The following is a 254064-nucleotide window of genomic DNA, read 5'->3' as shown; positions in this document are numbered from 1 at the left end:
TCTACTTAGATAAGAATTTGATAGAACTTTTGACAAGGTTTGGCTGATAGAAATTTTCTCTGCTTGTTCCCTTTTCTCCCCCGTTTCCTTCATGGTCTAACCTGGACCCCTCGGCAGGTCCTCTTTCGTGTTCTGTCCTGATTCTCATCCCAGATCTGCACTGGGATGGTGGCACAGCCATGAATGAGTCATTTCATTCTTCCCAACCATCAGGTTCAAGATGATCATTCAAGGGGAGTTCTTCTGAGTGACTTGCTTATAGTTCCCCCTGCTCCTCATTAGTTACTTAATAATTAGCTAATAAGACATTGAGGGGCTGGAAGTTTAGCTCAGCGGCATAAGTGCCTGCCTTGCATGCAGGCAGTCGTGAATTCGATCCCCGGTACCGATAAAAAGGAAAAAGACAGAAAAAAAAAAAAAAAAAAAAAAAAAAGACATTGAAATGATGGGGATTGAATGACCATTAGTTCTCTGAAAAATGGTTCTCTCAGTCACCAATTTTTCTGGAAGCGGCTCCTCTAATTGAACTGCATCTTTTGGTGTTTTGGAACATGCTTTTTTTGTGCTAAGAAGAGGTGGCTCTGTGGCAGTAGGCAGGTTTTTTATGTGGCTTTGTTGTGAAAGAAGTGACTGCCCACCATCCTCAGGACACCCTTTCTCTCCAGTGTGAACCCAGTTCTGATGTTATCAATGCTATCCTGGTGTTGACCTCAAACATCATCTTCCTGCCTCCCTTGTCAGGGTCTTACTATTAATTTTCTTTTTTCAATTCTGTGTGCTATACACCTCCTCAGTATTTAAAAAAAAAAAAAAACCTATGAATCTAGGAGACAAACAACCATGTGTAACAGGAACAGGGACTCGACAGATGCCTCCCACTTAACCAGCCTAAACAGGAAGATGTGATAGTGAATTCTAACCCTTGAAGATCACAAAGAGAAGGGCAATAGCAAAAGCACTTGAAGAACAACTGAAGGAACAAAGCAAGGTGAAGATTACTGGAAAGCATCAGGAGGTATTGCTACGTTTTGGAAGAGGCCTGTGTCTCTCCATGTGTAATTGAAAGGCATACATTTTTCTTTGATATTGCACCAAGACACATATGCAGACAAATATGGAAATAATTCTTGGCAGCAAAGGCAAGACATGGCAAAAGACTCCCTCTATCAAACTAATTAAAAAATAAAATTTAAAACATTTTATTAAATATGCCACTACCTTGAAAGTCTTTCATAATTTTATGACAACAATCATAATATATTTTATATTATTATAACTAATGTTAAAAGTTGGTTAATAAATGATTAGTTAACATGAATTTTGGAGTAAAAAATCTATGTTGGAATTCAGTTTTCTTCATTTATTAGTGAAGAGCTATTATATGAGTCTGTTAGTCTATCTTTCAACATCTCGGGGTGTTTTTTAAATATAGAAAATAACATCTTTTAAGCAAAAATAAATTAGATTATATGTAGTGCTAATCAAAGGACTTAGCACAGAGTAAATGTTCAGTTTTTACTAGCAATTTTTCTCAATTGCATCACATATCTTATAGAAGATTATTTTTGTATTTAGATATTATCTCATGCCAAAAATCATGGTTTTCAAAAATATATAGTACATGAGAAAATAAAAGCAAAGTAATTGTGACTGAAAAGAAATGTAGACAAAACTGATGATATGGTTAAATATAAATATATATATATATCATAAAAATAGTGATACAATATGTTATGAATTCTTATTTATTTTATTAAATGCAAACCATGAATTTAATGTAGAGCTACCAAGAAGCCAGTTGAGAACACAAGCACCTATATATGACTTTTAAAATAAATGTAGAAAATCCTTATTTTAAAGAAATTATGCTCAGAGGAAAAGTTGTGTCGTGTTTCTAGGTACTAATGTAAAGGATACTGTGAGAGGCACAAACAGCTTCCTCGATTATTTTTTTATGCTATAAATGCAAATAGAAGAAGTTTAATTTCCTTACCATGTTCCTCAAATTTGGCTAATAAAGTAATAGCAAAATGCAGCTTAGTAACTACATTTTGGGTGGCTCTCTAATGCGAAACAATACACCAATAAATAAATCTTAAAAATAACCAACTTTATGTAACATTTTAAAACTCTGCATTTTAATTGCAAGAACTAAGTCAGGTAAGCACAGTCATCCTCACTCTACGGAGGTAGAAAATTCTAACTAGGCTCAGTGACTTGCCATAATTATGCAGAAGGGAAGTGGCAAAGCAGATTTGAACTCATCTTATTTCTTAATTCTATGCCCTTCCTTTAAATACCGTTGAATAGCTCGACCACCAAAAAACGCAGACAGGACTTCACCTCTATCATTTTCAGGTTTAAACCATTTCCAACAGCCTTGTTTTGATGAGGAAAAAAACAGATTTGAAAGTACTAAGCATTTTTTCCCATGATATCTAATAACTCTGAGGACTTCCCAATGGTAATTCTTAAAATGCAGGTCACCTAGAAGCTATAAAAATATAGCAATGTTTTTATTTCATAACACCTTGCATTTCTCAAAGGATTCAGACACAGTAGCCCTGGGGCTCCCGAGAGAAGTTCACTGCTGCAAAGCAAAGCAATTTGTTTGCACCTAATGAAATGCTAATCAAATACACCCTTTGCAGGGAAGTGAGAGAAACTAAAAGCTTACCATGAACACTTACAAGCAAGATCCTCTTGCATAAAATAACCTTGATTGGTAGTTTTTTACAAATATCTCCACCTGGCATGGAAATTACTGATGCTTTGAAGGAATATCGTATAAAGCAGCCCGCCAATTTGGAAGCCGGTATTTTATGCACATGAACAAAGAAACTAGCAAATGTGGGCAAAGAGCAAACAGTTTTTAAAAAGGAAAAAGGGCAAATAACAAGATCAGAGAGTTGAAAAGTAAGAAGATCCCAATTACAGTTTGAAAATTCTATACTGCTATTTTTAAATGCAACCCACAACTAAGTGCAAAATCTGACTTTGAGAAAATATTTATTCAGTTTTTAAATTATGAAATATTCTAGTTTCCAAAAGATGCAAATATTTAGTCTGTCAATAATTAAGTTTCCGCTTCCCAAAGGCAGTTAATATGGGAATAAAAAGTGTCGGTGTGAAATTCAACAGTTACTAAAACCGAGCAGCTCAGCATGAAAATGAGCTCTTTAAATTTTATTATCTAATATAGTTCTGAGTATGGTAATGACCTAAGGATTAATATGGAAAACATCTCATTTGCCTCTAACATTTTGATCCTACCACCTCATCTTCTACCAAGAAAATAATACAAATCAGCTTGGCAGAACACACGCAAAGCAAAAATTAGCCAATTTCAACTAATGTTTCTGGAAATGGTACACAACGTGCAAGGGGCTGTCATTATCTGTGTGATGTACCCGCCATGGCAGCTTCCAACTGATGCAAAGGGTCCTCCCTGTTCATCTTACCCAGGCTGAACTCTGAAGCTAGGGCCTATGTGGGTACCATCTTGAAAATAATCACTATGCCACAGCCATGACCTCTCAGATGAGACAAGGCAGAAGGGATGCCCCCAAGTTCTCATCTCTGGCAACAGCCTTGAGCCAGTTCAATGTTCTGCAGAGCTCATGACTGTGTCGAGGGTGACAGGTATGAGGTTAAACTTGTCCTCAAAACAGATGCCTAGGCAACAGAACATTGTAAGCATACACTACTGCTTTCTATGTAAATTTAGGCCTACCCAAACCTCCATCCTCTTTTTAATGATTGTTTGAAATACGGTATTTTCACAGGATCAAGTAACACGTCTGGGTAGTACCCAAGTCATAAGTGTCAGCTCATACTTACATGTTGAAGGCATAGAGGGTTATCAAGGTATTATAACAACACAACTCTTTAATTTTAGAGTTGAAATAATTAAAGCTTGAGAAGATCTGTCCAAAATCCTGGTCAACAAAACACTGACCCATCTTAATGGACTCCTGCTGTATTCATGTGATTACTCATGAGATCATAAATTAAACCAGCCCCAGGGACAACACGCAGTGTAAAAATCTTTGTAATAATGGAACGGATGTTTAACTCAGATTCATTCTCTCCCCTCTCTTTCCTCCTTTCTCTTTCTTTCTTCCTTTCTCTTTCTCTCTCGATCTCGTCTCTCTAATTCTCTAGCTCTTTCACAGTCTTTTTGGTCCTGAACTGTATTCACATGTGAAAACTTTAAGTATCACCTGCAAAAAATTCGGCAAGTCACTTTATTTCTGTAATCTCCTGTATAACACAATGCTAATTATTTATTCAATAGATCAATCTATCCACTACAAAATGTTTATGGAGTAACTGCTGGGTTCCAGATTTGCATATGTGTCAAAGAAAAACAACAATAAAAAGATTCTTTTCCTTGTGGACCTTATGTTGTAGACCATAAATAAACAAGAGTGAAAGTAACAAGTGTGAATAAGAGACACAGAGAAGCTGGAACATTGGGATGTGTTAAGCATTTTCTAAAATTCTGTGTGATGAAGTCTTATCCCGGGTGTGAAGCCAGTGGAAGGTGTACACGCTTTAGGAGAGGGGCCTTCGTGGAAGGCCTTTGTGTGACGGGGACACGTCCTCAGGAGGGTTGTAAGACTCCAGACTTCTACTCATCTCCTTTGTTTCATTCTTCTTTGTGGCCCCCAAGGTGAGAAATTTGATCCATCACATGCCCTCCCCTGACATCTGGCAACCCAACCAAAGCCCCATGGCAGCAAATCACCCAGGTCTTGGACTGGGGCCCACGACCCAGAGGAGCCCTCTGTCAGTTAATTCTCTCACGTATTCCATGATGGTGATTCAAAGCGGATGTGACACTGACAACATATGGCTGGATGGCATTTATTTTTTCTCAAAATTGACACTTATGACATTAAGTTTGATTCATTTTTTGGTTGTGCGTATGTGAGAAAGAGACAGAGAGTGATAAAAACAGAGACAGAAACAGGCTAAGACCAAGAATCTCCAGCAAAATACAACTACCCCATTAGAAAGTAAGAGAATGACCCGATAAGTGTAGTTTGAATTATGACAGGTGCACATAGTAGAGGAGAGAATCCAAGAAAACTGGATGTTGCAAGACATTTGGTTACAACGAGGCACTGTGGACACAGAGCTGTATAAGAGAGACATTTAAGAATTGATAGTGAAATGTCAGAGTGCTGAATGGAATGTTTCTATGGGTTACAGAATGTGGGTATAGCACTGAGTCATTTTAGGGGTGGTACAGATCTTAGCAATAGCAAGATCAAATGATAAAGATGAACGTATCCCTTGGCAGAGAAGAAATACAAGACAGTTTAAGATGAAGAAGACAAGGAATTAAGAGGAAAGTATAACAATAGAAAAAATGTGCCATGATCTCAAAAAATGATCTCAAACAGCAGGCATCATAAGTGATTGCTACAGTTACAGTTTGCCAGAATCTATCACAATACCTTACCAAGCCATATTCCCCATGTGCTTCTCCAGTCAGTGACCAAATCCAATGGGGGTACCATTCTTCCTAGGAGATTCAAGACTCCTCTGATAGAAACGTTTGTCTCAGGGCTGCACCAATAACCCTGACAAATTTCCTTAGACCTGAACTGCAATTAAAGTTGCTTCTATCCAACCTCTTCCCTTGAGTCAGCCTACATCATAATCTGGTCATGCTAAAATGGTCTCTTGGGTCCCTCTACATTTTTCTTTCAGAGGCATTTACACACACACACACACACACACACACACACACACACAGAGTAAATTTCACATATGCTTAATGTTGTCTTTGCTGCTTCTTAGAGGACATGGACTATCATATAAGGTGATAAGTGAATCATCCATCTGGATTTTAGACAACATGGAATATTGCATAGAGCAAAAGATGAAGAGGGAGAGAGACCCCCACAGTAAAGACTTGGATAATTAAAGAAGTGTCATCAAGTCCTCACCCCATATCCTTCTATATCCACATGATTACACATCTTTCCCTCTCCAAATTTAGAATGTAGGAAGTTAAAAGATGCCAGAACTGCCTACTGTGATTTAATTTTTCATATTGTTATAGAGCAGAGGTATACACCATTGACTGCGATTTATTTTTTCATCTTCTTAGAGAGTAGAAGTACAGATAGATTTTATTTGACTTAGACAATTAAACAAAAATCATAGTTTTTGTGTTATTGTGTAAATATGTGTAAATATGAAGCACTAAGCTACGAAGCATGTTTAAAAGTCTTTTCAAGTAATTCATTTTTTCTTTCTTTCAAGGTTGCTATCAAAGTAGGATTTATCAAGAGATTAGTTTGTTCGCAGAACAGTACATTCATTGTGTAACTTAATTTTTGAAGTGTCCCTAAATAAATAGCATCACCTCTGTTTTTTTCTTTATTTGAGAATGGGTTTCACTAGAGTTAAAGATTGGCTTTGAACTCACTATTTAGCTGAGGTTGGCCTCAAAGTCAAGGGGATCCTCCTGCTTCGGCTTCATGAGTGCTAGGATGTACCAGCATGTACACCTTGCTAGGCTCACCTCCATTTTTGAATGGAGGAAATGAACTAAGGCAAGAAAGGAAACATAAACATAACAAAGCCACACAGTTGGTAAGGTGCCAATTAGGACTTGGTCTAAGGTCATTATCTTAGTTACTTTTTACTTATCGCTGAGACAAAATACTTGAAGCCCAAATTTGGGAAAGGAAAGGTTTATTTCTTACGGTTTTTGGAGGTTTCAGTCCACACTCGGTTAGCTTCAAGGCAGGCGGGCATGGCTGGGCCGCAGTTCATGGCGGCTGAAAACAGCAAGCAGGACCCAGCAAAGAGCAAGACACACCTTCTTCCTGCCATTACATCACATCCTGGCTCCACCCCTATGTGGGTGGAGCACTGACACCACCAATCCAAGCACTAGACAATGAACCAATCACAAATGCGCAATGCAAACTCATGAGGCCTGGGGGACACAGACACAAACCATGACAGTCATCCTGCTCCAAAAGGTGTGTTCTTTCATCACACTTGTCTGCAATTAAGTTGCAGATAGAGAAATTTATATTTCAACACCTGAAAATGATATTAAAATGCAGAGATCCTTATACTAAAGGCTCAAAGGATCAAAGAACATACAGGCAGAGCTGTTCTTCTCCTCCAGGAGGAACAAAGGTACTTTAGCTTTAGAAATTCATAATTTGGGGAATGCAGCTTAAGGAAATTATATAAATTACATTTCTGTCTTAAAAGATGATCATGTAGTGGTCAAGTCAGGTTTCATAAGTTTAGTTATTCAGACAGACTGTCATTAGAGAAACTTCAGTTATCTTTTTAAAGTGATCAGGTCATGGCCAGTGATAGGACCAAGGTTATGAAAAATTGAATTTACCAGTCAAAGCTAGTTTTTCACCTAAGCTGAAGCAAAAATTTAATTGAAATAAAAATTGTCTTCTTTTTTTTAATTGTCATCTTCTTATGGGAAGAAAGTGGAGGAGATTTATGTTGTTCCATATGGGGTCATACAAGAGCTATCGTTGCTCTAGATTTGATGCTAAAAGTAAATGTTTCACTTTAGAAAAGCTCACGCTGTTGACAGGGATTCAGTAAAAGTAAACTTAAGCCTCACACAGAGATTCAACACCGTGTTCCATGCAAATCTTGGACCTGAAATTTGGTGTTAGTCAAAAGCAGATTTTTCAGATAAATAAATAAATGCCTTGTATTTTATCAATTGTTTATTAACCATTTATTCCACAGGTTATTGCAAACCTCCAATATTCTAAGTACTGCATTAATGCTGATTTTTCTAACATTAGCCTCATGGGGATCACAGTCAGCCATGGTGAATCCATCACACAGCATGTGGTCTGTAAAGAGGTTTGTAAGTAGGTATGTGCTGAAAGACTGAAAGAAATCTCTTTCCCTTCCCTAAACCAATTTTCAGCTCTTGGATAAGAAATCTTCAGCTGAAAACAATATCCATGCTAAATTACTGAAGTTTGCATATCTCAAAGAATATGTATACCCAAGCATTTGAACAAATTGTCCTATTAGAGGTAGAATTAAAACATGGCTCTTCCACAGTAACCAATGTTAAACATCTGCTGTATAGAAGATGTATGTTAATAAATCATAAATATGAGACACCAAGTAATAACGTTTATCTGAGTGGAGTCAGCAATAAAAGACACAAATTCAGAAAGGAGGTGGGAGAAAGGGAGGCAGAGTCAGGACAAGACTGAAGGAGAAGAAGAAAGTGCAGGGAATATAACACCATCACACTGTCTCAGAGCTGACACCTATATAGTCAAGACCACATATTTTAGAACCCTAACTTTTGTTCAGTTGTCCTAGAACCAGTTGGCATCACAGTATCTAGTCAGGAATGCAATGTAAAGCACAAAGATTGCCATCCCTTTGATGGTCAAGAAAGAAATATCTGTTTTACAGGATATTTACTTTAAAAGAGCTAAGATCTCCAGAAAAATATCCAAGTCTCAAGGAAATTGGTCCAGTCAATTCACTAATAGACAAAGTCAGGAGTTTAGTTCTGGTGAGGAGAGAGGACCATATCAGAACACTGCTGACCATGATTGAGGAGAGAACCTGGGTTAGTGCCCAGATCTGGATGGAGCTGAATGAAAACACTGGGAAGAGGACAACACAGTAGGCTGTGTTGTCTTTTGAGCTACTCTGATACCCAGAGTTCTTCATGTGTGCAGCAGATCCCAGGTCTGCACGCAGCAGAGGGATGGGTAAAGAGCATGGTGGGGCAGAGGAGTTAGCATAGCCCAGGAATAAAGAAGTTAGAATCAACAGCCCAGTCACCATTACTACAATAGCAGACTTGCTCTAATAGCCAGAAATCCATGCAGAAAACGGAGAGGGCAGAGAAATAGGAGTGAAGATGAAGGCTCATAATGTATGCACAGACCCTGTGAAAATTATTTCAAGTCTCACAGAGCAACTGAATCAGTAGCCAAAAGCTGTCAGGGATCTCAACTTGAAATAGCTGGAAAAGACAGATGCTGACAACAAATATGTTAATATCAATTGAAATGCACATAGTAAATCACTTTCTCTCACCTACAGAAACCATTCACGCTAGACACTGTATGCATGTAAACAAAACATCATCTCCTCCTATTCAGTGTAACAGTGATTAACCCAATGAAATGGCGAGGAGTTACAACTGCTGTGTTGCTAAACAAATGGGATCAGGGCTGCCTAACAGAGGAGCTCAAGATGATTCTTCAGGAAGTAAAGGTCAGTATCCACCTGCTCCCTGTTATAACTTGGGCCCCGGTATAAAATCCAAGGAGGCAAGAGGCCAAAAATTTAGGTAGCAAAGGCTTTATTTCCAGGCCTGGCGACTAGTCTCCGGGAGCCAATTTGGAGACTGTCCCCCCGAGACTGAAGGGAGGACTTTAAAAAGAGGCTGGAGGAAAAGGGGGGGGGGGAGAAACAAAGAAACCTGCAGAGCCATCAAACTTGCTGACCCGAGTCTGGAAACTGTATTGCTGTCCGCTTAGCTTTGACAATCTCGGGAGTTTCTGGTGTTTTTTAAATTACTCCCATCCTGCAGACTGACATTATCTCAGAGTGGCAGGTCTGCAGCAATATTTGGAGAAGAAAGTGGGGAAGTTAATTATCCCAGGACAGCTCGTTTTCACTAGTGAGTGCGAAGGGGTCACGAGTTATGAGACGCTAGAACTTAAGTTTTACAAAGATCTGATATCTAACTCATTTGATACATACAGAACAAAAGGAAAGCACCGACTGGGGTTTGGGCCATAGCATTACCCGGTAATTTTTTTTAAGCTAAACAGTTCTTAAACTTTAGGGCAGGCTCATTTTATGACAGATCATCACCGGGTCGGGAGGAGGTCACCAGAAACCCAAATTCTTTATGGCCTAGATAGATAGGTGAGGGGAGAGGGAGGCAATAAGGCGCCATACAGAACAGAAAACGGCGGTTATGTGTCAAGGTCAGGGTAAAGGGTTAAACTCATAAGCAAATCTCTCTGCACACAAGCAGGTTACTTTAAATAAATATAAATTAATTGTCATTCTAGTTTTTTTTAGCTCTTTAGTGGAGAATAGAGGCACCTAGCAGTGATTAACAACCCTTGTTAGCTTGTTTTAGCACAGCTTCTGTAGTTTGTAGAGGGCAACAATGGTTAACATATCAATTGGGTGAGATTCTTGCAATTCTTTACAGAGGAGAGTGTTGTTCAACATATCAATTAGGTCACTTAACATATCAGTTAGGGAAAAAGGATAAAACAAACACATTTAGTAAGCCACTTTACAGGTTTGTTATAATACACATATAACGAAGCTATTTTCTTAGAGTACAACATTCCCCACTGATTTTAGTCAGTGAGTCAAATCATTGACTCATTAGCATCTGTTTATAACCTTGCATGTGTCTTTAAAATTTATAAGCTTTTAAGAACTTTGACATAGTTTATCAACTTGTTTACAACATAAGGCCTAGTAGGAGGATTGACAAAGGTCTTGCAGCTGTCATTAAAGCTGTTAACCAAAAGGAGAAAGAAAACCAACATTTAAATTTACTCTGTTTTATCATACAAGTAACAATTTTTAAGTCAGACAGAGGCCTCTTTGGGGTCTCCACAAAGGAGGAGAACACAAAATTATCAGTTATATTAGACAATCATAAGCTTTAAAGTGTCCTTGGAAGAAATGACAGTTCACTTATCCGCAGGCTGATGGTCTTTTGAAGCTGGGACCTGTCTGCAGTGGGAACGTTGAATCTAGGCAGGCTTTCAGCTACTTTGACAGTCCATTGCGGCTCAAGAAATTTACGGTGAGGTCGCTTGTCCAGGTGCCTAGGCTCTTTAGCTCGCAGTGGGCAGCAGCGAAATAACCAGTGGATGGAAGTCAGAGCTGGCTGAAAAGTCTGGGGGAGACTTAATAAGATCTTGATTAGTTAAATCAGCTAATTTCTAGAAACCTTTTTACATAAAACCTCAAAAGAGGAAATATCTGTAACATAGGGGGTGCATCACGCATGCAAAGGGGCAGAAGGAAAAGAGGCTCACCCAGTTTTCGCCAGTTTTTAAGGCCATTAGTAATTATAGTCTTTAAAATCTAACATCTTTTTATCTCTCCTGAACTCTGAGGCTGGTAAGCCCAATCGAGTTTTTTAATTGATCTGCAAAGCTTAGGTTAATTTGAGTTACTAGGCTATAAAAGCCAGGCCATTGTCAGACCCCACAGATAAAAAGGGAGACCAAATCAGGGAAACTGCTATCAGAGCTGACTCAGACTAAGTAGAAAACGCTTTTACTCATCTAGTGAAAGTATCAACCATTATAACATTTATATCTTTGAATTTTTAGGCTTTTTATTTTTGTAAAATCTATTTTCCAGTGTTTTTAGGCATAGTCCCATGATAACCAGTGGTTTCTATTTGTTGCAGTATTTTTAGATTTACCAATTGGCACTGAGGGCATCTGAAGCTCACAGACTGGGCTAGCTTGATATTAGCCCCCTGGGAATCTCTCTGAAGTTGAGCTGCCAGATGCTGGTCTTTTTAAGTGCAAATGGGCTCTGACAAAGAAAATAGGTGGGATCAGCAGTAATGTCAAGCTTATCTCAATCCCCACTGATTTTGGGGGCTTTCTGGCTGTCTTTTGGAAGGTGGCATTTGTCAAGTTATTTTTTCCTATAACAAGATCATCTTTTGCCCAATGGCTTATACAGCAGATAGTAGCCACTCTCCTTGGCATCTAGATGGCAGCCAACAAGTCCAAATTTGGGGAGCAATTTTAATCTTTTGACTCCAGAAGACAATAAACACCATTTTTTATAAAGACAACTTGAGACCTCAGTGTGGGCAACAAGTTTAGCCCACTATGCTGATGTCTCTGGCTCTAAGATTTGTTCCCATAGAACCTAAGATTTTGTGTAATAGCAGCTCCCACAACCCGCTTACCTTGAGAGACATAATTGCTTTCATCAGAGAAGTAGGATGGAACTCTAGACAGTAGCTTATCCACTAGATAAGGTCGAAGTCCCGTGAGGTGATCAATGACCTCAGTACAATTGTGGTGAGGCAACGAGGGGTCGTCCTCAGGCAGCAAAGTAGCCAAGTTTGAAGCTGCTGTTTCCAGAAACAGTGCCTGATAATGTATGGCTCGGGAATTAGACATTCATCGGTCTGGTGGGGCCTTGATGAGAGTCTCCAGCGAATAGGAGGAAACAATTAAGAGTTTGTGTCCAAAAGTCAATTTTTAAGCCTCCTTTATGAAGGGGCCATTGAGGAAATCACTGCAGACAGGGTGGCCATCTGGCTGCCACAGAACCAAGTCTCTTGAAAAGGTAGGCAACAGGCCTCTGCCAGGGTCCCAAACTCTGGATCAGTCCTGTGGCTCTTAGAAATTTTGCACTTGTCTTTTAGTCACAGGGACTGGAATCTATTAGATGGCTCACAACAACCAGTGCAGTCTTTCTTTGTGTAGACTGGTTCTGACAAGGTCAGGGGGACTCGCATTAGAGCAGTTACTTTCTCAGCTGGCCTCTCTGATGTGATTGCTACTCTTTGAGCGGCCTGATCTGCCAAATTGTTTCCTCAGGTGAATAGCAGCAATCTGCCGACAGCCAGACTGTTGCCAGCAAATCTAGGATCTGTGGAGCCCTTTTTTTAATCTTAGCTCTGGCCGAGGTTGAGAGACCTCACTCCTAATAGATGGCTCCATGTACATGTATAGTAGCAAAAGCATATCTACCATCAGTACAGATGTTTACCCTCTTTCCCGTGGCTAGTTTTAGTACCTCAGTCAAAGCAATAAGCTCTGCCTTTTGGGCAGAGATGCCAGGCTCTAACCGTTTAACCCAGAGTACCTCTTTTTGGTGGTCACTGCTGCCCTGGCCACTCATCTGTCTCTGCCATTCTGGATGAAGCTGCTTCCATCTGTGAACTTTCTCAGGTCGTTGTCAGGCATAAGGGTGGCCGGGTTTAAAGCTGAAGAAGTCTTGAAAACTACTAACTCTGGGTCTAGGAGCAGGGCCTAATAGTGTGAGATTTTAGCATTCACATTTTCGGAAGGGGTTTTGATAAGAGTCTCTAAACTGTGGGAGGTCACTACAGAAATCTTCTGTCCAAAAGTGAGTTTCTTAGCCTCTTTTAAGTAGCATTGCCACAGCGGCCAGAATTTTTAGGCATGGAGGCCACCCTCTTGCTACTGGATCGAGCCTTTTGGAAAGATAGGCTATAGGCCTCTTCCAAGGGCCAATGTCCTGGGTTAGGACTCCTTTGGCAATGCTCCTGAGTTTATCTATGAACAAAGTGAATGGCTTGGTAACATCAGGGAGTCCCAGGGCTGGGGGCCTCTGTCAAGGCCCACTTGAGCTGCTGCAAGGTCCAGTTTATATTTATCAGTCCAGTTTAGTGAGTTTTTCCCTTAAGGGAGCCATATAGGGGGTGAGCTGTTTCAGTAAAATTTAGAATCCACAGCCTGGAGTATCTGACAGCTTCCAGAAATTCGCGCACCTGTTTCTTAGTTTCTGGGAATGGGATCTGCAATATAGCCTGGGCTCCTTTTTAGACAAAGTCCTCTTTTTTTTTCTTTTTTTTTTTTTTTTTTTTTGTAGCCCGGATAAGTCACAGCCTGACAGCACGATCGGGCCTTTTTAGCTGAGACTTTATAGCCTAATTGCCCCAAAGTCCTTAACAGTTTTTCAGTTGCCTCTCAATAAGCTTACAAGCTTTTTGGGGGGTCGAGGCTATTAACAAGTCATTCACGAACTGGAGGAGCACTATCTCAGGGTGTTTTTTTTTTCCTAAATTTTAAAAGATCTCTTGTTAATGCCTCATCAAAATGAGTGGGAGAGTTCTTGTAACCCTGAGGTAAACATGTCCGGGTCAGCTGTTTTTTTTACCCCTGTATCTGGGTCAGTCCATTCAAAGGCAAAAAGGAGTTGACTCACCAGAGTAAGAGGCAAAGTGAAGAAAGCATCTTTCAGGTTCAGAACAGAGTACCAGGTGTTCTCAGGATTTGGCACTGTTGGGTATAGACTCAGAACTCGTGTATTAACCTCTCTGAGATCCTGTACAGGGTGATAGTTATTTGTCCCTGGCTTCAGTGACTGGAAGCAAGGGCATGTTCCAGGGAGAGACACAAGGAATGAGAATATCATTGTCTCTTAGCCTCTGCATGTGGGCTTTAAATCCCTTTCCGGGCCTGCAGGCTTATCAGGTATTGCCACAAGCAGATGGGGCATGCTTGGGGTGAGAATTCCACCACAAGTGGAACCTGGTTAATTGCTAGCCTTGGAGGATTGTCTTCTGCCCAGACTTCTGGAATCTCCTGTTTCCATTTGTTCAACAGTTTTAACTCTAAGTCAGTTTGTGACGACTCAGGTACACCAGACAAATTTCCCAGTAGACACTAATTTTTCCGGTTTTAAAAGACCTTTTGTGCTATCTCTATCAACTGGCTGAGGGGCATTTTCTCAAAACTCTCAAACCTTTGTAATCTTTTTTTCTAACATGTGGGGCCGACTGAGTTGCAAAGAGAACAACTGGCGATACTAGGGAAACCTCCTTACCTCTGGATGTCCAATCGGGGTGGGACAAAAGGAGAACATGGTTTTGGCATTCCGGATCAGAGAGCCGGCTTCATTTGGATGGCACACCATCTTTTGTCCCAGGGTGCCACGTGGCAGGCCATCATTTTACTGAAATTATATACTTAACAAAAAGAAGCTTTTTCATAGGTAACAAAATTGTGCCATATAATCTCCCAGATGTCCACAGCACATGTAAGAGCTTATATCTTAACTCTATTATCATCTATTGTCGATGTCCGCTCCCGGCCGGCAGGAAGGACACACGACAAAGTCTGGTAGTGGACAACCTTTTCTTTTTATTTTCCTTCTCCGTACAGCCTGCCCTGGGTTCTCCCAGCTGAAGCCTCCTCTGGTCCGCTCCCCGCGGCTCCTTTTGTGCTTCAGTCTGCCCCAAAGCCTCTACCGGTCCGCTCTCCGCGGCTCCTTTTGGGCTTCTACTTCCGGGCTTCTATCTGGCTTCTTCTTCCGCCCAGGGGTGGCACCGGTATATATACGGGTACAGTGTCCAATCATGTTAAAGTAAGCAAGGCAAGCTGATTGGCTAACATCATCAGTTGCCAGGCAGACTATATTGTTGAGCGGGTTGTTTACGCGGTAAGCAGGAAACTAACATATTCGATGGGAGGGGTAATCTACCCCAGGCTTTGCTCTTTACCACAGGCCGCACGTCCGCCGCGCAAGGCGAGCTATCACAGACGCGGCTCCCAACATCTCCCCCTATTTTATTTTTTATGAATGTGCGCATCGTAGCCCTTCCTGGACTGGGTGCAGAGGCTTATGCCCTATGTGTAGGCCCACCGTAGGTCCTTGGCTTAGACCCTGGTTGGCCATGCCATGGTCTGCCAAGGCCCTGAGGCCCTCGTCCTTTTTCTAGGGCCAGGCACAAACTGGACGGAACCTGGATGCACACAAGCTTGCACTCATTTCCTCTCCGTAAAGAAATCCCCTCGGAGAGAAATTTAGACCTGGGCAGCATCTAACAGTCCAGCGGCTTACGTGCAGGATGGGGTAGGGCCTGGCTTAGGTCGAGTCGTGCTGGGGAGGCACGCTCTTACCCGTCATTGACTCACCTACCCTGCTGTGTATTGTCACCTTATGGAGGAGAATGAGGGATGCCCGCCATATCTAGACTCGGTCGTGGGCCAATTGAGCAAGCCATGCATATGCCTGAGGATCTTCTTGTCCATTTCGGGCTACCGCTATTTCTATTCATCTTATTGGTTGGTCTGTGATGGATCTCCAGTAGGGCAGGTCTGATCTTCAGTCGAGGGCTTTGTTGCCCGTGTCAGTCTCTCCGGTATCCACAGTGGTTCTCGTCCCGGTTCCTGTGGGAAAACACAAACCGCGCCTCGGTTCCAGCTGACCACTGGATCCGGGCCCATCCATTGTCCCGTCAGGACATCTTTCCACTTCACCCACCCTTTATGGTTGGGGGAAGGGTTGCAGTGCTCCACAGCTGGGGAGCGATTATCATTATTTAAATTTAAAAAATTGTGTGTGAATAGTGCCATGGATAATCGTGCCTTTGGGGCCAGGCCTTGGCCTACTCCCCCTTTTTGTTTTTGTAAAATTTCTTTGAGGCTTCTATGAGCCCTCTCAATGATTCCTTGACCTTGGGGATTGTATGGGATACCATGTTTTAATTGAACCTCCATCATTTTGCAGAACTCATTGAAGGCTTTGCCTATATAGGCTGTCTGGATAGACAGGAACAGTCCAGCCACTGTGGAAGTGGATCTAATTAAACTGGCAGTCTCAAGCACTTGCATAGCATTGACCACATACCTAGAATCGGAGACAATGTTAATGGCTTCTGAGAACCGTTCAAGAATCATTTTAACGATCTGCAGTTCTACCACCTGAGGCTGATCTGGTTTAAATTGTATGGTAACCGGGGGCTTGCCTAGGATCACATAGGCGCCTATCCCCGTCTTGGAGCCATCTGTATATATTGTAGTTGCTGGGACTAATGGCTCAGAGGCAGTAACCTTTGGAAAAATTATAGGGTGCTGAGTGACAAATGACAAGATAGGGTCTTTAGGGTATTGATTGTTTATATCCCCATGGAAAACACATCTCAGAATGGCCCAGGTATCTATGCAGGCAGCCAGGGTCTTGATCTGGCTGGCGGTATAGGGTACTCGGATGGCTTGTGGTCCTGAGCCAAAATGTTGGACAGCTCTATCATGCGCTTCAAGGGCCAATGAAGCGACTGCCTCCGGGTAATGCTCTATGACTTTTGCAGGTGAGACCTTAGGGTGTATCCACAGTAATGGTCCTTTCTGCCAAATCACCGCTGTAGGCTGTAGACTAGTCTGTAGCAAACAGACATCAAAGGGTCGCCCTGGTTCAATTCTGTGTAAGGTAGCCCCACCTAAGGCTTTTTCCACTCTCTGTAAGGCAGCTCTTGCCTCAGGAGTGAGCCTCCTGTGGGAGGCTATATCTGGGTCTCCCTTCAGAAGGTCGAACAGGGGTTTGAGATCTGAATTTGGTATATGTAAATATGGCCTAATCCAATTAATGTCTCCCAATAGTTTTTGCATGTCATTTAGGGTCCTAACGCCATCCGTCCTAATGGTGACCTTCTGTATAAGTCTGGAGGCGACACTGAGGTCCACACCTGCTGACCCAGGGGTGGCCCTTGTTGAAGGCTGCCACCCTGAGCTGTCCTGTCTCTGGGGCGGGGGCCCGCCTGTGAAGGGGGCCCCCTCTGGCCGTTTTTTGGCTCTCTAGCATCTTGTCCACAAATACGGTTGCCCTGAGCATCAAAGACCGACCTACACTCCTCAGCTTTGTGTGATCCCTTTTTGCATCGCCCACAAACATATGGTTCTTCATTCCTAGGGCGAGGCCTAGCATCTGCATTGTTTGGGCAATGACGTTTAATGTGTCCTGGCTCCCCGCAGGCAAAACACCCTTTAGCCTTACATTCCCCTTCTAACCCGCGAGGTCCCCTCTGCTGTACAGCCGCGGCCAGGAGAGCAGCCACTCCCGAGTTGGAGAGCGGCCCCCCTATCTCTCTGCATATCCTAATCCAGGCATTGAGGTCCTTGTTCTTATGAGGAGCTATCGCTGCCTTGCACTCCTTTGTACACTGTTCGAAAATCAGCTGCCTTACCAGCGGTCGAGCCACTCCCGGATCAGAAAATATCTTATCGGCAGCATCTTGCATTCGGGCCACAAAGTCAACAAATGGCTCTGTGGTACCCTGAATTATTTTTGAAAGACACAAGGAGGCAGTTCCGGCACCACTTACCTGTTTCCAGGCGCGGAGCCCTATGGCATTGATTTGTTCATAGACAGCGCCGGGGAACTGGGTCTGGTCATCAGCGTGCCGACCTTCTCCCATAAGCATTTCCTTGTTCCACCCCCGGTTTCCCCGATTGGCGTTTCTCTCAGCCTGCTCTGCAGAGAACTCTGCGTACCAGGCTCGCCAATCCAGGTAACTGCCCGAGGGCAGACAGGCCTTTGCCAGCTGAATCCAGTCCGCGGGGGTGAGGGGCCCAGAAGACAGATTCTCCAGCATGGCAATGGTGTAAGGCGCAGTCGGCCCAAAGGTTGTAACTGCATTTTTAAGTTCTCTAATCTGCTTTATCTCAAAAGGCTCCCATACATTGCGTCCCTGGCCCATAGCTACTTGTACAGGAAATATCCCGTAGGGGCCACTATCTATCCCAGGTGGATGTACCTCATGAGACAAGCGTCCCCCCTGCCAAAGCCGCCTGTAAAAATACCGACCCGCCGGCGGCGGAGCATAAGACAGCGGCCGTGATTGGGCGGAAAATGGGGGCCCGTGCATCACTTCCTGTTCTGGCGAAAGGGGAGAGAGCTCCCAGGCGGCCGCCTCGTGGCGAGGAATCGCCTCCGGAAACGGCCCCCAAGGTGGGGCGCAAGGCTTCGCCTCCCTCTCGCGCCGGGGAGCGCTCAGGAGCTCTCTACTCCTCCGCAGACCAGGTTGAGCAGAGCGCAATTCGCGGCGCAACGCTGGAAAAGAACCCTGCGACTCCTTATTGAGCGATTTAGGCTCCTGACAGCTGGTCTCTTTGGCCTCCTTGCCATTCAACTTTCCCTCGTCCTCGGAGTCAGACGACTCCGAGGCTAGAGCCCCGTCCTCCTCCTTAGCATCCTTGTTCCCCTTGACGGGCCCCTCTCGGGAGCTCCCTGACTGGGCCTGCTCAGATACCCTGCGTACTTTTGTAAGCTCTTGAGAGCTTTCTCCACAACCACCCTCGCTCTTAGTGTTGCTACCTAACATGTTTCCCATCTTTTAATATGTTACTCACCGCGTGAGGCCCAAGGAATCCGCCACTTACGCGTGAGCCTGAGGGGAGTCTAAAAGCCCTGTAGGTGCGCGCCACCCAGAGCCCAGGCTTATCCCCAACTCACCTGTCTCGCAGCTCTGTACTGGAGCGTTGTCCACTTCCACGTCTCGGGGGTGATCAGTCCCCGTACGGGCCACCAAATGTCGATGTCCGCTCCCGGCCGGCAGGAAGGACACACGACAAAGTCTGGTAGTGGACAACCTTTTCTTTTTATTTTCCTTCTCCGTACAGCCTGCCCTGGGTTCTCCCAGCTGAAGCCTCCTCTGGTCCGCTCCCCGCGGCTCCTTTTGTGCTTCAGTCTGCCCCAAAGCCTCTACCGGTCCGCTCTCCGCGGCTCCTTTTGGGCTTCTACTTCCGGGCTTCTATCTGGCTTCTTCTTCCGCCCAGGGGTGGCACCGGTATATATACGGGTACAGTGTCCAATCATGTTAAAGTAAGCAAGGCAAGCTGATTGGCTAACATCATCAGTTGCCAGGCAGACTATATTGTTGAGCGGGTTGTTTACGCGGTAAGCAGGAAACTAACATATTCGATGGGAGGGGTAATCTACCCCAGGCTTTGCTCTTTACCACAGGCCGCACGTCCGCCGCGCAAGGCGAGCTATCACAGACGCGGCTCCCAACAATCTATAATCTCATATTAATGGAAACACTTTGCAGCAAAGGTTTAGAATCTTATAAATAAATCTACCAAAACTGATCTAATACTGTCAAATTTTGAACACATTTACTTCTTGTCAAACCTGTTGTTTTCAGTACTATAAACCAAGACAAATAAAATTTTATATCATCTTGAGCTTTCTATAACTTGCAATATACCTCCAAGTTTTATCTTTTTTTATATTCTGGCACAACCAGACATTTTTACTTGAAGACAAACCACTTTCTTTGTCCCTCCTTTTTACTATTACCAGTCAATTACCTTTTCTCTCGCTTCTCAGACAACATTAAAGCTTTCAACAAAACCCTTGAAGTCACCTTCTAGTAGTCTAAAACATATTTAATTATTTTATATCTTTTTACCACATTAAAATGTTGGTTTTTACTTGGTAAAGTTGATATGATTCTTAAAAACCATAAATATACACATATATGTGCACATATGTTTACTTTTTAACCAGAAAGAAAAATACTCCTTTTAAAAGGCATGCCAAGGTTGCAAGCAATCAGTTGAAGACTTACATATTAAACAAGGCACCACAACATTAAAGACACAAACAAACAAAGGTTGTTTCTTGCACAGTTTGGTGAGCTAAAGGAAATAATTTTTCTTATTATGAACCTTGAATCTAATAAGCCATATGGATCCTGCAACAGAAATGGGCAACAAGGCCCTAAATTAGTAACAAATCCAAACAGGCAAACAATTTTAAAGAACAAAAACACTGCACATCAATATCTAAATCCCTTTGTCCATTTTGGGCTCATAGAAGGGGTTCCTAGGAGAGAATGTTCTGTTAGATTTGGGGTAACCAAAAGGAGAACAATTAGAACAAATGGACAAACAAACAGACATACAAGACGAGACAAGCTGCAGCAAAATGGCCTTTGCTCAAAAATAGTCAAATTTTGGGATCTGGAGGAATTAACAAATTAACCAACAGAGTGGTTCCCCACCCGGGGCAGAGTCACAAATGGCAAAAACCAATTGACTCTGTCCTCTGAAGGTTTCACTCCCAAAATTAAGGGCGTCCCCTTCCAAACGGAGCGGTTCCCCACGCGGGACAGAGTCACAAATGGACAGAATTTGTCCGACAAACCAACTGACTCTGTCCTCGGGTTGTTCCTGCTCCCAAATTGAGGGCGTCCCCTCAAAATTACAAATTGACCGTGGCCCAAACAAATCCTCCAGAGCACTTACTTTCAAATGTTCAGAAATGAGTCTGGGGTCTTTCTTCCATCCAGGGTGAGCCCCCAAATGTTATAACTTGGGCCCCGGTATAAAATCCAAGGAGGCAAGAGGCCAAAAATTTAGGTAGCAAAGGCTTTATTTCCAGGCCTGGCGACTAGTCTCCGGGAGCCAATTTGGAGACTGTCCCCCCGAGACTGAAGGGAGGACTTTAAAAAGAGGCTGGAGGAAAGGGGGGGGGGGGGGGACAAAGAAACCTGCAGAGCCATCAAACTTGCTGACCCGAGTCTGGAAACTGTATTGCTGTCCGCTTAGCTTTGACAATCTCGGGAGTTTCTGGTGTTTTTTAAATTACTCCCATCCTGCAGACTGACATTATCTCAGAGTGGCAGGTCTGCAGCAATATTTGGAGAAGAAAGTGGGGAAGTTAATTATCCCAGGACAGCTCGTTTTCACTAGTGAGTGCGAAGGGGTCACGAGTTATGAGACGCTAGAACTTAAGTTTTACAAAGATCTGATATCTAACTCATTTGATACATACAGAACAAAAGGAAAGCACCGACTGGGGTTTGGGCCATAGCATTACCCGGTAATTTTTTTTAAGCTAAACAGTTCTTAAACTTTAGGGCAGGCTCATTTTATGACAGATCATCACCGGGTCGGGAGGAGGTCACCAGAAACCCAAATTCTTTATGGCCTAGATAGATAGGTGAGGGGAGAGGGAGGCAATAAGGTGCCATACAGAACAGAAAACGGCGGTTATGTGTCAAGGTCAGGTAAAGGGTTAAACTCATAAGCAAATCTCTCTGCACACAAGCAGGTTACTTTAAATAAATATAAATTAATTGTCATTCTAGTTTTTTTTAGCTCTTTAGTGGAGAATAGAGGCACCTAGCAGTGATTAACAACCCTTGTTAGCTTGTTTTAGCACAGCTTCTGTAGTTTGTAGAGGGCAACAATGGTTAACATATCAATTGGGTGAGATTCTTGCAATTCTTTACAGAGGAGAGTGTTGTTCAACATATCAATTAGGTCACTTAACATATCAGTTAGGGAAAAAAGATAAAAAAACACATTTAGTAAGCCACTTTACAGGTTTGTTATAATACACATATAACGAAGCTATTTTCTTTTTTTTTTTTTTTTGGTCTTTTTTCGTTTTTATCGGTACCAGGGATCGAACTCACGACTGCCTGCTTGCAAGGCAGGCGCTTATGCCGCTGAGCTAAATCCCCAGCCCCGAAGCTATTTTCTTAGAGTACAACACTCCCCAGGCTCCTGACTTTAATGCAGTTGTCAAGCTCCGTCCATTTCTGATGCTGCTCCCTACACTCTCTGTTATGTGAAGTGGCTCACTGCCTTCGGGGTATTGTTCCACCTTTTAAGCTTTTTTTCATCACATTATATTTCTTCTACAAAGGAATATTCTTGCTGACATAAATGTTTGATTAGAAGCTTTCATATCACCAATATGAAATGTTCCCTCCCAAATGGGGCTCATGAAATATACATCAAATATGTGTCCTGTGTAGCATAAAATAAATTTCTATATTCCTTGCAACCCAACACTAGCGTATGCCAACACTAAATCTAACTGAACCCTAAACCTAACCTATTCCCTAGCCCTAACCTCAAACCTGATCTAAAACTAGCCCATGCCATAGCACAAAACCTTTGCATAAACCTAACCTTAACCCGTAACTGTAACTCCTTATAAGCCTAAACCATAAGCTAACACATACAGTAATCTCTACACTAACTAAAACCATTTCCAAACCATAACAAAACTCAGTCTTGACCCTAACGCTACCCATTCCCTAATCTTAAACTAAAACTTAAATTTAACCCATACCTCAAATCTAACCTATACACTAAATCATACAATTATTCTGAAGCATTGCCTAACACTAATCAAAACACTAACTCTAAGACATAACCTAACCAAACTCCCCCTAATAATGCTAAATAAATCCTAACACTAACACTAACACTAACCCAACCTAATGCTAAATTAACCCTAAATCTAACCCATTCCCTAATCCTCACCTTGACACTAAGCCTAACCAATATCCCAAACCTAATCTTTATCCTAAATCATATACCATTTGTAAACCTTGCCCAAATTTTAATCTAACCCTAACCCATAGACTAACCTGTACCATAACCCTAACAACTAACCTATATCTAAATTGTACCCTAACCTATATACTAACCTTAACCAGTACCCCGATCCTAATTAGTACTAACACTAGCTCATACCCTAATAGCAGCCCTAACACATATTCTAAATCTAATATTTTCCATCTCTCTAGTCTAAACCCAAAACTCAAACCAAACCTATAGCTGAACTCTAACAGTAACCTGAACACTAGTCTGAAAAGAAAAAAAAAAAAAAAAAAATTAATCATAACCTAAGCCTAATCCTAAACTGAAACTTACCCTAGTACCAATCCTAATCCAATACCTTAGCCCATATCCTAACCTCCTGTCTTACCCTAAATCTAACACTAACCCTAACTCTACATAAAACTAACCCCAACCTTTACCTAAAACTGTACCCTAACCCTAACATGCTCCCTATCCTTAATGGTGACTTTAACCCTACTCTTAATGCTAACCTGCACCTTGTCCTAACCTGTTACCTAACTCTAAACCTAAACCTAACCTGTATCCCAATCTTTTTCTTAACTCTAACCTACATCCTAGTCCTAATCAATTTCCTAAATCTGACAATAATCCTAAACCTAACACATAACCTAAAAGTTGTAGTTACTTTTCTCACTGCTGAGACAAAATATTCAGCATCTAAAATTAGAGAAAAGGTTTATTTTGGCTCAGAGATTTCAGTCCATAATCAGCTAGCTTCAAAGTGGGTGGTATGGCAGAGGGACATCATAAATTATAGGAAAAAACAGTAATTCATGGTGTAGAAAGCAGAGGACAACAGAAGGTAACAAAACCAACAAGCACCAAGCAACAGCACCAGCCCTCACTCTTCCTCTGGGAATTTATCCAAGGAACACAGCCTTAAGACAGGTAGCACTCACATCTAAGAAGAGTCTTCCCATTATCCACAGACAGCACTATGCCCAAACAGTCAGTGAACTAATTTAGTAGTAAAACAGACCACTAATACTAACAGCACACATGGAATCTTAGCATCACACACTCTGCATCCAGTTACCTCTGACTACACCTATCTATGCCTTACCAGCGGCTAAAAGGATTCGGAGGACAAATGAATAAAACGTAAAACACTAAATCTAACCTTAATCCTAACACTAAAACAACCCCTAACTCACTCCTTCATCCAAACCTGAACGAATGCTACTCCTACCACAGCTTCTACTCTAATCCTAACCCACACTCTAACCCTAACCCATTCCTTATCCTAACACTAACCCTGGCCCTAACTCTAACCCTAACCTTTCTCCTAACCCTTACCCTAACCTTGACCCTAACCCATATTCTAGCTCAGACCAAAACCCTTAATAACGTCTTTTGTACCCAGTCTATCACCAGATTTTGTCAGTCGATATTGGACACATTCCCTTAACCTGACCACTTGGTCCCTAACCCACACTAACCCAAACTCCAAATACCCTTTCCTGAATTGCAGTAGCCCCATAGCTATTTGTCTCACTTTTCTCATGCTTTCATTCAATCTGTGCCACACCCACCAGTCAAAATAGAGCTTTTAATGTAAGTCAATCATGCCATCCACCAGCTCGAATCACTTCAGTGGCTTTCCATCATTTTCAGAGTTAAAATTCCCCTCAGTCAATATTCTCTGCATAATCTTGTATCTCATTGCTGCTCTTAATTTAATTCTATCTACTTTCGGACTTGTTTACTGAGCTCCAGTACCTGGTCTTCTTGCACTTCTCTGACCAAATCAAATATGCCCCATCCAGCTTTTATATGAGCCATTCTCAGCCTTATTTAGTTTAATCTGCAAAATAACCCTAGGGACCATTATTATTACCTTATTTTACACCATTATTACCTTATTTTATACAGGTTGTTTAGAAAGCTAATTTTCAGGTCCCATTTGGAGGTAGGATGCAGGAATCTGTATTTTAACCAGGCTGTCAGGTGATTCTAATGCATGCTACAGTTTGACCAACACTGCAATGTCTGGAGACATTTTTGGTAGTGAAAGAAGGGCAGGAAAGAAGAGAGGGCTGTTACTGTCCTGTAAGCAGATGTCACACATGCTGCTAAACAGCAAATAATACACAGAATATCTGAAATGCCAATAATACTGAGGTTAGGAAACTGCTATTGTGTCTAGACAAGTATTTTTTAAACATTTTTCATTATTACCTACCTAAGAATCTTTCGTAGATGTTTTCTCTTAATCAAATACTTGCACCATAAAATTTTTATACTGAAGATGTATTATGTGTTTGTCGCCTGTCATGGTTTATGGCGGTGGCCCCCAGGCCTCATGCATTTGCATAGTGCATTCGTGATTGGTTCATTGTCTACTGCTTAGATTGGGGGTGTGAGTGCTACACCAGCCTGGGGGTGGAGCCAGGATGTGATGTAATGGCAGGAAGAAGGTGTGTCTCGCTCTCTTGCCAGTTTTCTGCCTTGCTGTTTTATAGGCGCCATGAACTGTAGCCCACCCTGCCTTGGAGCCAACTGAGTATGGACTGAAACGTCCAAAAACTATATGAAATAAACCTTTCCTTTTCCAACTTTGGATGTCAGGTATTTTGTCTCAGCGACAAGTAAAAAGTAACTAAGACATCTCCTTCTGGAGGGCTGCAAACCATGACACTAGAATCTTCTGTATTTCCAATGCCAAATGTTTCTCAGATTAGAATATACAGTCCCTAGATAGACTAATAAGTAGGGTTAAATTTTTATATGGTCTGAGTAGTAAAGACCTATATGAATAAACAGCTGATTCTTAAAGATCTCTAACTGACTAATATATGATAGCAAACTATTGGTAAATGGGTTTGAATGGTTAGCGTGTTGAACTGGGTGGGGAGAGGGTGAGAATTTTACTGATACAGTGGTTCTCTCTCTGGACAATATGGTGTCTTTAGAAACTAAACCTGATGATAGCCTTCAATTAAAGCAGAAAGGCAGAGTAATGAAAAGGACTGAGGATTCAAAAAGGTAAGGAAGTCAGAATGAAAACAGAAATTCACCAGATTCTATGGGTGAGTTGAAACAAGGCTCCTTTCATGAAAACAATGAAGAATTATTAGTGAGGGTAACACCCACATCACAAGGTGCTCCACGGATCTCTATAAGTCAGCTTGTTGGTAGAAGATATTTCATTGGATCAGGGTCTCTGTTGTCAGTGAGAATAACTGGTGGAGCAAAATGCAAGGCCAGAGTGGTAAACAGGAAGTCTCCACCACAGGGATTAACAGGAAGCCTCAACCACAGGGATTTGTGGCTATGGCTGGTAAGCCCTGCTGTCCCTTGAGACCAGAGAACCAAAGCAGCCGTGAGGGCACTTCCTGGCTTATAGGAAAACAGAAAAGGTCACAGATTCTTAAGGAAACAGCTGCTGCAGTGCTATAATGACTCCTTCCTAGCATAGAAATCTGAGTTACTTCTTGAACCCATCACTTAAATCTAAGTTTTATCTAAAGAAAAACCTTGGACTGTCACAGCAAGTACATGCCAAAATAGTCTCCCAATCTGTCTCCAAAAGAGAATTATAGGCATAGAAAATGGGATCTATGCTGACCTTTTACAAGTTCTTTGATATACTATCCCAGCTGATACTGCTACCAGGAGACCCGAAGTGCTGTGGCAAACTCCTGTTAGAGTGGGGGCATACAGAGGCAGAGGTCTACTTCCCAGTACAGCTGCTGCTTCCACGAACTGCTTGCTATTCCCTGAGCTACCAGTGCAGCTGGAAGAACACTATAGACTGAGATCCATTACAATAGAAAAAGCCAAATGGAACTCTTGAAACTATTCTCTAAAATAAAATATTTTAAGAATCTAATTTAGTGGGGTAGAATCATAGGAATCAGTGTCACTCTCAACTATAGAAAGCTTAATTTACCATTATAGAAAATTTTGGAAAAACCATGATTGTCCAATAGAAATGTAGCTGCCTGTGCCCCAATCTTAGGTCCTATGGCGCTGTCTTCATCACTTTCTTCATTGCTGGACAAAATACTGACACCTGCATCTTCAAGGAGAGATTTATTTTGGTTCACAGAAGTTTCAGTCTATGTGAAGCAGGTTTAAACACTGAAAGAGTGGGGCAGAAGGGTGTGAGCACAGGAAAGCTGACCAAGAAGATGAGAACTAAGGGAGGAGCTGGGAAGGAAGCCACTTCCTTCCAGAGCCCACTCCCAGTGACAGCTCCCCTTTCCAGCTCCAGCTCCTAACAAAAAAGTCCACTCTTGAGTCCCCATGTTCCAATCCTCTTGGGCGAATGAGTGTATGAGAATCTGGGGATCTTTCAGATGTAAACCATAACAACTATGTTTGAAATCCTGACTGAAATGTGTCTATAAAACTCTGACCATAGGGGCTGGGGATTTAGCTTAGTGGCATAAGCACCTGCCTTGCAAGCAGGCAGTCATGAGTTCGATCCGCAGTACCAACTAAAAAAAAAAAAAAAAAACAACTCTGACCATGGATACTTACTGATCTGAAAAGGTCATTCTTTCTAATCCCCATAGAAAGGAGAATTCTATGCCATTTGTATTCATCTTGGATAGTCATTGCTCTCTTGCCCTAAGGCTATGAGCTCTCTTCTCGTTAATGTCATAGTTCAAACAAGTCTGGGCTGTTTTAATATTCCACACAGTTTTGCTTGCCTGCAATCGACTACATGCTGTTTGGACTGGATAGGCTGTAAGTGGTAGGCATTCTGCATGTTATGGTAAGACACATGAACGACAGAGGGTTAGAAATAAAAGATCCAGAGGTGTACTGCTCTGGTGAAGGTTTCAGAGGCTCAGTGATCTGGACCATATTAAAATACACTCTCTAAAGGCCACGTTCTTCCTACAAGTAGATATAGAGCCAAAGTTATTGCTTTGGACTTTAAAAACAACATGCTTCATACTTGGGAAAGTATTCTGACCTATTTATTGGAAGACAACCAGTTTTTAATGGATCCTACAGCAAGAGAAGGTTTGCAGGAAAATTCCACATTTTTTCAGGTCTATTAACCCACCCAATGGTACAAGAGATATGAGACAGACATGGAGCCTGTGTGGAGACTCTGTCAAGCCTTTGATGAGTCTCAGTAGCACAGATTCTCAGATTTTCCAGAACAAAGACAAACATTCTGTAGCACTGACTACTTCTTATTTGAAAAGGACTACTTGGCCTGCTACTGAGCTCTATAGACTACCTAACCATTCACATTAAGTCATCCTATAACTATGTATTGGCAAAATCACCAGTCTGAGGTTAGGGAGACATAGCAGCAGTACATGGCACAGCAAAAATGAGACAATCAGGACTGGACCTGAGAAGATACATAGCAGAGAGGTAAAACACAGGCAGGAAGAAGGTCAGACCCTCATGCCATCTACTTCTGTTAAATTAGGTTAGCAGAAGTATTGGCTAAGAGAAAAAATATAGAATGAGTATAAGAGGGAGAAGATAATAATGTGTCAGTTATGCCTCTGCATCAGTGGCAGGGAAGAAAGTTGTTTCTTCGGCTGTGAAACCTGTAGTATGCCTTTCTTAGAGACGGTGACTCTCTAATACCTTGGGTCAATAACTGAGTGGACCCGCGTGACAGAACGTGAGTAGTGCAAAAGACAGCAGGGACAGGGTAGCCGTGTCTCATAACCTCTCAGCCCCACTGAGATTCCCTGCGGCTAGCTGTGAGGTCACCCAAAATGCCAAAGAACCCTGAAAGAGTGGAAATAATCCAGTTTCTTCTGCATTTGGTGATACAATATTGAAGCACATTCTCCATGGTTTCTAAAAAGATCCCTAGAGAAATCATCTACACTGACAACTAATTATGCTCTCTTTATTGTCCTCTCTCCCACTCTCTCTCTGTCTCTCTCTCTGTCTCTGTCTCTCTCTCTCTCTCTCTCTGTGTGTGTGTGTGTGTGTTTCCCCTCATATCTTGTGTTTTCTGAGATCATCTTATAAAATAAAATGCACATAGTTGTATCCTTGTCCCAGGTTTAATGTTGGGTAAGCCCAAACTAAGAATCCTTCCTCTCTTAAAACCTGTATGATGTAACTATCTAATTAAGAAACTTGCCTAATTTTTAAGAAAAGTTTCCTATGATAGTTTCAGAAATATAGAGACTCAATTCCAGTCCTAAAAGCAATGAAATTTCCATAGACTACGTAGACATTATACCAGATGTTTACATATTCAGTTCTATTTAAATATATGGGTCTCTGTCTCTGGCTTTTCACCTTGAAACTGTCTAGTTTAAACTAACAAGAGAGTCAAAAAGAGTTCCAGAAACTATTATGTTGAGTTTAAGAAGTCTATGTTTTGGAAGAACCAAAGGTCTTAACTTACTTTCTGTAATCTTTGCTACAATCCCAAGGAAGCATGTCACTGCCTGTGGAAAGTGTCATTCTTCTGATAGGCCTGCTCCAAGCCAACAGAAAATGGAGAACGCTTTAAATTTTCATAAGCTTCATCAGACCTCATCCAGCTTGTTGTCCTTCTTGCCTGCTATTAGGGAGCAATTACTTGAAGAGCTCTTTCAAAGGATGGAAAATGCTAAATGATGTTCACATATTGGCAACCTAAAAATCTGACCTCATCTCAGAGCTAAGGATCCAGCTATATAGGAGAAACCCAGAGAGAGGTTGGAAGCACCTTATCAAAATACAAACACATTAGTTCTGTCTGAAATAAACATTGTAAACTAATATGCAATATATCAACCATTGTTAATTTCTAATTATCCTATTTTGAAATTCTGTATCATTGTTTTTATTTTTTTTTTACTTTTCTTTTTAAAATAATAAATAAAAATCTCAAATGACAGCTTTCTCTCAAAACACTTGGCATTTGTCCTTTCTGTAGGTTGAGTAATTCTTTCATTGATTGCTAGATCATATGAACTATCTTCTAATGTTAAACTAGATTTTACTTTCACAAACAAAAATGATTAAAACATACCTTTATTCCATTCCCACCTAAAAGGAACTCAGTTGTGTTGGTAACACCTGGTTTGCAACCATCATTTTTACTTTTATATGACTTTCTATGGCCCCTCCAAAATACCGATCACAGATTTCATTATTGAAATCTACACCCAGGGTTAAAATCCCGTCCTCATTCAGAGCCAACTGATAGCAAAGAAATCAAATTGAAAACTGTAAAGGAGACTCTTTGAAATCTGCTCAGGTAGAGTGAGAACATTGCTCCTCCAAGTTAGACAGACATTGTGTGCCGTCACTGCATTTAAACTTTGAACAAACACGTTCATACATTTGCCACTTGCTATGTCTTGTCTGTAAGACTCAGCATTAAAGCACCTACACTCAGTGAGTAGCCACTCCAGCTGGAAAGCAGGCATTTGAGAGAAGAAAATGAAGATGCTGGATCCTCAGAATAAACAGTAAATACAAGGGTTATATCACCAGAGAGATGTCCTTAACAGAGACTGCCTCCTGATCCCACACCAAGAAAAGAACTTGTGTTCACCACGTGTCTACTCAGCCTATCTGCTCCATCCGGTGGTATTTCTTGCCAAACACATACAGGAAAGACCATTCCATTTGGAGTAGGATTTCTGAGCCATGCATTCATTTTGAATGCTATTATATTTTAAGGCAGTGATCCAAAAGCTTGGTGTAGACTAGTGATTTTACCAGCAGCTCGAGCCAAGCTATAGAAAAGGCAGTGATTGCACATCTGCTCTGACATTAATGCCAGCTTTCGTTCCTGACACTCAGTCCTCTGAGAGCAGAGAGTGGGAGGGCCATACAAATGAATCAAAGTCAGCTAGTGAGAAATAAATGCATCCAATCTGATATACCATCCTTTGATTAGAAAATTTAAAATTAAATTAGCAGAAGTAATCTGTTCTATAAAATATTGCATTCACTCTTACGAACCCCTAATGTCTTTAATGTTTTATCAGGTAAAATTCAAGTTTTAAGCTTATTTTAAAAATATAGTTTTCTGCATTTATTAGATTAGGTAAATCTGCTAGATGAATAAACTAAAATAGAAAAAAATTGTAAAGTCTTCTTCTATGAAAGAATGATCTGAAGAGGAGTCCCTTATTTTGAAATCCCCTTGCTGTGTAATCATTGATGAATCAGTTATCTCTGCAGGTTTCAGATCCTTTATTGTCAAAGCTTGTCCTAGATCATTCTTATGGACCCTCCCAGTGCTAACTTTCTATGATTATTCAATGATTGCAGATATTCTATATTAACATCAGCTTTCAAGTTATTTCAAAGCCAACATTTTCTTCATAAAACTGAGGACAAGTAAATGTTCACCTCAGTATTCTGCCTTGACTTTGATACAGAAAAGCTAATGGGATTTCCTAGTTAAAGTTATTACTGAGTCATAACTCACAGCTATAATTTTGCTACCGTATAACAGTGATGTGTTTTACACCTAGGGGCCCATTTTATCTGCATAATTACTCTGTAAGAAAATCAACCTCAAAAAAAAAAATACCTCACCCATGACACTGGTTTTGGAGTGGCTGATGAGAAATGGCTGCCTCCAAAATTCACACTCTTTTGCACTACATTATGATGACACAATTGAGGGAAAAACCTTCTTACACTGGGCACAACTGTTTAGCAAGAGAATCCAGAAGTTGACAAATTATGAATTGGCATTTTCTGAACTGCCAAAAAGTACTAAAGATCATCATTGCCCTAATGTCTTCCAAATGAACTATGTAGTGTTCTCTCAGGGTACAAAGAGTAAGACTTATAACAGATTCTAAACAATAGCATTCAAAATAATCTGTATGTTTAATGTTTAATTGTCATATATTTATACACATTTTAAGGGTTGAGTATAATGTGATTATGTAAAGAAGTATAATAAGCAAATCAGGTTAATGAGTATTTTGATCTTCTTAAACTTTTTAACATTTCTCTGAATTGGGAAACTTCAAATACTTGTAGGTACTTGAAAGGTATAATTTGGTGAAGGCTATGGGTAGTCTACTATGTTACAGAACATTAGAACTAATCCTCCTAATTAAAAAAAAGAACAAGCAATTCTGCATAATGCATTAAGATTGATCTGGATTTGGTAATAACTTTAGGAATATACATCCATATTTGATAATTTTTTATTTCCTTTGAATGGTAAAGCCATAAATCGAATTTAAAAGATTAGACACATACAACAAAAAACATATTTCTTATAAAACCTGTCACAAGGGGTAAGGATTTCTACTATCATTACAAGATTCATTTATTCCGGTAGGTACAATTTATTTTGAGAATCAGAGTAACATTAATTTCCTTTACAATTGTATTAGGCTAGCATTCATATATTTTTTCCTTTGTGAAGAAATTTAAATGTCAACTTGTTTTAAGTTCATTTCTTCAATTTTAAAAAGTCCATATATGCATTTGGCATTTCTTGATTGTTATAATGATGTCCTCACATTAGAATATTTCAATGCACTAATTCTCTATCAACTTTTTAGGACTGTCACATTTTCTTTATTTTTTGTATCTCATATACTAAGTATAAATTCATTAAATGATTTAAGGAGCATATTTTATCTAAGAAGTAAAACTAAGTATTTTCCCTAATATGCAAACCAATTTCTACTGTCAGTTAAACCTCCCATCTCAGATACACAGTGATAAGGAAAAGATGACTAATTGTCATATAATATGATGATAAACAGGAAGTCACAAGATTTTATATCCTTTGGTCTTGATCCACAAATCTAAATTAAAAAGTCAAACTTGGGGCTGGGGATTTAGCTCAGCTGCATAAGAGCCTTCCTTGCAAGCAGGCGGTCATGGGTTCGATCCCTGGTACCGATAAAAAAAAAAAGTCAAACTCAGGTAGAAATAATGACTTTACTGGTAGATGTAAAGTTCATATATATGGAGTAATACAGCAGAGGAATAAAGAAGACAGCTGGAAATATATGTGTTGAGTTCAGAAGAGAAAGTACCACAGTCAAAATATATTATTCAACCACAATAAATAAGGTACTCGGCTACTTAAAACCACATATAACACACATTCATAATGAGGCTGAAATTTACACTTTAGGTCATATATACACAATAGCCAGCTCTAGATATTGTCTGAATATAACTTTACCTTCAAACCTATTTCAACCAAAACATAAAACTTACCTTAAAGATAACTTAATGTCTCACATCTGAAGCAATTTCTTCTTGGATAAATATCTTTTAATATAAAGCTGCAATTCTGGGCCAGGGATATAGCTCACAGGCACCATGCCTACCTGGCAGGACTGAGATCCAGAGTTTGATTTCAGTACCAAAAAAAAAAACAAAAAAGCTGCAAGCCCTTGTCAGGACTGCTTTTCCCCTCCACTGACTCTCCCAGGATAAAGACAAGCATCTGAACATCACCATGACAACAATACGGAAGAGAAAAGAGGATGTGTGTGGGGTCCACAAACTGCCCCTTACATTCTTGCTGACCTTCGCAGAGAGATCCTCCCCCCGCCTGCTGCCTGGATGCCTTATGCTCTGTAAGTGAGCTCATGTAAGTGAGCCATATCTACCTAGAATAAATTTGCTGCTAGATACATCTAGAATGGAATACCAGGTAGCTTCAGGCCTTTGCACTGATCTTGCTTATTCCTCTGTAAATATAGAATTTTATTCCTATATTATAGTGTCAAAAGAAAGTAATGAGCCACTTAGCTCATAGAAGATCCCCCTTCAACTTCAGCCATCTTAGCTATAGCCTAGTCTGTGACAAATGCTCATGCACGGAACAGACAGTGGGGTCCTCTTCAGAGAACCACATGATAATGCAGAAGCATCAAAAGGTTGTTTCGTCTCAGCCAAGCGTCTGTGAAAAATACTGAGATTTAGGCACTGTAATATTTAAAATTGTATCAGTAGTGTGTATCGTTCCTTATGCAAAATGATGAACAGAAGAGAAAGCTATGAGAAAAATAAATCTCTTCATTCATAAACTTTTGTCCACAATCTCACAGGCCTAGGCCTGAAGAATGCACTTTTAGAAGACAAGTACTTTAAGGATGAGTAAAAACAGGAAGTAACCTAAAGATCCCAAAGTGCTTTGCCTCAACTGGCAAGTACTAAGCTCAATGTGCTCAATCTCTAAACACACAACATGAAGTCCAGCTGTTTACCAATAATATGCCCACTTTCTCCTTGCCTGACAAGCAAGCCAGTCATTTCCACACTAAATATAATCAGTAATCGGCAGTGCACAGACAGACTGTCATGCATGTGACATAAATAAGGGCCCAGTAACATCAGCAAGGCAATCCCCGGTGCTTCTCAGACTAAGAATGTGCGTAACTTTAAAACACACGAGACAGCCAGGAGATAGCACAAAACACACACAGGAGCTTTCTCAGGGCGCATGATTCCTGCATGTAAAACATAAAAACGTAGAATTTTAAAAACTAGCAAAATTATGCTAAGGTGGCCCGCAGTAGCTGCTGCGACCATTGCTGATTGGTTGGCTCGTGGTCTGCAGCAGCAGTGTGGCTGCCCAGGTATTTCTAAACGATCCAATGATCCTTTTTCAACACTAAGGAAACAAGCCGACTACGAGACACAGCTGTACGGTACAATTGTGCTGACACGAAGCTCTACGGTCACTGGTCACGGGCTTCACCCCGTTCCTATTACCTAAAGTTTCCCAAATGCAATTCAGGACCCCACAACCATGCTTGCTGAAAAGACCTCTTCCATCGTGGAGCCTCTTCCTAGGTCAGAGGACAGCTCTGGTTGCATTTTTAAAAATATAATTGACTTTTCTTCTCCCCTTATTCTCTTTATCTCACTGCACACTGTGAGCTCTCTTTCTGTCTCAAGCCATGTTTTCCCACTTTTCTCATGAGTGAGAAGCCCTGTACAGAGGCTGCAGCAAACAAGACCAAAACACGGGAGCCTGTGGTAGAGACAACTGCAGTTGGGACCTAATTAAATTCATCTGTGTGGTTGTGCATGACACCAACAAGAAAAATCCAATGCTGAAATGAAAAAGACATGGGCAAAATTTTTAAATAATGTGTTCACTAAACTGGCAAATTCATTCCCTCACAGTTAAGCATACAGTGATAATTTCACTTATCAAACTGGCAAAGGGAAAAAAAGAATACACTGAAATATGCACACTCAGTCTTGGAAGTAAAAATTTCTAAAACATATCTGGAAGTCAATTTAGTATCATTATCAGTATTAATTAATATCAGTAAAGACCTTAATTTTTTATTGTATTTTTAATGTATTTTTTCCATTTGTCTCAGTAATTCTATCTCCATGGATTTATCCTAATACTCAACTACACAAGAAAACTTTTATTTGTAATAAAAAATGTTCAAAACTAAGAGATTATGAAGCAAATTATGACGCAGGATGGTCATTCATAAAAATCAACTTTGAAAGAATAATTTAGAAAATGATTATAATAACGGCGAAAACTATAGGTCATAAAAATTTAAAAGAACATGCCTCTTTAGGAAGTAAATTGTTTCATTGGTGATAACTCTTAAAAAGTTACATATATATGCACATATAAAACAATATGAAGAATATATTTTTTTAATTCAATAATCAGTTTTTTATTTGAAGAATATAACAAATACAAAAATAATTATCAAATAATTATTAATTTAGAACTAAAATACTGAAAAAGAAATGAATATTTCAGCAAACCATAGTAGGAAACAGCTAACAATGAAGATAACGCAATAATATAGCTTAAATAAAAGTAGGCTAAAAGGATTCTTACCCAATATATCTGCAGCTAGAGAAAAAATATATATGCCAAATAAACACGATAAGACATAACTAAAAACAAAAGTGTTAATATTGGGGTGAAAGGACATTTGTACTTTTACTTTTTTCTTTAGTTTTTTGAAATTTTCCAAAAATTTGAAAATACCTAGACAGGGAAGTGACAGATTAATGGAAACACAAAGGCTCAGCTCAGGACAATGAGAACTATGACGAAATCCAGGAGCAAAAGCCAAGCACAGGGTTTCTCTGCTTACATGGAGCACAGCTAGACTGAGGCTTGGTGAGGCACACTGCGACACCCAGAGGACTCCAGCACCTCATCATCAGCTGGGAGTTCTGAACGTGTATAAAGTTTGACCTTGGGAGGTGCTGGTTTATCAGGGGACTGCACTGAGGGCCGGCCGGCCGGGAGGAGGACAAGGATGGCAATGTGTTTAATGTCTTTCTGTCAGAGTGACCATGATTTTAACATTCACCCAACACTGACTGGAGGCGCCCCCAGTTTCCACTCATTGTAGGAGAACTGCTATTCCCTGGGGAATGCATAAAGTAGGTTAGGAAGAAGTCTCCAGAGATATCTGGGAATGAGAGGGGCGAGGAGTGATGAGGAGCAACAGGGAAAGGAAAGGGGCAGGGGCAGGACAAGAGAGGGAAGGACAGGGCAGTGGAGGGGAGCGGTGAGAATTTAAAAACGGAAATTTTTATAGGAAAAAATGCTAACATTGTACCATGAAATGCACATTCCCAGGGAATCCTTGGAGCTCCTGTTATCATGCTTAGAAGCAACAAAAAGATAAAAACTAAAAATCATTCTTTGGTAGTATAGACTAGTAACTCAGTTCCACTCAAAAGTGAAAATCTGCAATAAAATAGAGCAGGAAGTCATGACGAGGACTCACAATAAGAACCCATCACCACAGTCAGAAATTTTAGCTCTATGTTAATTGACTTTCTCAGGTAGCAGACACCTGCCGTTGGTGGTAGGTATGGTCCCATCATAATAAAACAACATTAAATGTAAAGTTTTCACATCACAAAACAAAGCTAAGCAAATTGCAGAGCATTCAGGAGTTAGCACTGCCCTGGGGAGCACTTTCTGGCTTCCCTGCCTTGCCATAAAACACTGAACATGAATCAGTAACTTGAGGATTTTCCAGAGAGAACCTGGTTGATACCAGCCAAGATGACAATGAAGGCAACCAGAAGGCCTCCAGTTGCAACACCGAAGCTCTCCTTGTGTGTAGGCACAGACACTCACACAATGGCACCTTAACATTAGGGGCTTACAGGACAGAGGAACATACTGAGTTAGACCCATAAATGCATAAGGTAGAGAAAGAAGAGAGATGTGGCCACGGAGATGTGAAGCTGTTAGCAGATCCCTTCTGGTCTCTGTGAAGCACAGAATATTCTTGATTTCCATACCAGCTCTCCCCAACACCAACCTCAGAGGCTATGAGAAATGTTTAGGGTTGTCCAATCAGAGACCAGTGATGACAGCTACCATGCTGCTGGGATCAGGTGTTGCTGGCCTGGTTGAGTCCAGCAGACCTTTGCAGAAGTCAAGAATATTATAGAGGTCTCAGGCATTGGGGAATGGCCTGGTCATCCTGGGCCTCATCAACCTCTTGGACACAAAGGACTGGCAGAGAATGTACTGGTTCCCTCTCATCTCATTTCAGGGAAGTGATGGCTGCCAAGGCCCTGCGGTCCTCTCTCCTTAGGTGATGTGTCCACCACAATCCTAGGTATAATAAGAATTTCTCACTGGAGGTGAGCTGCTGGAGGACTGGAAGATGCTCACAGAAGGCCCTGGGGTCAGCGAACAGGTAAGATGTCAAAGCTGACTGAGTCTGGGAGCCATGAAGGATCTTCTCTAGCAGTGACACTTCATGTTGAAGCCAGAGCTGGATGACATCTTTGGAAAGCCAGATCCTTGAAGTTCTCTCTAGAAGCTGCCACAATGGGACTTCTAGTCTTTCAACAATACTGTTCACAAAGACACCCACATTAGAGTAGAACCTCAGGAACTGTCCAGGGAGTCTAGCAGCCAAGTGGCCAAAGCTGTGGAGGAAACAGATGCGCACAGCAGCCTCATCTTGGATGCTGAGTGCAGGTGGACCTGCTGCGAGCCCACCCTGACCCAGGAAGCCCAAGATGGAGAACACTGGAACAGGGCAATGATCTCAGGCAGCTATGGGAATGTGGGGCTCTGTGGGCCTCAACAACTCAGCAGCAGGTGATGGATATGGGGGGACAGGCCCAGGTCCAGCTGCTGGAGCCCTCCCACCAAGGGCAGCAGGTTCAGCAGTGCACACAGGTGGTCCAGACTCAGTGGACTCTGCTACCATGAGGTGAGGAGGCAGTGGTTGGTGTGGAGCCAGCCTGGAATGACCTTGAGGACGGGCAGCAGCCCCTCTGTGGACAGGACCTTCAGCTTCTCCTGAATGATCTGGGGATGGTTGGGTAACTGGCTGATGGAGGTGCCCTGCCTCATACAGGAACTGGTGTGGAACTTGATGTCTAGAAAGCTGCTCATGTCATCCTCAGTGCTGGGGAGGGACCATTGGAGTCAGTTCAGAAGGACGAAGCGACTGAAGACAGGAGCCAAATGCGAGCCCTGTGTCCCTTGACACTTTTATTTCACTGGCATAGACAGGCTGGCAGAAAGAGCTGTTCTTAAGAGATCCTGCAAGCTGTTGGAAGGTTTGTGTGCCTTCGTTTTCTCCTCGGCACGGTCAGCTTCATACTTGGGTGTGGCTCCCCTCTCTGGGATTGTGTCTGGATTCAGGAAGCCACCTTCTCCTTTATCACTTACATCTGAACAGGAAGTGGCCCTATTCACTTCTGAGCAGATCTGGGACTTTAAGGATTTGTCTTCCTCCTCCTCCTCCATCTCATGGGAGTCACAGCAGAAGTGGAAAGTGGCCCCAAGGAGGGTAGCCCTCACTTGAAACACAGGCCACCTGTGCCAGGCACTGAGGGCTGGAAAGTCTGGGTGCCTCTCTTCAGTTGCTTTCTGCTGGCCTCCTATCATTGCAGACAGCCATTTCCGGACTTGATTTCCCTCACTGGAGCTCGCCCTGGATCCTCGTATTCACAGGCTGAATTAGGTGAGAGAAAAGGGTCAAGGTAAAGAAGCCCACTGGTTTGTGCTGCTTTGAGCCTGTTTTCCACAGGTGGTGCACATGCCCCAGGCAGAGGTCCACCACGTGGAGGATGAGGAGCCTCGAGGACTTTCCCTCTGTGAAAGCCTGGCACGGATCACGTGGACACAGCCCATGGGAAAGACAGAGGCAAAAGTCTTCCAAAACCAACTGGCACAGGCTACCAGCTGGGCCGCCCTGAATCTCCTCTGAGGCTGCAGGAGACTCTGAAGGTAGAGAGCACTAACCAGAAGTCGTTGGCCGTCCTAAGGGTGCCTCTGGATGCCAGACAGTTTCTTTCCCTGGTACCTTTTTGGATAGCAGTAAGGCTTCCCCACAGGATCATAGGCCAGTTTGAGGTTCCAAGCTGCCTCCCAAAAAAGCACTTTCCAGTAGAGGCAACATAGTACTTACCAGCGCCCCCAGCTGGCTGAAGGGCACCCCCATGTTTTGGGCCACAGCATCTCTCAGCCAAGTCCATGGTGGCCAGGTCTAGGAAGTCACTCTGACAGTGAGACAAGTCCCCCAGGTAGAGCAGGCAGCGATGGCCTGGCAGCCTCTTGCTCTGATGTGGGTCCCCTTTTTCACAGCTAATCAGGTGAATCTCTCCACGTGGCCAGTCTGCATAGCTCTGTAACCCCAGCTCATAGTGCCCCCAAAGGAACAGAAAGAGATACTCATAGAACCTGAGGCTGCCCTTCAGATGCACCCACAAGGTGCCTTCCCAGAGAATGACAGTGTCCTTGTGTCTTCTGTTCGTCTTCATCAGCAACACGACAACGTCAGAGTACAAATCTTCTGCCTTTCTCCCATAAGACACTGGGTACGGGAACCTGACTCTAACACAGACTTGTGGAACCACATCCCTGAGGGCCAGGACATGTGGCTCGAACACCTCCTTACGAGCATTTCCTGTATGCAGAAATGGATCAAGACGTTGAGCTGCCAAGCAGACTTCCGCACAGAGGAGTTCGGCCTTCTGGAATTCTGCTGGGCTTCTTTTCATGGGGCTGCACTCTTGTCCAGTGCCGCCTACGTGTGCCTACACAGAAAAGACAAAACCGGTTAGGATTCACTCTCAAAAACTAAAAACTAATAGTGACAAAGTTCAGATGAGTTAGCTCTGTGGGATAAAGAGGTAAATCCTGCTGGTCCTTCCAATCTCAGTGTAAACATAACTTCTTCTAGGAGACCAATTCTAACTCCTAAATTAGATTAAACGAACCCTGCATTAGCATCCTTTGGGACTCAGGAACTCAGTCAGATGTGAACTGTTCTTGATCCTGTTTCTTTTGCCATGGGACATTCATTATAATGAACTATGCTTTTTCCTACCTAACTAGGCCATAAAGTCCTGAAGGAAATGACCAGAGCCAATTCTCTCCCATATCCCCAATACTGAACAATGTGTGCTTCAAGTGGATGCCCCGTATATAATAGGAAACAGATGAAGTTTACTCTGCATATCAATTTCTTGGGGATAGCTTTTTAATTCCATGCTTACAATGCATATATGCAGCCTATTTTGCTATTTAAAATGAATTATAAAAGTGAAATGAAATTTTATGCAATTTCCACTAATTGCAATACAAAAACAAATCTCCCATACCAAGATTTAAATTTAATCAGGAGTATGTGGATTCTTTAGAGAATTCAATCTGGAATAATGCAAATATATTAAAACTGAACTTTAACATAAAAATAAGATTCCTTACTCTGATTAGAATTTGCTTTATAAACTTTCAGGATAGAGGGAAAAGAGAAATACACACTTTATTACACAAAACATACAAAGAAGAAACACCAAATAGAAAGTATCCTATTTTTCTTCATCTAAAAAAGTAAATCTAATTAGGTTGGGGATGCCAGTCCATGGTAGAGCACATAACATACTTAGTACACATGAAACCCTGGGTTCAGTCCCCAGCAAGGGGAAAGGACAGGAAGGGTAGGGAAGGGAGAAGAAGAAAATTAAAATAAACAAAGTAACACTTTATCATAACAAAATAGTAAAATATGGTATTGGGCATGGTGGCACATGTCTATAACCTCAGCACACAGGACACTGAGGCAAGAGGATCACCATGAGTTCAAGGCCAGCCCGAACTCATAGTGAGTTCATAGTGAGTCAGCCTGAACTACATAGCAAGACCCTGTTTCAAAAAGAAACAACAAAAAAATAGTAAAATATGTAATAATATCTCATACAAAAGACCCTGGTGAAACTTTTATAAATTTACACAGCTAGAAGTTTAAAATAACTTTTGTTTCATTTATAGACTCTGGGATCCTGCTGTTATGATCAATCATTCTAACGTGACTTCTTCGGTACTATAACTTACGAATCTGCATCTTTCAATGACAGGCACTAGACAGAAATAGTAATTATTAAGTACATATTATAAATTTTTGATTCAGTAAATAAAACATAAGCCAAAAAATAAATGCTAATATATGCAGAATCCATACAGTGTCAATAGAGAGACCCGCACAGAGTTACCTGTAGCCTATGACTGAGATGTGACTGGGAAGAAACAAGGGTGGAGGCAAAGAAAGATGAACGCATTTGGGCAGGAGACCAAGGGAAACAGAAGCTGAGCCGGCCCTGCAGAGCCTGCAGAACGGCCAAAGCAAGAAGAAGATCTCCATGGATCCATAAAGGAGCAGCTAACCAGGCCTTTCTCAGCGCTGGAAAAGCTGAGGGAGGGGTGGAAACTACCAAACACCTGGAGAAGACAGACTCAGGCGAGATTAAAAGCACGGAGCACACGCAGCACACATGCACACGCACACACGCGTGCAAGCTTTTCTAAAAGGAAATGAGTTTCTTCGTCAAGCCTTAAAGTCAGAAGCTAAAAACTAAAAGACAGAGAAAGGAAAAAGTTTTAAAATCCCAAACCTATCAGAATAAAACATGGATTTCACTTGAAAGTCAGAGAGGAAAAAGAACCGACATTGATACTAGCCTCTTTTCCTTTCCCCTGTCCTTTAATGATAACTATTGAATTCGGGCGACCATGTTCCTCCAAAACACCACCTAGGCAGGTGGGGAAAGCCTGTCTGCAATGTTACAGACTTACGAGTCACCCAGGTTTGAATTGGGATCACAAAAAACTTGGAGATCGTCTCTGCTGTCCCATCTGATACAAGTATGAGATGTTAGCACAGTTTTATAATCTTCATATCCCTGAGCTGGGATAAAATGTAGAAATAAATACACTTAGAGCTACACCAAATATTATGGAATCTGAGTACACTAGAGAGAAAAGCACTTCCAAGATGTTGTCAAAATGTTCCTAAATTCTTTCCAGAAGAATCATAAGCAGGCTTAGATAAAATAATTCACTCATAAAGGTGGTAAAATGAATACAACTGTTCTAAATATAACCTTACCGCTTAGAGATCATTCAATTTGTGAAATTATCCTCCATTCAGTATGTCCAGACAAGTAGAAAACTGATTAGCTTGAATTTAATTCCTCAGTTTAAAAAGATCAAAAGGATATGTATAAATATTTAATATTATTCTAATCAGTTCCGCAAACAAAACAAAAAAGCCAAGAATTTGAGTCATTGCACTCAAAGATCTTCTAATCTACATAGCAAACAAAACGCTAGTGCTCTACATGTCTAGGCATAAATTTATAAAATTAAAATACAATTTCATGACATTATTAAACTGAACAATTCCTAAGAAAGGACATGAAATGCCCTGGCTGCCTGCCACTGCACTCTAATACTAATGATTAGGTCCACTTATTATCAACTTCAGGACCTCTTTCCTTCTTTGCAGACATTAGGATACATTTCCCAGCAGGCTTACTGATGCAAAACAGCTCAACTAAGCTGTCCCTAATGAAGCCATGGACCAATCACACACAATTCTCTGAGGCTTGTCTTCCCTGAATTCAAGCTCCTGAAAGCCCAAGAAATAAAATTAAATCCTGTCCTTATGATGAATCCAGAAGAGACTTTCTCCCCCATCTTTGAGCTTACCAGTAAGCTGGGGCCCCTGAAGTTTACTGCTTCTCAGTTTTCTGGCTCCCCAAGCCTGAATCACACATGCAAGGCCCTCAAAACTTCTAGAATCTATTGCTAAATTGACTCTGCATAATTGGTATTACTTGGATATGCTGTGGCTGGGAAGGCTGACTCTGTGTCTTCTTTGGGCATGTGGCATGGGACCACTTATGACTCAACAAGAGAGAGGAGGACGGGCAATGGGCAGAGGTGAGTTATAAAAGTGTCACAGAAAAAAATTAAAACCATTTATAATATATAAATGTTTCATTTACTTGAAAATTAGGGCCAGCTATTTCCTTGCAACTTAAATAGATGGGAGAATTCAGGGATTTATTATGATGAACTTGAAATGGATCAGAGAACAAATATAAGTGGTGAAACTATAAAAACCTGTTAGGAAGCCTAGAAGAAAATATTTGCAACGTTAGATAAGACAAAATTTCTTAGCTGTAACACTTAAAACTTAAAACACTGTGCCACAATCTTGCAAGGAAACTTTACATGAATTTAAATGGTAGTTCTACTTTTTATATTAAGGAAATCTGTCATAATCTTCATAGAACAATTCAAACTATAAGTTCTCTTGATATAGCGATAGCCAGTTTTCAGGTGTTCTAGCTGTCAGTGTGACATGGGAGAGTGAGTATCTGTATTACCTGACAGAGCAAGGTCTTGCCTTCCTGGAGTCTTCAGGAAAGTTATTCTATACAGTGTGGAAATACCATCTTGGGGCAGCTCCAGCAATTATTTTGGGCTGTGAAATGTAACAACAGGTAAGGGAATCAAATATTTGTTTAGCCTGTTTCTAAGTACAGGCTAAACAAATAACACAGAGAAAAGTTTTAAACTTCAGAAATAAGTTATAATTATAAAATTGATTTTCAAACACTAAAAAGAACAGTCTCTTCAAAAAATGCCAAATGTGCAATCCTAAAGACAAAGAAATTGGAATATTTTTGTTTTATTTTGTCCATATATAAAATAGATACCTTTCCTGGCATTCAAACTTACAGTAATTGAAGTAAAAGTAATAAACATTTTAGGACATAATAAAAAGAACATATTTATGTCTTCAGAGTACAGAATCAACTTTTAAATAGGGCTCAATATTCAAAATGTGCTGACCAAAATTTTAAAAAAGACTGATACTTTCAATTGTATTAAAATCAGTAATTTAAAGTTTTAAAATACTGAATGTAATAAAAAATCTATTAGTACAGGATCATTTCAATAATCTTAATAAGTATATCATTTTTAAGTTTATTAATCATAAATGAAAAAGATAATCTAGTCAGGCACATCAAAAAAAGAATATCAAATGACCAATAACATTCAAAAGAGTTCAGTCTTGGTAATCAGAGACTTGCACGTTAAAAAATCACAATGGTGCACAGTACATAACCTCCAGCTGGCAAAAAATGTTTAAAGACTGACAAAATCAAGTATTTGCTATGATACAGAGTGGGAAAACCTTTTGCATTTTGCTGACATAACCTACTAGTATTGAACGCTTACGTTACAGAGCGGCACCTCAAATTCTGGACTTACACAGCAGAAATCTTTTGCTTCTGCGTATCATTTGACATATAAAAATGTTCCTAGCAGCACTGTCCATAATAGAAACAAACAAAAAAATCCAAAAACTGGAACTAACCTACTTGTTTATCAATGATAAGCTGAATAAATAAATTATAACTATATAGCATTAAAAATAAATGAACCACACCGTACCCATCCATGTGGATGTATTCTACAAACCTAATGTTGGGCAAAACTAGCAAGCCATAGGAAATACCAACTTTGATGGTATTTGTTCTGAGGCCCAAAATAAAGTAAGCAATGTTTTGTTTATGGGTATACACAAAGCAAAACCAGGAAAACACATATAGAAGAAATTATCACAAAAGCTAGGACTGTATTTTCCTCTGAGAAGAGATGTCTTCTATATTTCGTATGTCAATTTAACTACTTAAAATCTAAAAATATAATTATTCAGATAAAAATACTAACTACAAAAGTACATTACGGGGGGCTGGGGATTTAGCTCAGCGGCATAAGCGCCTGCCTTGCAAGCAGGCAGTCATGAGTTTGATCCCTGGTACCGATAAAAAGGAAAAAGACACACACACAAAAAAAAAAAAAAAAAAGTACATTACAGATTTTTATTCTTACATACTTGGGAATTGGTACACTAACCCTTGTGGCATACCTGAGTTTAAAATGACAGTACATTTTAATGGAGTTTGTTTTATATTAAGTGGAGAAATTCACTAATACTAACCCAAAAGTTCAAAAGTGGCTGGGGTGTCGCTCAGTGGAGAATGTGTGCTTGGCATGCACGAGATCTTGGATTCGATCCCTTGCACTGAAAAAAAAAAAAGTTTAAAAATTTTAAAACAATTATCTTCATAGAGTAAGAACTAGAAAAGGGAAAGAAACAAAATGCAAGGTTATGTGAAGTAGAATCACCTCTCAAATAATTACTCAAACTAAAATGACTCCCAGATACGTGGCATGAATTAGGAGTGCTCAGTCACCTGTGTACTTAAGCAGCAATGATACATGAGGCTTTTCTTTCAGTTTAAGACTGATATTGAACTTTTTTTTCTACTTTGCTTTTCTCCCATTTTCAGCCATGCAAGTCAAGCTACAACTGAAGATTAACTCTCTGATATAAATAATAGTCTTTTTATCAATCATTACAAACTATATGCCTATCGAAATCCTACAGTTTTTTTTTACAAACCTTTCATAAAATGAACAACATAAAGTTAACGCATTAAGATGTCATCTTTCAGCAGCTACGATCTAGGTAGGATCAGACGGAAGTAAAAGGTACCTCCAGGTGTATGGCTGAGAACTGCTGCCTGGTGGCGCACCTTGAAGAGCTCTAGGACATCTGGAAGCCAGGTGTCTCAAGTTCAGATCATGCACTGGAGTATGCATAGGTTTCCCCACGTCTGCAAGCTGTTGTGTTCTGCTCCAGAAACCTTATTTCAAAAATACGGATAAAGTGAGGAAAGAAACCACTAAGTATTTGGAATGATTAGGAGTAGACATTATCAAAGAGAGAGAGGAGAGAAAACAAGAAAAAACAAACAAAAGCTTATATGGCCTAAACATGTTTATCTTAATAAGTGTGAGAGAAAAATAGAACACTAAAAGGAGACAAGATAGATGTCTCCAGACAGTCTTTTCTGTGTGCTTCTAAAGGGAAGCCAGTAAGGCAGGTATCAAATCAAGAAAGAAATCAAGAGAACTTTTCTCTACAGCTCTCCAGGAACAAATGAGCTCTCTGGAGAGGTGAGGAGGATCTTCTAGGCTTGGAAAGAGTCCAATCAAAACTGAAAGACACAACAGGAGATTTTTGCTGCTGGGTAGCAGATTGGCTTAAATGACTGCTAACTTTCTTTTAATGTTTTTATAATGCACAGGAAGTAATCCTTATGCGATGGTGGGATCTGGTAAAGAAATCTATGTAAGTTTCTTGCTTCTGTCGCTGATATTGGTCCCAAACGCAGTGCAGCTCACAGGGTAAGCAGCTAAGAAGGATAACCAGAGGGGAAGTAAGGAGAGAAAATGAGAGCTGAAACCACAAAATCCACAAAGACAAACTGGAATCAGCAAGGCAAACTGGACCCTCCGTCCATCTTCCCTTGCCCCACCTTGACCCGCGTGCCCGCAGGAGGAGGTGACACACCTACTTCAGCAGCTCCCATCCTTTTTTAAAGCCAAATATTCTCAACTTTCCTCCTGTGATGACTCATTAACCTATTTTCAGATGCTGCCTACCAAATTGCTATGGGTTTATACAAAAACTAAAATTATCTGAACGTTCATTTTGGCCAAATAAGCTACAAAAAGAAAGGTTTCTCCTTCATTCCCTTTCTTCTGTTGCAATGGATGGCATCATGTTCGGGACAAAAATCTGGACAAGATGGATCTGGAGCCTGATCTTTTAAACAAAATCCGTCATTGTTCAAATAGCCTGGATGAACAAAGGAAACTGCAGTTTCAACCCAAAGAAAAAACAACACTAGCAAGGCCTGAGATGGTGATAGAAGATCACATGTCATCACTGTCTGGAGGCGCATGCTTTGCTCGGGCAGAGCTGCAAGGACAGCCCGCTCTTCTCCTTACAGTGTGAAAGTGCAGTTTGAACTTTGCTGTCAGTGACAAGGTTAGAGCAGCACACCACCCACACTGAAAATGAATCAGACACAGAGAACCAGATTCTCCTAGAACTTAAAGCGCTTCTGAAGGCTGCCTTCACTCTTGCAGAATACTGGCAAAACAAAACAAAGCCAAAAGGGAAATTATCTACCAATACTGTACAGACATGAAAAGTTAATCCATTTAGTGCTATCGGTATTGTTGGGACAGTGGAAAGAATCACAAGTATCCAATGGAAGGGGATTATTAAATGTATTAGAATTTATCCAAGCAAGGTATTATCATATTCTGCAATTGGTTCATTATGCATTGTGATTATAAACCATAAAGTACAATAACACGTGTGAGGTGGACAATACAACAAATTGCAAAGGTCTCCTGCATTAAAAATAAAAGTAAAACTTTCAGGGTGGCTGGCATGCAAACGACCAGGAGATGTGTGGGGTTGCCCCTGTGCTTCACAAATGTTCTGCTCAGCTGAGAGGTTAGTGGGTTAGCTTTCCATACTTACACAGTAAAAAGCTCAGAGGAAATAGAAGTTGGGTAAGTCCATGTCAGGTGGGGGTAATGAGGGAAGGGGAAGTTCTACTTAGAGGAGAAGAGGGGCCACAGCCATGTGGGTGGGAATAAACTTGGAGGAACTTTTATCTCAGCTCGCCTGGTCCTGGGTCACCTGATCCACCCACCTACCAACTATAGGCAGTGTAAGTGGGAGAACCAGCTAAAGCCTGCAAGAGGCTCCAGGGGTGCTCAAGTCCAAGTGGGGATAGATCCTGGAAGCAGCACCAAGGAGCAAAATGCAACAGGAGCAGGGAAGTTGAGAACATCTAATAGTGTGGGTCCTGATCAGTGGGATTAGCGGCATCTGGCAGCTTGTTAGGAATGCTAATGTTCTGCTTCCCGGCTCACCGCACCATGAACTCAGGGTTGAGCTCAGCTCTCAAACAAGCATTCCTGGTAGTTCTGATGCATAATCATATTTCACAACCACAGGTCTAATCCAAGGAAGGCAGCTCTTTAAAAAGAACCAGCCCCTAGGTGAGATATGGAGTCGTTAACTGAGAGGTGTGGCTAATGACATCAAGGGCAGGGAGGAGAGAATGGCAAGAGGCAGTGACCTAGCCCAGGTGGTCACATCAAGCTCCCCAGATGCCGCCAGAATTCAACAGGAGGACTACACACCCAGCAGAAGGAAGACAGCAATCTCACCCTCAGGATCGAGGAAGCTGAGTGAATGCCCTGGATTGAATAAGAATTGGAAGTAACATTTTTTTTTTAAATATAAAAATCCTCAAAGAAATAAGAGACAGTATTGAAACATAAGAAATGAGTCATAAAGGAAATAATACCTGGAGATACTGACTATGAAAAATACAATATTCAAAATAACTCAAAAGGGTAGTTGAAGACCAGAAAAGATAGTGCTATATAGAATGTATTTTTAAGATATAGAGTGGAATGAATCAGATGTGTATGACACTGTTTATACAAGTTGAAAGAAAAGATTAACTAAATAACATTGTATCTTTCCAGAATAGGTATATCCATAGATTTCAGTGAACATAGATTAAAAGATCCATTGATGATGGGTATGTAAGACTGATGTATTGTTGAAAAAGAAAAATCAAAAAAGAAAATGAAAATACCTCACATAGAACAGTGAGGTACCCTGCTATGAATATGATAAATTCAGTCCTCCACCTCAGATAAGGCAGAGTAAGGTTCTTTTTACAAACTCTACTTTTATAAAACTGTAAAGAAGAACATACACAGTATAAAAATAGCTGTGTTCAATACTGAATAAATGTGGCTATGTTCTTTTGTAAGTTAGAATTTACCATAATTTTGTTTTTATAAAAATATTTAAGCAAAAACTGAATGCTTTCTCGCTGCAAGTAGTTTACATGCTGAGATAATTGACATTAATCAATTTATATATTTGCAATATTGGACTTTTTTAGCACTGAGTCATATGAATAGCAGAACATTCAACAATGCGGTTCCATTTTAAGCTATTAATACACAAGATAATAATACTGTTCTGCCAGTCAGTAAATGTTATCAAGGAAAAAAAAGTTTATCTTCATTTAAACTATTGAAGTTTCTAGAATTTAATGTGTTAGTTGCTGCATTTTATTCGTTAGAAATTCATATGATACTATTCATACAGTTTAATAATTAGCAAGCTTTATAAGATCAAACTGCCTGAAGTTTCTCTCTAAACTCTATGTATAGACCCAATCTCTACTCTTGATGGCATATGAAGTTTTAAATATTGCATTTAAAGTCTTACTTATTACACCAATATACATAAACTGAGATGAAATTCACATGAGACACAGTGAATCATGTTTAAGTTATGGTTGGATGACACTCAGAAGAGTCACAAGAATATGCAACTATCTCCTCCCTCTTCTCCCCAGATAGCTTCATCCTCCCGAAACGACCCCCTTTCATTAAGAAATCACTCCAGTCCCCTTCCCTCCAGGCCTTGGCAACCACAAACTTCTTTCTGTTTATGGATTTAACCTATTGTGGATATTTCATATGAATGGAACCAAAAATATATATTTCATATGGCTTTCTACACCTTTTTAAAAGAAAACCATTGGTTTAATTCCTGCTTGTTTTCAAATAAATAATCATTGTTTATACATGGGAAATCCAAACTTAACAAGATGTTGAGAAGAGGCTAACGAACAGAGCAAATGCCCAGTTACACCTCTGTCTGAGTCACTCCTCCTCTTCCATTGCCTTTTCAAGCCCTGCAGTTAAGTTGGTTTTCTTGCAAGGCCTTGAATCCCATCAACACACTATGCTGTTCATTCCTCCAGTCCTCTACATACTGACTTTTAGAACACATTTCCCCTTTTTGGTCACCTAAAAGCACCCTAAGTTAAAACATCATTGCTACTGCACAAAATTTCCAACCCCACACTTCCTCTGGTTCTTTGTCCATCACTACCTGGCCACTCTTGTCTGCTCCATGCCTACTTGTTCTAAGCACACTGTATATTTGCGCAAATACTCAGCTGGGTACTGAATACTTTTGTATCTATCTCCAGTGCCCACCAAGATGCCTATAACTGAAATCAGTAAATCTGGGGCCAATAAAAATAACAGAATGGTAATTACATATATTCTATGGACCACAGTCAAACTTTGATAACAGTGATTCTCAAATTGGAGACCTTAGAAAAGCAACATAAGTAGCAGCATAAACAACCTGAGAATGTGTGCGACTTCTGAATTCTAGGGCCAAACTCAAAACCTACTGAGTCAGCAGTCCGTGTTTCAGCAAGCCCTCCTGGAGACTGCCACACAAGCTTAAGTTTGAGAACAATTGATATGGAACTCAAAAACTGTGGCACAGCAATCTAACTTGGCTTCTGCACAGCTACACTTCTAATTTACTGTGATCATTTCTAGCACCCTCTCCTGACCCTCCCACTGGGCCATGCCTGAGTGTTAGAGGGCCTTTGGGCTCACACTTCAGGTCTCTTCTGAAGAACTATATATACCCCAAGCCCAGACACACCTCCTGCATTTGGATGACAGTCTAATCTATGTCTCCAACTCCTACACTTCTCCAACATAGACTCCTGTCAATTTTCCGGTCTCAATTTTCCTACCTGGATGTCTACAGATACCGCCTGAATTCGTACTCTTCCCCATAAATGAGACTCCCTGATTTCCCCAGAGATTTCCTTTTCTCTCAGAGAAAGGAAAAAATTTTTTGAGCTTTTATTTAAAGAAAGACTAAACAAAACAGAAAATGGGTAGAAATAATACATACATTCAGAGAAAAAAATAAACAGTACGAAATCACTAGTTGATGTTTACATATTATTGTTTTACAAATAGTTGTTCAAGATACAAAAATGAAACATGTAAAGTGGAATTCAAACAGCGAGACTGCAATCAGTTCTGTTCAACTGTCCAACGAAAACTTAGGAACATGGTTGTCAATCCTATACACTTAAACATACATGCCGTTATCCATATCTTCATTTATGTTTAGATTAAACAAACTAAAGCAGGTTAAAATCATACTGAACAAAGATTAATAGTATTACTAAATTTCACATCATGACACTCCATGATCAGCACTAGGTACTGTAGTGTCTTTTTTAAATTTAATTTAAAGAAAGACTAAACAAAACAGAAAATGGGTAGGAATAATACATAATTTCAAAGAAAAAATGAACAGTAAGAAATCATTAGTTCATGATTACAGATTCTCTTCTTACAAATAGTTATTCAAGATACTAAAGTGGAGCATATAAAGTGGGGATTCAAACAGGGAGATTGCAACCAGTTCTGTTCAACTGTGCAACAAAAACTTAGAAATACGGTTATCAATCCTATACACTTGAGCATACATGCAGTTATCCATATCTTCAATTATGTTGAGATTGAATAAACTAAGCAAGCTAATATCCACTCTGAACAAAGAATAATACTATTGCTGTCACATTATGACACTCCAGGATCAGCACTGGATATTTTAGTGTCTCTTTTTCTTCAAAGTATCTGTTCATTTCATCATGTGTCATAAGATCAGTTCTCATAAACTGTTTATAGATTCTACACATGCATGAGTCTTAACATGTATTTCTATCCTTTCTATATTAGAGGGAAAAACAAAACAAAGCAAGATAAAAAAACATATTCCTATAAACACATGAAAAGAAAAAAAACATATGACCATTGTACAAAGGGTTCTACCATGGTTCCTGTGTTGTCTCTTGTTATCTCCAATAGAATTGGCTATATCATCAGACATAATATAATTGAATATATCAGTACATAATAGTATTAATAAAAACACAACTTTGTATATAGTATAGAGCTTCAAAAACTGGCAGTTATCAAACCAGAATGTGTATCATAGAGTCCTGTCATCTTCAGTGCAGTTGCCTATACTCTCAGACTTAATACCATCAATCATATCAGTTTTGAATAAAATCTTCTCTGCCTCATTTCTGTTATGCTCTTTTTTGCCATCAGTTGTCTGCTTATCTTCTTCGTTCTGTTTCTGCTCCATTCATTGAGGCCTCTCTGCCACTCTTCCATGAATCCTAGTAATTTTCTCTCTCTCTAGAATGCCCTGCAGTATTCTCTGTAGAGTTGGATTGGTGGTTGCAAATTTCCCAAGTTCCTTTTTGTCTTGGAAGCATCTTGTTTCTCCATTAATTTCTAGAGACAGATTTTTCAGGGCATATTAATCTGGGATGGAGGTTATTTTCTTTCAGGGCTTGGAATATGTTGCTCCAGGCTCTTCTTGACTTGATGGTTTGTGTTGAGAAGTCTGCTGTTATTCTGATGGGTCTTCCTCTATAGGTTATCTGTTTCTTGTCTCTAACAGCTTTTAATACTCTGTTCTTATACTGAATTCTGGGATCTTGATTATTATATGCCTGGGTATAGCTCTGTTTTGGTTGTAGGTGGCTGGAGTTCTGTATGCCTCATATATCAGAATATCATTTCCTTTTCCTATGTTTGGGAAGTTTTTCTTAATTATTTCTGTGAATAACCTTTGTAGTTCTGTTGTTTGTACCCCAGCTTCTTCATTCACATTCTTTATTCTCAAGTTATGGATCCTCTTTTCATCTTCTAGCCTTTGTACTGTTACTGCTTGTTTCCTTGTTGTTTTTAAAAAGTTTTCCCTTTCATACTCCCACATTGCAAAATTGTCCTCCACTTTGGATAATCTATTCTTAGTTTCTTTCAAGCTTATTTGCCATCTTTCCATAGAGTTTTTAATTTCCTGGTGATCTCTTTGAATCTGCTTCATGTATTTTGTATTTTTTTTATATTCTTCACCAAATGGTTCTCTCTTTTGTTTGAGTTCCTCCCTTCTTACATCTATGTCTGCTTGAGGGGTGCTTAGTGTCTCTTTTATTAATCTTCTTATATCTTGCTTTATTTGGCTAAATATTTCCCTTTTGAACCGTCTATGAGGTCCCGAATATATCTCTTTATGTCCACTGGCACTGTGTCTGATATTGCATGTTTGCTGTTCTCATTCTCCTTTGTATTTACCTGTCCTGGGTCAGTGTTCTCAGGGTTGGGACTTGGGAACTTTTTGTTGTTGCTTTCTCTTCCCATCTTTTTTGCTTCTTCCAGGAGGCCCCAGTTCCTTTCTTTGTTGGTTACAATTCCTCTGAAGCATGCTGGCTAGATGGCCCTTCCCAGTGCCATGTGCTAGAGTATTGCAGACTGGGACAGCATATGCTGGCCTCTCCCCTCCCGATCAGACAAACTGCTATGGCCTGTACTGATTACTTCGAGCCACCTCCTCTCCAGATCAGTCAAACTTCTGAGACTTCACTGGGTTAGTGTGGTTAGTGTGTGCCACCACTGTAGGGACTTGACTTCAGAAAACCTATTGGGGTCTCAGCCAGGTCAGGTGACCTAGGCCTAGCTCACTCCACCAATGCCGTTTGGGAAGGGAACAACTGATGGAAGTCACTGCTGCCCCTTGTACTTGCCAGTCCTGCCTGGTCCCAGAATGTCATCTGCCGGATCCCCTCTATTCAGTGGAATGGCTCCACTTCTGTCACTCATCACTGGTCGATTTCGCCTCCCTGACAACTCAGTTCTCTGTTCAGCTCACTGACCCCCGAACTCAATGTAATTGCACCTCAGTGGGTCAAAGCGGCAGGACCTCAGACAGCTCGGCAAGTCACAGCAGGACCTCGGCAAGTCGAAGAGGGTCCTCAGTGAGTCAAGGCAGGACCTCAGCAAGTTGCAGCAGGACTTTGGTTGGTCGGCAAGTCACCTTAATTTCTTCTTGGGAGGAGAGAATCCATCTCCCTCTGTTGGGGCTCCCCACTCTGTATTATGTTATATTCTCAGTTGACTGTCTCAGGGAGCCTCTGTAGCCAGTTGTTAAGCCAGTTGTTATCTATCCGCCATCTTTGCTCCTCCTCTCTAGAATCAAGAAAGGAAAATTTTTACCAGGTCTCTCACACCAAAACCTTTAAAAATTATTCTCCACTCCTCTCTTTTTGTGGCAGTTTAATTAGATCTTTACACAATTGTTGTAGCTACATACAAAACCCAGCCTCAACAATTTCTCATGAAAGCTAGCATCTGAATCCAAGCCACGGTTATCTTTTGCTTGCATAATTCCTGCTAATAGTCTCCACCCTAACTAATACATTTGCAATTATTTCTCATAACAGAAGTCAAAATATGAACCAGATTATTCTATTTCCCTTCACATGTTAAAAAGAATTTCCAAATTGTTTTCATGACCTAAGATAAGACATGATGTCACCTCCAAACCCTAACCACCATCGTCCTAGCCTTTCTAATATCATTGCTTTTTATCAAACAGGTAGAGATTCACATCAGAGTCCACATTTATCCATCCTCTCTGTTCATAATGATTTTCTCAGGGCTCCCAGAAAGGTTCCTTGACAACATGTGCACCCCTGGCACTGCAAGATTTTCTAAACTATCTCCTGTTCTTAACTTCCAGCTCACCACGGGTTTTTTTTTTTTTTTTGTTTTGTTTTGTTTTGTTTTGTTTTTTGGCAATGGTTTTCTGCAGCTGCATAATAAATTATCCCATAGCTAGTGACTGTAAATGATACCCACTTATTATCTCACGGTTTCCGTGTGTTAGGAACATTGGATGGCTGAGATGGGTCCTCTGCTGCAGGGTCTCGCCCAAGGCTACAGTCAGAGTTCATCCAGAGATGCATCTACTTCTGGTGGTTGTCTGTGGGATTCCATTTCCTCTGGGGTGGTCAGAATGAGGACCTCATTGCCTCTTGCACCATGCCTAATGGTTTCACTAAAATCATCAAGGAAATGGATTGATAGTGTAATAAAAGTTACACTTTCTTAAATTAACCACAGGAGCGACATTTTATCACCTCTTCCATATTCTATTGGTTGGAAGTGGTCAGCAGGTCCAGCCCATGGTGGAGAAAAGGAGACAGTATCATTGGATTCATCTCGTCGTACCTTTTATGCTGTTCTAATCATGTTTCATGTTGTGTGATGACAGCACTGTAACAGTTTGGTTTTCCTGTGTAAGTCAAGAGTGCTAAGACAAGTGAGTAATAACTTTCACCAAATCCACATAGCTCGAAAATCCACATAGTTTGGATGGAATTGTAGCTCAGGCTGCCAGACTCAATTTTGCTCTGGGTGGCCACACTATCCTACTAAATCTGCAATGCAGTAGCCCAGTTCGAAGGAGTGTTCATCATCAGCATTGTAGGTGGGAAAATGAGACTTGAATGAATTAACAATCGTGCTTTTGCCTCAGATCTTAACCCCTCTGGGCCTCATTGCTGTCATCTGTTAAACAGGAGAACTGAGCTAGAATCCTTTTTGACCCTTACACCTTCCTGACACAGCATCGCATTGAAGGCTGAAATGGGTAATAAATTCAGCTCAGCCTGCTCCTTTGTCTGAGGGTGTGGTCAGGCACCGAATTTACCTGCTGACTTTGTGAAATTATAGACTGAATCAACGGAATTTCAAGCAGATGGTCTCCGTGTCCTCGTGCCCTGTGTGTTTTATTACCTGACATGTGAACTGAATAGGGAGAAGAAGATTAGCTCTTCTTTTTTATTGCTTCCAATTTTCTCTTTCATCTTATTTCCTGGGGAAAGTCTCATGTGCTTTTCAGTCTGCAAAGCTGCAGACTGCGGGAACATTACCATTCACGCTTGCCTTCATCCCCACTTTGAACTTTCCTTTCCAGAAAAGTACAGAAGTCAAATCAGAGGGGGGAAAGCATTATAAAATAAAAGGATACCACTGCTGCACGTGTCCTTTAATATTTCTCCTCTTGCATTTTTAGAACATTAAGCTCAGAGAACTTATATATGGTAAAAAGGCCAAGACAATCACTTGTAATTAAAGTAAAACCCAGTTTTCATAGATGAACTCAGCCTCTCTGAAAGTGATATTAATTTCTGATTTTTCCAACTGACTTAGGACTTCTTTGAATCTAATCAATTATAGTATATTTTGTTTCAAAAAGAAATAATCAAAAGAAAGATGTATTTAAGGGGCCAAAGTATTTCAATGCAAAGCAAACTCTCCAAATTTTATTCACACAAGAGTATGCAGTTCAAATCAGTATTAACTAACACGGTACAATCAAGCAGATGCTTGTTATGCTTGAATGACTACCCAGCCAGGCAACCCAGCAAAAAAAAAAATATGATTTGACTAGGGCTTTTGTGCATTCCAAGTGAAGTGCAAAGTCAATAATTAGAGTGTCTTGCATACAGTACATGCTCAATGAACAAGTGAATATCTGAAGAAGCATGAGAAAAAATAACCATCAAGGAATTTCAAATCTGAAGAGCTTCAGCTAACTGCAAGCTCTATTTCCAAAATGTTTCTAAGAGGGCAGGTCAAACATGAGGGGCTCCAGAGTGCTGGGAAACAAAGAATGTCAAAGAATGTCAATAAGACAAGGAACCCTTGAACTCAAACAAATAAGCTGTATATTGTTCTATGGAAGGTTAGCGTTTGGTGGAGAGATTGCTCACCTTGAACTCAGAGACCACTTGGGCCACATTTTAGAAGTTGCTTAGCATCGGTATAAACAGAAAAGTGGAAAGACAGAGTCCAAAAAAAATGGAAACTCAGTAGCAAGATAAGAAAAAACAAGATCTCACAAAAACAGAAATAAGGAATAAATATTAGAAATTCCAAAGTCCAGAGCTTTAGAAGTTGTATAACTCCCTATTACATATTTGAACTATTTTGCTTAAAGCAAGGTGGATGACATGCCTATGACCTTGAAGAAAAGAAAGTAAACAGGCTCAGTGTCATGGTTTATGTTTGTGTCCCCCAGGCCTCATGAGTTTGCATTATTCATATGTGATGGTTCATTGTATAGTGCTTGGATAGATGGTGTCAGTGCTCCACCTACATAGGGGTGGAGCCAGGATGTGATGTAATGGCAGGAAGAAGGTGTGTTTTTCTCTTTGCTGGTTCGAGTTTGCTGCTGGCGGCTGCCATGAACTGCAGCCCAGCCATGCCTGCCTGTCTTGGAGACAACTGAGTGTGGACTGAAACCTCCAAAAACTGTAAGAAATAAACCTTTCCTTTCCCAACTTTGGGCTTCAGGTATTTTGTCTCAGCGACGAGCATAAAGTAACTAAGACAGAAATTTGGTACCGAGAGTGGGGTCGTTTGCTGTGACTATACCTGGCCATGTTTTTCAAGAGGCTTTGGAAATGGCTTGTGGGCAGAGTTTGGAAGGGTTTGGACATGTCGCCTGGATGCATAGAGCTGGAGCAGGTTAGGCTGTTCTGTAGAATACATTCTGGTCAGAGCTCAGGAGACCCGAAAGCTGATAGAAAGCCTGATGGTAAAGACCAGGCTTGGGAGGTTTCTGCTGGAAAGGACTGCATTGGTTGTTGGACTCCACATGATGTGTGTTATGGCTTGGCAGAAAGTTTGTCTGCATTTTGCTCCTGCCCAGAGACTTTGCCTGAGACTGACACAAAGCGCAATGGACTGATTAATCTTGAAAAAGAAATTAAAAAGCAATCGAACATTAAGGCTGTGGCATGGCTATTGTTGGGGACTTTTAGCCAGCTTTATGTTTCAAATCAGGAGCAAAGAGCCCAGCAGGATAATTTCCAATACTGTGAGTTTGGCCCAAAGGAAGATTCCAGGAAGGGTGTGGATTGTAAAGACAGAATTGAGATTTTGAATCCTGAGGAGAGACAGAGAGATAAGAAAGATGGCCCCGGGGCATCCCAGGAAGCAAGTCCCCACCCTGTGCAGCCTCATAGCAAAGATGAAAAATTTTGCTCAGAGGAAAAATCTACGGAGTGCCATGCTCCAGAATGGCGACAGAGGCCAAGTGAGGTTCCAGAATGGCGACAGAGGCCATGTGAGGTTCCAGAATGGCGACAGAGGCCACATGACTTTCCAGAAAGGCGGCAACATAGAGAAGCTTTTCATCACAGTCAGGTAAACAGAGCCCTGGGATCCAGGCAACTGACCCCTACAGCCAAGAGAGAGAAAAGCCTGGCTACTGCTTCAGCTAGCAGCAAACCTTGGCGGCATCCACAAGGTGCTGATTTTAGGTGCAAGGAAAATGCACAAATTCTGAGGGTAAGAAGGCTTCCACCTCGATTGCAAAGGGCCTGGCTGGCCAAGCTATGTGCCCCTGAAAGGGCAATTTGTGAAGATGTAAGTGTGAAGCCAAAGGTACAGTGGAGACCCCAGAAGTCTGGAAAAGCCAGGAATGTGGATGATCCAAGGAAAGCTGCAAAAAGCGAGCAGAGCAGAGAGGATTTAAGAGAAAAGCTGCGGGAGTTGAAATCACTGGAAGTGCCCTGGGGGTGGAATCACCCAAGGCTTTTGGAACTTGCAACCAGATTGCTTCAGATGCTGAGTGTAGAACTCTAGGACTTAATGTTTGCCCTGCTGGATGTTGGAATTGCTTTGTTTCGAATGCTTTCTATTCTCCTGTTTTTAACTTTTGGAATGGTAATGTTTAATCTTGTGCCTTTGTATTTCAGAAATATTTAACCTTGTTCTTTTGTACAGGAGCTTACAGTTAAGAGTTTGCCATAGATCTTGGAGGAGACTTGGGACTTGGACTTTTCAGCAATGTTGAAGCTGTTAGGACTTTGGCAACTCTTGGAGATGGACTAAATGTCTTTTGTATAAAGGATGTACATGAGTCCTGGGGGCCAGGGGTGGAATGTCATGGTTTATGTTTGTGTCCCCCAGGCCTCATGAGTTTGCATTATTCATATGTGATGGTTCATTGTATAGTGCTTGGATAGATGGTGTCAGTGCTCCACCTACATAGGGGTGGAGCCAGGATGTGATGTAATGGCAGGAAGAAGGTGTGTTTTTCTCTTTGCTGGTTCGAGTTTGCTGCTGGCGGCTGCCATGAACTGCAGCCCAGCCATGCCTGCCTGTCTTGGAGACAACTGAGTGTGGACTGAAACCTCCAAAAACTGTAAGAAATAAACCTTTCCTTTCCCAACTTTGGGCTTCAGGTATTTTGTCTCAGCGACGAGCATAAAGTAACTAAGACACTCAGTAATAGGAAAATCTACCAAAATATATTAAGTTTAGTGTTTTAGACACAATACTTTGCTACAGCTACAGATAGGATGGCTCAAACAGCAGAAACCTATGTCTGGTCCTGCATCTCAGATGCTGAAAGTCTCAGATAAACAAGGTTAGTTTCTTTTTTCTTTCTTTTATTTCTCCTTTATTTTAAACAGAAAAAAGTGAGAAATAACAGTAAAATAGTTTCAAAACAAGCCAGTAGGAGAGTAACAATAATCAACACAACATGTTGTGTATTGTTATATTCATAGTAGTTGTTTAGAGTACAAGGTACAGGCAGGAAACATTGTGTAGAAAATTACTAGCACAAAAGGTTCCCCTCAGTGAACTGAGAGAAATCAGCTACAAAACTATCTTAACTATCTTGTGCTTATATAGTTTTTTTTCCTTTTCCCTTCCTTCCTCTGAGGTCTCTTTTCCTTTCTCTCCCCTTCCAACAGCCACCTTATCCCTGAGTCCCCCACACTCTTCCTTTGGCAACTCTGCACCATAATTTCCTCTTCTTCTGTGTAAGGAGCCAAGCTGTAATGGGTAAGGCTCCACTCTAATGATGTCATCTTAACTCTGTTTTTCAAAGCCCCCTGCTCCAAACAGAGTCACTTTCCAAGGAACTAAAGGATGGGACATGATACAAATTGCAGAGAGAAGAAAAACAATTCAGCGCATAATAGATATGCTTGTTATAAGAACAGAATATCAAAGAGATCATCTTAAATCATTGTAACTATAAGATAAAGATATGCATAAGAGATCATGTGCAGAGATTTAGAGCTAGATATGTGCATATACATAGAGATGTAATAACGGAAATCATGTGAATGGAAAAATCTCACCAAGGAAAACTCTGTAGAGAATAAAGCAACTATCTAAGAAAAGTGTTTTCTTGATTTCTCTATGCTGTTCATTTTGAGTTTCTAGGCACAGCCTTCCTGTGAACCATAAAATCTTGGAATTGAAGGAAACCTTTAAACCCTCTTATTGCATGAGGGAAAATAAACACCAAAATTATAAATCAGACAACTCTGTTAAATGGTGGTGGAGATTCTTCACATCACAATCTCCTTTTCACCACAACTCTCTGTCTGAAATAAATAACCACCATTCCAGTCACCATGTGTTGTAAAGAAGCTCAATATTTTTAAAGAGTTTTGAATGTTATATGGCTTAGGATAGGTAAGTTCCATAGTTATAGTTGAACTGTAGTATGTTATCTAGACTGTGCTATAAAATATAAGAACAAGTAGCCACATGGCCCTATTTAAACATACATGGCTAAAATTTAACAAAATTTAAAATTCTATGACTCTGCAGCACTAACATATCAGACAGCACAGATATACAACAGGTTTATCATTGCTCAGATTCTATTGGACAAGCCCAGTCAAGTGTATTCTACTAATTAGGTAAATAGTTTTTCTGGAAAGGTTGAAGAAGCTCAATGTTATCATTCTCTCCAGGGGAAGGTGGGGGCTCATTTCAACTATGAACTGATACATACATCGGGACTAAAAGAAATCCCTTCCAAAATTTCCCTTCATATATTAATCTCCAATTTAATTTTCTTTAAATAAGGCTAAAGTTGATTTTTGAAAGGCCAGAAGTAGAAAGGTATACTACTAATGTTAATCAATTTAAAAGTTTCTGAATAACCTCCAGTGGCCTAGCACTAATTCTAGATCATTCCAGAAACTCCCCCTACCTAAAAAAACTCTATTAATGCTTCCATTTCTAAAACACCAGACAAGTCTGAATGGTGGGTGATTATTTGCCGTCTCATCTAAATGTTTAATCATCCATGAGAAATTCCTCCATCCAAATGCAAATTTTAAACCAAGAAATTATAAGTAATTAAATCTGTTCCTAAATTCACATAGAGCTCCATCATATAAAAATCACAAAAATGAATCACTTTTTTTTAGTGAGGTTTGCATTTGTATAGAGGTAAGTGAATGTTATGAGGGTACATGGGAACAGTGAGTGTTTGAGTGACATTTGCCTAAAGAGCAGGTCCAAAAGCCCAGGTGAAATGCTTCTCCAGGGCAGTGTGAGGATCACCAGATACACCAGAGAGGATATTATTAAAAAGCAAGACTCCAGGAAGCTCTCTTCAAACCTATGAAATCAGAACCTCTGAACACAGAATACTGAAATATTCATGTTTTTCTTTTCTTCTCCCTCTTCTCCTTTGGAATCTCCATTTCTAATGAGCTCCCCTTGACAATTCTTTTCACTAAAACTCAAGGGGAATGTAAATGTCAAAGTCTAATTGAGAGTTCATGTTTGGTGTTAAATCTGTAGAAGTTATTAGTCATTCTAGCCATGAAAGTTCCATGCCAACCATGGAAGAACCTCTTTTCTCGGGCAAAATAATTAAATGTCCTTTTGTTGTTGTTCTGTTTCTAAACAGTAATAATGCCAACAGGTTCAATTATAATTTAAAAATCAGAAAGTCCTCCATACAACAGATGAGCTACGTAATCTGGGCCCTCAGTTATGTAATTATTTTGGATACACAGATTGAGGACGAACAAAATCTGATGGTCTTTTTTAAGTCTTATGATTTTATAGCCTTTATTTTACTAACCTTCATTTTTTTTTTTTACTTTACAAATCACACTGAAAGAAACTATGTCTAAGGGATTTAAGCTACAAGTGAAACACAATCAGAAAAGACACTGAAATTTGAAATGCTGGTCTGTTGTTCTAAAATGACAAAAACCAGTTAGATGTACCACTTGAATTAATGCAATAATGTTTAAATTAACATACTGGTTTTACATAGTAATTGGTCAAATATTAAAAAGGAAAAAGAGGTGAATTTCTCTGATTCATAGACTCGATCTTTCCGCGTGACTATTATGTACAGAATACACTTGAACTTGGAGAAACTTGATCTAGTATTCTTCTTTATTAAGATGGCAAGTATACATAGACATATATAATGTATAATATAACCACACATTCATATGTGTTACATGACTTTACACTGAGACTCATAGTTATGACCCCACACAACTAGTTTTGAGGTTTTCTGTTGTTTTTGTTTGTTTGTTTGTGTGTTAGACTCTACCATTCGGGGGGGGGGGGTTGGTACCATGGATTGAACTCACAACCTTGCACTTGCCAGGCAGGCACTTATGCCACTGAGCTAAACCCCTGGCCCACAATTTTGTTTTATTTTTAATGCAATCTTCTTTTGTCTAAATGTCTCCTTCCTTCTTTTATACCTGTGCAACAGTTGAGGAGGCAGCCAGAGAACTTAAAGGACACAGAAGGAAAAAGGGCTCACTGAGCACCTACTGTGAGCCTGGCGTGCAGCCAGGCCCTTTCACACACGGCAGCCCCCATTTCACTCACCAGGCCTTGCAAACCTGAGCTCCCCTCTGTGCCACGGAGCCAGCAGGCAGGAATAACCCAGAGCAGGTCATCTGTACTCCGGCGTACTGCTAAGTCATTTATTTGCTATCCACAGGAAAGGGGTGGAAATTGTACTTATAAACTGCTTTCCACCTGCTCCATCATTTTATCTGGCAAGTACTCTAGTGTTGCTGACGGAGCCCCAAGACTGGTTAGTAATAAAGCAGCATTTTCCCTCCCTTTTTAGAAGCTCAAGCCCTCTTCATCAGTCGATTGCTGTCCAAATAAAGTGAAATCATGGCAGTTGTAGGCTAAGGGGCTCGCTCTGCTCTTTTTTTATCCTGGCAAGAGGATCTATCACCCCTTTGAAAGACAGTCAGTCCTTGAAAGCAAGATCTTAAGGCTTCATCAAAGCTCAAGGAGGCCTGAGGATGTTGGGGAGTCAGCCAATTAGATGTCCGCAGGCTCCCGTCTTTCCCTCCCACATTCTTTTATCCACCACGTCTGGGATCTTTTATCCTCAGCTAACAACAGCAGATGAGCTCGCGGCAGTAAACAGGACCTGAGAAATCACTTTTGGAATCAATGGAAAGCCAATGCTTTTGCATAGATGACACATCACAGACTTTACCCTGATTCTGGCCAGTTTATAACTGAGCACAACCCCGGGGGAAAATATGGGGATTATCAGAAGAAATTTATGTCACTATTAGGAGCGAGGGGGAAGGCCCTTTCAGGATACATTACTGGCGTATTACTTTTTTTGTAGACCATGAGTTCCTTAAACAGAAAAACCATCTTGTTCATCTTTCAAGCCTGGGTAGCTACAAGTCGTGCATCTGGTCAACAGTGAACTGTTCAAGGAACCCATGAGGATGAATCAGGGCATGCGAACGTTTTCCTCATTGCTTCCAGACATCTCTTTATATTTTGTGACCTCAGAGACAAGAATGTTCACTTCCATTCCAGTTTATTCCTCTGTATCTCTCAAGTAAACTATTGCAATTATCCCCTAATTAAATGCTCTGTTTCTTTCTCCCTCAGCACTGTGTACTGGCGTTCAACCCATATGACTATTAGTGCTTTAACCGATTAACCCCTTGCAGAGGACCCTCGGGTAGCTTTTCACTCACTGGCAAATAAATTCACCCATGAAGGCGCTCACTGCTTCAGCTGCTTTTCTGGTTTCCCCCCCTTTCCCCATTTGACCACTGTTCTTGTGGACGTGGACACGGATTTGCATGCATCTGCAAACATGCCCTGAGCGAGCCATTCCTCACCATCATCTGCTTCCTTTTTGCAGGAGGTGCTCTTTCCTTCCTTTACAACATCCAATTGCTGATTCAGAGACCATTTCCCCCGTGACACCATCCAAAAGATAATCTCTTCCTTTGAGGAAAAAAAAAAAAAACTCGTTGATGACCTTCTCACATTGCTCATCTCTCACACCGTCGAATGTCTGGGAATTGCTTGTCTAACTTGCTGGACCACCAAAGGAAGTCCAGCGGGTCCACCACGGCACCTGAAGGAGCTACCCTCACCTCTCCCATTAGCTTACACCAGGGAACTAATCGGATTTTACAGGGATTCAGCAGATTGGATTTCCTACTTTTTCATGCATTCCCCCAAAGGGCGTTGGGTGTGTTTTGTTTTCAAATATGCTATTAAAAGTGAAAAGAATAGGTATTTATTAAATAGGGAAAGAAAACCAACAAAACTTGTCAATCAAGTAAAGCTTGAGCAAGACCAAAGAATCAGAAGTCGTTGAAAGAAGGAATGATTGTACTGTTAAATAGAAACTGTTAAATAGAAATGCTATTTTAAGAAGACTGCTAATTCGAAAGGAACTAGTGATTTTGTTGCATGTACTCAATGGGGTTTTTGCCAGGATAGAGAACACAGTACTACAGTGTCCTTTCAGACCAGGCGCAAGTCCCCTTGGCACACAGCTGGTAACAATTAAATGTACAATACAATCCTCTAGAGGAAAAGTCCCTCTTTTTCAATCTCACAACAAATTGTTAGCAATCTTTCCAAATATGTCGCTAAAAATTACTTTTAACTGACTATTTCTGTTTAAGAAGAAAAGGCTCAGGTAAGGTAGTGGGGATTTAATGATAAAAGCATAGTGCTTTCAAAAACCATTTTCAAAATCCTAATCCCATGATTCTGAACTGAAGAGGCAAAAGTTACCCCAACTGCACCGATGTGAGACCCTCCCTCCTGATGCACAAGAAGCAGACCTTAAATAAACGTGATCACAGGCAAAATTGACAGGGTCTTCTCTAAAGAGTACACCAACCCCGAGAGTTATACCTGGCTTTCCTCACATTATTTATTGAGCAACTAAGGCTTACCCATTAGTACCTATTAGCAAATAATTGTGCTACATTTTAAAAGTTTGTGAAATTTCTAAATACACTGTCTTCATTAATAAAATCACATCATTAATCATTTGATTTAAAAGAGACCTCTGAATGCCACCAAAATAAACAGTTCATTTTGTGTTTATTCCCTTATGTCCCTAGGCATACATCCCTTTTTTAAGCTTAATTTTTTTACCTAATTTTTGTCATAAAAAATCATTGAAAGTAGATTTTATGCACCTAAATGCTTAAAACTGAAATGGCTTCCAGCCTGGAAACCAACTGTGAATCAATAAAAATGGAAATCTGTACAACATAAAATGGACCTGAAAGACAGAGATAGAAGTGAAGTTATGCAAATATTTTGTGTCAGAACATATACAGATTTTTTTTTAATTTGGAAACTTTTGTTCCTTTTGACCCAGCGTAAAGTTACAATTGTCAAAAATGAAGACTTTTATAATCTATACAAAAAGCAAGAATTTTTCAATATTGAATCACTTAGAACACTAAAATATTTATTAGCAGCAAGTACCAGATATATTAAACATCAAAAATAAATTCAGTATCTTTATTTATAGCAATTACTGTTTACAAGTTTAATTATCAGTGAAACAAAATGAGTACACGTCTCAGGAATAAAAGCCTTTTCTACAGCTGTGACCACTGGCAATAGTTATTATTAAGAAGTATTAGTGATACCAATGATTTTGCTAGCAACCAACTTCATTCAAAAACCTGGGGTTTCATGGCTGTTTTAGACTATTAAAAATACTTGATATATAAATCTATTTTTCAGTTATAAGCACTGATTATCCAAAGACTTAAAAGAGATCTGGGGAATATATGTCTAATCCAATGATTAATCAAATATTTAATTAAAACTATAATGTCGGGGGCTGGGGATTGAGCTCAGCGGCATAAGCGCCTGCCTTGCAAGCCTGTGGTCGTGAGTTCAATCCCTGGTACCAGTAAAAATACAAAAAAAAAAAAAAAAAAAACCCTATAATGTCTAGTAATGAGGCTAAAATATGGTTTCCATTTTCTAAAAGCTTCTTACCTAATTTGATAATTTAAAAATGATGAGACAGTAACTGCGGTCATATTTGGTCAATAAGCTTTCGGTCCAGTGGAGTTATAGAATCCATGCATCTCAGCACTGTGGTTAAAAGCATTGAACCTGGGCCAGGGATATAGCTCAGCGGCACAAGTGCCTATCTGGCAAGCACAAGGTCCTGAGTTCGATTTCTGATACAAATAACAACAACAGCAAAAATCCAGGAAACACACACACACACACACACACAGCATTGGAATCTGAGCTCCATTAAAAGGTTGCAACCCTCATTGTTAATCTTACCTGTGGGAGCTAAGTGAGTCTCAACACTCTGGTTGAATAAGTTTCTTTGCTTATAAAATGCAGAAATAACTATACCTGCCTTATCAGGTTGTTTTTTATGATGTGTAATGTTTCCTGGTCTAACATAACTGCTCAGCAAATGATTATAGTAGTAGTTGTTGTTGTTGGTAGCAGTGGTAGAGTAGATTGTAATATTACCAAAGTAACACTGAATTCTGAACAAAGTATGAGATTTTACCAAATCAAGAAGAAAGGTATCCACAGAAGCTTTGTGAGATAATAAATAATTATTGCTATTTTTAAAAAGAGAAGAAAGACAGTAAATATAAGGCTAAAAAACAGCAAACAAAAAGATTGAAATGAAAAGTCATTTATTTAAAATGAAGACAGTAAATCTGTAGTCTCATATTTGGTGATAATCTGGTCAGTGGCCAGAGAAAAGATGTGAAGTTAAGGTGAGATTATAAAAATTAAAATTATCATAATCTTTATGATATGCTGACTGAGGTTTTCAGTCATTATATAGACAACAGTTCCTAAAAGCATCACCAAACTCAAATGCCAGGTGCAAAGACGGGGGAGGGGGGGAATCAAATGATCACCTGTCACACAGGCATGAGCCACCCTCAGCTGGCCTCTCACATATCTTTTAACAGAGCCACAAACACAAGCATGAATGTACACACACACACACGCACGCACACAAAGGAGAAATAGTCTCTGAGTCAAAGGGGAAGCTCTAGACTAAGGACTACTTTCATTAATCGTGAAGCATTTATCTCTTTTGAAATTATTCAGAAGTATCCCAGCCTCATCATTTTTCTTTTTTCAAAAATGTCATCACTGTTAGCAAGAGGTGAAAAATGCAAACAAAATCATACCTCTGGGATTGATGGAGCTCTGTCAAAAGATGCCTTAGTACATACTAATTTGAAAAACTAACATCTCAGAAAAGTATATTGGGTCAATAGAATTCATTTTCCACAACAAAACTCTAAACATTGTTCTAAAAACTATAGAGATCAAAAGGAATATGTTGAAGTCATTGGGTGGTTTTTTTCCATTTTCAAAATTGATACACCCTTGTTGTAACTGGCCAAAGTCCGCTCTGAAAGAGCTTATAAAAATAAACGCCAAAGAGCCACACAGATTTCAGAGATGAGTCCTACAAGCCAAGGTGAGGCAGAGCAGGTCACGGGTGTGAGACTGAGAGGAGAAGAGAGGAAAGGAGAGGAGAGGAGAGGAGAGGAGGGAGCAGGGCTTAGTCCACACGGTGATTTAGGGACAGGTAACCAGGTGTGTTTCGTGTCCAAATGGTCAGACGTAAGCTTGACTTCAGGCTGTTTTCATCTGCAACAGAATCACCCAACATGTTTATTTTAAAAACACATTTACCTGTCACCCTATATTTAGAGATTAAAATATTTTCAACCTAGCCACCCTTGCATGGAAAGTTTTGCCACACTGAGCATTTGATAATTCATATGCATCTCAAATCTGAGAAACCGACACTGTGGAGCTCAGCTGTTCTCTGGCACTTGAAGAGGAGACCCAGACCTGCCAGCTCACTGCTTTTGTCTCTTAGCACCAGGGACGCTACCCGGCAGTGACATGACCTCCCAGCATCAAGATCTCACCTACAGCAACAGCTTCTTAGAGGACACAGAAATATTCAAGACAGCTCTAATTTCACCTCTGCTGTTGCAACGTTCTCCTAAGTTATTTCTCTCCTCCCCCTTTGGTTCCCTAAGTCACCTTTTCCTCAGAACAGCAGCCACAACAACAACCCTGGGCAAACAGAAGTCAGGTCTTGCCATTTTTCTGCTGGAAGTTAAGCCACGGTCTTTGAAATGACGCACAAAATGCCGCACAATGTTTGCCCAAACCAGCACCTGATGGCATGACCTCAATTACTTCCATAGCTCATGTGCTACCTGGCCTCCAACACCTTGAGCAGGTTTCTGCCCCAGGGCCTTTGCATCTGCAATCCCCTGACATGGAACACTCTGTCCCTAGATGAGCACATCACACTCCCTCATCCTTTGCCAGCAATTTCTTCATACCAAGTAATCATCTGTCCATCTTGGTCCCATCACACGTCTGTAAATCTCAGTCCCTTCACACATCCATATCCCTCAAAAAAAGGAAAAAGCCAGCTTTGCAATATTCTCCTTCTCTTCTGGTATCCACCAGACTTGCATCTGAGTCCCAGGCACTTTCTACCTACTGTCCCGGTGCACTCTTGGGGCGACACTGCGGTGTAGACCAGCACTTTGCTTTAGCAGTGGGAGAACCAGCCCCGAGCCAAGCAATGGTATTCGCACTCTGATTTGGCCCCCCAGTTCAGATGCAGAGCGGCGGGATGAACCCACGCAGTCTTAGTAGAGGACGCGGCTCTCATCAGTAAATCTGTGCGCCCAGAATCCCTTCACTGCAGGCGACTCTCACAGTCTCATGGGCTTGCAGCTGACTTCATCTTAACCTGCGCTCTCTGTGTTTTCATCTGTCATTTGTGGATTTTCAGGAATAGTCCATGTGAGAGACACAGGGACGCGGACAGAGTGATCCAGAGCAGGAGGCCACAGCTGGCTCTGGCAATGTCCCTGACTTACCTGCAGGGCTCCCCCCACTGGCTGATGACTCCTAGATCTCTGAAGCCCACCTTTGAGCGCTAGAGAGATCCAGCCATTGTTTTCATATTTTATTGGTCAGTGGTGGCGGGAGGGGTTCTTTGGCTATGTTTGAAGAGTAGCTCCAGCTCAGCACCTTGATCCCTATCTAATCGCCCCTTTGATAAGATCACAAACACATAATGTGGCTTAGCATTTAGACAGTTCTGCTTTCATCTTATTTTCTGTCCTGCTCATCCCCACCCAATGCCTCACCTGTCAGAGTGAAAGCCAGGACTGAAAGCCTAAGTCTCCCTGAGCCTTGGGATCCCCTGAAGCTTCATCCTGAGCTCAAGTACAAAAAGAAGTTATGAAAGATCTCTTGAATTCGAGAAAATACTTTGTGCATTTTTTTGTATCTAGATGTCAAGGGTAGGCGGTTGATTTTCAGATCTAATTCTAAAGAAACAGGTTGAGTTGTTTGAAATTATTATCCGGAGAAACAAATACAGGGAAGTACAGAGAGAATAATAATGGAAAACTAAGGAGAACAGAGCTTTAAGTGGAGGTGGAAAAGGATGAGCAAACTAGTTTCCTCCTGATGAAGACCGTGTTTTCTGTTGTTCACTCCTGCCATCTAGTGGTTGTTCTGTAGTAATGCCCAAGTCAAATCCATGAAGTCAAGAAACCACGCCAAAAAAGTGGGGTCAACCCCCCATTTACCTCTGTGACAAATCCTACACCTTTATTTCTAGCATGGACCCAAATGTACATTTTATGTTTCTGTTACTGTCCCCAGCATTTAAATAGAATACTAGGGAGTCAAATGTAGAATAAATTCTGGAATGTTCCATGATTTTCACTCACATTGGGACCTTCACGGGGCAAATGAATATATTACATTGTGCAATTTAACTACTTCAACAAATTATTTTTACTAACTATCGGGTGACCCCACGTGGCTGAGGGGTCTCACAAAGTTAGACACCTGCAGAGAAGGGTCTGACCTTCTCAATCCTGGTGTCAGAGACTTTGGGTCTACATTATTAAAGAGGTAGGAAAGGAAACTCTCTCCGAGAAACATAATGAGCAGCAAGCTTGACCGGCTCTCTGGAAGAGAGTTTTACATTGGCATAAAACAGTCGCAGGTCTAGGCAAGCAGATGACAAGCAGAGATAGAGGGTGGTGGCCAAAACAGAGAAGGAATTCCACGGGGTGTATTTAAAGTGAGAGGAGGTAGTGTTTGATTCATAGTCAAAAATTTTTAAAAAATTAAGAAGTGTAACTCAGAATACAAACAGTACTTGTATTTTTCAGCACACAAGAAGTTGCTATTGGTCTATTGGCTTTCTGGAGTCTCCAGGGAGATGGGGGGGGGGGGGGGACCAGGTGCAGGCAAAGCAGCAAGCCTGGCGCATGCGCCTGCACATGCGCAGTGAGATCCGCTCGCCCCTTGGTCCCTTTCCCCGGCTCCAACACCTTGAACTCATTGCCTGTAGCATCCTGGTCTTCCCTGTGGTCCTGGTTCTTTCTCATTCCGGGCCCGGACTTTTGTGCTACTAATGACCTTCTGCCTACTCACTATTCTCCTTCAGCACTTTACCTGTCAGGCCCCAAATTAAATATCACTTCCTCTAAGAACGTTTCCTTGCTTCCTTCTATAATGTTATGTGCCATCCCGGACTCTTTCTCTCACTCAAGTCAACTATGTTATTACAAAGCTAGTTTCACCAATACTATTTTGCTTATCTTAGCTTAATTATAAATTGTCTGTTTTCCTCTTGCAGAGGCGAGGTGTTTCTCAGCTGGAGTACTGCCTGCAGTCATGGGGCCCACAGGAAACCCACCAGGAATGCAGAGGGTGATGGGAGCTGTTTGTGAAGTGCTGCCGAGCACCCCCGGCTTCACACGTGAGATTCAGGGGCTGCTACCTGAGGACTTCGGCCTGAAAGGCGTTGTGGAAACATTGCTGCACCTCAGACAAGACCATTTAACAAAAGCCGCGAACAGACACCTTGCCTAGGACTCCCTTTGAGGAAAGCCGGTAGAATCAGTCTCCTCACTTCCCCCTCCTCCATCCTCAGGGGCCCTGCTGAGGCTCCCTCAGTCTGACCCCCAAAAGAAAGGCATCAGGATCTCCAGATCAACCTGGAGGTCACGGAGAGTCAGCCACAGCATAAGTCCCCAGAGGCAGAGACCAGGTATCTGGCAGGCGGTGAACAGGGCCAACTTGGAACAGGTGCCTGGTACACAAGTGTGTGATCCGCAAACAGCATGAAGTCTAGGCATCCAAAATGGGATGATCCTTGGCTTTCAGAAATCAGCTTTGATTTTTCCTTGAAGCTAACCCTCAGCCCAGCAGCAGACTGAAGACACTTGCTTCCCACAAAGGCAAAAAGAAATCAAACTCACTGGTCTGCCAGGGACACGTGTCTGGTCGTGCAGTGTGTTAAGGAGATGACAGGGACTGTTCAAAGATCAGACTGTGGAACTGCAAACCAGAAGAGCCTACACTGCAGAATACTGTGGGCTGCTCATTAATAGAACATGAGCCTCTGCAAAAGGCTTCACCCTTGCCAAGGAGTCCCCTGTACCCTGCCACATTCGAGTCTCCAAGTCTCACAGCACAGGAACAAATAATGTTCTCATCTCAAAGACACGGTAAATTCGCCTTAGGAAAGTTAAGTGTCTTCCAAGGTCAAACAGCTCTCAGGGCCAGAACAAGTATTCAGACATAGAGAAAGAAAAAGAAGCTTTGGGGAAAAAACACTTTACAAGATGTGGGAGATGAGGTGAGGCAGCTTGATAAGCCAGGCTGATCAGGAGTTGGGATAAATTGTACCCGGTTTGCAGCAGTGGCCTGATTTCTTGGGAGTCTCTGAATCAAGTACATTAGCAAGTGAAATAAAAATAAAATCACACTCACAACAGGAAAGGAGAGAAAGTCAGGAATCTGGATAATCTGTCTGAGTAATGTAGAACCTAGGGAAATGACATGCAAATAATAAAAGTGCCTTAAAACTACTGCTCCCCTTTCGGCAACCTAAATCTTGGCCTGGGAGTCACAGTTAAGGTACAACAAAGTAAATTCCAAGTGACAGCAATCCCCATGAAATACTGAGAAAATGAAACATTCACATATTAAATCAGCCCAGACAGTGGAGTTCCCAACCAACAGAGGCTGAGCAATGAAACCAAAACCTGCATTTAACTACTCAGGTTTATTCACTGTGTGGTGATAGATTTACACCCTTTCTTCATCAGTTCACCCTACAATGATCATGCTATTAGGCACATGCTAGATGCAGAAGGTATACAAGCCATCTCTTTGTTTCTTCTCTCCTGCCTGTATCTTGGCAGACATGATGAAGCCCTGGCTTTTAGTTGACCTTCAGCCTCTGGGTAGGAGGTAACTTTCCCAGCAGTAAGGTATTCCTGGAGACTGGAGGTTAGGAAGGCAAGAGCAATGGGTCACGTACTCAACCACACCTGAAATACAACCTTCAGACTCCCTCAGCCAGGCCCAAACTCTCACCCCAGCCTCCCAGGGCTGCGTTTAGATCTCAGGGCATCAGTGCAATGAAAAGCATGTGTGTGGCTAGTACTGACTAATGCAAAATTGCATTCTGAAAATTCACTTTTTAAAAATGTGGAGGTGAATCTTTAGGGACACTGCTTGAAATTTACTTTTGAAAGGGTGCAATGAAAGCGTTTCCCCAAGAGGAGTATAACCGCTCATCTGCACTATTCAGGGAGCTGTCTGCAATTAATCTGAGATCCTTCCTCCCTTGCTCGCTGTGTAAGCTGACCAGTGGTGAAATAAAAAAATTAGAAAATAAACCTTCTCCCTTTATTATTCATGAGCTCTTTCCTGTCCTTGATATTCATAGACAAGTTATTCTGAGACCATACACAATTAAGTAGACGTGAACCTAATTCTGCAAAGTAGGTTACAGAATTAAATAATCTTCCCCACAAACAAGCAAAATCCCATCATTTTCTTTCTGATGCAATCCTTTTATGCTGTCACCATCTAGTCTCCTAAATGAGAACTCCCCAGAACTAGCTGTGAGCCAGTAGACAGACTCGTGATTTTTGTGTAGTGATACGAAAAAACTGCGGTCCCCTTGTGCTAGTGTGGCTTCTCTACCCAACATGATGGCTGTAGGACTTGGCTTTGGGTTTAAGCAGGATTTGAGACTACAAACCACCCGTCCTGGTTGACATTGATAAGATTTGGAAATATCGCTTGTTAATTATTCCCGGGCCTCAATTCCTTCATCTGAACAGAGGACAATGAGAATGCAGAGGGCCATGGGTGACTGAGAGGACACAAAGAAACAAGCTCATCAGAGCGCGCAAACTGAGCGTGTCTCACCACACACTTTACCCTGAGTTTGGCCAAACCCATTCTTGCTCTGCCAGGGCACCATGGGGTGACAGCAGACAATTTCGGGCTTCTGTGTGTACCGCCTGTCTCCGTCTTATCTTCCCAGATCATCACTTGTGTCCCATTCCCTTCGAGAGTCTCAAGGTGGAAGGGTGCTGGGAACACTCACCTTCCCCATCCCTCTGCACCCTTCAGGACTTTGCAGATAACAGCATAGGAAAAAAAATGATGAACAGGTGAGCCCTAGAGCTGGAGAGGGGAGGAAAGCAGTCAGCTCCTGTGAAAACTGAAACCACCAAATCTGATAAAATACTGTGCCTCTTTGTCCCCTGAATCAGCCCTTCACCACACAGAGCTTTGGTCACTAAAAGGTTCCAGTGACATTGTGCCACTGCACCTGTTCGTGTGTCAGTTTGACTTTAGTTGTGCTTTTCATTTGAGTTTGCCCTCTCACGCTCATTAAACTGTAAGTTTGTTAAAACCAGGACACCCTGGAGGAGGAGCAAAGATGGCAGATAGATAACAACTGGCTACAGAGGCTCCCTGTGATAGTCAACTTAAAACAGAGTGGGGAACCCCAAACAGAAGGAGATGAATTCTCTCATCCAAAGAAGAAATTCAGGTGACAAGAACCAACCAAACATACAGTCCCAGTGCTATTATTGGAACAGCTAAAGGTTCAGTGTTCCTGCCACAGCAGCAACTTGTGGTCCATCCAAGGTCCCGCTGTGACTTGCCGAGGTCATGCCGTGACTTGCCGAGTTCCTGGCACAACTTGCCAAGCCATCCAGGGTCCCACCGCTTTGACTCACTGGAGGTGCAGTTACATTGAGTTCTGGGGTCAGTGAACCAAACAGAGAGCTGAGTTGGCAGGGTGCCTACATCAACCTGTGGTAAGTGATGGGAGTGGAGCCATTCTATAGGAAGGAGGACTCCGGCGGACGACATTTTGGGACCAGGCAGGACTGGCAAATACAAGGGGCAGCAGTGACTTCAGTCAGTTGTTCCCTTCCCGAGTGGGATTGGTGGAGTGAGCTAGGCCTGGGTCACATGAGCTGGCTGAGACCCAGTGGGTTATCTGAAATCAAGTCCTTACAGTGGTGGCACATACTAAGCACACTAACCCAGTGAAGCCTCAGAAGTATGACTGACCTGAAGGGGAGGTGGTGCAAAGTAATACACTGCAGGCCACGGCAGCTCGACTGACCTGGAGGAGAGGGGCCAGCAGATGCTGTCCCTGTCTGCAATTCACTAGCACATGGCAGTGAGAAGGGTCATCTAGCCAGCACGCTTCAGAAGAATTGTAACCAACAAAGAAACTGGGGCCTCCTGGAAGAAGCAAAAAGATGGGAAGAGGAAGCAACAACAAAAAGTCTCCAGATCTCAACCCTGAGAACATTGACCCAGGACAGGTAAATACAAAGGAGAATGAGAACAGCAAACATGCAATATCAGACACAGTGCCAGTGGACATAAAGAGATATATTTGGGACCTCATAGATGAGTACAAAAGTGAAATATTTAGCCAAATAAAGCAAGTAATAAGAAGATTAATAAAAAAGATACTAAGCATCCCTCAAGCAGACATAGATGGAAGAAGGGAGGAACTCAAACAAAGGAGAGAACCATTTGATGAAGAATATTAAAAAATATAGAATACATGAAACAGATTCAAAGAAATCACCAGGTAATTAAAAGCTCTATGGAAAGATGGCAAATAAGCTTGAAAGAAACTAAGAATAGATTATCCAAACTGGAGGACAATTTTGCAATGTGGGAGTATGAAAGGGAAAACTTTTTTAAAATAACAAGGAAATAAGCAATAACAATACAAAGGCTAGAAGACAACAAAAGGATCTATAACTAGAGAATAAAGAATGTGAATGAAGAAGCAGGGGTACAAACAGCAGAACTACAAAGGTTATTCACAGAAATAATTAAGGAAAACTTCCCAAACATAGGAAAAGGAAATGATATTCTGATATATGAGGCATACAGAACTCCAGCCACCTACAACCAAAACAGAGCTATACCCAGGCATATAATAATCAAGATCCCAGAAATTCAATATAAGAACAGAATATTAAAAGCTCTTAGAGACAAGAAACAGATAACCTATAAAGGAAGACCCATCAGAATAACGGCAGACTTCTATGACATAAACCATCAAGTCAAGAAGAGCCTGGAGCAAAATATTCCACGCCCTGAAAGAAAATAACCTCCATCCCAGATTGATATGCCCTGAAAATCTGTCTCTAGAAATTAATGGAGAAACAAGATGCTTCCAAGACAAAGAGGAACTTGGGAAATTCACAACCACCAATCCAACTCTACAGAGAATACTTCAGGGCATTCTAGAGAGAGAGAAAAGTACTAGGATTCCAGGAATAGTGGCAGAGAGGCCTCAATGAATGGAGCAGAAAATAGAATGAAGAAGATAAGCAGACAACTGATGGCAAAAAAGAGCATAACAGAAATGAGGCAGAGAAGATTTTATTCAAAACTGATATGATAGTATCAAGTCTGAGAGTACAGGCAACTGCACTGAAGATGACAGGACTCTAGGATACACATTCTTGTTTGATAACTGCCAGTTTTGAAGTTCTATATTATATACAAAGTTGTGTTTTTATTGATACTGTTATGTAATGATATATTCAATTATACTATGTCTGATGATATAGCCAATTCTATTGGAGATAACAAGAGACAACACAGGAACCATGGTAGAACTCTTTGTCAATGGTCATAATTTTTATGTTTCATGTGTTTATAGGAATATGTTTTGTTTTGCCTTGCTTTGTTTTGTTTCTCCCTCTAATATAGAAAGGATAGAAATACATGTTAAGACTCATGCATGTGTAGAATCTATAAACAGTTTATGTGAACTGATCTTATGACACATGATGAAATGAACAGATACTTTGAAGAAAAAGAGACACTAAAATACCCAGTGCTGATCCTGGAGTGTCATAATGTGACACCCAGCAACAGTATTATTCTTTGTTCAGAGTGATATTAGCCTGCTTAGGTTTATTCAATCTCAACATAATGGAAAATATGGGTAACTGCACATATGTTTAAGTGTATAGGATTGATAACCATATTTCTAAGTTTTTGTTGGATAGTTGAACAGAACTGGTTGCAATCTCCCTGTTTGAATCCCCACTTTATATGCTCCACTTTAGTATCTTGAATAACTATTTGTAAGAAGAGAATCTGTAATCATCAACTAGTGATTTCTTACTGTTTATTTTTTTCTTTGAAATTATGTATTATTTCTACCCATTTTCTCTTTTGTTTAGTCTTTCTTTAAATTAAATTTTAAAAAAAAAAAACAGGACACACCATCCCCTCCCCCAAAAAAAGTCGTACAGCCTACAATAGTTGATAAGCTTCTACTGTGTCTGTCAGTTAAATCCCCCTCCACTAGAATAATTGCCACCATTCATTGTTATTGCTGAAGCTGCCCAAGAATCTTCCGCTCTGTCCCCATAACGCCCTTTCCAGAGTATGCGGGACCCGCATCCGCGCCTAAGTCAGCACTGTCACTGTTTTCTCCATTGCCAGTCACATTCAGCATGTTAGAGGGACGGATTCTGCAGACCCTTTCCTGGGCCCTGCCTTTCTCTCTCCTTCTCTCCTTCCTTCCCTCTGTCCCCTTGCTGTCCCCTTTCATTTCTTCTCATAAGCATCACTAATTCAAGGCCATTGAGTGGGCAATTCCAAAAGTTTAGGAGATAATCACAGAAAAATAACTGACTGTGGATTTAAGGTGGGCATTGGAATTACTAAAACTTCCCTGCCACTCCCATTCTACTGAACCAGCTGCCTGGTTCTGCTCCAGGACCTCTCAGAACCTCAGTCTCAGGGTTATTCACCCCTCACCACTACTCTGCTGTTTCTGTACACACATTCAGAAGAGGAGAGCTTGTGCTCCTCTTCGTATCCTAAGCAAAACTCCAGGTCTGACTTCTTAGACCCAAAAAGGTACTATTGGGTCCTGCTAAGCAAACTACCATCCCCTGATCTGTGAATTAACAATTTAAATGTTATGATGGTTAATCTTGGCTGTCAGCTTCACTGGCTTCAGAGATAGACACTTAGGGGACTAGAAAAGCACACTTCCGAGTGTGTCCAAATGGGTCAGGAGGCAGCCAGCCATGGACTTAAACCACCGTAACTGTGAGCCAAAATAAAATTCTCTCCTTCAAGCTTTAAATATCACTTTGTCCCAGTAGTGGAAAAGTTGATTCATGCAAATATCCAACCCTCAAGCATCCCATCCCCGGAATGCACTCAGTCATCACCAAGAATTCCACATTAGCCACTGTCACATCTGTGCTCAGGACACGTCTCCATCACCACTCTTCATCTTCCTTGTAGTCTCCTGCTCCTCAGTGCTCTGGCCGCTGTCATCGCCGTCAGCTCCTTAATGAGGCCATGTGCCTCTCTGCCTTCATTTTTGCACAGGCCAGTTTCTCCGCCTGAGACACCTCCCCATTCCCACTCCATCTGCCCTTCACCGGTTTAATCTGCACTCACCCCCCAACTCTTAACTCTGGGTTCCTTTCTCAGAAACCTGTGCTACCTTCCAGGCAAAGTGGGGGGCCACAAGCAGAGTCTCTCGTCCAACTGTCTTTGCTTGTAGCAATGATCACATTGCCTCTGTGATCATTAATAATCATTTCCTCCTTAAGAGTATAAGCACCACAAGAGAAGGGGCCACATCCGCCTCAGTCGTCAAGATAACCCCAGCCCTCGTGCTAAGAAGATGCTCGGTACTAGTAGTTGACTTTCAAATGAGAAAGGAGTAAAATTCTGTTGGGAATACAGAACATAGGTCTGGTCATTTCTCCTCTGCTACTATGAATTAACACAAAACAAATGAAGTATTACTCTACTGTAACAGTGACTTCATTTTGATGACACTTGGAATCATAGCAAAGTTTTGTGTAAGTCCAGAAAGACTGGGACAGCGTTCTCCAGCTTCCAGTAGAGGACAGAACAGTACCTGAAGGAAAGAAGGAGATGAACCACTGCATGGTCAGCGAGGGACGAAGGCTGCAGGGTCCTGGCTCCAGTTTAGGGTCAGCCCCTCATATCTGTGTGATCGCAGTACGTGGTTCAGCATCTCCAGTCCTCAGATTCCTCATCCGCACATAAAATTAAATGTAACACAGTTTCACAAGGTGTTTGTGAGAATGGAAAGAGTTAATGTGAGCAAATCTCTTAGGACAAGTAATGATTATCACTCAACATTATTTGGGCCTTTGCTACACACCGCCACCACCAGGCTGAGTATTTCAGACACATTGAGAAAGTGGCTTGGGCTGAACTAGAATTTTTAAACCTTTTTTAGTCCTGCCATTTCAAGTGAATTTTTTATCTTACCATGGTACTGAAGATTAACTGAGCACTGAACTATTCCTGTGTGTTTATTTTTTAAGGTATAGCATTTATTTTGAAATTATTTTCCTTGATTTTTTTTCTTTGCCTTTAATTTGTGAGGTTTTTTTTTTAATGTATGGAAACATTTTAAATCTGTGCATTAGAACAGAAACCATCTGCTGGAATATATACAGGTAAAATTCTTGATATAGTACAGGCAAAGGCTTTCTGAACAAAATCCCACTTGCACAAGAATAGTATATCAAGAATCAACAAAGGAAATTATATATATCAAATTAAAACACTTCTGCAAAGCAAAGGAAATCACAGAGTGAAGAGACAACCTACAGAATGGGAAAAATGACTTTGCCAATACTTTCCAGACAAAGGAATAATGTCTAGAATAATGAAGAACTCAAAAATGTTAGACCCCCAAATTTAAAAACCCAATTAAAAATTAGGCTTTTAAAATTAAAATTAACAGACCAGTAGTGATGGGCCTATGACATAAGTGTTGTTTTTCTTTTAAGATAAAAGATATTAATGCAAGAGCTGCTTTCCTGAACTAAAACCTCAGTATTCAGGTTTAAAGGCACGGCTGGCACTTTGCAATAAATGAGTTTCAGGTTGCTGTTTGGGCTCTGATCTCTGTAAGCTTTGCCTCACTGGAGCAGACACTTCTCAGATGCAGAAATGTAAACAGCTAATAAGTACATGAAAACATGTTCAAAGTCAGTGTCACTTGAGAAATGCAAATTAAAACAACACTGAGACTCCATGTCACTCCAGAAAGAATGGCCAGGATCAAGAAATCAACTCAACAAAGACAGGAGGGGCTGTGGGGAAAAAGGAACCCTTCTCCACAGTTGGTGGGAGTGTACACTGGTGCACCCACTGTAGAAATCAATGTGGAGATCCCTTAAACTACTCAAAGTAGAAATTCTATTCTTCCCCAGAGTTAAAGGCATCATTCCACAGCAATGCAATATGAACCCATGTTTATGGCGCACAGTTCATAATAACTAAGTCATGTCTCCATCATCAGATGAATGGATAAACTAAGCATGCTCTTTACATATAATGGAGCACTACTCTGCCATAAAGAAGGATGGACCTCAATCATTTGTAGAAAAATGGACGTACCTTGAGGCCATAATGTTAAGTGAAGTAACTCAGACACACAAGCTTTAGAATCTCATGGTTTCTCTTATATGAAAAAGTCTCTAAATGTTATAAATACATTGGAATATATAATATATAGTAACATATTGTATATTGTTACATATTACATACAGTATATGCTGTTGATATATAATATATTGTTATATATTATATAATTATATGTTGTTATATAGTGTATTACATATTATATTTAACAATAGAGAGTATGTAATACAATGCAAAATAAAAGACAGATAAGATAAAAGAGAAAGGAAAGGCAGTGCAATCCAGCAGCAGGGACACTAGATCTACGAGCGTACCTTGACTTGGTGCCACTATCTTACATGTTTTTTATGTTCCTTGGTCTACTAGCCTGGTGTTCAGTCCTATACATGATAATTAACTGTATTTGGCCTTATATGATAAATGAATGTGATGCTGGAAGGATAAATAGGAATGGAGGGAAGGGAAAAAAGAAGAACTGAAATGTGTTACGCACACACACCTGTCCCTTGCTGTGAATGTAATCACTGTGTCCTGCACACACGTACTAATTAAGGTGAAAAGCATTTCCCAAAGCAATCAGTAATATGAGCAAATGTATTAATCTCTCCTTCTGACATCGTGCACTTCAAGTCCAAGGGTCCTCTTGACCACAATAATGATGCAAAATACTAAATGTATTTTGTATGTAACATTTTTGTTATTTTCAAAATTACAATTATAGCAGAGTAGGCATTCATTGCAGAAGTGTTTGAATAGGCAGATAATTCTAGATAAATTGTTTCTGAGACAGTCTCACTAAATTGCTCAGAGCAGCTCCTGAACTGGAAATCCTCCTGCCTCAGCCTTCTAAGTGACGGAATTCAGGCCATGCCTGGCTCAGATGATTTTACCCAGACTAATATTTGCTGCACCTCACAACAGCTGTGGGAGGTGTATGGCCATCTCGAGTTTGCAGATGAGAAAACTGATACCTTGAGGAGTTCAGCAACTTGTCTAATGCCACCCAATGGACGAAGCCCAAACGCAGAGTGATGCTGGCAGGCCCCTTGATTGGGATCTCCTTGTGCTGGAACAATTCCACTGCCTTGCGTCTGGCTATTCCACAGAGCAGGGCCTGTGCATTCTCAGTGGATGTTTACAACAGCTCTTTGCAAAGAAACCAAATGCAGAAGCTCCGCAGTGCGCGGGCTGAGGAAAGGGGAGCAGGTCACCTCCGGCATCGTGGCATTTGCTAGATTTTTATTCAGGACAAAGCTCATCGTCCCGAAGGAACATTGTGAAGTGTTAAGCAAGATCGTTCTATCGTTTCCCCGAATCTAAAACATCTCGCTTCCGCCTGTCTTTAGCCACGTTCCTTCCTTTAAATCATCGTGAGGAGCATCCCTGTCACAACATTGCTTCTTAGGTAGTGTTACCCATTTCCTAGCCTGCTTCAGCAAAAATGTGCTCACCCCTATAAGGACCTTTGTTCCAAGCATACTTTTCTGTGGTACTGTGGCTCTGTTCCATCACTAGCCGTGTGTGTGTGTGTGTGTGTGTGTGTGTGTGTGTGTGTGTGTGTACAAACACGATCTCTGAAGTTGCTCAAATAGAGTTCAACTTTCAATCCTCCTACCTCAGTCTCCCAAGTTCTTGGAAATATGTCACTACGTCTAAACGCACGTTAACTTTTTAATGAACGTCATGGACTATAGACTCAAACCACTTCCATAAATCTGTTCAATACTAAGGTGCGTAGTCTATTTGAAAAAAAAAAGTGGCCAACGAAAACATAATAGCTACATAACATTTAAAAACTGAATAATGCTTACATATCATGCAATTTCATTTTACTCCATATTTTACAGTTAAAATTGGTCAATTTACAATAAAATAATAATAGTCTTTAGGAAAAAAAAAAAACCTTCCCTGAAATTTTAAAATATACCACAAGAGGGCAGTGTTGATTCAATTCTGGACTTCACTCTGTGCGTGCGTGTGTGTGTGTGTGTGTGTGTGTGTGTGTGTGTGTGTGTGTGTGTGTGTGTGTTAAGAGGGATACAGAAGTGCACAGGAGAATTCAAATTAGGAATTTTTTTAAATAGCATGATTTCTTTTATAAAAATTCTCATAGTACTTTGATTTTTATTCAACTTATTGAAATATTTATAAAATATTAGCACTAAAAAAAACATCTAACCAAATGTGGTGGTAGACGCTTGTAATTCCAGCACACGGGAAGTTGAGGCAGGAGGTTTGTCCGGAGTCAGATGCCGGCCGACATGGGTTATACAGTGAGCATAAGGTCAGTCTGAATTTACAGCAAGACCCTGTCTCCGAAAAAAGAAAGAAAAATGTTTCCACAATAGCCCCTGTTATGCTTTCTAAATTATCTTTTAAAACTTGAAATAATCTCAATTTGTAGATTTAAATAAACTAAACTTTGTGAGGTTTTTGTTTTTTGTTTTATTTTAAAGTATAAAACATTAAAACCAATCAAGATAAACTAGTATAAGTGATACGGGACTTCAAAATTTACGAAATAAGCAATAGTTATCTCATGCCTCTCTGTTGTCTTCAAAATAGCTGCGGATACCTTTGGATACAGTAAAGTTCGAACAGAACAGAACAGAGCAGCATAGAAACAATAAAAACAAAACACTGAATGCAATAAAGGACTTCAAAGTGAGCTAACAGTAAATCCAACTTGGATACCATAACATGTGTTGCTATCGTTTAAATAGCTGCTCCTGCCATAAGATTTAACATAATCAAATAAAACAAAAGAGAATAAACACCAACCCAAGAACACAGTGGAAATGCTGGGTTTCCAGGTGGGGATCACCGCCTGGGGAGGCCTGGTTCTCTCTCCCTGCAGTCGGAGAATGTCACTGACACACAGAGAGGCTTGGGTATGGCCAAATAAATTAAACTTTGTATGTTTAATTAAATAAATCAATGTCGTGACAAGGTAAATAACTGAATAGTAAGCATCCAAATGTGTTCAACAAAAAACAAAGAATATAGTATTTTAATTCATCCTGGATTGAAGGCATGTGAAAATCACAATTACCTATTTACCAGGACAGGAAAAAAATGCAAAAAAAATGGAAATATCACTTTTGATTTTGTTCTATTTTGTGGTTGTTTTTGAGACAGGATTTTGCTATGTTCTGGGACAACCTCAAATTCACTATCATACCCACACTGGCTTTGAACTCAAAATCCTCCTGCCTCAGCCTCCCAGAGTGCCAGAATTATTGGTATATGCAAACATACTCAGCTGGAATGCTATTTTTTAAAAGAGGTAGAAGTTTTGATAGTTTCTTATTTACAATATCATTGCTCAGTGTTGCATGTATCACATATTTTAAGCTCTTTACCTTTAACCCAATTTCTGATAAATATTCCACACATATTCTTTCCAAAATCCTCAGACTGTATCTAGACTTCTATTAGCTCATATATAAACTATATTAGCATCGGCTACAGAAAAAAGGTCAGAAGCTAACAAACCAAAGTAATCCCATGGTCATTCAACACACCCATTCCTTCAGTCAGCCTTTACCAAGAACCTACCCTATGGCCCTCATGGAACCCAGAACTGAGATTCAAACACAAATGAGATATGGGAGCTGCTTCCAAGGAGCTCCTACTCCATGCAGGTGCCACCCACAGAAACAGATGGCGCCATGGCTCTGGCTCCTGATGGAAGAGTTTCTAAAGGTGCTTGCTGGCTTCCCATCACTGTCAAGAAGAGTTGGGGTGAGAGAACTTGCCAAGGGGCTGGGGATTTAGCTCAGCGGCATAAGCGCCTTCCTTGCAAGTGTGCAGTCGTGAGTTTGATCCCTGGTACAGATAAAAACGAAAAAGACAAAAAAAAAAAAGAGAGAGAGAGAGAGAGAGACAACTTGCCAAAAGAAAGGGTTGACTCTGGCTCCCAGCTCTGGAAGCTTCAGTCTATGGCTGACTTGTCCCATTGTTTTGGGCCCAGCACATCAAGACAGGAGCAGTCAGCAGAGAGAACCCACCCACCTCATGACTGCCAAGAGGAAACAGGAGGAAGAAAGGGCTGGATCTCACTATGGCCGTCAAGTGCTTGCACACAGTGGCCCAAAGAGTGCCAGTAGGGGGCCGGGGATTTATCTCAGAGGCACAAGTCCTGCCTGTCAAACACAAGGGCATGAGTTCAATTCCCGGCACAAACCTTTCAAACCCAGCCTCCTGCTCCCTGCTGCTCTGGGGACTGAGGGCCTTGGGGACACCAGAGTGAGAAAAGACTTCCCAAGCAGACATGGCAATGCTGTCTTAAAGACCAAGTAGGAGGTCCTGCCTGAGTGATTTGTACACTCCATGCTGTTTCCATGATGGCTACACTAATCAGCTCTCCCCAGGGCATGCCCTGTGCCTGCCTCCGGCCCTCACCAGCACTTGGCATCTTTTGTCTTTGTGATAATCATCACCCTAATAGTTGAGGTGGTATTTCACTGTGCTGTGTTTGAATTTCACTGGTGATTAACAGTATGGAGGATTTCTTCGTATACCTACAGACCATTTGTATGACTTCTTTGGAGACATGCCCATCTGATCAGGTCTTTTTCCCACTTTTAATTGGGTTATTTATTTTTCCGCTATTGAGTTTTTAAGTTCCTCATATGTTCCATGCTTACCCCTTATCAGATGGATGGTTTGGAGATGAGAATATAGGAAAGAACATTAAAGCAGGGTGAATAACTGGAGCAGACCCTGAGCCAAAAATACACTGAAAGGACAACTCCCTCTGTACTCTACAGGTACATTTCAGCAGGGCTGTGGTGTAAGGGGAAGGGGCAGGGAACAGGGAGGAGACGCAGGAGACAAAAAAAAGGAATTAAGGATAAGGTCTGGGAGGGACTGATGGCCCCGTGACAGTGTCAGGTGTTTCTATTTTCGTGTTTTCTTTCTGAGGACAACACATTCACACACAAAAGCTCAAACCATTCAGGAGGCCACAGATAAAAAAGAAACGCCTTTTCCACTGCCTGATATTCACTCTGAAGAACCCAAAGGACCTTCTTCTTGCTATTTATGATTCATCTCATGATACCACATAAGGTGCACTTATATTATTTTTCCATGAATCAAACTTATATATGAGTTACTGCTGGCTCACTGCAAAAGATATAAAGTTCCACACTTTTGTATGTGCTGCATCCACTTCTACCTGTTTCGTTAGTTTACTGCTTATGTTTGTGTTTTTATAGCACACTTAAATCTCTCTTTCTTGATCTATTGGTTTAAATGATATTTTTAAACTTCCTCGTGTACAGGCTGAGTTCCATGACAGGAGAGATTGTTTTCATTATCTTTTCTTAAAAAATAAAAAAAGAAATCTAACAATGATTAGCTTGTGAAATTAGGTTAGTTATGCATGTATTTTTATGACATGTTCTCTCATGAATTTCTTACCTTCATCTTACCTTCATCTCCCAACTTTTTCCCACTATTTGATAATTTTATGTTACCTTAAATAGGTTACCTGGTTTTCTCTCCGAAAGATGTTTTAAAGATCTTCCACCTATCGGTGGTATTCTAGGTGTCACAAAGACGTTTTGAAATGATGCCCTCTGGTTTGTTCTGCATGCATTTAATTATCTTCCTGAATTTGAACATTTTATTCTTTATCTTTCATCAGCAAAGGGAAGCTGGTTATTAATTGGGTTTATTAATTGGGTTATTATTGAGTTTATTAATTGGGTTATTATTGGGGTTAACCAATTAATTTATTGGTTTTGCTTTGAATTGATTTGGCTTGGAGCTTCTTTATTTGCTTGTAGGTTCTTCTTTATTTTTGTCTTTTTTCTTTTAGCAATAATTATTATTCAGATATTGGCTCTTCTTTATGGATACTTAAAGAGATTTTTTTCTTTGTATTTTTCCATATCTCTATCTTTTTGTTCTGCACTGTGGAGAATTCCTTGACCTTTAATTTCTGAGTTCTTTGCTTATTCTCTCACATCTTCACAGCCTGTTATACTTTTTATAAGATGTCTCAAAATTAAAGCTATCTTAAAATTTTCTTTCCTACTGTTGTACCCCAAAAATGAGATCCCAAGATGTTGTTCAAAAAACAGAGCAAGACATCTTTAAAAAGAAGCGCTTTATTTAGCTGTTACCCAGTGACATTACCTGCAAATCTGCAGAGCTGTGTAACCAGGTTAGATTTCAGGGGGGTTTTTTAAAGGAAAAACCACAAGAAGAGAAAAGGTAGGGAGCTTATACAAAAAGGGAGTTAATCTCTGCAAAATGTTTTACAACCAGGGCCAGTTGGTCCTGGGACCAAGTGTTTCATAACTAGTGGTCAGCAAATGTTTTACAACCTAAGGGTCAGCCGGATTCTGGACCAAATTGCTCTTCTGGAAGGGGATAATTCACAAGAAACAAGAGTTGAAACACAGGTCAGGGTAAAGATGCTTACAGAGCAGGACAGCAGCGCCTTAGCCAGGTTACAACACCTACCATCAACTACCTCTATTTCTCTAGTGATCAGTTGTGTTCTGTTTTGCCCACATCAGTGCATCACTGTCACACTGTTGGATTCCTTCAGTGGGCTGGTGAATTTGGGCTGTGCTCTGCTGCGAATGAGAGCCGACTGTTAAGTGCACAGGGTATCACGGGGCTGAGACGGGAAGGAAGACGAGACACACAGTAAGGAGCCCTCCAGGCTGTGCAGATGGAAAGCAGGCAGACAGACTGTCCCCAGCACCTCTGCCTCCCAAACACAAGAGGGAAGAGTCCGCTTCAGGAATGCTAAGCCTGATTTCAAAGCGTTCCCTCTGTAATAGAAAGAGGGTGAAGGACACCCATGCTGGTTCAGTCAGGGCCCAGAGCCCTGATTTTGACCCTTCCTTATCTACCGCCAAGTGTAGCAGAGTCATCATGTTTTAATAAACATGGGTCCAGCTTCTACTCCAGTTCTGTCCTCTATAAACTCTGAATATTTATATACACTGTGGGTTCCTCTTTTCCACTTCATCCAGCAGTGTGAGCTTAGTAACTTTTACTGTACTAGAAATTGTTTAAAATATTTAGTGCATTTCTATTCCTTCTGCATTTCTTTGTGATTTTGAGTCTATATTACCTTTTGTACTTTTCTCTATCATTTCTGGATTTTTGAGAGGGAAAGGAGATAAGCCCCTGTGTTTAGCCTCTACCCACATCAGAAGACAAGCTTAGATTTATCCTGTGGGCAACTGTGAAATATTAATAAAGCTGACTGGAAACAGTGGTGTCTCTAGTTTAGAAGGAAAAAAAGTCAAGATGTGAGGCTAATTACTTTCAAACAACTGACATCTATGCATTCATCTGTTCAGTAAATATTAGCTGAAACCCACTAAAGGCCCGGAAAGCAGCTTGGCATTTATGTATAAGAAATGAAAGACAGTTCTCGCTCTGTGGGAAAACCACTGTAATCAAGTAATCTAACAGGGATTCCTGTGAGGGTACGCAGGAAGGTTTCCAGAACCAGGAAGCAGCAAAGCCTCATCGTCTAGCAAAGAACATGTGGGGAAAGTTGAGACTTAAGCATCTTATAAAAACACAAACAGAAGCAGTAAACTAACAAAACAACTGAAACTTGTGGAGGTAAAGGGGAGGGAGTGGGAGGAGCAGATACAGAAGTGCTGACTTTTATAGTTTTTAGAGTGAGCCAATAGTAACTCATACGTTGAGGAAATTTGATATTTAAGTATGTCTGAGGGCAAACAGGAGCAGGAGAAAAGGCCAACTTCACTAAAACGTGTGACACTAAAAAATTAAGTCTCAGTGAGGAACTGGTGATGAAATGTTTTAAGTAAGAATCTAATGTGATCACATTTTATATTTTGGAGCAGCTACCCAACTCATATTTTGAAGAATGAATTGAAGGGGAGATGAAATGGCATGGGGTGATGTTATGGTAATTCAAGATGTAGTAACACTCGGGGACCAATTCACTGCACCAACCAGAGCGAGGGAAAAGCACTCATTTGTGTGATGAGGCAAAGCAGCCATCCAGTAACCACAGCTATGTACAAACTCTTGCTCCATTTTGTTCTCTTAACAATTATTTAAAGTGTTATTAGTCCTATATTACACATGAGGAAACTCAGTCTCAGGAAATTAAGTATCTTTCCAAAGACTCACAGCTAGTAACTGAAATCCCATCCAAATCACCCCACTCAGAAGCAACACTCCATATTACTGTCTCTGAGCAAATTACCTGGGATCTAGAACAGCACTGGGCAGACATGTGGATGGAATTCAAACCAAAGTGTACCCACCATGGAAACCTTCAGTCCTGTGAGCCCACTGTGCTCCAGAATAGAGGCAAACCCAGGGAGCCAAAGGTAATCCAGGGGAAGTCTGAGAGCCGACAGGGAAAGAAGCAAGGTGACAATGCAGGTTCCTGAGGGTACTTGATTTCCGTCCCATTAACTAGCAGCCTCTACTGCATTATTTAGGATAATTAACTAGGAGTCTCAGAGGAATATGCCCATCCCTCCTCTCTTTCCTCTCTGCTGACAAAGGATGAGTCTAGAAGAAAAGATCAAAATATGAAAATGAATTCCTCAGACTGAGCTCCCACAATAGGCCTATATTTCTGTTTCCTCTCCCATCCTCCAGCACCTTGATAATGTCATCGTTTTAATCTGATTTCCGAGGATAAAGAGCTCTGAGCAACTTGTATTAAGCAATTACCCCAGGGATCAGCAAACACAAGCTCGTGATATTTACTTACAATTCTCAATTCAGTGAATATGTCAAGGTCTTTATAAACAAAACTGACTTTTTCAAGGTTGGCAAATTAGTACCGTGTCCAGAATAATCATTTCCACAAGGAGAATTGGCATGTCCTTATTTTCCATTCTGTTCATTGGTGACAAGTGCCATTTCAAGCAATTTGCAAAATAAATTCTGAAGACTGTATTGGAATCATGTCTAAGATGTATGTTTCATGAAGTGAAATATCCTTTCTGTGCATGAATGTTGAAACACAAAAGAGTGGGATCTATGTACTTCAAGATCAATAAAGAGCAGCTGTCTTGTTCTTAGACAGATTTTGTTTCCAAGTGTTCTTCAAGGCACTAGTAAGGAGGCACCCTATTTTATAATTTAAAAAGGTGATCATGAGGCCACCTCAGATTGATTTGTTTGACAAGTGACATACAACAGACTACAAATCAATCATTTGTATAGTTCTGTGGCAAGAAAGAGAAATCTTCTACAGATAATAAAAAGAAGAAATTAAAATTTTTAATCTAATAAAAAGAAGTATTACCCTCCTAAACTTACATACAAAATAACTGAGATCAAAGATTTGAGCAGATTTATATATACTTATACTACTGTTCATATCTCAACTAGCATATACAGATATTTATACCAGTGTTGATAATAGCAATATTTATAATAACTGAAAGATGAAAATAACTGAATATCCATCCACAGATGAATGAGGAAAGAAAACTTGAAATATATATATATATATATATAATAACATTCAGCATAAAAAGAATAAAATCCTGATGCATATAACAGCACAGAGGGACCTTGAAGGTATTATCCTAGTGAAATAAATCAGGCATAGGAAAACTATTGTATGATTCCACTTACATGTGGTACACCGACTAGGCAAACTCATTGGGTTAGAAAGTAGATAGAGGCTACTAGGAGGTGGAGAGAGAGAGGAGGAAAGAGGAAATGATTGTTTAATGGCATATCTACCAAACTGAGAGTTACTGAATTTGTTAGGGGTCACAAAAAGTGTTGAATAAAAATCATGGTTATGATTGTACAACATTGTAAATGTATTTGATGCCACTAAATTGTACACCCACAAGTGGACACAGTGATAAATATTGTGTCATGCATGTTTACCACAATATGTTTAAAAAGAGATTTTTCTGATCTCACCTTAAAACTATTTGAAGTCCGCAATTGCACTACTGCTATAAATTACAGTAAAATTAGGTATTACAAGGACAGTTTTCAACCCTTTTTTGATTAGTAAACCTTCGAGGAATCTTCTGGAATCTTTAGAATCTTTTTTCTGGAGAAAGAAGTGCAAAGAGGAAAAATATAAACATACTATTGTAGATGACTTGGGGAACGGAGGTTATAGCACCGTAACACCACCCCACCACACCCCTGACCTCTGATTTATAGAACAGTCCTGTGGCCAGCTGCAGAGGGGATCAGACATCTCCGACCAAAGCAAGAAGTCAGCACCAGCACGTGCTCTGTGTTGTCAGTGCGCGTCTAGAATCAGGACAGTCACAGATGTGATAACAGAACCGAGTGATCTCCAGTCTCTGACCAAGAGCTCATGGACTCTTAGGTGCAATTTTTGCTCTGTCTAAGCTGAGTGCCTTTCTCACAGCCTGAGAATGCAAATGGTGAATAAAATGATAATAAAGTCAGTTCAGAGGAAAAAAGTATTAGACATACTTATTCCATCTCATTACAATATACTCTCGTTAATAAGCAATTGCATTCATCTTTGGGACTATTTTTGAGACCTGCTTACATGCAGCTGCTTTTATTTTTTCAGGAAGGAAAACTTAATAACATCCTTTCTGAGTGAAAAGAGGTTTTGGTATCTGGTTGTAATTTGAAAAGGAACAACTAAAATTATACATTTTAGAGTAATGTAGGAAATAAACACCCCTTTATTATTGGTTACAAAATTCTATTTTTATACTATGAGTTGATGCTTAGTATTCTCTGTGGAATTATAAGATTGGCAGAATTTTTATGCATTGGTAGAAAATGGTACTTTATAATCGTGGGGTAAAAGGTACAAAAAACTACAGCATTTTAAATAATTTTATTTTATAGCTTCCAATTTATTAAATATCTACTTTCTATTATGTTGATTCATTCCAGGAAAATCAAATAGTAAAAACATTTGAAAGCAGAGTATTTCAACTGCACCTCTAATAAATGCACAAATCAACCTCTAGAGATAAAAAAAAAAAAATAATGGAAAGTAAAGTGAGTTTTATCTTTAAACTTTTAGGATAAATAGTGGGTTCTGAGATTTTTACAAAGTTAGAAAACCACAAAGTCAAGAATACATGCAATGACGTCCAACTCGGCAGCTGTACTCCGTCATCTCCAAATCTAAATATAATACTGTGTTTTATTCTAAGTTCGTGTTCATTCTACCATATAATCTAACAAATTCAGCCTGGCAGACGGGGTTTTCCATAACAACATCTGCCCCCTGAGGCACGACATCCCGTTTTCATTAGCCCGCCGATTGCGTTGTCCTTTATCTGTATTTAATACTTTCCCTTCTGAATGAAGACAAACGCCCGCTGGATGGATGAACCAAGACCCATCACATTCTGTTTATAATGAAGTCAGCACATTGCCAACCAAGCCTTGTTCCGTTGCCACAAGACTAATGCCTTTTACTGCCAAAGAACAACTACAAATTAATGTGATCATCTAAAGGTGTGATAATCACATTTACAAATTTAACTTTTGCAGGGATGGTTGTACAGTGACCTGTAAATATTCTCCACAAATCTCTCTTTAACCACAACATAATTTAATAAATAGTACGAGTGGGCAGAATTCCAAAAGCAGCATACATATCGTGAGTTCTGTGCACAATACTAGGAAGGGCACAGTTAGATTTCTATAGAGATGTTTTTATTTTTATGGGGTTTTTTCATATCTATTGCAAGTAAAGTACAGTGCTGTTTACAGTGGCTTTATATAGGTTAAGAATGGTTGCATGTTAATGAAAGCTATTCAACAAGATCACAGGTGAATCCACACTGCAAAAAGGGGATAATAGTGTAAAAGAATATACACTGCATGATTATGTGAAGGAAAGAATAATCAATTGTGTTTGAGCCTGAAAGATAAACAGAAATCCCTAGGAGGACAGGGAGAAGTTATTCCGGACAAAGAGGGACAGTGCATGTGAGCAGGACTGGGTCAGCAGGACTGGAGAACCACCTGGCAGGGATGTGTGGTCGGAGAGGCGGCCAGGTACCAGACCACAAAGACCTTCTCTGCCAAGCTGGAGTCTCTACGGATCTCAGGATTTTAGGAAACCATTACATTTATAAGCAGGAAGCAAGAGGGCTGATTTATGCTATAAAATGATACAATTTAAGGACAGGGGAAACTGCAGGAGCAAGACCATGGTAGGGGAGGAGACATAAAGGAAAAGATGAGAGCACGGCACTACGTTGGAAAAATTCTCAGCAGAAAGATGAGAGAAAAGAAAGGAAAAAGGGAAGACAGAGGTGAAAAAAAACCAAAGTATGTTGTATATATGCATAAACATCCCAAATTGAAATTGTTCTGTATGATTAATATGCACTAATAAAATTAGATTAAGTATAATACATAAAAATTAACAAGGAAAACAATTCTAAATTGCAAGTGTAACACAAAACTATCAAAAGGCAAGTAGCAGAGTGAAAGAAAAAAATGCACATAAATTTTACAGCTCTTAAAAGTGCTCTTCAATTCAATAGAATATTAAGCATTATTTTTATGAAAATTCATGAGGGTAGTGGGTAACTCATATATTAAAAGCAAATGGGTAACACATAAGAAAATGTTAGTACATGTTAGTAATTATGGAGATACATTATTGAAAAAAGAACTAAGGTTTTGGGGGTGTGCTCAGTGGCAGAGGACTGGCCCAGTGTGAAAGATAATCCTTAGTATCGAGAGAGAGAGAGAGAGAGAGAGAGAGAGAGACAGGCAGAGAGAGACAGAGAGAGAGAGAGAGAGACAGGCAGAGAGAGACAGAGAGAGAGAGAGAGAGAGAGAGAGCTTTTTACCATAAGGTTGTTAAAAATTGATGATTTTTAGAGTTGGCAAGAGGGTACATAAGAGGACTTTCATATAATATTAACAGATTAATAGAAGCATAAATTGATGCAAAGAACTTACCACTGTCAGGTAAACCATCATGCTAATTTGTTTGTAATAATTTATAATATTTTTAAATGATATTTGTAACATCTGTGTAAGAAGGAGAATAGAAATGCTGATATGCTCAGTCTTTAACTCCCCCAACAAAGAGAGTGTACATCTACCAAACCATTCATTTCCCAGCCACTCACTTCCTTCCTCCACAAAACAACACAGAAGCTCACTGCCTGAACTAATGTGGCAGAGGGGATCATGGACAAGAGAGGGCTCCTAAACTGCATTTATGAAACAAAATTTATAGAATTTAGCAGCCTGGATGGGGGAAGCAGCAACAGGGAAGACTCCATCATGACTTCATTTTTGGCACATGAGTGCCGTCATTCTTTCTGACAGAAAACACAATACAAGGCACATGAGAGAATACAGATAACGAGCTCATCTTGGGACTTGATAGACTTGAAGAACAAAGCTATATCCAAGTAAAACACCCAATACATGTTAGAACTGAATGTGCACCTTAGGGGAGAGACTGGTTAGTAACAATACCGGTTGCAAATTATTAGCTGTTGAAAACTATGACTGATGAAATTACCAAGGATTAGGTGGCAGGAGTAGAAAGGAGATGCAAGGAATTACTCTAGGAAAACCCGCCTTCAAAGGGAGGGCAGGGAAGGAAGCAGGACAGGAAGTGTTTGACGGATACTTCAGAGACCCAAACCCAGGCCTGGCCTTCCCTCCACCAGCTGGTCAGCTGGGGGCCAGGTAGAGCCTCAGTGTGTGCTTTCAAAGCCCTGTCACTTCTGGGAATGGAGCTGTGATTGAAGGTCACCTGGCACAACAAGTTCTTTGTGCTGGGGACCGCATCTTTGTTTCCAGAAAAAGAGGATGCACCATTCACAAAGAAAAGTCTTCATGGCCATATGGATCCTGCGCCCAGGGACACCTTCTCCCCCAGATCCACATGCAGAGAGGCTGGCAGGACAATAGTCACCTCTCTGTTCTCGTGTATTATTGAGGAATCCGTGCCCTTTTGCATACACACAAAAAATAATCATATTAATCCAATTGGATTAGTTCAATGCATATCATTTGTAAACCTCTCGGGAGAATACGAGGAAGATTTTCCTTTGTTTTCAGAAAATCTGATTGAAGCAGATCATACATATATTTACAAAGGATAAAGGGCCAGATTAATTTAAGTGAAGCTACAGGGAGCATTAGTCACAGGCATTATTTGCTAACAAAAGCCACCTGGAAAAAATCAGAATAAAAAATTTCAGTGGATACATGAAATCCATTTAAATATACCCTAATGTACAGACCTTACATAATAAATCCTAAAGTACATTTATTTACAGAATCAAAGCCTACTTTATTGTCCTTTGATACTAAACCCCCTAGTAAAATAGTTATAAAATCAAATGACAATGTGAGAAAAAATAAGCATATTGAAAAATAAGTATAAATTTAAAAAAATGAAATGGTGTAAGCAACAGAAATAAAATCAGTTAGTCTATCCTTTTATGTATTTGTTTTTCTGTTCGTGAAAATTTAAAAAATCACATTTTTTGAATTCCAAATTCACATTTGCCATTAAACTGACATCTACAAAATAAAAACATTAGCATTAGAACTGAGTTTATAGACCATTTAATCGTTTTTAATGAAGTCTATACAACCAGATTTATAGAATCTTCAGTTGCTGAGTCATTGGAGAGAACTCTAAAACCTTCCATCACACAGGAATGCTTGTTATGTTCTTTTATCATAATTTCACCAAGTTCTTATGTCACATTTTCATGAAAAATAAAAATATTCCTTATTTACGAGCTATATCAACATTTCATGCCCAGCCATATATTTTCCTTTAGGAAAACACATATAGAATATTTTTAACCTTGCTAAAGGTTAAAGCTCAGAAAGAGAAGACAATGAATTTTCATTTGTGCCGGATGACATTTAAAATCTCTATGCCCCCTCTACTTTCCAAATAAATGTGGTTCACAACATGAAAGAAAGGAATCAGAAAGAAATAAAGACTAAGGAGAAAAAATTGAGGCAGGATGACAGGCTCATTAAAATGTGCACAAACCATCTCCCAACTCCCTCGAGAAAGCTGTTATCAGGAAATAATCACTGATGAACGTGGACAGGGTGGACTCCAGCAGGGGTCTTATATTGCACCCAAGAAGTTGGTGATTATATCCTGGAAATATGACCTCAAGAAAGGCTGGCTTCTTTGTTGCTTAATAGAGTTCACAGAAAACGCTTGTCTCCAAAATGAGATTTCTCCCCTACTCACCATGCAGCATGGGCGTCTGGACAGGATGGGCAGGGGCCCATTTCTCCCAATCAGGGGGACCTGTGAACCTACAGGGGTGGGAGACGGTAGGCAATCAGGCTCAACTGCTACAGGGAAAAGCAGCTGCCCCCTGCCCCATTGTCAAGCAGTCATAAAGGAAGGGCTGGGGAAGCCTCTAGAATTTGGTAGAAAGAAAGCATAATAGGTCAGATGGATCCATTTGTCTTAGTAATTATCGCATTTCTATCTCTGGGGGCTGAGAAGTATTCCCTGACTGCCTGAGCAGCCTATCTATACAGTGTCAATTCTTAATTAAAATCTTCGTTAGTGTTTCCATTTTCTCACCCTGTTAATTCAAAAAAAAATTGTACATAGACTTTAATTGGAAGACACAAACCAGCTTTCTGAGTTGTGCAGAACAGAATGTCTTTCCTCTTGGTGCAGGGAAAAAGGGGGGCAGTGGGGGCGGGAGGGGGAGCATATCAGATTGTCAGATGCGAGAGAAGCCTTTGGAAACCCTGAATTTGGGTTTACAGACTGAGATGCAGTCCCACGATTCATGGTTTCTGGTTTAAATATAATTTATATTTTTAAATGAAAAAGTACAGAACCAGAAAAACACATATACTATGATTTTCTAAACTATATATTTGTATGCATTTACATATGTGAATCTGATGTCATACAGAGTTATACCACTGCTCATGAATGCTTCTGTTCCTGAACAATTCAGCTGGCAAATGGAAGCATCAGCAAAATCTTGCTTCAGGTCCAGAACTCCACATCGAGTGAGGTACACTGACCCTGGGCATCCTCCCCAGAGTGGGGGAAGAAATTAAATTCGTGAAAAGGTGGCACTCTAGATGAATGTACAGACTCATGTAAATGCATGAGAAAAATTAGAAAAGGACTCCACTGTTAATAATGGCTACTTTTGGAATGAGGTAAACTAGCATGGGTTTAGAGGAAGAGAGGTTTTAACATTTTCATCCTGAATACAGACTTTGGAACATTTCCAAAAGAATGTATTCATGTACTACCTGGATAAACTAATCAATGCACCTTAAAAGGTGAAAAATGTAGTCTAGTTTAAACTAGATAGTAGAGTCAGAGATTCCCAGATGAAACTTTTATCAAAAGGAATTTAGAAGAATTCTAAAATTAAGATTCCAATGAGGGTTGGGTCTTCTTTAAGCAAAGATTCTCTGAGATTAAGCTTACTGTGCTTAAAGTCACTTTTCCTCTGTGCTACAGTTTGGATCTTTAAATACACTCCAAATGAAGCACTGTATGTTACAACTTTGGTCTACACTGGGCACTACTGAGAGAGAGCAGAGCAAAATCTTCTTTTTCTTTTTCAGTATTGGGAATTGAATCCAGGGCTTTCACATCAAGATGCACACACACACACACACACACACACACACACACACACACACACACACACTTTTTTTTAAATAAGAGTTTCATTAAGTTGTCAAATTACCCAGGCTGAGTTCATCCTCCTGCCTCAGCCTTCCAGAATGTTGGGATTACAGACATGGGCCACCAACTGCTGGCTGAGGTGGTACAAGTCTTCAAGGGGTGAGGATTAGTGGGAGATCTCAGGTCATTGGGTATACTCTCACAGGAGGTTATGGAAGCCTCTCTCTCTCTCTCTCTCTCTCTCTCTCTCTCTCTCTCTCTCTCTCTCTGTCTGTCTGTCTCAGCTTCACAGCCACAATGACATAAGCAGTCTTTTGTGCCATGAGCTCCTACAATGATCTCCTCCTTACCATCAACTGAAACTTCCAATATTATGAGCCAAAATAACCCTTTTTATAAGTTGATTGTCTAAAGTATTTCATCACAATAATGAAATGCTAACGGGCCCTGGACTCCTACATTCCTGAGACAAAACTAAGAGGTCTTCAATTGGTCCTTAACTCAGCTTTGCATATAATATGACAACCATTGGGCATAATAGCACAAAAGTGCCTATAATCCCAGCACTTTTGCAGGCTGGCTCAGGAGGATTGTAAATGCCCAACCTGGGAAATGTAGTGATTTAGCAAGACCTTGTCTCAAAATAAAAAATAATAAGATTTTGGATGTAAATCAGTGCAGAAGCCCTTGGTTCAATCCCCGTTGCCACACACACACACACACACACACACACACACACACACACACGAGTCAGTTGTACTAAGGTATAAAACTGTGGACCAACATTGACATGCTGACTGAGTTAACACAAAAATTGGTGTCATCTCTGTCATGAATATACACCATTCTGTATTAGTGATTTCTTTTTCCTTTTTTGTTTTTTTCGGTACCGGGGATCGAACTCACGACTGCCTGCTTGCAAGGCAGGCGTTTATGCCACTGAGCTAAATCTCCAGCCCCCTGTATTAGTGATTTAAGGAAAAAATAACTCATAATGACATGTTTCTTACATTAAAACTTCCACAGCCATTTAGATACTAACCCAATGTGCTGAGCAGTTGGTTCAGGACACAGGAGAATTCAAAAAAGCCCTTTTCCTAATACAAGATCGAAGGATGCCTAACAGACCTCATACACTTGGAAACATGAGCTAAGAAACAAAAAAGTAAATATTCTTGATTGTAAATTTTCAATCTGACACTTATGCTCTGGATTTGATATACCTATACCCTAGTGTCAGTGACTTCCTGAAGTCCTACACACTCAGGTCAGTGATGTACTGCTGGTCAAATGTGTCAAGAAATATTAATAACTAAAGCCAGGAGTGCAGGCATTCATAGCATACTCTCCAGTCTGAAGCAATAGCTTCATCCCGTGCTGAGTGCTGCTTCTAGAACAGAGGGCCAAACTGGTCCAAATGTCTAAAATCCTTTTAGCTGAATCCATTATACTAATATCTAACAATTACAGACTAAGTCTCATTTAGAATGCTGGATACTCTCACTTAAAGGCAATAATTACTAAAAAGAGGGAGTTGTAGAACCTGCTTCCCAGGGTGCTGGTTGACAAGATGTCCCGCTGGTTATAATGCAAGCCATCAGGCGGAGCTTTTTATATTTAATGTTGAACAAATTACCTTCTATAAATGGCAGTTTGAGGACTCTCACTGTCAATCTTGTTTCGCTAACTACATTTCCATTTCACAGAACATCTTGAATTTAGTGGAGGAGGTATGGGTCCCTAAAAATACAGAGTGCTAATAAACCCAAAGGGAAAAGGAAAATGAATCAGGACTTCTCTGCTAAGACAATGATAGGAAAATGTCCCTTATGCCCACATGCCCTCGCAGGGCAACTCCCAAACCCTGAGACGGTATTTTGTTCTGTATCGAGGGCAAAAATATCATGAGCAGTAAAGCTAGGAGGATTTTACTTCCAGGGGAAGAACTGCATCTGCACTGTGTCTGTCCTTCCTTACACTGCAAAATATAGAGAGAAGTTAAAGTTATGAGCCACTCTGAGAGGTCATATAATGAACCAGGGGTGGAAATTTCCATCCAGGTGGAAATTCAAATTCCACACGTACACTTCAGAATGGCCACTTACAGTCTTTTCCAACAAGCCTGTAGGCTGTGGGGCAGCTCTCTCCCCTTTCCTTAATCATAAGCCACACCCTGCACCCCTTCCATATCACCCTCTTGCCTGCCACAGAAATACCCTTGAACTGACCTTGAACTATAAACCTGCTTCACTGAAATAGAAAATGTCATCATCTACCTTGAAAAAGTTTCAAGTCATGCTATCATTTTATGAGGAATAAAATTTTTTAAAACAATGACTTTTTCATTTTATATGTATTCATCCTTTCATTAGAAAGTCTATTATAATCCAGAATACAAAGTAAGCATTTATCAGCGTATATCAATGGTATCTAATCATTTAAAAATGCACTCAAGCTATATTGTATGTAGTTCAGGGAAAGAATTAATTTTGAATTAAATATTAATATACATTTCATTTCAATATCAAAAATACTACTTGCTAAGCATTGGGGTTACAATGGTGAGGAGTACTGACAACCAGACTCCCCAACCCAGAGAGTCCAGCCCCGTTTCAGGAAGGAAGCTTTAGCCCCATGTCTTAGAGAACATACTTAGGGTTCTACTGTATAACAACCAGCTTCAGCCCTCCAAAGGTGGGTCCACACGGAGGGACTTTACTCTGAGTGGACCAAAAAAATGTTCACACAGACAATACTGTATCTGACAAAGAACCTACAACCAGAACATAGAAAGGACTCCTACAAAATCAAAAATTTCCCCTTTCAATGCAAAATGTGGAACAGGCACTTCAGAAAGCAAATACCCAAAAATCAGGTTTTAAAAGGTCCTCATTTTATAAGCCATCAGAGGAATGCAAATTAGAACAGCGTGTGGCACCAAAATCCAGCACCAGTTAAAGTGAAGCCAAGTCTTGTCTGGAATGAAGAGCAGCTGAATTTTTGGATGCTGCCTGTGGGAATGGAATTAGGAATCAACACTGTGGAAGACCAGCAGCAGCAGCAGCGAGAGCAGCACCTGTGCCCTGCAGTCTCACTCCTCAGGGTACGGGCAGCACATGTGTTCACCAAAAGGTCTGTAGGAGAACATACCTCGTCCTATTCACAACAGCGCAGACTAGAGGCAACACAAGTGGACCTTCTCATGAGAAAGGAGAAGGGAAGGGGCGGTTTATACAAAGGGATCTTATACAGCAGTCATAATGACCACACAATAGCCAACCTACAAAATGAGTGTATCTCACACGCTTAATATTTAGCAGAAAGTGAGATGCTAGAAGAGAACATTCTGCATGACTACATTTCATGAAACTCAAAATGGGGAAACTGTGTTAAAAGTCAGGATAGTGCTTAACTTTGGGGAAAAACAGTGACTTGGAGGGGGTATTCTGGAATGTTGATAATAGTGCTTTTCTGAGAGCGGAGTATATGAGTTCATTTGTAGACCTTGTACTTCTCTAAATGCAGTCGTAACTCAAAAGTTTTTAATTATATTAACAATAAAAATAATAATAGTGTCATGGGTGGCATTTTATAATTTACAAGCTGCTTCCATACATGTTGGCCCCTTCAATTGTTTCCTTTATTCAATATTTCATTTATTCACCTAAATTTAGAATATCACAGCTATGTAAGGGGCTGTTCAAGTGGTGTAAAAGTTAAAAGATTTTGCTATTAACCTCCAGCAACTTAGAGCACTGACAGTTTGAAAACTGGTCTGTAATGTAGTTTCCTATAGACCAGCTACTATACATTACTGAGTACACTGCTTTCTTTCACATTAATGTTTAATAAAATAAGGATTTTAATTTTGTACTTATGTTTTTCTTAAAATGTACACTGTTGTGTGAAGGAAAACATAATGACATTTGCAGGGGAAGAAACTCGCTCTCCAAGTCCAAGTCTATTCAGGTAAATATGATAGATGTTTTCAGTGATAACCACTGTCTTTAGGGATTTCACCAAATAGGTCAAGGACCAGATAAATTAAACTGATTTACACAAAGAGAGAACTATGAATTCCATTCCAATCCTTTTTTTGATTTGACTATTTCACATGGCAATAACTACCAGGACTCTGTGTTAAATTTATTCCCCCAAACTTAATAAATTCCAACCTTTCAAATAAAATATCAATCTAAAAGAAACAAGAGGAAAGCGATAGAGTGTGTCTGTGAGGATAAGATAGCATATTTTTCCAGGGAAAGTTTAATGTTTGTATTTAATAAAATCTGAGTTTTATAAATCTCCTATGAATTAATGTCAAAAAACATATATGATCATCCACATCAGTTCTACAGCATTTTATATAAATGACATTTTCAAAAGCATATGGTTAGTTAGGGTACCCGTTGTTGGAACAAAATACCCAATGCTCACAACCTAAAGAAGAGGCTTAATTTGGCTTAGGTTTTTGAGGGTTCAGTCCGTGGCTGATTAACTCTAAGGCAAAGATAGCATAGTGGAAAGGTATTGCACAGGAATGCTGCTCAACCCCTGGCCAAGGAGCAAAGAGAGGAGGAGACAGGGACCACAAAATGCTGGTGTTGGTCACATCGCTAGTGACACACCTCTTTCAACCAGGTTCTACCTCCTAACAGCACATTCAGCTTGAAAATCACCAGTGAATTGAAGCCCAAAGACAAATCACTTTTTAAAAGCCCCATGTCTGAATACATGAGGATTTGGGGGCACATCGTAGATCTAAATCATAACATATATGCACATATTTTATAAGACTAATCCTGTGAAACCCATGAAATTTTACAGATTTTTCAATTCAGTCACTTTTACTTTAGATTTGGGTGGGTTTTTTTTTCCCATTAGTTCTGTGTAAATTTCCACTCATTTTCCCATGGTTATTCCATTCTTAAAATATGTACCATTTACAGTGCTTTCAATACCTTGAAAGAAAATGGCAATAAATAAACATCATCACACATAATTGTCCTCTATAATTAAATCATCCAGCCAAACTTTACTGAGTGATAATGTGGGTACTGTGATCCTAGACAGAGCCAACAGATAACTACAAAATGCTGCTAGAAGCAGAACAGTTCTGAGCTTCTATATCTTGAAATAGTACTGCCAAGACTTGTGCAGAGTGAATGTCATGTTCCAGCTCTGTGATTAATTCTGGAAGTGAAGAGAACCTTAGAGAAGTTCAGTCATTGGAAATAAGAGGCATATAAGTGCATGTTTATATCTGGCATGAGTATATCATAAAAGAAACATACACTGAATGCTCTAGGTAAAGAGAACGCCACACACTGCATGACAGGAATCAGAAAGGTTTCGAAGATGCAGCACTTGAGCTAATGGTGAAGGCCAAAAAGGCTATTCAGAGGCAGAAAACTACACAGGAACGTGTGGGAGGAGATATCCACTGGCCATTTCCAAGTTCTTGTTTGAGATCATGAACAAGGAACACTAACCCTTTTAGAAGTAACAGAGAGAATGCTTCGACCTCTCATTCCTTCTGCTTAATATACAACCATTCTTAAGAGACTGCTGGGATTGGGGAATTATCTCAAGAATCTCAGCCCATGTGCTCACTTCCCACCCACTGCAGAGCATCCTTCCAAGGTCTGAGTCCTCAGGCTCCCTAGAGGAGGGCTGCATGTGTTCAGCTGTCTCATCCTTGAAGGGAAGAAGAGCTCAGTTTGTAGGATGTTGGATCCAAATGGCTGCTCAAATCCAACTTTGCTTACAATAAAGTAGATCCTTGACTCGTGCCTTTCCTCAGGATAGCTTCAGAGTCTCTAAAGGAGAATTAATGTGCTCTTTAAAGTGACTCTGAAGTCCCCATATGAAGGCACATCATTGTTTCAGTTTGGAATTATAAAAAAAATGGTGAGAAGTTGAGCATGATTACAGAGGAAATGGGAAGAGAGAACTGGAAAGGGAGTTAGAAAATGGATTGCAAGGGGTATTTATAGCACGACAAGGAAAATTTACTTTATTCCATTGGCAAAAAGAAAACTGCAGGACTCCTCCAGCAGAGAAACCAAATGATCAGATTTCTTTGAACATATTAAGTCTATTAGCAAAACAATAGGTGACCAAGAGTATAATATACCACATATGGTGACATATGATTATTTGAACTGTGGGTATATATGGCATGATTTTAAGTACAAGAAAGACTTAGATTTAAATCCCTGCTCTTCAATTTGCTGTAAAAATTTTGGTCAGTAATTTAACCTCTTTGAACAGAAGTTTAATCATCCTCTTAATGGGCAGTAGTGTTGATCTGAAGGTTAATCAAATGAGGAACTAGATGTAGAGGACTTTGCATCATGCATGCAGTGCAATGAATAAAAGTTGGCTTTTCTTACTCCTCTAACACTTGAGATACACATTATGATAGCCAACACATAACAATACTTAAGGCAAGCAGTCATGCAATAGCAATCAGTTTCAATCCATTATGCCCATCAAAATGAATCAAGAAACTTTTCAAAATACCTCAAGATTCTGATTCAGTGGCTCTGTGCTAGGGCCTATACATCTGCATTTACTTTAGGCTCCAAGATAATTCTGATATACAGCCATAATTAAGAACACTTATTTAGTATATAATAGATTAGCTACTTCTTTTAGATTCACTAGAATATGTTTTGCTTACATACATAACACAGTGGTCGATTCAGAATTTATAAACCTCTGTGCCTCAGTTTCCATTATCATTATATAAGGAAATAGGAATTGCATCCTTGTTTAAAAGGAATTACATGACAAAGGCAGGCTTGTAGCTAAAGAAGATAATGTAAACAGTTAAGACCAAGAAAACAAAGACTATTCAGAGAAAGGGAATCTAAATGAGGCAAGGAAATGGCAACCATATTGCTTACTCTATAATTCAAACGCACAAGTGAGTCAAAGGCCGTGATGCTGCAATCAGTCAGAAATCAACACAAAAAGGGAAACCCAGTGATGGCACAGAAGACCAGGCGAACAGCAGGGAAGTGAGCCACAGGAAAGCAGAGGTGAGCAGGAGGTTCCCCAAGCTGGAAGGTGAGCCAGATGGACAGAGCTCAGGCGGATCAGCAGCAACCAGGTGATCTACAGTAAGATGAGCAGAACAGACACCGGGTATCAGCAAAAAGGAGCACTTGATTCCAAAGCAATCTTCAGTCCCTGGCAGGAAGCTTCTCATACACACTTCCTGCGGCAGCAGGAACCAGTCTGTAGGTGGAAGGAAGTAAATGCATGAGAATGGAGAAGGTGAAACTTATGGGAGCCCAACTAGCATAAGAAACTTAGACTTAAGAAATGATTGAATAGGCCTCAAAATTATGCAGAGTAATATGATTTGTTCAAAAATGAAATGCAGAGTAATCTCTTGTATGTATTCACTCAACCAAATAACAATTATTGAATGGCTTTGATCATCAAGTCCTGTGCTATGCAGTAGGTATAGTAGGATAAGAAGAGTCCACACCGATCATACTGTCTAGCAGAGGCAATAAAGGCAGAACTATTACACTAGGATACGGTAAGGCCTATGATACAGGGAATACCAGTGTTAGGAAGACTTCAGGGTGGAAATCGGTGAGGGAGAATGTCATTCACCATGGATGAGTAGGATGTACAGGGGCAAGATGTGTGAGAAGGCCAGACTGAGGATCTGGAGGTAATTCACTACAGCCGGAGCAGAAGTTGTGAGGTCAGGAAGCCGAGGCTAGGGAGATAAGACAAAAGGCCTCTAATTAAATGCCGTGTTAAAATATCTGAAACATAATATTCTCTGACTTTAATCTGAAACAATACACTCAAGGCTCTGCAACAGAAGATGTAATAGAATACCAAATAACAAAAGAATTCACATATGAATTCAGCTACACAATTATTTGTGAATGGTCACATGACGACTCTGACTAAAAATAAGCTAGCTTAGTATTATTTTTATACTAGAAAGACAATACGACATTTGCAAATATGAGTCTGATTTATTTCACTAATGAGGATAGTCTCAAGTTGCCTCCACTTACTTATAAAAGCCTCAAGATCATCCTTTTTATAGCTGAATAAAAATACCACATCTTTTTCATTGTATAAAAATACCACATCTTTTTCTTCTCCTCTGTGGTTGATGGGCATCTTGGTTGTTTCCAAGATTTAGCTATTACAAATTGCACTGCTACAAACATGGTGCACATATATTGCGACATATATTGTGCCATGACCTTTTCAAGTTTTCTAGGAATATACCCCAGAGGGAAATATCTGGGTTGAATGGAACTTCCAATCCTAGTCTTCTGAGAATTCTCCATACTAATTTTCACAGTGGCTACACCAGTCTACACTCCCACCAAGTGACGTGTCTATACTCCACCAAGTGACTCCACAGTGACGTGTCCTTTTTTCCCACAGCCTGCCCACATTTGTTCTCATTTGTATATATGTTTAAGTGTGCAAGATAGATAACCATGCCACTAAGTTTTTGCTAGTTTATCAAACACAGTAGTTTGTACTGTCATTGTTTGATTGTCCATTTTTTATGCTTTGATTTTGTAACTTGAACAACTACTTCTAAGATAACAATATGTAATTTATCAACTAGTGATTTCTTACTGTTATTTTTTAAATGCTATGTTATTTCTACCATTTTTTCTGTTTTGCTCTTTTTCTCTACATTAAAAAATAAGCTAATTTAAATATGATCCTAAAAATACCAAAAGATCACCCTTTTTCGGAAGTGGATACAGCTCCTAATGTTTGCATAAAGTATTTTTTTTTTCTGTTCTCATCATTGGTATAAATAATCCTCTCAAGAAAGTATATAAAGATCACACAAAGAGATCTAGCCAAAACTAACTTTACAGCGTATCAATTTAAAACAATAAACATAAGCTTAAATTATTTTTAAAGTAAAGGGCTAGTAGAATAAATAGTTACCACATCAAAGAACATATCGATCTAACTACAACATTGTCAGAGATGACAACTCTACCTGCCAGATACTCCATTTGCCAATGTATCAGTCCCACTGCAGACAGTAATAAATGAGCTAAGATTTTATCCCTCTTCTAGTCATTTATCCAACTGGTGCTTTTTTTCCTCTTCTTAGGATGTCACGAAAAAATCTATAACTGATTAGTTCCAAAACCCCACAAATCTAAGCCCTGCAGCCTTAGCTGGGCTCCCCGCCCTGCCCAGCATACTCTGTCAAGCCCTTTCTCACCTCCTACAGCAGCCAAATGTTCACCTCTTTACCTGAGTTTTCTTCTTAGCCATTTTCAAGAAACTGCCTCGCTATTTTTAATGGTTATGAGAACAGAAGCTGGAAAGGTTACGTCCACAGTCACCCAGACTGCAGATCAGCAGAAAACCAAGGGAAAGTCCTGCACTTACAGGACACCTGGAAGGTGCTTGTCCTTTAGAGAAGACTGAAAAAGTAGAGGAGAGAAAACGAGGCAGAAGGCAGACGTGCCAGGTACATGCAGCAGCTCCCTGCAGTGAACGGAATCTCCGTGTACTACAATCACGTACTAACAAAGAAATATTTTATTTTTAAAAATGGAGTAAAAATAAACACCAGAGAGAGGTCAAGGAAGTAAAAGGCCAAAAGCATCCACTGAATATGGCAAAATGGTGATCATGGAAAGTAGTGACTTTGTTTCAAATAATTTCAACCAGACTGTGTAACAAATGAAACTGACAAAGAGGAAAAAACAAGGGTGTATTGCTGTTTCAGGAAGGCTGCTTTAAAGTATGGAGATCGCGACGGCTTTGGAGGCATGAAGAATGAAAAGAAGGTTCCAGTGTGCATGTGGAACTTGGTGCTGGTGGTCACTAGGGTAGAGGAGGAGAGAGGCGATGGAGGTGACGGTGACAGAGGGGAGGTGCTGTAGGAAGGGGCGGGGGCCGCAGTGTTGGTAGACAAGCTGGCGCAGCGAGGTGGTGCTGTAATTGCTGTAAGTGATGCCGTGAGCGGTGGGGAAAGCACCGATGGCCTGAGGGTAGAAAGGAAATAGTAATTCTAGGTGTAGCAGGCACTTTCGCTAAGGTGAAAGACGACTACGAAAGAGAAAATAAAGAGAAAAGGGTGACCATTGTATTCGTCTAAGAGGAAACAGATATGAAATTAGAGCAAATATTGAGAAGCTCAACTGCAAAAGCATCTCCCATTGTTACAGTTGTGTAACAAACTGTCTATAATTCTCCAAATGTGTCAGGGAGTTTTGAGCCTGCCTTTATTTTGATATGTCTTCTGCCCAGAACACCCTTTCCCCTCTCATTGTCAGTGCACACCTTCTATTTCTTCCACAACATAGGACAAAAACAGGAATCCCCTGCCCCACTTTGATTAACATGCTTTTTCCCTCAACTCCTACAAATATACTTTCATGTTGCTACCTCTGATCTTTTCAAAAGATTTTTATTGTGAATTGTTGATGACAATTAAGATCATCTAAAACTATGACCTTAATAGTCTCTTAATTTCTCTTTGTTTTACACATCCACTTATACTCATGCATATGCTTTTACACTCACACACAATTTTATTTTCAATATTATCTCACATAAAACACATGAATCCATGTATGTGCACAGCCCACACATCTTGCACAGATAGAGTATTTCATATCTCTAACAAATATGTTCATAACTCACATCCAATATGTGCGTACTTTATCCAAATCAGAGATGGGTTTTGCAGAAAGGTTAGGGCCCACACAACACAGGGGCTTCTTGTGATACTGTGGCATAAGAAAGAACCAGGACTGATTCACTAGTGATGCCTGCCTTGGACCCTAGAGTTAAAAGGAGTTAGGGCCACTGATTTGTCATCTTGTTCCCTAAGACTCTCACACACTGACAGCCACTGCCACAAGCTTACCACAGGTAAGTGACCTGGGATTGGCTCTCCCAGGAATTGAGGCAGGCGGGAAAGTTCTTGATGAAGATGACCTTGATGGAAAGAATAACAACAATAACTTAGATTTCCAAAGCATTTCATTAACTTCAGAGTACCCAAATGGGTTTCATCCAATTGAGCCTTGGAGATTTCCTTTGTTTTATAGATCGCAAAGCTGAAGTCAGTCAGAAGTGCTCAGCAAGTTCAGTAGAGATTAGTCAACTCATGCGTGGTCAGGGGGCACTTTTGGCAGACATAGAAGGCCCAGGATCTGAGCCTTAACTGTGATACCTTCTGGGACAGAAGAGTTTCCAGGAAAGGGAGGTACCTCACTGCTCTGAGTAGGAAAGGTCAGAAGTTACTCTACACTTTTAACCTCTTCATAAAAAACAATCACAGACATTATGAGGAATGTGTGAAAGTTGTTATATTTTGCAAAATAAAAAAAGTGTTACAATGCAAAGCAAATATGTGCTATAATATTAGAATATTAAAACAAATAGCATAACAGATACATTCCCTTTCATGTGCTGGGCACTGTGGTAGGACAGATACAAATAAAATACAGATAAGAAAAAACTCTAGGGGCTGGGGGTTTAGCTGAGTGACATAAGTGCCTGCCTTGCAAGTGCGTGGTTGTGAGTTCGATCCCGGGTACCGATAAAAAAAAAAAAAAACAAACTTTAATGTGAACATATTTAATTTTCTAAATGTTCAGTTATTCCAGGAATTGAGGGTCCATATGAATCACTAAAAAGTGTGTTAAATTGAAGGGGTTTTGTTGTGTGGTTTTCAAGAGCAAATACAGGACTTCACACATGTTAGACAAGTGCTCTACCACTGAACAATAACCCCAGCTCCTGTGTCTGAAAATTCCATGTATTTGGTGGAAAGTGGAGTCCAGAAATTCAATTTTTAACAAGCTTCTAAATATCTCTAGTGCAAGTGGTACTAGTCCATGAACCTCACTATGAAATACAGCATTATATTTGGATGGTAGAGTGAACCTAGAATTATTAGGTAAGCTATTTAAATTTCTCTCCCATGGCAACGCGATCATCTGCAAACCCAGTTACCCAATTTTCCCCAACAGTAACATCTTATAAAACCATAGTGTGATACCATAACCAGAAAACTGACAAAGATACAGTCAATATGTACAATATTTTTATTACCACAATTATTCCCTCAACTCCTTTCAGAGTCTCAGAAATTTTCTACCCTTATCCCTTCCTCTTGAGGCAATGATGAATTCTTCATGTCTATAATAATTTTGTTATTTCAAGAATGCTATGTTACTAAATTCATGCAACATATTGAATTTTGGTACTGGCTCTTCTTTCCACTGAGCATAATTCCCTGGCTATCTATTCAAATAGTCACAGGTACCAATTGTTAATTATTGTTTGTTGCTGAGCTGTATTCCATGACACAGATAGTTTATCTGCCCACTCACCCATCTAAGGAAATCCAGGGCTCTTTGTAGTTTTTGACTGTTGTGAATGAAGTTCTACATATTCATGTGTAAAATTTAACCCTCTCTAAAAGCCACGCTGGTTAAAGAGAATACAAAACCTGGTCTGAAGGTCTCCTGAGGAAGAAATACCCAGAGTACTCTTCAGTGAAGTCTTCGATGTTCAGTTTAGATTGTAAATGGAAAACATTAATTCCGTAAAACTCAACAAGTTGGCTAGGATGTTCTTAGTATCCTAGCAGTTCTTACAATCATAAAAATCAAGTCACCTGGCATATTCTAGATCCAGGTGGCCAGGGGAGGCTCCTTGCTACGGTGAGTTACCTGAAAGCTACATCGACACCCTGTTTCAAAGCTGCCACCTCCCCGTTCACACCTATGTCGTCCACATTAATCTTTATATCTCTGTATGCAACATGTAAGCACACTGTGAAAAAGACACGGGCGCTGAAACACTGTCCAACACCTTCTGGACAACCTTTATTATTCTAGCTGCAGGATTATAATCCTACAGCATCCTGCCCTGATTACAGTTCCACATCCACTCAGACACCATCACGATGGGAAGCCAGTTAATCTTCTCATTGCATCATTTTCATTATATTTTACTTTCCTTTGGTAATTTTATCTTGATTTAGCCTGCGTAAAATTGCTACAGGCCTTATTTGATTTTGTACGAATCCACTCCTATTTATGAAACCATGGCATGAACTGTAGTTACATTTTGATAGAAAATGGCATTAGTATAATCATATGACATAACAATATGAAGCTGCTAAGATACCACAGTACAGAATCAATAATCAATATTAAAAGTACATATTCGAATGCAATTTTTTGTGGTACTAGGGACTGAACCCAGGGTCTTTGCACTGTGTTACAGTCCCTTACCTTTTTGGGATTTTTTGTTTGTTTGTTTCTTTGTTTGCTTTGTTTCATTTGAGATAGAGTCACCAAGTCACTACGTTACCCCAGCTGGGCTTGAACTTGCAACCCCAGAGTGCTGGAATTATGGCATATATTCTACTGTGTCCATCGCAAATGTAATTATTAAATGTTTATTTCCAGCCTGGATATCTCCTCTGAGTTCTGGACTTCCACTCACAGCTCCATTTGAAACCTTGTCTATAATTTGAAATTTCATTTGATCAAAATAGAGCTCATCATTTCTCCCGACAATCACCTCTACACAAGTCTGAGCCATCTAAAAACGGGCACCCGTCCACTCAGGCGTTTAGACAGAAAGCCCAGCGTTGCCCATGAGCCTCCCTTCTCCTTCCAACGTCCCACTCAAACCACCACTAAATCCTGACGGCTCTGTCTCTCACAGGGCTGAGCCCTTTCACTTCGGATTCTCTCTTCCGCTGAAGCTGCCTGCTTCTGCTCTCCGAGGGCTCCACTGAGGTACACTTTAAAGCGATGCCCGAAGAAACTGAACCTTGTAGTTCATTACCACATTTCTGATTGTAACAACATTAAAGCACTTAATAGCTGAAATGAACTTGTTTATTCTTCTTTGTTTCATTCTCTCCATTAGAATTTCTTAGAGGGCGAAGACACTATTGATTTTGTCCAACACTATCTCCCCAGCATTCAAAATTGCCATCAATATTTATTGACTCTGACTTTTCCCAAGACACCCGTTTTATTACTTCAGAATTTTCAAATTATTCTTAAAGATCTAGTGTGACTGCTGACAATTTACTTCCTGTAAGCATTTCTTCCTTCATTTACAAGATGGGAGAAATTAAACTATCTATAAATTTGTTATCAATATGAAAATTTCATAATTTTATAGGCAAAGCTGACTTCAATTTAAACAGTATTCTTTTTCTGTTCAGTTTACTATGCTATTTCCATTTAGCTTCTTTTTTGTCATAAACAATAATGAAATAGAGCTGCAGTTCACAAGGAACTTTCTAGCCACTGTTTCCTTTGATTCTCACCTCAAACTCCTGGAACATTATATTTATTATTTCTGTTTTACCCATGGGGATCTCAAGTCTCAGGAATGCAATACGCTACAATCTGCCAAGCATTTTCCTAACCACATTTACTATAAATAAAATTTACTATAAACATTTACTATAAATAAAGGCTTTTGGCTAATGTTTTAATTTTTTCATAATCAGGAAGATCCAAGAATCTTAATAAATGATCTTTGTCTATCTATTCCCTCAATATTAACCATGTGTAGTTCAGAGATGCTAATAGTTTCCTTGGCTTCAGGGGTCTTGATGAGACCCAGGTCCAGTCTTTTCTAGAAGCAAAGAAACAGTTTCTACATGAACTGAATGTACAAAAGACCCACATGATGAAATCTGCTTCTTCCTAATTCTGCAGTAGCATCAACTATTTCTCCCATTTGAATTTTTCTCTGAGTGAATGTACTGCCTCCAGAAATCCTCTGCAGTGAACAGGAACACAAACTCATCATAAACATTTAGCTTCAAATCCCCACTGCATGATTTATTAAGTGACTGGAAAGAAGTCATGGTCTCCCTTTTCATTATTAGTAAAGTATATGGGAATAACTATGTCTTAAGAAACATGCAATATGTAAATTAGACAACGTGAAATAGTGTCTGGTGTTATGGTAGTGTATACACTGAGCTAATGGGAGATACTCCCCATCCTGCTATCTTGAAGAAATAATGTATCATTCTAATCACACATTAGCAAATAAATCTTAAGGAAATGGAAAGACAGGACAGGTTCAAATATCACACTATATAAATGTGGAATGGGCAACAACTCTCATACAATAGTGAAGAACTGAATATTCTTAGAAAAAGACAATTATACTTTAGTCTCAGAAAACAAAAAGGCTAGCATTCCTTTGCAATCAGTTGTTTTAATTATTTATTTATTTATTTATTTTGTACTGGGGATTTAACTCACAACCTCACACTTACCAGGCAGGCACTTATGACACAGAGCTAACAACCCAGCCCCTTAAATTTTATCCTATGGAAAAAAGGTAATACAAAATTTCCTAACAGAATAATAGGACAATAACAACAGTTAATGTATCACATGTTATCTTTAAAGTATTTGCTCAGGGTATAAGACACAGTCAAAAATTTCTCCAATTGGTATTAGCACAGATCTTTCTTTGTAATGAGCTAAGGGACCCTAATAGTGTAACTGACTTTTGCAATCACTTTAATGTTGCCTTTCTCTAACTTTGGATTTTTCACATGACCATGTGGCTCTGGAAACCAATCTGAACCCTCCAACTTTTGGGCTGCTTATTTAATGTCCTTCTGAGAGCTTGAGAAGTCAAGAGGAAATTTTCCTTCATGGAATTCAAATCTAGAACCTAGGAAGAAACAAGCAGGTAGAGGAAAGTTGTTGGTGGGTGTAGCTGTGTATTTTTGTTGATGTAGTTGTTGATATAGTCATGAGGAAAGAGACCACGCTTGGAATCATGAGTTTTGGGATGGAGCTGGGAATTTAAAATGAATAACAGAGAACCCGAGCTGAAAAAGCAAGAGTGATGGAGCAGATTATCTAAAGGGCTGGATTAGGTAGTCTTTATCAACCTTCAGTCTTTAAGATTCCATAAACACCTTGAGCCAAGCCTTCCTTCTGAAACAGATTCCACAGCAGTGTCTACAATTAGATGATATTCTTGCACTGTGCTCAGCAAAGTCCGAGTCCAGTGGTTTGTATTTCCACACTTGCCCACAGGTACTTATTTTATTCTAGTCTCAGAAGTTCTCCTTATGGAAGGCAGGACACAGTGTTCACAGACAGAAGAGGGGTGAGGATCAGCGCTCTCTCTGGTGAGCCCAGTCCTCTGGCTTCACAGTTCAGGCACCACCGTGCTCACTCTGATAGAAAGGGCTCCTAACTGGGCCTCTTCCTGCCCCTCCCCATCTTCTGTCTGCTCCACCCTCCTGCTCAGGAACTGGATTTCAGCTCCTGTCCAATCTCCATCTCCCCCAAGTTACAACTTTCTTTTTTTTTTTTTTTCCAATTTTATTTTGAAAGTATAGAACAGAAGAAAAGACAGAATAAAGCCAACTAAGATTGTACAGTGAAACTGGTACAGAACTTCACAGAAGGTTTCCGGGATAACAGTAATAGGTATCACAGTATATTTTGTTATCTTTATAGTAGTTCTTTCAATCACGTATATCAAAATGAAATGAAATATAGAACACTATAGAACTTATTAAAACAGAATATTGAATAGAGCAGTACCATTAATCAAAAAAGCGCAAAACAGTAATAAAAATATTTGCCTTCAAAGAGATGGTAGAAGGAAGTCCCCTTATTTGCTATGTCAACCTCCCAGGAGACACTCAGATTTCTGGTTCCCATTTGCTAATGGGTGCTGGGGGGGGAGGGGGATGGGGAATGGGATATTTGGCTCTAGGCTGTGCATCAGCATACGTAGGTTCACTATTGCTTAGCAAGGAGGCAGGCTGGTTGTTTAGTTTCACAGTATCCTAAGTTCCAACATGGTGTGGATCTCAAGAGCTGCTGCTGGTTCTCCCCCTGGAAGGGGCATAGTCTGCCACACTGCCACCACTTACCAGGGAGGGGAGGTGCTTGCTTGGCTTCCCAGTGTCCTAAGATCCATCATGGCATGGATTGCAGGAGCTACTGCTGGTTCTCTCCCTGGAAGGGCAGCAGTTTGCCAGACTACCACCACTTACCAGGGAGTGGTGGTGCTTGCTTGGCTTCCCAGTGTCCTAAGATCCAACATGGCATGGATCTCAGGAGCTACTGCTGGTTCTCTCCCTGGAAGGGCCGCAGTTTGCTAGACCACCGTTGCTTACCAGGGAGGGGAGGTGCTTGCTTGGCTTCCCAATGTCCTAAGTTCCAACATGGCGCGGATCAGGAGCTGCCAATGGTTCTCCCCCTGGAAGGGGCGCAGTTTGCCAGACCACCACCACTTACCAGAGAGGGGAGATGCTTGCTTGGCTTCCCAATTTCCCCCCAAGTTACAACTTTCACCACCACCACTAGCCGGCTGCTCTCAGTAACAAAAACCCAAAGTCATTTCCTTTCAAAAACATGAAAATCCCTATTCTAAAGGAAATCACAAACTTCCAAGGCAGAGACTGGTTGTTTTCCATCTAATATTCTCAGTTTCCATGTACTTTTTTTTTTTTTTTTTTTTTTTTTTTTTTGGTACCAGGGATCAAACTCATGATCCTGTGCTTGCCAGGCAGGGACTTACACCACTGAGCTAACTCCCATTTTTTTTTTTTTTCTTTTATCGGTAAGGAGGATTGAACTCAGGACTGCCTGCTTACAAGGCAGGCACTTAAGCCACTGAGCTAAATCCCTGGCGCTTTCTTTTTTCTAACTCCTTAATGATCTTCAAGGAGCTGGACAGTGTTCAGTGGAAACAAGGTCTGATGCAAAGGTTCCAGAAGCCAGGACTATGTAGAGAAGAAAGAAAGGACACCAAATTCCAGGGCTCAACCCAAGAAAAGTCAACTGCTAGAGGAAATGCTGGACAAAGAGCAGTTCCCATCAAAACCCACAGGTGGATTTGTATCCTTTAAGCCTCAAGGGAAGATTCAGGTCGATGGTTGTGCCTTGAATAAAGCAGAGGGGTGGGGCAAGGTACATATGAAGCTCTTGTAACGTCATGATAGGCCAAAAATAAATCAATAAGGGAATTTGCTTATTAAGATGTAATCTATTGGAGCTGGGAATTTAGCTCAGCGGCATAAGCGCCTGCCTTGCAAGAGAAATCAAAAAATAAAAAAGATGCATTTCTTTATGTTAACAGTTTTCAGTGCTGGAGGAGATTTCCAGAACTTCAAAAGTACCAGAGAGGAAAAAAAAAAATCTTAATGTCTGAGCCTTAGTATCAGAGAAAAGCAGAACACGGGACCTCCAGAGGAAAGAGAAGCTGGGACAACAGCATGGAAGGTTTAATGCGCTTCGCATGCTGAGCATGGAGCAGACTCGTGAAATCGATTTCCACTCATAGACTTGCACTGAAAAGTCCTCTCACACGTGGATCGAAGTACGCTGTACAGGGGAACACTGGTGCATATGATGTGAAGGGATTCAGAGGACGGAGAAGGGGCAGACTCCTCTCCAAGGTCTTCTGTTCAAAAACCTCCCAGTATGGGGCAAAAATGAATTAATCAGAGGGTAAGTGAGTAACTTCACAAGAGCTCACCGGGGAGAGCTTTCAGTAGCTGCAGCAGCTCTTGACCCTTTGCTGTCTCCAGTTTCATTCCCCGGAGATTTGCTTAGTAGAATTTGGAGGCAAGTCTTTCAGCTCTGCTTAAAGACCATGCAAATGATAAGGTAATTACACTTGCTATTAAATAAATCTAGTTTTTTTTTTTTTCTAGGACTTTTATTTTTAACCCCATTGCTGCTCTCTCCCAAGACCCAGAAAGTGAACGGCCTGGTTTATCCCCAGTCAGAAATCAGGAATCTCGGAGACACCCCGTTTAGGGACTCTCCAGGTCCTTGGTGGAGTTGGAAAGCGCCAGTAGATGAAGGTAAGTCTTTTCCAGTTTCGGATGCTCCCAGGCAGGCTGTGATCCCCAAAGGATTTTTACCAGGGAGAGACTGTCCTAAAGGGCACCTTGGGTCCCCGCTGCGGTTTTCACCTGCAGCGTGCAAACTGGGTTAGGTGGGTGGAGCGGTGACCATCAGGGACACTGGTCCTCAGGCCTGCAGGCGCCTGCACCCCCACCCCCACCCCGCACAGCGCGAAAAAGTGCAACGCAGACCTCCCGCCCTCAAGCAGAACCCGAGCTTCTGCGATGCGTCCTCACCCCCAGCCCTGAGAGCTCCAGGAACCTGCAGAGCCTGCAGAGTCGGGGTCCTGGCGACAGACACCAGGCCCTGAGCCTGCCCCGCTCAGCCCTCACAGTGCCTGGGCCTGTGCGCCCAGCTCCCGGAGCCCTCCGTCCCCATCCATCTGGGTCCTCTGGCTGCTGCACGGCGGAGGCCTGCGGGGGCCGGAAGGCACCAGGGCCACGTGTCCGACCCGGCTGCCCAGGGCTCCCAGAGCCTGAGCACACAGCCGCAGCCACGCCGGGTGTCACTGGCCTGCGATCCAGCTGGGCCCGGGCCTCCCGCGGGCATGGAGACATCTGCTCCCCAAAGGCAGGATGGATCCCCGCAGGAAGAGAGGAGGTAAAACGCACGGGGTGGGGTGCGGCGCAACTGGTGCTATCAGTCCAGTGAGGCCAGAGACGGGCACAGTGACCCCAGAACAACCCCTTTCATTGAAGAAGGGCCCCAAGAATAAAACTAGGGAGGTTGTGATGTTAAAGGGGAATCAAACTCCTAACCTACTGTCTGTCTGGTGTGAGTTCCTGTTCTCTAAAATCGAAGCGTGAATTTTAGGAACAATGGAGGTTAAGAACAGAATATATGTATTGAGAGAAAGAAAGCTTCTGTCTGATGGAGAGATAGAAGGGGTCCCGTGTGGGTTGCCAAAGACTGACTTTTCTAGTGACCTTTTTGTTTTGCTTTGCTTTTGGTACCGGGGATTGAACTCATGACCTTGTGCTTGAGAAGCAGACACTTATGCCACTAAGCTAAATCCCCAGCCCCCTAGGACTTTTAGGGGGCAAGATCATGGGGTGAGATGATTCAAGGTGGTGAAAAACAGGAACTTGCAATGTCAGCATAAGGCAGGAAAGAATCAATAAGATTAATTGCTCAAGTAAAATTGATTAAATCAGGAACAAATGGGGGAGCCAGTCACCTAGTAAGAGGGCTTGCTTAACAGCAGGGACTCTTCCTGTAGGAGGTTGGGATGCTGACTCCTGACTTCCTCAGGGTGATAGAGAACTATGTGGAATGTGGGTCCTTAGGATGTGGGGTGGGTACATTTGCTTTGCCTTTTGTCTTGAGGTCTGGCCCACAGCAGAAGTGTCTATCTCTCCCACTTTTGCAAGGTATCTTATCTTTTGCACTGGTTCCTTCAAGGGCCCAGCCCTGTCTGACTGCCCATAATATTTCTAACTAACTCATCTGCCTGTAAGAGTGACCTAGGGGAACTCAGGGCACAGAGAAACCAGAAATGGAGGGGACAAAGTCCCTGTCTGGTGGGTCCTGGAGATCACTGGCTGGACTGCCTATAGCAACAGGCAAGGTTGGCCAGGCTGGTCCATTGGCTTCGGAGCCATCTTCACTGTCCTGGAAGTGACTCTGGAAGACAGTGTTTTGGTTGTTGTTGAATACGTTATTGAAGGGCTTAGCAGATGAGTTTAAAATATTCTTAGGGCGAGTGGAATCCACAAGGTTCAAATTTAAAATAGAAGTGACTTACAGAGCAGAATAGAGCCGTAAGGTTACACTGGGGCACAGGAAGAGATTCTTAAAGTTTAAGATGAAGAAGTCACTGAGGAGCACTGCTTTCCCCTAATGAAGTAAGGATAACTGTCAAGCAACTCAAGAACATCCACTGCTGAGATCCTTGGGGGTCCTCCTGGCCTAACCAAGAACCCTCAGAAGCACAGCACCAGAACCCTCCTTCTCAGAAAAGGATTGAGACTGAACCCCACACCTCACATCTTTAACCTAAAATTCCTGCCACAGCACTGCCAGCTCAGACACTGAGCCAGGCACATTTAGGAGTGCTCACCTCTTCATCCCCCAGAGGGAACCCTGGCAGACCAGAGGAGCCAAGTCTTCCTCATGCGTGCATTTGGAAGAATAGTACTCTGCTCCTTTGAGAGGTGAACCAAGTGACATCCCTATTTTTCACATGCTGCAGATTCTAGAGCAGCAATGTATTTAATTTATTTGATTGATAGTTTTGGTTATTAATTTGATTGATAGTTTTGATGAAAAATCCATATGAAATACACTATTCAATCCATGATGTTTTTCATGATTTAAAATCGTATCTAATTCACTTGATTTGCACATCACAGTCCTTAAGGTCATATTATTGAAACTGAAGAATCAGGTGTTTTCTTAAATGGCAGCACCCTAAAATAAGTGGGCCCCCAACTCCGTCTTTATGGAAGAGCTACTGAGAATGGTGGGTTATTCAGGGATCTGAATAATTAGCCAGTAACAAACTCACAACAAGGTATTTCCGAATATTGTGTCATGTGGGATCGTGTGTAAGCAGAAGTAAGAAGAGATCAGCACAAATGGTAACTGCACAAACTCATGAACAGTACGGCCTCCAGACAGGGTAAGAGAATGTGACTACAGTGGGTGGCACGAAGGAGATCTCTGTGATGACAGTGGGTCTGTGTCTCTGGATTCTGAAGCAGCTACACAAATCTGGACCAATGACAAGCTAAAGCTGTAGCCACACTGTGCTAATGTCACCTTTCAGATTTTGGTATCATTCCATAGTTATTAAGTTACAGCCATTAGAGAGAGCTGAGTTCAGGGTACATGGAACCTCTCTGTACTATCTTGGCTACTTTCTGTGAATCTACAATTATTTAAAAACAAAAACCTTTATTGTTATTTTGTAAGCATATCAAATTCCAATATTGGCTGTTTTTCTAAATCTAAATGTACATAAAATACTTTGTTTTACTGTATTTGTTACTTTTAGTGTTTAATGTATACCTAAAACACTTATGACAAACTACTATCTGCATAGTTCTTTGCTGATATTTTTAGAGACCATGCATATATTTAAGCTGTATCACTCATGCTAAGATTTCAGTACTAAGTAATATCTCAGCAACTGGTTTTAATTTCTATCTGTTTAAGTTTGGAAAACAAGAAAAAAGTATTTCTTTAATTAGGTTTTGTGCTAAAATAACAACCTGATGCCTTCCTTCCTTCCTTCCTTGTTCCCTCTTTCTCTCCCTCTCTCCCTTCCTTCCTTCTCTCCCTTCCTCTCTTTTTTCTATATGAAAATACTAAGTGCTTGGCTTTACAACTGTCTCATCTTCTTAACAGAATGCTTTCTGTGTTGCAGCTGACTGGCCCATAGTTATCAGCTGACAGAAGTGACAGGAGAGGATAGGCTACCTAGAGAGAGAAAGGGTGGTTCACAAAGGATTCCTCTTGGAAAGAAATCAGAGTGCAAGAAACGTAATGGAAATCTCTGCGACCCTACCAACACTCGGGTATTTCAGAATACCTACATGTGTTCCAAAGGGGCATGGGAGGCTAAACGGTCCCATGGACTGAGTTCATGACAGTGCTGGCCAAGGAAAAAAGGTTACTCTGTACACATTTCTGAAAGAAGCATCTTTCTGAATGCAAGAAGGCAGGATTCCCAAAACTTTAGTTTTACCAGTATCCTTCAAAATTTTTGCTGTGAAAATGAGCTGTACTAGTTACTTAAAATTATTAAAAATTTGACCCTATTTTTTCACCTAGCCTTTATCTAAGGAATAATACGAGAAAATACCTGGCTTTCTATGCTAGAATTCCCCTAATGTGTAAAAATATGTGTATAATTTTTTAAAGACCTATATGAAAATCATCAGGAATCATCTGTCTCCTACCCAGCTGTGCACTCAGCACTTTGGGAGATTCTGCACAGGGACAGAACTTTGGGGAGGATTTCAGGAGGTGATGAAACAGGAATGCCTACCTCCGTAGAACAACTACAAACAATATTAGCTTTAAGTTAAAAATGTGGCTCCGAGTTATTTTTCCATCTCTGGTCTCACAAAATGTCAAACTTCAGCATTAGGGCAGCCCATTGAATCATCAACTGGGTCCATCTCGTTATTTCTCTACTGAGATTAGAATTGAATGCACCTAATTATAGTGTCTCTGCTGTCACCCAACCAGAACTTCTCAGTATCACAGTGAAACCTTCTCAGATCCCTCACCAGTGTGTGTATGTGTGTGTATATGTGTGTGTGTGTGTGTGTGTGTGTGTGTGTGTGGTGTATACATTTCCCTGCAAGCCCCACGCTGGTAGCCTGTGGACCAGATTCAGTCTATATATACATTTTATTTCATTTTAAAATTCAGGGAAATATTCATTTAAAAAAGTTGAATTTTTTTTTAAAAATCAAAAAGAGACCTCACATAACCTCCGATGTTCTAACTTCTTTGGAAAAATGACATTAATAGGTACTGAGGAGCTCAAAGTCATGCGTGTCTGCTGGCAGTGTCATTAAGACTGATGACATACTGACAACGCGACTGATTCATGTTAATTCCCTGTTGAAAGCAGCACTGAGGTTTATGACCTACGCTGTCCTAGACATTTCTCAGACCTAGTACTCCTAATTCTGTCTATAAACAAAAACAAACAAACCAATATAAAGCCAGGCTTGGCCTGAATTATTCCTTTGAACCCAGGATTATCTCTATGAGCCTTTTTTTCTTTGCAGATTTCTCAGAAACCATCTTTTTATTAATTTGTACCAAAATTTTACCTACTAACTCATTTCAGTGTTTTAGAGATTTCCTTCTCTGCAGTTTTTGAAAACCAAAGCTGTTTTCTATATTTCTATCTCATTGGCATCTTTTCTCATCCCCGGGATTCTTTAAGGACATTTGCAGTGGTGCTATGAGTCTGTTTGTAAAAGAAGCCTGGGATATTACTTGTCTGTCCAATGAATTAAATCTCTTTAGGCTAGAAGATATTTCTCTGAAAATCTGAAATAAAGTATGAATTTAACCTCAGAAGGATGTGTATTTTCTTACTCCCTGAAGAAAATGAGGATGAGCCTCTGGTGACCCAACCAAAGACAGTTTTCTGGGTTAAAACTATATAAAGCAACTTAGGTTCAAGTTACTGACATGAGAATTTCGTTCCCAAGGGCAAAGCTGACATCTTTTGTAGTAAATGGAGAGCAAGGTGGAAGATAATGTTAACCGGTCTCTTCTCTTCTCTCATGGCTTAGCCCATGCCCAGAGAAACTCAATCTATAATTTTATCAATTTCACCCCATTATTGCACATTTAAGGTAAATTTCAAGGGTATGGGGTAGTAGCCTAAGTGAGTAGGTGCCATTAAACCTAATGACACTTACAAGCATTATTACAGTGATGCATTTCTTTGAAAGAGCCATTATGTTTTTTCCATAAGACAAACGTTTAAAAGTGAAAACTTCTATTATTTAGACAAACATTCTTCAGTATGCATTTGTGCCTTTAAAGTTATTAAAATAGAAGGTGGCCACAGGAAAGGTATTTCTTTGGCAATTTTAGCCAAAGGGGAAAGCTTCTTCTGCCCAGCTGTGGGCTGAGCCCTGCAGATGCTTTGTCCATGGTGCTGAACCTGGATCTTCCTTGGTGCACCTAACATAGGATTAAAAATGGTGTTTCTTTCAGTTCATGCCTCAAAAGAATAAAAACTCAGACTTAGAAGTCTACATGTCGCTCAACTTTGTAATATGCACAGCAACATGCATTACTAGTTTGTGTATTTGGATCATGTGCACCTTGGAAGATGAACTGCGCATATTTGTTTTTAAGCTATTTGAAGCACAAGTTGAGAATTTTCAGCAATGTGCATCTCCAGCTTTTTTATTCTTTATATTGTGATACAGAAATAATTTTTAATAATTGTCTATTTCTATTTATTTACCAAAATCTTCATTTTGGATTGTTCTTAGCACCATATAATATTTATGCAATTTTTAACCGCCAGGAAAATAAATTATAGACATTCTGATAATAGACCAACATTTGCATCACCTTTTAAATGCATGCAGAATATTTATTATCAGCCTCAGAATAAATCAAGGAATTTCTAACACAGATGACTGTGAGTATTGCAAAAAATTTTGGTAGATGACCTTTGCCCCTCTGAAAAGCCTAACACTTAAAAATTATTGTGTATGAATTAAAATAAAAACACAAAGAAGTATGTATCACTAGAATTTGTGATCACAGAGGTACTGGACCTGATTGGCATTTTTACTGATTTATTTCTAATTTGTAACATGATTCCTAACACATAACAATTGTTAATTGTTAAGTAAATTGAAATGGAAATGAATGAATAGCCACAAAAATAGTAAGAATGAGTGACACTAACCAGAGGATTCTGATTTATAACCAAGCGAAGTAGAAAAGGTACACATTTTCCAATTTCTAGGTTAGAGAAATTGAAATACATGTGCCTGTCTTCCTCAATGCATTAAATTATCAAAAGCTAAAAAGTCTAATTTTTATAAGCATGTATTAAAGGTTTAGTTGCTTTATCTATGTCACGGCATTTAATACACACTACAACTACTATCCATTCATCTTTATAGAGGAGGAAATATTTTTATTAGTACACGTTTTCAGTGCATAATATTTACCTTCCCTGTATGAAGTTAGCTGATGTACATAACACATCTTAATTCCTTTTTTCATCACTTACCCTTCTTTCCCGCCTACTTCCTCCATCTCTGGGATGGAGAAATATCTATCTCTTTCCCATTAGAGAAATATCTTTCTCCCTAATTCCTATTATTTATATGTTATTTTGCTAATTTATAATTTGGGATTCTTATGTAAGAAAAACTGTGCCATATTTAAATTTGTGAGTCTTGATTTTTGTAGGCAAGCCACTCAGTAATTAGGAGTTCAGAGTCAGTACTAATTTTGAGGGCTTTTGTTGTTGTTGTTTTATTTTGTTTTGTTTTTCAGTACTGTTGACTGAACCCCTTGTTCTTCACACTGAGCTGCATTGCCAGTCTTTATTTTTATTTTAACTCAAGGTCTATCTTGAATTTCTAATTAATACTACTATAACAAGACCCCAACCATTCTGGGAGTATTCAAAACCTTTGAAATTTCCATTATCATGAAAATTCTTGTTTTTCAGAAATCTTTTTCTTGATCTGCTTATGAAAGATTTCTTACCTAGGTAAACTCTTTTTTAGCTAACAGTTCAGAAGTCTCTCTTCTCCCGTTTTGCAGCTGAGGAAGAAAGGATAAAAGCAGAAACACCAAGAGCTAGAGATAACCTTTGGGTTTATGTGGCAAGTAGGAAAAAACAGTAGAAAGGAAAAATAGTAAGTAATCTTCTCTATGCTCCCAGTTGGGAATGTTTTGGAGACGGTAAACAGTGATACTTTGTGAACATCTAGCACATTCTCTCCTGCTTCTTTCATAGCATAAAGTGAACACAAAGACTTGAAAGCAAATGTTCCGGGGAAGAGGACTTATTTTTCAGTTTCCAACAAGATCAGTACCAATTTTGGGCATGTAACTCAATGATGTTTTATAAATTTACTTAAAGGAGTGATAAATACACTAGGTCATTTTCTCACATCTTCCAGTATAACTGATATTATTTTCTTTATAATGCATTTTTGAAAGCCACACTTTCAAATCCAGCATATATCACAAGTCATTAATGAAGTTTGTCCAGCAAAGTGATCAATCACCTTAAGCTCAACTGAAAAATAATAATGCAGATCACTTTCCCTTAAGGAGCTCTAGGAAAATAGATTTGGTAGAGTAGTTGTATTAAGCACAGAAAAGTCTTCCCATGCATAAATTTGCATTCTGGCATTCAGCTAAAGAACTTTAAAATGAAAAAACTCCTAAATCCAATGGCACTAAAAGCACTGTATATGCTACCAATCCCTAAACATTAATTTCCTCCTTGGAAAAGACACACAGGCGATCTGATTTCCTTGCTAAAGGAAGATGATATTCTGCTTTAGATGAAGTGACTGACACATTATTGATGCACTTAACTAGTGCTAAATGCACACTACTAACTACCCACAGAAACTTGCAAAGTAAATGGGCAATACCTTCATGACTTGCTGTAAGACTTTTTCCCCATCACTAAACTATGTATTGTTATCCTGTTATCACAAACAATGATAGAAAACAAACTTCATTAGTGATACAGTGAGAGAAGAGAAGAGATATCACATAAAACATTTTTAAATTCTTTTTGAAAAATTGGGGCTAGGTAGCAATCCTGGCTTTATGTTTCCTGAATGTAGTGGGGAAAGAAAATAGCATTAAAATGACTTCAAATTAAACTCGTGTAGTTTAAAATACATCATAGCACTGAATAATTGTTAGAATTTTATTTTCATGGCCTGAACTTTACCTCAGTGTTTTCATCTTACTATGCTACGCTTTGATTTATATTTTACTGCCCTAAACAGTTTGTTTCTCTTTGTAAACTGTTTTTATCTGTACCAAATGAACCTTTCTACACAAATGAGGAGAAAATGAGGGGGTGGATTTCAGGGATACATATTTTTTTTTCTTTTTGAGAAAGAGTCTCACTAATGCAGTTCAGGCTGGCCTTGAGCTCACTTTGTAGCCCAGAACGGTTTCCAACCTGCAGCAATCCTCTTGCCTCAGCCTCCAAGTACTGGGAACACACTTTATTTCTTTAATGGAAATTCATAAGAAATGGAACATTTCTTTTGTGCAATGTCTGTATTGTGTATGTCTCTTGCAAATGAAATCAGCTGTTATTAATGTGACCACAAAATTTCTAGCTGTTTAGATCCATTCCTCAGGTCCCTTGTTTTACTAAAACACCAGGGAGGTTCCATCTTCTGGGATTCATTTTTTCCCCATTAGGATATTTAAGCTGCAAGCTTTGTCAGACTGGATCGGTGTTCCCTGAGCAAGTGCAAATGCAAACTGCAATTTTAGCAATAGCATTTTACTTGGAGCAAAAGAATGCCCCAAGAAGCAGGAACACTAGTGCTTCATTTAAACAAATCTGCAGCTTTCAGCCCCTAGAACAGAGCTTTATGTAGCTCTTTCTATTTTCCCCAGCCAGTAATCTTTGATAACTTCTCTTCCTGACCGGTAACCTTGGTAATGAGGGAAGGCTATTTGTTTTGTCTTTTTTTTTTTTTTTTTTTTTTTTTGAGACAGGGTCTCACTGTGCAGTTCAAGCTGGCCTTGAGCTCATTTTGTAGCCCAGGCTGGTCTCGAACTCACAATGATCCTCTTGCCTCAGCCTCCCGAGTGCTGGGATTACAGATGTGAGCCAACACGCCCAGCTGGCTACTTGTTTTCCCAAAGATCTGTCCTGAGAATGTAAGGAAAGCCCGGTTAACCAAACCACTTTTGGTAAAATATTGCTGATATCCAAAGAAGCCTAATTCTGTACATAGAAGGAATCAGGATAAAATTCAAATTTCCAAGTGAAAACATAGTGAAGAAATGATATTGCCTGATTTATGATTCCTGCAAAGAAATTCTAAATCCTGTAATACAAAATCTCTAATTTATCACTAGGGCAGAAAGCAGTTTTTCCCTTATCAAACTATATAAATTGTATTTTGTGTTCTTTTTAGATTAATGTTGATTAGTGCATGTATATAGTGCATGGTTACATTCACCGTGAGGAGCTCATACATGGACATAAAGCATCTTAATTCCTTTCACTTCCGCTTGCCCTCTCTTTTCATCCATTCCTTCCATCTCTAGAGCCCTTTTCCATTTGCAGAAGATTTAGCTCCCTAATATCTGCCCGTTTTGTGTTCCATGTGATGAACACTGTGACCTCACCAACAAGGACAGAGCTGGGAACTATCCTGGCATAGCTGTCCCCATACTTGCCAGGCTGCTGGTTGTTGAGATAGTGCTTCAGTTCCCGCTGGTTTTTATTCACAGTTTATTCCTAGTGTTATAATTTTTCTACTGGAAACTTTGCCCTAAAATTGTGACTAAGAATTGATGCTCTTAATCTAGAATCAGTTTCCAGGAAATTAATTTGAATGTGATATATTACTTGTTTTGAAGTTGTGGAGATAGAGCGCTTCAAGAGCACATGAGAGCTTATACATGTTCTGCTTGGGAGCTCTCTCAAACTGGGTTAAAGTGTTATGTCTGCTCTTAAGTAGAAGTGCTATATTATTTATTGCTTAATCTTCTAGTAGGTAGATTTTCCAAAACAACTACACGAATTTAGTACTCTAGTTTACAACTAGTTGGAGAATTTTGCTCATGAATTGGGATTTAAATGTAGCTATATTTTTTTTATTTAAACAAAACAAAACAGTAAAAGGGTACAACTAATACAGAATTTCAAATTAATAAACAGTAAGAAATCACTAGTTAATAGATTACATATTGTCATCATAGAAATAGTTGTTCAAGTTACAAAATTAAAGCATACAAAGTGGACATTCAAACAGTGAGACTGCAAACAGTCGTGTTCAATGATCCAACAAAAACTTAGTAATATGGTCATCTATCTTACACACCTAAACACACTTGCAGTTGTGTCCTTTAGAGCACCTTCTTTTCCTCTCTTTTTTACAATAACATTTACACATTTGGGGTTTTATTACTCCCACAGTTCTTATTACTTTTAATGCAGCTCTATTTTTATGGGATCCAAGTGTACCTGGTATTAATGAGGCACCAACTGACATCCTACCTCCAAAATGGGGAAAAGCTGATAACCAGTGCTGTAAGACAGCTGTCTCTGTAGCTAAGTCTCAATGTTTTTTAGAGTTTAGGAATTATTCGGAAATGATAGTGATTATTACGTCAGAGATATCTCATCCCTAACATCACCCCTGTTACCATACCCAAGTTACCCTTAAGTCATAAGATAAAGGATCCCCTCACACCCAGCTGGGACCCCAAAACTCATGTCATTTGAGGTCACATAGTAAGAACAGCAAAGTGGTAGTGCCCTTACTGGGAAGAAAAACTACAAGCAACATATTCCGAATTTAGTCGCATATAAAAATCACACGGTGACTTCACGCATTAGTATTTTTAAAAGTTCCTCCAAGTAATTCTAAGATTTAGGTGAGATTGAGAACCACTGCCTGACAGAGTCATCTTCCTCCATAATCACAAAAGTCCTTTAAACTCCTCTTTCTCCTTACCCTGGACAGCATTACCACACATTCAGTATTTCATCTACTTTTAAAACGAAGAAAGGAGTGGTGTTTCTAGATTAATCCACTATCAATTTATACAGTGTGAAGAATAAAATTCATAGGTGTGCAAATATGTTTTAAGAATGAAAAAATGTTTTATATGAATGCTGATGTATTTAAAATCAGCTCTTGAAAATAAAATAAAATTTTGGTTTTTTTAAATAAAAAGGATAATTTTTCTGTATCTAAATATATCCATATCTAAATATATCAAGTAAATATTTGAGTTATTTGGTAGTGTGTATCACACTCCTTCCCATGAAACGGACCTCACTTTATAGTTCAGGAAGGATCCAAACCAGTTTCTGCATGTAGAAAAAAAATGATTTGCTTATGACTTCATTTACAAGGTCACTATAGAATTCAACAGATAATGCATATTAAAAGTCTAGTATGGTACCTGATACACAGTGGTGAAGGTTTTATTTTCACCTTTATTCTTCACATTACTTTGACATTAAAATATCACAGGGAAACCTTAAAGCAATGCACATAGAAAAACTATCATATTCCACGTATTGACTTACCTGTTGTCTTTAAAAACTAAATTAAAGCTTTGCCTGGAACATGATGTGTATTTCTTTCTATCTCATTTTGAGACAATTAAGGGAAATCAAAGTGATTTTAAAAGTCATACAGAAATTGCAGAAATTAGTCTAATGTTAATTAAAGAAAAGGGAATAACTAAAATACGCCTTTATTTTGGTAATTAGGAAATATACTGAGGAAAGCATTTTAAATTGTTTGAATGTTCTCTTATTCTTGATTGAATTGCACACATTATTTTTAATGTGTCAGACTCTGAGTTTTGTGAATGAGTGTCGGCACTTTTCCATACAAGTTCTTTAAAGACTTCCCACTTGAATATGACTCATGCTCACAACTCTTGCCTTGTATATTTTTAGGTCTTTATTCTTGCATCTTCCTTATAGAGATGAGAGACTTTTCCACAACATACTCTAAGATCTTAGCCAATTTAAATATTTTTAACAACTGACTACTGCCAGAACAACCCAAACTGACATGTTCTTAATTATGCAGAAAATCTCTTTCCCTCTTGAGTGCTATGTCCGCTGCTCAATTTATTTAAAAAATTTGTCATTTTTAATCATACAATTTATAGAAATCAAGCAGTGCATCTCAATTAAGAACTTGCTAATGCCTTCTCTGATTCAGTTGAATTTTTACTAATTCATATTTGTGTATAAAACACCCTGATTCTATATTACAAAGTTGGAGTTAGCTGTTCTTAATACTGGGACCCCAAATTCCAAGTTGTTCAATTACAGTCCAATAAGTACACAATTAAGTTACTTGCATTTGCTACATTCTATTTGATAATCAAATACATGAGCACTTAATTTAATAATGTTAATGTTTACCTGAGATTACAAGTGTCAATCCACTTTAGGTATATGTAGAAGTGGAATTACTTCTCAGATTCACATTTATCTGTTTTCTTTTGAATATTTCATTCATTACTGAGAATATATGGATGATAACATATTCCAATATTAAGGGGAAAGAGAGGCTTTCACGCCTATTCTTAAATTACATAGTGCTTTATTAGTACATATTTTATTGGTTTATTTTGATTTTGTAAACGACTTTTTTCAACAGTTTTTCACTAGTAAGTCATTCTTAATTCAAGTAGAGGAGGAATTTGTTAAATATTTATGAAGTACTCAAATTCTCTACAGCACTTAACCAACTGACTGATAAGCCTAAGTCAATTATGCACTCTTGTAAGAATCAAAATTCAATTCAAATAAGTAAATAAGGCAAAGAATTTTCTCAAACTTGAATTAAACGTTGATTTATTTTTATATTTCTGGAAAGAATTACTTATGAAACACATGGAACAAGGCTAGTTTGAAGCTTCCTGAATGCTGTAGGTACTCAAATTATTCTAAGATAAAGTGCCACAAGCCTAACACATATAGTCAAACATTAGAGTGGAACTTAGAACCCACCATGGCATTACTGTAAGAATGGTCTGGAGAAAGCCAGCTGCCATCTTCCCTGAGCCGACTCCCACCTCCCACAAGGAGATTTGGAGGCTGAGGCTGAGGACATGTCTCAGAGGGCGCATCTGAGAGGAAGCCCTGTGTGTGTATACTCTTTCGATCTCTAATGGTATGTATAAATAATGAATAAGAAGCTTATGAAATATGCACTCATAGCCTTTCTAAGAAAGGACTATGCTTTAACCACCATAAAGAAAAAATCCTGCTAAAATAAAATTTGTCTCCCATTCAATAGGACTTTACAACAAAAAATTTTAAAATAATTTTCTGAATATAAATTTAGTCGACATTGTCAAAAATAATTATTATGGGGGGTTGAAAACCAACATTATACATTTGAAGTGAGGATTGTCATACTTGCTTATTATGTCATAAATTGGGAGGAAAAGAAGCTTCACCTAAAAGATTCATAATTTGAATCTCTTATTGTTATTTCAGCTGTTTTTTTTTTAATCTGTAAGGCAATTTCTAAATAGCTTAGATTACAGAGAGGAGAAATTCTATATTGTTTTCCTTTGATATCTACAAAAAGTGAAGCAATGTCTCACCTATCTCTCTCTCTCTCTCTCTCTCTCTCTCTCTCTCCCCCCCCCTTTCTCTCCTTCCTTTTCCTCTTTTCCTTAGAAAACAAATTATATTCCAAGAATTATATTATTCATGGAAGGAACAGAAGGAAGAAAAGAAGAGACATAATGAGAACTGTTTGTCAAAAACTGACATCATGTGAGAGATGAGTCAAATGTTCTTTAAAACTTTATTGAAAGTTAAACAATAATGAAAGAATTAATAGAAGCGAGCTACCCTTTCTATGTTCACACAATAGTACTCACAAGAATGAAGTAATTACATAGTTACCTCATAAAAATAACACTACAGAGAAAACATCATAGAGTTAGGAGTCATTTAGAAATTAGGTTAGTACTATATCATGAAACTAATTTGTACAACTAAAATATGTGAGGTAATATTTTTCTGGAATATAAAAAGTCTGATTTTTATGTTTCTTAAAGTATAATTTGTTTAGTTTTCATTTTTAGTCTTTTTTATTGATATATTGATACATACATATATATGTTGATAATAACCAATAACAGAATAATAAAGCATAGGCTACTTGCTACATCATGAAAAATTATTCACTAGGGGCTGTTTATAATTCTGTTACCATTACTAATCTTTTCTTCATCTGAACTAAGTTTGCTAGGCCTCCCCATTTACTCTAACTATAAATGTGAGTGTGACAGTGAACATTGTTCAGTTACAAAAGGATTCAAATACTTTTAACTGCATGCATGGATTTCATGGCTTACATATGTAGCTAAGATCCAGGTTCAGTCAATATGGCTCCCACACAGACAGTCGTAATTAAAGAACAGGGTCTTACTTAAACTACCAATAGGTGTCCTTCCTATGGATATTCTAGACACAATAATGCATTTTGTTACAAGTAACAGACACTGGCTGACCTGCATTTTCCTTGCACAAGTCAGGGAATAAAAGTGAAGAAAGAATTAACCCAAACCACTGTTTACGTGGTATAACCGACTTTTACTTACACTGCAGACACTAAAACATACAGTATTTTGTAAAACCTGACATAGCATTAAATTAGAATGTTTTGCAGCTGCAGTCTAACATACTGACATGCTTTCTATAGAAAGCATCTTTCTATCCTGTAGAAAGATAGTCTGTTTAATCAGGTTTTGCAAGTATTCACACCAGAGCCAATCAGTATTTTCAATCTCATAAATCAACTGCTCTGTGGAGTAATTAAATAAATCAAGGAAATAAGCCTGTGTTTCCAGGGTCTGATAATATTTTGTTCCATTTTCAATATCTTCCCTTTCATAGCCACTTAAATATTTGACACAGGTAAATTTCAAAATGTTTGTACTTAATATTTAACATACTTGTGTAAAATACACATGTTTACATCCTTCCATAAAGTACACATACTAAAGACTAAGTGAAATTTCAAAATACTGAAATTCCTGAACTTGGGTGGCTGGCTCCATCTTTTTCACTAGCTCTGGAAAGACTAAAAGTTTAAGAATAAGACATTTACCAATCAATATTGACCTGGCTCCGTTTAATTCCATTCATTTTGAGAGCATCTAAAGTATATTCATCTTTGCCAGAAGAGCTGAAAGAGCAGGATTTTATCTGATTATTTAAAATGATACCACGAAGAATGTTTTATTTTTCTCAGAAAATGTTGGAGTCTCATCTTTCTCAAATTCACCCCATTCTCCCTACCTCCTGTAACATGTGTATACATACAAAGATGGTAGAATCACATTACGTGCTGGTTTTGATTTTAAAGAAAGCATGCAAAGCAAGGAATAATAATAAGATATTAAAATAATTATGTAGTTACAGAAAGCCAGTTTCCTTCCAACAATGGAACAGGTAAATTTTTTACACACCAAATGAAAAAAAAAAAAAAAAAAACATCAAATGATGTTGTTGGCTTATAATCAGAACCCTAACACAAAAATATTTAAATCTTAAGGAAGGAGGATCACAAGTCCCAGCTCAGCCTAGACAACTTGGTTACTTATTTTGAGACTGTATCTCAAAATAAAAGATAAAAACGGGCTGAGGATGCAGCTTGGTGTGAAGGCCTGCGATTCAGTCTAGCACTGGAGGCAGGTGGGGTGATTGTCTTAAACTGCTGGTACACACATGGTTTGGGGAGACATCAAAACCAAGAGACAGCTGATCCATTCATCCCCTTTACTTGCACCCCTAAACCTAAACAGAAAATGTTGTGCCTGTCTCTGTCTCTGTCTCTCTCTCTCCCTTTCTCTCTCTCATCCTCATTCTCAGCTTCAATGATTTTGATTAATTTACACAAGAATGTGACAAGATTTCACATTTTTCCCCAAAAGTCCGTTAGCTTCCTTGAAATAAAAGCCTCATGGTATCAGACCAGATCTCAGTAAGAGTTACCCCAGAAGGAGTTAAAAATGTGGAATAACTTGAACCTATGTATGAAAAGGGCTTAAGAGTCACTTTTACAGCAGAGAAGTCTCAACATTTTGAGCTTCAGTTTCCTTAATTATCAAATGTGAGCCAGAACACTCAACTCAAGCAGTATAGTATTAAACAAGAGAACTTTCACCTAGTCTAGTATAGTGTTTAAGCAAGAATTGATCATTGTTAATATTACCAGAGATTAGAATAATGACTTTTCTTGAAAAAAATGCCCAGGATGGAAGAGGACAAATACTTTGCATACAGTGTACCAGGGGCATCCAAATTAACTATGATTGTTGTCCTATTTAATGTATCTACCTATTCTTTTTGCAAAATAAATGTCTAAACTAGAATATGTGTTTATTATCATTGATGTATTACTCTTACTATTCTTAAATTCTCTAAATTTCACATATGACAAGGAATAGGCTGTGCTAAGATGCTTTATTCTGATATGTTTTAAGACACAGAAAGAAACACAAAATTTTACTAAGGAATTTTATTCATCCCTAGTATTCCATGCAATTGTTGAGGGTTTAGCTACTATTTAAGGGATGAATTATCACATTTTTGAGGTCCTACTGAAAGATACAAAATTGATAATAATGACATTTGACTCCCCTTACTTAGGAAGTACTGGTTGTTATTAAAAACAATTTCAAGGCCAGGGATTTAGCTGAGTGGCATAAGAGCCTGGCCAGCAAACATATATCTAAGGAGTTGAAGCTGTGCCATCCCACTCTCTGGTATAGGTAGTAACTACAACAGAAAATCAACATTCTCACGATGTTATGCCATTTATCAGTAAAAAATAAGTGGGGCATTTACTGCTGAATTAGAGGCCAAGCTAAACAAGATCACTGAAATAGGTTGGGACATCTTCATATTCAAATGTCATGTGAGTTTAACTCATTTTCCAAAGGCTGTAGCCTTGAGGGTATATGTTATTTGTAAATATGAATGCATTTGTATTCTGGTAATACAACTGAGACTATATTTTTATAATCTGCAGACTTGGAATACAGCAATGTCTCAGTTGAGAACGATCTTACCTCTCAAGGACATTTGATAATCTCGGGAGACATTTTTGACATGTCACAGCCAAGCAGGGTTGGAGAACAGACGTGGTGATTGTTACTGACTTCTGCTGGGCGGATGCTGGTAACGCTGCAAAACATCTTTCAGCAGAGAGAACAAATCCATAGCAAGAGTTAGCCAGCTGTAATATGCTAGTCATGTTGAGGCTCAGAAACCTCAGATTAAAGCCTCACACTGTAAAGAACACACAGCATTACTGCACGCTTTGCACACTCAATCTGCATTCTCGCTGGGTGAGTAGCACACCCTGCTCAGGAGAGCAGCAGCGACCTTGGCGGTCACCTTCCATGTGGCAGCAGCGCTCTCCCAGGCTGCCCTTGCAGAATGTGACAGTTACCCCATTTCTAGTGGGGATTAAATGTGCTTTGGAGATTTAACAAGAGATATGCAGTGGTGCAGGGACAGACCTATAAATACCCACTCTCCAGGGCCTCCCCAGCTGCCCCGCATAGCGAGGCCCCCAGCAAATGACTAGAGGTAGAGGAAAGAAATGTGAGCTCTCGTTGAAGGAAGATGTGGAAAACGACAACGGAACAGCTGGCTTTTGGTTTCTTTTCCCCCAAAATGGCCCTGGCAGAGTTAAAAATGGGAAGTGTGAACCAAACTGCTGCAGAAGCCCTGGGGAAGAAGTGGTAGATGCCTTCAGGACATGATGTCTGCACACTTGTTTAGAAACCTGATGGAGTGTGAAGGCACTGCACACGAACCATTTAAATTCTTAAGAAAACTGAAAACTTGTCATGGAACGCGGTTACAGATCAGCTGGCGCAGGCAGCAGCGCCTTCCTGCTTGTCACCAGTCCCCTGACTTTCCTTAACAAACTAATAAGCCAAAAGAGTGTGACAGTAATTTATTTACATGAATTAGCTGATATCGGGAGAGAGTTCCCTTTGGTTGAAGTGTCTCCCCTGCCTCTACCCTCAAGATCTAACACAAGGTTTTCCTTCCTTCTTCAAAACAGTTTTCCCCGCCTACAAAAGACTTCTCTCTGGCTGATGTGCCTCAGAACACACCCGCCACCTGCCTTTTCAAAGTGTATTTCTTCCAACAGGCATAGCCAGTGTTACAGTTTCTAAGAAAGCAAAGGTCCAGGTTAAACTAGTAAGAGAAATACTAGGGGAAACAGACAAATTTGTCTCTTTGCTAAAGATAATTTAGGGTCCATCATAGTTTAAATTTGGACTCAGAACTTTTAAACAGACAATCGTAAACAGCATTTCCTAGTTTTTTCTGAACAGAGCAGAGTTACTTTCTCCAAGACGGGCTGACTTTGAAAGATAAGTACCACTAATCAATACATACTCTTTTGTGGCCTTTTCTTCTCTTTTAATTGAAGCCGTTATGCAAATCTGATTCATTTACGTAAACTTTCAGACTTCTATTTAGTTAAATATCAAAGTTGATACCTAGGAAACATGTTAATTCCCACCTAGGCAAGAAATATCCTGTCCTTTCCCCGCCCTTATTTCCTCTATCAAAGTCAGTCCTCCTGATCCCCTTATTCCCTTGTTACACACATGTGTTTTTATGGACCTGATCACCTGTCCCCAACACGCATGTAAGATACGACTGAAAAAGACTTGTATTTCTCTTGTGTTTCTAAAATGGTATTTCAGTTCACAAACTTAATTCTAACCATGATTCTGGTCACAAAAACAAATTGGATAACAACCAAATAAAATTTTCCCATGAGGTCAATATTAGACTTAACCATTGAATTTGTTTTGGTTCTCATCCCATTTGTGGACGAATTAGATTCATGAACTGAGGCACCAACCACAGTACTTGACACAGAGCCCACTGTCTGTGAAATCCTTGACAGTGATGTTAGGCTAAACAGTGGGTTGAAGAAGGCTGTAGCTCTCTTCTTGAATTTTACGTCAAAACTCAAGAGTGCAATTCATTATACAGGTTTTTAATAACCTATTATAAATAGTATCTGTCACTTTCTCTGACTTTAACTATGGAAACGAAGAATGTAGTTGTGACTTTATTTTATACTTGAAGCCAATGTGGAAAATGTCTTTTCATATATTTCTTATTAAAATAATCTAACATAAAATGGAGACAAAATGGACAGATTCCTTAGATACATGTGAATTACCAAAGCTGAATCAAGAGCACACAGAAATCCTAAAAAAAACCTATATCAATCAATGAAATTGAAGATACAATAAAAAAAAAAACCTAGCAACAAAGAAAAGCCCAATCCCTGACAGATTCACTACTGAATTCTACAGATGACCTAAAATTGACTACTTCTCAAATTCTTTAATGAAATTGAAAGGGAAGCATTATTCCCAAATTCATTCTTGGAAGTAAGCATTATGCTGATACCAAAACTGGAGAAGGACCCAACTAAGAAAGAGAACTATAAATTAGTCTCCTTAATGAACTCAGATGCAAAAATCATCAATAAGATACTGGCACACAAAGCAGCAAATCATCAAGATGATTATACACCACGAATGAGATGGATTCGTGTTAGGGATGCAGGGATGGTTTAGCATATGTAAATCAATAAATGTAATATACTGTATTAACAGAGCCAAGGAGAAAAACCATATGATCATTACCATAGATGCAGAAAAGGCTTTTGGCAAAGTCTAACCCCATTCATAATTTTTAAAAACCTACAGAAATTGGAATACATAGTTTTATTTCAATCTGATAAAATCCACCTATGACAAACCAATAGCCAACATCATGATAAATGGATAAAACTGAAAGATTTCACTCTAAAATCAGGAATAAGACAAGATTGTCCACTGTCTCCACGCTTACTCAACATAGTTCTGGAAACATTAGCCAAAGCAATTAGACAAGGGAAAGAATAAAAAAATAATGATGTAAAGGAAGAAGTTAAATTATCATTATTTGCAGGTTTTAGGTGGGTAAAGTGCTCTACCAAAAATAATTCTTCAGGCCGTCTCAGACCCTGGAGAGGATGTAACAAGCACACTGGTTTAATGGAGGACAGCACTGGCTCTAATCCTCTAACAAAGAGAGAATTTTCTGGCTCATTCAAGTGGGAAATGTCCAAATTTCGACACCTTGTGTGTTAGTCACTTTCAGAATTCTTGAAAGAGTACTAAGTAAACAACTTCAAAGAGGAAAGGTTCCTTTTGGCTCGCAGTTTCAGAGTTTTTAGTCCACGGTTGTCTGGCCCTGTCACTTCTGGGCTCATGGTAAAGCAGAACATCATGGTGAGCAGCATGTCATAGAGCAAAGATGCTCACCTCATGGAGGACAAGAGTTGAGAGAAGAGAAGGAAGGGCAGAGGACAAGGGACACTCTTCCAGAGAAGACCTGCTTCCTGCATCTAGGCTTCTCCTAATATTCCCCTTGTCTCTCAAAAATGGCATCAAATTAGGAATTCATCAATGAATGAACCCACGATTCAATCACTTCCCAAAAGTCACACTCTGGGCTTTGCTATACTGGGGACCAAGCCTTCAGCACATGAAATTTTGGGGATCATTTCAGATCCAAACCATAAAACCTTGTCTTAATCATCCTTTAGAAATCCAGGGGCTATGAGCACATTTAAAATGGTGGCTTTGATGCCATTTTTGTCACACTTAGTTCTCTTGTTAAAGTATATTAAACAGCTCTTATTTGTATTTGTGAATTGCAAACCTTCAGCAGAGTTTGTAGAAGAGGGTTGAACAACCCCAAAGAAAGCAGATGGAAGGCATTCCTTAGAGCATAAAAGCAGGACAAGGCAAAGCTCCTCTTCATGTATTTCCTATGTTAGTGCATTACCTTAAAAATATAATCATGAAACAATTTCAAATCCAAACCTAAAACTCAGAGTTCTGAGCTGCTAACTAAACTGAAATTTACCCTGTACATTCCACTCATCTCTAAGGTATCAGCTCTGTGCTGCAAGTGGTACTTTCTGAACAACAGCATGCCTGGCTAGGCTACTTACAAAACCACTTTTTGGGAAGCGCTACAGTATCCTCAAAAGAATCAAGAAAGAGGCTTCCTATGGTACACTCTGTGGGCTTTCAGTGAATGAAGAAATGCAAAGGTAGCACCTTTTGGTAGGATCAGATTATATGGTGGCTTGCACTATGATACAAAATTGCAGGGAAGATTCCTCATTTACATACTAATGCTATTCAGAACTATGTGCATCCTCTTTGGAGGGCTCCATAGACAGGATGCATCCTAGTGTTTAAAATCATCGGGAATAAATGTATAACCAACAAATAAACAAGCCTTAGATACGGAGTCAAGGGATTTGAAATGTTTATTAATCCTTTTGAAAGGCTGCTACAATTAAAGCATGTGGATGGTTCCCAGTTGGCGAGAGAACGGATTGCTCAAAGGTCTCGGATTGAAAAGCCTCACACAGCTCTCTAGGCAAGAAGTTTGGCAGTGGTGCTGAAAAACTACAAAGACAAATTCCCAAATACTTATCATATGATTTGTATTCTGCAGCCATCCAGTTTCAATAGCAACAGTGGGAAGGAAAGGATGAAGTCAGAATGCAGGAATAGAACGCTGGAAAAAGGACTTTAAATTTCTAATGCCTATTTCCACAGAAGGCCGTATCTACCATACACATCCACTGTCAACCTTTGTTTACGAAAGCTCACAACAACAAACAATTTACCTTTGGGAAAAATAACAGAAGAAATTGTTGGCACTGAGGGAGAACCACATTCCATATTTTTCCTGATTAAAAATACAGACTTTTTGTTTACCCCTCGTCTGTAAACTGTCTCTCACTGTACTGTTAAATGACAGGGGTGACTGGTCACTAGCAAAGTGTAATCATCAAGATACTACAGCAGAATAAAGCGAGGAAATGAGTACATTTCCCACCATTAAGGAATTAATGTCCACTTCATTTTAATGTCTACAAAAATAGGAATGCTCTGTGAAAAAGGAATTCAGGGGATCCAGCTAAGGATGAAAAAGATACATAGTTTTCACTTAATTATATTTCTTAACTATAAAGAAAAAGTATAATCCTTGTTCTATTATTAATAAATGGGATCCTTCTATCTGTTTTTTGTGTGCATTCTTGATTTATCTTAAAATATAGGCTTAGAGCTAAAAATAGAAGTTCTTTATATTAATATTAAATGTCATGTATTTATCCTGCAAATGTTAAAATAAGCACATTTCATTATTTAAAAGTTAGCCCAAAGCAGATGACATGGCTTAGCATTTAAGTGAAGGATTATTCCACCTCTAATCCCTGCTATTTTCAGTGGCCTCATAGCAGTCCAAATTCTGCAGAGGATATTATGGAAGGGTACAGAATAAAATAAGAAATCACACCTATTTTATTGTCAAAGCCAACCATATAAATTTCTCTCGACATTTACCAGCTTTCTTGGTGCATAGCAAGAGCTCAATTACTATTTGTGGAAAAACTAAAATCATTTATTTATAAAAAGTCTGGAATTCAAGGGGTAGCATTTGCAGTCAGCTGAAGTGTAACTGTCAGGAAATTGTTAGGTGAGTATTAGGAAGCATGCATAATTATTATTTGCTTCATTTTCATGGGGTTTAGTGATGAATCATCTTCATAATTTAAAACAATGTTTTTCAGATCCCCCCACTGCATAATCAAAAGCAAAAAAATGAAAATCCAAAGATCCTCAATTCTTTATGCCTTGTTCTCCGCATGTCACACAGTCTGTTCCTATTTGAATTTAGAACACTGCAGAGCGCACTTCTGGCATTAGGCAGAAAAAAACAAACAGTAATTTATGTGTAAAGATTCCAGGTGTGGAATGCCAAGCACCCTGCCTTCGACAAACTCACACTTCTCCACTTAGTATCTCAAGAGCTAGAAGTTGGGCTGCTCTCAAAGCACATTTGAAGCAGGTTTGTAGTTGTGTGAGATTTTCTAAAGTTCTCTTGTCTAAATAACTATTTCTTTTTTCCAAGTATTCCAACACATGCTTAAGTCACATATAATTTGAAAATGCCACATTATCCTGACTTCATATAACAATAAAAATACAACAGTGCAACTATATAAATATATTAAAATATAAATGCCACTGTCTTTTAAAAATTAATCCCTGTCTAGAACTACTTTTTGTGTTTCAATACTAAATTGTAATAGGTGGCAGGATAAAACAGGAGGAAAAAACTATAACAAGGAACCATGGGAATAGTTTTCCAGCAAGTATTCTTTGAATAATCACTCAAGGGAAGTGAATCCATTAAAATAATGAAGCTAAGATTAATATTTTATAATACATAAGATAAAATATATGTATTCTCTGTGGCATAAGCTTTTCAAGTTACACCAATTTAGAAATCATTATTTCACTTGGTCACTTAAAAATTCTTTTGAATTGCTATTCAACTTCTGCTACAAGGCCTAAAGCAACACTACTTTTGTGTTCCTTATGCCTTTAGTAAGGCTTTATCTTACTATCAGACTGTGTACCCATACATATTTATAAATGCACCCATATGTATTTATAAATCCAGAAACATTCACCACCGCCCCCAATACACACACTGGAGGATGACTACTGAGCTACTTTTTTCTGCTGTTGTTGCTGTTGCTGTTGTTGTTGAGACAGGAGGCAGGGTTCCATTAATTTGCTAAGTTGCCTGCACTGGGCTTAAACTCTCAATCCTCCTAGCTCAGCATGCCAGAGACAGGTGCACACCACCAACCCTGCTCTCATTCTCTCTTATTTTATACTCAAAAGTAAATTCCCAGACTCTCCTAAAAAATCTGATTCACTGTGACTCTATCTGAGTGACTCTATCTGAAGTGGGACAGTGCTTGGAAGTGAAGACTGGAGGTGGATAAGAGGGCTCTAGGGACAGAGAACCCTTGTACAAGACACAGAGGGGATGCAGAATTGGACCTCGAGAGCTCTTTAGGCCACGCATAGTGTGTGGACTTTGTCCTGTGGGCAGTGGTGGGCTTTGGGACATCTCAGTCAAAGCTGGGGAAGAGAAGATGAAGTGAGGTGGTCAGATCTGCACTTTAGAGACTTCTGGCAACTGCGTAAAAATGGACTAAAAGGGTACAAGTCTGGAGGCCAGGTTAGGATCCCAGGCAGGCAGTGGTGGTACAGATAGGAACACATTTGAATGACAATTAGGAGCTGGCACAGACAGCTCTTAGCTCCAAATAATAAAAGCAAGGGAGAGAAGAAAATTAAGACAGTCACCCAGGTTTCACGGCCTGCACAGTGATGCTGTTGGTCAACCCAGGGTGGGGGGTTACAGGCGGAAGCTCGGTTTGTAGAGGAAGCATAAAGGGTTCCCTTACCAAACAGTGAGTTTCAGGGCTGGGGATTTAGCTCAGCGGCACAAGCAGCTGCCTTGCAAGCAGGCGGTCATGAGTTCAATCCCCGGTACTGATAAAAAAAAAAAAAAAAAAAAAAAGAATACAGTGAGGTTTGTACATACTGTGGGATACCAAAGGGGAATTTGCCAGGTGGATTTTCAAACAATCCTAAAATAGAAACATGATTAGAGAACTGAAAGAGGACCTGGCTATAAATTTTAGTTGAAAGAATTGGAAAGACATAGATATAACCCAAGAAGGGAAGGCAGGGTAAAAGTATAAGAGGACAGGATCAACACTTAAGGAACAGGCTGAATGGATGCTAAAACGGAGGGACGACCCTGGAGGGCAGTGTCATAGAGGATGAAGAGGTTTTATAAAACTGTAGTAGTTATTATCAAATGCTAACAGGAAGTCAAGGCTAAGATACAAACCAGCCTGTCCACTAAGCCACACGGAGATAATCTGTGACTTTGGACAAGAAATATTCCAACATGAGTGGGCAGGGATGGGATACAGACAGCAAGCATTCAACAGAGAAATTTTACCTCCTCAGAGATGATTTCAGCATGTTCTTTTTTTTTTTTTTTTTTTTAGACAGGAAAACCTTTTATTTTAAACTACAAATAGTCAGCAGGTGGCCACAACTATCCATGTTTCATTAAAATCACATAAAACCTAGACACAAAAGCACCACTGATTATTGCTCTAGAAAAATTGCATGAAAAATTCAAATATGCACAGTAAAAACACCACATTATGCACAGGACTAAATTCTTAAAGCAGGTGCATGGACTGCTCAACCAGTTTTATACACAGCTTCCAATATTAAGATGGTATTTATTTTACTTGATAATGATGAAAACTTCCCAGCAGCATGACTACGAGAGAGTAAAATGTCCTTCCTTATATATTTTGTATGCCAACTAGTAGAGTCCTAAAAAATTACCCTTTACAAAACACTTGGTAAAAGTAGCTTTTAAAAGGTGTCCCAAGAGGTACATAAAATCACCCCCAACTTTTTGTGACAATTCATCCTCCCTTGTTATCTACAGATTCAGTTTTCTGTGCCTTCCTTTCCAGCTTCCTGCTTTTCTTCCTTCTTCCCTTTAGCACCTCTGTTAATCTTTGTTCCAGGTTCTTCCTTAGTAGCTGTTTTTCTTGGTTTAGGTTCAGGTTTTCATGGAGCAGGTTTCATGGACAACCTGGAAGATCGTCTCGTGGGTTCCTGTTTGGTTACTTTGGGTCCATCTTTGCCCTCTGTATTCTCTGAAGACTTTCTCTTCGGCATAATGACCGTCGGGTCAGCGGAAAGTAAAGCGACAGGCTGGGACTCAGCATGTTCTAATTGTTGATGTGAAATGTCCAGGGGAAAAGTAGCTTGAAAAGTAGCTTAAAAAATAGCTAATAATGACAGTTCAAACTGTGCACTTAGTTTATACTGAGCACTCTTCTAAGTTCTGTATGTGTACAGATTCCACAGATGCTTACACAACCTTAGGTACTATGTAGGTACTGTGAGCGTTCTTTGTAGATAAGGAAATGAAAACCTGGAGAGTTAAAAGGGCTGATAGAATAACTGCCCTTAGGAGATAGAAAAGAATGTGACCTGAAGCCTAGAGGCAAAACATTTACCTGGTATACTGTCTTGGTTACTTTTCTCTCCTTGCTGAGACAAAATACCTGATGCCCAAAATTAGGGGGAAAAAGGTTTATTTAGCTTACAGTTTCTGGAGGTTTCATTCCATAATCAGCTAAGGCAGGGTGGCATGGCCAGGGGGCTACACTTCAAGGCAGCAGCCAGAGCAAAAAAGAAAGAAAACAAACCTCTTCTCCTCTCTTATAGTGTATGCAGGCCCCCCTCTCCCACCCTGCCCCAGGGCGGAGGTAGCACTCACAAAATCTCCTTGCCCTCCTTTGCACAGGGTGAAGATATTTACAAAGATCCCAGGCTCCCTTCTCAGTCAAACTTCTAAACTTCTCAAGTTGACACAATGTATCAACCATAACATTGGAAGAAAACAAACTTCTATTCTGAAGGTTGAGAAGGGGAAAGATGAGGCCGAAATTAAGAGTTCTTCATGCCTTTTATTGTCTGCCAATCAAGGGGCAAGGGAGAGCCTGAGGCTGGTAGACCAGTAGGTTGGGGTGGGTGTGTAATAACCCTGTGGTGAGAAAGAGAGAGACTGATTGGGAAGCTTAAGGCAGTCGCCAGGCCTCAGGGAAGCCCAGCTGCACTAGGAGAGCAGGAATAGGCAGGTGTTCATCAGCAAGGCTGTGAGGTTTCCCCAACGCTCAGCTTGAGGCCAGGGGAGAAGCAGACTAAGACTCCAGGAAAGTTCCAGGGGTCAGGGACACAGAGACCTGGAGGGGGAACCAAGCAGGGATAAATGGGCGTAGGATCATTTAACTGGCAATCATTCGAATTTTCTTCAAAAGGACGGCACAGTCACACCTGGTCAGTCGGGTAATGAGGTAGTGGGACAGAGTGCGTCTAAAAGGCTGGAGGAAGAGCTTGGTGAGAGGATGCTGAGGAATTCTGTCTACTTTCTGCTTAATTTTTCTGTAAACCACAAATTGGTCAAAAACATAGTCTTTCAATTTTTTTTTTAAATGGAACATATACCAGTAAAAGGATCAACCCAGAAATAAACACCATCTGAATTTATTTAACATTCTTGTTGTAGAAGGATCTATTTGGTTGTTTAGCTAAAACGTAATCATGTAATCTATCTTTCCCAGGGTCATAGTAAATTAAGGAAGAGGTAAGAAAAGACTAGGGGGAATAAGAAGCCTACGATTAAATCTCCAGTTTGTTCAAAGAAATATGATGGACTTGCTCTAAGTGTTACGGAGTCCTACCTAGAGTCACAAATATATTTTACAAACAAGGTCACAAAGATGTAGAGATGTGGTCTAACTTGTGGGTCAGCAGGTAAACAGAATTTAAAATCATTGTCTACTGACAATGACCACTTGTTCATCGTTCCACTCACACTGAAAATGGTTCTGATCACTGAATTCAGTTGTCTTGCATAACTTGCATTGGGAATGTTTTCTGAAACAGTACTGAGGAAATTTGAATAAAGTCCCTACTATGCTTTGTTAGGAAGACTTGTTGCAAACCAAGAGACCATCCAAAGAAAATTCCTAATTCACTAATGCGCCAATAGGTGGCAGTAGAGCACGGAGTTTAAAAATCTTTAAATAATACTGTTAATTCACAAATACTGATTGAGGCATCAACGTGATACCTAGCACTGTGCTGAGGAGGAGGAAAGCAAAGGTGCGATAAAGAAAAAGGGACTCAGGAAGCCAAGATAATAACAGGTCTTATGCATCCTTCAAATTTCATTTCAAAACTTACCCTTGGAAGCCCCACCCCCAACTCTAATCCAGATACTGACCGGCTCTTTGGACATCTAACTGCCTCAGTGTCCAAACACTGGATAGTGTCACAGCTGATGACGGCGCACTATGAGACACTTGAGAGGAAGAGACCCTGCTCATCTTTGAATGCTCTGCAACTAGCGGCAGGCAAAGGAACGAAACAGCACTGAAGGATGAAGGAGTGAGTGAATGAGCCAATAAATGAGCAGTCAAATGAACAAATGAGTGAAGGGGACTGACCATTTGTCTACCTTCAGAAGAAGCAGTGCTGCAACATCTCTGCTAATGACAACTTCAGTTTCCCTCATGTATGTGTCGTAAGTAATATGGAAAAGAGAGAAAATTTCACCTCCATAAAAATTAAACTAGAATTCTTCTGGATGAGGACACTGAATTGAGCAAAGAGGAGGTAGCTGTAGTGGCTGGGGTAGTTTGAACCTGGAGGAGAGAAGATATCTACGAAGCTCTACTCACATGCCAGAGATAAACATGAGTCTTGTCTTGTCTGATCCTTTTAACAGTGTTTTGAGCCAGTTAGTGTTATGAAGTCCATATAGATGTGAGAATGCAGCTCAGAGGACTTAATTTGCCCAGCTGATTAACCAGTGCAAGTGGATCCTCCTGTTTTAAACTAACATTGGCTCAGTACATGACAACTCCTTCAGGAGTTAAGTGATTTACTTAAGATATCAGTGTCAAAAAGAAGCAAAATGGGACACAAATCAGGCCTATAGGACTCAGGAATCAATGTCTTTTGTTCAGCTTCACTTTCTTATCACAGATCTATTTGCAGAGTTGGAAAATTAATTCCCCTCGCTAGCTGCCCCTGAATTATCACAGTAAATTATCTCTTCTTCGCAGGAGACACAGGTGTGTCCCCCATCCCCAGCCCCACCCCAGAATCTGTGTTAAAATCATAACTCCAAACTTAGTTTTGCTGGTTCTGTACTAGCATCTGTTCCTGAAGCTCCAGATGGGTCCTGACACCACAAGGACCCTGCAGCTTCCAAACTGCCAGCAGCATCCCAAGCTGCTCACCACCATTGGTAAGAAGCCCCAGAACCCTGTATCACTGGGCAGTGCCCAGTCAAAGACAGACAGTTTTGAGCAACTTGTTGGGAAAACAGAAATATTCAAGCCCATCTGAGACATCAAAACAGCCAGATGTGAGGGCATCCACGGGCCCAAAATACCCTATGTCCCTAGAAAGCAAATACACAAAGATGCTAACAGAACGAACCTGGGTCATTGTGTTTGGACAATGAAATAATGAGTCCTTTTGTGTTTCAGTTTTCAAAATGTTGATGTGATTTCAGTACCTTTGAAAACCATGCTAAATTATCTCCTTTAAAAAGCACTTTTTTCCTTTGAACAAACAGCGTTCTAGGAGTGGTTGAAGAAGGCCCAGGAATAAATCAACCAACATAGGTTAGATTTCCGAATTCTACATTCATTTCCTACAGATTTTCCTGTAATGGATAGAAGTACACAGCCATTATTCACTAGGTCACAAGATTTCAGGACAAAGGAAATGCTTTGCAGGACTGGCCTGGGAGAGAGAAATAAAGCAGCCATCAAGACTGTCCTCCGCTGCAGGACAGACATGGCCTCCCAACAGGCCCTGACCCCAGCTGGTCGGGGCCACCGTAGCTGCCATCATAACAGTTGGCCTCTAGGGGCGCTGTACTCCGTTTTGCAGTAATGGTCTCCTTTGCGAGGTCAATCTCAAAATCCACCCTCTTGCCCCCATCTTTTTGCAGAAAACAAAAGGCAGAATTATTTTTCAAAACATGTTTTTTAGAAAGGGATAGGGAAAAATAGAAAATCATGGATTCGAGTGATATAATAGAGAACAGATTCTTTTTAATGTAACTCAAAACCAGCTACACATCTGCCCCCAGGGAAGATGAGATATATTTCTTTTCTCAGTCTACAGTGCCATGAATGGGAGGCGGCCCCTCAGCGCCTCTCAGCAGAGTGCCTGCTCTGCTCTTGCCTGGCCCAGTCAGAGCTTGGCCCTGGCTCCTCCCTAGGAAGCTGGCCTACTGGTTTTGAGTCCCCTTCTCCCAGCTTCTGGCCTCTAGGGCAAGGAAGGTGCTTCTCAACAGGCCAAGAATTCAGCTTCTACTCCCAGGTGTGGCTCCTTCACAGACACCTTCCTTTGCCCTCCCATAAATCCGTGAGACCCAAACACTGTCCTGCCATCTGAAGCATTTCATTAGAGAACTAAGACCCAGTCTCTCCTACCCGGACGGCTCGCTTTTCCTGCACGCTTTCTAAAGATCTTAACTTCAGTGATTCCAATCCGCTGTCCCAGCAAGTATATACCTATTTATCCCACCATGTGTTCCCCTACCCACGTTTTGGCTAGCAGCCTACCCTCCTGGGACAAACAGACATGGGATCAACACACATCTCCTCACCATCCTTCAAAGCCCCAGCCCCAACCTCGGCTTCTTCATCTGCACTGTCCCCCAACTTCTGTTCTTTGAGGAGGGAGCCTCTGACTGAATACTCAGCAGTTTACACCATCCTGCCTCAGTTTACCCTCTTCTTTCTCTGGGCCCCCTTAGGAGGGAGTGATCCTGCATCACTCCTCACCATTACAATCTAACAGCATCAAAATATCATAATCACACTTTCACCATCACACACATTCAATAAGTGGAGGTCAGCCACTCACAAGGCTCTCAGGGGAAACCAAGCAGCTCCCTCCCTAGTAAGAAAAATACAGGTCTCCGCCCCACCACAAAAAAAAAAAAAAAAAAAAAAAAATCCCAAGATGCCCCAGAATGCAGTTTCTTTCCTCCGTGACGTGTGGGAGAGCACGTCAGCTGCTCCTTGTTGCTGTGCAGATTGCCCGGCACTGGGTCACTGAGAGGCAGCAGCGCTTGCTAGCACAGCAGATAGGATTAGCAGACGGCGCCTTCTCAGCCCCACTGCATCCGAGAAAGTCCCTGCACACACAGGTGAGGCGGGAGAAGAGTGGATGTGGGGCGCCGCGAGGTCGCTGGGTTGTGTGGTGCCAGCGTTTGCTCTCTGCCAATGCATGTGTGTTGTCTTTTCTGTGAAGTTTACAGTCTGGGGGTTCCTGTCAGTAAAATCCCTTTCATCCCTCATCTGGCTTTAGGGATGGGTCACTTGTACCTCGTAGGAATTGTACAAGCCAAAATAAGATTGTAATAGGGGACAGAGCTCTGAAGAGTTAAACTTCTGTGCATATGACAGTATGAATAATTTAATCACAAATTTCATATAAAGAATATAATTATGTATCCCAGATTTGGGGCATAATTATAAAGGCATTTCTCTACCCACCCCAGTCTGCCCCCAATCTACCATTCTCTGTCTCTCCTTGTTTCATATTAGGCCTGGACAAGTATATTATTTATCATTTTTAAGGGTTCAATCCTTCTAAAGCAGCTGATATTCTCTAAAAGCCAGTAGTACATTCAGTTTTAAGAAAAAGCCACAAATTACCAAACAGGACAATAAACTAAGTCTTTAAGTAGAAAATGAAAATGATGCCTACGACTATTATAAAGCAGACGATAGATGGACATATTACACTGTATTAGATTACATCTCTGATGGTACAATCCAAACACAATATGACATTTCTCCTAATGACGTAAGAAACACTGAAATGGAATTAAAGGCGGCAGAGATAGTGTCATTGGGAAAACTTGCCTTTTAGAACAGCAGCAAAACGGGCTTGGGTTCCAAAAGTGCAGAGCTAAGAGATGACAGAATGCCAAACCCTCAGCCTTTCCCTCCGAGGTTGCTATGGTAACAGCAGGGCTACCACAGCCTCGCAGCGCCTGCACTTCTGCAGTGAAAGCTTTCACTGCGCACATGTTGGATTTTTTAGGCACACGCCCCATCATCAAATACAAAGACATACTGCAGGCAGCTTGATCCGAGTGGTTGGCTTAACAGAAGTTGTCTGTTATGTTCTTCACCTGTATTGCTGGGCCCCTTAGGGGGCGACGGAATTCCCTCTTTCACGCATTAATCCGTCTGACAATTATATATGGGTGCCTGCTGTGTGGCGCTACCTACCATCTCTTAGGGAGGTAAACCAGTAAATGGGGAGCTCTGATGCAAGAGCACAACAACGCTCCTGGGGGTAAACACGAGTGTCCTGGAAATCCGCCTACAATGAAATCTAATGTATCTTTAGCAGTGGAGGAGGAGGGGTGGAGGGGTGGGAGGAACGCCCCCAACAGAGGGAACAGCGCGTGCAGCAGAACCCAGGGCAGAGAGCCGGAAACCTGCAGAGAGCTGAAGGGCGACCGCACAGGTGGGGGCACAGGAGCAGGGGTGAGAGGCTGGCCGGCGGGGGCGTGCGCCGAAGAGGGGTAGCCAGATTGCCACTGGGGCAGTAGGTGGAGCAGACAGATCATGAAAGGCCTTTGCTCCATGTTAAGGAGTTTGAATATTACCTGAGGAAGAGAGGGAAATCATTCATGAGTTCCAGGGGAGGATGGCTTGCCATAGTCTTTCATAAAAGCTGCATGGGAAAATTGGAAAACTAATTGCCAAGAAAGGAGGAGGAGTCAAGACTGAAAGCCAGACAACGTTAGACCACTAGTGAAACAAGGTGGGGTGATCACAGTGAGACCCTAGATGAAGGCAATGCAACAAAGAGTGGACAGAAGTGACCAGTTTCTACTCCCTTCCTACCAGGGCAGTATGGTGCCAGCTTGGTGGCTCACACAGAATGTGGGTCAGGCCAGTGAGTGAAAAAGGTCATGAATGAACTGAGGTTCAGACTTGAACAATTCAGAGACAAACTTTTTCTAAGACCCTAGGCTTAGTGCTCTGAGCTCCATAGGAAGTTCAGGTACATCTTAGATCATAACAACTCTTTCCTAATCCAGCACACCGGTCGTATAAGGCAGGAGGATGCAAAGTTCAAACTAGTGTGGACCACTCAGCAATTAGGGAGACCCTGCCTTAATATACACATTTCTTTTTAAAAGCTTTAGCATGTTTTCAGTAGTGAGGATTACATTTATCATGGGGAGTTTGTGCATCCACACGACACAGCTTAATTTTTTTTTTTTTTTTTGGCCTCTTCTGCACCCCTCCCTGCTCCCAATTCTTGTTTCCCTTCCCATTTGTAAAAGCTTTATTTCCATTTTTCCCTCGAGTCTGTATCTTTTAATCTCTTTTCTTTTTCTTCCCTTCACTGTCCCCCTCTCATTTGAAAAAGAGCACCCAAAAGTATTTTTTAAAGGTTAAGAAGTATCTTAGTGCAAAGGCCCAGGTTCAGTTCCCTGAATTAGGGATGAAAACACAGTTCATGTCTGACTCACCATCTATGATCCCTGCCTCACAATCTTAGAATATGTGGTACAAATCATTCTGGACCATCACTTCCCCAGGTCCTTATCTGAAACACCTGTGGGTGTAAAAAGTACTAATTACTCATCTCTTCTGTCCGTGTAAAGAATCCTAAGATTACCAACTTCACCACTTAACTAAGGAGAGCTAAATGGATTGAAAGGGATAAAGATTTATGGACGGTGTTACAGGAGGAAGGCACACTGACCTCATTAAACTTTCGGATAGCTTTGAACTCACAAACCGCAATCCTGAATCTGAGACAAATGGGAGTGCTGGGCGTTCTAATACAATCGGGGCCCTTGCATGTAGGGTGCAGGAACACGCATGAGTACTTAGAACATTATCCAGGTGTGAATCAAGGGTATCCGGTCACTTTACAGGTTGAACTCAGTCACTAGATACAATTTGAGTATACAAAATGTAGTAAGTCAAGGCCCACCACTATTCTACAAGGTCAGTTGGTCAGGCTTTTGAACTTCTTTAAAGAAATCTGTTTGTATTATGAAGGTCCTTTCTGCTACCCTGTAAAAGGTGTCAGCAGTTATTGAATGGACCCTTTGCACCTAACCTAAGCACCCTCCTCCAGTCCCCACAGCTACTCTGAAGGTGGGTGTTGTTACCACTCAGTTTTACAAGGATAAACTTCAGATCCTAGGAGTCGCGGACGGTGGGCATAAAGGCTGTCAGCTTGCAGGCAATGGAGCGATGGGTGCAACCTGGTTTCGTGGTTCACGTGCAGAATCCCGCCCTCAGCAGCGCGCCTAGGCTCCGGCGGGGGTGGGGGCGCGGGGCGTAGCCTTGTTTGGGGGCAGGGCTATTCCCTGGAAATAGCTTCTTCCACATTCGCAGGGAGTGGGGCGCTGCCTTCTTGCCATCTTCCTGCGGCGCTGAGTGGCGCTGCCAGCCGAGGCCTTTCTGACGCAAACCCGGGAGGCGAGTCGCAGCCCTGCCAGTGCTGGAACCCAGATGCTGTGACAGTCCCGTAGCCCTGGTGTGGGTGGGGCTCCGGGAGGAGGGGCTCTGCCTGTCACCCTCGGAGGAAGTCACGTTGGGGACAGGGTATACATGCTGGCTTGCTACTGAGGGGCCGAGGAGGGGCGGAAAACTTTCCCATCCTCTAGTTGGCCCTCTGCCTTGGCGATCTTCCCAGCATCTCATTTTGCTACGACCTGCCCAGACCCCGGGCCAGGTGCAAAAAAGGACTGCGAGGGCGAGGGCGTCACCCCGGCAGGGTATGCTGCTGGGTTGGCACGGCAGGGGCTGCGCGGGGGCGCGCAGGTGCGGAGGTGGCCAGGGCGCCCCGCCGCGGCGTTGGCACCACGTGTCCGGGGCGGGACGGGGCGGGGCGCGGGCGGGAAGGCGGCGGCGACACCTCGCGTCCATCTGCGGCGCGCAGCTCAGCGCACTCTTCTCGCCCCGCGCACACGCAGGTGCGTCCTCCTGGACGGCAGCGGCAGAGGCGCGAGGAGCCTGCAGGCGGTGGTGCGATGGGGCCCCTGCGCGACTCCAAGGTAATCGGCACTCGGGGGCGCGCACGAGAGGAGGGCGGTGGGCGCTGCAGGGCGGGCAGGGGCGGCGGGCAGCTGGCAGCGGGCAGGTGAGGAGTGCGGGATGGCCTGAGAGCCGGATTAGGGGGCAGAGGGACATTTGCCTGGGTGCTGTGGTCAGGCAAGTGGGAGGTGGCGCGCAGGGGGGAGGCGATTTGGGCTGCTGGTGGAAGGATTAGAGAGAGTGACTTTTAGAGGGTTAATGCTATCTGCTGAAACTGGGGATTTCGAGTGAAGCTTGTGCGTTTGCGTGTTTGTGAGTGTGCGCGCAAAAGGAATTTGATGCATTGGTGACTGACACGTAAGGACTGCAGCGTGTTGTTGGCCCGGCGTTGGCTCAGAGTCTGCGGTGTGCCTAGCAAGCGGCTGGCGTGGGATACCTGCTGGGTGACTGATGTGTAGGGCTGAGCCGGAGGCTGGGTGCGGCTTGCGGCCCCTGGATGGCACGGATGCCTGAGCCACCTCAGATGTGCCCTGCGGCTGGGCTTCACCCTTTAATTCCTGCACTACGGAAGCCTCAGACCTGTTTACTTTGGCCATGACCCCTGCCTGGTAAGCCAAAGGGAACAGGAGGTCACGCTGTGAAATGATTTTGTTGTTTAAAACCTAAGCCAGAGCCCTCTTTAAATTGCAGAGGTTGGAGTGAGCAGTGGAATTTTTGCAAAAAGCTCTAGCTAGGAATCCATTTTAATGAGGCAGGGTGGAGGTGGCCCTGAACAGCGCTAGATCTGAAGCTGGCTCTGCTTGGAGCTTTGCACAGCCTGTTCCTCTTCTAGCCTCAGTTTCCTTATCTGTAAATAGGAAGGTAAATTCCTGGGGTCTCTGTGTTGCAGCCTGTGGTATAAGAGAACCGAAATAATGACCAGGAGAACACTTGACACTGAAAAAAAAATTTTTCCAAACAGTGCTTTTGAGCGTTTTTAAGCCAGGACATGGCAAATTTATTTTAGTGCTGGATTTGAGGAGTGCAAAATCTCTTCTCCTGTGTTGTCCAGTGAGGAAGACAAAAGCCGAAGGCGATGTAAAGTGGAGCCATCTTCTCGGCCATCTGATCCATGTTTGCTTTTCTGTTGGCAATAAGCCTCGTGTACCAGGATATTAATGAATAATTAAGGACCTATCTGGAAGAGGAGGGGATTTAAAGATAAGAGTGTGTGATCCATCAGGAAAAAAGAGAAAAGACTTAGGTATAGATGACTACTTTGTGAGGAGACAGAAAAACAAGTCCAGTTGGTATAGGAAAGGCAAAATGGAAGTGTGAAGAAGATAACCGTGAACTGGAGCGTGCTGAGTGACATTCGGTAGCTTGATGGTGGAAGCAGCCTGGTGAAAGGTGAGTCAGGAGGCTTGGGGGAGCGGGAGACCTTTGTGCAGGTGGAAGCCTGGGTGTGTGCGCGCACTGCTGAGTGGGTCAGTAGGGTAAGCTCTTGAGCAAGAGTTTGGGAGCTGCTTTCAGTGACAGATAAGGACAACTCTAAGGCGGTGTTCAGAGATGTGACTTCTCAGAAACTGAGCCTGCAAGGAGCAGACAGCAGCTTGAGAGGGAGAAACAATTTCCTTTTTTTTTTTTTTTTTTTTTTTTTGGTTATATCTGATTTTGGCAAGGAGCAGAGAGTGCAGCATCACGAGAAGGAGATTTCCAGAAGCAGGATTCCCCGGTTGATTCTTCGGCCCCATCTGCCCCAGCAACAGCATAAGGTGTCACCGGCCTCAGAGTCCCCCTTCTCAGAAGAAGAGAGCAGAGAGTTCAACCCCAGCAGTTCTGGGCGCTCTGCAAGGACCATCAGCAGCAACAGCTTCTGCTCAGGTAGGGTCAGCATGGGAGCCACCAGGGTGGCAGGGTGGTGCGGGGCGGGGCGTGGAGTGTGTGCACTGCGGGTGAGGTCGGGCTGGGCCTGGGCTGGGCCACTGTCTGGGGACTTCCGCCTGGATGACCGCCAGAAGGCTGAGCCCCTTTGGCTGTTGGCAAACAGCAGGTAATAGTTTCATTGGTTCAAGCCAGGAGAATTTTGTACCTGTTTTTGTATGTTTTTTCTAGTTTATAATTTAAGAATATAAAATCTGACTTCCTGACTCTGTGGCTTAAGCCATTGTGTTCTGTTGTAAGACAGAATGGATATTGGATTGAACTTTATACTCACAATTTGTCTAAGCTTGTGTACTTTTGATTATGCAACTCTCAAAATAAAGTGATTCTAATAAGTGCAATTGAGAACAAGGAAGAATATATACATATCTCCAGCCCAGGGTTGGCCTGGGCGTTTACAGGGGAATGGCACAGGCTTTGTATGTGCCAGGACTAGTTACCAGAAGGCTGGACTCCCTAGCCCTTCTATCACTCTGTGGCTTTGGGAAAGTTGCTTAACTGCCTCAAGCCTCAGTTATTACATCCATAAAATGGGAAGATTATGTAGACCGAGTATCTCTTATCCAAGGGGCTCAGAATCAGAAGTGGTTTTTTAATAAATTTTATTGCTATACTTTTGCTATGTGTAGTAATCATATTCATCATAGCGAATTTGTACAAAATACATCTTGAGCCTTCTTTCCATCCCTCTGCCCCTCCTCATTTACAAAATCTTTGTTTCCATTTTTTTCCTTCCATTCTCTTTTTGTCTTAAACCTTTCCTTTTTCTTCCTCCCACTTGTTTCCCTTCCCATTTGAACATTTTCTTCCTGCTTCCCAAAATCTGTCATCCGCTGGGGTGCTTGTTTACTTTCAATTTCTCACCCAAGAGAAACAACGCAGTATTTAAATATACATGTCCAATTCATTTTCACTTAAGTCTGGAGGTGTATTGGATTTCAGATTTATTTTTAATTTTGGAGAATAATGAGATACTTTGGGGATGATAGCTAAGTTTAAAAGTGAAATTCACTGATGTTTCATAGCATGTATATATATGAAGTTGATTAGATTTATATATATATATAAATATGCTATATATATATATATATATATATATATATATATATATATATAATACACAAATAGAACAATGTTATACAATACTTTTGTGTACCTGCCTTGTCATATGGCCTGTCACAAGAAGTCACATATGGAATTTTCTACTTACGGTTTATGTTGGTTCTCAGAAAGGTTCACATTTTAAAGCATTTTGGGTTTTCACATTAGGGAGGCTCAACTTATATCTGCTTCGTAAAGTTGCTGTGAGGTTGAATGATCCCGTCTACCTGAGTCTCCACTTAGTGCCCAGCCTGGCTTGTCGAGGTGTTTAATGTGATGGACTGTGCCAGTTTGGGCATGTGATTAGGAAGTTCCCTCAAAGTTGTAAGCATACTTGATAAGGGTTCAGGTCTCTTTCTAGCTCCACAAATGACCAGCATTATCAGCTGGTTAAACTGGTGACACGCACTGAAACACATAAATTAGAAGAACTTGTGTTCTTTGAGAAGCATTGAGAATTTGGGTACAATCTAAAGTGACTGTCTTAAGCTTAATGAAAAGTGTATTTCAGAGCAGATGATGTTTTAGAACAAGGAAACGTGATTTAAAGATTAATATATGCTTGAGAAAAGATGTGTGACTAATCATGCTGTGATTAATGCTCTAATTTTGCAGGGTGCAAAACTGCATTGCATTTAGTGCTGGAAACTACGTTTTTGAAGTGTTTTTTATAAATACATCTTTGGGTTTACTGCATACTATCACAAAAGCTTTCCATTCCATGTGTAAATTATATGTTAGAAATAATTCGCTGCCTAGTTTTTATTCTTTTCTCTGTGGAGCCTCAAATTCTAGTCTTGATTCTGCAAAGTATTGTCCAAATATTATTTCCCACTACTTGAATGATACAAAGCTAGTGTAAAAGCCCAGCTGGGGATTTAACTCAGAGGCACACGTGTCTGCTTGGCAAGCTTGAGGTGGTGAGTTCAGTCCCCAGTACCAAAAACTAAACTAAAATAAAATGGAAGCCCACTGAGGGTTTGTTTCCGATTCGGCCAAGACGGAAACCGTAGGTAACTGAGAAGCTAGAGCAGTTAAGTTTCCTGAAGCCTAGAGTCAGATTTGCAGAATGTGATGCTATTTACTTGAACTCCATTTTGAGCTTTAGGCTCACTCTATGGTGCAAGGACCTCATTTCCCAACCTTATTTATTTACATAACGAAATCCCACATATGTTCCCCACTTTCTCCCATGTGATTTCTGTGTGACTGACTTCAGTGTGAGCAATTACCAGAAAATACAAACTTGATCAAAACAAAACAAAAACTCCAGATCTATTTTTTTAAATATAAAGACATGTCGCTAACATGGTTAATTTGGGTCATGAATCATTCTCTTCCAGACCCATTTCCTGACTCCTTCCTTTTTCCCAGAAGACCAGTTTCCCACTGAGGCCATAATGGTGTACATGAAAATCGACACTCAGTATCGATCCTTCTGCCATTAACTCACTGAGAGCTGAGTGGCAGAAATACATAATGATGGCTGTCTGTAAACCGACCTTGCCATGTATCTCTAGACAGGACTCCCTGCACTTGAGCTGAGCTTCCCCCTCGTCTTCCTGGGCTGGCAATTCCCAAAGGTTTGGGTCTGATGCCTTTCCCTTTCCTACAGAGCTTTGATGAACCCTATAAAGACTTGGAGTGCAGCGCTGACTAAAATTGACAGCACCAAGGCCTTTGGGGGCATGTTAATGATGCTTTAGGAGGTCAGTCAGTGGGTAGAAAATAAATGGGTTTGGGACTGCAGGGAGCTTAACCGCTTCAGGCAGTGAGGTAGAGAATGTAAAACATGTCCAGCCAGCAGGGGGAAATAGCTGGTTTTAATCCAACCACTCTCTCACTGAGGCCAGAATATGCGTGGCTTAGTCATGGCAGTTAAATCAGAGAACAAGGTGCATACAAACATTAAAATGCCATCCTCTGCTAGCACGAAACTAAAATAACTTAGAGCTGTCTGTTTTCAGCGAAGCTTCATAGCCCTGCAGCGGCTTGTGTTCCCTCTAAATCATTTCAACTAGTTCGAAAGGGGGAAATTCACAGGTAAGAGGAGTCCCGCAGTCTGAAAGTGAAATTACAGAAGATATTATTCAAATGGGATGAAATCTATTACGAAAACTGTATTCTCCCCAGAACCATACAAAGGTATTAACTGTAAAGAGTTTATGTTACTAAAACATTCATGTTTAAAAGAAATAATATGTTGAGGTTAGAGTTAAATGTACTTTATATAAGAGATTATTCTTTATTTTGGGAGTCTGGCCTTTGAAACTATCATTTATATGAGAACAGATATCCATGATAGTGGATGTACTGACACTTTGGCAAAGTAAATGACAATTGCAGATTGATATTTCTTTTACTCTCAAATGGTAATTTTTTTTCTTCCCATTTTACTGAGTGGTGAAATTACAAACCTGGAGCCATTTCCACAGTGGCTTGTCTAGTTTTGCTTTCTTTCCCTGTCTGTCCCCCACTCCACTGCCTCCCTCCTCTCTTCCCATGGGAGCTTTGGCAAGGAACATTTAATAACTGGATATTTTATATGCTAATTTGTGTGTTGTGTCTGTCTCATTGTGGAGGGAAGGAGTTGTCTATGACCTTTTGCAACTCATCTGGGGTGTGTTCCCCAAGACCTCTCATTTGAATAGCTTCTTATTGGCAAAATCTCTTTGAAGATGTGCTTGTATTTTGCACACTTCATCAGCGCAAGTGTTTTTGCACTTGGCCATCATTCTAGTGTTAAAATTGGCCATTCCTTGCAGTTTCTGACCAGCCTTAGTACCACATCTTAGGTGGAGATGGTGAGGTGTATGCTGTATTGGAGGCCAGGCCCTATTTTGTGTGCATAGTAAATAGAACATTCTTCCTAAATAGTGATGAATGCTTTATTTAAACAAATGAGTACATGGGAAATACAGCTAATAGAAATAGTGCACCTGCTTTCATGACCTCCCCTTTAAAACCATTGTTTTGTTGTTTAAACATGGAATCATGGCATTCTGTCACCCTGTCTTTTTTTCTCCCTTGTCTTCCTTGTTTTTAACATGCCCAAGAGAAGTGACACAGCCACATCTGCAGTTTGTGTGCTGGGTGTGGCCCGCTGAATGTGGGTTTCTGACATTCCCCCTTAGTGAAGTGTCTTTCCCATTGGGCTCCAGCCATTGCCAGAGGAACTGTGACCCAGGTGGGTTCAGAGGCACAGACATCAGTCACCTGCCATGGTTAGCAACATGCTGTGCGTTCCTGTTTGCTTAGTTGAGGCAATAATTACCCCTCCAACTAGGAGGCAGATGGATCACTGGGTTTTAAGCTTATTCTCCTTAGGGTGCCTTGTAAACATGGCAGGTGGAACAAATTATGCGTAGAGCACACTGATTGTTTTATGGGAGACCAGTAATTTCTCTGAGTTATTTTTATGTTTCTGATGTGCACACATGGAATCATGGCCAAGTTTGTGACTGACACTAAAAAGACACACCAGGTCACCAAACAAAATGGTCACAATCAGAGAGTCTCTGCCATCTGTTCTTGAGCGAGGTGTTTTATAAAACACATCTTTTAGTTTTTACAGCGGCTGGAGAGAAATCTTCGGGTGCCAGTAACTTAGAGGTAATCATTGTTGTTGTTTGTGGGGAGAATAATTAAGGCAGATTATAACCTGACTCGTGCCCTGCTGAGGCATGACAAAGCCTCCAGAAATTTGCCAGGCCTTGCCAAACAGAAATATTTCTGCTATGCCTTTTGTCTAGTTGAGGAAACTTGGCATCTGGAGAGAGCAAACCTTTGAACATAATGATTAGAATTGAGATGAACCACTTCAAGTGAACAGAGCGCGATACCAAATTATACTGTAATTGAATGACTGCCAACCTGCTGTGAATTAAAAACAAAGGCCCTAAGAACAGAGTATCATTTTAATGAGCATGGACCCAGGCACTATTGCATAATCTGTATTTCCAGGGCTTAGGTGCCTGGGCCACAGAAATACGTACCTGTTGAAATGGATTTCAGATGGCAGACATATAGGCAATATTTCTTTGAAAACGTGGTAAATGCAATAAGAATGACAAGAACATTTTTTTCCACTCTGTATAAAAAAGTAATCCTTAGCAGTAGACTAAGAAAGGTAATGCTGATGAAAGAATTGGACCGGATCTAAAAGTAAATTATGGTGCTTAACCTGAGAATCATTTATGTTTTAAACCACTTACCTTTATGAGAGCATGTTGCAATTTCAGAGGATGGTGCTGGTCTATTGAAAATCTTTGATAAAATGTAGTCCAAATGTGGATATCTTGGATCCACCTAAGTCTGTCACCTTGGGACGCAGCGTCCAGGAATCCTGTGTGTTACAGGCTGTCCTGAGCCTCACGGCTCTGTGGTCTGCTTGTGTTTAGGATTGTTGTAGGGGACATGAAGGGACTCTGCCAAGTGACCCCACAGGATAGTAATTGCAGCCAGCAAGCTAATAAACGTGGGAGCAGAGGAATATCTCTGCATCCCCAGGAATGACCAGCTAGTGGCTTTATAAGTCACCTGTCATAGTCTTAGTGGTAATCTTACATCTATATGATGGGTTTAATCTGTGTATACGTGGTGAAAAACTAAAGGGGAGGAGAAGGCATTTTCTTACTTTATTTTATATTTAATTCTCTCGTTTGATGCTATCTCCATCCATACTTTTGAATTGTATTTTCCTACTCTGGGGTTAGGGTGATTTGGGGCCCACTGAAAGTGAGAATCGGGGTGGAGCCTAAACACTCGTGATTACAGTGAAAGAAAGCAACAAAGAGAAACTGATGCCTGAGTAATTAGGAAATTCAACATTTATAAGTTCTGCCAGCACCTATTTATCCAATAAGCATTCATTCAATGCCTGCAGTGTACTGATGCCTTCGGAATTGTACTAAGGTGTCAAAACTGAATGAAACACGGTGCGTGTGTGTGTGTGGGGGGGGGGGGGTGTCAGGTATTTTCTGCCCTAAGTCAGATACTTAAATAAATGAGCTAACCAATCTCTGAATGTGATTCCCACACTACTACTTTTACTCACTTGTTTTATGTCCCTGTCCCTTTCACCCACACCCACTGCTGCCCTGTAATTTGAGAATGTTGCACAGCTTATTATCAGCATTGGCCTCTCACATTTCATAAGCCCAAGGATGCAGAGAAGTAACATTAATTAGTGTACTGCAGTAGATAAGCATAAACCTTGGCACCCACGGACCTGAGTTAAAGCGTGAAATGGGATAGAAAGGATGGCAGGGCCAGATCATGAAGGGCTCAGTGCCCCAGGCCCTGGGAACTTGATCCATGAGATTAAGGGTCCACCCAGGAATGAGGCCAGCGATGCAGGGTGAGGCCGCCTGGATAAAAGACTGTGTAGGGGACTCTAGGGCTGGATGGCGAGTGCCCTTCCTGAGAGCATTCAGAGTTTTCAGTTTCCATAGTTTGAACTAACTGTGGGCCAAAAAGCAGGCATAAATACCTGGCTATGGCTCATGGGCTGCCATTATTAAGTCTGAAAAGATCTTACAGAAGCAGTGAAGGAGCTCAGTATGGAGAAGCGTTGAGTAGTTTCTAACTTGAAACCTGGTCCATTTATGTGTTGGACAGTGGATGGGTGAGGATGAAAAAGGATGGCGAGGAGCCTACCTGGATGGAAAACCACGGCCTCAGTTTGTGTTTGGGGTGAAAACAGTTGGGCCTAAGTTGTCTGTGCAGGTGTCAGGCAAAGGAAAGGATCCTAAGTTTCCACTGGCTGGAAACAAATGAGCTAGCAGGAGTGAGGAAAGGGAAGGTGAGTCAAGTTTATCAGTTCAGTTTAGCTTTTGTTGCATTTGACACAAAAGTCTACCGCCCTAAGAATTCAGAGAGAACAGCAGCCATGGTCCAGGGAGAGCAAGGCATTATGAGAGAGCAGTGCGTGGAGGAGGGTTACAAGACCGAGATCAGGGACAGCGGGAAGTGGGGGAAGCAGAAGCCAGGACAGCAGAGGATGGTCATTCAGAGGAAGGAGAGCCCAGGCTGGCTGTGTCTCTGATCCGAAAGGAAAGGTCACAAGAAGAAAGGCGCTGACAGGTTCAGACACCGTCAGGAGGGTCACCGGCAGGAGTGAGGAAAACGTAGGCCAGGCTTGAGGGGCAGACGTCTGAGCCATCATCGATCTGGAGCAGAAACAGTCACAAAAACCCGTGGGGGTGGATCCAGATTTTATTTGGCAGGGATATAAAAAGGAGGGGACAAAGTACAGGCAGCCACTTTTAAAAGTGTGAGATGGGAACGGGACATTTGAGTAAAATCCAATGCTGTGTTTACACATTTCTGATAAAAATTGGGTGTTTCCCAGAGGGCAGTGCTAAAGGTTTTAGACTGAGGAGAAGCAGATAATAAAGGCTGAGAGATTTTAAAAGAATAGTACGAAGTGATCGTGGCTTTTAAGAAGACTGGAGACAAGCCCAAAATGCATGAATCTGAGCGAACAGAAGTGGGGCTGGATGTGAAAATGTGGATGAGCAGCCCATTTTAAAAGTGCAGCATCTGACATGCTCCAAAATCCAAAGCTTTTAATAGTCTGTGTAAATATTCCAAGATTGAGGCAAATCTCGAAGCCATCCCTGGCTCCTGGTATTTCGAATGCCGGATACTCAGCCTGTAGCTAGGACAGAGTGGCACGCCGAAGGTACAATTCAAAGTCCAGGTTGGGTGCCCTGCTCGATGCTTTCTCTGTCATAGTGCTTGGCCTGGTTTTCAAATTTGTTACGTAGTTGTGTAGTGCCCCAGCAGGCTCTGCGCTCCATGAAGGTGTAAAACAGTGTGGTCCTTACTTACAGCAGTGGACTAATAAATATTTGTTGGGATTTAGGAAAGCATAATTCTGAGATTAGGGCAAGTGAAAAATTCTCATTTACTTAATAAAATACATTAAGAATGAGGTACTACACTACTTTAGGAGAAGTTAAACAACAGGAAAAGTACTCAGTACCCAATTTACTAATTTTGTTAAATGAAAGAAGCACTTTGTCTTTTTTTTTTTTTATCAGTACCGGGGATTGAACTCACGACCACAGGTAAGCACAGGTGCTTATGCTGCTGAGCTAAATCCCCAACCCCACACCTTGTCTTGAGTTCAGCCTCTCTAAACGTCATGAAGCATGAACTCTTATTGTAGTAGAACCAGTACTGTGAGTAGTTAAAAGAGAGATTACCAGAAACCAGGAAAAGCTCCACTTAGGAGTTGGCATGTAAGGTTTCCCTAACCTGTATTTCTCAATCATGAAACAATCGAGCAACTCAGATTACAATCAAAAGGGTGCTTAGCACCCTGGTCAGCTACCCATGGGTCCCAGGACTCTAAAGTGTCCCTGGCTCCCCCCTTACTCCACCCTCCATGTGGTATGCATTCTTTGAAAGCTGGGGGTGCTGCTCTGAGAGGGGACTTTCTCCAGTTGGTACAGCACCTGCTCAGACCACCCCATCCTGCTCTGTCCCACCGTGGGCAGTTTCATTTGCCTGCCTCCTACATGGAAGACACAGCCAGCCCTCCTGCCCCAGCAGTCATCTGGACGCTGCCTGCTGCCCAGAGTTCCCCACCTGCTCACACCAGGAGACTGGCTGTCTGGGGTCCACTGCTTTCTCTCTTAGGAGCCCATACCGAGCTTCCCAGAGCTCAGCTGTGCTGGTCTTTAGGCTCCTGAAGCTCTAGAAGCCCACATCCTGCAGTTTTGTCCTGCACAGCATGGGCTATCCCTTTACTCCTCCTCATCCTGCTGTCTGTTCTCTCCCAGGCAGGGAACTTGCCAGGTCAGGTCGCCCTTAGAGACTGCCATGCTCTACAAATTCTTGAGACCCTGTGAATCATAATTCTCTTTTTTGTTTGTTATGTGGGGTTTGTGAGGATCCTGTTTTGGTTATTTTATTTATGTTTTAACTCAAAAGTAACAAACATATGTTCAGTGTCAGAGTGGATGTAATCACATTTACAGAATTTATTTTATTTTGCTTTTTGGCAAAAATTATGCTGTATTGATCTGTGCTACTTTCTGTTTGTTCCTTGGGTGGTGAATATTTATGGAATACCTCCTGAATGCCAGGAACTGCCCTAGTAGCTGAGCTAGAGCAGTGGACAGTACTGACAGGGCTCCTGCCCTCGAGGGTGTGTGCCCTAGCAAGCACCTGTGTCTGTCCCTGCTTGCCAGCAGTGCTGTCCCCACCATTCAGGGCACACTGTTCCATGCGACTAAGCACCACCTTTTTCTCAACCATTCTGTAGGTGGGCATTCTCCCTAAGGCCTTCCGGATTTGGAACTTCATGGATGCTATAAGCATTCAACTATTTATCACCATGCTTCTTCTCTATCTCTCTCTTTTTCTTTTTTAAAAGGATTAGGCTGGGGTATAACTCAGTAGTAGAGCGCTGCATTCGATCCTCCATCTCCACCTCCCTAATCACAATATCATGATATGTACACATTACCTAAAACAGTTGTTTCTGCATAGAAAACTCAAATGGTGCAAGTGGTTCTTCCTCTTCATGTCCTTTCTGTATCTTGACTGGAATTTATGATTCTCCACGTGAGAAGGAGTAGGAAAGAGGAGGTCTTTTCATTGCTGCAACACAGCTAACAGCATTTCGGGTGTCTTTAGGGTAGTTTGGAGCTTCCTAAAGAGAAGATTTTAAGAGAGTAAGAGCTAGCTTCCCTCTCTCCCTCTCTGCCTCTTCCTCCCTTCCCATTGGTCTAGTTCTCTCCCTCCCCTTCTGCCCTGCTCCTGTCTTCTCCCATCCAGGAAAAGCTTTTGAAAAGTCATGGCCTAAAAACTGCAAATAAACTCGTACTGCTATGGAGAAATAAGGTCAGAAAGATTTCCTATTTTGGAAAGATCATAACCTTATGAGACAAGAAACAGGAAAAATAAAAGCTTGATGGCAGGAATTTACGACCCCCTTGCCAGGCTCACCTGTCTCTGGGGAAGCACGATGCAGCCTGCCTCCAGTTCCCAGTGTCAGCCCCTCCCTCGCCATTGTGTGTGATATTTGGACCATGGTTATTTTCCCTGTGGATTCCATCTGCAGAGAATCAACAATTCTTGGGATAAAACCAGTTCAAGGGCCCTGTGTCAGAGCCCAGGTCCTCTGGGAAAGGGAGCTGCCTTCATGCACTTCCCTGTGTGTCCTCCTGTCCTGCCCAGGGCTTCACCAGCAGGACTTTTATGGGAGCCATTCAAGGATCCAAAATAGCTCAGAAATCCCAGGAATGTTCACATGGGAAACAATTATTTTGTCTCCAAGCAACAAAGGAAGCATCCACTAAATAATGCCCCCACTGTCCACTTTTTTATAGATGCAGGTTATATATCTTAATGTGAGTTTTCCTACTTGGACAGACTCATTTCTATGCGTAGTGCTCCACAGAGTTTAGAGAGAGAAGCTCCAGGGCTCCTGGTCCCTGCAACTTCCATCCCTTTCTCTGCTCATCTTCCCAACCTCCTAGCTGACCTTTATTCCCTTGACCCCTTCAGCAGCAGGAGACACAACAGAACACACCCCTCTCTTAGGGAAGATTTTCCTCCTTGGCTTTTGTGAACCTGATCCTGTTCATGCATGCCCCCTGCCTTTCAAGCCACTCCTCTGTCACTATCCTTGGCCTCTTCTTGTCCTACCCTCCCTGAGGGCTCCATCCAGGACTATGTCTTTGCAGCCTTCCCTTGAGTTTCAGGCCTCGCTTGTAGAAATGCTGCTTTGTTTACCAGGGTTCTGAGGTGCCACGGACTCCTCCAGCGATTTTTTAGATTTTTGTCATCCTGAACAAAGAATTGGTCAAGATGAGCACACAAGGTAGCAAGTTTTACACACATTACAGTTATGGCCAATTAAAATACGAAAAGAAGTACATTCTTCAGGCTGAGAAGGGACAGCTATAAGAGTACGGTGGCCGAGAAGTTCACAGCAGCTGTCTTTTTATCTCGCACTCTGCCAGCTGACGTCAGATCTAGGCCATCCTATCAAAAGCCTGCTTGGGAGAAGAACTGAAGATAACACTTTCTGATTGGTCCCAGGGGCTAGGATTTGGGAGCTGCTTTTCTGCGCATGTGTCCTGGATTTCTGAGACTGACAGCTCACACTCACTTGCCCAGCCTAATTTTCCACCTCAACTTGGTATCTATCTCCAGTGTCATGTTTAATTTGTCCCTTAGATTTACCATATCAAAATCAAAATGCTTGACTTTATTCCCTACACACTCATAAATCCATTTTATCAAAACAGAAGTTACCACTACGATATAGCAACTCGTTTAAAGAAAAAATGCAGACAAGATCCTTGAATCTTTTCTGTCTTTAATTATTGTGAATAAATGCTTCCAATTATTTTCCAAATGTATCGCAAACCCATTCTCTTTTCTCCATTTTCAATACTACTGCCCTAGTCAAACGCTGTTCACTTTTCATTTGTGCTCTGGTAATGGCCTTAAATTGGTTTATTTGCTTATGCCCTTTTATTCCCAAGGAAACGCGTAGCATAGTGGTTAAGAAGGTGGCTCCGGAGTTAGCCCATGTGGATTCCAACCATGGCTCTACCCCTTACTGATTACAGGCTTGGGCCGGTAGCTTTACCTCTAGTGCTAGTTTTGTGTGCTCCCTGGGAATCACAATGACAAGCTTGCCTATCTCGAAGAGGTATCAGATTAAATTACTTCAGACTTGTGATAAGCAGAGAGATTAAAAAAGCTCTTGGGTCTTAGCAAGCACTCAATAAGGACAAGCTAGGCCGAATATCATTAATTCAACCTGTTTTCTAAGCACAAACCAGTTGTTATTATCTCCCCATGTTGGGCTCTCTGGCTTCCATTGCACCTGAGATAAACTTAGTGATTCCTGGCCTGCAGTTTGGCCCATCCTTGGATTTCTGCCTCTCTTCAATTCCATCATCACGCTTTCTTTCACTGCCAGCCACTTGTCCATTTTGTCAGTGCACCACATTCCTACCCGGAGCTTTTTGGACTTGTTTTCTTTGCTAGATTCTTTCCCCTGCTTAGCGGCTTCTCATTTCTTGGTTTCTACTCAGAGGATCTTTCCACGACAGCCTTGTCTAGCGCGGTCTTTTCCTCTCTTGTCTGCTTAGTCTACATATCATGCAGTTTGTTTCATTAATAACTTCAATAATTTCATAAATAGTTTCAAAATATCATTATTTTTCATCTTGCTTATTAACTGTGGCTCTTCACCACTAGCATGTGACCTCCTTAAGGAAACGATCTGAGTTTTGGTCATTGTTACATCACTACAACATAAAATAACACTTGACATAATACAAAATTGGTAATGATTTGTGGAAAGATAGGTAGATGATTGTATCAGTCAGTGCTTACTAGAGAAAAAGGTTTAATGGAATACATACAGATATGTAAGAATTTACAAGATTGGCTTACAGTGGCTGCCTGTGGATTCAGATGTGAAAGAGTACAAAAGGGCTGCCTGTGCACCAGAAATCCAGACAATCCAGTGGAAGGCTTGGAGTTCACGGCAGGGTCCCTCCTCTGCATGAGGAGGGTGGAGGATCTGCAATGAAAAGTTGGAGGATATTTGCTGGAAGCCAGGAGACAATGTCCAAGGAAAGAAGAAGCAGAAGCCAGTCTTCCATCTACCATTTATTCCATTCAGACTGCAAGCCACTCACACCCAGGGTGGGTCTTCTGTTTTCAGTAAATCCCCTCAGCCACGCCCAGAACTATGCTGACCCAATTTGGTTGGGTGTTTCTTAACCTAGCTAAAAAGTCAGTTAACTATCACAGTGGACGGATGGACGGATGGATGGATGGACGGATGGATGGATGGATGGATGGATGGATAGATGATGGGTAGATTCTTGCACTTCAATATTGCTCACAAGTTAGTGACTTCAAATCCCCAAAAGAAATTAGTAGAAAGCCTTGTAGATATGTGAATTCTCACTATGAAAAGATGCTAAAATTGGGTGAAATGATAGAAATTCAAATTTTGCTATAGAAAACTTGGAATGCAAAAGTGTGCTTTCTGTGCATATGTCTACATATGTTGAGGCAGGAATACTGAAAGCAACTCAGAAAGTTTTCTTCCCTCAAATTTTTGTGATCTACTCATTATGGGATGGCTTTTTGCCTAACATTTTCTTTATTCTGTTTTTAATTTGGGCATTCCCCAAATTGCTGATATTTCCTCTTGGAACAAACATGAGTAGGAAATTTTTTAAAAGAACTAGCTTATGATGGAAAACACCCAGGCATTTTGTTATACAAATCTGTACTTGAATCCTAAGTCAGTTAATTGCTAGTTGTGTAACCAAATTCTCTCTTTAAAATTTAATATATATAATACATTTATATATATAATAGTTTTCACCAACCTCAATCTTATATAAACTTTCTTCTATGTTTCAGTCTAGAAGGTCATAGGTGTAGACTAGGTACATGATTGATTCTGTTTAAGTCCATGATTTATGTTTAGTTCTGTGATTGATTTTGTTATTGTTTTTCAAAGTTGTTAGGTCTGTGTTTAGGAACTTCTTTTAAGTTGTGAATGAAAGCTCAATTTTTCAAGTGAAATTTATCAAAAATATTTTTCTATATTGATTTGTCTTTAATGTTCTGTAAAAAGTAATCTGATTATATATATATATATATGTTAACTTTTGTGATTCTGGGGCTTGAACCCAAGGGCTGTGGGCATTCTGGGCAAATACTTTCTTAACCTCTCTGAGCTTTAGTTTTCCCAACTAAGATACCGTATTAAAATTAGTGATTAAGAATGATCGTGCTTGCACATGGTAAGTATTTAATAAATGTTAGTTCTTCCCTATTTCTCTGATGCATATGAATAAATGGTGTGTGTTAAAAATGACATATGGTTCAGATTCACTATGAGTTTAAACTTTTTAACTCAAGACTGTTTTCATCAAGCTACTTTTTAAAAATGCCAGTATCGGAGACAATAAAAATAACAACTATATTGGCAGCTGGTACACAGTAGATACTCAATATTTATGGAATGAAATAATAGGAAATCAGTAAACTCTTCCCTTGTTCATGAAAATCAATTAGACCTCCATATATTTCAAAATTATGTTTCCTTAAAATACCAGTAGTTTTTCCCCTTAAATTATGCAGCTAAACATTGCCTGAATCTTTTAAGAAACTATGGCATAAAACCACATTTTCCTCTGCCCGATGTTATTTTTAAATACATCTTCTGGAACTGTTTAGTCCAACATTTTTGAAAACCAATGAGCTGTGAGTTCTAAATTCCAAAATGAAACAGAAGGTATAGACTGGAGCTGTGAAGAAATATTCTATTTGTAATCTTTAGAACTAGGATTCTTATTCTTAATTTTAGTTGTTGCAAGGAGATTTCAATAGGACTTGGTCATTATAATGGCCATCAAATGTATTTGATGTACTGGTTAGGCATGTTAATTACATCTCAGAAATTTTATACAAAAGCACATATACATGCACACATTTTGAATAACCTTGATACTTTTAAATATATAAATTAGCTGTGTAAGAGATATTCCCTGCTTTCAAATTGTCATCAAGAAATTTTGGACAGTAATGTGGAAAGGATAGATTTCCTTAAAAGTACATTGATAATAATAAAGTCAGCATCTATAGTATGGTACATTTTATAGTAAATTTCATATGGATTTAATTGAGATTAAAGTTACAACTATCTAGAAGGTAGGTAAATATTTAGCTGTTCTTCAAGTAAAATCCTAAGCATACAAGTATTGAAAGAAATCACAAAGGAATATATTGAGAAATTTGACAGAATAGAAAAAGGTTTGAATATCAAAAATATAAAATTAAAAATAGACAACTGCATTGAATATGAAATATAAGAACTTCTTACAGATTAGTAAGAAAGCCTAAATATCCAAATGGAAAAAATCATCAAAGGACATGAACATGCATATATGTATGATTTAAATTCCTCTCTTTCCAGAAAAAACCAAGAATTTTCTACAGCTTTTTATTAAAACCCTGGAACAAGGCTTTTTCATAGCCAATCAGGTTGAAAGTTATTATGTATTCACGCACTCTTCTGCATATCTGGAATGTCCTACACTTTTTTGGGTAGATTATGTGGGCTTTTTGCCATTTCTGCCCCAGAAATAGTTCCCCCTATGTCTATCATAAAAGTCAATTTTGCCGTATTTCTTCATATTAACACATTTGTTTTGAATTCTGAAATTGTAATTGTTATTTTTACCAGTCTGTAGACTCTCCACACCAAGTTTTAGCAGTTCAGTAGCAGCAGCAAACAGAAGATGCAAAGAGTTTAACAAAAGTAGGTTTAATATAGCACATTTCTTTTATGGCTGCTTGGTCACTGTGCATGATAGGATTAAATCTGAATAGCCAAAGAACATAAGCTTGGCTTCATCATTCTTAGAATCTTGGTGTAAATGTGAACCGAGAATATTTTGCAAGAACCTTGAGAAAGAATATTACCTTCACCTGAGCTGACAGCCAGTTCCTGCCTGTACCATGAAGTCTAAGAGACGGGGAGGGAGGAGCAGAGATGGAGCCCCACATGAGACTGGTGAGAAGGTAACTATTTCTTCAGTGCAGCCCAGGAAAACCCCTCAGGGCCCCAGGTGGCCAGGTGATCCTCTGCACATTAAGCTCGGTGTCTGTGCTGGGGTTTCCTTTGCGTGATCTAAAACATGTCCTCTGTACTAGGAAAGTGAATGACTTTGGCCTTTGTCAACTCGATTCCTCCCATTACACAAAACAGGCGAATATCCCAGGCTTCTCTGAGAACTCACTGGTTTCCTTGGGAATTGTAAGAGCTGTGCAACCCAAGTGATACATAGCAACTCCTTTTGGCCTTAGGTATACCCTTCATCAAAATGGGGCCTGGCTGTGCTTGTAATACATTCCTTTGACCAATGAAAGAACGCGTTTTATGTTCCTGTTTTCCCCCTTTGTGTGGACCACAATGGTAGCTGACTACCAAGAGATGTTTACACAGTAATTCAAATGCTTCCAGTAGTATCCACAGTTGAGGATTTATTTAGGCTTTCATCTTGCCATTCCCTGTCCCTAGAGGTAAAGGCTGCATATACGGATGCCAGATGAGCCTGCACTTCCGGTGAAGGATTGCTCCCCCCTTTCCCACACTGCCGCCACTTTAATTCCAGCTCTCAGTTGTTAACAGTCCCATCACTTAGTCTGTGAAGTTAATAGCACCGAAAACATGGTGTGTAGATATTCATTCCTAGTTAACTCCTGAAAATTGTTGCCAGAATCAAACAAGACTTGCTTGCTTTTTTGTGTGCTTAAACCATAACTTTGATAGCATTTCTCAGCACTGTTTCTCAATACTGGGAATCATTTCGTTTCATCCATTTAAGTCTGAAAGTTGTCAAGGTCAGTGACTTTTTAGAATATCTAAAGCGTACATTTGTTTTTACTTGGTTCTCTCTGTTTGAAAAGAAGTAGCTCACAGAGGTGACTCATAGGGAATACTTTTTAAGAGCAGCAGGTAATTGTAAGGCTTTAGACCTCATTCATTTATCAAGAAACAGTCGCTCTGAGGCAACGAGCAGACCAGTGGAGGCTTAAAGTTATTGGAGTCCGGCTGAGGAATGAACAACTTTGCCTCTTTAGAGCAGAGCTTAGATTTCTTTGGATTGAAGGAGCAAACATGGAAATGTAAGGAACAGGCGGGGACAGTAAGCAGCGAACAGAGCTGCAGCAGCCAAAGGAGGGGACTCATCACCAGCGTCAGAGTTCAGAAAGGACCTGCAGGGTCACAGCAGATGCAAGACAGGAAGCAGGAGTGGTGTGCTAAATGCTGCTCATTTCCAAGAACAGACCACAGAGGTCTGGGGATGTGAACATGTCCAAAAGGCATGAAAAGACATCGGAGAAACAAATCGTTTTATTGGTGCCAAGTTCACTTTGTTCTAGGAACTGAGACATTTCATAATAGGAAGTACAACATGAGCCAAAAGTGAAGAAATGGCCATTCTGCCTTAGATGGATTCTGGGTATAATTCAGGCACTCGGCATATTTCCCTCAGGCCTAGCTCTGTTTCTGTCTTTATTCTAGCTGTAGAAGGGTAAGATAGCCTTTGACAGAAGCGAATTATTTTGATTACCTTAACAGTCATAAGAAACCAATGGTATATATCCTTATTCATTCTTGTCTAATGAGTTGCTATAGTAACTCTGGCACCAAAATATTTACATTCGATGAAGAAATAACTTCATAATGAAAATTTGCTATTAACTGACCAGTTAGGGTTGGCACATTTTTGAGTAACACTGATTTGACCTTAAATTCCAGTACACACCCCTCACCAAAGTACAAGCCAGTTAGCCAGCTATCATAAACGTATGGGAAGAATTTACAGGAGTCCGCAGTATGACTTTCCTATTTGTTTAAGGAGCATTTCTACTTCATATCATACATACTAATTTAAAGTAATGACCTTGGTAATAATTATCTATAATTTGAAAGTTAAGAAAATGTTTGTCATGTGAATGTCATTTTCATTTTAGTAGTGTTCTCCAGACAAACTTTTACTGCGTTGAGTGTAATAAAGCAGAATTACTCCTTTCTGCTTCCTTGAACTGCTAAAATCAGAACACTTACCTGCCAAATTCCCTGAACTAATCGATAGGCCAAGTGATCAAAAACGGGGTGGATCAGTAATATTTAAGTCCCATTGTTTTGCTAAGATAAGCAGCTCCAAATGGCACACGCTCATGACCCTGAGTGCTTCAGGTAAACTTTTTATTACTAAGCTATCCAAAAACCAGTGTTGAACAGATACAGCCCAGAATTATACTGTTGCGAAGCATTCAAACAGTATTAAGTTTTCAAAATATAAATGTGTCACAGAATTGTGATCAAAAAGTTTGTAAGGTTTTCTTCTTTAAAGTGTCACCATAGGAAAGTTTTCATTTTCTTTGTTAAAACGCGAGTGGTCCAGATATGGAAAAATAAAAGGGAGTTGTGAGAGAAGGGCCCACGCAGTGGTTGACCTGGGCATCACAGAGCATGCATGTGCGCCACACGTGCTGGCAGAGCCCTGCGTGGCTTCCCTCTGCCATCATTGATTCCTGCTCCTCCTCATGAAACGCTTGCTGATTTCTGTCTCCTAGATGACACAGGCTGTCCGAGCAGCCAGTCCGTGTCTCCTGTGAAGACGCCCTCAGACACTGGAAACAGCCCCATTGGCTTTTGCCCTGGAAGTGATGAAGATTTCACCAGGAGGAAGTGCCCGGTGGGGATCCCTGGGGAAGGCAGCCTCCCGTCCGCTCGGCATAAGAAAGAACTGAAGTCCGGCCTCACGAAGCCAGGTGAGTATGTGGGTGCTGCGTGGTTTCCTAGGAGCGTGATGACTTGAGGGATTTCTGTTTGAAATGGAACACAGAAACCAATGAATGTAGAGTTCGGAGTGGAATACTTTGTGTAGCAGTTATTAATCATTGAATGAGCATAATGACATGTATCCATTATAAAGAAAATTTTGTAAAAACAAATGGAGTTGAGGAAATATATACTATGCAGGCTTCAACAGCACATATAATAAAACAGGAAATATATAGTGCATATTCTAACAGACATTTAAAGTGGATTCTAGCTTAAATTAATAAAATAAGGTATGAAATAAAAGACATTGCTTGGTATAGAACAGCTCATCTTGATGCTGGGCCCACTTGGTAACTTGGCTATTTTATTTTCTTTGCTATAATGATGATGTTTTATATATTTTTTCTGTAATTAAAAAATATTAAGTGTCACAAAGCAAAATGAAGACGATTATTGAAAAGTCAGTTGTCTGAATCTGCAAATATAGGTAAATATTTGGTATCTCAGAAATATAAATAAGTATAGTTTTTGAAAAACATAAGTGGTAAGTAACTTTGAAGTCCAGGAAAGCTAGCATTTGGAGACAACCTCTGTATTGCATTCTTTTCTCTAACACTCATTGTTACACTACACACAGTTCTGCTGAAAGACAATTCAGTAGCTTCCCTGAGGTCTCTCACTCCTTATTTGACTTCAGATTTGTGTTTGCTGACCTTGGTATGCAAGGGGCTCCAAATGGTTTTACTTTGATGAGGTCAAGGCTTGGTCTTGAATCCTCTTCATTGAGTGCTGGCATGTCTGTCAGCTTTCGTGTTTCCTGAATAATTTATGCACACAGCCTGTCATGATAGTTTATTCTTCATCTTGCTTTGGTCTACCAAAGAGAGCATCATTTCATCTCAGAGCAAAACCTAACCCATGTGAAAAAGCAAAGAATTAATAGTCTTTTGTTTTGTAATAATATGAGAAAGAAAAGGGGTGACACACAATGGAGAAATGACGGCAGCATATAAAAGAGAGAAGTGAGGATTGTAGGAAGGGTAAGGCTCCCATAAATGTAAGGAAGAGGCAGTGCGCTAAGAATGTCGGTAATCACATGGCCAATCAGTAAAACTGTTGTGTGCACTCAAAGACCAGAGCTACCTCACTTTCTCCTTCAGTGCAGTTGTCTTCAGGTGTAATTCACATGTAGGTAAATTTGCCTAATTAAAATGTACAGTTTAGTGGGTTTTAGTGAATTCAACTGTTGTGCAAACATTACCATTATCTAACTCTTACCATGTTTTCCACAATGAAACTTCAACTTCATACTCGTCAACATTCACTGGCCCTTCTCTTTTCCTCCCCAGCCCTGCAAACTTCTCTGTCTCTGTCTTCTCTATCTCTCCCTCCCTCTCTCTCCCTGTCTCTTCTCTTGTCTCTGTCTCTGTCTCTGTCTGTCTGTCTCTCTCCGTCTTTGGATTTTCCTGGACATCTCACGCAAATGGAATCATACATTATTTGGCCTATTTTTGTCTTCTTTCACTTAGAATAATGTTTTCAAGTTCATCAGTGTTACACATATCAATACTCCATTTTTTAATGGCTGAATGTTACTTCTTTTGTATGTATGTGCCACATTTTAAAATAAGTTTTTTAAAAGTCAGTTTCAGGTTTACCGAAAAATTGGGTGGAGAGTATTCAGAGTTCTCAGGTACCCCCTCACCATCACTACCTCCTGCTTCCTGTTACAAACATCTTGCCTTTGTGAGGTGATATGTTTCATTTATCTATTTTTAACTGACATTTGGGTTGTTTGCAGTTTGTAGCTATTATGAACAATGATACTATGAACCTTGAGGGACAGGTTTTCATGGGAAAGTTTTCAGTTCTTTTGGGTAAATGCTTAGGAAAGAAATTGCTAGGTCTTATGACAACTCAACATTTAGCATTTTAAGGGACTGCCAGCCTGCCAGACTCTTTTTCCAGAACAGCTAAACCGTTTTATGTTTGCACCAGCAATGCATGAGAGTTCCAGTGTCTCCATGTCCTGGTTAACACTTGTTACTGTCTGTATGTTTTTTTAAATTATAGTCCTTTGCTTTAGTGTGTTTTGTGTTGCTATAATACCATAACCAAGACTTTAAAAAAGAGAAGAAAAATAAATGTGCTTTGAAGCCAAGAAGTTTAAGGTTAAGGAACCAGCTTCTGGCTGGTCTTTATACCATGTAGAAGGACATCAAATGTGAAAGAGAGAAGGTATACCAGCTCAGCTCTCTCTCTTCTCCTAAGGCCACTAATTCCATTATGGGGCTAAAGACCTAAGTGTTAGAAAAGAAATGCTTGCATTCCCAAAATATTACACTATTTCAATGAGTTCATGGATGTCCTTTATTAAGATTTATGAATCATAGGGGTTTTTTTTATTGGTACTGGAGATCGAACTCACGACCATCTGCTTGCAAGGCAGGCACTTATGCCACTGAGCTAAATCCCCAGCCCCAATTTTTGAATCATAGTTTAATGCCTCTTGCCCAAAGGCAGTGCCTGAAACAAAGCTTTTGTCAACTGGCTCTGGTTTACTTGCTCGTAGGCATGAATATCACTTTGGTAATATTTACTGTGTGATCTTTATATTTACCTGTATTGAACCAAGTAAAGAGATCCTTAGAATTTCTTAGTTGTCTAAGATTCCTAATGTCATTATTGAAAAACTCTGCAGCTTTGGAAGGGGCCCCAGTTCAGTTACAACATGCTCTTTGTTTTTGAGAAAAATCTGTGCCATGACCTGTAGTTCTCTGAACTTCAGGCAGAATAAACCTGTCAGTCTCATAAATGGGAAGACAGAAAATCCTGGCAGTGGGTCCCAAGTCCCTTAGGAGATGCTGCAGCTTGTAATCTATAAAGACATCATCTGTTAAACAGCAAGAGGGTCCTGCTCTTGGGTTAAAATGGTCCACATCTTCCATGTGCCACATGCCCCCCACCAGCTACAGCCCATCTTCAGCTCTTGATTCGTGCTCTACTTAATAAAATAAAGTGACTTATTAAAGCCAATACTGATTTATTAAAATAGCAGGCAATTAGAGGCTCGGATGCAGGTGCTCAGAGGCTTTTTAACAGTAAGTAACCCAAGCCCATTTTAGGTCCCTTGCTCTAGATTTTGGAGGCTTGCTGTTCTCAGAAAGGAGTTATTAAAATGCCCCTGAGGTCCCAAAGATAAAGAGTGGATACTGTTCCCGGAGTCTGTGAGGCAGAAGGAGAAAGGAAATATGTCACAGGATGCTGGGAAGGGCTTGCAAGGTGAGCTGAGCAGTGAGCAGGCTCCGACCTTGCCAACAGGGCCCCGCGGCGCGGGCAGCAGGAAACCCCTGCCTGCCAGGCAAGGGCTCCTTCTGGAACCTTCCTGCAGGCCATGTGCCTCCTGTCATTTTGGCTTCCATCACTTAAAATCTATGCAGATTTAATTAAAAGTCGCCAACAAGAGCAAGCAAAAACACTGCTGCGGTCCATTTGGACAGTGGCTTTGTGTTCTGTTTTTCTTTTATTGAGAATTCAGCAAAACATTCAAGGCTGAATCTTCTAGCATTGAATAAAGTTGATGCCCATAAGATACTTAAACATGTGGTTTATCCAAACAATAATGGTTCATGTGAAAGGAACAGGGAGAACGAGGGGCAAACAAGACAAGGCATCATCCTACTTTAGGGGGAATTTGTAATTTAAGGCAGAATGCAGAAGAGGGATAATCCAGACAGCAGTGCTGATGTAGAGGGAACTCTGAGGAATCCGGGGTGGCGACATTCCTCCTCCCATGTGCCCCACCTGTCTGCAATGGTTTTTTTTTTTTTTTACTCAGGAATGAAAAGCCCAGTTGGATTACTGAGCCAGTACATCCAATGGCATTCCTGAGCCAGCTTTAATGCTGGATTTATTACTTGGGAGTATCTTACCGTCAGGGAAGAAAAAGATCCCCTGGCACTGTTTTACAAATACAAATAGTAAATCCTTTCTCCACCCTTGGAGAGGTGGAGAGGCAGTTACACGCCTTCAACCAATACAGTAATTGGAAAATGTGAAGAACACCATCAGAAGCCATTAGAGCAAAGGGTAGGGCCCTTGTCATTTAAAAGAAATCCACCTTTAGAGAGCAAAATGTTGAAATCTGCATTTGAAAGATGTCGCTGTATCTCGGCAGCTTTCAAACCAAGTTAGACTTCCTTGTCACCAGATACCACCAGGGTATTGAAACCCGAGACCTGGCCAAGCTGCACTATAATAACCTCATAACAATAGCCAGTTTCCAAACCAATTTCCCACAGTCAGAGGCTTTTGCTGGGAAACTCAGAAGGCACCAACTGGTTGGTTAGTGACTGATGCTTTCACACAGAGCCAGAGCCCAAAGGTCTCTGTTCTTATCATGAGCACCATCTCCACTTCAAAGTTAATTCCACAAAGTGGAATTAAAGTGAAGTAACAGGCTGGCAGCTTAGCTGGGGTCATTGTCCTATACAGTGATAACTTAGCTACTTAGGGTAGTTCAAGAACTGTTGGGGTTTAGACAGCTTTCCCCTGGGTCACTTCACAGGTTGAGAGGAAACTGTGCAGAGGGAGAAGGGACAGTTTCTCACCACCAGCCTGGAGTCCAACATACTGTGTTCAGATTTTCTTACTACTGTGGGATCTTCAGCTGCTTCTTATCGTTTTGATACTTTGTGCTCCACATCTGCAAAATGGGTTCTTAAAAGATTAAATTAATTCCTCGCCTGATGTTCCTGTTGGTCATTTGTAGCTTTTTCTCCTCTTTTTGGTGGTACTGGGGATTGAACCCAGAGCCTTCCTTCACATTAAGCCACATCCCCAAAACCTTTTTAGTGTTTGTGTTGAGACAGGGCCTCACTAAGTCTCTGAGTCAGGCAGGCTGAACTTGAACTTGCCAACTTCCTGCCTCCACCTCTGAGTAGACGTGTCATAAATTCCATGCACTTTACTTACAGAATAAAATAAATTGACGGAAAATAAGGGGAATACTTGACATAAAAGGACATTGACAAACGTGTGACTTCACAGCTGATGGCTGGGTAATGAGCAGAGATGGAAAATGTGAAAGAGCACGTGAAAGCCCTCTAAGACCTCGAGTGGCCTTATAGTTTCTTAGGCTCTTGGCAGCTTTAAATGCTTTGTAGCAGCAGGGCAGGGTGGCGCACACCTGCATTTCAGGCATTCTGGTGGACTGAGGTGTGAGGCTGACAAATTCTAACCCAGTCATGGAAATTTAGTGACTTAGGAAGACGCTGTCTCAAAATTTAAAAAGGATGGGGATGTAGCTCAGTGCAAAGGCCCTGGGTCTGACCCCAGTACACACATAAAGACAGACAGACAGACATCTTTGTAATCCTTAGTTCGATAATTGACATAGGAGCAGACTTAAGTTATTGTGGTGGAGCTGGCAAAAGAAAAAAAAGACACATACAAAGGCAAAACATGTTTTTTTTAAAGCTGGTACCAAAAAAAAAAAAAGCCATCAGCTCTATTTTGATTTCTATGGTAAAAATAAATGACTTGACACTTTCAGTGAAGGAACTTTGTCTAATCACTGTTTTACACTCTATTTTCTTTTTGATAATTCTAAAGTTTTTCTTTTTTCTTTTTTTTTTTTATTTTAAAGAGAATAGAACCAAGCAAAAGAAAACAGAATAAAGCCAATCAAAACAAAACAGTGTAAGTCATACAGGGTTTCAAAGCAAGTTAATAGGAAATTAACAATGGCTACCATAATGTCTCTTGTCTTCAAAATAGCTGCCCATACCATCAGACATCGTAAAACCTAACAAAGCAGAACAGAAGAAAACCAATAAAAACAAAACAATGAGCACAATATAGGACTTCAAAACAAGATAATAGTAAGTCTAAAATGTCTACTATATTGTATCTTGTTATCTTTGAAATAGCTGCTCATGCCATTGGATATAATAATATCAAAAAAAGACAAAACAGTAAAAACCCAGCAAAACAATGAAAATGATACAGGACTTAAAACAAGATAGGTAGGTAATTAACAATAGCCGTCTCCCATATATGATACATAAGTGGAGATCCCCCATCTATGCTCCATTGCATGTTGTTAGCCTCTGAATGGAGGGTCAGACTACTGGCTGTAGGCCTCCAAAGTCAATGAAACACTAAACACTACAAGCACTTAAGTTGTGTTTCACTTCAGTAGCTATCCTCACAGCATATGCCTCTCTGGATATAAGCCAGTTGCTTGGAGCGGGTGGCTCTTTTTGTCTCCCAGGCTGCTCACAGGAAGGGTCTCGCACCTGGTTCTACCCTCAGCGGCCTGCACATGGCACCAACTCACAGGGAGAGCTTGCTTCAGCAAAACACATTTTAAGTGTGAAAGAAATATTTCTACAGAATGGAAAAAATTAAAATATTAATGCTAAAAGGGAAAATTTTGAATATGGAAACTTTCTACCTTCTGTGACATGGCATTATTTTTCCAGTAGCTCACCAGTTGTAAGCAAGTCTTGGAGCGGTGGCAAATCCCAGCCTCAGATACAGACTGTATTCTATTTCAAAGGCTGAAAGCCATATGAAAATATTTAGGAGGGTAGATTAGATGCAACTGTGAGTTGAATTACCCTCAGAAACATTACTCATTTTTTTTTTTTTTTTTTACCTAATAGTTACTGAGCACTTGACTGTTCCAGGCAAAATTCCAAATACTTGCTTTATTTAATCCTAAAATCATTGCAAAAAAAAACCCCAAAAAAGCAAAGAGGGAGGGAAATACTGTTATCCCTCATTGTACAGATGGGCACAGAGGGCTTTAGTCATTTATCCAAGGTCACACAACTTGCAGGCTAGTCTAGTTTCTAACTTTCGCCCACTGCAATGATTGTAAGGTCCGCTTTCAAAGAAGTAATTCTAATTGCAGTAGGAGAATATGACAAGAGAGATGTCCTGACATGAAATGTGAATTGTTTTTCATGTTTGTGGGGTCCTAACATTCTTATTAATTCTTATAAATTAGCTTATATGTCCAAGTGTAGATGCTTTTCCTGAGAGTAAAATCAGTCTCAGTGTAACTTCAGTGAAGTGTACAGAAAATTGAATATAAAAGGCAATTTGGACACAGATCAGTAAAATAAATTATGAAGATGTGAGTGCTGAAGAAATGTGAAGATCATTGCCACTTATAATGAACTAGTCTTTACTGCTTGAAATGTTTTATATATTATACTGCATGTATATCATGAATCTTTTTTTTTTTTTTTTTTTTTTTTTGGCGGTACTGGGAATTGAACCCAGGACCTTTTACACTGAGCCATTATTTCCAATCCTTTTAAGCTTTATTTTATTTTTTTTTTATTTCAAGACAGGATCTTGATACGTTTTCCATGTAAGTTTAGCACTTGAAATCCTCTGCCTCCTGCCTCCTGGAGAGATGGAATTACAGGTGTGTGCCACAACTCCTGGTATCTTATGAATGCTTTCTTACTCAAAGAATGTTAGATTTTTTATTTTACGGACCTCTGAAACTTTCTTTCACCCTGAGAAAAACAGTATTTACACCAGAGAGGCAGATCATGTTTGTGGTGGACCGGTTTATACTCTATCCATTCCCCAGCAGGGACCAAACCAGTGTTGTAAACTGTGAGTGCAGTGACTGGACCTGAGCGGACTGTGGCAGATTCACATATTTACTCTTTGCTGTCACCCAGCTGGGCTTCTGATCATGCACCAGTCAGCATATAGTGCCGAATGGACCTTAGTGGATTTTCCCTGAGAATTAGTGAGTCCTACTCCATTTCTTCCCAAAGGTACCTTCCATCAAAACCTGGGTCTGCTGGGATTTATTGCCTGTCTGGTGTTCTTAGCCACTGATCCAGAGCCCTGCCAGACACTTAAGTATTCTAATGCATTAAGAAAGAAGCTCCTGCAGACCACACACCCACCACTGAATGTACTTATCTCAGCATAATGAAGGTAATCCTGGAACTGTCCATTGTGAGCAGACTGACTTACCAAATCATGCAGACAGATGCTTTAGGTTGAGCTCACATCTGCGTTTTGCAGTTGAGGAGCCCTTGCTGAGACACTGTCTGCAAAGGCATGGACTTGGTTAAGGGGATCCTTAAATACATTGCACTGGCAACAGTTTGAAGCATCGTGTTGTCCAGAAATCAGAGAGAAGTGAAGGCCTGGGTGAAGGAACTGTGGATGTGAGCAGGGAGGGAGCAGAGGCATCCACATCCACTGTTATACCTGTCGGGAGATGTTTGGGTGTGTGGATGGTTATGACTAGAAAGGTATACGTTATGCAGCAGAGCATGTTCCCTTCGGTACTTCACTGAGCTAAATTCTCCTGCCACCAAAGCTTGTGTCTTAGCCAAAGGAGAATCCAGGTGGTGTTTTCTGTGAGGTAGTGCTTCAGGAACACTGCTACAGCCTGTGCAATGGCACACACCTGTAACCCCAGCACTCAGGAGGCTGAGGCTGAACAATCGCCAAGAGTTTGAGGCCAGCCTGGGCTACATAGTGAGACCCTGTCTCCAAAAAAGCAGAGAAGGGATAAAGGAACACGGCTACCACACACTTGCATCCCAAGATGCATGGACTAGAATGCTCGTAATATCACTAGGAGATGATCACAAAGAGGAAGTGGGCTCCCACTTCACCCTGTGGTTAAAGAGAGGCTTCTGTTAAACTTAGGTTTGACTCTTGTGCACTTTCTAGGTCTTACTATTATTCATTCATTCATTTCAAAACATTTATTAATCATTCTCTGTGTGCTGACCCCATTGTTCTGGGGATTAAGAGGAGCGGAGCTCAGACACAGGCAGGATCCCTGTACTCCCCGTGGGAGGGTAAGCACACAGTGACAGATGAAACACACTAATGCAGTGGCATGGAGGGCGATGAGGGATGGGACAGGGAGGGTGTGGGGAGGTGACATTGTGTGCTGAGAGCTTAGCTGTCCCCCTTCACGCTTGGGGAGGGGCTGGGCATGCACAGGTGGTGGCCAAGCAGAGGCACTGGCGGTGAGGTAAGAAGAGAAGATGATGCATGTGTTTGAGATGTCTCTGGTGACTGCAGGGCTTGGGTTATCAAGAGGTGAAACTGATGGCTGCACACTAAATTTAGAAGGCGTCGCCTGGGCTGCACAGAAAGGTGCAGAGGGGCAGCTTTGATCTGATGGCCCGCGAGGCTCCATTTTCCCCTCACGACATTCAGATGTTTGCTTGCTGACTCCAGTGAGCTTAGCTCACTGGAAGTTCATGATTTTAGTTAAACATATTGATACTCTATTATTAGCTTAGAAGCATTCATTTTATGCATGTTGCTTAAACAGTTTATTCAATCTTTCTTATCTGAGATACTTTTAAATTGGCTTCTATCCAGTTTGTTTGAGATGAAGCAGTTTTGAACCTACGTCTTACATTCGCTCATTGGTCGCAGTTTCACATCTTCAGGTAGGGAACGGATTAGATTAGTGTAACAGAAGGACCCCAAACTACAAAGGTCAGAACTGGACAAATGTCTGTCTCTTGCGAGCCTGTAAGTGTTTGCGTGCTCCAGGCTGATGGGCAGCAAGGCCATCGTCACTCTTGTCTTCCCTTTTTAGGACCAGATTGGCTGTCACCTGACTGGCAGAAAGGGTGGGGGCAAGGGGCAGGGGGCACTTACTTAGTCATTTTAGGGTCAGGATGAGCAGTGCCACATGTCATTTCCAATTATATCCCTGTTAGGCAAATGGGCACCTGTTGTTATAGAAGGGGAGAATAGAGGCAGCAGTAGTAAATGCCAGCAGACTGTCACAGTATCCTCTGCATAGGGTGGGGACAGCTGACTCCTCGGCTGTAGGTGCATAGAACTATCCTTTGCTCTCCAAGGATATTCAGTTCCCAAGCTCAGACACTGAGTGAGATAGGATTTTTGAGTCAACCACTGACCGTGTTACTATTGAAGCAATGCTTACAGGGATGGGGTTGTACCTTGGGAATAACTAGAAAATCAACTTTTACATTTCTCTGTCTCTTTCATTTTTAAACCATTCAGTCCATTTACCTCCGAAGACTACCAAGCTAGCACAGACTGAAGCCACTTGAGACTGATGGGTCTTTTTTAAGTGGCACTTTTTGTTCAAAGAAGGTAGTCGTGAGAGAGCCCTACAATAAGAGGCTTTGGGAGGGCTCTAATGGAAGGGGACTTCTTTTCAGAGAGGTAATTGTGGAAGGAAAAACACCTTGTAGTTAGACCCTGAGAGAAGGCAGGCTGGGTCTTGTGCACAGCAGTAGGTAGAGAGGGCATTTGGTGACAGAAAGCATTTATTTGATGTGGTAAGGAAACACTTTTTCTTTATAATATGGAGAAGTAATAGCTTCTCTTATTGCTGTCAGAGTCATAAAAGATGTTCAATATATAACAGAGCATTCATCACACAAAGCTGCCCAAGACTGAAAGCTAAATATACATGTCCTGATTGCATGAGTCATTGTCAACATTGGTCTAGAGGCTGCGTTTGCAGGAACAGTATTTCCCTGGCATAGAGTGTGTGCTCAGTAGTGATCACTGTCATTATTGTTATAAAATGAAAAGTTTGCAAAGAGCACAGCTGGAAGGCGCTTCAGTATTCCCTCACCATCCCGTGTGCGTTGCCGTTTTGCCATGGACACCTCATTAGGAAAAATTGTTCTGAGACAGCAGAGAGCATCGATGAAAGCCCAAGAAATGTGTTTACTTACAGCTCCTGCTTGGAAGGAATTTGCCTTGAGTTATCCCACGGAGCCCTCAATTCAGCCATTCCCGCAGAGGAACAGAACTCCCCTGTTTCTGTCTTCTAGGCAGTGCTGGGAGTGCCTTGCATATTTAATTAGCTGCAATTCATGAAGTAGCCTAGTATTTTCCTGAGAATGTCACATGCTTGCTATGGCATTTAGGGATGTGGCGGGGTGGGTGGGGGGGTGTGTTGATATTTTTTTACTTTCTTATTGGGATGTTGTCATCAAATGTAAAAAAATCTTACGTGTTTGTCCCCATATTGTCAGAGGATTAGTCTTGATGGTTGTGTAGGCATTTACTTCTGTTTTACAGTTTGGTATTTTTTCTAATGCTTTGTGTCCATTCATGAGGGCGATGGATTCATTTCAAATGCTGCAGTCGCCAGGGAGAAGGCCTTGCGCTCTTCCCTGATAGGCCAGCTCTCCCTCTGCCTCCTGTTGCTATGGTGCTCAGCAGAGTAACTTCCTTGCCCTGCACATGCAGGAGGCTCAGTCTCCATGGATACCCCACTCTGAGACTGTACTCCACAGAGAGATGAGCTGCACATTCTGTATTTCTGCAGAAGACATACCCAGCCTGTGGTGGGAGGCTGTTTGCAGAGGCAGTGTTTGCCATGAAAGTCTACGGAGCTTACCTTCTAAGTAAGTAGTATTAGTCACAGTAAGTAAATAATTGTATTGGATCACAGAAGATATGCTCTGTGTTGCGTGCATGCGTGTGTGTGTGCAAATTAGTTATAGTAGGTTAAAAATGCACGTGAAAGACAAATTTTCAACTCCACCTTTTAGACATTCTGAATGCAGTTAAAATCTCTTTCAACTATACCTATACATTGTTTCAGATACTCCTGGTTTTATGTGGATCTGTTTGTGTAATTTGAAGCAAAGAAAAGAAAAAAAAAAAGATGACTGTGGACAGTTGTATTTCTGAAGGCTTTTCTCACCCCGAGCATCACGTCTTGCATTTGTAAATACCAAACATGGCCTTGACAGTGGTGAGCTAAGGGAATAACACAGCCACAATTAATGCTAATTGGCACTGCACAGAGTTTGCAGTGGGCCTCTGTGCAGGCTGAGATGCGATGTATTTATTATCAGAAGAGGACCTGCTTGTGTGATTAGGAAAAGGAATGCCCTCGTCTGCTGGTTCACAGTGAAAATTATTCAGAGCACGTCTCTTGGACTCGTTTTAATTTGCTTTTCTCATGTGGCCTCCAGTGGGTGTTCTAATGGTCTTCGTGTCCATGGAATGGAGGTGTGCATAAAGTGAAGTTGTATGAACCGATGTAATCTAACACTTCCTCTTTACTGTACATTCCAAGAGCATAAGGGTTGGGTTCCCAGTGTTGGAAAACACACAAGTCATCTAAAGCCCATTTCATCTGCTGGGCAGATGATTAATGTCTACGGTGTTAAAATTAGTAGAAATATGAGAAAAGCTACACATATGCTATCTCCAGCTGCAGTCCTGTACCATCAAACTATGTATAAGGGGTGTTTAGACTGTCCACAGTTGTCATCTTGCAACTGAAAGCAACAACAAACACCATGGACTATAACGGTATTAGGGACTTGTGTTTAACCATCTAAGAGTGAGTACCAAACGCTGTGCTGGGTCAGAAATTTCTTATTTCTATACTCAAGACCAACCAAGCAAAGGATGCTTTTAGTCAGCAGTTAGTCATGGCTGAATTTTAATTTCCCCACACGATGAAAGCGTGCCACTCTCTTGAGAACGTGAGTGTAGCCATGACTTCTATGTCCCAGCTTTGTCACAGAGACTGCCCTTGAGGTCCTGCTGTAATAGTCTATCAGTGTGATTTCTATCAGTAGATGGAACAGTGGACAAACATGGGTGCATGGTAGATCCTGTAGAGATCATGACTTTGGAGACCTGGGAGCTATGTCAGTGACATGTTATCCAAGGTTTCACCTCCTTGTTAGTCTAAGGGCTCATCTCCCTCACCCAAGGTGTCTGATGAATTCTCTCTCCTACCTGTCTCTAGAAATAGAAATGTATGAGATTATTATCCAACCTCCAAATGTTCGCGTGATCTCTAAAATTGTTCCTTCGTTTTCACAGTGCAGGTAGTAACAGTCTGTGTCAGATAAGACTGCCTCGGTTGTTTGATGACACAATCTGTGGCACATGGCATACAAGAATGTTAGCCATTTTTGAATTGTGATTATTATGTGCAGCATTATCGTCATTTTTACAATGCATATGGGTCAAGGGACCTTTCTGCTGGCAGCTTAAGCCATTCTTTAATTTGATTCTTTTTCAGCCTGTCAAGTTTCCTACTGAATTCTAAGAACCTACGTGTACTTGGCATTTTGAAGGAAATCTGTAGGATTCAGTGTACATGAGAATGTTAGCGTCACAAAACAGAATATTCAGTATTTTTCCCCTTTTCAAAGTGTGTCTGTATAGTTTGCTGAATGGCCAGACATAAATGCAATAAAATATTTCCCAGTTGATTTTGCTTACCACTAACACAGAAGATACGTAGAATACCACAGTGGATAGATGTATGATAAAAGAAACTAGACCATAGCAAAATTCTAGTTAAAATTTACAACTTGAATTAGAAATGTGACAAACTATAGGTTCAAGTTTTTTTGTTTTGTTTTGGTTTGGTTTTGGTGCAGGGGATCGAACTTACGACCTTGCACTTGCCAGGCAGGCGCTTGTCCCACCAAGCTAAATCCCAGCACAAATTTTTCAAGTTCACTCCCTTTCCTGAATGGATTTCTGTTCAGGATGCAGTCCATGGTTTATCGTGAGTAAAGAGTAATTTCATTAAACTGAAATTTTGAGGAATGATGGAACAGGAAGAGATGGAAAATGATCAATGAATCCATATTTTTTTAAAAAGGTAGAACCCATGCTGGGATTTTTTCCTTTTGCACTAATGCTGTTTGACATTTGAGCCCAAAAAAGCTTAAACATGCCATATGTGCAGGGCCCACTGGTGCTGATTGTAAAGCTGGCGAAGATCTGACCTAGATTATGTGCTGCAGCTTTGTTTGAGTGTCGCCCTCTTTCTGGCGTGTTCTCTTGGCGTGATCTCTCGTTTCCATCTGGTTGGCTTGGAAAGAACACAGCACGTGCAGGAATCCGGACCACACCAGCTCCCTGGAACGGAATAGGGGCCGTTTGTAGGATGTGGTCTCCAGGGAGGTCTCCAGAGGCTGGGGACTTGGAAGCAGTGCAGCTCCATGCGTACTGAATGTATTTTGCCTAATGTAATTTCATACGCAGCACCACTTGAAGTTTAGTTGGAACAAATCTTCTTTTCTCATGTTTCAAGACAAAAAGCTCCTTGGCCCCCTCTCCACTAACGTGGCGAGCTTTTATCTGTACTGTGTTGGCCTCTTTCTTCAGCAGTGCCTCACTTGCTGTTCCATTGCTTTTGGACCCACAGGTGCACACCTTGTGCACACAACGGGTGTCAGGTGTTGGTTAGGTGCGTGTCGCTGTCCTCTGGAGTTGGGGGTCACATCCTTCTGTTGACCTGTGGGAAGCTTCTTAGATCTGGGTTAACAGCTCTGTTTGCTGGGTCTTTTTCCGCTCAGCAGTCTCGGGTAGAGGGCTCTCCCCGGGCCTCCTGCAGCAGTAACCTTGCTCAGGGAAACTTGATCTCCCTGAGTCTTTGGCTCCTGGTCCTCACCTCTGAGGCTGAGCTAGGCAGCTCTTGCAGGCCTGTGCCAGGAAGATCTGATTTCTGCGGAGACGAGGAGCAGGCCTGACTGTTCTTGAAAGACGGAGGCTACACCTGAACCTGATACTGGGTTACCACCTGACATCAATGCTTTCCTCCTTGGGGTTAAGGGAAGAAGTCAACGATCCGGGCCACAGACTTGGAAGCCCCAGTGTGACGCCTGCAGATTGTACCACTGTCCTGCACACCACTGGGCCCAGAGAAGCAGGGGCAAAGAGGTTTGCTGCTCAAAGCCGGGTCAGTCACTCTTGCGGTTTGCCTGGGACTCTCCAGTGTAGCATTCTACCCTTGCTTTTCTCATCAGTCTCAGCCGCTGTGCAACAGAATGGAACCCGGTTGTGCTACACTTCCATTGTTTTTCAAGAAATACGTATTGCAAACCAGGCGCTGGGATGCAGCGGTCTACCAGGAGCCCCTGTGTGCATGGGATACATTTCTGGGGAAGCACAGGGTTTCCTGAGAGCACAGCAGGGGACCCTGTAGCCAGACTGTGAGACCTGGGAAGGGTCCTAGGGAGTGTGATGCCATTCTGACACAAAGACTAGAAATCGGTTTTTAGGTTTTTAAGTGCAGACGCTTAAAGATTTGAACTTCAGAAGCTATTGTTGTTAACCAAAATGCAATGTGTTAACCAAAATTTTGGTTGTTAACCAAAATTTTTTTGGTTTGTAGTACTCAAAATTGAACCCAGGACCTTCTCGCTAGGCAACATTCCTACCCCTTTTCACTTTTTATGGTAACACGTCTCAGTCAGTTATTAGCTGCCCAGATGGGGTTCAGATGTGTGGTCTTCCTGCTTCAGCCTCCCAGAGTGCTGGGATTATAGACATGTACTCCCTTATCTGGGCCTTAGAGGGATTTTTAAAAATCGTATTATTGTGGTCACAGGGTTGTGTTAAATAATTATTTTTAGACAACTCTTTGTAAGGATGTGAGCTTCTTTAGGGTGTGCACCCTGTTTTTCTTCTCTCCTTCCCTTTCATTTTGTCCTTCGTCCATTTATTATCTTTTCTTTTAAATTTGCTTTTGTTGTTAGCCTCTTTCTTTTAAATTATTACATGTGAAGCAGTACACACAAAGCATGTATACAGCGTGTGCATAAACTGTGTTAGCTGCCCTAGCAAACACTAGTGACCTTCCTCCCGCTTTCACAGTTACGGCCACTGCAGCCGTGCATGAGCTCCTGCAGCGTCCCTGCCTCTGCCTCCCTCTCTGGGTGACCACTGTCTTACCATACATGTCATCAGTTCCTTGCACTTGAAAAATAATATCATCACCTTACACCCTAAAAATATGATAGAACACACCGGCAACATTTCCGAGCCCTACAACCATGTTTTCCCAGTTGTGTGTTTCTCTTAATTAGCATCCTGAGTCGTACTTAGTAGTTCTCAGGAGGTGTTTCTGAATGAATGGCCATGACAGAGCCTAGAACGTACTGTAGTGGTTCACTGTGCCCAGATGGGATTGTGACCCAACTTTAGTGCACGTGGTCCTTTTGAACCATGTTAATTTTGTCACATTGGGGTGATTCAGGGTGCAGAAATTAGTCAATACCATTCAGTTGTTTGGGGATATTTTCAAAATAGCATTTCCAAAGCCTGCTTGTTTTTGTTTGACTGGCATCCCAGTGCTGTGCAGTAGCCCAAGGAAGGTGACCTTCATTTATTTGTAAGGCCCAGCTCTGTATTTCCATTCCGGGTTTTTTTTTGTTTGTTTGTTTTGTTTTGTTTTTTGTTTTTTTTGTCTTTTCTTTTTTATCGGTACCGGGGATTGAACTCACAACCCGCCTGCTTGCAAGGCAGGTGCTTATGCCGCTGAGCTAAATCCCTAGCCCCTCCGTTTTGGTTTTTTTCATAGAACACTGTGACTGGGGAGAAAGGAGAGGAGAAACCAGAGAACACTGAGTACCCTGGAATTTGAAAGTTAGCTCGTGCCAGGAGGTGGGGCCCAGTAACTGAGCAAGCATAGGGTTGGCCTGGGAACGGGTGCTGTGTGTCAGATGTCAGCAAGAGTCGACATCCTGAGGAAGATTCCAGGAAAGAAGCCATAGAAATGCAGGGCACAGTTGTGTGAAGAGCATAATCTAACCCTAAGAACGCCTCAGTCTGAGTGCTGTGAACCTCATTAGATAGAGGACTGGTTTTGGGAAAAGGGACTAGGGAGAAGGGAGAATTCAAAAGCATTTTGCTCGGAAGTAGGAGAGTTTTAATAATTTTCAGTCAGTGGACAATGGTGCGAGGCGGATGGCTGAACTTGTTTCCTGTTACTGGAGGTGGGACATCTTGTCTACCTTAGGCAGGTCTGCTCCAGGCTGACACTCTGGTGAGCTTCATGGCGCCTGCTTGGATCTGCTCTCCTCAGATGCTGCCCTTTGATCCAAAGGCCCGTGTTGTGTGGCCAGGCCTTCACCAAGGAACGCTGCCCCAGCTCCCCATTTTCCTCTTTGCTTTTCTTGCTTTAGCTCCCAGAGCACATGTCAGAATGAAAATGAACCTCACTTGGCCCTCTGTTTTCCACTGCTTTTGTTCTCATGCTCTGTACTGATGCCAGAGACTGCTGGAATTTACTCAGCTTATTTGTTTTATATTACTGACATTTGTGCTTGCAAAACATTGCATTAAAGATTACACAGGGAAAATCCAGCACTGATCTTGGAGACTCTTAAGTCCATGCCGATTATTTAATTTTTTTTTCTGACAGATTCCAAAGGCAATATGAGAGGCAGTTTTTCCTTTCATTTGACTGAGATTATTCTTGTTTTGTTTGTTTTTCTGCTCTTTTGGTTGTGTGGAAAACACACGTATCTCCATTTGACTGTTCCTTTATGTGCGTAGCAGCCAAGTGTGAACCACAGATAAAGATGTTTATTAATGTTTAACTCGCTTTATACTTTTCCTGTTTTAAGTCTTTTTGTTCACCTGCCTGGAATTTTACAGGATGTTGAGCCAATGCAATTAATTTTGTGAGCCTTCAAGGTGGGGCCTCCGCAATGGGGTCTCTACCTGACCATGTGACTTGCCTCCTAACTCTAATGTCACCTGAATTGTATTCCAGCCTGTCCTCCGATACTGCTGTCCTGGAGGCTTCACAAAGCATCATTCAGTTCATGTACCATGTGAACCTGTACACGGCCCTCCTGGCTCCTTCTCACCTTCCTTGCAGCCCACTTCCCCCTTTCCCATGCCTTAGATTTCATATACTTCAGCCCTGTCACCACAGCTCATCTTTTTGGCTGCATTGTCTCATCAGACTACTGTGCTCCATTTAAACAGGGGTCTGAATATATTCCTCACCTGCCCTATGTTTTCCTTCCAAGTTGTTTTTTGGGGGGTTTTGTTTTCTTGTTGTTGCCTTTTTTTCTCATGCTGAAGATTGAATCCAGGTTCTTTTCACTGAGCTGTATCCCCAGCCCTTTTTTAAATTGTTGAAACAAGTTGCTGAGTTACCCAGGTTCAAACTCACTATCTTCCCACCTCATCATCCCAGAGTGAGTGTACAGATGACAAGTGTGCGTCATCTAGCTTCCATGTTGTCACTTCATTTGGCCTGAAGTTAGCGCCCTTCCTCTAACACTGGCTCCTTTCTGCCCAGAGCTCCAGGCTCATCTTAAGTGGCATCTTGTCTGTACTGTCCCTTTGCTCCCATCCCCTCATCCCAGCTGAGTGTGTGTCCTCTTTTTTCCAGTGTCCCCCTCCCTGTGGTGCGTTCATTGTGTTGTTATAATCCAGTTGTTTGTGTTAGATTCCAGCGATAAGATACCTAACAAAACATCCTAACGGGGAAAGACTTTATATTGGCTCACGGTTTCCGAGGTTTCAGTTCATGGCAGTCTGATTTCATTGTTGTGGGCCTGTGGTGGGGAACACGTGGCAGAGAATGCTGCTCACCTTATGACTTCCAGAAAGCAGGAAGAGAGGGAAAAACATAGGACTGTGGGTCTCCTCCTGCTTCTGGTTCCATCCGAAGGGCCCCTTCTGTATGGAACAGCACCACCCACATTTGGGGCAGGTCTCCTGTATCAGTTTGCTGCCCACACGCTAATTGTCCTGGAAACACGAAGTGTGCTTCACTGATTTCCTAAGAGCTTCTCCCTCCAGTCAAGGCAACAATGCACATCATAGCCTTGGAGCTCAGCTCATCACCCCTCATAGCCTCGGTTTCCTCATCTTTACCCTGGTGTCTGGGAGGGAAGAAAAGAGGAAACAGCAGGTGAATCATTCTTGACAGAGGAGGCTCTGAGTGCACAGTGGTTAGGGACACTGTTACCTAGTAATTCCATCATTAGTTGAACTGGTTATCCCTTCAAGGTTTAGGTAACCTGCTGTCTGCTCTTGGTACCCAGCTTCTGTGGTTTCGTTTCTGCCATTAATTAAGCATGTTAAATGGGACAAGGACAGAATGAGGTGACATGTTCTTAGAGATTTCCCTGGAGGCTGCTGAGCAGTGTGCAGTAGTTGCATCCTCAGGCACTGAGCTCTGCTGTCACCTAGGACGCACATGTCCGCCGTCCTGATAGGAAGATCCTAAGTGATTGTATTAAATGACCACTGGGTTCCAGATACATGTGATGCATGTGGCAATCATAACTGTGTCAGACAGGGACCGAGAAATGTTTTTTATATCTGGCAGTGAACTCTTGCCCTATGGAGGGACTTTGAAATAATTTTATTTAGCAGTTTGTGATTTTCAGAACTTTGTCTCTGTGTTAATAACCTGTACATTTGTGTCCATTTCCAACCTGCTTCCTCTTTTTCTCTGTGATTTCTCATAAATTGGCAATACTGCTTCCACTGTCAGGTCTGTAAGCTGTTTCACAACCTCTCTTTCCTCACTCGCTATTATTCTTTGGAATCTGCTGTTCGGCAGGCACCGTGTTGGCTCTGGGGATGTGGTGAGTAAACAGCAGGGTCTTTTCAGTTTTCATGTTAGTATCGAGGGCTGAAAGCCCAAGCTTAAGGAGATTCCCACATGTGGGATAGAGTTAGGGATAGAGGGAACATTTCTAATTTATTGCAAAAACAGCAGTCTGTCAATTCAGTCTGAAGGGAAAGTGGGAATACACTCTGGGATACATTGCGTAGTGCCAGGGAGAGGAACTTAGTCTAACGCTGTGAAAGCTTTCACAGCAGCAGCATCTACTGTGGGCTAAGCCCTGGGTTAGTTACCAGGATGCCATGAAGGCAAGTCCTCCTGGGAAACGCACTAAAGCAAACAGACAATTACAGTGCAGCGTGATAGGTGCTTGTAAAATTCCAGGTGAGTAAATGCATGAAGGAGGGGCACTTGATCTCCTTCCTGAAGGAAGTGAAGGTCAAGACTAACCTGAGACCTGAAAAAGAGGTCATAGCCAGGCCCAGAAGGAAAGACAGTAATCCTGATTGAGAGAAGGGCAGATTGTCAGGCCATGCTCCGGAAATGGTCCTGCTGGCCGTGGGTGTGGCAGGGCAAGCTGGAGAGGTTGTCCATTGTGCTAAGGACTGTGGGCTTTTATCCTAAGGCATGGGTGCCATTGAAATGCTTCAAAGAGGAAATCACCTAATGAGATTTATGTTCCTGAGCCATGTAGAAGACAGAGTGCCCAGGGCCACACCTAGCAGCTGGGCTCTGTGTGAGGCTGTTTAGTTAATCACGGGTGAGAGGTTCTCAGGGTCACAAGGGAGTCCTCAGGATGGGAAGGAGCAAGTGGATCAAAAGACAGGGTGAAGCAGCTGGAGGCAGTTTTTAATGACGGACTGTAAACTGGAACCCTTTATTGTAATGCTTCTCCAACTTTCCTGCCCGAGGAAGATCATCTAGGTAATTTGCAAAAGGGCAAGTGACGCCATTGCCTTGGAGAAACTTTTAGTTGGCAGATCTGGAGAATGAGTCAGGAATCTGTATTTTTGGTAAATAGTGTACTTGCTATTGATGCTTGTGGTCCTCAGACCACGCCAAGAAAGATTCCTATTTGATGTTCTAGTATGGCAGTATATTTATAATATGCTAACTGTTTGCCTCAGACTGGAGTTCAGTTCTGTTGCCTTTGTTGGAAGTAGATGAGTAGCTCAGCTCCAGCAAGAGCGGTCTTCGCGTTAGTGTGTTCTGCACTCACTAATGGATTGCCGTATGGTCAGGGACAAAGAGCAGAGTGATGACAATCTTGTGGGGACCGCTGCTGCAGATTATTTAGAAATGAACCTTAAAGATTTCCCCATGGCCTTTGCAAGAGCAAGCAAGCAAACCCAACAGGAAAACATAATTTTTCCAGCACTTGATATGCCAGGCAGGTGCATTTTTTTAAGAAGACATATTTTGAAGCTTTTATTACTGTGCTGTTTCCCATCCAAGTTTCACCATTTTTGAGTCATGTGAACTTGAATAAGTCACCGGCCCTCTCCTATATCCTTATCTATAAAATGGGGATAATAATTGTGCTTGTCTGACAGCTTGATGTGAAGAAATAAGAATCTGTGTACTTTGTACAGTGTATTTTTCTAACCGTGTTAGTCACTTGCATTAGCTTTTCTCTTGCTAGCACAAAATTCCTGACACTCACGTGTATCAGAGAAAGAGGGCTATTTTGGCCCATGGTTTCAGGGAGCTCACTCCATGGTTAGCTGGCTCTAAGGCAGAAGCCCCATGGAAGAGTATGGCAGAAGAAACCTGCTCCACCCATAGCATCGGGGAAGGAGAGAACACAGGGAAAGCCAGAGAGAGGGAAAAAGGGGTGAGGGGCAAGAACGCACACATCCCTTAGTGACTTTCCTCCTCCACTGTCAGGACCCACCTCTTAACAGCACTTTCCACTGTGAACTTTTCAAGGCTTAATCCACCATACAGTGTAGTGTCCTGTGATTCAGTCGCCTTCCAAAAGCCTCGCCTTTGAGTACATGAGCTCACTGGGGGACATTTCAGATCAAACCATGACATCTGCTTAGAATTTAGTCATGTAATACGCATTCTGTCTTCTTTGTTAAGACACATTAATTTTTCTTTAAGTCTGTAGTATCAGCGTGCAAGTCTCTGAGAAACTTCAGTGGCACACTTACAAACACGTGGATGAATGGCAGAATAATGGCAATGGATATTAACTGTGTCCTCTCAGGGCAACATCATGACATGTAAACCTCAAAGCAACCCAATAAAGTAGGCCCCCTTTTTGCCCTTTTAGAGTAAGGAAACTGAAACACAATGAGGTTAGGCAGGTGCCTGAGGTCATTGAACAAAGATACTTCCACCCTGGACATACTGGTGCTGGAATCTGTTCTTGAACACAGCTCTGAAATACGTACTGCCAATTATAGGAACCGTAGTTAGTACTGCTCAGTACTATGCCAAGTAAGTTAAGCAGTAGCCTCATTTTGGATGTCGAATGTGTAAAAGTGGCTCCTAAAATGGATACTACAGCATGCGTCTGTATTTTAAGCAACAGCCAAGCCTTCTGCTCCCGCTCTGTCAGAGGCAGCCTCTGAGAAAGTTGTGATATAAGGGATCTTGAGGATAGGAGCGGGTTAGCATAGAGGTTCTCCAAAATGAGTGTTCCCGTAGCTGCACAGTCTGTTACAGCCTGAAGTACTGGCCCACCCCGCCCTCTGAGTCACTTTGTTTCACAGAAAACACCTTCAATGAGTAACACATTCCCAGAGGATGTGATGCAGTTGAAATGACAAATTGTCACCTCATTAGATGCTTCCATGACAATCAGAGGGCACAAATCTTTGCTTTGGTTTGAACAGTGCCAAAGCCTTCTCATGCAGACTTTTACGTGAGGCTGCTTTACAGTTCAGATGTTTCTCTCGTTTGCAGCTTAAGCCCAGTGATTGCACGTAGAGCTAGGAAAAGTCCGGGGCTGTGGAGCAGACCTGCACACCTTCCCAGGAAACCACCTGTCCCCTGCCTCACCTCCCTGGGACAAGCGATGTTTCCTTCAGTGAGGCTGTGTGCATTCCCAGTGACTGGGCCAACTTCTCATGTCTAAGGACTGTAAGGGACAGAGTCATGGAGTGACCTGATCTTGCCCCAGTGAAGTTTGCGTAATTGTGGACCTTTAAGGACTGCACAAGATCAGAACTATAGGATGAAGCGTAACCTTAGCCCATCCTAAAATTAGGAGTGAGTAAAGAGAGATTTAGCTTTTGGCTCTCTATAGTGAGGATGAAAGGGGTACAAAGACAGGTGACCCACAGAGCTGTTTTGTTGTTATTTGTGTGTTTTGTCTGTGGACTATATTGCGTAAAAGTGGACTTGGTCTAAATTTTTTTCTTAGCAGTTTGTACCCCTGGAATGGCAAGTTGAACTACCTGAGAGACTGAAATTAATTACTCATTTTCTCATCATCAAGAGAATGAAAAAATCAGGGTACAAATCATGCACTAGAATATTACATGGTAGACCATATGAATGCACCATAGTTATATGGAATTATAGTAATGTAATATTGCATGGGAATCAATCCCCAAAGATTATATACATCATGATGATCTGTTCATGAAAAGTAAGAAACAAGATGCCTAAGAGCAAAAACAATCTGCTTTTTAGCCGGACCTGTAAACATGCTGATTCTCTGTAGAAATGAAAGCCAGGGAACGGTGTGCAGGGGAGAGGGTAGGGAGGACCCCACAGGGAGACGTAAATGTCTGTATTTTATTTTTTGTGATAGGTAATGGTGTCTTTATTCATTATAACATTAAACATAAACCCGCAAACAGATCAGTCCGTGAATAAGTGAACAAGGGACAGTGTCGTGTAAAAACCATTATGAGTCAGCTAGTGCTGTGTATCTGACATTCCTACTAAGAAAAAGAAATTGAGAAAATAGCTTTCTGGATTGCAGAGAAAATAACGATCTGCCACTCTTGTGTAGGGAAATGGCAGGCTTGGCTTGCACACAGCCCTCTGTGACCTGAGCTCCTGTCTCTCATCTCTGCACCACGTAGATGGAGAGGGCTGGGGTCGGGCACCAGCTACTCACAGAGGCTGTTGGCGGGGTCATTGTGGCTCTACAGGCTGCAGAGCCCCTAGTGCAGGGAAAGCAGTTTCTTTCTTTGTCACTCACCTCTAAGAAAGCTAATGGATTTGCATGTTTTTCTCAAAGAAATGAAGGTAGAGATTTTGGAGGATCTATCAATCCTGTGTGTCAAGTCTGAAAGCTCTCAGGTGTCATAGTCACGCACTTCACCGGGAACTGTGTTGCAGGAGCATTATAAACTCGCCAGCCCAGGCGCCCGGTGGCCTTCCCTGTGCTTTGCCTCTCCCTCTTCCGGTCACTGGCTCCCGGGCAGCTCCTTCCACCCGTGCTGTCTCCACCTCTCTGTGTCCTGTACCCCAGGTCCTGATTATGGGCTTCACATGTTGGGACTGAGACGTGGTACAGAGGGCGATTCTCAGAAGTCAAATTAAGATAATAGCAGTAGTGTAATGCGCTTCCAGACAGGCAATCACGGTGTCAGTTTCTATAATCCTTCTGTCAGCTCCGTGAGATAGATGCTATTCACACCCCCACTTTCAGAGATGAAAGTGAGGTGCTGGGTGACCCTTTCCAAGGTCACACAGCTAGTAAATGTGGCTACTCTTTTAAAACAAAAGAGAAATCACTTCATAGAGATTGACAGTGTAGTTGAGAGAAGAGAAAACTCATGAACAGGAACGAAAGGACCTCTGGGTGTGGAAGTGGTTTTGCCCAAATTAAATGGCGTGGAGGTGGAGGTCAGAGCTGCTGAGAAGGTCAGGGGCATGAGCCAGGGTGACACTTGGCCTCTATGCAGATGGTGGGCTGTCATGCTCCCAGGGCTGTCAGAGGGGGACAGGGAACCTTGAGTCAGGCAGACAGCAGGGTGCCCTGGAGGTACTCACATGGTGGGGACGGGGATGAGGGGAGATAGTCCAGGCTGTTAGGACCTAGAGCCAGAGTCCTTTACAGTTTCATTTTGGTTAGTCTGTGTGCAGTGCGTAATGATTGCATGCATCCAGGGAGGTGGCACCTGTGCAGAGCCCACTGAATTCCTTTTCCAGCCACTTCTCTTCCACTCCCTCCACTTCTTGGTCTCCTTCCCATTTTCAAAAGCTCTATTTTAAAAGTATAGAAGTGAGGTTTAAAAAAACTATATCTCAGAGATTTGCTGGTTGTCTTGGCAGTGAGTTGTAAATGATAGCATCTCTTTCCAGTGAGTGGGAGTTTTTCTTTCATTTAGGTCTGGAAATGCAGGCTCACAGCACTCCTCTCTGATGAGCTGAGGAGCAGACTCCGGAGGACTCGCATCCTCTCCTTCTCCCTTATATACTGGACTCCAGGTCGTGGTCATCGCAGTCCTGCTCTGGCTTTTCAGCGTCGCTGGCCCTCATCCCCACCTGTCTCTCCCGCGTGTCACATCACCCTTCCTCCCCTTTCCTGCCCCCACACGCTGCCCCTGCTCTGCACCCTCCGCCCCCTTCTGTGCCATTTTTTCCTTGATTCAGGTTTTCCTGCCAGACTTGCAGGGCAGGCATCTCATTCTGGTAAATACTGACTGAATCAACACTTTTCTCTTTAAATAGAAGCTGCAGACTTTGCTCCTAAGCTTCGTGAAAAGGGCAGAAACCTGGGTTCCATTAGTGCAGTTGACAAGAGACGGAAGATAAGGAGCGGGGGAGAGTCTGGAAAATACCTCACGGAGGATGCACTCCGCTGTTGCTGGGTACACAAGATAATCAGTTGTGGAGAAGTTCATGACCACGATGGTGGGGCCACTCTGCCCCTGCCCAGGCCTGATGAGTGAAAGAAAGCGGGGAGGGGGCTGCGCTCGGAGCCCACTTACTGAAGGCCTTGTTTCCAATGTCCATTCAGTGCAGAGCGCAGGAAGCCTGGTGCGTGACTCCTTGGTGCTGTCTAATGGGTGCCATAGACTTATGGGCTGTACCAAAGACAGCAGGTGAGACCTGAAGGAATAACCCCCATGCAGCGTCTGCTGGAGTATGAGCATTTCCCTTGGCCGAATGGTGTGTGCACATCGGTTAGCCTTTCTTTCAGAACTGCATTTATAAGGACCTCAAACTGTGGGTCAATTGCAAAGTATCCCACTTGCTTTGCAAACCAGTCTTTGTTACATGGGTTTGGCTTTGTTGTATGGTTTTGGTTTGAACAACCCATGCCTACCTTTCTATGCATTAAATCATTTCCTCTTCACAACCACCCTACAAGCGTGGAATCATCCTCTCACTGGAGCAGGACCTGACACTGGTAAGTGCACAAAACGTTTGCTAGATAAAGTTAATCTTTGAAATATGTATATACACACACTTAAAAGTGGAAAACTAAGGTTTAGAAAGGATTTTTGGCAGGAAAGGATACTGGGGATCAAACTCACAACCTTGTGCTTGCCAGGCAGGCACTTATGTCACTGAGCTAAAATCCCCAGCCCTTAGAGAGGATTTTAAAAACTGGACAAGACCAAACAGCTGTTGAGAGGTAGAACAAAGCTCTGTAGCACCTTCTGGTCAAAGCCGTTTACTTTCTCCTCCTTTTCCGAGTTTCTGCACACCCTCTTTGCTTATTGTCTTCTTCTTGGTCAGCAGGTGGACTGCTTGTTTCTGCCCAGGACAGGTAGCTGAGCCAGCCCAGAACAAAGGTGTGAACTGTTTGAAGCTATCCTTGATCTCCTGTCTCTTTTTGGGCTCCTTGTAATCTCTCTCCATCCCTTTTTCAGATCTTTAAAGCCACAGGTCTGAGGACTTTGGCCTGTGGGCAGATGAGTAGGTAGTAAACCTACTCACATGCTCCCTGGGGCTTTTTGAAGGCAGGGTTCTGACCAGGGCACAGCTCTATAAGGGGCTCTGTTTTAGGCTCTCCTGTCTTTCTAAGTACTCTATTATGTACACACACACACACACACACACACACACACACACACACACACAAGACAGACATGCTGCTCTCTGGACAGTGGCTGATGGAAAACTTTTGTAAAGAGTGATTATAAAATACATGACTTCAGAAGAGGAAGGCATTTTCTATTGTGGGTCTTTCTGGGGGAAGGGTTGCAATATATTTGCAAAGCCCTCTTTTGGGCCTTAAGCCACTGTACCAGGGGGTCTAAAATACTAACAACGTACGTTGAGTGCTTGCTATATGCCAGGCACCATTTCTTCTCATGCTTCAGCTGAATGTTGACAGTCCCTTAGCAATACTATGTCTTCAACTCCATTTTATAGATTAAGAAACTCCCAAGGAGTGGTAATCACCTTTCCCAAGAGTCCACAGAGGAGCCAAGATTCAAACTCCAGCAGCTTGGCTCCAAAGCCATTACTACATTTTATAGTATGGTTATTTTTATTACAAAAAGATTTTCCTTAAAAAATTACATATTTTTGTAAAACAAAAGTTTTTATTTTAAAGAGAATAAAACCAAACAATAAAACAGAATAAAGCCAATCAAAACAAAACAGTGAAAGGGATACAGGACTTCAAAATAGGATAATAGGAAATCAATAGTTACATAATTCCTCTTGTTATCTTTAAAATTGTTGCCCATACCATCAGACATAGGAAAATCAAACAAAACAGAAAAGGGTAAAACCAACCAGGACATTAAAGAAAACAAAACAATAAAATGGAACAAAACAAAACAGAACAGTATTGGATTTCAAAACCAAGATGAAGGAAATCCCCCATAGTTGCTATTATTGCATATTGTTTATCCTCTAAATAGATGCTCAGACACCAGCTTTAGGCATTCAAAGTCAATCAGAGAATACAAGAATTGTTTCTGTACCTCACTTGCTCTCTGAAGTTGTTTTTGCAACAGCCTGTGATCCTCTGAATCAGCTGGATGCTCATGGTGGGGAGTATTCTTGCCTCCCAGCCCGCATGCTGGCTCATGGGAAAGGCGAATTGGTTTCTTATTTCTCTTCCTGGCCAAAATTACATTCTTAAAAGAAAAAAAAAATTGTCCATAAGTAATGGTACTTCTATTTATATTTCTTTATGACAAGAGTAACACATGCGTAGTTAGGAAAACCACTGACGAATCCCTGTATGTCTCGCATTCCCAAGTCATGTTCTCATCCTCCAGGGAAATGAGGATGATCTTTTCTTATCAGTCCCTCAGGACAAACACTCTGTGCATAGAGCAGGGGACCTGCGATTTGTAGGTGTATTCATGCAGCACAGACCCGTGCACCCACCATGCTGCATGCTGTTATCCTCGGCTGATAACTGGCTCCCAGGTCCTTTCATTTCCACACTCAAGTCACTACTTTTTGAAATAGCAGTGATTCTCCCAGGCTGTGGTGCCCCAATTTACCCAGGTAAAATCGCCGGACAGTCAGGTGGTCTTAGTGGTGGTCCACTAAGAACTTACAGGCTCGTGTAAGTTCTTAGCGTTACAATTTTATTTCCCCATGCATGTGGGATCAACTCATAGCCTTCAGTGGTTCCAGTTCACACTCAGCTACTGACTTCCTTTCACAAACCCTTAATACATATTAGCAAATGTTTTGTTTTCTTTTGCCAATCATATAGACAAAAAAGTCTTTATTTCTTAACATTTTTAATATTATGAGGTTAGGTAGCTTTTCATGTATATTGCCAATTTGTTTTTTCTTTTTCTATCATCTGTCTGTTCATATTCTTTTCTCATTTTTTTTCATGTGTTTTTTATTTTGCATGAATAGCTCATAAAATAAATAATTTTTATCATGTATTATAAATATTTCGGTGTGTCATTTCTCTTTGACTTTTTTCCCCATAAGCAACTTCATTTTTAAGTGGTTAGATCTAACAACACAAATTACTCACTTGTAGGTACTTTAAATTCAAACTTCTCTGTTGCTTCTAAATGTTTATATCTGTGGTTTTTTTTTTTGTTTTTTTTTTTTTTTTTTTTAAGTAGAGGGCAGCTCTAACAATTGAATGAGCATCAATCCGAAAGGAGAGGAAACACTTCTAAATTTGTAATGTCAGTGGAAACTTTTAAAAGTAGGCTGTTTGAAATGCAAGAAAATCTGTGTGTATGTTTCCAGTCAATCTACTGATCTTTAGATCAAATATTCCTTTTCCGAGATAAGCACTTCTGGGGGGTTCAGGGCAGTGGACTGTAAAAATTAAAGCCAAAGTCCTGTTTAGTTGGAGAGGATTTCTTGGCTTCCTTGGCTGGGTCCCCACACCTTCTCAGCTGAGAGTCTTTCTAGGGCATCCACTGTAGAGCGGCTCCTGCTGATAGTGTGTGCTGTAATTGTCTGTATCCACTGTTCTAGCTGTTTCTTGAACATGGCTCTTCTCCCTAGAGACTGCTAAATAGAAGAGGTATGTGTATGTGTTGGCATGGGAGGATGGGGTGAGAGAATGGAGACTTGGTTCTGTTTTCCTCTTTGTAATTTACTGCCTCTATGTGAGGTGGGGATATGGATGCTCAGCCTGTATTAATTTGATCGCTTTGCAGTGGTTACTTACCCCAGTGGTTCACAATAGTTTAATACAGCTTAGTAGATGGTAGATTTACTTTTTTCTCAGAGACCTGGAGTGTTATGACCTACAGAGACTCTGTAATATTCCAAAAGCAAGCAAAAATAATAACATCCTAAGAGACTTGATTATAGGCAGAGTTTTAAAAATAAGTCTGGTTATCAGTCTTGGCACATACCCTTCTTGTTTCCACGTTTCTTCTCTACTTCCCTGCTTTACTGTACATGCACTGAGTGTTTATGAACATAGTGTTATGAAGAAAAGCAGTGCCTCTCAGGAGGCCAGCAGTATTGCCAGGTAGGAAACCACCAAAACTTCTGGACACCACCAAGCAGAGCTTCTTGACAATGGAAAATGCTTTGTGTTGCAGGAAACTTAGTCACAAGGATTTGGCATCACCAAGTCCCCTAAAGACCATCAAGTTCCACTTCCCTGTTCTGTCCTGGAGTCCCACCCAGGTGGCAGATCAAAGGCAATTTCCATGAGGGACAAAGATAAGGGTGACTTAAATATACATACTTTTAAATTCCTCTTAACCTCGAAAGGACCGGACAACTTTCAATGGCTAAATAGTTTTCTATGCCGTGTCAGTGTATTTCCATTGACACCAGAGATTTTTCTGTTGGTTATCCACACCCCAGTGGACGGATCACACACTCCATGGACCACAATAAACTGCTTTAGCTTAGTGCCATCCCCAGATCCCTATGGATATGGAATATGTATTAACATTGAGTATGTGCTTCGGCTTAAAGTTCTACTTTTAGAAATTTAGGAGTCAGCAAAAAGACAAGCATGGAAATTCACATGCACACATTTATCTATTGAACATTATTCACTGAACAAGAGCATGTCCAAAGAGCCAGGTGGCCTGCATTAGTTATGTAACCTTATAAATGTCATCAGCTCTGTCTTGTTTGGAAAAGGGACAGACAATTGTCTCTACTTCATAGGGTCTATATTATGAGAAGTAAGCAAGAATATGTAAAAGGTTCTTAGGATGGTATATAGTATTTGTTTGTAATAGGAGAAAAATTAGGAATACCCTACTTTTCATTTAAAAATATGGTATGTTTGAAAGGTATTCATATGTTAAAGGAAAAGCCAAGTAGATTCTGTAATGTGAATAGTACCAAAACTCAACCCCAGTTATTCTTTGCTAATGGAATTATAGACTGTTTTTCCTTCTTGATGTTATTTTCTTAATTTTTTTGCAAAAGAAGTATATTATAAACTGGCCTTTTAATCCTTGCAGAGTAGTAACAGCTATCATTTTTTTCAGATCTTATGCTTTTCTAAGCTATATATATGTTAGTTGCTCACAGTAACTCTATTAAGCAGTTGGTAGGATGATCATCTCTGTTTAACAGATGTGGTAACTGAAGTGCAGAGAGGTGAGATAACATGCCCAAATCCCTCCACCTGGTAATCGGAGGTGGAATTTTGACTATGAGCCACCTGACCCAGAGTTTGTGTGTTTAGACTCAATGCTCTTTGATTTCTGTAGCCACAAGAACTGCACTGAAACACAGTACCTCCAACAATGCCCCCGGTACATTGCTGTTTACAGGAAATGAGAACACCACGTTTGTACCTGCAATGGCAACTAATAAATGGGATTCTCATGTCTTCAGTCTTTCTCTTTGTTATTTTGCATAGCGAATTGGGAAGGTATATTAGATGATCCATTGAAATCAACCTACTGAGCCAGGCACAGTGGCACACACTTGTAGTCAAGAAGCTCACCTGAACCCAAGAGTTAGAGGCCAGCCTGAGCAACATAGTGAGACTCCATCTCAAAAAAAGTCAAACTTCATTTTCCTGTGTGTTATGATTTATATCTAGATGTCCCCCAAGAGCTTCAAGTTCTCATAAAAGGGGTTTTTGGAAAGAGATTGGATTATGGGGTCTTATCCCTAACTTGCTGTTAGGAGTCGGGGTTTGGTCAGAAGAGAAGGGTCACGGTGGGCATGACTTGGGAGCATTTATCTCCCTTTCTGGCTCCTTCCTTCACTGTCTCTCTGCTTCCTCTCAGCCATGCTTTGAGCAGCTCTCCCTGACCAGGCCCTTTTGCCATGTTGTTTCTTCTTTTTATTTATTTTTTATTAGCAAAGTGTTTTTAAATTTTTTATTGGATGTGTTTGTAGTACATAGTGATTGCATTCACCTGGGGAGTTGGTAAATACACAGAACATGTCTTCATTCTTTTTTTTTTATCCCTTTGTCCTCTACACCCTTCCCACTTCCTTCTTTGGGGCTGGGAACCATGGACTGAAATGTGAGCCAAAATACACCTCTCCTTTAAATTGTAGATGTTGAGCAACAAAGACCATGACCAAGACACTGTATACCTTTAAGAAGAGCTCACTGGCTTTTTTCATTGTATTCATCAAACTGCAAATAGTATATTTTTTAAAAATCACAAGCTACACTTCGTTGTGAAGTAACATGTGCATTTTTTACTGCCATGTGATTTAAATAGTTCTGAATTCAGCTGAAGGGCACTCTGAATGTGGTTCTAATGTTTTTCAGATGTGCAGAAAATAAGATGGCAAGGTACTAGAACAAAGTGATCTCAGACCCTGTAAATACCAAAAAATCAATGTATTGAGTCCCAGAAACAATAAAATATAAAACAAAGTTACTGTTTTTAGCTCAGGAAATATAATTACTGTAGATCAAAGGCATCCAGTGGTAATGGCCGATTTTTAGCTATTTTCTGTTCCTGTTTTAGAATTTCTGTTTTTATGTAGGCAGTTAAACTAGAATTGATGAGTTTTTGTGTGTCTTTTAAGGAATGAAAACTGGGTGTTTCCAAGGAATAATTTCATACTAGAAAATATTTTAAACCTAGTGGCTACACTGACAGGATGTATTTTTGAAAATTGCCCATATTAATCATTTAATAAGTAACCTGATAATTTGCTAGCAGACAAAGCTGGTTGAATTAGGCTGTCAGGAGTTGCTTGTTGCTGGATTGCACTATCAATCACCAACCCCTGCAAAATACTACAACTCAGCAACTAATTAAGTTCGGGGAGCTCTAGGAGTTCATTACATCATTAGACAAAGTCTGTGCAACTGAGAAGGAGTAGCTGGTCTGGGTCCTGATGAATTGCCATCCTAATGTCCCTCCTTATTCTCCTGGGAGCTGGGAGCTGGGAGTCACAGCTGTCATATGGCTAAGGGTCATTCTCCATCTCTTTCCCAGAAGACACTGGAGTTCATGGATCCTGAAGAAGACATTTTTCTCTCCCTGATTTGCCACAGCCAGCGTCCCTTTTAGCAGAACTAACGAACTCGATGGGAGAGAGGATCCTTTCACTGGCGTGGCCTCACCGTGGCCTGTTTGTTAGGGAGATGGCGATTAATAGTTGGCTCCAAAACCTCTGTCATCTCCAGTTCCTCCCTCTTGCCCTCTGAGGGTAAAGTGTGGTATCCCAGAAGAGCTCTGAGGATTTGGTCCTGCACAGCCCTTGTCACACACCAGCCTTCCGCAATCAGCCTGTACTTTTCAAAATAGTATAAGAGTGAGACTCATGTCTACCTTAGAGAGTTGTCAAGAATAAATGTCACAAAAAAATGAAAATGCCTCACACAGGGCTTAGGATCTAGGAGGCACTTAACAAATAATCATCGTTATAATCGAGGATTTAGATTATTTATATTCCCCTAGATCCAAAAATGGGAGCGGCCTCTGGTTGTAGAATAGAAGAATCACAAATTGTGTCGTAGTTAATTAACAAACTGTTAGTCAAACAAAACTGTGTGCCTAGGTCTACTTTCTAAAAGCACTGTTTCATCTTCCATTTCAGAGGTCCTATTAACTTACCCTCTCTTGCCTCTTCCCCAGCCAATTTCTGGAAATATTTCCACTATTGCTTTTTCAGAACTATGTACGTTTCATCAGAACAAATTTGTATTAATGTAATCACACACCCAACACTTATCTGTACTCAACATGTAACGTTGTCTTCATAAAGTATTAATGCCACGCCAAAACTAAGCACAATTCCAAATGTCTGTATAATTCACAGGTCTCATTTCTGCCATTCTGTTTGAGAAACAAAGAAAAAAATGTCCTGCTCTTGGGCAAAATTGTGCATACTCTTTAGAAAGTCAGATCTGTAATCAAATAGCGTGGGGGTCAGTAGCTTCGGAGCCCAGACTTCTCTCCCGGCAGCTTCTAACCAGCCGCCTATCTCCAGATCCGATGTGCCAGATTCAGCTGTGGCTCGATGCCTGCAGCCCAGAGAGAAACTCTTCGAAGAACTGCTTTGGAACAGCAGAGTGCATTTTCATTCTGCTGACGCTTTGGGCTGGCACCTTGCTGAGTGAGAGCCCGTCCCACGGGAGGCAGGCTCTTCTTGCCCAGCTTGGGCCCCTCCTGCTAGTCTGCTGGAGGCTGGCATCTGTGTGCCACCAGGCCGGCCGGCCCCAGCCTGTCTTTATGAAATGATGCCCTTGTGCCTGCTCCTTCTCCTCTCTGCTCCGGGGGAAACACTGAGAGCCTGTAAGCTCCGGAATCTGTCTGAGCTAGGGGGTGCAGGGAGGCGCGGGGACCTGGAAGGCGGAGGCCTGGCCAGCGTTTCCTCTGAGTTTTTTCCTTTCATGTTGCTCTCTTCCTTGCTGTTTTTCAGGCAGTGAAGCTGATTTCAGCTCGTCGAGCAGCACAGGCAGCATTTCGGCTCCGGAGATCCATATGTCTACAGCGGGAAATAAGCGATCCACCTTCTCACGCAAGTAGGCGTTGTGTCTGCTCTGTAATAAGACGCTTTGCACGGGTGACTTACCTGCAGCTAGGTTTCTGCAGAACCACCTGGATGACTGTCCGTTTGCATTTTGTTATTATTCAGTGAGGCTTTTGGTTTTGTGTTTTACAGGAATTTGAGGTTGGTCCTTTTCTACTTCATCTGCTGTGGTCAGGTGGCTCGGCCACGTCCCGCCCAGCCCAGGCCTTGTTTGTGTGTCCACCCTTGCTTCTCTCTCCTCCCCTGGGAGTTAGTCAAGCTGTTCTCTCCTACTTCCCACTTGCCTCTCCTTTAGGAGTCTGGTGTCGCCTTCTGTGAGGCCTCGGCCTCATCCTTCCTCTCCTCCAGCTGCCCCCTGTCTTATCTGTATGCAAGAGGCACTAACCCTGCCCACTCCCAGCATTGACTCTGGGAGGGAGGGAACAGAATGAGAAGTGCCCAGGCATAGGGCGCCACTACCGCAAGACAGAAAAATAGCTGAGCCTATGGGCTGTGGAGCTGGGCCACCTTGGTTTGAGTGCCAAGCCCACCATCTACAGGCTGTGTGTCCCCGAGCAAGCAGTTTACCGTTCCAGTGCCTGTTCCCTCATCTGTAAAAACTGTAGTCATGGGGTTTCTGTCTCATAGGGCTTCTGATTGGCTCAGGACTTGGAGCACAGTAAGCATAATCAGATGCTCACCACTTACATCATTTGAATTAGGGAAGGGGACGGTGGGAAAATGGAAGCCACCATTCACAGTGAGCCCCAGGAGTTTCCACCTGCAGCCAGTGTTATTCACACGTTCATTGAATGACTATTGTGAGACAAGGCTTGAAGCTAAGGCAGGAAACAAAACTCCATGAAAACTGTATTTATTTTAATAGGGCAAGTAAGACAACTAGATTATTCATGCAATTATTTCTAGAGCCATGCAGGGAAAGGACATCAAGAGTAATGGGCCTGAGGTATGTTCTAGATGAGTTGGTTCCAGGAGTCCTTGGTCATGATGTGACATCTGGCAGAGACTGAAAGGAGGGACGAAGTGAGCACACACTGCCTGGGGACACTCATCTTGTGACTTCAGTGCGTCACCTGACTGTCCTCCGCTATGAGGTCCAGATTTGTAGAATTTCAGAGTCAGTCCTGGAGAAAGGACTTGCAGTTGCTAGACACTTACAATTCCATGACTCAGGCACAACTTTGTGTTTCTCTTGGAGAGAAGAGGGCTTGGCAGATGTTTTGTTTTGTACCAGAATTTCAAATTTAGGACCTCGCACTTGCTGGGCAGGCGCTTATGCTGCTGAGCTATATCCCCGGCCCTGGCTGATGTTTATAAAGGGACCCAAGACACCCGCAGTGCGGATTTACTGTTGAACATAAAACTGAAGCCAGACAAATCTTCAAGAAGAGTGAAGTGCACAATAAAATGCACAGTTTCACTAGCCCCATGTCCCTCCTGTTTTGAAGATAAAATGCCCCTGAGATCAAAGGGCATGAAGATAAACATTCTCTGTGTAAATCACAAATGATTTGCTCTGAGAGCATTCATTCATCTAAGGCGTTCAAGAAATTAGCACATACCCATGCTGCAGAGAACATTTCCACAGAAGAAGCAATAGTTGTATTAAGCATTTCAAGGGAAGTTGGGTTTGTGGTTAAATTCCTAAGTCAGGTCAGTAATATAGGAGTTAGAGAAAATGTTCTAGTTTGAAATTCATGGTTTAAGTGATAAAACTATTATGTTAAATAGAAAACAGATAAATGCAGGTGTGTGCAAACAAAAGAAAAATTCTATGCCAAAAACTACTGTAGCCAAGCAATAATAATCAAAGGCTTAACAATAGTTAATATTTGAAATTGGTAGAGCCATTGGAGAGCAAGTTGGCAGCACAAAGAACAGGTGAGGTTGGTGAGAATACTTGTGACAGGTGACTATGAATGGTCTCATCTTATGGAAAGCCCCCCACCGCTCTCTCTAGGAAATCCTCTTTCTTAAACTAAAACACACACTAATTGATTAAGAAGCCCATTAACGTGGGCAGGGAGGGAGCTTGGAGTTTGGAGCCAGACAGACCTGGGCTTGACATGCTCACCAGGGTCTCAACAGCCTTCTGTCCTATTCTAGGAGATGGGGTCATAATAGCATTTCTCACTGGGCTGAAAGAGCTGTTACACTTGACTGCTTGACAAAGTATCCGGATGGTGATGATGATGATGATGATGGTGATGATGATGCTATTAGTGTCCTAGTGCAGCATAACACAGTACCACAGAGCAGGTACCGTGCAGTTTTAGGGACTGGGACTTCAAGATTAAGGTGTTGGCGAGCTGGTTCTTTTGAGGCCTCTCTTCCGGGCTTGTGGGTGGCCACTTTCCCCTGTGTCTTCTTTCTGCCCATGTCTGTATCCAAATTCTCTTTCATTACAAGGAGACAGGTAAGATTGCATCAGGGCTCACCATAACCGTCTCCTTTTAACTTACTTACATCCTTAGAACCCCTCTCTCCAAGTGCAGTCATGTTGTGAAATCCTGCGAGTTAAGGCTTCAACACATGAACGTGGGGGAGAGGGTTCATGGTCCTGCCCATGCATGGTGATGGTGGTGATGATGATACCGTGACTGGGTCATGTACTTGAGTGCTTCTTTGCTCTGTGAACATCAGTGATGGATTTTGGGGTAACCATCACATACGCAGCCAGTACCTAACACATCTGTTCACCACTCCAAAGCAGTGTGAAGCAGGAGATATTTTTGTAGAAAGTGAAGAGATAAGGATTTGAGTCCCAGCTCAGCTGTGTGTTCTTAGATGATTTCTCTTTCCTGCACCTCAGTTAACATCACGTGCAGAGGGAAGCATTCGCTGTGCCTACCCTGTAGAATGATGGTCCTGGGAAGTGAAAGTGTTCATGAAATGCCTGGAGCAGCGGTAGGGTCACAGGATGTGCTCAGCAAAGGTTAACAGCATACAAGTTTCTGGACCTAAACACAGGATAGGTCTTCATGATCTCTCCTAATAACTTGTAAGGGTTAATCCTCCCCATTCCCCCTAGTCATGTTAAGGAATGGGAAGCAGGCGTCAGGCTGAGAAGTCGGTCAGTGCTGGGGTACATGTTCCTTCCAGCCACGCGTGAGGATCTTCCTGCCCTGGGCGGCTGAAGTTGGCTTGTCACACAGCCATCAGCCCATCTGTTCCATATAAAGTGTCCTCTTGTGAGGGAGAGCAAGTCTACTTGGATGACTCCTAGAGGAAAGAACTTTTAACTTTAGAATTTGGTGGTTTCATTTCTGTGTAATATGCTGGACTGACAACCATTTGAAATTATATTTGATTTTAAATAAGCAGTTATGGTTTGGGAGCTGAGTGTGCCCATATACACACACTAGTATTTACATTTACACGCATTTCTTGCTGAGATGTGTCATTTGGATGGAGTCATAATTAAAATTACAAGTACAAGGCACTGTCAAAGTACAGCCATATGAAAGGAATGTTATTCCTCTTTTTTTCTGGTACTATTAAATAATCTGGTCAGGAGCCTTATCCAATTTGGATAATTTCAGCATTTTCCTGCAGACGCTAAGGGCTATCAAACCTCTGCAGCTGATAACAGGAAAGTCCAAACAAGCTGATCGTGTAATAGTAGCCTATAGTCCAGCTGCACTGAGTTTCTTGAATGTATTTCTATGCCTTTGTTTTTGCTATGTTTTCACATCAACTGAGAGGAATGGGTGGTGTGTGTGTAAAATGACTTACCTGTGTTCCTCATAAGTAACAGTGCCTGGGTCTAAACCCAGTCTGTGTATTTAGTGGTAGTCATTCAAGGAGCACTACCGTGCCAGGGAAGAATGGGGATGGGAACGATAGCTGTGTCCCTGCCTCCCAGGATCCTCCAGTCCAGCAAGGATGCAGTGGTGAGGCTTATAGCAAGAGCCATGATGGCAGTTTGCAGAGTATTAGGCAGGACCCAAAGGAGTGGTGCCTCCGCAGGTGTAGGGAAGGAAGAAAGAGAGAAGGCTGCCTGCCGCAGCTCTCATCAGTGCTGGAGTAGGAGGTCCTGGGCTTAGGGAAGGACGTGGGAGAGTCTCCGGCGGAGGACATTCGAAGTCCAAAACCTAAGGATGATTGTGCACATGGATGCGCCAGGAAACTAAGTCCTGTGGAAGGAGGAAGGGTACAGGGCGGGCTGGAAGCTGCCTTACAGAGCCCAGCCTTCAGCCTTCGTTCTGGGGGCACTGAAGGGCTTTGAGATGGGCAGCATTCAAATTCCTTCTCAGAAAGACTCTGGGGGCACACAGCCTCCTGCTAGAGCGACAGAAGAGGCAGGGTACTGATAGGGGCCATGGCAACAGTTTAGTACTTAGATGGGAAAGGTTGTTTTAAGTCATTGGGAACGGAAAGAGAAAAACAGGGGGTCCAAGTTATCTGTCCTGTTTTTTATTTTTCTTTTACGGGCAGCCCCCATCCCACTGGTGAACCACCTTCATTTTCTTACCCCAACACAAACCAAACCCAAATACTCCTCAACCTAAACAGGTGGACTGGAACAAAAACCACCTTCAAAATGAACCCAAGCCAGATCGGGACTCTGTACTGTGGGTGTGTTCTGAGCGGGCAGTTGGGGTGAGTCCACAACAAGCTTTGTGATGAGAAACTGTTTGAAAGAACAGAGGGAGCGCTTGCTCGTGCTCAAGACAGACGGAGAGAAAATGTCAGGGAGGTGAGAAAAGCACTGCTTGTAGACTGTCCCTCTGGTCTCTGGGAATTGGATTTCCCAAGCTGTGGCTCACACTCACTCAGTAGGAATTGATGACCCTGGCGCATGGGATTTCCAGCACAAGGATCCTAACTGTTGCTGTGCTTTCCTCCCAGCCGAGGTCCCCACGGGCGCAGTAATGGCGCTTCATTGCACAAGCCCGGCAGCAGCCCACCATCCCCGCGGGAGAAGGACCTTCTGTCCATGCTGTGCAGGAATCAGCTGGGCCCCATTAACGTGCATCCCAGTTACGCTCCTTCGTCCCCGAGTAGTAGCAACTCAGGCTCCTACAAAGAAAGCGACTGCAGCCCGGTCATGAGGTGAGACTTCTTCCCCCTCTTAACTTCTGTTTGCATTGTCCTAGTTGGGAAGCTTCTCTTTAAAAAAGGAAAAAAATAAATACACAACTCTTGACTTCGTGCCTTCCTCTGTAATAAGATACCTCTCTTTCCTTTCCTGCACTCAGCTAATCCTTCAAGGGTTGCTGCAGAGAGCACAAACCGCAGTTTGTAACAAGGTTCAGCTGTCCAAGCGGTCACTGCACAGGAAGGGAAAACAGGGAAAAGGTAGAGCAGCAGGAGGAGGAGACGCAGTTCCTCATCACAGAAGGCACACGTGTGGTTCATTCATTCATTCATTCGTTCGTTCCAACACCAAATGTTTACTGAGTAACAGGGACTGTGTTAAGCACTGGGAATGCAGCAGTAAAGAAAACTGGCCCTGTGCTCTCTGCCCAGAGAAGAAGAAAGGTGTGAATGATGAAGTGAAGTAAGATTATCCTGCAGGCAGCTCTTGCAGTGTGAGTGTTAGCAGGCGGGAGGGCCCAGGTGGGCTGGAGGGCTCAGGTAGGTCTTGTTGAAGAAGAAAAATGAAATGGGAATCTGAGGACAATCAGGGAGCTAAAGGCAAGGGATGGGAGGAGAGGGGCATCCAGAGGGTCTGAGCGCAGGGCCCCAGGGCTGGGACTGGGCGCAGGCCATCTGGGAGGGCGCCCAGGCCTGGAGGGCGGGGCAGCACAGTGGCTTGGACTGGGCCCAGCGTCCGGGAAGAAGCTGGCAGCCCTCCTCCTCCTGGGCGTCCCCGTCCTCATTACTCAGCTCTCCTACAGCAGGGATGCCCAGTTCTTGGCCAGGCCTGAGAAGGGCCAGGATTCCAGCCGGGGCCGTGTTTGCGGAACACTGAGCCTCTCTCTCACAAAGCATCCTGGCAAGAGCGTGGTAGTCTTGTTCCCTCCAGAAGCAGGAACTTTCCATTCCCACCAAACCAGTACGCTGGCTCACACCAGGGATTGATCTCAGAACAATTTGAATTCAACTAGTGACAAGCAGATCGGTAGGCAGTGGCATTGTGTGGGGAGTTAGGTCATCTTGTTCCCTTCCTCCCACCTCCCGCCCATTGTCCTTTAATACAAAGCGTGCCACTCTGAACTGCAGCCCGGCTGCAGACAGCTGTGCGTTATTTCATGAGATCATTCTTAAGCCGCAGACAATCCTACCTCTCCACGGTCCCCTCCCTCTCCACACACGCACACGCACACACACACTGCCCAGTCTTCTGGCAGGTGCACTGCAGTGGAGTGAGTCCATCCACTGCTGAGGTTTCCGACCCCAAACCATGACTTCCATTTCTTCTCCAGCTGTCAGCTGGGTGTCCTCTTGGGCTGCTGTACCAAGTGCCTTAGATGGGTGCGTTCTGCATGACAGAAGTGTGTCTCAGTGTGGCTCTGGAGACGAGGTCTGGGGTCAGGGTGCCAGCCTGGGCTCTGGGGAGGGCTTGTTCTTACAGGCAGAAAAAGAGAGCTATCCAGGGTCTCCTGTGGAGGCATGAATTCATTCATGAGGGTCTACTTTCTTGAATGATTGCATCCTAAAGACCTGTCCTTCAAATGCCATAGTTTGGGGGTATTGGGATTTCAACATAGGAATTTGGGGCCGGGGGTGGAGATGGCAGAAATGTGCAATCCGTAACACTGTTCTTTTCTTTGAAAAGGAAACAGGATAAAGTAGTACCTCTGTTCGTGGCTTGTTTCAGGCGGCCTGGAAGGTACATGTCTTGTGGAGAAAACCACGGTGTGAAGCCCCCGAACCCAGAACAGTATCTGACTCCTCTGCAGCAGAAGGAGGTCACCGTAAGACACCTGAAGACCAAGCTGAAGGAGTCTGAGCGCCGGCTTCATGAAAGGTGCTATGCATCTCCTGTGCGGTGGGGAAGGAAGCAGTTTCTTTTTTCTATCAAATGAAATATAAATCCAAATCACATAGAAAAAATGGTTTTAAACTTTGTCAAATTTCTTAAGCCAATCCCTGACCAGAGCTATTCCATAGGTGTTTGGGATTTGGCAGGGGGCCTAGCAGGTTAGTGAGACCCTTGTTTTTTTCTGGGTGTGTACAGAAATAACTGGGTGTGTACACTACTATTTTTAAATGGCGCAGAGACAGTGCAGGAACAATCCCATGCTTCCAGCAGAATGGGTCACCCGGTGGCCCCATCAAGCCCTGTTTATCTCTACAACTGAGCGGTGTGTGTGTACCCTTGATTCCTGTAAGCTATTTCTGTGCCGAAGGAAGAGGTTCATTATTCTTGGCCAAGCATTAAGGCTAAAAAAATAAACTAGCCCATGCTTAAGAGATCTTATCTCAGAAAGAAAAGGCTTTGTCATCTTGGAGACGAGCCAGGTTTTCTACTTGATGGCTAGAAAATGTTGGTTCAGAATAGTAGAGCTCTCGCCTGAGTGGCTGTGAGTTCAGGGTAAGGATACCGTCAGGCTCCTCTGGGAGCCTGGGTCTGACTGAGCACAGGGCAGCTTGGACTGCACCGACTGTCTGCTCTGCTCAAAGGGTATTGACATGATCCAGAGCCTTCGGCTGACGGTGGCACCTATCAGCCCACATATCAATCCCAATACTCTGAGTACCGGAAGTTAGAGGATCACAAGTTTGAGCCTAGCCTCGGCAATTTAACAACATCTTGTTGCAAAATAAAAAGTGAGACAAAAGTCTAGGGATGTAGCTCAGTGTGAAGGGCCTAGGTTCAATCCCAGTCCAAGGGGCGAGGGAACTTTGGGCAGATAACAGCACAGACTGTGAGAAGGCGTATTTTTCATCTTCCCAGTTAATGTGATTCTTCATCTGCCTGAAATAGACTTGAGAGTAAAGCTCATTTCTGGGCTGAGGCCGACTCCACTTTCTGGAAGTGTTTGTTTTATGATTCAAGGAGATCATGGAAAGATTTGCACATGATGGGAGGAGGAAGTATGAAAAAGCAGCAAAACCTGAGAAAATATTGAAGCCTGAACTTGAATACACATTGCTAACAGCACTTCCTATGTGTGAGGATCCTCACTCCCGCTCCTCCTGCCCAAGATAACATGAGGACACACATTCATACCACCTTGAAGACATTCTATTCTGTGTCAGGAAGATAGAGATTTGGAAATAGGTGCCTGTGGAGGTCTACAAAGTAGGGGAGCTTCTCCTCTGTGCAGGGTGGATTCTTTATCCTCTCACCTGGGAGGAGATAGAACAAGCAACTTTTTACACAGTTCTTACAATATGTGGCTTTTATAATTTTAAACATTTAGTCCTTAATGGCATATGATCAAAACAGTTTTACAAGGTTGTTATCATCTCAGCTTCTGTCTTTATTAGGTAATTAAAAGTGAAATGGACTTTCCTACACAACTGTTTTAGGTATTATAATATGCAGGCCACGCAGATAAAAGCAGGCTGAGAGATTCTACTGATAACATTTCTATTAAGCACCTAGCAGAGAATGCTTAACACACATAGTGAATACTCAAAAAATAAATAAATAAATAAATAAATAAATAAATAAAAGAAAAAAAGAAAAGGAAAGGAGAAACTGTTGCCTATTTTGACTCTAATTCTGGTTACTATTACTACTTTACCTATTTTACAATTAGAGGAGGAAGTTCATAGCTTTAAATACCTGCCACATAAAAACATCCCAAAGCTGACTTAATGTGCGTACTTGGAGAGGAAGAGCGTGGGCCCTGGGCTGTGTGTCTCCACTGCTTGCTGCTGGTTCCGAGCTGCCCTTGGTATTCACTGTGCTTCTCTTCCCTCTAGGGAATCAGAGATCGTGGAGCTCAAGTCCCAGCTGGCCAGAATGAGAGAAGACTGGATCGAAGAAGAGTGCCACCGGGTGGAGGCCCAGTTGGCACTCAAAGAAGCCAGGAAAGAGATTAAACAGCTCAAGCAGGTCATCGAGACCATGAGGGACAACTTGGCGGATAAAGATAAAGGCATTCAGAAGTATTTCGTGGACATCAACATCCAGAACAAGAAGCTGGAGGCCCTGCTCCAGAGCATGGAGATGGCGCACAGTGGCTCTCTGAGGGATGAACTGTTTCCGTGCGATTCCCCGAAGAAGAGCTTACCTCCCATCACCCCTCTGGGCAAGACAACAGACGGCTTCTCCTTGGAAGAGCAGGTCACAGAGGAGGGTGCTGACAGTGAGCTGCTGGTGGGAGATAGCATGGCTGATGGTGCAGATCTGTTTGATGACATGGTGACAGCTACCACCACAGAATCTGGTGACCTGGAGCTGGCCCGTTCCACTCCGGAGGCAGAAGTTCTCGACGTCCTTCCTCTGGCCATAGGGCAGGAGCAGGCCAGTGTGGTGGTGGAGCAGGCCGTGCAGACTGACGTGCTGCCCTTCAGCCCTGCTGTCTCTGAGCTCATTCAGAGCATGTTCAAGCTCCAGGACTCCTGGCCCTCGAGCTCGGCATCCCCTGATGAATCTGGGGCTGACTCGATGGAGAGCTTCCCAGAGTCCATCTCTGCCTTAATGCTTGATTTAACTCCAAGAAACCCGAACTCGGCCATCCTTCTGTCTCCCGTGGAGACCCCATACAGCAAGGCGGTTTCAGAAGCTCCTACGAGCCGCCTCATGCGAGAGCTGGATTTTGTGTCCTGCACTGCAGATGAAAGGTTGGATGGAGTCTTCCCGTCATCTCAGGGGACCCTCTCACGGCAGTACTGGAGCAGCAGTTTCCTGGTGGATCTCCTGGCTGTGGGCGCCCCTGTGGTACCCACAGTTCTGTGGGCATTCAGTACTCAGAGAGGGGGAATAGATCCTGTCTACAACATTGGAGCCTTGCTCCGGGGCTGCTGTGTGGTCGCCCTGCATTCTCTCCGCCGCGCCGCCTTCCACATGAAAACCTAAGTCCCTGTCCTTACCCTGTGCCAATTTGTCCCGTTTGGCATTGTGCCAGGTAGAGAAACAGCAGGTGGAACCGTGGCAGTCTCTATTCTGTCGTTTTGCTCCTTGGTATTTGATTTGCACTATAGTTAGTTGAAGCCTGTTCACTGTTTAAAATCGGAGGTATCTTCAAAGGCATGGAGACCTGGTCCCAGTAAACGTCTCACCGGTGTGGTATAGAAAGCATGCTCGTGACCCTGCCGTGTCGTCCAAGGTACCCGTTCTTATCCTAGTGGTTCAGGAAGAGAAAATGCAGAGTTTGCACTTTCAAGACAGCTTCTCCAAGGCTGGCATGTTATCTCCTTGCTTTGCTTTGTGCCGTTTTAAAATGTGTAATTGTTCCAGCATTCCAATGGTCTTGTGCATAGCAGGGGACTGTAACCAAAAATAAAAATGTACTTGTGTAACTGGGTTGAAGAAGTCTTGAATAGCTCTTTAGTGTTTACTTGGGGTGGTAAGGTTTGAGTGTTTGCAGTTTTTTACTAAATGTAGCTCCAAAGTCTTCAATGGCTGTTTGTTCTTAAACCTGTTAATTGATGGAATCGTATGTAAGTTTACAATGTACTAACTTATTTTTTGCTTATTATATATAGTGTTTTATTGAAAATTGTTTGTAAGCACACACTTCAGCATGATGAAAATAAAGGTTAGTGTTTTCGTTTAAATAAATGTTTTATCCTCCTACAAAGTAATTGTCTGTGAGTTTACTTCTACCTAGGGTAAGAATGCATGCTTCTGTCTTTATCAGTAGTTTTGTAAAAATGGAATTAACTTAAAAAGTAAGGGAAAGTAACTATTAAAGGGACACATTTCCTGTCCTGACATAAAGCTATTTTTATTCAGAAATGTTTTTCTATTTGCTTTTAAATTAGCCACGCACTTGTTTGCCCATGTGTGTATTCAGTGAACATTTCTGATGTCAGGAAAGCTAGGATGCTTTCTTAGAAGCTTGCAGGGTGCACAGGAAAAGCTGCACCCTTCCTTGCAAAGACAGGTATGGTGGGTTGTGCGAAGAGGTAGTATCTGATCTGCATCAATTCATTCCCCGTGCAAACATTGAGAGATGGGCATTCTGAGGTGCTAAGTCTCTAAGCAGCTCAGGCTTTTATAGTTCAGCTCTAGAAACCAGAATTTCAGGTGTCTGCAAAATTTTAGGTGTCTCCTTAACCATACAGAGGGAAAAGACTGGGCAGGAACTCTAAATTCTTATCCAGAAGCTCTTCTTCCATAGCACTAGCCACTTTTAAACATTTTTAACTTTATATTTTGGTTATTAATTACACAATAACCACAGAGTAGGTTCTTACATACTAGCTGGGTACTCACTGGGCCTGTCACCAACAGGGAAAGAGACAGACGAGGTGTCTGATTGCAGGAGCTTGCATTCTGTCTGCGAAAGACAGTGCTTGCTAACAAGACAGTTTTGGATAGCAGTTAAGTGCCCTGAAGGAAGTAAGGTGTTTTGACCCAAGGTGCTAGGGCTGAAGTAAGAACACCTCTGAAGACGGGAGCTCTCTGCAACAGGAGCTAATGAACGAGAAGAGCCAGTCAGTGTGGTGCTGTAGCAAAATGCTGCAAAAAGAACAAATGCAAAGGCCCTGATGCTCCATGAGCTACATGACTAGATGGGAGAGGGCGAAATATAGCGCACAACACGCTGGTACACCAGGACGGTATAAACCACAGTAAAGGTCTGAAAGTTGGCAGTACAATGAGAAAATACTGAAAGACTTTGCAACAATCATGTATTTTTTAAATTCTATGCCTATTATATGTAGAGAGCGTGATGCAGGCAAGAATGGGAACAATGGGAACATGCAAGGTTCTGCTGCTGTAGTGCAGATGAGACACCAGCACTGCTGGAGGCAGATGGAGACACGGTGACTGACGGAATAATCAAAGATGATCGAAGACAGAGCCTGTGTGACTTACTGATGGACTGGGGAAGGAGCAGGGTAAAAAGGAAAGAGAAAATTCAAAGATAGCTCTGAGGGTTTTGTTACGGAGCAACTAGATCTATCCTAGTGCTGTTTGCTGAGAATGGGAAGAGTTCAAGAGGATGTTTGTGGAATAAAATTTAGATGTCTATTAACCTGTGTGGAGCTGCACACAATGCCACACACCTGTAATCCCAGCTATTCGGGAGGCTGAAGCAGGACGATCACAAGTTCAAGGCCTGCTTGGGCAACTTGGCAAGAATTTGCCTCAAAAAAGGTGGGGGGGGGCACTGAGACTGAAGCTTGGTAGTGCAGCCTAGCATGAGCAAGGTGTTGAATCCAATCCCTACAGTGAGAAAAAGAAAAATTATGTGGTGCTACATATGTGAATGTGAATATCACAGGAGCATCCGGTAAAGTTATAAAATTGGTGGTGTTTGGTTTGGCACAGTATTTAAACCAATGGAAACAGATGGGATTATCTAGAGTTTACAAAAGAAAAGGTTCAGAATTAAGTCCTGTAGTACTTCTGCATATTGATGTAAGTGGAGGATGAAGAATCACCCAAATGGCCAGAGAAAAGGCAGCCCAGAAGGTTAGCAGGAAATAAGGAGATTCAAGGAAAAATGTGATTCAAGAGGAGTGGTCTGCTGTGTCAAAACCATCAAGCGAATGAATACAATGAAAAGTTCCGTATCCACTGGCTTTGACAGCGAGGTCTTCATGACCTTGTCAAGATCACTTTATTTGGAGAAAGAAGGATGGAAGCCAGATAGGTGCAGGTTAAAGAGTGAATGCAAGGCAGAGTTTAAAGGTGTGTGCAGCTACTTTGTTTCATTAAATTTTACTATGAAAGGAGGAAGGGAAATGAGTAATTACAATGAAGTACTAGGTCAGGGTTTGTTTTATCCTTCAATACTGAGGAAACCAAATATGTTTATACAGCTTGATAACTGAGCCAATAAAGGGAAAGAAATTGATGATGCAGGAAAGAAAGGGTTAGGTGCAGAAGATGAGAAGGCATAGGATCCAGGGCACACCCCTTTGGACTTACACAGCACACGTTCTGCAGTTCAGTTGGTAGTGGAAGGACAGGCTGAAATGGAAGAGAAACTCTTTCTGAAGGTGAATGCTCTGAAGTGTTTGAAAATAATGACTTAAGTCTCTTCTGGTCATCTGGCTCAGGCTAATATCTAGATCATCCTAAATCCTTCTGTGTGTTTACTGTATTTTAGTCATTGCTGTCTGAAAGCATTTTTAGGATGAGAAGCCTCTGTTTGGTATCTGCTTCTGCTACAGAAACAAATACAATCACACTAACTCAGCATTGCTGCTCATTTAAACATGGATCAAAAGGATGGACTCCAGCAAGAATTTCATGAATCACACATTTTTGTGATACTGGAAGCAGGTGATCACCAATACCACGGGGTTTTGTCGTCTCAACATCTGCATCCTTCTTTGCGGAAACCAAATATTCACACAACGTAGCCCATTTAAGACACTCACATTGTGTGTCCTGTTCACATCTGAACCAGTGTGCACTAAGGTAAAGCAGCAGATGCTGGAGCAGGTACTACGTTTCCTCCTCTTCCCCTTCCCTAGGCTACTCTTCATCCCTGAAGATTCCACTGTACACAGTCTGTAGAAAACTACTGCTTTTATTCAGAACAAAGTCTCTCACACATGAGCCCATTGGAATAAATAAAGGATGGAACATGCTTAACTTTCAGAAGCCTAAGGCGTTGGCTGCCTTTGTGGAGAGGAGATCTGACCCCAGAAAGAATTGCCTCAAAGTTGCTTTCAGTAATTTGAGTGCCTGTAATGTTCAAACAGGCAGGAAAGTGGAAAAAAAAAAAGAGTAACTCCACTCTATTGAACAAACTGCTGTACCATCAAAACAAATGTTAAACACTTCCTACAGTTATGTGTATAAATATTCCGATTTATAAGGAAAGATTTTTCCCCAAGGGTTATGTTGACCTTTCCAAGTGGAGCTGTTCAGAAAAGGAGGGACAATGCGGGGTACTCGGAGGCCAAGCATTTCTGACATTTGCCGCAGAAGAGACAGGAAGCCTGTGATTTGCATTTATCATTGTTCCTGACCAAGCAGCTAGCACTGGCAGGTAGCTCGAGAGTTTTTCATTTTGAAAGGTGCGGGACAGTTTCCTGCTTCTATTTCGGATCAGTGAGTACTTACTTTTACAGCTTTCTCACCCTGCCAGTGAAATGCACAGTGAGGGGTGAGCTAGGAAATCAACAGTGTACAGCAGTCAAATTTTGAAAAGCCAACACTAACAAGCAGTTAGTCCAAACAGTAAAATAAAAAGGGTTTATATCAGGTACTTACTTTCACACCAGAAGAATCACTGCTGTGGTCACTGATTTCCCCACAATCATGATTATTATAATGAGTATAGCAATTATTCCAAGAATATTTAACATTTAAAAAGGTTTAAATACTACTTTAAAGAGATGCACTGAAAGACTGAAATACTTCAGTAGCATGCAAGTTTGTTAAAAGGTTTATTTCTTTTAAAAGGTGTGTGAAAGCTGAAACACTGAATATATAAAACACAAGTGAAATGTCCAGAGTACGGAAAGTAGCGGGTCTGGTCGTCCGCCTCCCCCTCGTTCCCTACAGTGAACCTGGACCACCTTTGAGAGCAGCGTGCACACCACTTCACCATATGCCAGATGCTTGGAAAATCGCCAGATCTCAGTGTGGGACCCTCGGTTACCTGGGAGAGTACCACGTTAACACTAAAGACTCAGTTCTCTACTGATCTAAATGGTGAATGCTTCATGGGACTGTTTTCCAGCCCTTCCTCACAGAACAGCACGGTCAGTGCTGTCGGTTTAACTATGAGGAACATTCACCTCTCACACAGAGGCCACATAAGCATCGAGAGCCACAGGTAGTGTAACTGACTTAAAACCAGTGCCCAGGCTGTCCCTGTAAACATGAGATGGGCACCGCAGCCTCCTCCTCAGCCACCCAAACACCATCGGTGCTTCAAACAGTCTGCCTGTTTCTCTTTCTCATTAAACAACAGGTGCTGGCATTTTAAACTGACCTTTGATGCTTCCAAAACAGCACATTATTTCTGGCTCTTCATCTGTATAGAGAAAACATGAAAGCAGGCAATAATTTTCACAATCTCTCCCTGAAAGAAGTGAAGTGAAAAAGTTTTTTCTAAATGACCATTCATATACTACTTTATGCCATAAGGCTCCTTCTAATCAAGAGAGATCAGGCAATGATAAAGTCCCAGTACAGCAGAGAGGCTCAAGCAGTAATAAGAGCTCTTGTTTTTGTGTGCTCTGAACACAAGGTAAATATACATCATTATGTTCACCTTTAGTTAGCACTGTAGTACAATTCTGAGTAAAAAAAACTTTTTTAAAATGTACTTTGGAGGTCTAATTTATCTAACAATGGTACCATTTTGCTCCACAAAATAGGTAACCAATGGTTTTATTCAACAGGTTGCAAATTGCACTGCTGTATGAGTTACGGATTCAAATTACGGTTGAAATATTTTAACAAATGACATTAGTAGCAGTAGTAAATATAACTAAAACTGGCCTAAGAATATGTAAACATATCACTGGTAGTACGTTTGAATTTTCTATGATTTATTTTCTGTCACTTGCAACCAAATTGAAATGATGCAGATTACTAACTGGGCAACATTAAATGCAGTTTGTAGCAGGAAGCATCCTACATAAAATCCTGGTCTGTATATGGAATCTGTGGCGTGTGCTTCATTAAAAGTATCACCCAATTAGTGTGTTAATTGACCTATTTTTGCAAATGCAAATATAAATTACACTTCATTTTGCCTTGATTATAGTATCTGACCCAAATAAACTGTGAATACTAATTATATAGCATTTACAGTGTTACAGCTATTGTTCATATGAAAAAATGAAGCTTTTCCCTATTTATTAAATTCTTAGGAGACACAATCAATGGAGTTCTTTAACTTATAACATCTTCACTGAGTTTTGCATCATAGTTTCAAAGGTAAAAGAGATCTTAGAAACCATTTTCTACAGAACACTGATTAATCACTAATGGCTTTGTAGCTTGCTATTTTCCCTGTTAATCGAGCACAGAATTGACTAAACTTTGGCTTCTTCTTATGTGAAGTGAGGATAATATCTACATCATGGGATTACTAGGAGTCACTGATACAGTCAAAGATCCACACAGTGCTAAGCACACATCAGATTTCTCTTTCTGTGACAAAATACCCAAGGCAGCCAAGTAAAAGGCAGAGACTTATTTTGGACCACAAGTTAGAAGTTTCTATCCACCGTCACTTGTGCCCATTGCTTCTGGACCAGTGACAAGGCAGGACATGATGGCAGGAGAGCATGTGGGAGAAACTGCTCACCTTACAGAGCCTGAGAAGTGAAAAGCAGAGAATGAGCCAGGGTTCTAATATCCCCATCAAGGTCCTAGCTCCGGTAACGTAGCTTACTTCACTTCAGCCCCACTTTCTAAGGGTGCTGCCACCTCCCAATACTGCCACCGGCTGGTCACCAAGTTTAGGATATGGTATGATTAGGTTAGGGGATGTTTACTATACAAATCATAACAGCACATTTAATGCTGGTTCCTTCTCCAGATTCGCAGTTCTACCAAAAAGTGTGTAGAAGTATCTCAAAATCAACTTTCCCCTTCCCCTGCAAGGAAAGAGCTGTCCATACCACCATGTGTACAGGACTCATGTGGAAAATGTGTAGAGAATTTCACAATTACATTTGCTGAGTGCTCATACTAACACATATGCAAGGTCTATTCTTAAAACTGCTCTCTCCATTTGTAAAAACAACTTATAAGTCAAGCAAACTGTTTAAAGTTGCAGCTCTCAAAAGCTATCAAAGTTGGTGTGATCTGATCAATTTGTAAGGAAAATCTTACAAAACAGCCGTAGATGTCTCCTGAAAGAGAAGGCTGAGATTACTTTGGATTGGCCAGACCTCCACTTAAAGTTTCTCCGCCAACCCACTGGCTATGAATTAGCAGTGTCAGCAGCAAAGACACAAGGGCAGAACACAGAAATTCGTAAATTGAGGAAGGGAAGAGGAGAAGGTTTTCCCAGGACGTAATATCTTCTCCCATCCTAGAAGACTGAGGCTTTGGTGAAAAAGCAAACACGTCCTTAAAAATTTCTACTACTTACCAAGCATGCCTAATTGCCATGACTAAGGGATGCCTAAAATAAAAACTGGAAAGCAAAGAAAAAAAACAAGAACGTTTAGTACAAAAGGAGTCTTTAGCTCTTGTTACAAATATGGAAGAGCACCTGTGATTAATGTTAAAAAGAAAACCACACAAAAGAGTTTTCTTTCTACTAGCACAAAGCAACTAAAAAAAAGCCAAAAAAAAAAAAAAAAAAAAAAAAACCAAAGCAAACAAACTAGGTAAATGGCAGAAATAAAGTTACAAGTCTTCAAGAAAATATACAGTAAAATGTTTAAATTTTTAAAATTTTATTACAGTATGACACTGCAATTAATCTCTCAAAATATCCCCTAGTTTCTAACACACTTACCTCATTATTTTTGGCACTTTGTGAGGAGGCTGTTTACAAGATCTGATCAAAATTACTTTGCATGCTACTGTCTCATGACACCCAGTGGAAAGGCAGGTTCATGAGGACATCACGGTGTGTCCTCCTCCACCTCATTATGCAGATTTGGCACTGGACTTCTAGCTCTTCTCCAAAGTCAAAATGATCAGGAAAGGTAAACATTCTCAATCAACTTAGGGCATTGAGGAAGTCATGACAGGGCAACTAAAGATATAGTGGTCCCTCAAGTTACAACCAGCCTCACATGTGAACAACTTGGGTTATGACCTGAATTTTAGGTTTAACTTATGACTAAAAAGTCTTGAGTTATAGGCCACATGCTAGCTTCTTGTGCATTTGTACACAAAGACTCGCAATGCTAGAAAAACATATGTAAGTGTACATGTTAGCCTGAGCCCAGGTGCATTCAGTGCTTTATATAACTGCTACCATTACTGTTATCAAAATGACCCCAAAAAAACTAGAAAAAAAAGCTAAGGAAGAAAAGATAAAGAAAGCCATCATAATCAAAGAGAAGGAAATTGTGGAGAAATATAAGGGTTGCATTCATGTGACCAACCTTGCTAATGTGCACAGCATGTCAAAATCCATCATTCTGACACTCTTACAGATAATGGATTTGTGTAAGGAAGCTAGTGTTGCTAAAGGTGTTACTCAAATTAGTATAAGTCACAATCAACAGTGTTAGATGAGGTAGACAAGCTATTATTTGTGTGGACAAATGAAAGGCAGATGGCATGTGATAGCCTGAGTCTATAATTTTGTGAAAAAGCTGGGACTATAAATGCAGACCTCATAAAGAATGATCTGTAGAGTGACAATGGTGAAACATTTCATGCCACTAAGGGATGGTTTCAAATTTTAAAACGAGACTGCAGTGCATGGCATATGTTATGTTAGGCATAGTAAAGCATCAGTGCCGACAAAAGGGCTGCTGAAAATTACACGCCCCACTTCAAAATGATAGAGAAATGGCTTTTGTTCTCAAGTTTTCAACTGTGATGAAACCTGCCCTTTCTGGAAGAAAATGGCCAAGAGAAAATACATTATGCAGGAAGAGAAGAAAATGCCAGGCCACAACCTATGAAGGACAGGCTAACCTTATTGCCTTGTGCCAATACCAGTGGTGACCTTAAGACAAAACTTCTCTTGGTTTATCATTGAGACTCCTAGAGTGTTCAAAAAGGTCATGAAGAACAGGCTAGGCATTCTATGGAGATCTATGCAAAAGTCTGGTAAGAAGAGTACTTTCTCACGAGTGGATCAGGAAGCCTTTCTGTCCTACTCTTAAGAAATATCTAGAGGACAAAGGTTTACTACTCAAGGCTCTCCTCATGATGCAGATTGCTTCTGCTCACCCACAAGATTTGGGAAAACTGACTGAAGAATTCCCATGGCTCTCAGTTGCGTTTCTCTTACCTTATGTAACTCCTCTGCTGCCACCTATAGACCAGCGGGTTACAGCGAACTTTAAGAAGCTACACCCCAAAGAACTGTTCCTAAAGTGCTTCCAGGTATCTCAGATACAGATTCAATCCTTGAAGAGTTCTGGAAGGAACATTACAACATCCTTTCCTGTGTGGTGTTGAGAAATTCTAGGTCAGTGTCTCTCTAAGGACACTAAGATCTGACTAGCAAAACGTGTGGCCTAATGTTACACAAGAGAGAGATTTTGAAAGCTATGTAGAGGAGCCCAACTCTTCAGTTTACCCTGCAATTGATGACACTGTCACTATAGAAGAATCCATAGGCTTGCAGGCAGACAGTGGTGATCCTGAGGAACTGATGGAGGAACACTCAGAGAAATTATCTACAGCGGAAATCCAGCAACTTCTTGCTGAGCAATAGAGAATGGCAGCTGAGAAGCTTTCTGAAGAGGATGGGAAGTATCAGCAATCAGTGAAGCAAAGTTCTTGTAAAATATAGGAAATCCTGAAAAAATTGGACAGGGCTACAAACATTTGCCAAAAACACTCAACCAGAGGAAAAAACAATCAATCACTGCATTCACTTGCTTAAGGACAGTGCCATGTCATACTATAGAACAGTGTTAAAGAAAAGACAGGAACAGCAACCTCAGACTAGTTTTCAGTGTGGAAAAAGTTGACACCTGGAGAGCCAGAAGCAGGTCCTAGTGGGCTACAGACTCTCCCAAGGTCAGAAAGGACACCAGCGGGCCAGATTCCTCATGTTCTTATGGAACGGGACTCTCCTGCCAAATAATAACCACCTTCCCCTTCATCCTCTCTTGTTGCAAGCCAAAGATGTCAACTTGAATGGTGAGGGCAGCATGAAATTGTTTCTAGTAAACTAGGCACATTTTACAAATTTTTTGATGAATACTCTAGGAAAATTATTGGTGTTCCTGGTAAATTATGCACATTATAACAACTCTTTTTTTTATTTTGAGATGGTTAGTTAAGGGGTGCTTTGGGAGTTCAGAACTCATTTTGCGTATGTTCATTATTTCTTATGGGAAACAATCTTGATTTACAACCAATTTGAGTTACAACCAACCCTGGCGAATGAATTGAGTTCCTAAGTCAAGGGTCCACTATATGCACAAAAGAGGGTTTCTGCTACTGCTTCAGAAAATGACAAGAGTGACGGGATGTTTGTTCAAACTGGAGAAGTATTTCAGGGGGTTGATGGTAATGTGTCTTTTACTGCAAGAATGTTTTAATTCAAAGTTCACTCTAGTTCTCAATCGTATCATGCATTAGCAACTAAAATATGCTTTTCCATGGGTCCACCACCTTGTTCTAGCTGCGACTGAACCAAAAGCAACGGAAGGGCTCCCCTAGAACAATGTGTAGGCTCTCCCTCCCCATCACCCTCCCAGCTCAGTTTCATCCCACGCCTTTCCCCAGTAACCATTCTGACAGCTTCCACACCCGCTGCAAGATTTTCTTTAACCAGGGTATAAGGGACATAGCAACCATTACAAAAATTATCCCAAATTTGAACTTCGTCATATTAAACATGATATGCATGTTAGCTAGATCTGACCTAGATCTTTTTTAGTAAACAACCACTATTAACAAATTAGCAGGGCTTTTAGAAAGCTGGCCATGGTTGGGTTTACCCCACTGGTAGCTCTTGGAGGCTCAATCCAGATGCCAGTTTCCTTATCATCTTTCCAATCACGTCTTCATCCAGGAACAAACACTTTTCTGATTAGAGGCAACTGCATGTCAAAAATTGAGGAATTCAGATGCAGAATTTTATATTGTTAGTCTAAACTGCAAACAAAAGGAACCAAGAGGAGTGGGAGAAATTCACACAAGGAAATGCCTAAGTAAAGAGCAACAAGTAAACTTCACACGCCTGATTACTTATCTAAAATGCACAATTCACATACCACATACTTCACTAATTTTACTTAAACTTGTCCATACTTCTTTATTTCTAATGAACTTCTAAAACTATAAATTTTTATTAAAATCAAAAAGACAAAAACAGCAACGATAGACTTAGGCATTAAAGAAAACAGTCTATAAGCATACATCCTATGTTTAACTCAGTGATTTCTCTTTATCCCCAATTTGATAGGGGAATTGTTTATATATCAACAGTGGTAAAAAAAAAAAAAATCCAGAACTGCTATCTACTTTTTCCGTAAGAAATATATATTTGTTCCCGATTCATCAAACTATATCATCTAAACATTCTTTTTAATCATCAAAATACAAACAGTCAAACAAACAAACCTTGCTCATATGAAAATCATAATCAAAATAAACTCCAATACTTTTCAAATATTGGGGAAAAGCAGTAAAAATAATTATACTAAGAGGCTAACTTTAGCCACAGAACTTAGGAATGTCTCACTGTATAATGAATTTACTAAAAAATATCACTTTAATAATTAAATATATTAGCCAGGCATGGTGGAGCGTGCCTGTAATCCCGGCACGCCAAGGGGGGTTGAAGGATCACAAGTTTGAGCCCAGCCTGGGCCACTTAGTGAGACATTGTCTCAAAATGAAAAATAAGGAAGGACTGGGGACAGAGTCCAGGGATAAGGGCTGGGGCTCAAATCCAGATCACATTAGCAATATTAGCAATGTTTGGCCTATACAGCATCTGTGATATCTTACAACTGCACAAAATGGTAACTCAAGACAGTAACTTTTTTTTTAAACACAGTAACTTTTAATAAAGTCAAAAATCTTTGAAAGTTCTGAAACTGCAGGAAATCAGGCTTAATGTAATTTGTAGAGAAAAATTAATGGGATTTTAAATTATCAAATCTGTTTTTTATCATTCCCCCCCAACCCGGCAACATGAACACAGTATTCAAATATTTCTTTAAGGCAAGCCAATCCACACAGTGAGTAACAGATGGTTATTCCTTTCTTTCTTTATAATTCAATGAATCAATAATGTTACCTTAGCCAACAACACAGGTAATCTCCATTATGTCGGATACTTAAAACCGATATAGAAATCATTTGAAAGCTTAAATTATCAGAACTGAAGGCTTTGTGTATTTGCAAGTTAATGGCTTTTGAGGGCGAGGAAGATCTAAGGTACTTCAAGGGTAACATAACATATTAAAATCTATACTGAAAAGGAAAACCTACCCCTATTAGTTCTTAAAACTCACAAGTTATAATAATGTAAAATAAATTTGTCATTTTAGCTGAATTTCAATGTTTAGACATGCTAATAAGTTACAAACATGTATATCAATGCAACCATTCAAAAAAAATGATGTAAAAAATATTTATAATAAATATTATTGCATTTCATGTCATTTTCTTGAAAACCAAAATCAAATTCTTTAACGTTTCAAACAAACAAAGCCAATTCAGATTAGAGAAAATGTATGCTAACACCAGCCTCTGACAACAAAAATAAGGAAGTAAAAGCCCTACCTACAATTTACCTACTTTAGATCAGGTGACATGAAAACAGAAGGATATTAAAATTATTTATTTTATAATTATGCACACTGAAGGAAAGGATGGTAGCAGAGTCCTTTTTCACCATAAAATTATACACATTTATTTAGCTAGAAATACTAGCTTAAGAGGTACCAGTATATTCCATTTGTAATAATTTCTTGACCGCAAACATTGTCTGATATTTGGAGCATGTTGAGGAAAACAATGCCTCATACGTCTTTTTTGTTCCTTTGAGTCTCAGTCGCTAACAGTTCAAGGTGTGGGAGAATCCTTGTGTCCTGGATGGCCTGATAAATGCATTAAAATCAAGCAGGGTGTTTGTATCCTGAAAAAACTCTTACATCCATATAATGTTACGTGGATTGTGGAGCTCAGATTTCTCCTACTGGCACTATGACATTGGAAGCACATTTGTTATGAAAGTTTTACACCGATTTTGTTTTGTTCCTTCTTCATTAGCCTCTGTGCTTCCTTTTCCATTTTCTTCCTTTGTTGTTCTGCTGCTCTCTTTTCTCTGTCTGCTATTTTCTGTTGCCTGAAAAGAAACATGCTTATTACCTTTTAGAAAATACCACACAGGTAAAATGGTGAAAAAGTTCCAGGAAGACATAATAATGTCTTTTTATTATCAAGAAGTAAGTATTTAAAGTCTTACATCTTCTCACTGGTTTGAAAATTTCAGACTTTGAAACACAGCATTCCTGTGAATCCTTAGAACTTAACCTACCAAACAGAGGAGGTATTGTCTCTACTGTACAAATACATAAAGTCAGGTATCTAAAGGCTTTGTGATTCGCCTAAAAGCACACTGTTTTACCTTTCCTTCAGATTACTTCCACTTAAACACTATTTCCATGCACCACAGCGTTTTCTTTGGGGGTGGGGAGAATACCATTATTAAAGGCTTGATATTGAGGGTTAAACTTCCTATTATAAATAGTTAAAACAATCAACTAAAAGATGTTAAGAACACAGTTGTGCATAAGACACTCGGAAACTTAAGACAGCTTCCACCGACAAGCTAGAAATCTCCTTACGGGTTACCATCTGACCAGACCTACTGAGCGTTAGAGTGTGGTGACTTCCTAACCCCACTCTCGGGACACGCTGTCTTCTTCTTAGCTCTGCCATAACTCCACCGGTCCGGACCACAGCCTCCCTACCCTTAGTGATATGAGCGGGGCAGGACTGCAGGGTCGAAACAGAAGAGAGGAGAAGGCATGGAAGTTGGCCCTAAATCTGAATCTTTGTGGTGTGAGAAAATAATTTTAAAAACACCTTTTAGAAAATATCACACAGGTAAAATGGTGAAAAAGTTGAGTGAGAAGTAAGGTCACATCCGGGAATGTGATAAGAAACACCACGTGGCACGCGGCGCATGCAGTGGCCTACGGGGCAGCATTCGTATGAGTTAGAACTTAGTGTGAAGAGCATGGTTCTCAATCAAATATAAATGAGTACTCAGCTATGTATGATGACCAAAATTTTAAACCAGTACAAAAACTGATTTTTGGCACCATTTTGACTTTTGCCATCAATTCTCTAACTTTCTAAAGAACAAAAGAAAATTGAGTTTTTAACTAGCTCTGCCTATCTGGAGGAGAAGCTCCACACAAAAAAACCCTAGAACTTTAGTAGCACAAAAGGAGACAAAAAACAAACAAACAAACTATAAAAGATTGGCTAGGTTATAAACAAAGTAATCAAGCTTTGACCTGGTTAGTAGCTGAAATACAAACTCAGCAACAAATGTTCCTGAACAAGAACAACTTTAGATTTCACTGAAGACAATATTTATGTATGTATTTGTCCAGATCTATGCCTCTCCTTGCTGAGGTCCTAGAATCTGCTACCTTTAAAAATACCAGTGATAGTGCGGGAGTATTTATAGTGGCAACCGGAAGGAGAGAGTAAGGTGACACAAACACGGCTGTGCTTCAGCCACGCTCAGCGCTACTCTGGGACGTGAATCACGGATGGAAGCTTCCTTATCCGTGGTCTGTGCCTGCTCAGGAGGAAGTGTGTCGGTGGGTGACTAACAATGTCACTCTCCCAAGATGTTTTAATGTAAATTTTTTTTTTTCATTTTTGTTTTTTTAGGGAGCAAAAGAATAGGACAAAAGAGAAGGTTTTGGTACACTTGGTGTTAAGATATTTGAAAGCTAATGGTGTAAACTTTATGGTATTGTCATTGAGATTATTAACTTAAAATAAACAACTCTTTCCTTCCTTTGTCCTTGAGGCTAATGACACTAATACTCACTAAATGCCCAAAATTTTCTAAAACACTGACTTCTGTATCTATGATTTTTTTAAAAAAGTGTGTCCTTTTTTTGATGTTCCTTGAATATAAATGCAGTTCATAATTTTTAACAAGAATTAAATATTACAAATTCTCACAACTTTACTTACTTTCAAAACAAAACAAAAAGTTGAAACAGGAAAAAATTAAAAGAAAAAAAAAATCACCTATAATTTCCAGCTACTTAACTGCACCCTCTGCTGGCTGTTAAAAACAATGATAATTTACCAACAAAGACAAAAAAGCAAAATACAAAAAGGAAAAACAGATAAAATAATTAATTTTCTATACAATCACCTTACTTTTACAATATAAAAAATCATATCACATTTTTAAAAATGCATAAATAACTTAAGACATACAAATGTGAGTTTTCATCAGTAATCATAGTGACAAGCTCTTCAAGATAAATTTTCTCTTTACTTTGACCTAACGTATAAATAGCAAGAACTAAGTTCATTGCTCACAAAAACAGAGAAAGAACCATCAATGAAAATGAACTTTAAAACCTGCAGAGTAACATTTACCTCTCTGAGGCTTATGACTTGCTTCACGGGGCTTTCACATACATCGATTAAGATGTACGTAGAGATGTAAAGAGTTATACTACTTTTCATTCAAATATGCAGTGATGGGCACTATACTAAACAATGAGAAAATGGAACAAAATTATAGCTGCTTCCCTAGAATACACAGTAGAGTGACAGCTCCCTTCCATAGGATGTATCATGACTTACATATGTGTAACATGATTTTGCATGCCATCCATAAGGTTATTATTTTTTATTCTGACAATGTTTTATTCTTAGTCATATAAATCAGCATATGCAGCCTCAGAAACAGAACAAGTCCCAGTATCTACGGAAATGATGACCTTTCACCTGACAAATAAAGAATAACATTTGGCAGAGCCGCCCTCCTTGACCTTAAACTCAGCAGGAAACAAAGCTCGTTCTTCTGTCAGGTGACGAGGTAAACATCACTCACATACCTCAGGACTTCTTCTGCCTGCCAGGCCGCGTCTTCCTCTTCTTCCCAAGCGTTGGTATTTTCTTGCCAGGTATCCAAGTCACCCAACTCAGACTATAATGAAAAACAAAGCAAAAGTGAGAGAGCAGAACCTTCCTTTCTCCACAAAGCAGGCAAGAATACCTTTAAAAACACAACTGAGCACCCCTCGCTCTCCTTGGGTTTCTCAACTTCCCTGCTATGTCCAATACAGGCAATACCGATCTGGCTCCTGGTGTACCTAGAACTGCAGTTTCCCGAATAATGCATGACTTACCGTCCTGGGCAAGTCCACCTTTCCCCTCACATTTTATGGGCGTATGCTTTTATATTTAATTTCTATTTTTGCTTATTTAGTTTGGAACAGACAAGAATACATTTTTCTCCCCGTGTCTCCTTTCAGAAGAGGACAGGGACAGAGAAGTGGAGAAAAAGAGACTGACTGGTCCCAGACCTAACTAGGAATGCTTGACTGCAATGCGCACTGAGAAGTTCCCAAAGCGGCACCCTTCTCCTCAGTTGAGCACGTGTAACTTGCATATCTTCAATGGTACTTCCAGTCTCCCCCCCAGGCAGGGCAAGTCTGCTAAGCTTATCTGTGTTGGAGTATTATTTCTCCTTCATGCTTCCTTCTCCCTGTCCTAGATACCTCATCATCAGGTTGGTCAATGTCTTTCACTGTTTCCCAAGCCAGACCTCTAAATAATCATTTTTTTCCACCCCAGAACCAATGAACATGGCCACTGTAGGACAGTCAGGTGTGAACGTAATAACTGGCACCAGTGTGTGCCCAGGCACTGTTCTGAGTACACAGCCCTCAATGTAAATGTTTAGGATTTTTCTTCCCCTGATCATATATAATAACATTCTCTTAAAAAAGTATTTCTGATAATCTCCTTTAGTATTTATTTCTAAAAGGAGGTAACTCAAGGAAAAGAGGCATTACTAAAGCAAATGAAACCAAGTATCAAAGACTGACATGTTGTAACAATTTACACTCCTGACAAGTTGGTACAAGCCTTGTTTATCTGTGTCTTTGTCAATACCGATATTGGCCTTATTTTATCTATGCTAATTTGCAAAGACTTACTTTGAATTTCTTTAATAACTAGTAAGATCAAAGTTTTCTTCATGTTACCAGGTTATCTATTCCTCATTTGTAAATTTTCCATTTATAACAGTTACCTATTTGTCCACTCAGGTGTTTGGCAGTTATGTAAATAAGAGTTCAATATAAAAAAAAGTTAAAACTACTAAGAGTATTAAAACTAAAAGAGTCACATCTTTAGTGGAGATGGCCTTCCACACAGATTTGCCTACATAAAGAATAAAAACGTCTGCCCATCAAGAATATCTAAAACAGGGGCTGGGGATTTAGCTCAGCGGCATAAGCGCCTGCCTTGCAAGCAGGCAGTCATGAGTTCGATCTCTGGTACCGATAAAAACAAAAAAGACAAAAAAAAAATCTAAAACAAATTATAAAGCCAAGAACAAATTGATAAAACATAAAAGGTAACAGAAAAGAAGTATCACTAGTATAAACGGAGCCCCTACAATACAAATAATGAATTTCAGAAGAAAAATACAAAGTTTGGTTTTAAAGAGTCTAATTATAGAATGAATGGTAAAGTATTTTTGGTATAGAGAATGACGTGAAGTTGATTACCATTTTCTCTTTTGGAATCAGAGCCCCTCCGAACGCTGTCTGCTGGTATGGAAAATAGGCTAAAATAGCACTGAACACACATACTCCATTCACCCCTGCCCAGCTCCGTAAGTGGCTCTGTGTTAACAGCTTTATGATGAGCAATATTACAACTACAGTGACAGTCTGGAGTTAAGCATTACTAATTCTGTGGGCAGGACCCAATCGCTTTACTACAAATTGTACAGGAATAAATTTTAAAACTAAGAAATATTTTAAAAGTATGATGTTTTGGAGAAGTATCTACAATGTTATTGTTGCTCACAATATCAAGTAACTGCGTAAGAGGTATTAAAGCCTGTAATTAGGTGTATGATCTTTTATTTAGTATTATACTTCCCTCAGCAGAATGCACTGTTTTGAGCTATGAACCCTGCCTTTCTGCTCTGTATTACTAGCACCTAGCACAGGGAATGCATTACTGGGAAGGGTTTTTGAGCAGTGAGTTCAAAACATGCATGAACGTGGACCTCCCAAGGAAAAGTCTCAGAAGCATCTGTGCAGTTTAAAAAACGTAAATAAGATTCATAGGACAGATAAATATGGTGATTTAAAAATATGCCCCCAAACTACTTAACTTTCCTTCCTTTAAAAAGTGTAGCTTCATCCAGCTTCCCTTCATGTGGCCTGGAATTAGTGACTGCTTTCTAATGTCAGATGACAGTGACAAAGCACCACTTGTAAGGCCGCGTCCGAAGAATGCCTTGTGTGTCACCCTGTCTCATGACCTAGCTGCTCTCTCCGGGTCTCCTGTTTTGGGAAAGCCAGCAGTTACACCACAAGGAGGTTCAACAGTCCCATGCACAGGTCCATGGCAAGGAACTGAGGCTTTGTGCCAATCACCAGCAGGAATCTGCTGGTCATGGGAGCGAGTCAACTTCCAAGATCTTGCCAGTGTGGGTCAAGCCACAGTCAAGCCCTGGGCACTCTAAGCCAAAACCACCCAATTTAGTGGCCCTGGGTTTCAGACAGATAGAAACTATGAGATGATAAATGTTTGCAGTGTTTAAAATCACTAAATTTGGGGTGGCTACACAATAAATAATAAAATTAAAGTCTGCTTAAGCTCTGGTCTGAGGAACAGTCTAGGTGTCTGTTGAGGGGCTGATTTCGTTTTGTTTTCTGGTGTTAGCAACTGAAGTCAGACTTAATAGTCCTGAGCTACCTTGGAAGCACCTTTTTGTAGCTTTACCTTTGAGACAAGATCTCCGTGAATCACTGAAATGTCTAGGCTGGGCTTAAACTCCTGGCCTTCTTGCCTCGGCCTCCACAGTGCTGGGACTGCACGCACGTGCCAGCACATCCAGCGGTGCCTGTTTGGAAAAACTCCACAGCTGACTCTGCTGTGTTCCTAAGGCTGACAACTTTGGTCTCCTTTGTTCAGTACTTTTAAGCTTTAAAGAACTTCCTTTTAAGTCAAATACACTTTAAATCAAATCATACTTTGAATGTAAAAATACTCTATGAGAGAACAAAAGTATCACTTAAAACTAACACGCTGCTGGGCTAGAGACGGAACCAGCGAGAGCACTGGCCGTGCCTGCAGGGCCTGACTTCCAGCACTGCTGGAACGGAACAACGGACAGAGAAGCACAGTCGCACTGGCTGTTAACATGAAGGTTAGTTATGTTAGGGGTTATCTTTCCCAGCTCTTACTTTTTAAATAGCACATTTTCTCTCTTTCTTGTGTACTATGAATTCCTGATCTTAGTATCTGACGTAATTTACAATCTCATAAAATGTCAGCACTGGTACAATTCCAGGCTGACTTCTTGCAAACTGCTAAACATGCTTCAAACTGCCAGAAACATAATGTTCAATTCATTTAGTTTTTTCCTTTCTTTAAAAAAAAAAGAAAACCAAACCTTTATATTACCTATACCCCGTTAAATACTTACCGATTGATGAATAAAAGGCATATCTTGTGTAGCTGCTAATCTACTGGAGAAACCTGTGCTACCATCTGGAATGCCAAAATTTAATGGCTCTCTCTTCTTAATAACAATCTGAAAGATCAGTTGAAGTAGGATTAAAGGGCTATTTTACACTAAGCTATATAAAAAGAAACAACTGACTATTGCATTTTATGATGACTTAAAATATGCATTCTTTTCAAAATGTACAATGTAAAAACAAGAACAAAAATAGTCTGTACAAAGAACCAATATTTCCAAAAAACTGTCACACAAATCAATTTCATACTTAAGAAGTGTACTGAACTTTTAGAAAAAAAAATGTATATTGTAGTTTATCATTTCTTCTTACTTTTCTTAGATCCCTAAATTCAATTAGGTACTTTTAGTTATTAAATAACTAATTTATTTTATTTATTTCTTATTTTTGAGACAGGGCTTACGTGTATAGTTTAGGGTGGCCTTATACTCAACTTTGTAGCCCAGGCTGGCCTCAAACTTGATATGATTCTCCTGCCTCAGCCTCCTGATTGCAGGGATTATAGGTGTGTGCACCACAAACAGCTAAACAACTAACTTTAAATAAATAACTGTGATATCTACAAGTAATTCTTTCATGCCACTAGTATTAGAATATTTTGCTTAATATTTTGTAATCTTTATTAAAGGTATTTCCATCATAAGTTAGAAAGACACTACACACTACTAAGATATTCTAAATTTCTACCGAAAACAGCAATACACTTCCACAACACAGGTATTCATCTACTAAGAAACTTAAAGGATATCTGAAAAGCACACAATACCTCTTAGTATTAAGAAATCTGGACAATTCAATGAAATGGAATATAAATATTATCAATCTTGGTAATGCAAAAATAAATGTATAGCTGAAATTGACTAGCACAGAGGAGGGTAAGGAACTTATTATGAAGTATGAAATAATTCCTCATTTTATAAAGTATATACATGTAAGAAATATTTTCCCTGTTTGACAGAATAACAAATGAAGCACTGTGTTTCTCTGAAATAGAGCAGGTAAAAGTAACATTATGCAAAGAAGTTGGAAGGCAGTTAAGGGTATTGTGAAATAAATCTTCACTTATCCTAGCACATCATTGGACAGTGTCTATGACTCATAAATCAACAGGTGGAAACATTATGTGTATTACAGAGATACTCTGACAAGCACTAGAAAAACCCCAACAGAAAAAGTCACTGAGTGGAAGGGACACAAGTCGGTCATGCTTCCATCTGTACTTCTATACTGTTTGATTTTTAAAAAGTACACAAGCTATTTGGATACAAAGTAAAGTACTCAGCTACTGAATTTTTCCCAGTAACTTCCTGTACCTCTAAAGAGACCCTCTGCATTCAACTCAGAAGAGATTAAATAAAGCAAGATGGTTAATGCGAACGCCAGGTTCTCAGAGCCTGCACCACGTTTATAATGGTTATAAACAATGAGATTTTCCTTCCAGTTTCCAGACATCACCAAATTGTCAACTTGTTAGAACTGTTATGTACTCAACTCAGTCTCTCACACACAGCCTGCAGCCCAGAATCTAAGATACGACTGATTTCAATCAATGCTCAGCCGTAATGTTGAAGGACGGGGGATATAATTTAATAGATCTATCTAGGCTACCTGAATATAAAAATTATGTATTATATTTAAATTATATATAGCATATAAAAATTTGTAACAAGACAAAACAAAGTAATAAACACAAATAGACTTTCTACTAAGTAATAATCATATTGGAATTTGAAGAGTTTAATCCTCAGCAGCCCCATCTCCAACCTACTTTCTGAGTCTTCCTTATAGTGGGTGTCATGTCCTTAAAGTAGTCAGGTTCCAGCTGCTCTAAGGCGTTCTGCTGCGCGGCCACATTTCCATTGCCCCCTTCTATCTTCACGCTCGTGGGAGCATCTTCATCCCAGGACGTCCACTCCTCCACATCTGTCTAAATTTAATTGATCAACAGAGTTGGCAACTATTAGAAAAATGGGCTTTCTAAAATACTACTGACTTTGGGCTGGGGATTTAGCTTAGAGGCATAAGTACCTGCCTTGCAAGCAGGTGGTCGTGAGTTCAATCCCCAGTACCAATAAAAAGAAAAAAAAAAATACTACTGACTGCAAACTTTCATTCCCAGAAAAACATACATTTCAAATCACACATCAAAACTAAATTGAAAGTTTAAAAAATACTTTTACTGTGGGTTACATGTTCTGATATATTCTATTCTCTTCTATTTTGTTCTGCACTGACCATTTTCTCAAAACTTAAAAAGCAAAACAAAAGCAAATGCTTTGGGAACTGAACTGACATTAGAACTTTAGCCCATAACTAGAGTTTCCGCCTACCTATATTGGCTGTTTGATAAAAATAGATCAAAAAACATCAATTTTCTCTGTAGCATTTTAATATAGCAACGTCTCAAAACATAATATACATAATGCTCATGAAACAAACTAGAATTATTCAGCATATACAGAGCCAACAAATCTTAATCACATGGAAATAAACAGATGCCAATCCCTGGATGATAATAAATGTTGGAATTATCTACGATTTCTAAATATAAAAGTGCTCCAAAAAGAATAGCAAACACTTGAAACCACAGGGAAAAAACAGAAAATATCAGCTGAGTCAAGATAACGATAACAACTGAAAAACGTAACAAAAATCCTGACTACAAAATTCATTTTGTCACTAATAATATGCAATCCAGTTTGAAAAATACTGTTCTGAAATACATACTGAATTTTTCAAAACAAAACAAAAAAAATTACCTGCTTAGGAACTGATGAGTAATCGACAGTAGTTGGCAATGTAATTTGATCTCCACTTAACTTCCTTCCTCTGCCAGACCTAAAACAAGCGTGAAATAATTTATTTCAAGAACTATCAAAATAAGCATGAGTAAAAAATTATGAACAGTATTTTTCAGGCTTCCAACTCATTACCGACTTTGATAATTAAGCTATACTGAAAAAGTATGAATCCAGACTTAGCGTCATTAAAGTCTTGGACAGAACCATATTGATGCTTCTTGTTGAGGCTTGGAATTACAGACAAACTAAAGAAAAATACAAAGTCACAAACAAAAAATGCATGGCTGTTTCAAATTGTACTCCTTGGAGCGCTACGTGTTCTGCAGGGAAAGCTCTGGGCATCTCTACAACACTACCCACGGTGCTTAGCTTTTCACGCTTTACTACGTTTCTTAGATTCTTGCTAAGCCCAGCTATTAACCTATTTAAAAAGTCTAAAATCACTGCTTTAAACTGATTTTTAAGGATTACGAGAAAAAAAGGATATTAATCATGGTCAACTACACTCAGTTTTTAAGAGCATGGATGGTAGAATCTATGTCAACCATGGTATTCAATGTTAGTTCTCCTGAATCTAGTGAGAATTACCTAATCTCTCAGCTTTAATAACCCCAGCTATAAAATACCAGTATTCAAACTTACTTTTGTAAGGTGACTGTAAACACATGTAAACTACCTACACAAGGCCCGCTACACAGCAAGACATTCAAGAAATGGTAGTTCAGAAACGTATAGTGAAGATAGGAAAGTCCTTAATATTTTAAAATCAAGTAAAATTTCTTATTCTAAAACCAATTCACATTGAGCAGAATTTTAGAAAGGCAAACATTTACAGTTCACATCCACTATTAACACAATGCTTCTTTTAATCTTTGTATTTCTGGCAATTAATACTCTCTTTTATCCTACTTGACCCAGTGAACTTCTGGTCATTTTTTCTCTGATGACTTCAACACTTAGTTCACCATTTTTTCTATGTCTCAAATCCTATCCTCCTGGGTAATTTCCAGGCAACCACTTAAATTTTTCACTTCTTTCTTGAATTTTCTTCTAATGATCATCTCTAGTTCATCCATGTCATAAAAATACAACTAATCCAAAACTCATCTCAAGCAGTAAGAACCTTCCATGGTAAGGAATGCTGCAGGATCTAGTGCTGAAAATGTGAAATACTCTTGAGTTAGGAGTCTGCAATGTTCAACAGATGTTGACTACCACTGGAAAACTTGAAATCTCTATGGCAGCCCTACGTGTCACAGGACACCCGGAGGCACCTGAGTGCACAAGTCCTAAGTCACGGCTCTAGGGATACAGTGATCTGATAAGACTGAAGAAACTGCAATCTACAGATAATCTACCGAGGTTAACTACCGGCTCTGGACTACCTACCTATTCTGGGATGTTCCTTCAGAAATGATCTGTTCTGTAAGGCTTCTCTGTTAAAGTTCTTAAAATAAATGTAACATTCATATGCGAGTTTAGACAGATACTTATGCCTAACTTCACATAGCCACCTTAGTATATTCCAATAATGAAACAATGCATAAAAACTGTGGGAAGACTGTAATAAAAATCAGCTTTGTTTATTTTTGAAATTCTGCAGTATTTAGCATGTCATTTGAAAACACAAAAATGAACTTTTACCTTCTAAATCTGAACTAGAGAAAAAAAAATTTCAAAACTATTTATGACTAAATATTATAATCAGGAACTTAAACAGTATGTCTTTTGCCTTTTTTGAAGTTTTGAAAGAACCTAGAACCAATGAGGAAATAAAATTTCAGCTTGCAATAAAACTTACTTACCTGCATATTAACCTCTTCAGAAATGAGAACACTGTTGCCAGGCAGGTACAAACTTTAAATAACCGAAACTGAGTGATGGCCATGATGGGAATCAAAACCTGTGGAAAGGCACACAAAGATCAATGCGTCAGACTGCTTTCATAAGCCGTATTTTTGTTCTTAAGTAAAACTCAAAAGTCCTTATGCAACTGAAAAAATCACATTTTTATTTTTCTCTATAAATCACAACCAGTTACTTTTTAGAAAATGCAAATCATGGCAAAAACTAGATTTTAAAGCATTTTCAGTAGTTGTGAGGAGTAAACTCTTTTCATTCTAAGTGGTTTTTGAAAATTGCTTATATTATCTAATAAAAACAATTTTTAAAAATCAAAACAGTATAAAATAAGTCTTTTTATACATTTTGAAGTCTGAATCTTATGAAAACAGCACTGTTCAAAGTACTTAGACCTTCTTAATCTATAGCTAGATTTTACTATACCCATTTCATAGATAGGAAAATTGACGTAAGTCAACTTGTTCAAAGTCACATAACTAACAAGTTTAAAGCAACCACAAAGTTTATTGAACTCCAGTGACTCACAAATCTGGGGGCTCTATTCAATGAAATACTGACACCTGGACGTACTCTTAATGGTCAAATAATACCCTCTCGTAGGATGTGGCCACAATCAATTAGCTAACAAAGGGGATGAAAAGCTACTCAACAGAACAGGCAGCAGAAAACAGGAGAAAACAGCAGAAAACAGGAGAAAAACAGGAGAAAACAGCAGAAAACAGAATGGAGGCCAGATGTCACATTCAAAAGTCAATTGTGATTCACTGTATTAGTACACTGGAAAAAAACATGCTAAGCATCTCAGTATAAAGAAAACAACTTTGACGAATTCAGTATCTATTCTTGATAAAAACAGAAGGGAACTTTCTCAGTCTGACCAAGAACAATGAAAACCGTCTAGTACCTCCATTAAGATCATGAATGTGACACAAACGCCTTTGCTTTTACCACTTCTGCTCAACACTGGAGGGCAGGTTCTGACCAACAATTAAGCAAAACAAAGGAAAATAAATGCAGATTGGAAAGGAAGAAGTAAAACTGCTTGCCCATGTGTAAAATTCAGTGCAGTGTACAATCAATTGCATTTTGATAGGTTAACAACAATCAAAAACTGAAACACAAAGTTGAGCCTCAAAAATAGGATAGCCAAGCATAAATCCAATCTTATGAAATCTAACGGAAGATGTGTATGCTGAAAACTACCAAATATTGATGAGAAAAATGTAAAAGACCTGTATTCCCTTAAAAAGACTTTTACAGGGCTAGAACACTCAATACTGTTACAATATTAAGCCTCCTGAGTTGAGCTATAGATTCAATACAACTGCCACCAAAACCTCAGCAGGCTTACTTTCTAAAACTTGAGGGGTTAACCTAAAACTAATGGAAATGCAAAGAACATACATACCAAAACACTAAAAGAGAACGAAGCAGATGGGCTAACACTGCCTGATTTCAAGACTTGTTATTAAGCCACAGTAATCAAAGCCATGTACTATTTGAGTGAATATATACAATTAGATTAAAGGGAAGTACAAAAATAGACCCACACTCATAAGAACAACTTAAACTGACAAACATGCATATACAGCTCAGAAAAAGTGATAGTCTTTTCCAACAAACATTGCTGGAAAAACTGGGATCAACATGTAAACAACAACAAAAAACTTCAATCATATCTCACAGCAGCCGCAAAAGGTAATTCAAAATAGCTACTACATACAATGTAAAATTTGAAACTTTACCACTTCTTAAAAAAGAAGAAAACCGACATGACCCTGGGTTAGGAAAAAATAATTTTATTTTTACGTAAGTATATTAAATGATGGCCAGCATCAGTAAGCATCATTAAAATGCAAATTAAAGCCACAGTTACAAACTATTACACACTTACTAGAAAGGATCAAACTAAAAATAATGGTCACACCAAATACCGGCAAGCATGCAGAGCAGTTAGAACTACTATACATCTGGGAATGTAAAATGGTACAATCACTTTGGAAAACAGTTAATTTCTTACAAAGTTAAATAAACGTCTACCACATTACCTGGGCATTCTACTCCTCAGAATCTACCCAAAATAAATGAAAGCATGCAGCCATCCAAACAGCTTCAGAATGCAAATAAGCAAATGTGCATCAAAAGGTGAATGGGTAAACAAACTGTGATGAATACAGATATATACACTGGAATGGTACTCAGTAATAAAAGAAATGAACTATTGTTACAAGGAATAGCACAGATGTAACTCACAGTAATTATACGGAATGAAAGAAGCAGGACTTCCTATATGATTCTGTATTTTAAAGACCTATAGAAAATGTAAACAAATACATAGTGACAAAGCAGAGTGGTTTCTTGGGATGGGGAACGCGGATGTGGAAAGGAAGGCTTACTAAGGAATATGAGAAAACTTCTGGAGATAATAGATACGCACATAAAGACAAAATTTTTAGTTCATTTTCTGTAGGACTCTTGGATGCCAGACAAGAGCTCTAACCAAGCCTGTTTTTAATTCTGAGACAGACAGCGTCTTGCTATGTCTTTCAGGCAAGTCTGCAACTTGCCATGCTTATGTCCCCGTTGCTCCAATATCTGGGATCCTAGGCTTGTGCCACCCCAAGAAGCAGTACACCTACATTTTTAAAGTGATGCTAATTTCACAGGTATCTATGTAGCCATCAAAACTAAACTACATGGAGACACTTTTGAACATTGTGTAGCTTAAGTCAGAAAAAATTCCAGGGGCGGGGGATTAAAAACAAAAAAGAAAACAATTCCAGGGTCAGGGCTTTAGCTCAGTATCACAAGCACCTGCCTGGCAAGCACAAGGTCATGAGTTCAATGCCTGGTACCAAAAAAAAAATTTCTGATTCTGACTCAAATTCTGAAAGAAGTCTTGTATACCATCAATAGGTTGTGCTGATTAGAAACCTTTTTAGAGACCTAATTTCCATGGGGAAAGTAACAAATATTAGTAACAAATGTATTTCCAAACTTCTCTAGGATCACAACTCTGATTTCACAATAGCCATTTCAATACCCTATAAGAGCTACTTCCCAGCAAGCATTCTTGTTAATCCTTTACATGTAACAGCTCATTTAATGTTCTTAACACCCCGTGAAGGATGTGAGGAAAGTATTATCTAATCCTTATCTCAGGTGAGAGAACCAAGGTCCAGAGGAGTTAAGAAAGCTGCCCAACGACATGGAGCTGTTAAGTTTCAGAAGGGGCTTTGAACCCAGGGAATCCATTCCAGCATCTGAGTCCTTAAAGAGCATACTCAAAATACCTCCGATGATTAAGAGACATATTTTTATATAAAACAAGTGGTACAGGAATTAAGAACTAAAGACATAGTAATGATATGAATAAAAAGATTCTCAAAAATGTTAAAACAGGTATAATTTTGCTAACCTTTTAAATTTGTTCACGTTTCCACCTTTTTTCACACATTTCAGTCACCAATATCATATTATAGTATATACTACTTTAGTGTCACTAGGTATGATCGAAATATACAGAGAAAATTTAAAGAAAGCAGAGAACATTATTGCTGTTAATCTTCCTCAAAATCCTCCCCCCCTCGGGGCTGGGGATTTAGTTCAGCGGCATAAGCGCCTGCCTTGCAAGCAGGCAGTCATGAGTTCGATCCCCGGTACTAATAAAAAAAGAAAAAGACCGAAAAAAAAAAAAAATTCTCCCCTCTTCGCTCGCCCTGGGCCCAGCACTCCTGTCACTTTGTGAAGCATCCCTGAAGTCCTCTCTGTGTCCTTACAGATGTGACAAACACTTCGGTGGGGGCTGCCGAGTGACAGCAGCACACAGGCGGGCTCCCAAGAACACAGTGCACAGCGTGTTCTCACTCTTACTCACTGGACCTGGCACTGCGTGACTCTGGCTGTTCTCCAAAGTCAAAACGACACTGAAAATAAAACATTTTAATTAATTGAGAGAACTGAGGCAGCCTCAACAGTGCGACCAGCAGTCCGACCAGTTCCTCCTCAGAAATGACAAGAATGGTAGGATGCGTGGGCTCAAAGTGACGGTGCTCCAGGGTTTAATAGCAATGTAACTTTTACTGTAATAAATTTTTAAAAAGTTAAACATTCACTATACTTTTCAATCACCTTGTATATTTATTTTAAAATTCCCTAAAATGAATTTTGGCAAAGTTAAAGTTGCATATATTAAGTAATCATGAATTCTCCCTTTCAGTCAAGAAGGAAAAAGAAAAGAAAATACAGTAATCCACGAGAGATGGTCATTTTTCCAATTTAGGAGGTAGAACGGAACATAAACTTACAAAAAATCACACGGGGATACACACACTCACAGGAGTGTTTCTAAAAAAGGATTTCAAGTTTTAGCCTTTTTTCTTTTACTTGTCCAAGGAGGAAAATTACTGAATCATGACTTCTGGGTTGGAATAATTTGATAATACATTGTCCAATTTCTAAATTTTCTAAATGAGGAAACAAAATACACTGACGTTAACTGAGCTGCCGAAAGTGAAGAAACTAGTAATGAGGTGACGACTAAAATTCATTGGTCTCCCAGCCCATGAACACCTTTAGAAAAACAAATTGGTTAATAGTACATAAAGCAGTGATTCCTAAAAGCTAAAAAGGGCACTGAAAAATGTGACACTAACTTTTTTTTCAAAACAGAAAAGCTAAATATATGGAGTTGCATTCTATACGTATTTACTAAAACCCAACTTAATAACTATCAGGTAACTTTCACTAAACAGTTATGCATTCCTTCTCAAGATTTAAATGCTAATTAGTTTTTTTAAAAATTACTATGTGTGCAAGATAAGCAATAACTTTTATAAACATAACAAAGATTTAAAGTTGATCTGGAAGCCAGGCGTGGTGGCACACAAGTAATTCCAGCACTCAGGAGGCTGAAGCAGGAGGATCATGCAAGTTTGACGCCAGTCTGAACTATGTAGTGAGACCCTGTCTCATAAAACCAAGAAAAAAAAATAGATAGATAGATAGATAGATAGATCTGGATAAATATAGTGTCACTCTACTAACAACATGCTGTTTTAAAATAATTACATGGGAATTAAAGCAGAACAAAATTCTTTTTCCCTCAACTTAACTTACATTAAGTGGATTAAAAATTAAACAGCAAAAAACAGTGATTACCTCTGGAGAAAGGGTATGGAAACATTAGGAAACTAAGATCTGTATACCTTGGTCCCGATGTAATAACATCATATATCCTACTATACAAACTGTACTACCTCAAAATAAAAGTTCAAATACACACAAAACCAAAAAACGGAAAACATAATTAATTCTCCAGATACTTGGTAGTGATTGTTCTGTAGAGTCACTGCCGCCAGTTCCCTCCTAAAGCCCCAAAGTACAGCTGGTCATTTCTTTTTCCAGGGTTGACAAGCACTTATAGATTACTGTATTAAAAATGTAACAGTAGAGTTTCCAAGGGTTCCTTAGCAGTGCTCATGCATTTCTGTACGTCTGGAAGTGTGTGTCCCCTAAGCTGAGTAACTTACTAAACACCTTTGCCTAGAGGTGGTGTCCTGCTTGAAAAGGTGACCAGGAGAAATTATGAACTGTGCTGTTCAAGTAATTTAAATACTGCTGTCAAATGCATCCCCAGTCAGTCGTTTACTCAGGTTCAAAGAATGTAGCAACACCAACTCCTTCTCAGTTTATTCCCAAACTGCTTAAAAGACATTATTCAATTTCCCAGTATTATCCATATGCTTTCCTAGTTCCACTGCAATCTGACTAGAATAAACTTTTATGTCTTGCTGAATTAACGTAAAGTCTGCTTACCTCCAGTCTCTTTCTCTCACTGAGAACCTTGCATTTTAGACTTTGCACCATGCTATTTTATATGGCTTACTGCCCTGCAGTCTTCCTCTTACGGACTGGGACTGTATTTACCTGCCTGCCACCTTCTGCTAAGTAGTAAAACCAGAATGAAACATTTGATTGCTTTGTTATGTGTAGAGTTAAGATGGTAATTTACATAAGAGCTTTATTTCAAGCTGATTTGTCAAGAATACAACCTCAACCAAGAGAAAAGGAAATGTACCCAAATGAAAATTTAGCATAAATTTTCATAAAATTATTTTAAAAAGAGACTTGCAGCACGTGACTCATGGGGGGAAAGGGAAAAGACACTCTAGCAGAACACTCAGAAAGAAAATGGCAGTATTTAGGGAATGGAGGTAGGACCATCCCAGGATATACAGGTATGAAAAACTCGGAACAAACTTCACTTAGAGCCTTGGAAACCAAAGCCATGGTTACCAAGTAACCAAGGTTGGTTGTTGTTATTATGCAGTAAGTGTTTGTCAACATGAAGGACTCCAACAGCAACTGGAAATAAAGATCAGTTTTTTCCAAAAGAAAAACAAAACCAAGTTAGGCACGGTGGTGTATACCTATAATCTCAGCATTTTGTGAGGCTGAGGCAGGAGGATCCAAGTGTGATCTCAACCTGGTCAAGCAACTTGGCAACTTAGCAAGACAGCCTCCAAAAAAGGACGGGGTGGTGTTAGGAATGTAGCTTAGGGTGAAGGCCTTGGACCCAATTCCCAGCACCTCAAAATGAAAAAGAAAAGAGACTACTACTGACTACAGAACAGAATTACCTCCCTACAAATTAAGAATATGTTCATTCTGCAGAAAATTCGAGTTGGGATTAAGAAACAGGCGCCATTACTGGCCATTTCATAAACCAAAAATCAGGTTGCTTAGGCCACAAAACCATCTTAGGAGAACAACACCACTGTCCTCATTTCACAGCACTGACGCGCAGATAAGCAAGGATTCCCACACTGCCACCCCTAGTGACTTGGCTTCAAACCTTCATGGATTTAATTCAAAAGAGAAGAAGACCTCACTAATAATGAACTTTTTGTAGTTTAGTAAAGAGATGATAATTTTCAAGGTAAAATTCCTAACCAGCTACAACAAAAGGGGCAAAGACAATCAACCTGCCTATCAAGAAACACTTTCCATGTTAACACTTACATTGATCTGCAGACATTCTTCTTCTTCAGAGCCCACATGCATGTTCCAATTCAATAAAATGAATATATATTAGCAATTATGTTACAGACACCACACTAGATTTCCAGGAAACATCCTCAAACCAGCACAGTGAACCTCCTTAACCGACTAAATATCGTAAGTTTGTATATATACTAATTCCTCACCAAATGCAAGTGACTTCGGGGGTCAGGACCCAACCAGTGTTGCTCAGTTTAGTATTTCTAGGTCTTATCTAATGCCTGGGACAGAGTACTTATTGCACCTATGCTCAAAACATTTTTGGAATGAAGGGAAATTAACATCCCCTGAGCATTTACTTCAGGACTTAGGTTTTATCACTTCACTTTAAACCCAAGAAAAGCCAAGAAGTCACTATGCCCATTTAACAGATGAAGCTGACTGATGATTGAGTCACACAGATTCGTTCATCCAGGATTCAGACACTGACCTTAAACCCAAGCTCTCACATGTTATTGCACCTCAGAAACCTTTTAATTTATACACATCGTCCAGTATTTTTGAAATGCCCTATGGATCACCAATTTGATAAGTATGTATCTAAGGTTTACTCTTTGGATACTTTAAAGTACTTTTTTAGAAATTCGCAATACTAAAGTACTAGTTGCAAAATTACAGTTTTCTTTATAGTTTCTAGGAAAATACAGAAACTTGAAATAAAGTTCAGGACTGTGAAGCAATCCGCTTTCAGGGATTTTGAGAAATGATATCTCTAAGATATGAACAGGAACAGGGCCCAGCTATGTCAATATACAAAGATTTTTCTACATTTTAAAAAATAACAATCCATTAGAAACGGCGATTAAAGATATCCTTTTGTAATTTTCAGGAAACTGCTCAAGATCCTATAAAGGAGGATCTAGAATCTGTATCAGTTCAAATTGGTACACACTTGAGCAAATGTGCGCTGCGTTTCTCAAACTGTGCTGCTGAAATTTTTCACATCAACACTTGAAAAACCATATAATCTTGTAGACTATCTTCCCATTAAATCGGTAACTCTCTGAAGTGGGTTAAAGATCACAAAGCCCAAACCTAACATTTACCTGGATTTTCTCCCAAACATGAAAATCAAAAGTGCAACAGCAGCAAGTGGAAAGCAGCACAATCAGGAGAATTTGAGAGCCTGGCTATAATACGTTAACATTTTTCTTTTTCCGTCTGGGGACCTCAGACTGTTACCGAGTCGGGGAAGGTCTCCTGGACGAGTAAACTCTGAGTTTCGTAACCAAAACTGTTTGATTTCAGACTACCCACTTCAAATGGGTTGAGGGGGAAAAAAAATCATACCCACTGCACGGACGAGCGCGGCGCCCGGAGCGTTTCCGCCCCATCCTGCGCCGGCGCGGCGTCACGTGAGCGGGCCGAGCCGCAGGAGGTGGGCGCCTCTTGGGGTACTTGGGTTCGGGGGTCGCCGCAGGGGCGCGAGGCCGCAGGGGGGCGAAGACGTAGTGTCCCTGCCGCGGAGCCAGGGGGACGGGGACAGCCGGGCTGGACCGCGCAGGTGCCCGCAGGCCCGGTTCCCCAGCGTGAGCGCGCTGTGGCGAGGGCTCCTCGTCGACCCCGCGCGGGTCGCGCTCTGCTCACCCCAGGTCACCGTGACCCGGAAACAGTACCCGAGCGGCGGCTGTGCGTGGGGTAGGCCGGTCGGGAGAGGGGGCGACGAGGACAGCAAGAGAGCGGGCAGTGCGGGCAGGGCGCAGGGCTGCAGCAAGGGCAGACAGTAGCCACAGCGGCGGCAGAGACCAGGGCCGGATCGGGGCCGGGCCGGGGTCGGGGCGGGAGTGGGGAGAGGAGGCCCCTCGCGGGCGCGCGCAAGCCGAACACACTCACCTGCCCCTCCCCCTCCCGCCCGGAGGAGACTCTGAGCTGCCGTGGGCCGCGCGCGCTCACGAGGCACGCGCGCGCTGCCGGCCTCTTCCTCGAGCTCGCGCTCCGCGAGTTTAGTCCCAGGCCCGCTCATTCAAAGCCGGGGGCGCGCTCCGTCGCGGGCGCAGCGCTGCTGCCAAGGCCATCCCCTCTTCTGGGAGCCCTCCCCGGCTCCTCCCTCAGCCCCTCCTCGGCTCCACCCACTTCGTCTCCAGGAAAGGAGTTCTGCAAGCGGCAGCTCCTCAGCATTCGTGCTCCGCCCCAGGTTTCATCTGGTCCAATGGGATGGGGGGCTGAGGGCCTGGCGTCAGGACTAGGAACCAATGAACGCTAAGGGGCGGGGCCATCGGAGGCCAGCACGCAGACTTCAGTCTGGATGGTTTTTTGACACCGTTGCAAACCGTTCTAGGTTTTTTCCGTCTTGGAGAGGCGGGGCATGTGCCAGATTATCCTAAGTCATTACTATGTAGTGTTTCTTCTCCAATCAAGACCTTTTGTAGTCCACTCACAGAACCCTCTGCCAGATGAGACCAAGAAACAACAGAGTCTGAATCGCAAAAATGAGGGACATCCTCCAGTCACAGTGTTTTGCACATGAGGAGAGCAGGTCACAGTCTTTCCACCAACCCATGAATACTAAATTCTACTTCAGTGATGATAACATCTTCCCCCAATTTGTACTGAATTTCTTGTAACCAGAATTTAAAATTACCACTAAGTCCTCCACAGACTTTGAATCTCTCTTTGGAGTGGGTCTCTTTGGAGGCCGATTCTTTTCATCTTGTACGCTATTAAAAGGCTACAGCCCTTTGCTGTTGTGGTCAAGAGAACCTCAGAAAACTTGCAAAATATTGGTGAAAGAAGGCAAATATATATATATGATCAAAGGATGAAAACAGTGTACAAATTGTTCCTCAACCAATCTCTCTCTTTTCTCTCCTCCCCCCACCAAAAACTTATGCAAGTCCACTGATCCAACACCACCTCAATTTTGCAGCAATCTGGTCCCTTCTCATTGCAATCAGCCTCACATATCTTTCAAATTTCCCCAAATCCAAGACTCCTGACATAAATATATTTTCAAGTTGTGCCCTTGAAGACATTTTTTTCTTCAAAATTTTGAGTATGCTTTAAGATACTGTCTTTTTTTATTTTTTATTTTTCCTTATTAAATTTGTCATTGGCAAGTAAAACAAAACAAAGACGTATATACCTTTGTAGAAACCACTTAATATTTGTTTGCCAACATGATCACACAGAAAACAACAAAGCTTGCTACACATTGGCAATTTAAAATCTAGTAATATCTACAAAAGATGATTTTTAAGTCATCTTTCTTTGTTGAGTGGTAACCTGAAAATTGGGAACCAAAGATGTCAATAATTTGGGCTTGTGCTTGGGGACTCCCTTTGGAGAATGTGTAGTTTTAAGTCTTGTCCTCTGCCCAAGGCTTATGTATTGATTCTCAAGTGGGGAACAAAAGAGATCAAATGGAGTATATAAGAGATTTCTTTCTGAATTACCTTCATTCTGTGGAGTGTAGTTATTTTACCTACCCCATGTACCAACTACTTAATGCACTTTAAAGTTCAGATCAGTTTTTACCCAATTGGCAGCTGATTTATTGAGATTCTCAGCTTTCGACCCACTTCCTTCTTCTACCCCAAAATGGTTTTTGCTGTTCTGAGTTCCCCAGCTGGTGCCCAGTTCTTGTCTTGTCAACTGAGCTGCCTGAAAGGTTAGAGGAGACCTTGGAAATGCACTATCTACTTTGGGGTCATCCCCAAGCCAGTTCTCTGGCATTTTACCAGAGGATGGGCATTTTCCTTCAATTTTAGGCCTGCTGTTCAGACTTGGACTTTAATGGCTTTTTTTAAATGACCAGCTCTTCATGGTTCAATACAGATTGTAAAGTCACATTCATTTCTTGATCAAACAAAACAAGCCTCTGCAGCTCAGGCAGTTTTGAATGGATACATTTTCTGTGATATATTTTCTGATAATTTTAATGAATTTTATTGTTTTTATTTTAAAGAGAATAACACAAAACAATGGGAAAGATACTGGATTTTTTTTTTTACATTTTTTTTTTTGTGTCTTTTTCATTTTTTATTGGTACCAGGGATCGAACTCAGGACCGCCTGCTTGCAAGGCAGGTACTTATGCCGCTGAGCTAAATCCCCAGCCCCCAAGATACTGGATTTTAAAAACAAGGAAATCAACCATGGTTATTGTAATGCACATTGTTATCTTGTAAATAACTGCTCAGACCCCCAGGCACAGGCACACAAAGTCAATCAAACAGCACAAGCACTAAGTTGTTTCTTTACTTTAGTTGCCATCATCTGAGAAATTTCAAGTGCATCTACTTTCCTCTATGTGTATGTCTCCTTGTTCTGGGTGAGACATAGATATGCAAAATTAATTAAACGATATAAGCACTAAATTGTCTATATACTTCAGTTAGTATCATCTCAAACTTCAGGTGTGTGACTTTAATTTATTTTGTGTCTATGCTTTCTAGACTTGTTGTGGGTGGACTGGAGGTCTGAGACTGCACCCTGCTCCATCACCTTGACCTTTTCCTCGGTTCCTCCAAATCAGTGAGTTGCTGAATCCTGGGAGTTTCCTGCATTGGCTAACCGTCCTGCAGTGCAGGGAACTGGGCCAGACACCTGAGTTCCGCCCATTGATCAGAGATTCCCAGGGTGGCGGAGAGATGTTGGTCGGGTGCTCATCAGTGCTCCTCCATGGTTGTGGCTTGCACTCCTCCAGGCCCACATGGCTGACTTTCCAGTGTGGGGCAAGTTGTTTCTTTCTAATGAATTGGCCAATACATTTCTAAAGTTGTGGAACAGCCAACAGATCACATTAGGATCCTGCTTAAAACCAACAGCTTCAGAAAAACTGCTGGTCTTGATTCAGGGCCATTTTATTGCTTTTTAGTGAAGAATTTTACTTGCTTTCAAAATAGTAAACTTCTATATTCTGGAAAATTAAATCATTTTTGATATCCAAACTCACCATTTAATAATCAAGGTCAACTGCTTAATAAAGAAGCCAAACAATCTGAAGCAGTGTTTTTATCTTTATGCTACGAAGTTTAAGGTTAATATTCCATGAAGAATTTACATTTTTCTTCATAATTATTACTATAATCAGCACTTATCTTTAGATCTTAGTACAAGAAGGCCTAAGATTTAAAAACAATTTAAAAGTTAATCAAGTTCCATCAAAAAGAGCCTGCATAGGAAATGATGAATAATGTGATAGTGTACTTTTTCTTTTTTAGTTAGAAATGGATTCCCCTGAAAAGATGGGTGAATTTTCACTCTATGTCCAGGAGTTAGTTCAGTAATGTAATAGCCTTTGGCTAATGTTCATATAGCTATTAGAGCTGTAATATAATTCAGTTATAGTGTGACTTCAATAGAGTTGATTTGTCTGAGCAAGATCTGACAGTCTGGGTCTTTTATTATTTCTAAGAAAAGTGTACTGAAATTCTTACAACCAATGTAAAAAAACGGTTTGTAATATGATCTCACTGTTAAGTGAGCTGAAAATTAAAAATAAAACAATCCTGACCTAACTGTAGAAGACTCAACCCTTTAGCTGCTGAGCTACGGACCTTGTGGCTTTGACCTTGAGTAAGTTTTAAGCTTCAGTTTTCTCATCACAAAATTAGGTAATAATTCATTCTTTCTGGATTTATTTTGGAATTTAAATGTTGTACTATATGTGGAAATGTATTGGAAATAGCAATAGAATCAACAAGTCTTCCAGCCATATAGGTGTATCATCTGCATGTCTAGGAGAATCCTCCAAACTCACAACAGGAAATCATGCTTTCAAGGGAAAGAGGTGTGTTGGGAGCCGCAGCCCCGAGCCCGGTCGCCTCACTTGGCGGACGTGAGGCCTGTAGTAAAGAGTAAAGCCTGAGGTAGATTACCCCTCCCATCGAGCACGTTAGTTTCCTGCTTACCGCGTAAGCAACCCGCTCAACAATATAGTCTGCCTGGCAACTGATGATGTTAGCCAATCAGCTTGCCTTGCTTACTTTAACATGATTGGACACTGTATCCGTATATATACTGGTGCCACCCCTGGGGGGGAAGAAGAAGCCCGGAAGTAGAAGCCCAGAAGGAGCCGCGGGGAGCGGACCAAAGAAGGCTTCGGCTGGGAGCGATCCCAGGGCAGGCTGTACGGAGAAGGAAAATAAAAGAAAAGGTTGTCCACTGCCAGGCTTTGTCATGTGTCCTTCCTGCCGGCCGGGAGCGACATCGACATTTGGAGGCCCGCACGGGGACTGATCACCCCCGAGACGTGACAGCGGACAACGCTCCAGTACAGAGCTGCGAGACAGGTGAGTTGGGGATAAGCCTGGGCTCTGGGTGGCGCGCACCTACAGGGCTTTTAGACTCCCCTCAGGCTCACGCGTAAGTGGCGGATTCCTTGGGCCTCACGCGGTGAGTAACATATTAAAAGATGGGAAACATGCTAGGTAGCAACACTAAGAGCGAGGGTGGTTGTGGAGAAAGCTCTCAAGAGCTTACAAAAGTACGCAGGGTATTTGAGCAGGCCCAGTCGGGGAGCTCCCGAGAGGGGCCCGTCAAGGGGAACAAAGATGCTAAGGAGAAGGACGGGGCTCTAGCCTCGGAGTCGTCTGACTCCGAGGACGAGGGAAAGTTGAATGGCAAGGAGGCCAAAGAGACCAGCTGTCAGGAGCCTAAGTCGCTCGATAAGGAGTCGCAGGGTTCTTTCCCAGCGTTGCGCCGTGAATTGCGCTCCGCTCAACTTGGTCTGCGGAGGAGTAGAGAGCTCCTGAGCGCTCCCCGGCGCGAGAGGGAAGGCGAAGCCTTCCGCCCCACCTTGGGGGCTGTTCCCGGAAGCGATCCCTCGCCACGAGGCGGCCGCCCGGGAGCTCCCTTCCTCTTCGCCAGAACAGGAAGTGATGCACGGGCCCCCATTTTCCGCCCAATCACGGCCGCCGTCTTATGCTCCGCCGCCGGCGGGTCGGTATTTTTACAGGCGGCTTTGGCAGGGGGGACGTTTGTCTCATGAGGTACATCCACCACCTGGGATAGATAGTGGCCCCTACGGGATATTTCCTGTACAAGTAGCTATGGGCCAGGGACGTAATGCATGGGAGCCTTTTGAGATAAAGCAGATTAGAGAACTTAAAAATGCAGTTACAACCTTTGGGCCGACTGCGCCTTACACCATTGCCATGCTGGAGAACCTGTCTTCTGGGCCCCTCACCCCCGCGGACTGGATTCAGCTGGCAAAGGCGTGTCTGCCCTCGGGTAGTTACCTGGATTGGCGAGCCTGGTACGCAGAGTTCTCTGCAGAGCAGGCTGAGAGAAACGCCAGTCGGGGAAACCGGGGGTGGAACAAGGAAATGCTTATGGGAGAAGGTCGGCACGCTGATGATCAGACTCAGTTCCCCGGCGCTGTCTATGAACAAATCAACGCCATAGGGCTCCGCGCCTGGAAGCAGGTAAGTGGTGCCGGAACAGCCTCCTTGTGTCTTTCAAAAATAATTCAGGGTACCACAGAGCCATTTGTTGACTTTGTGGCCCGAATGCAAGATGCTGCCGATAAGATATTTTCTGATCCGGGAGTGGCTCGACCGCTGGTAAGGCAGCTGATTTTTGAGCAATGTACAAAGGAGTGCAAGGCAGCGATAGCTCCTCATAAGAACAAGGACCTCAACGCCTGGATTAGGATATGTAGAGAGATAGGGGGGCCGCTCTCCAACTCGGGAGTGGCTGCTCTCCTGGCCGCGGCTGTACAGCAGAGGGGACCTCGCGGGTTAGAAGGGGAATGTAAGGCTAAAGGGTGTTTTGCCTGCGGGGAGCCAGGACACATTAAACGTCATTGCCCAAACAATACAGATGCTAGGCCTCGCCCTAGGAATGAAGAACCATATGTTTGTGGGCGATGCAAGAGGGGATCACACAAAGCTGAGGAGTGTAGGTCGGTCTTTGATGCTCAGGGCAACCAACCGTATTTGTGGACGAGATGCTAGAGGGCCAAAAAACGGCCAGAGGGGGCCCCCTTCACAGGCGGGCCCCCGCCCCAGAGACAGGACAGCTCAGGATGGCAGCCTTCAACAAGGGCCACCCCTGGGTCAGCAGGTGTGGACCTCAGTGTCGCCTCCAGACTTATATTAGTGCCTGATATGGGTGTTCAAGTGGTTGAAACCACCTTTAAGGGACCGTTACCCGAAAATTCCGTGGGTCTGGTGATCGGGAGATCCTCCACGGCCCTTCGGGGTCTCATAGTAGTTCCGGGGGTCATAGACTCAGACTACACAGGACACATTAAAATTATGGTTCAATCTCTTGTGGGTACTATGGTAATCAATAAAGGAGACAAGATAGCGCAGCTCTTGCTGCTCCCCAGTCTCCACAAGAGATTCCCCTCAAAGCAGAAAATTAGAGAAAGTCAAGGTTTCGGTTCCTCAGGGGAAGTCTTCGAGGGACTCCATATAATACTTGATAAAAGGCCCATGCTCTCACTTAAGGTCAATGGCAAGAATATAACAGGGCTCCTAGACACAGGAGCTGACCGTTCCATTATCTCTAGAAAGGATTGGCCCTCCAACTGGCCCACCAACACTGCAGATAACACGCTGCAAGGCCTGGGGATGGTGTCAGCTCCTCAGGTTAGTGCTTCAACCCTGTTCTGGTGCGATGAGGAGGGTCATCAGGGCCATTTCCAACCATTTGTGTTGCAGTTGCCAGTGTCTCTATGGGGAAGGGACATCCTCACTCAGATGGATGTCACGCTTACGTCAAACTGCTCCCCCCAGGCTAAGAATATACTCAGGAACCAGGGATATACCCCCGGCAAAGGCTTGGGCAATGCCCTACAGGGTCGGACATCCCCAAT

At 41.1% G+C, this 254064-nt stretch overlaps 2 protein-coding genes, 1 long non-coding RNA gene and 2 pseudogenes across 13 annotated transcripts; 1 reads left to right on the top strand and 4 right to left on the bottom strand.

The window, feature by feature from the left end:
- Window positions 1-35605: 35605 nt before the first annotated feature.
- On the bottom strand, window positions 35606-45942 carry LOC111754608 (uncharacterized). Its single transcript, XR_002789299.2, has 4 exons — window positions 45680-45942; window positions 45122-45205; window positions 43497-43594; window positions 35606-39860 (listed from the first exon to the last, which is right to left on the bottom strand). It is a non-coding gene; the product is annotated as an uncharacterized LOC111754608 (long non-coding RNA).
- Window positions 45943-140491: 94549 nt separating this feature from the next.
- LOC100723334 (high mobility group nucleosome-binding domain-containing protein 3-like) lies at window positions 140492-141248 on the bottom strand (annotated as a pseudogene).
- A 4869-nt stretch (window positions 141249-146117) lies between these two features.
- Sybu (syntabulin) lies at window positions 146118-214842 on the top strand. 8 transcript variants are annotated; one of them, XM_013143708.3, is made up of 8 exons: window positions 146118-146278; window positions 150092-150172; window positions 151814-152015; window positions 170328-170525; window positions 204086-204188; window positions 209048-209251; window positions 210921-211112; window positions 213020-214842. In XM_013143708.3, the coding sequence occupies exons 2-8, from the start codon at window positions 150149-150151 to the stop codon at window positions 214116-214118; spliced, it is 2022 nt and encodes a 673-aa protein (XP_012999162.1). In that variant the 5' UTR covers window positions 146118-146278; window positions 150092-150148; the 3' UTR covers window positions 214119-214842.
- Window positions 214843-225829: 10987 nt separating this feature from the next.
- Window positions 225830-247340, bottom strand: Ebag9 (estrogen receptor binding site associated antigen 9). Of its 4 annotated transcripts, none has more exons than XM_063257637.1 (7): window positions 247135-247335; window positions 238182-238279; window positions 236335-236413; window positions 235344-235502; window positions 233521-233628; window positions 229901-229992; window positions 225830-227142 (listed from the first exon to the last, which is right to left on the bottom strand). In XM_063257637.1, the coding sequence occupies exons 2-7, from the start codon at window positions 238262-238264 to the stop codon at window positions 227022-227024; spliced, it is 642 nt and encodes a 213-aa protein (XP_063113707.1). In that variant the 5' UTR covers window positions 238265-238279; window positions 247135-247335; the 3' UTR covers window positions 225830-227021. The 4 variants fall into 4 exon arrangements, with proteins under 4 accessions (XP_063113707.1, XP_003479896.1, XP_012999536.1 ...); XM_003479848.5 differs by lacking the exon at window positions 247135-247335 and adding an exon at window positions 246592-246773; XM_013144082.2 differs by lacking the exon at window positions 247135-247335 and adding an exon at window positions 246348-246570.
- Window positions 247341-249976: 2636 nt separating this feature from the next.
- LOC111754670 (small nucleolar RNA SNORA2/SNORA34 family) lies at window positions 249977-250101 on the bottom strand (annotated as a pseudogene).
- Between the last annotated feature and the right edge of the window lie 3963 nt (window positions 250102-254064).

The sequence above is a fragment of the Cavia porcellus genome, unplaced genomic scaffold (assembly GCF_034190915.1).
Source record: "Cavia porcellus strain 051 isolate PalLab524CR breed Dunkin Hartley unplaced genomic scaffold, mCavPor4.1 scaffold_10, whole genome shotgun sequence".
Taxonomy (NCBI): Eukaryota; Metazoa; Chordata; class Mammalia; order Rodentia; family Caviidae; genus Cavia; species Cavia porcellus.
The sequence above is the reverse complement of the archived record's forward strand: the minus strand, read 5'-3'. Positions and strand labels throughout refer to the sequence as shown.

Coding starts and splice junctions, on each gene's coding strand:
- Sybu (XM_013143708.3), top strand. CDS start 150,149: ATGGGGCCCCTGCGCGACTCCAAG. Junction 170,526..204,085: donor GTCCGGCCTCACGAAGCCAG/GTGAGTATGTGG, acceptor GCTGTTTTTCAG/GCAGTGAAGCTGATTTCAGC. Junction 204,189..209,047: donor CGATCCACCTTCTCACGCAA/GTAGGCGTTGTG, acceptor CTTTCCTCCCAG/CCGAGGTCCCCACGGGCGCA.
- Ebag9 (XM_063257637.1), bottom strand. CDS start 238,264: ATGGCCATCACTCAGTTTCGGTTATTTAAAGTTTGTACCTGCCTGGCA. Junction 235,503..236,334: donor ACTCATCAGTTCCTAAGCAG/GTAATTTTTTTT, acceptor AATTAAATTTAG/ACAGATGTGGAGGAGTGGAC. Junction 229,993..233,520: donor TGCCTTTTATTCATCAATCG/GTAAGTATTTAA, acceptor TTTTCATTATAG/TCTGAGTTGGGTGACTTGGA.